The sequence below is a fragment of the Chelonoidis abingdonii genome, chromosome 9 (genome assembly GCF_003597395.2).
Source record: "Chelonoidis abingdonii isolate Lonesome George chromosome 9, CheloAbing_2.0, whole genome shotgun sequence".
In the NCBI taxonomy this organism is placed as follows: Eukaryota; Metazoa; Chordata; order Testudines; family Testudinidae; genus Chelonoidis; species Chelonoidis abingdonii.
The window spans coordinates 64,957,326-65,216,686 of NC_133777.1; the positions used below are offsets into that span (position 1 = coordinate 64,957,326).

At 40.7% G+C, this 259,361-nt stretch overlaps 1 long non-coding RNA gene across 1 annotated transcript; it reads left to right on the forward strand.

Moving 5' to 3' along the window:
* The first annotated feature begins 5,126 nt into the window (after window positions 1-5,126).
* Window positions 5,127-203,772, forward strand: LOC142047273 (uncharacterized). Its single transcript, XR_012656463.1, has 3 exons — window positions 5,127-5,218; window positions 123,298-123,378; window positions 203,745-203,772. It is a non-coding gene; the product is annotated as an uncharacterized LOC142047273 (long non-coding RNA).
* The last annotated feature ends 55,589 nt before the right edge of the window (window positions 203,773-259,361 follow it).

The window sequence follows — 259,361 nt, forward strand, 5'->3', positions numbered from 1 at the left end:
TATCTACATTGTGCAGGGGTAAATGAAAAAATAAGATGAAAGTCAGTAAAAAATCAGGCCTATTGAGCTTACAATTTTCTTTGCAAGGAATTTTTTAAAGCTTTTTACAAACTCAGCTGGGCATCATTTTACAATTTCTTCACATGTTAAAGGTTATCTTTGCAACCATAGGAACTAGTAACTTGATTTGAAAGAAAAAGTGAAATTCTGAAGCATGATTCTGCAATGATGGGTGAATTCTGCAGCAAATTTCAGAACTATAGATTATACTGGTTTCCTGATGAGATGGTGTTCACTCTGAACTGAGACACTTAGGACACAGATTCTGCAAATGGCAATGTCTCAAGCTGAAGTTAAATCACTTCTCCACAGTGGTCTGTGCCCCTCTTGGTTCTTCTGTATTCCTAGAGGTGAAAGTAAGCTGGTACGGGCTGGTACGGAGGACTGGTAAGAAAGGAGACTGCCTGAGGGAGGAAGAAGCCTGCCCCCTGCATAAGAATAGTTTAAACTCAACTGTTCCCTGAGTGGTTCAGCCCCTAGGGGTTAGGAGTGGTTTCTGGCATCTTGTTAATTTCACTAACAGTATCTGGGGGGGAGGGTGTGTTTGAGGATGGCAGGGGCAGTCCTTTTCTGCTCCTGGGATGAGGGGATCTCTTCAATACACAACAAATACAAGCATTTGGCTGCACAGCTTAAATCCAGAGCTAATAAAAGCAGGTGGAAGGGGAAAACTCACTGTCACATTGATTTCTCTTCTCCTCACCAACTCCAGCCAGGCTGCAGAAAAGGCTCTGCATTCTCCCCCCTACACACACACACACACAGCAGGGGTTCTCCTCTAAGCTCTAGCTTGCAGTAGGGAGACTGGCTGAAATGCCGGCTGCTGCTGCCTGCATAAGAACAGTTTAAACTCAGCTGTTCCCTGCACAGTTCAATCCCCAGGGTTAGGAGCCATTTCTGGCATCCTTGTTAATTTCATTCCCAGTTGTTGTAGTGGGGGGGAGGGTGTGTGTGACCATGGCAGGGGCAGTTCTTTTCTGCCCGTGGGATGAGGAGGATCTCCTATATTCAAAAAACACAATCAAAATCAGGAACCATTTCCAAGTTCAAATCTATCCCATTCCCTCCCCAGCAAAGGATCATGGTTGTGATGTCCAAACTGCTTGCAGATCCTCTTTGAAATGTTACTGAACTGCGCAGGGAACAGCTGAGTTTAAACTGTTCTTATGCAGGAGGCAGGCTTCTCCCTCCCTTAGCCAGTCTCCCTGCTGCAAGCTAGAGGGAATCCCCTGCAGCTCCTGAGTGCCAGGGAGAAAGCACAGAGCCTAGTGTCGGCAGCCTGGCTGGAGGAGGAGGGAAGACACGGAGAAAAATGTGACAGTGAGTTTTCACTTTTTCAGGCTTATTCCAATAGTAAAGTTTTATTACGGACAGTTCTGGTAGTAGTAATAGTAGCTTTATTTTCCTCTATCTATGTCATGTAATGGGAGGGATCAATGAAGTACGTAAGAGAGGTGGGTTGCTTGCTATTGGACCATATGGGTAAGAAATGTAAATTACTTTCGCCCCTGCCCAAACCCCAGGGCTCCCAGCCACCTCTGCAGTTGGTAGCTCCAGGGGTGATTTAAAGGGCCGGGCTCTTAGCTTCAGTCGAATCCCCGAGCCCTTTAAATCCTGATTTTAAAAGCCCCGGGATTTAAAGGACCCATCTCTTCATATAGAGGCCATGCCTCTTCTGGTTGAGGCCCCTCCCCCTCCACAGGACTCTGGAGTACTGGTAAGTCCTTTAAGTTACTTTCACCCCTGTGTATTCCACAAAGGAGTTTTGTTTGTTTTTTGTGTTAAATGCAGTCACATCATTCCCTAAATCATGTTTCAGCTTTAGTCTTTATTTTAGTCACATATTCATCAACTGGTTCATACTGCAAGGATAAAACAAATGTCTCATAAATACTATTTTTATGGTGTTACAGTACCTAACAAATCGATCTATAATCCCTGACAAATAGTCATTGTTTTCTTTCTTCTCCCATGTCAAAACCACAAGTACCTGTAACATTGCCAAACCTGATGTGAAAAAAGTCAGTCTCTGCTGCATCAATGGCATTTAGAAAAATGCCAAACTATTGTTTAAGCAGGTGCAATTTTTCTACTAACTTCCTTTGCAAACCCAATACATTTGAAGGAAGTAACTGGTTCACTATTTGTTTGAGACTCTTTAAGATGTGATGTAAAGAGCTGTACATTAGAAGCCATTTGCAGTAAACAACAAATTTTTATTGTTGTGGCCTAGAGGATAGAGCACTGGAGGTGAACTCAGGTTGTATTCCTGGCCCTGCCTGCTCAGTGACTTTAAGCAAGTTACTTACCCTCTCTGTGCTTCAGTTTCTACATCTGTAAAACAGGGATAAATGATACATGCCCTTGTAAATTGCTTTGAGATCTACTGATAAAAAGTGCTATCTAAGAGCTAGACAATATTATAAAATTCAGGAACTATATTACATATTTTAGAGTGCCATCCTCTGGTGCTATCTATATAGATATAAGACACAGAGCACTATCATAACACTAACTCCAGATACAATATAACAACATGATTCTTGTCAGATTGAACCAGCTCAGACTAACGTTGCTTATGCTTCTGGAAAACATTTAGTGTATACTGGACATGCTCAATGGCTTAACACATATCAAAATCATTCTAACATTAGTGTTGTTTCTCCTTGGCAATAACCGCTCCCATCTTTATAATTATAAAAAATAACTGGGCATGTTTAGTTTTGAGAAAAGAAGACTGATGTGGGACCTGATAATGGTCTTCAGATGTTAGGGGCTTTTATAAAGAGAATGGTGATCAATTATTCTCTATGTCCGCTAGAAGTAAGAAAAGAAATAATGGGTTTAACCTGCAGCAAGAGATGTAGGTTAGATATTAGGGAAAATTTTCTAATTATAAAGTAGTTAAGCACTGGAATAGGCTTCCAACAGAGGTCGTAGAATCCCCATCGTTAGAGGTTATTAAGAATAGGCTGGACAAATACCTGTCACATCGTCTAGGCATACTTCATCCTTCCTCAGCACAGGAGGCTGATCTTGATGTCTTCTCAAGGTCCCTACCACCTCTAAATTTCTATTGTACCTATACTTAACATGCATCTGACGAAGTGGGTATTCACCCATGACAGCTCATGCTCCAAAACGTCTGTTAGTCTATAAGGTGCCACAGGATTCTTTGCTGCTCTTACAGATCCAGACTAACACGGCTATCCCTCTGATACTATACTTACAGAAGCATTCTGTAATTTGTTTAAAGAAATTATAAATTATGCTATACCAAATAACTTATCTAGTAATCTACTTCTGCCTCTATTTATTCACAAAAGCAGTTGATCTGAACTCAAATACATACCAAACATATAAATATCTTTCTAAAAAAATTCAGAAACAGAATTAAAACAAAGAAATTAAGACCAGACATTATTTACAAAGCAACTGCAGACACATAATTCTTAATTTTTATAAAAATATAGTTGAGTCCAAGAACAAGCTCACCTTTTTGTTGCTTTAGGCAGTTACCCTCTCTCTGAAATATAACTGAGTTATTTACTGTGTACAACTGCCGCTACAAAACTGGTACTGATGCCAAAAATTCAGAACTCAGCCTATGTTTGTGAACCCACAATGATTTATATACATGAGAAAATACATTTTCAATGTGCAGCCATATGATATTCACCAGTTTGCTCAAACCCTGACCTCTATAGCATGGATAGAAAAGAAAACATCCACACAAACTGGAATAATTTATTTGGCCCAAATCTAGTATTCTTTATTGTTTAGGGTAAATCAAGAGAAGAAATGTGTTTAAATTTAAACAGGAAACAAAGTAAAACAACACATTTTGAAGAGAAAAATTTCTGTTTGATATCTTTCCTCACAGCTAAACCAACTCCATGCTTTATTGATTATTGAAGAGCATTTGTGTGTCAGCTGAGGATGGGGGTGGAGAGCTGGTTCAGTCAGCCAGACTGTTGAATTCCCTGAGATGTAGGCAATGCAGGCAGTCAATGCACCTTCATTATGGATAGTGTCCCCAACCCTCAGAAGAATTTTAAAAAAGCCCAGTGAATTGGACTGCATTACATGGAGGGCAGTAGAGACACAGGGGCCTAAGACAAGGCCAGTGAAAGAAACTGGGGAACTGCAGGGGCAGGCTGGGGGAGAAAAGAAAAGGGCACAGAAAATAAAACTGGAAGGGGAGAGGGATAGAGTAAATGGAGAGGCCAAAACCAAGAAAGGCTGGCAGACAGGAAGGAGAGGTAGAAGGACAAGGAGGAAGAGGATGGGATGAAGGAAGGACAAGCACTGAGAGGTAGAAGAGAAGAGGCCTCTGACATACAGCCTGCCACTGTGGAGCACCATGAAGAGCGAATAGGTTCCAATAGCCCTAAGAGGGGGCTTGTGGAGGCACTACCTGGGAGACTGCAACTGAGATGTAGGGGAGAGGTCTTTGTGTAAGAGGCAAAACACAGGTGTGGGATCTACATGGGTGGAGGAGACATTGGGTGTGAGAAGCTGCAAGACTGGGGTGTCTCTGAGATGGGTGCTGCTTTGGGAACAAGGGAGAGGGTGTAGAAGTGATGCATGGCTGATGGAGATGCGGTGGGGGCGGGGACTGGGCTGTAAGGGGGTCTCCAGGAAATACTGGGATGAGGGGGAGAAGGCTGTACTGAGATACCCAGTGAGGAGGGAGGATGGAAGCAGGCAGAGGCGCTGGGATAGAGGAAGTAAAGGCTCTGAGGTGGGATTGGGTCGGAGGAGGAGGCACAGGCTGGAGGGAGGGGAGGATGTGGTGGCCCTGGGAGAAGGGGACGCTGAGCACTGCGTTGGGGGGAAGAAGGAGGCTCTGGGGTTCACTTTAGGCTGGAGGCTGCGGCCGGAACCCGCGTGAGGTGCTGGGGGTGGGGGACGCTTAGCGGCAGGGAGGTGGCTACGCGACGCGCGTGGGGCGCTGAGGCAATGGCCGCGGAGGGGCGTTAGGCGCGGGGAGTGGCGGGAGGCGGGGGGTGGGCGTGGGGTTTGAAGTGGAGTCACCCGGGACTGGGAGGGAGCTGGAACGGGAGTTTGCCGTGTCGGGAGCTGAGCCTGCACCGCCTGCCTGTCGTCGCTGTCAGAGCCCGGAGCAGGAGCTTTCCTGAGCGAGCCGCAGCCCCAAGTAAGTCTGTTCTCCTCGCTAGCAGACTGCCATGCCGGGGACAGCGCTGCCCGCTCGGCTGCAGCGCTCCCGGGCGCCCTGACCTAGCCGTGGGGAACAGGAGCACTTCCCAGCGCGGGGCTGCAGCTCGCAGCTCAGGCGCGGCGTCCCCTGGGTGGGGGTAAGTGTCGCTCCCACGCGGAGCTGCTGCACCTCGGGATTTGGGGGAGAGGGAAGGAAAGCGAGTGAGTTGGCCCTTGTCTTATTTTTTTCCTCGTATTTTTCAATCTTTATTTCCAAAGAGTAGCTATATATGCAGACTGTCTGGAGGTGAGACACCCACCCACCCACACTCTCTCTCTCTCTCTCCTCCTGGGGTTACATAGGTGCTGGATCATAATGTCAGTGAGTAGAAAGATTTGCTACATTTAAAAAAAGGGGGAGGGGAATCAGTGCGTGCGAAAAGTCCTGTGTGTGAGGGAGAGAAGTGTGTGTGTGTGTGTGTGTGTGTGTGGTTTTTGTTGTGGGAGCAGTCCGGTTTTTTTCTGGGTTTGGTCGGTTTCGTTGCATTTGTCTGGGTGGGTCTCTTTTCTCTTGGCTCATTGTTTTGCAGTGTTATTTCCATCCGTGCCAGTAGCCGAGAGACAGGGACGCTGCTGATGGTCTTTAAGCCTGAGGAGATGTCAGGGTTCTGTACTTTGCTGAGAAGGATTGGTCTAGGGGTAAAACTGACTTCCTCACCACAGTCTCAGGATAGATGAGGGATTATGATAATACTTGTCTCAATAAAGCAGACAGCTACTGGCTTTGAGCGTAAAACTTAGAGCCTGTTCCCACCGTAAAGGAAGCACACGCTTGGAGATGAATGAAAGCCTCTCTGTAAAGCCCAGTGAACGCATTTTAGGGGGAGGCAGTTTAATAATGCATTTTTTAAATTTTAAAATATTGGTATAAGAGTTTCAGTGTATATAGTCTCAGCACAAATATGTACAATACAGTATGTGCTTTTCTTTCTATGCACTGTGTATGTGTTTGCACCTATATACCTTCAATGGTTTTTCTCTTGGTTTAATTCGTTCAGGATGTTTCCACTTTCCAATTATTCTCTCAGCTGGAGTGCTCAGCAGTTTCTACTTGATGGGCTGAGGAATTCTAATTTTTTTAATGATGTTATCCACTTCTCAGATCTTACCGTAGATCATAGACATGCTATTAAAGATTCCTCTCCCCCCTCCACAGTGTCCACATGAACTCCCCCTAACACTAATGCAGGTGCACCCAGAGCAGAATAGATCAATACAGTATTGATGCACATATATCACACACACATGCCTTTCAAATAATGTGTGTAACTGTATACACGCATACAGTTTCCCCTTCCTGTTTATAATTCCATCTCCCGGTCACTTTGTTTACTTCTCCCACAAAGGGTGTTTGATTTTAGCTAAGCAAGATGCTAGTGATTTTTTTAAAAAAAATTCCTTTGATAACAACTGGTACAACTCTTAACACTAAATTGTTCATGTGCATCAAGTGGTACTGGGTGTAAATCCCAATGGACTCTAACATATCTAATGCCCTGAATATATTTTGGTTTGACAGTTCTTGATGGACTTGCTAAGTGCTCCAGTCTGCTGAAGCTTGGTTTCTAGCCCCCAGGAGAAACACGCTAGTTATATGAAAACCTCTAACTCAGAGCTTGATTTCAAAGGGAAAATCCATGGCATAGAACTGGTGTTATGATTATGGAAAGTGATGTGTAATTTATTTGAAGAAATAGGAAATTCAAAGTGACTTACAAAATTAAATAAGTATTTTACCAGCGCTAGATGTCTGTTTTATCTATCATCAATGTAGCCGTTTATTATTTCTCTTCTTAGTAGCAATCTGTTTTAATTTTTCAATTTATTGTCCTTTTCACATTTTTTATTGATTAAATGCTTTTGTTTGCCTGTCATCATAGCTATCTGTCCCTAATTCAACCTTTAACAGTATTTCTAACTACTGTTCAGTTTGTCTCCATCTTTATAAAAAAAAAAAGCATCTATTCTATTGTCCTCTTCATTTTAGAGCACTGACTTTATATTATTGCGCCCAGCATTGATCTTTCTATTGTACATTTGTTGTTCTTTTCAAATGTTAGAATAACATGGACCATTTCAAGCAGATTTTGATTGAGATAAAGTGAAATATAAATTTGGCTACACTTAATGGCCCTTTTAGCTCCTTGCATACTACTTGCATTCTCTGTTCCCCAGACTCCAAATTATAATGCAATGTGAATGGTAAGTCAGTACATCTGTCTTTGTTAATGAATTTATTCATTAATAGTCTTGATCATACTTTTGTCAACAAAACGTGAGTCTAGCAATCAGCAGATTCATGTTTTGCAAAATTCATATTTGATTAAATGCAGCATTAAAATATGTACAACTTGTATGAATGATTTAAAAATCATGTAGAAGTTCAAAAGTAAATAAGAAAAGGTTTAATAGATTGTTGGAGACCCAGGGTTTTCTTTCTTTTGCAAAAGAGGCTTTACCAATGTTTATTGAATTTGCTTGTCTGCATGAAGAAAAGAACTGTTGTTTTGTTATGTAGCAGCTGTAAGAAGATTGACAGCTATAAACTGAAAATCTATGAAGGATCTGTCCATGACAATTTTGAGTTTATTTAGATGGCCTACACGTCTTATCATTTGCAAAATTATATAAACAATGATACATTTGTGGAGAAGATATAATATGTAGATAGTATACTATAAAGATTCTGAAGCTGATTGGGATAATTGGCAGAGCGCGATCTTGTCTGGGATGTGACAATTAATTTAAATCTTATTAAAATATGAATACACAATTTAAAATTAGAATAAATACAAGAAATACTTATTTTAATCATGCTGGCTTAACTGGAAGTATATTAAGTGTAATAGCTATTTATTGAGATAAAGAGAACATCATTGATGTCATGGCATGCTTTGCATGTTTAAACAGAATCTAATGAATTACAAACATTCATTATACTACAAGCAATTGCCGAAACTTCTCAGGACCCCAAAATAGAGAGTTATTTGTATACTGATGCTCACATGTTTTCTGATTTTGGATTCACTGTAAAAACAGAAATAAATAAAAAAGCCATTGTTTTGAAATGAATTCTCTGCTAGCTCTAAATCTTTTGTTGGTCTACTCCTGTCTCATAAATTTATGTTTAAATACCTCTAACGTCTTCAGGTTATAGAATTTTCTGTTGAGAAGTGTGGGAAAGCTGCATGGATGGAGCAGCCTTTATTAAATCTTGTAAGAGTAGAGGACATATAACACACTTGGGAAGGTCAGGTTTTACTAAATGTCTGAGAATAGAATGAAGATTGTTCCTTTTGACCTTTCTAAATTCAAGCTATGTACTAATTTTAAAGGGCATCTTATATAAATATTGGTAATCCACTGCCTAGCTGCACATATCAAGATGCAAAAGAAAGATTAGATCAGTACTTCTTGGACTGTTATACATAAATATTTATTTTACTTTAACAATTCACTTCTACTTAAGCGTGAGTATTATTAAAACAGTTATTGTTATACTGTGATTTTTTTTTTTGTTCTGTATGGGCTTGATTGAAAGCCCACTGTAGTCAATGGAAGCGGGCTATATTTTTAGGTCAAGATTTTTAACAACGACTTGTGATTTGGGGTGCCTCAATCTGTAGACACTATGGGGTCTGAAGAAGAATTGTCTACAAAGCAAGTTAGTGCATAGCAAGGTAGGGTGTGAATCTTCAGCACACTAAGTTGCCAAGCAGTAATTTGCTGTAGAGAAACATCCAGAATATCAGTTATTGATACTTTCTAAAAATCAGGTACCCTTAATAAGTCTCAAGTTTGGCACTCAAAAATAGAGCCTCCTCCTCCCTACCTCCTCCCCCCACCCCCACCCCCGCCAAAGTAACAAGCCACTTTTGAAGATCTTGACCTGCAGAAATTGGAGGAGAGAGTAAGTAGGATAAGAAGAACCTGGTAGAACTGTCCATTATAAGGATTTTTATTTTGATATTGTCAACAGTAAAGATTTTGTAATGTCAGTTCAGATTTTGGCCAGCAACACTATATACCTACTTTTGTGTATATATGTGAGAGACTGCATGATGGTGTTCTGGAGTTACAAGATTTTGGCATCAGTTTATAATGGCCACATTAATCATAAGTAATAAGTCATGTGTGACGTATGCAGGTTATTCTTAACAAGTACCAATAAAAACCTCATGCCAGCCTATCATCCAAAGTATTCTGCATATGCCTTGTATTTTAAAGAAAATCTATTTTCAAAATGTCTTAGACAGATTTACAAAAATGTCTATTTTTCATATCCCCTTTTGTAAAGCTGGACAGACTTCAATGCCACTAGTTCACTGCACAGAAGAGGGAAAAAAGTTATAACTTATACCTATCCTCTGGATGCCTATCCTTCCTGCATGATAAAGGGTAGTAAGGAAGTATGGGGTCCATTTTTGGTGGAGATTGTCAGTGTTTCCCTTCGGGTGGCCTCTTAAGGAGGCAACTCTGAAACATTTGCTTCTCAGCCAACCCTCGATGCTATCGATCTGATTAATTATTGGCCAGTATGACATCTTCTATTGTGGGTTAAGATCATAGAGAAGTTTGTGGTGGCGAGACAACTATTTATGTACTTAGATTCCTCAGACCTCCTTGATGTTTTGGATACAGATCTGGGTATATGGGTAGAAATTGTGCTGGTGGCATTAGTAAATGGTCTGGGGATGAACAAAGACTGATATCTATGCTGATATTGTCAGGTGTATCAGCAACCATTGACATTGATGACCAGAGAGGGTATTGATTTGTTTGCAGACTGTAGTGGGAGTAAATGGAGATGCTCTTGAGTGACTTCATTATTTCTTAAGTGTTCCTCTAAGGTGGGACAATTGCTCTTCCTCCATAGGGTGCTATGGTGTGGAGTTCCACCAGGTTGCATCTTGTTTCCAATCTTGTTCAATCTGTATATGGTGCTGATTGAAGAATTAGCACCACAGTATATAGTTGCTCACTTTCAATATACTGACAACACCTCAACTCAATAGTACTGTCTCACCTGACTGTACCATAACTGTGGAAAGACTGCCCTAGTGTTTGAAAGTGGCTGGATCTTGGATAAGAGTTGGCTGAAGCTCTATCCAGATAAAACTAAAGTGATGTTTCCTTCAGGAAACAGCCAAATGCTGTGATGAAGATGATCTATTGAGTGAGTGCATTGGCCATTTGTTACTCAAGTTTGCAGTCTGTGAGTACCTGCAACCATTTATCTTGGCTGTGGGTCTGACTTCAGTGGTTTATGTGTTTATTATGTTGAGGCTAGATTCTTGCAATGGGGCTACACTTCAGGTTAACTTGGAAACTTGAGTTGATTTGGAATACAGCAGCCCACTTAGTAAATGGTATACTTTAATTAGGGCACAGAACACAAGTATTCCATGATGTGCACTGCCTGCCTGTTGGTTTCTGGGTGGATTTTAAGATGTTGGCTTTAATCTGTGAAGCCCAACTGGCTTGGGGCCTTCCTACGTGAGAGACTGTTGCCATACTTTGTTCAGCAGAGACACATGAGCTGGATTCTTTTTTATCTGACATAGAGGGGATTGGGGATAGAGCTTCCTCCGTGAGGAGCCTTCAGTTGTGGTAGAAGCACTATCTTTGGTCTGAAAAGTCTGGGATTCTTTACTGGGAGACCACTATGCAAGCCCCGTCCTTTCCCCTCATGTCTGAGTAGGGTGAGTTTGATAGTGGAAATTTGGTTATGGGTGGTTGAATTTTAGTGAGGAAAGCCTTACCTTTTGAATTGTCATGGATGGGATTTTGCTGGAGTTTTTGCTGCTGATTTGGCTTTGGTTTATTGTTCAAATAATGTAAACTGCCTTTAGAGAAGCAGAAGGGATGAGAAACTTTTTATTACATTTATAAATAAAAAAAAGAGCTAGGGAGGGAAGAAAGATGTTATAATTTTGAAGTCTGATATCTTGGGAAGTTCTAAGACTTACAAGCTAGTTGCAATCACATTGGAACACTAGGAATCTCCTCTTTCTGATGGTGTAAAGCTCTTGTTTATTACCTTGTGGGGTGGAAAGATACTAGATTTCAAACACAGACAGCTTCCCTTGACAGGAAGAGTGTTATTGCTTTCTCAGTATGTTGTATTCCGTTTAAGTGCCTGGTCAACATAAAGGATAAATGCCTACTAAAGCTATTAACTAGTACAGTTATTCCTTTAGCTCAAGTACCACAGGAGTCTTTCTTCAAGCTGAAGATTCTAAGTTTTATCCATAAAGACAAATTGACACAGAGGTTGGTACCACAAAACTGATGCAACAGTTAATAATCTGCTTCAATCTTATTCCCTCTCCTCTAGTTTATTAATTCTGTCTTTCTCTCAGTCTACTGAGTTTGCATCCCCTTTCACTCAATCAAATGTTCATTGTCATTCCCAGTCTATTATATTCTCAGTTCCCCTTCCTCAATTCATCAAATCAGTTCCAGCCTTACCCAATCTATCAGTTCTCAGACCCATTCCAAATTATCAGTTCTCAGCCTCACCAGCTAAGTCTTTCCCCCAGTGCATCCAATATAATTCTAATACCCTTTCCTTTAATTCAACAGTTCACCTACCTGCTGCCCCCAAGTCCCCTCCTACCTACTGTTCCTTCTCCCTGCTCATTCACTCACTAACCCCAAAGAGTGTTACTGTGAGAAGACTAACATTTTCTTTCCCCAACTTTACAGCATTAAAATTTTTAAATTTAATATTTATATGAAGACAAGGTTTTGCATTTTAAATTCCATGGACCAGTTTGTGACATCTAGTCCTACATGTGGATGGGTCTCTCCAGGGACATATCTCACTTTTCTTATACAGAATATTTGGGAAGGAGTCAGGTGCCCTCTACAGAACTATTCTCACAACCCAACAAACAGTGCTCCAAGGTTTTAGATTCTGCATAGGGGAGAAGGAGGAGATTGGGCCCACCAGCCACACAGGTTATCTGGGAAGTGTAATACAATATCAGGCTTTTAGGCTTGTGAAGTTTACTTACAACCTTTGTTCATGGAGCTTGTTAATTTCTTGAACAGAAATTATGGGCTTTCTCACGGTGACAGCCTTTACTCCTTTGCTAGCAGGTCTTCTGCGGCTAACAATTCTCTCTTGTAGTGATAAATTTTGCAGAAGAAAGTTTCCCTTTTGCAGGGTTTGAGATCCACAGGAGCATAAGGATTTCAGTACAGAATCCTCCTGCTTTCTGATTTTCCTACAGAGAAAGATGTTGAAAACTTACAATCATGGTTGTTAACTACAGTGCTAATTCAGCAGTGCAGATGATGATGTAGTTCCCAATTGCTACCATGCATGCACAAAACCAGTTTTAAAAAAATGCTTATATCTGTTGTTTAGGTGTTCTTTTTTTCCTCTTTGCAAGTAATGAAAGTGCTCAGTACTGGGTCAGAGCTAGCCAACCTGAAAATGTCAGTTTGTAAAGATCAGCCATTTTCAAATTCTGTATGTTTTTTTAAAAAAAATCACTTAACATTTACTTGAAATGGGAAAAGTATACTTTTTTCACCTTTCCATAATTCAAAAACAGGTGAATGGATTTTCTCAAACTTGTCTAAAAAAATAAAAATAATCTCTGGTTGAGGGGAAGTCAAGTATGGAACAAAGCAGAAGATTGATATGGAACATCTCATCTCAATTAGAAATGAGAAAAATCCAAAAATGATAAGCTTTAGCTTCTGGTATTGTAATATATACTACATACAGAAACTATGAAAAGAACATTAAGGTTGTGAAATCAAGAACTCTACAATTAGGAAATGCCGGAATGAAGGTTTCCTGTACAATCTTAATTTAACCTCTTGTGCAAATGCATCACAATGCAGTCTTGTATTACACTATCACATACTATCCCCCCCTCCCCTTATTCGGTGCACAGGATGGATGGTGCTCACTGAATGAATAGCTATTCAGTAGTTTGTTTTATCACCATTGTTCAGTGTGTTGCGACATGCCATGCCTTCCCCTCCCCTTCCCCCCCACCCCCTCCCCCCCCGTTCAAAGCTTCTCTGAAGACAGAATTATTTTCTCATGGCCTTTTCTCTGGTGCTCAACACTATAGTATCTGAGTGCTTCACAAATATTAATTATTTTATTTTCAAATATTTTGAAATGCCTATGACCTGATTTTTAGAGCGCTTAGCATAATATGTTCAAATCAGGGCTCCCATTAACTTCACTTGCAGCTATGATTGCTTAGCAACTCTGGAGATTCTAGGGTCTCAAGTTGGTCACCCCAAAAATAAACATACAGATAGTGACCAATTGTGAAAAATTTGGTTTAAATGTCTTGCCTGGCATCACATAGGAACTCTGTGGCAGTGGAAGGGATAATATCCCATACTTCAGGGCAGCATTCCACTGCTTTGACCAACCTTTCTTTTCCTGCAATCTGTCTTTTTCACTACACACCTTTCAACTGCTGCAACAAATGAAGCACAGATACTATAGACAACAACCTTTTTCATTACACAACTCGGATTCATCCCCAGCTCATTGTCTATCCTTTGCACTGAAACAGGCAAGGATCCTGTTTGGAAAAACAGTATGTGTTCATGTAATTAAAAACTGTATCATAACTCATAATTCCACCTTTTGAATTCTTTTTAGCATTCTTTTAATGTTGATTTTTATGTATAATTTCCTATGGTTTTAGAAAAGCAAAGTGAAAAAAATAGAAATTCCGCCATATGGGTCATCCGCAAGAACCTTTACATCTGATTCATAGACCCCTGCTATTTGTTCCAATGGTATAACCGTTAACAGTAGTAGATTGTTATCTACTATGTGGACCAGCACAAGAGGGGAATGAGACATATGCTTTGTCAGTGGGTTTCACAGATATTTGCTTACAGCAGAGGAATGATCAGACTTGGAAATCTTGGGTTCCATTGGGGGTCTGGAAGGGAATGTTCTATAGTGAGCACAGACCCTTCTGCTCCTGTTTCTACCCACTGATCTCCCTGGTTTCTCATCCCAGTCTTCCTCCCACATCCTGGCAACTAGTCTCAACCTCCCTCCCAAGGCGGCTCCTCCCAGACCCAGTCTCTTTTCCAAAACAATCCCAGTCTTTTTCTATTCCCCACCTCCTCCCCCACTATTTCAAGTTGTCCTCCTTATGACTTTCCCCTCCCTGACCATGCTGACTTTCAGTACCAGTCTCCTCTTCTTCCAACCCCACCTCACAATGCCTTGTCCCAATCTACTCCCTCTGCTGACGCCCCCTTCCAGTTTCAGCTTCTTTCCCCTTTGTATATGAGTCGGGCTGCCTTCTCCTCCATGTTGCCTGGCCCCAGGAGGGGACGCTAAGGATATGTCTACACTGCATTTAGAGATCTACGGCTCACCAGTGCCAGTTGATGCTGGCTCACGGGGCTCAAGATAGGGCACTGTTTAATTGCAGTGTAGACATTCAGGTTTGGGCTGCGACCTTGTCTTTAGGATCCTGTGATGTAGGCGGATCCTAGAGCTTGAGCTACAGCCTGAGCCCAGACATCTACACCAAAATTAAACAGCTCCTTAACCCAATCCCCATGAGTCTGAGTCAACTGGCATGGGCCAACCACGGGTGTCTAATTGCAGTGTAGGCATACCCTAAGAGTACAGAAGAGACAATCTCCTTGTTCTTTGTTCTGGTACCTGGTGGCATAGTGCCTCCAGCAACTGGCAGCAGCAACTGAAAATAAAGTCCTGCTCAGCCACTGCAAGCCTGGGATGGAACATGGTCCATGCAGGCAGAATCTTTGCAGAATGCATCTGCCAAACACTAACAAGTCTCTACTAAGCATGTGCAAATGGAGATTAAAACCTTATAACATAGCCAGACGTGGGAGGTTTTTCACAGGAATTGCAAAAGGCACATCCTCGACACCAGGGCGACACCCTCCCTGTACTAAATTCCAGGGCCATGCTTCTAGCATAGGAGTACTACAGCTTCTCACTGAAACAGTTGTAATAATTTTTAATATAGGTATAAGTGTATTTTTCCCTAATCTTGTTCTCCAAAACATCTAAACTGTTTTAGTTGATAATACCTAGGTACTGTGCTGCAAGTTACTCTGTGCCTTCAGACTCCTGAGCCCATCCGGAGTGTCTTGGAGGTTTGGTGTCATACATTGAAAAGCAATTTTTTGTGTGTGCCATCTATGTGTATATATAGATATAGACAGTATGTGAGAGAGAATATATTAAATAAAATGAGAATACAAGATAGGATGGGTGGCATAAAGATTTCAGCAGCAATCCAACAAGAGTTTGAGTTGACTGCATTACTCACGATTGGGAGATGTATGTATGTTAATAGATAGATATGGGAAGAGAAAGAGATTGGTTTGTATGTAGGTATTCATCTGCTTGAAAGTGAAACAGCATGAGGATAAAATGCAGTTGAATTCTATAAACTGGTATAGTTTGGAAAATAACATTGTTATAGAGTTATAATCAATTTACCACATCTAACTTCACATACATGGTTCATCACTTTTAACAGACATCGAGGAGTTTCTGAAGATTGCAGTTCATTACTAAATTAGGATTTACCTTGCTGGTGTTTAGAATTTAAAAAATTTCTTTCCAATTAGACTCTTTAGTTTTGTATGTGACAGGAGAAAGTACACATTTCATGTTTTTGTCTTGTGCATTAATTTAATGTGCTGCGAGTCTTTTTAACAGATGTGTAATCACTAGGAGATTGCTGAATGTGTTGTCACTGCTTTACAGGCTGGCAGACAGTTCAACTCTCTAAGCCTGTTTTTGTCAAATGATTTTTCTTGATTGTGCATGTGCAAAGCTTCAAAATATCATAATTACCTTTTTTAAAGGAAAAAAAAAGAAAAGAAACTAAAGCTAAAATTCAGCCTCCTATTCTCATTTAATATACAAAGAAAATGGTATGGTTTAAAGGAACTGCAGAAGACAGAGCAAAAATGTTATAACGAGCAATCAAGATTTTGAAAATGCTGAATAGGTGTTGTCACTGAAAAATCGACTGCAATTTAAGACTTTGAATATGTACAAATAAATGTAAGAGAAAACTAACCTTAAACTTTCACACAAACTTACTATCAATTATTGACATAATCTGAATGTTTGATGGACCAGTCTTGGAGGATCTTTGGCAATGGCGTTCCCATTAAAGTCAATGGGCATCCCTCTCCTCATGGAACATGTGCAGGATGAGGCCCACAGTAAGTTTTAGTATTAGAAATAGTTAACTTCATTTCAGCACTGTTTTATTTATCTAAATATTATCCCTAATCTATTCATTTAATCTACCTAAAAGTGTTTTAGTTTTGTATATCAGAGCATTAGCACGTTATAGAGAAGTCGTTAGTTTTCATAAAGTGATGGGGGGGAGCTTTTGATATATTTGTGCCTTCTGAGACACATTTCATTTTACAATATTGTTATCTATGAATTCCTATTGTAATTTAATCCCTCTCCAAAATAGTTGCCAACTCTATTAGTCAGGAATCCATAGAGGGTACAGATGTAAGATCTTGGTAAATAGACAATATTTCATAGAGAATTGTGAAACGCACCTTGCAAGATTCATGGCATGAATTAAGGTGCTAGTTGATTAAATTTTGCAGCTATCTTTTCAAATACCCAAAGAAAGCAAATCCTTGGTAAGATAAATCTAGAGACCTTCTTAAAGAATGATACTGGAGTATTTTAAACTCAACTCATGAGATTCTGAAGTGCCAATACTACTTATAAGTCAAAACTTTTTTTGTAGTATTCAAGACAGTGTGACTATGATGCCAAGGTTGGGGACTTCATGGTTGCCTTTTTGCCAAAAAATGCATGAATGCCTTGCAAAGTAAGTTCTCTAGCACAAGCTGCAAAAGATCTTCAGTCTCTTACCAGGAGGTGTCACTGCCGTTCAATATGAACTATTGAAGTACATCTGTAGGGACAAAATAGATTCAAGGTCTCTTCAGATATGAATGCTCATGTCATCAGATACAGCAATGTGCTTCCAGTGTTTTAGAAAAGGAGTGCCATAATTTCCTCCTCTACCTCTTTTAAACCTTGTGTACCACGTGCCTGCAGAAGGGAGAGTGAGCGACTATGGAATTTTTTCCCCATTTAAACAAAAGTACTTTCTGCTAACCAAGGAAAAAGGCAACATCACTTCACGAAGAAATGTATATTAAGTGCACTTGCTAGACTGACACTTTGTTCCTCAAAAATATACTTAGTGCAGTGATTGTATAGTGCAACTTTCAAGGTAATATGAAGTGTGTGAGAAGATCTTGTAGAGGTAGTATCTTGGTGTATCCTCTCCTTGTTGTTTGTTGGTTTGTTTTTTTTTATATATATACCTGACACTTGTTGTAATCTGATCCATTCTCTTGGCCCTGTTCATTCTTTCAGAATAGTGGCAGACTTTAATACAGGGCTGCTATGAATCCCTGAAGCAATTCCCAAAAGTTATGTTAGGAGTTACTTTATAGGAAAATTATTGTAGACCTTGGGTGAAATCCCCATGTGCAAAGGGAGTGGAGCTAGGGCCAAATTCTGGCACTGATTCATCTTGTTTGTGAGAACTGTTCTGAGAATCTGTTTTACTCTGAGTTTAATGTATATTTCATATAGCCTGCTAATGAGGTGAAGATTTATTAATTATACTGCTCTGTGGAGTTATGTTTATGGCTCTTATTTTTCTATTCTCTGTTTGTGGCACACAATAGTTCAGTCTCCTTTGTAGTTGTAATATTTTAGTGTAATCTGGTTATAGGGCTTGTACAGGGGCAACTGGATGGGATGAAGTGGCCTGTAATGTGCAGGAAGTTAGTCTACATGATCTAGTGGTCACTTCTTTTCCTTAAACTCTCTGTGTGCAAAAAATAATAATCAGCCTGGCTGGGTTCAAGCAGGTGATCTCCAGGTAAAAGGCAAGATTTTTTCCTCTGTCAGTTGAATATATGTGATTATACAAACAATAATTATGGAAATAGTTGAGAGATATTTTAAAGGCTTACTTTCAAGATAACCAGTTTTGGAGTTTTTTAACCTACTTGTTTCATAAAGGGCTGAATCCTCTGGCTGAGTCAGTGCACGGGGCAGACTAAATCGACCAAGTGGACTGCCCCTTGGTTGCCTCCACTTGGCTGCCACGTTTGGAAAAGGAAGAGAGGAAAGTGGCCTATTGTGGGAAAAGCGAAGATGAGCAAGTCTCCCATGCTATCTCCCTAAAGCATCTCAGAGAACTCTAATTTTTAACAAAATACATCTAAGGTTCCCTGGATGAAGATTCTCTCCTCTCCCTGTTGCTGCTCCTCAGGATTTGCTTCTGCCCTGGAGATGCACTAACAATCTGGGAGAAAGGAGCTGCCCAAGATTTCTGGATGACTGGGAGAGGGGGGCTTAATTTTCACAAAATCCTTGTCCAACCACCTCCAAACAGCTCTGTGTCTTGCTGCAGTGGAGGAGGGTTAGCATATATATGTGCCTCTTCTTCACAAAGTCTTATTGTCCTTACAGCTAGTCAAGATAATACAGACACAATGGGAAGTAGGAACTAATTAGCCCTAAACATCTGCGCAACTCAGCTTGACGATTTGGCCCAAAGTAAAGGGAACTACTGGACCCATGGGAGTTGCACCTGTGAATTGCATGACAGATTTCAGCTTGTTTCTTGGAAACAAATTACTTGTATTCAATGGCCATTTGTAGCACTAAATGTATATGTGAAGGGTCTCAATAGATTCCTGGAGCTATCTATAGAATATTTTCATATGTGTTAATCTGCAAACTATTATAAAACTAACAAAGAAAATTGAAAGTTAACATTATGTAATTACTCTAAAGAGTCAAGAGGTTTCAATTAACAATTGTTTTGATGATCAATATTTCATTACACCCTTGAACTAGTCTGCAACGTTTTTGGAAACAATTAGTATTAAGTGTTCATAATGAACTTTCATTAATTAACTGATCAAACTTATTTACTGACTTAATAAAAATTCATGTGACAGGAATTGTCTAGCATATTCAGCAATCATTTTTATTATCATGAGTGTTAAAATACCTTTTTTACAGTCTTCCTTTGATTGTTTGCGAGTACAAATATAAAATAGGGTGATAGATTCAGTCTCTTCAGCAGATATCCTTATTAAAATCATATATATCACTAACCAGGAATTTCTTAAAATTAATTTTTATTTTTTTTTAAACTTAGATCCAGCTTAGAAAATGACATGCATGTCCCCTGATCAGCAAATTCAGGAGCACAAATAGGCACTGCATTAAATAAATTCTTGCTAGAATTAGCCATATTTGTGTGTTGTGGGGGGAACCCTATAAACCAGAGGTGACCAAACTTACTGACCTGCTGAGCCACAAACTACAATCTTCAGAAGTTCAAGAGCTGCGCCTGATGGGGTTTGGGGTTTCAGCCCCACTCCTGCTGAAGCTCTGAAACCCGGCAGGTGTGCCCATTGGGCTGAAGCCCCGAGACCCTCCTCCCTGCTGGGCAGAAGCCCCTACCCCAGTACCCCGCTGCAAAGCAGAGGTACTGAGCTCTTCTCCCAGTCTGGCAGGTGGAGAATGGGGGGTCTGCAAGCCACACTTCAACGTAGAAGAGTCGCATCTGGCTTACAAGCCACAGTTAGGCCACCCCTGCTATAAACTGATCTAAAATCTGCACTCAAGGTGGCTCCACCTATGTGCAGCTAAAATAATTCCTATCTTGCCCATCTCTTTGGTGGAGAAGTTATGTGACTTTGCATTTCATGAATGTTCATTTGTTCTAATTTACGTCCTGACAGTTTGTTTCTACATTATAGCTTTGTTTGTTTAGAAGGACATTTCAAGAACCAGAATTAGAAACAAGTACACTCTATAAAGTAAATTTCAAAGTATGAACCATTAAGGATGTATGACATGGATTGTATAAATCTCCACTATATGCCTGAAGTGCGTATGTTGCAGTGAGGTTATTTATTTTATTGGTATAAACTAATTTGTCTAGTAAAAAGGGTTATAATATCTGCCAGGCTCAGGGGGAAAAAATCAGAATGAGAATGTACATCCAGGGCCAGTATGTTTGCAGACTTCACTATGACTTTGGTTTCAGTGCTTCCTCATGGATTATCCAGACAAGGTGTCACTCAGGAGTATATCACAGAGACAGCCAATATTTAAGAAACACAGAAGAAATGTCCTTGGTTTTTCATCCTGTGCCACAAATACACTGCAAGCAGAATGAACAGGAGAATGATTCCTTTAGACTCATACAGACTGTGGAGGTGAGGGGTCATATCCCCTTGTTACCCCCAGTGGAAGAAAAGCTTCTGCAACCAAGTTACTGTTTACCTGTGTAGGGGGCCTGAACAAACTGTTGATGTTGCAGTGGGTTTAACTGATACTAACATTTGCTCAGTGCACTGTACACTTTGTCAGAGATGGATCTGTTGGAAGTAGAGTGGAGGTGTACATTGGCAAGATGGCATAGGCCAGTGCTTCTCAAAGCCGGTCTGCCGCTTGTTCAGGAAACACCCCTGGTGGTCCGGGCCGGTTTGTTTACCTGCCATGTCCACGGGTTTGGCTGATCGCAGCTCCCACTGGCTGCGGTTTGCCGCTCCAGGCCAATGGGGGCTGCAGGAATGGTGGCCAGCACAGGGTTCCCGCAGCCCCCATTGGCCGCCTTTCCATTGGCTGTCCCAAGCACCTGCTTCTTTCGCTGGTGCCTGGAGCCGTCCCTGCAGGGGCTTTCCCTGAACAAGCGGCAGCCCGACTTTGAGAAGCACTGGTGTAGGCAACGTGAACTGCCACTGCTTCTGTAGTGCCTGTGTTGTAGATAAATGCAGATTTCAGGGCCTGAGTCTCCTCTCCCTTGGACCTGATCTGCACACAGAAGCACTGATTTAATTAAACACATTTTAAAAAAAGTTAAACTGGTGCAAACTCCTGTATGGATTCTCTTATATGGGTTTGAAATGTGTCTTATTGGTTTAGCTTATACCATTAAATTTACTAACAGGATTTTGCACCAGTTTAAACACATCAGTTTAAAAATGCACATCTTAGCCTGGCCTATGCACAGAGTTGTGTGTGTGCTTGTTCATTTTTGTTACAGATGCAAAACCCTGTGTGGTCATATTGGTTTAAACCTAGCTTCTATGGGTTTAGCTTGTACCAGTAAACTTGCAGGTGCAAGCTAAACTGATGTAGCCTCTCTCAACCCAATATAAGGGTGTCCACATGGGTTTCTACCAGTCTAGCTAAATTGGTTTGAACTGATTTTGGTTAAACCAGTGCAGTTTTTGTGTTGAGACAAACTCTTAGTTTATATCGATACCTTTTTATGTATAGGCAAGCCCTTGTATTGGTTTTACATCAGAGTAATTCCATTGACTGCAATGAGATTACTATTGCTTTACAGTGGAAGGACTTTCACATATCCATGCTCTCTCTCAACTTTCATAATCACTCAGTTTACTTCTGCCACCCCCTCAAAAAGCATTTACAATTCCTGAAGGAGAATTATTGCTGCCTTTTCTCCTTTTGTGTACGCAGATTCTTTGCTACTCATCTGCCATCTCAAAGGCTATGCCCTGCACACGCCACAAATTTAGTACTGCTGCTGGAGTTTCTTATTTTCAGTAAGTCATTACTCAAACAATAAAGATACTTAAAAAGGTTTTAACAAATGCTAAATAAGGGTGTTTCAGAAGTAGTAGTTATCCATTGGGTACCAGGATCAGAAAAAAAAAAAAAACTTTGGGCATTTTAATATCATTATGCAGTTTGTGTTTTCTGTAGCCAATGTATATTTAAACAATAAAGCATGACAGGGAGTATATTTCAGAGGCATGAATGTACACCTCAGGCATATTGTGGCTGAAGGGAGAGAGAGTTTAACTACCTGAGTAGTGCAATAATCGTTTTAGAAATGCATTACCTGATATCTTATTGCTATTACTAAATAGTAATTTTTTAAAAAAATCCTAAAAGAGCTATATTCTGGGATTTACTTGGGATTTTGATATGTTTGGTATGAATGGCAGCTCGTGAGAAAAGATACATTTACATGCTGAATTCTAAAGCTATTTGCTTCATTCATATTTTCACTAGCATGCAGTGAGGTAATAGCTAATAGAAGCATCAAACCACAAAATGCATATGCAACCGTAGTCAGTAGTCCCAGTGCATTTTTCATATATACAGCATCCATAAATGACTTCTTCGTTTGCTTAGAGTAAATTATATGTTTGAAGTTGAAAGCCGGCAGAAACCATAATGCGCTACAAGCCCAATTTGTTTTTAGCATGACTAAAAAAAGCTTCACTAACAATGTGCAAAGAATTTTTTTAAATGTACCTGATTTTTTTCAGTATGAAACATCACATCAAACAATACATTAATATGATATTTAGTGAAATTTTTGGGTATACAAGAAGTGCAGAATCAGTCTCATTGCATCAGAAAAAGAAGTAATAAACCATGTTTTATAGGAGAGTGTTTTTAACTAAAAAACCCCCCCAAATGATCTATAATCAGAGGTTTTAACATCTGTTCTTCTCCAATTGTTTTCTTACAGGCTACTGTAAAATGTTACAGAAGAAACCAAAGGCTTATTAAACTTCTAGCAAGAAGGTGGCTTTTTTTCTTTTTTTCTCAGGGAATGCAAAAAGCTGCCTTTAAATAAATGTTAGCAAATTACATTCAAAGGAAAGGTATAATAGCTTATAATTAATGTGTGTCATAAAGGAAACCTGCTTGAGATTATTGAGTCTTCTCAAGTTTCTTTGGATAAAATCTAACTTGCCTCTCAAAAATAGACAAATGGAAAAGAACAGTGAGCATTAGTCATACTGGTTTTTGTGTGAAAGAGAAGTTTGTTTACTTAATATAATGTTTTCGTTGTTCTCTCTTTGGTGACAACCATAGGGGGGACAGAAAACCTTGACAGTGTAGAAGAGTTAAAGACTGTACAAAATTGGTGCTTACTGTATGTAAACAATTCTCAATTACACTTCATGCAAACATACTTTAGCTCTTTAACAAACTAATACAGGAGTAATAGAAGCAAATTAGTGTCTGGTACTGGCGCTGTCGTATGTGTGTGTATATATATGTATAAAAAAAGTAAGTGTGTGTGTGTGTGTGTGTGTGTGTGTGTGTGTGTATATATATATATATATATATATATATATATATATATAAAAAAAAAAAAAAAAAAATCTCACCCTTATGGTGGTATGTGGTCTTCCTCAACCTTGGGTCCCCTACCAGAGGCCTGGGAGTTTGAGGGTTCTGCACAGTATCTTAGCTGTTCCTAGCACTGCACTCTTTTGGACAGAGAGCTCTGATGCTGTTCCTGGGATCTGTTGGAGCCACTCACCCAGCTTAGGAGTCACAGCCCTGAGTGCTCCTACCACCACTGGGACCACTTTGGCCTTCACTTTCCACATCCTCTCTAGTTCCTCTTTCAGACCCTTCTCCTGTACTTTAGTTCCTTCTTCCTGATGTTTGCTGTCACTTGGCACTGCTATATCTATCACCACACTGTCTTCTGGTCCTTGTCTATTACCACGATGTCTGGTTGATTGGCCAGTACCTGCCTGTCCGTCTGGATCTGGATGTAATGTGGAGTTGGTCTATCTCAAGCTGTGACAGCAGCTTCCTCTTTACTATGTTGAAGCGTTGGGTAACTAGCTGGTTTCTCAGTAAGTGTGGATGTAGGTCTTTTGTCTTCCATAGTCCCTCATACGTTTCATATATCCCCTCTCATTAGGTCTACTGTTGTAGTAGCATTCATCAATTCCAGGTTCTCTTGTCTCGTCCATGAATGGTTTGTTCCAGTAGCCCATTTTTTTCGTCAGATTGTCCTAGTTCCTCAACATCTGGCGCGGACCTTGTTAATCTGGGTGACGTCCGAGCCGGCATGACTCTCCTAGTTCGTGTCACTCTCATATTTGAGGTAGGCAGGTGAAGCATTAAGGGGTCTTTTTGCCCAAGGACCCCTACTGGAAAGTTGGGTACCAACCGGGATTTTGAACCCCGGTCTCTCGTATCAAAGGGCGGTCTCCCGTATCAAAGGCCACTTACCACTTAATATATATAAAAAAAATTCCGGGTCTCACCCCTATGGGTGGTATGTGTCTTCCTCAACCTTGGGTCCTCTACCAGAGGCCTGGAGTTTTGAGGGTTCTGCGCAGTATCTTAGCTGTTCCTAGCACTGCACTCTTCTGGACAGAGAGCTCTGATGTTGTTCCTGGGATCTGTTGGAGCCACTCACACCAGCTTAGGAGTCACAGCCCCGAGGGCTCCTACCACCACTGGGGACCACTTTGGCCTTCACTTTCCACATCCTCTCTAGTTCCTCTTTCAGGCCCTGGTACTTCTCCAGCTTCTCATATTCCTTCTTCCTGATGTTGCTGTCACTTGGCACTGCTATATCTATCACCACCGCTGTCTTCTGCTCCTTGTCTATTACCACGATGTCTGGTTGATTGGCCAGTACCTGCCTGTCCGTCTGGATCTGGAAGTCCCACAGAATCTTAGCCCTGCTATTCTCCACAACCTTCTGCGGAATCTCCCATCTGGTCTTGGACCAGGGTCTAGCCCATACGCTGTGCAGATGTTCCTGTACACAATGCCAGCCACTTGGTTGTGCCGTTCAGTGTATGCTGTTCCTGCCTGCATCTTACTTACATCCTGCCACTATGAGTGTTGGACTGTCTCTGAGGCCTCTCTGTCCCCTCTCACCCCTATGGGTGGTGTGTGTCTTCCTCAACCTCGGGTCCTCTACCAGAGGCCTGGGAGTTTGAGGGTTCTGCGCAGTATCTTAGCTGTTCCTAGCACTGCACTCTTCTGGACAGAGAGCTCTGATGTTGTTCTGGGATCTGTTGGAGCCACTCACCCAGCTTAGGAGTCACAGCCCCGAGGCTCCTACCACCACTGGGACCACTTTGGCCTTCACTTTCCACATCCTCTCTAGTTCCTCTTTCAGGCCCTGGTACTTCTCCAGCTTCTCATATTCCTTCTTCCTGATGTTGCTGTCACTTGGCACTGCTATATCTATCACCACCGCTGTCTTCTGCTCCTTGTCTATTACCACGATGTCTGGTTGATTGGCCAGTACCTGCCTGTCCGTCTGGATCTGGAAGTCCCACAGAATCTTAGCCCTGCTATTCTCCACAACCTTCTGCGGAATCTCCCATCTGGTCTTGGGAGGGTCTAGCCCATACGCTGTGCAGATGTTCCTGTACACAATGCCAGCCACTTGGTTGTGCCGTTCAGTGTATGCTGTTCCTGCCTGCATCTTACATCCTGCCACTATGTGTTGGACTGTCTCTGAGGCCTCTCTGCACAGTCTGCACCTTGGGTCCTCTCTAGTGTGGTAGACCCCTGCTTCAATGGATCTGGTGCTCAGTGCCTGTTCCTGTGCTGCTATGATCAGTGCCTCAGTGCTGTCTTTTAGTCCAGCCCTTTCCAGCCACTGGTAGGATTTCCCAATGTCAGCCACCTCAGCTATCTGTCGATGGTACATCCCATGAAGGGTCTTGTCTTGCCATGGCACTTCTTCTGCTTGGTCTTCCTCCCATGTCTGCTGCTGCCTCAGGCATTCTCTCAGCAGCTCATCTTTGGGGGCCATCTTACTGATGTACTCCTGGATGTTCCGGGTTTCATCCAGGACAGTGGCCTTGACGCTCACCAAGCCCCGCCCGCCTTCTTTCCGGCTGGTATACAGTCTCTGGGTGTTGGACTTGGGGTGGAAACCTCCGTGCATTGTGAGGAGCTTCCGGGTTTTCACATCGGCAGCCTCCATGTCCTCCTTTGGCCAGCTCACTATACCGGCAGGGTATCTGATGACCGGCAGGGCGTATCCGTTGATGGCGTGGATCTTGTTCTTCCCACTGAGCTGGCTCTTCAGGACCTGTCTTATCCTTTGGTGATACTTGGATGTTGCTGTCTTCCTTGCTTCCTCATCGTGGTTTCCATGTGACTGTGGGATGCCAAGGTACTTGTAGCTGGTCTGTATGTCTGCTATGTGGCCCGCTGGTAGTTCCACCCCATCAGTCTTGACTACCTTCCCTCTCTTCACTACCATCCGGCCACACTTCTCCAGTCCGAATGACATCCCGATATCCTCACTGTAGATCCGCGTCAGGTGGATTAGCGAGTCGATGTCTCGTTCATTCTTAGCATACAGCTTGATGTCATCCATGTAGAGGAGGTGGCTGATGGTAGTTCCACTCCTGAACCTGTACCCGTATCCAGTCCTTGTGATTATCTGGCTGAGGGGGTTAAGCCTATGCAGAACAGCAGCGGGGACAGTGCATCACCTTGGTATATGCCGCACTTGATGGCACTTGTGCAAGCTGCCTTGAGTTGACTTCTAGTGTTGTCTTCCATAGTCCCATTGAGTTCTTGAGGAAGGTCCTTAGTGTCCTGTTGACTTTGTATAGCGCCAGACATTCACAGATCCACGTGTGCGGCATTGAGTCATAGGCTTTCCTGTAGTCAATCCAGGCTGTGCTCAGATTGGTCTGTCTAGACCTTGAGTCTTGGGCGACTGCTCTATCTATGAGCAACTGGTGTTTTGAGCCTCTGGTGTTGTTCCCAATGCCCTTCTGAGCTGTGCTCATGTACTGGCCCATGTGGTCCTGTAGCTTGGCAGCTATGATGCCTGATAGGACTTTCCATGTTGTGGGGAGGCAGGTTATTGGCCGGTAGTTGGCCGGTTCTGTCCCCTTGCAGGGGTCTTTCATGATCAGCACTGTCCTTCCTTGTGTTAGCCAGTTTGGGTGGGAGCCTGCTGCTAGCAGCTGGTTCATCTGTGCTGCTAGGCGTTCATGCACTGCTGTTAGTTTCTTTAGCCAGTAGGTGTGGATCATGTGGTCCAGGTGCTGTCCAGCTCTTCATGTTCTTGACCCGCTGCTGGATGTCTTCTACTGTGATGGTGACTGGTTTCTGTTCTGGGAGATTGCTGTGCTCTGTTCTCAGGTCCTGCAGCCACTTTGCACTGGTGTTATGAGTCTTCTCTTTCTCCCATATGTTCTTCCAGTACTGTTCAGTTTCTGCTGCTGGTGGCTCTGCTGTTATTGTGTTGTTGCACTGCAGTTGGGAGTACACCTTGGATGGTTCCTTGGAGAACAGGGCATTTACTTTTTTGGCCTCTGCTTCTCTAGTGTATCTCCTTAGCCTGGTAGCCAGTGCTGTGAGCCTTTGTTTAGCAGTCTCTAGGGCTTCAGATGGAGTCAGGCCCTTGTATTTTTTCAGTAGCCGAGTCTTATCCTTAATCTCTACACCCTTCTGTAGTTCCACCAGCTGACTAACTTCTCTCCGAGTCGCCTTGATCTTATCCTCCAACCTCATTTTCCAGGGTGGGTACATACTGTTGTTCTTCTTGATCGTGTAGCCAAGCAGCATCTCCAGGATTACAGAGGCTGTAGCGTATACCAGTTCATTGTTTGAGTTATGGTGGTAGTAGGGATTGTCATGAGGGCTCTATTGGCATCTTCTAACATACTATCTGATGGTACTTCTCCACTGAGCCTTGGTAATCGGTCTCGAGGATTGACTGTAGCTAGTTTTCTCCATGATCTTATGCCTCATATCAGCTGCTGTGCTCTGCAATGGAGGGGGTGGCAGTGAAGTTTCAGCTTCAGGTGTGGGCTGCACATCCACTTGTTCTTCCAAGTCTTCTTGAGTCTGGGATTAGGTCTACTGTTGTAGTAGCATTCCATCAATTCCAGGTTCTCTTGTCTCGTCCATGAATGGTTTGTTCCAGTAGCCCACTTATCGTCAGATTGTCCTGGTTCCTCAACATCTGGCGCGGACCTTGTTAATCCGGGCGACGTCCGAGCCGGCATGACTCGATAGGGCGATATATATATATATATATATAAACTTTTTTATACCTGTATCTGTGATCATACGAATTGCTGTAGATCAGACTAGTATCCAGTCTCTGACTGTGGCCATTACCAGAGGCTTCTGGGTAAGTTTTTCAAGGAAACCCATAGTGGGCAATAATAAAATAACCTGTTCTAAGGGGCAGTTTTATCCTAATCCCCATCACTTAGTGATTAGTTTAGGTCCTGGAACATGAGGGAATACATACCTTCATATATTAAATATATATATATATTTTTTTAAGCCAGATCTGTGTATTTGTAGGTACACTCTTTATTTATTTAAATGTCTAATGCTTTTCTGAATCTGTGATTGTAGGCACCTCGTATTCACACCCTACACACTATTGCTATAATATTTGTACATAATATGCCTTGTGAGTTATTGTATGTAAGCTAATAACATGCTGGTTATTAATATTGCAAAATGTGTGTGTTTTAAACTGTATATGTAAAGTGATGAAATCCCTCTAGACGTTACTAGAACATGTTTGACTAGACAGCCTAGCCTAGGTAAAGGTGATAAATAGGTCTGTCCTAGACTAAAGAATGTGGGTTTACGTATTAGCAGAAAACAAAGCTATCAAGCTAAACCACTAGGGGTGATCCTGCTCCTGAACTTAAGAGACCAAGAACTAACATGGCTCCTGCATCCCAAAGAGATGCAGGAGACTGTGGCCCTAGGAGGCTTTCCTGACTTGTAAGACAAAGACATCCCCTTGGAAATATACAGAACAGAGGGAGAGACCTTATGAGACAAAGATACCAAAGATTTGATCTTTGTGATGGGCCCTGGCCAGGTTGGCCAGTAAAAAACCTGGAAAAGAGACTGTGGATAAAAAAAACTATCTTGGACAAAGACTGTATCTTGCTAGATTAAGTTTTAGACTTTTAGATGCTTTTCAGTTTTATTTGCTTGTAACAATCTCTATTTTTTATCTCTTTCACATGGTATCACTTTATCTATGCTCTCATCAGTAAACTTGTTTTATGTTTCCTATAAACCAATTCAGTGCTGTGTTTGAAGGGAAGGGTGGAAAATGAAATTAATAACGTGTGATGTACTGAATCTTTAAGAGTGCCAAACTTAATTTCTTCTGAGAATGCACAATAGGGTAGGGGCTGTGCGTTGCAGAGAAATATCTAAGAGGCTAGAGTTGAGTGACTGTTACCTGCTAGGTGAGGTTTGGACAGGGAGAGTCTTCAGGAGTTTGCTGGTGAGGAAGACAGATTGATATGATAGAGAATTGACACACAATCCATTTGTCAGCAAAACTTACACTTGCTGAGGCAGAGAGGTAAGTGAGTCACTCACAGCTCCGGATATCTTGGCCTCAGTTATGTCTTGTGATGATACGTTCCACAAGTTAGTTATGTACCATGCAAAAAATGCATTTCCTTATATCTGCGTTAACTTTTTTGCCTTCCAATTTAGTTGAATCTCCCCTTTTTTCTTGTATTATAAATAGGAATACCTGATTTGCCTTCTCTATTCAATTCATTATTCTGTATAATTTTATCGTGTCCCCTCTTATTCAGCTCTCCACCTCCTCATAAATATTCCCAGTCTTTTAAATACTTCTTACAGGCCTCTAGGGAAAGGTGATAAAAGTGATCGGAACTCATTTCTACTTTTTTATCTTGTTGACTTGTGTAATGACGTTATAGTATGTTAAATATTGATTTAATCTCATTCATTTTACATCCTAATATTTTATTTGCTTAAATATTTTTCCCCCTAAACACTGAGCGAAGGCTTTCATTGAGTTGTCCACAATAATACTCAGGGTCTTTTTCCTGTGTGGCTGGAGTTCAGTTAGAACACCGGAAATATGTATTAGTCATCCATGTTATTCCTTCCAGAGAGAATTACCTTGCATTTATCTACTCTTGAAGTATTTATTTTCCATATTATCATGTGCTCTGATTCCATCATATCTTCTAATCTAAGCAGGGCTAGATCAGTATTTGGATAGGAGACCACTGAAGAACATCTAAATGCTGCAAAAGTGGTACAGGTGATTCAAGATATGATTCAGTCTTCACTGTCTCTGTTGAATCAATGCCTTTAAATAAAATTAAGGGACACTGTGCTGCCAAAGGTGCTCTGTTTTGGATATGTAAAAATAAGGTCCTGAACACCTGTAGCCATTAAAGATCTTGTGGCAACCTTAGTAAGTAGGGGGATATTCAGACCAGTGACCTGGCCAAATATTAGTTTAGGTTATCTGCCTACATTTCCCCCTACAGTTTCAATTGGATTCAACATTCTTTATCCTTTTCCCAAACACCTGTATAATGTATGTCTTGCTTCCTTTATGTATTTTGGGCCTTTCATCTCTCTGTGCTGCATAGGCACAGAGGAGTGTATAGTTCTATGTTTGTAAAACATTTCAGGATCTTTGAGGATGAAAGACAGCATATAAATGGAGGAATATTATTATATACTCTGAGACCCGACTAAAGCCAGCAGAAATCTGTGGCTGCAGAAATTCTCTTTCAAAGAGGGTTAAACAATCAAATCAGCTCCATATGAATCCTATAAACTATATATTTTGATAAAAATATTAAATCAGAATGCTTTTTTGTACTCTGTGAAGTCTGAGCAGAATTTAATTACTAAAAATGAGGCTACTATAGCAAACATACGGATGCATATCAAATTCATTCTTCAAATTGAGTGAGGACTATTAAAATGGTTCTACAATTTCAAAATCAGATCTTTCTTTTGGAAAAAAAATCATAAACAGTTGAAATTTATCAAATGTAATTAGCTGTAGCCTGGAGTGTTGATTATTTGCTTTTCTTTGGCCAGCTGTAATTCATTTACTGAACACCTGATGATATTACAGTTGCTTGAAGGAGCTTATGAGGAACTCGCATATTATTAAGCACTTGAGTGCTAAGAGATTTTTGGAGCATTTAAAATAAAGGGAGTGAAAGAGAAAAATAAGTCCCTGGGAATTATGACAAAATTATGGGCACAGGCATCCCACATAATCCATCCTAAAATGCTTCTATATTGTACTTTTTAACTATGGAATGAGTATTTTGGCATTTCTCCTAAAGGCCATTAGTTTGTCTGTAAGAGACAATTCTTCTTATGGCATGATGCTGCCCCTGCTAAAATTAGTTGTAATGTTTTTAATACTACACACACACACACACATTAATTATTGTGTATGTCTATACATATATACATAATTAATCAAGTCTTTCTCATATACACGCATGCATGCATGCATGCATAATTATATATAAAAGAAAAATACAACCTTGGGTAATAATTCTCAATGTACATTCATAGATTCCAAAGCCAGAAGAGACCATTATGATCGTCTAGTCTAACCATCTAAATAACATAGGCTGTAGAGCTTCCCCAAAATAATTCCTGAAGCAGATCTTTTAGAATAATATCTCATCTTGATTTTAAAATTGTCAGTGATGTAGACTCTACCACCACCCTTGGTAAATTGTTCCAGTGGTTAATTACCCTCACTGTTAAACATGTATGACTTATTTCCAGTCTATATCTGTGGGTTTTCTCAAGTGTAGGTCATTGTAAAGTCTAAGCAGAGGATATACAATTGACAGCGGAAAGCATTTGTGTAAATTTGAATTTTTCAAATTTCAGACCTGTCCCCCATGTGGCTAGTTGGGGTTTACTTTATATATGCATCCTAGGGTGACCAGATGAGAGGGAGAAAATATCGGGACACATGGGGGGGGGGCGGGATTAGGGGGGAGGGGAGCAAAAAAGCCAAGTGATCGGTCGGGACGCAGGACAAACACCCGATTTTATCAGGATGCCTGGTCACCCTAATGCATCCTGTATGCATACACGTATATTTGAGGTTGAAGGAACCTGGGCCATTTATTTCACTTTGCTGGAGTTGCACTGGTGTAAATCTATCCCACAGGAAGGCAGTACACAACCAATTTATGTAGTCTTATGGGGCTCATGTGACCGTACTTTGTGGTAACCTGGGATCAAGATTGGTACCATGGATTGTTTAGCAATACACGAGTAATTTTTATATGTGCGAGTCTTTTGAATTGTTGATAAGGTTGTCACACTATTTATTGATTTATAAAAGAGCTAATACGAATTTAGCTCACAAAGTATAATATTAAAATTATAGTCATATACTTTACATGTAATAAATAGGTGCCTTTTAACATTTTGTCCACTGCTGAGACCCAGCGAGCAAAACACAGTTCTAACTTCTCTGTTTAGAGATTGTTTGAAATGAGCTAGCAAGGAAGCACATTTACAGAAGGAAGGAAGGTGAATATAAAGAGGTTACGGTTGCTGTTATAAAGCCAATAATTATTAGTTCAAGGTGTTATATCTCAGCTAGTATATAACGCATTTCATGGCCTACTAGGAAGAAAATTATACAACAAATGCCACCCTGAAAGGAACAATTTGAAATTCTCCTACTTATTGCCTATTTATCTGCAGCCACCTGGAGCGAAGTCTTATATCTCAGAACTCTTCCAGAGAGCAGATAATTTTTGGTCCTCACTCAGCTGGAATAGTATCTTGCTCCACAAGAAATCCTTTTGAAGTCAATGGAGGAAGGTGGTTCTAAAGAGTGTCAAAATCTGTCCTTAGTAAACTAGTCTTATTTAATTCAACCACAAGAAAGAGTCTCTCTCTCTCTCTCTCTCTCTCTCTGTAATCATCTCTTCTTTGTCCCAGAAAAGATCACCTGCATCCAAGGCAACCCTATGAATTCCCAGAAACGATAAACCAAACCCACATCTGGAAACATAGTGCCCCATTGCAAGAATTTGGCCCCTTTTTTACACAAGAAGAAGTGATATATGCTCTCAAGCATACTTTTTGTGAATCTGATTCTTGACCTTTCTTGCTGTGAAAATGAGTAGGGAACAATGTCTAGGCCTTTGATTAACAAAGACGGTTAGTACTTCCTTGGACGAATGAAATCTAATTCTAAAGAAGTCGTCAGGACATATAGTGAGTTTCCTGCAATTCATAATTGTTGCAAAAACAACATACCATAACGTTCAATAACTTAACCAAGAGTGGCTTGTCTGGCATCATAGCAATGCTTCTGACATCATGTAAAATGCTCCATATATTTACCCACATTTGATGAGGTTAACAGATCTGATGTCTGCATTATTTAATACTTTCTATAGCTTTAGATACTCTGAAGGACATAATAAGCACAAGGGGTTGCAAATATTCTTTTGTGCTTTGAAGGATACAAAATTTGCCATCTCTCTCAATATTCTTGAAGCAGTTTTACCTGAAATAATGTGTCATCAGTGACTATACTTACTGCATGTGGCTTGCTGGTAGCCAGTTGCCATACTGAAATGGTGCTTCCAGAACTGGCATCAAAATGAGGCCCAGATTGGAAGAAAAGCTCTATGTAGCTCATAATCTTGTATCTATTACCAGCACAAGTTGGTCCAATAAGAGATATTACCTCACCCACTTCGTCTCATCAAAATGAGGGTGAATTCAACAAACTGAAAAAGCAAAACAAATGAAAAGTGATGTTGGCTTAGAATACTTAGTACTTTGCACGGTCAAGGAACAACAACATCCGTAATAGTCTTTAAAGCAATATTATAGACTTCACTATTTCTTCCTATTTACGGACACTTCACTCACACAGCTAAATGACAGATTTGTAGCTTTGTTTCCCAGCAAATACAACTACAGTGAACTTGCACAATCCATTCAAGGCTACTTTCCAAATTTACTGAAGTTAAGCATTAGTTGTGAAATCCTGGCTGAAGTGAAGTGAATGGCAAAACTCTGACATCAGTGGGGCTGGTATTTCACCCCAGGTCTCTATTGAATCTGAGGTATAGAGTTCAATACTGGCAAGGAAAGAAGCCTGTACCACACAATATCATCCTGAAACTCTGACTGAACATGACCTGGTGGTATTTTGCCATTTCTAAAGATATTTGATATTTTTCATGTTACTACATCTACCGGAAGATGTGGGTTTTTCCCCACACTTCTGTTCACCTTTAGAACTATCGATGGACTGCTGGAACTGTGTAACTTTAATGCTTGTTTATTGAAACCGAAGTCACTAAAAATCTGAGATAAAATACAGCTTACTAATTTACAACACATCCAGTATCTTCAAGATTATTGCTTGTATAGGGCATTGATGGCATATCTTTTACCTTCTTTCATCAAGATGTCGCCAATACTTTTTTTTTTAGTGTCATTTATCTGCATGCTAGCTCCACCCACCCTCAGCTGCATAATTCTAAACCGACTTCTCATAAAGCAGAGTATTGTATTTATAAGACAAAACAAACCAGTTATTATTGTCAAAACATTTATCAACCTTTCACCTATTAGTCAAGTGCAAATTAGCAGAAATGTTTTTACTAGCCACAGCTACTAACGGGAACTATATTGATAATACAAGATAATTTAATAGCACAATTATGTGAACACAACAGCTCTTTCAAACAGCCCATGCTCATGACTTTAACTGAACCATTCTATTAGTTCCTTACACATTTCCACTCTTATTTAAAACATAATCAAAATAATGAAATAATAAGCCTTTATAATAGAGAAGATCCTAAATGTTTGTAACATCGTTGCATTTATATGCTGGTCTATTAAAATTCAAAGCTCCCTTTCTACATGGCATGTTTTTTGTAGCTCAGAAAAAACCTATAATGGGTTACATTTTCCACATGGGACGTTGTGTACAAAGCTCCCATTAGTGATGACGTATGTTGTGTGAATTACTCCATGTGCATCATGCTGAAAATGTGGTTTAACAAATCAGTGTAAGCAATTAAAAATGGAGCAACAGCAAGGCCCAGGCCGCTTCCTTTTTCATGTTCGATGAAGAAAGAAAATGCAGAAAAAGAAAGTTTAGTGCTCTAGTACAGTTTTTCTTCCCTTTTGGTTGGTAAAACTATTTTTGCATGCCTTTAAATGAGCAAATATAACATTTGAGTAACTATAGCAGATATGGACATAGATGCTACTGTGGCATGTTGAGAAATATTTGTTTTTAAACTCCATATAAATAAGTACTGTATTTATCCAGTAGACCAGAAGAGTTCCTAATGATGCACTTTATTTAAAAATACAGGAACTGCCTAAATCCTTGAGGTTAGATTCTCCAAGGGAAAAGGGAATTACAGGGAGCCAGCTGCACTGCTTCCTGATCTTCACTGCCCATCTGCATGAGAGGCATTGTGAAGCTCTGCTCTGCCATTTCCTCTCAGCCCTACCCCACCCCATTACAATGGTGGTTTGGGAAGCATCTGGCACAGAAGGTGACTATGGTATTTCCATTCTCTTTTCAGCAGCTGAGTTCATCTATGCAAATGAAATTCTCCACTGGCCTTCCTCAGCAAGAATATGACCACTCTATGGTGACTGAATGCTCCAAAGCAGCTATATGATACCAAAGAATCCAGTTTTCCATTTTTTTTTCAAAGTCGCCTGTGTGCTCAGTGGACATGAATAAATTTGGGCTAACAGACAAATATGAGGCAAGAAAATGTAGGATGAAGGAAAAGGCCTACGTTGAGAGGAGAAGTGAAGATGGAGAATGTAAGGGAAGAAGGAGGAGGAAAAGAAGTGAAAAGGTTAAGGATGGGAAAGAGAAAGTTGTGGAGTGGGGAAGAATATGAAGATCAGAAAGGAGGAGAGGTAAAGGAAAGACTTTGAAGTGAAACCCATGAAAAAGAGAACAACAAAGAGCAAAAGAGGAAATTGAAGGGGAATGGTTATTTCAATCTCTTGAGTTAATAATTCCTTATTCGTTATTTTTTCCTTGAAAGGTTCTTTTTTTTTTAATCAAGGAAATTAAACGGAAAATGTATCTAAAAGATTTAGCATTGTTAAAGTGGCCAATAAAAATCAGGAAATTCAGAGTTATCACTGACACTGTCATCTTTACATATGCTATTGTTGGTGATTTTTGCATTATTTTCCTTATCGGTATAACCGAGTTTGTGTCTCATATCAAAAATAGGACCTGGTTCCCAAACTGATACAGCAATTACTTCTTTTATCACTCTCTGTGTTAGACTTTGCTTCAGGTACTTTTAAATGAGAATTCCTGAAATCTTGAAATTAAACCACTGGTTTATTAGACATGATATTTCAAATCTCACACCGGGAGCAACTCCTTTTCATATTACATTTATGATAGGCAGTTCCTTGTATGAATAATAGAATGGCCTTGAATGAATTCATAGAGGCTTTTGCCTCGGGGAGGAACACTAGGTTAGGTAGATGACTTCGAGTGTGATCCGTTGTCTGTTGACATTACTTTTAAACTTTTCTTCCACAGTCTGTGGCAATGTGTATTAAATAAATGATAAACACTGATTCTCACAAAGAACTTGCTAACCATTTGAGCCACAAAGAACACTTTCCAAGTTGCTGAGCGGTTAATATCTATGAATTATTTACTTGTTCTGGGTAGTAATTTTTTCCCCTCTTCCCCCCTCCCTATTTTCTCCAATGACTGGTATTCTGTGGAGGAAATAGATAGAATCCAGCATCTTTGTTAACTCAAACACATCAGAAATATTACACTGACTAATTGGTTTGTGTCTAAACCATTCAGCCACTGGCTCAATCCAAGGGTGGGAGAAATTGCCATTTTTAAAAATGACTGCAGTGCTATTCCATGAAGTTCAAACATTGGTAATGGAAAAAGTAAAAATACCAGGACAGGTTGTTTCTTTGATATAAATAATATATTTACTAATTGATCTAACTCCTCGCAGTGACTTGCAAACTACTGTAACATTTTACTGACTGTGCAACTTTGATAAGCCTATCAAGGAATTTATAGGAACAAAAACGCATGCAGCAAATGACCTCTTCCTAAAAAAAATTTCCATCCTCAGCTTATATTTAAGTATAAGTAAATATATTATATCCTTTTATTAAGGATGTGCCTTTTTACAGGTGAAATATTAATTCAGATAATACACCAACAGCAGTGTTGTCAGCATTTTGAGATTGATCCTTTGCTTGTCTCTTGGAGTTTCAAGTTAATCAGAAAGATCATTTGGTGAATATGTTTATTGACCTTTCTATGCCGATGTCAATGGGAATTTTGCACATGTAAGCAGAGCAGAATATCAGCTGAGATCACCCATCTGGATCTAAGAGAACAATTTTAGCTGTAGATTCCTGCTACTGTCTTTGAAATTTTCCATGTTAAATATTTTTCTTTTAATCTTCTGTTTCTAAAGCTGTTGTTTGCTAAATAAAAAGCGAGTACACATTTTGTGTCCCGTGCAATGTAGTTAGCTGTATTTACCGTGAGAGTTAGGTTGACCTATGTCAACAGAAGTCTTCCATTGACCTAACCAAAACATCAGAGAGGTGGATTACCTACATCAGTGGAGAAACTCCTCCTGTCGATTGTAGGAAGCATCTGCACTACACCACTACAGTGGCGCTAGCTGTAGCGCAATGGTGGTAGTAGTTCAGCCACTGTGGTGTAGATGTACCCTGACACACCATCAAAGAGAGGTAGGATAGCATCAAAATGGAAAAGAAAATGAATAGGTGAGGCATTGATTTCCTTAGTAACATTCTTGCAGATCGTAAATAGACTGAAGTGCAAAGTTTAAAGGCCAGGGAACTAACCCAGGACTCTAGAAAAATGCTATGGTAATTAGTTATTTATTTTCTTCTGTGCAGTAATAGAAGCAAATTTCCTAGATATGTAGCTGTGCCAATGCATCTGGGATTGGAAGATTTACACAAATAAAATCAGAGGTTTTGACTTTATAAGATGCATAGATCTGGTCCCAAAAGGACAGGGAAATAGTATAGCAGAATAAATGTTTAGATTATTACAGAAATTTTGGAATGAAAGTGAGTGCTTGTCTTCTACTTGCATTACTTTATATAATGAAATTAACTCCAAAGTATTTGGAGAACTTTAAAATTGCAATTCTATCACTGAATCAATAGAATTTTTAATTGGTTTATTGTGTTTAGTGTTTTGAGAGATGCGAGTAACTGCCAGACCTCTGTTTGTTCATAGAATACATACAGTAGAGAAGCAGTTTTCTGCACAGTGCCCCACTACTGTATGTCAGCAGTGAATAATGTATACTATGGGCAGCAGGTGAACCACAGGCTCGGGGAGGCTAGCTCTGCATCCCCACCCCTTCTGCCTGAGGCCCCACCCCTTCCACACCCCCTACCAGAGCCTAGAGCCCCTTCCCCAAGCTAGCGCTCCCAACCCTCCTGCCTGCCGCCCGCACCCCACCCCCCGAGCCCCAGAGCACCAGGAGGCCTGGAAGCATGGCCCCAACCCCAGAGCACCAGGAGTTCCAGACGCGCGGCCCCATCCCCAGAGCCCTGGGTGACTAGGCAATATACCCAAGTGCTGGGAGGGCAGGCAGCATAGCCCCAGTGTCAGCTGGGGCCATGGCACAGGGGAAGAGCCATCTGCAGAGCGGGAAGCAGGAAGGAGATTTGGGGCCGCACCTGGCTGTTTGGGGAAGCTCAGCCTCACCCAGCCTATGATAACCTGCCACCCATGCCAACTAAGTATAAAGAATTGTTCCCTCCTTACTACCTAAATCAGGGTAGCAGAGATTTTGGGCATTTTTTCCCATATATACTAGTCAGTGTCACTGGTCAGATGCAAGAGATGTTGTAGAAGGTACACAGCCTCTGTACAGGGCTTGTCTACACATTTTTTTTTGTTTTTGTTTTACTGAACCAGTTAACTTGAGGAGGTTAACACATTTGTAAAGACTAGTCTGCCCACTCCCCAAAATTTGTTGTGAACTACAAACATTTGCAATTTACCTTCTGGATCAAACATTTGTAGCCTGGAATTAATGTTTGGGGAGTGTCCACACTAGCCCTTACAAAAGTATTAACAACCTTGAGTTAATTGGCAAACAAACAGCTACAAAATGTAAGGTAGTCAAACCCTTAGGGTACATCTAAAGTGCAATAAAAAATAAACGGCATCAAGTCTCAGAGCCCGGGTCAATTGACTCAGCCTCACAGGCCTTAGACAGCAGGCAGGGCTAAAAATTGGAGTGTAGACATTTAGGCTCAGGCTGGAGACTGGACTCTGAGATACTACCCTTCACAGGGTTTCAGAGCCTAGGCTCCAGCCCCAGCCCAAACATCCACACCTCAATTTTTAGCCTTACAGCCAAAGCTCCATGAGTCTGAGTCAGCTGACCCAGGCCAGCCACAGCCATGCCGTACATATTTATTGCGGTGTAAACATAACCATAGAGACCTTTCTATGTGCTTCCATCTCTGAAAATACAGCAGTTCTTTCTGGCTAGTCAGGAAGTCATCAGCTTCTCCACGTTATACCCAAATTTACCTGTTCTGGTGTTAGCTAAGTTAAGATTCAGTCTGCATCTGTGCCTTTGTCACACAACAGTCAACTCCCCCAATCATCTCAATGGGAACTTAACTTAGAAGACTCTCTTTGGAGAGTAATTTAAATGTTGACAACATTAGCGTTGTTGGGAGCTCTTTAAGAATAGTTTAGTAGATGGCCAAAAAGCCATATTTCCACAATGAAAAAAGAGGACATCTTTTTCAGTGGCCAAGTGAAGGCAACAATTAGAAATAAAATAAATAATGGAAAAGGGGAAATGAATAACAATCTAAATTTAAGTGATGAAAGTATAGAAAATTGATAAGGGAAGCTAAAGACCTCAGTGAAATCTCTGTGGCTGGCAGTGCTAAGAAAGATAAAGAGAATTTTTTAAACTATATTAAGAACAAAAACAATCCTAGAAATATATAAGCCTATTAATAGATGGAAATGGTAAAAATGTTAATACTTATACAGAAAAGGCAAAGTGTTCAATAAATATTTCTGTTCTGTATTTGGAAAGAAGCAAGATGATAAATTCCAGTCACAGGAAGATGGAAAAAGTATTTTTGAGTTATAACTTAACTAAGTCTTAATGAAGGAGGATGTTGAATAACTTATAGGGATAAATATATTTTAGTCAGCAGGACCAGGTAACTTGCACTTGAGTCCTGAAAGACGAAGATGAGGAGATATCTGGCCCATTGATGCTAATTTTTAATAAATCTTGGAATGCCAGGGAAATTCTAATAGATTGGAAGAGTGATACTGATGTGCCAGTGTTCAAAAAGGACAAGCAAGAGATCAATCTGAGGCAAAATAATGAAAAAGCTGATATAGGATTCAGTTAATAAAGAATTCAAGGACTGGAATATAATGAATGCCAATTAATGTAGTTTTATAAAAAAACAAACAGGTCATATCAAACAAATCTGTTTAATTCTTTGGGGTGATTACAGTTTGATAAAGGTAACTGCATAGATGTAATATGCTTAGACTTTTGTAAGGGGTTACTGCACAACAGTCTGATTTTTTTTTTTTAAATACTATATATCAGTAAAGCGCACATTAAATGGATTAAGAACTGGCTAACAGATCTCAAAAATTTGTCATATGAGAGATTTCACTAAAAGGAGGGTTTCTAGTGGGATTCCACAGGACTCAGTACAAGGGCAGATGCTATGTAACATTTTCATCAATGATCTGGAAATATATATAAAATCACTGCTGATAAAATTTGCAGATAACACAAAGACTGGCGGAATGGTAAATAATGAGGGCAAGGTAATCATATAGTGCAATCTGGATCCTTGGTAAGCGGAGTCCATTCAAACAAGATGTGTTTTAATATATAGCAAATGTAAAGTTGTACATCTAGAAAAAAGGAAGGCAGCCTATACCTACTGAATGATGGCAATATCCTGGAAAGTAGTGACTCCGAAAAGGATATAACGGTCATTGTGGACAAGCAACTCAACATGAGCTCCCAGTGCAATGCGGTGGCAACAAGGGCTAATGCACTTCCTGGATGTATAAATGTGAGGACTGAGTAGAACTTAGGAGGAGATTTTACCTCTTTTTGTGGCATTGATGAGACCTGTACTGGAATACCGAACCCAGTTCTGGTGTCCACATTTTAAAAAGTATATTAAAAAATTGGAGAAAATGTGAAAAGAAAGATCTATGGAAATGATTTGCGTGTTGGAGAAAATGAAAAGGCTTAGAGTTTAGTCTGTTTAGTTTATCAAGAACAAGATTGAGAGATAAATTGGTTACACTGTACAAGGGCTGGTCTACACTAAAAAGTTAGGTTAACCCAGCTACATTACTCAAGGGTCTAAAAAATTCATGCCCCTGGGGTACGTATGCCAACCTGATCCCCAGTGTAGACAGTGCTAGGTTGACAAAGAATTCAACCACCTCTCAGGGAGTTAGATTTACTATAGTGGCAGAAGAATCCTAGTGTAGGTGTTATCCTATGTCCCTTCATGAGAAGAAAATACAGGATAGTAAAAGGCTCTTTAATCTAGTAGAGATAGGCATAACAAGAACCAAAGGCTGGGAGCTGAAGCTATACAAATTTAAATTGGGAATAAGGCACACATTTCTAACAATGAGGGTGACTAACAACGGGAAGTTGTGGATTCTCACTCTCTTGATGTCTTAAAGACTGGGTGCCTTTCTGGCTGATGTGTTTTAGCCAGTCATAAGTTACTGGGCTCATTAGAGAAGTAACTGGGTGAAATTTAAAGGCCTGTGATATTCGGGAGGTTGGACTAGATGATATAATGGGCCATTCTGGCCCTAAAATCTAAACTCTATGAAACCAATTTACTTTACAGGTGGAGGCAAAAGGGGTGAGAATAGGGGAGGGAGAAGGAATAAATGAGCCTCTCTTCAAATTTAGCAGGCATGAGAATGAGAAACCCATCAGATTTGCAGAGACCCAGACAAATTATTTAAGTATCTCTAAAAAGAATGTATAGCCTGTTTGGTCTCCTCTTGGCCTTAGTTACTCAAATGATTGAGTAGCAGCATCCCTAGGAGTCAAGAGTTTCCAGAGAACAGACAGGCCTGAGAACGTTCAGCAAGTCATCCCTTGAGAAACATACAAGGCCCAGTCATCATTGAAAATACATATGGAATATGTCAGGTTTCTCTGGGGAATTTTCTGTAGTTAAATGAGGCACTTTTAATTTAAAATGATACTTTTTTGAAAAAAAGAGTAGCACAAAACTTTATAGATACAGTTAATATGGGATGGGCTAAAGAATTTTATCAGTATATTTTTCTTCCTCTCTTTTGTGCCTGAGAGGAACTGGGTCCCTGATCTCTCTCTCAAATCTATCAATTTTTCACTATCCAAGGTACCCCAATAACTTATGGGACTAAGACTCAATTGACGGAGGCTCATTTGCAGTGTACAGCATACTGGCACAAAACTCTGACAGTTCTCTCAGGCTGTGAATGAAGCAGTTGGCCAGCAGAGAGTTCTGTCTCTGTCTCCTTGCCAAATTCCCTTTATCAGTGGACCCTATCCCCCCCACCTAGAAATTACTCCACAGGTAATGGCCTTGATACTCTCCCCTGCTTTACCCCACAAAATGCCTCATGGCTCCTGATCTGCCAATTCCAGGTCACTGGCTGATACTACCATTTCTGCCCCCTAGTATCCTCCTCCACACAGCATCTTCCTCCCTACCACCCTCCAGAAAGACCCATGATCTGATCGCTATGCTCCTCCTTTGTATTTTTTCCTTCATTTTTAAAGGTCTCTCTTTGGTCACCTTGTTTTTCAAAAACAAACTGAAAATTAGGCTGGTTTTAAACTGGATTTGTTTTGGTTTGACCATGTGTGGTCCAAACCCATTCACTGACTCAAGAGAAAAACTAGAGAAAATTAAAATTCACCGCTTTGTAAAGCATTAGATATTGTGCTATTCACTGACCTTATAAAGATGCAGCTAATTTGCATAATAAATTGAATAATATTTATTTGCATGCTGGTTCCACCCACCTCTGTTTCAAATTTCTATGTCTACTATTGCTCAAAAGTGCACATTATAAAGTAGCACAGTAATGTACCTTGTCAGTCACTGTTCATTGCTTTTTGTACTGGAAAAGTCTTCTGTTTGCTAGTTACATTTGGGACCCTATCTTTGCTCTCATTGCAGTTTTGCTTTCTCATTCAGTGGGAGCAGGATTAGGCCTTTTGTGCATAATCATTTTCACAGTGTAATCACTGGTGAGAGGTCGCAATTTAGCATTTGGCTTCCAAGAGTGGGTATGAACTGATGGGAAGATAAAAATGTGTTCCTGTTACTTATCTTTCAAGGACAGAGTCAGTTTGCCCATAAGTGAAGTCTCTCGCTTTTTTTGACCACTACTTTGGAGTTTCAGCCAACTCCCATTAACTCAGTAGAAAGGCTCCCATTGACTTTAATCAGAACTGGCTCAGGAACATATTGAAGAGAGCTTAATTGTTGCTTGGAGCTAAAATGTCATGGTGAGAGATACTTTGTAAATATCACTGATATAAACTCAGTGTAATCAAATCTATTTATTTGTACAGATATAAGAAGGAAGTGCCATTGTCTAAAACACTTTTTTAATCTTTTTCTATTAATTGTTATGCTAAAAGAGGGGGGGCACCTTAAATCTGAAGTGAAACTGTCCCATTGACTAAATACAGGAAGACTCTATTCTAGTCCAGAAATGAGTGATGGATTATTTGCTTGATTTTTAGTTTTTAAATCTGTCATTTCTTTAAAACAACAACAACCCATCCCCTTCAGGTAGTGATGGTGGTGTGTGTGTGTGTGTGTGTTTGTAAATTAGGAGACTGACCAGAACATGGTAACAAAGAGTGCATCTGCAAACATAGATTTTCATTACTTGCATTATAGTTTTTATGTCCAGCTATTTTACTTACATATATATATAAATGTCAAACAATAGCAATGATTTTCAGCCAAATAGAAGAGATTGGTAATCCAAGGGTGTTGCCTACGTGCATTTTGAAGGGACATGGGAATGACATCTGAGATATACTGGGCACTAGCCAATTAACTATTGCAAGTGAGGGATCTGTCTTGCCACTGTACGTGATACTACAGCAGACTTTGGGATCTAGTCCTCCCTTGTTGTGTGTGTAAAATTCCCATTAACATTAATCAGAACTACATGCGCACATCACAAGGTGACTTGATAGCAGCTTTCACCTCTGATAGTCAGAGATAATTTCCAGATCTTGCATGCTTGCTAAAATAAAGGCAGCCAAAAATGTCACTAGAAATAGCTCTTGTTTAAAAGAAAAATAAAAAAAATGTGTATATAGTCTTATGGAATTTGTGATCTGAATTTTTCTGGCTTTTCTATTTGTTTTTCTATTGGAGTAGCCCCCATAACAGACAAGGACCACATAGTGCTAGGTGCTGTACAAACACAGATCAAAAAGATGGTCCTTAGATTGTAAACTTTTTGGGGCAAATACAAAGTAGAAGACAACAGATGTATAGGTGGTGGGTTGTGAGACAGTTTGTTTACATTGACCGTCCACAGACACGGCCGCCTGCAGCTCGCAGTGGCTGGGGTTCACCATTCCCGGCCAATGGGAGCTGCAGGACAGGGACATGCTGGCCATCGCTTCCCGCAGCTCTCATTGGCTGGAAATGGTGAGCCACAGCCACTGGGAGCTGCGGGCGGCCATGTCTGTGGATGGTCAATGTAAACAAACTGTCTCACGACCCGCCAGTAAATTACCCTGACAGGCCACAAGTTGCCCACCACTGCTCTAGAGAGAGTTAAAAATAGTGTCCACGTTACGGGCTTGAGTGACCCACAAGGTGGTGGTACTATCCACAGTGATTGAGAGACTCTAGTCCACAGAGACAGAAGCAGCCGAAGAAGACACTATTACACCGGGAGGAAGGGGTAAAGTAGGGCCCGGTTGCTACCCTCCCTCCCCCAAGCACACAGAACTGTACAGGGTAGACTGCCCTACTCTGGGTCATTAGGACTCAGGAGTTGCCTCTTCTCCCTGCTATGTGGCCTTGGAGGAAAGCTGCAGAGAGGAGTAGCCAAAGACACTAGCCAGTAGGAGCAGAAGCAGCCAGAGGATTGTCCAGGGACCTCTGGACAGTCAGACAATTTTTTAAAGTTTTGACTGGATTTCCTCTGCCCTGTACTGACTGGCTGGTTGCTCCAACCCTCTCCCTCCCTCAACTTCAGTCTCTTAACTTCAGATTCATTCCACACCTATCTCCCTTTCCACTCTTGTATCCTGCCGAATCACCCTTGCTCCCTTCCCTTCCCTTTTTTTCCATTTAGTTTATCTCCCTCCTAACTAACGCCATCACCCTCCAAAAAATTGTGGAACTAATACGATGATTGCCACCATCACGTTGTTTGCTCTACTTGTGTATTCTAGCCCTTCCCCCACCTAGTGTCTCTCTCTAGTCCAGTGGTTCTCAAACTTTTTTACTGGTGACTCCTTTCACATAGCAAGCCTCTGAGTGTGACCCCTCCACTTATAAATTAAAAACACTTTTTTATATATTTAACACCATTATAAATGCTGGAGGCAAAGCAGGGTTTGGGGTGGAGGCTAACAGCTCACGACCCCCCATGTAATAACCTTGTGACCCCTGAGGGGTCCCGACTCCCAGTTTGAGAACCTTGGGTCTAGTCTATTTAAATTGTAATCTCTTCAGGGCAGCGACCATCTATTCTGTGTTTGTACAGTGCATAGTGCAATGAGGACCAATTCTTGGTTGGCCAGTAAACACCAGTGTAATAATTAGACACTTCTATAATAATGGTAACATGATTAAGAATAATAATAATAAAGAAGGGATGGGAGAGGGCTTGTCGAGGGGTAAGTAGAGGTTCTGTTTTGTCTGTGTTGAGCTTAAACTGGTAGCTGGACGTACGCTCTATGCAATGTTGTAACCATGTTGGTCCTAGGGTATTAGAGAGACAAGGTGGATGAGATAATATGTATTATTGGACCAACTTCCGTTGGTGAGAGAGACAAACTTTTGAGCTACACAGTAAGTTTGTCTCTCTCACCAGCAGCAGTTGGTCCAATAAAAGATATTACCTCACACCCTACTCCATCTCTGTCACTTTGTGTCAAAGGCAGGTGAAGATTTTGATTTGGACAGGAGGAGATGGGTCTAGAGTAGAGAAGTAGACCTGTGAGTCATCAGCATAGGAATGATAGGTAAATTTGTGTTTGCAGATGAGATTATCAAGTGACAAGGTATGGAGGGAGAAGAGAACTATGACTATAGAAAGAGCCCTGCAGAACCCCACAGAATGTTGGGGGGAGAATGAGGAGGAGCTTCTGAAAGCCTCTGAGGGTGTGGTTAGAGAGTTAGGAGGAGAGCCGGGAGAGGACAGAGTCCTGGAAGCCATGGGGCAGTAGTTGGTAAGTGAGGTAAATGGTGGAGGGATGATTACATATGAGAGACTAAAGCAAGCTTGTATTGTGAGTGGAAAGCCCAAGAGGCGAATAAGAGATTAATGGTACGACTAAAGGAGGGCATGAGGAAGGTCAAGAGACAGAATGGGGTCACTGGAGCAAGAGGAGGGGTTAGAGGAGAAGAGCAGATGGAAAAAAGTCTGTGTATATAACATGGAGAAGAGGGAGAGAGTTGTAGGAGAGAAAGGAAGGTTATATTTTGCAAATTTTCTCTTTGAAGAAATCATTGAGATCCTGTACACAGAGAGAAGAGGAAGCAAGAAGAGATGAGGGTTTGAGAAAGGAATCAAAGGTAGCAAAAAATTGGTGAGGATTGCAGACATGCTATTCAATTAGAGTGGAAAGTTGCATAGCTTGGAAGATGACAGAACTGAAGGAGGAAAGAACAAATGTGAAGTGGAAGAAGTCAGCCTGGTCCATGGGATTTCCACCAAGGATGCTTCACAGTGCAAGAGCAGGAGTAGATGAAGCAGATGCTGGAAGTGAACCAGGACTGGTTGGCCTTGAAAAGGGACAGAGGGGCAAAAGTATGAATGGTGAAGAAAAGTGAAGCATGGAGAAAATAAATACGTCAGTAGAAGAAAGGGAAAGGAAAGCAGGGAGGAGAGGGTTGAGAGTGGAAGAAAAATCATCAGTGCGGGTAGGCTGGAAGTCACAAAAGAGTTGGGTGAAGGTGAGATGGAGGGAACAGAAAGGTGATCCTGAAAGAAACCAGATGATGATTAAACAAGTGGAACTCCACATCAGAGAAACCAGAGACTACCTACCTAAGGGAAACATTGCACATTACCAGAGAAAATATATAGTTTCTACCAACAGGAGAAAATTTAAGGTGAGATTATTGGAGTCTACTTCTATGATACCAAAAATGTCAATGTAGATTATTGTGGGGGTATATTTTATTTAGTACCTATTGGCTATATACAATTTCTTTTTGGACTGTTTTTATGATTCTTCATGAAACAGACTTATTAAATTTAGTTGGCAGCTGTAAGGCAAGGTAGGAAAAAAAAAGCTGTGCTTGTTTTTCTTAAAGCAGCCTTTGGCAGTTCTCCATCTTTTATTTTAAGCTGATGAGACTCAGAAACAATGATTACATTTACTACCTTTGGAAACTTTTAAACTTCATTTTTAGATACCATTTATTTTAATGAGAAATTTCATGAAGTCTAATTCAATAGAGGTTTAGTGAATAAGTCTGCTTTCATGAAGTATAGTGATAGTGGACAACCAGCCTTCTGCAGATGAACCTGGTAAACTATAATATATAAATATTACACTAAATAAAGATTGGCACATTTTAGTCTATACAGATGGGCCCCCTGTACAAATAATTCAGTGGTGGATGATTCCCTTTATAGGGTGAAAATATCATCAGTGTCTTTTATTGGAAGGGGTTTTTTGAGTCTTGGGTGTCCAATCGAAATATTTTTTTTTTGTTCATTTCAAGTTACTTTTACTTTTGTAGCCTCTGTTTCCTTTACTCAAAGTAGTTAACAAGACCTTAAACCATAGTTTATGCACAAAGAACTTGCAACGATATATTTTTCTTAATAAATTGATTTCCTTTCATTTGTTTCAGAGGTTACTAGCCAAAAGAATGTAACAGATTAACTCACTGAAAAATGTGTTTTCTCCATCTCAGCTGGCGTATTGAGGTGAACTTCTGTATTATATCCATGCAGGGCCGGCTCCAGGCCCCAGCACACCAAGCACGTGCTTGGGGCGGCATGCTGTGGGGGGTGCTCTGCCAGTTGCCGGGAGGGTGGCAGGAGGCTCCAGTGCACCTCCCGCAGGCATGCCTGCTGAGGGTCCACTGGTCCCGCGGCTCCAGTGGAGCATCTGCAGGGAAGCCTGTGGGATGTCCACTGGAGCCGCGGGACCAGCGAGCGGCAGAGCGCCCCCCACGGCGTGCTGCCGTGCTTGGGGCAGCGAAATGGCTAGAGCCGGCCCTGTATCCATCTCTGTAATCATGGTTGATAGTCGCCATCTTGGTGGCAGAGCTAGCCAGAACAAGTGAAGCTACCTCCTTTGCCAGCATATGTGGCACTGCTATCATATGAGTACAGCCAGTCTCCTACACTACCTGTTCAAACCCTTTTCTCTTTTGTCCTTCCTTTGCTGCTTTCCTTTTCTTCTCTTCTGTTTCCTGCAGGGAACTACGATGCAAGCTAACTCTTCTATTCCCTTTCCACTCATCATAAGTCCTTATATTAAGAATTTGTTTGACTGCCTTATAATTTCTCCTTTTACACATTATTGTCCAAGTCTATCCTCTTTGTAGTAGATTAGATAGAGTATCATCTTCATACCAGTGCCAGGCATATGGTTTCTCCTGTAATACGTGGCATTAAGGGAGATGCAATGGAGGGTTATTTTGTTGAACTGTCTAGACAAATAGCATCATTTTAATGAAGAAGATTTGTGTCCATTGTAGCTGACTGTTATAGGAATATCTAGTTTTTACTACTGTAATTAAAGTACACTCCAATGTTCAATAAATTTATACCCTAAAGAATGACAAACCAATGCAATGAACTACCACCCATGTTAAGGATGATGCTCAAATATTGCATAAAGCATACATTGTAAGAAAAAAATCTTCTTCCGTGTGGGCATGGGCCAATATATATTCTGTTATGTCAGTAATGCTAGTAGGCAAAATGGAAAGCTATGAATGCAACATATGTTGTTACCATTGCAGCATTCTTAACAACTGTTTGTCTTAAAATACATACTGTATTAGAGAGATTTGGAGAATTTGAACCAGCAAACGCTTTGGTTTGAGAATCAGTGGTCTCTCATCACGATGAGGGGTTTGCATTCATTTTTCTGTTAATATATAAATCATAATTGACTAAAGTCTCTCTGAATAATATTGAATTTTTTCTTCAGCCTCTGCAATTTAATTGGTGATAAATTGTGACACTTCGGGCAGAATGAATGGAGCAGCAGCTGCCTACTGGAGAGGAGAACTGATGATTTGACACTCAGCAAATATCTTGTGGTCATCATGACTTTTATCTGAAGAATCATCATTTCCTTCAAGGTCTGTTCCATTTGTTTGGCAGGAAGGCCTATTTCCAAGCAGTCTTGAGGCTGAGTTCTTTATTATATTTCTCAATGCTTGAATTTCCCACTCATCAACTGCTTACCTGTCAAAGCAGAGACAACCTGTAATTCTTGATTGGGGGGCACAACTTGAAGGTTTGAGGGGCACATGACTGACCATCGCATTGCCTCTGGTCTCTTTCCCATCCTCCCTGTGCCTCCCATACCGGCTGCAAGCCGACACCATTCCCCTCATAGCTCCTTCCCCACTTACTTCTCTCATCACCTCGCTGATGTGGGCACAGCACGTGCCAGAGCAGACAGCTATTGCTGAGCAGGTAATTATGGCTATGGGCAAGGAAGGGATGGGACTCAACTTAGAGGGCTTTACCATGTCCTCTCTGGTGGAGCTGTGCTACCAGCCCCATCTATCTTCCCTGCTCTGGGCATCTCTTAGTGGGAGCACTAGGTACCCAGGTCCTTTCCCAGGCATGTCCCCCTCAGCATGCTCAGCCCGATTCCCACCCTGGTAGAAATCTGGTGGGGGGGCAAAAATTGCCTCTGTTTTAATGGTAAACTGGGAGTTGAAAAGCAATTCTTTGTTGCCATAAGCTGAATATGTTTGAGTCTCTGAATATGTGCCAGCATCTAGAGAAGATGCTATAAAGTTCCGGCTTATATGCATTTCTTGTAAAATCCATAGCAAGCATTGTTTGCAGTGGCACAACAGTTGATGGAAATTCCAAGCCATTGGAGACTGCACTTCATTTTTCTCCATGGGTGACTCTATATAATTTTATATTTTCCTTCGTACCTATTGTTAAAGGTCTATATATTGACCATAACACTGCTGTATGGTTTATTTTTCTACTTTCAATCTCTCTTTAATAATTCTTTAGTTATTACAATAGGGTTGGGTTTATTCACAGATTTGTTATTCTTACCTTACATAATTATCGGAATTTACTACCTGGTCATGAGAATCTATTCTCCTGCCTTTTTATCATGATAAGGAAAAAACTAACAATATGTTACAACACTGTCAAAATATACTTGTCCCAGGTAAATAGGCAACTGGAATTTTTAGAAGGATGATTGTCTAAATTTAAAAATTAATTAACTTATTATATACTGCTTTTCACCTTAGAAATACTCTGATACCAGGTGCAGACAACTCAGAAATTGGTTGCAGAGGAAATTCTAAAAAGGTTTGACCAGCATAGAGAATTTTGAAATATTGAAGATGTTGTTCTCTCTATATTTTATTTTCATTCTTTACTCCTGGGGAATTCTGTGCCAAAAAAAAAAATTCTGTGCACAATGTTTTTAAATTATGCAACATTTGGCATATGTTAGTTGTCAAAATAACACCATATAATCAAACCAGTTTCAATTATTTTTGGTCATTTATTTCAAAATGCCTGTCAGCAAGTATGCCCTGTAACTCCACTCCCATTCAGCCCCTGCCCTAGTCTATCCTTCCCCACTAACCCTTATGATCCCCTGTCTGCTGCTCCAGCACCCACACTGTCTATCTCCGCATAGCCCCTATCTGCTGACTGGGCCTGACAGGCACTGCAAAGAAGGCAGGCTCTTTCTCTTCCCTAGCTGCCTGGGAGCTGCTGCTGTGTTCTATCATCACAGCATCCTCTGTGGGCAAAAGAGAGAACCGCAGAAGTTATTTTCTGCTGGAAGCTGCTGCTGTTCTTGTACCATAACTCCCTCTGGTGGGCAAAAGTCAGAACTGCAGCAACATTTCAGCAGAAGCTTTTTTCTGCACAAAAATTTTAAAATATGTGTGGCTCTTTCATTATACATGCACACAGTAGTGCAGAATTTTCCCCAGAGTAATTCCTTAGGGCATGCTCCTGCACACACTTATTCCAAGCAATTTTCTTCATTTGAGTAGCCCTACTGAGTTCATGGGAATGATGTTACTCCTGTGCATATGTGTTGGTAGGATCAGGTCCTTAAACATTACAAGAACTTTACAGAAATTATCATGCAGGTATCAGTAGCTCATAGTTCATAAAAATGTTTGTTAATAGAGGACTAAAAGTTATAGATTCATTAAAGCATAACGTGGGGCATGGCCTGACTTAATAGAAAACGTGCTAATTCAATGTCTTTTATTTTTAATAGTTCATCTCTTCCATTTGTGATGGAGTGTCATTCATAGTGAAAACAATGTCAACAGGTAACAATGTGCCCAAAGCTTTGTAAGCTGAATTCTCTCGCTCTTCAAATTTGTCTGTATCATTCCTGTCATAATGGACGTAAGGCCCAAATATACAGGCTGCCCCACTGAATGATGATCTCCAGATCCTGGAGGAAATAATTTTGCAGGTTAACTAACTTAGAACAAAAATTGGGCTTTAGGACAAGATGGAGTGAAAGAACTCTCATACTAACAGTACTGAATCCAGAATAGATACCTTTGGTGATCTATAGATGGGGAAAGAATAGCTGTCACAAAATAGATACAGAAAGAAGGGTGACAAAGTACTAAATTACAGCTGAAATGTTCAGGAATAAAGCCATATCTGTAGTTTATGATGATAACATCTCTATATATGCAGTATTCATACCATATATTATGGATCACCCATTAGAAATGAAAGGGCATATAGAGTGCCCGGCAGAAATCTGTCTAGAAATTCAGGCGGTGTAGAAACTATCTTCTGTAAATTGCCTGTTAGAGAGAAATATTTTCTCAAAGAAGTGAGTTTTTTCTGAACATGGACCTGTTATGCAGGCGAAGAGACAGGAATTAATCCCAATAAAGAACAGTTTCCAAGGATGTGTGCATGCACTCTCGTAGACACAGAGAAACAGACAGATACACAATCCACCTTATTAAAACCAATCAATTTATGGAATGACAGACAACAAATGCCATATTGTGCTAGGACTGTGAACAGGGCTGGCTCCAGAGTTTTTGCTGTCCCAAGAGGGACCCGCTGCCAAATTGCCGCCCCTTCCCCTTGGTTGCCCCCAAGCACCTGGAGCTGGCCCTGACTGTGAACATGCAGAACAATTATTAGACACCATTATTAAAGATGTGAAAAAGAAAATGTAAAAATGCCATTTGACTTTACTAGTATCTCAATCATTTCTGATCCTTACCATTAAAAGAATTAATTGTAAATAGTTAGGTAGCACCATATTAGAAGTGTGAAGGTCTGAAGTTTTGGAAAGCAAGACTGTTAGCTGTGTGACTGAATACATCTTTCTGTTATGTTATAATTAAACAGAGCTATGTTAATGTGGCATTAAAATGCAGTTCTGTTCTGAAAGGTGACTGTGAAAACAACACCTCTTTACTCAGCAGATCTGCTCCCTGCCTATATTCAGAGATACACATGTTCACTTTGGAGGACAGGGAGTCAGTATGATTTTCATTGTTTTCAGGCCATACAGCCCTGGGTGAGAAAACTGGAATAACTTCTGTCTCGTTTAACTGGGTAGCATTTTTTAGTATTACTTTTACAGTCCGTTCTCTTCAACTTATGCCTTCAATGACCGTGAAATCAACAAGTTGGTAGTTGTGTCACTGAGAACAGATTTTGAGGCTGGTGTGTTTGTCCTGGTATAAATGAGGGCAGCTGTAGGTGATGCATGAGCAAGAAAGAACCTAGTTTGACTTTCAGATCCCAGATTTAGTCTGCAGGCCTGGCATTTAGAAAAACATTGTTTCCTTGTAAGCTAATTAGATCTGGACATTTAATAGGGGGGAGAGTAATCATGGAATCACACAAGGCTGTTTTTACAAAGGCATTCTTAAAATAGAACCCACATATTAAAGTTGCATGGTTAAAATTAGTCCAGAAATGCAAAATCTGAGATTCCAACAGGAATAGGTAATACAGTGTACGGCAATGTGGCCAAGTTGGTATTGATGCTGGAACTTGCATCTTGTGACTTTTTGTTGCTTTAAACGTTCAGCCTTATCATTGCATTAACATAGGTTCTCTACGTTTAATCTCCTGTTTGAAAAAGAATAGAAAAAAGACATTTTCTTTGCATAGTACTAACATTTAAATTGTCCCAATATAATGAAAACTATTTGCAAATTTAAATATAGCAGGTGTTAACAAACTCTGACTATACTTTTCCATGGGTCAGAAAGTATTATTGGTTGATATCAAAGGGCATTTCTGGTTAAGAAATAATGGTATTATTTGGTTGTGTATAATTATAAAGTTAACTAATGTGTGTTTTGTATGCTCATCCTCCTACAACATCTCTGGAAACAAATAGTAACAATTTTATTTTTCCCCCTTCTCCAAGGAAGCTATTTATCCAAGGGCCAAACCTACACTCTTTGCTCACCCCAAACTCCCACTCATGTCTGTGAACATTTGGGGTTCATGTAGTATGGGGAGAGTCAGGCTCTGTTTTTTGTAATTCTCAAAACAAAAAGTAGTAGTAATGGCCTTACAATAAATTGTTACAGAAAATGTGGTTGAATGTATAATATATTAGGAATTTTGCTTCAGTTTTTGAATATTTTTATTTAATTGATTAAAGTAATCATACTGACACATTCTTTGACATTGTTGCTGAATTTTGAAAAATATACAGAAGCAGCCCAGATTCTGATCTCACTTACACCACTGTAAATCAAGTATGACTCGTAGACCTGGTGTCAGATCAGAATGGGCCCCCCACTTTTAAAAAGGAGCATTTTCTGGCCAATATTCTAAAAGCAGTGGGGGAGGGGCAGGCGAGGAGGGGTTAGGCAGGCTTGTCAACAATTAAACTTGGGCCTAAGAAAACATTGCCCTTCATACCACAGAGGGACCACTAGTTATATAACCAGCTGGTATTTATGAAAATTCTTATTCACTGAAGCTTGGGTAGATGAAACAGAAAATAGACTGGGAGAAAATATTAATTGAAAAACAATTTATGTGCTCTTACATAGTTTACAGCAATGTAAAAACTACAGAACTGCATGTATTATTTTAATGAGTATGTTCTTTAAAAAAGGCACAATAGATAACTATGACAGCATTTTATCAAAATACAGGACTTGAAACAAGAAATACTCCTGTTTTTCTTTAACAAATGAGTAAATAGTCTAATAAATATCCACACAAATGATCACCAGGTGTAGTTAATAAACATGTTGCAGAACAGTTTCCTTATGACTTTTTTTTTAACACCTGCATTTTTCTTTCCAGTTAACTCAACACAGTAGGGTATAGTAGATTTTAAAAAAAGTGATGCTTGAGCTGAGAGCTAGGAAGGAGCAGGAAAATATTAATAATGCCTAATAACTATATATTTTTGTAGTATGCTTCATAGAAAATCAAATAAATAGTAATATATGATATTATGGAGAGACACTACGCTCTCCATAGTTTAGTTTCTCAACTAGTGAGTAATGTGATTACCCTAAACTCATACTAATTAAGACCTTTATTCTACAACATACTGTACTCCAAAAGTGGCATAGCACGATCACTCTAAAATTGTCTTAATATGTTAGGTCTAGATTGTATTTTGGACTGCATGCCTGTGCAGGGTGTTTAGAAAGGAGGAGTTAGACATCCCTTTCCCCCAGTACTCACATGTGGGTTACTCAGATCTTGGGTCTGATCAGACAGATGTGGGTGAGTGAAGACAAATATAAAAGAGTGAGGAACCCTGCAATGGGGGATTTCCCTGGGGGGCTGTTCCATTCTCTCTACTGCACCTATATGTCACAGGTCAGAATCTGGCTCATGGTGTAATGGGTGCCCAGGGTTGACGATAAGTTTGGGACAGCATCTGACTTATGATCTTTCAGATGGTCATAACTAAAATTTCCATATCTTATTTTTAGGTGCAGACTTAAATTTGAATTTAGTTTTGCCTGGAAACTTGTACTGGCAATAACAATTCACATTCTTACCCTTGTACGAGGGGGCAAAGTGGGTATATCCATGCCAAATTAAGGTGCCCATTCAAAATAACTGTTGCAAACACAGTGGGAATTATTTCAGCAACCATCTTGATTGAGCTATGGATAGTGAAACTAGAGCCAATACCTTGAACCATGAGAGGTGAAACTGTGTGGAAGTGGTCCCTCTGACCCTTAGCTCATGAGCTGAATTTATGCAATTGCCGCAAGGTATCTTTGATTTTTCAGCGTAATTATTTTATTTGCTTCCAGGGCACACATTTCTAAACACAGCTGAATTTAGACAAAATTATTTTTCCTAGCTGTGGAAGCAGAGCTATATTTTAATCTCTAAGAAAGGAAAAGAAATATACTGGTATTGTGGAAACTTAAACGATACTTTTATAAAGCTGACTACCACTAACAGATGAGTATGTGACCTTTTGAAGGCTACATTTACCCAAATTAAAGAGCAAATGGTGCACATCCAGATTTTCATGCAGTGTAATTTTGGATTGCTCTGGGATATTTAACTTTGGCAATAAGACTAAAGTTGATCAGCACATCCAAGAAACAACAGTTCTTTCAGTTTTATCAGCAGGAGTGCTTTGTTGTGGGCAAATAATTAAAAAAAATCTGTGGAGATGGGATTAATTTGGGGAAATGAAACCAGGTAAGGTGATGTCTACTAAATCAAAGAGAGAGAACTATTTCAGTCTTGTAGATAAAGTAATGTTTTTTCCTGTTGAAATACACAAACTAGATATGAATGTATTGCCCTAGGTTTGAAGAACCTGTGTTCTCTAAAAAGATCTATTTTTATATTATGAGCTATTATTTAACATAAGCAATCATGAAAAAATAGAATATGTTAATGCTAGCCATATAACTCTCCATTGTGTGCAGCTGCAATATGTTAATGTTTAGATTTATCAGAGATATTTTCCATTAGCTCGGTATTTAACAAATGATCAGTAATTGTGTATAATAGCCAATCTCCTCCAGTCTTAATGATCATGGATATACATAGTAAGAGATTAACATAAAATTAACACTGATGCAGCTATTTAAGAATCTCAAAAGAGTTTGAGATTCTAAATCAAGTAAGTTCCAACATGTATTGGAGCCTTGTCAAAACCTTCAGGCTGCTTGTGCTCAGACATGTTCCCCATACTGCACATCAATCTTTGTCCCTCCCTTTACCCTTTGTCTACTACTTTGTACTAATATTCTAACTCCACAGAATAATTTATAAAGCTGTAGGGCGCACGTTCCGTGCTGAAATCTCTTGCACCCTCTTTGAGGCTTGTATCCTGAAAGGTGCCGAGTCCTTCCTGAGAAGTGCGGAGCATTTTCTTATCCCATTGACGTTCATAGATAGTGCTTGGTCTTTATTTCTTTTAAAACCTGAGTGTCATAAAAGACACACAAAATTTGCTATTATAACTTCTTAGGCCTTTCACCTTGTAGGTCTGATACTGCTTTACATTAGCTGGTGCTTATTATGTCTGGGTATCTTTCAATTAAAAAATAAATTAAACATTTTGTGACTGGTTCATGATTCTAGTGCTTCACCTCGCCATTCTCTTGTCACAGCAATATGCTAAATCATAACACTATCCTAAAGCCTTCACTCTGGCTTTACTGTGACAATCCATCCAACTCTACTATAGTTCCAACTTTTTTGGGACCCTTAACAGGACTACCCTTGAGCTCAGTAAAGAAAAGGAGGAAATCATCAGCAACCCTGTGAGCAAAGGTATTAGCGAAACAAAACATTACCAAGCTAATGCAAATCCTTCGGATGGTTCTGAATTAATTCTGAATGTTTTCAGAACCAGAGTTTGTGCTTTTATGTTTTCTCTCAACCTGCCCTTCCCCCTGTTTAAGTTGGCTTATCTATCCCTACTGGGTAAAATTTACTGCGATTTGCAAAGCAGCAATTATCCTAATTACACTTCACCATTTAAAGCCATCTTCTGGAAGATGATTTACAAGAATTGCATAAAAGAGATCTATATACAATGACACACTTGCTTGTTTGGCCTGAAGCATTTTGTTTTCCAGCTTAATCGGAATGCTTATGATGAGCGGAGAAGTTCTAATGAGTTTCTGCATGACTCTTGCGCCTGAAGATGTATTCAGAAATGTACTTGGCTATTTTTTTCTCTCTAGTACAGCTGAAGGGGGTCAAACAATCCTTATTACTCTGACATACTATGAGGCATTTGTTATGGTATTCCTGAGATCACAATTGATACCACTGTGTTTGTTCATTTCCAGAAGCTGAGAAAGTTAAAATGGACAAACACTTAACCTAGTCTAAAATATCATCAAGAGGAGCAGACACTCTTTTGCCAATGTGTACCAATGTTTGAATGTTCTTAGAATCATAGACTTTAAGGCCAGAAGGGACCATTATGATCGTCTAGTCCAGTGGTTCTCAAACTTTTGTATTGGTGACCCCTTTCACATAGCAAGCCTCTGAGTGCAATCCCTCTTTTATAAATTAAAAACACTTTTTAATATATTTAACACCATTATAAATGCTGGAGGCAAAGCGGGGTTTAGGTTGGAGGCTGACAGCTCGCAACCCCCCATGTAATAACCTCATGACCCCCTGAGGGGTCACAACCCCCAGTTTGAGAACCCCGGGTCTAGTCTGACCTGCACAACGCAGGCCACAGAATCTCACCCACCCACTCCTGTATCAAACCCCTAACCTATGTCTGAGCTATTGAAGGTGAAGGAATCCATCAGCTATCACATCCAGGAAACTCTGAGCCCTATTATTATTACTAGCACTTGTCCTCCAGTCTATATCTGGGAAGTTTAAGTATCCCTGATCACACAATGCCCATTAGTATTTACTTCATTAAAAATGTTAAAGAGGTCTCTAGCCACAGCCAGATCAGATCCCGGTGATCTATAGCACACCCAAGCACTGTCCCAGGGGAGTCTCTAATAGCTTTCTTCCCCAGGTGATTTTTGCCCAGACAGACTCTGTCTTATCCATTCCATCACTTCTTATTTCTTTACAGGTTTCAGAGTGGTAGTTGTGTTAGTCTGGATCGGCAAAAAGAACGAGGAGTACTTGTGGCACCTTAGAGACTAACATTTATTTGAGTTTTTGAATGTTATAATTCTTGACGTCTGTGCAGTTTCTCGTTGGAGTCTGTTTTTGAAGTTTTTTTGTTGGAGAATTGCAACTTTTAAGTCTGTAATTGAATTATAACATTAAAAAACCCGTCAGAGAACACTTCAACCTCTCTGGTCACTCAATTACAGACCTAAAAGTTGAAATTCTTCAACAAAATAACTTCAGAAACAGACTCCAATGAGAAACTGCAAAACTGGAATTAATTTGCAAACTGGACACCATTAAATTAGGCTTGACTAAAGACTGAGAGTGAATGGGTCATTACACAAGGTAAAAACTCTTTCCCCATGCTAATTTCCCCCCTACTGTTACTCACACCTTCTTATCAACTGTTTGAAAAGGGCCATCCTGATTATCATTACAAAAGTTTTTTTCTCCTGCTGATAATAGCCCACCTTAATTGATTAGTCTCGTTAGAGTTGGTATGACAACACCCATTTTTTCATGTTCTCTGTGTGTATATATCTTCTTACTGTATTTTCCACTGCATGCATCAGATGAAGTGGGTTTTAGCCCACGAAAGCTTATGCCCAAATAAATATGTTAGTCTCTAAGGTGCCACAAGTACTCCTTGTTCTTTTTATTTCTTTACAGTCTACCTCATCATTGAATACAATGCTACTCCACCATTTTGCCTTTATTTCTCAGTACCTGTACTTCCCATAGTAGAATTGGCAAAATTATGGAAATGAAAGTGCTGGAGGTTCCCCCACTCCTTCATAAACACAATAAAATTTTATTTTGCTTATGAAGGGTTGAAATTTGGGGACTAAATAAAAACAGCTGTTCAACTCTGGTGTTGAAGCCACCAATACTGAATTTGGGCCACAGCTGTATCTGTTCATCGGAACAGTTGCTAATGCATGATGGGCAAGATATGGCAGTAATTTGATGTATGCTTCTTTGAAGTTTTGTAGTAATTTATAAGGTCTCAATTTTGCCCTTCGTGAATATTATGGAAAGATGCCTGCTGATGCTTTTGTACATGCATGCTCAGTAAACTGATATTCAAAAATACCACAGTAATGAGAGCCATGAATCAGAGGGCTGAATCAAACCCCAAAAGTCCATATGATTGTGACAATATACCAGAAGATTTAGGTTAGAAACTCATTTTGAAAGACACTAATCATACCTAGACTGGTTTTACTGTGAAATAAACTTGGCTGTGAGTTTCAGCTTCTTTCCTGAAGCAATTTACTACAAAGTTCCCAAGGTGCAGTTGTTACTAATACATTTCTGGAGTACTGCACTTGCTATAGTGAGACACTAAAATAAAAGAGCTAACCTTAAATGATTAATACTGACTCCAGAAATATATCAAATAATTTAACATGAAATTCTCCCTATTGCACCATTTTTGTTTCCTATTTTATTATTATCATAAGCCATTAGTGTATCATGTTAATGTTGTTAGTATATTTGCTGATTGTACAGTATACTTAACACTGTTTATAGAACCATTCAGGAGCTATGCTTTTGAACATTTTAAGGAAGTGCTGCTACAAGAATGATTGTAATGGGGTTCAATATACTTAGGAATGTAGAAACTACTGCAGCTTATATTGGTTAGACCATTATAATAGAAAGCTTTGTAATGAAGGAGAAGAATAATTGAATCATCTACCATAATATTTTCTGCTTTCAAAATGTTCAGGGTATGATGATATGCAATTTAGTTTTACAAAACAGTTGAACACTCTTCTTATTTTAGATGTAACTGGATATACCAAGTTGTTCTGTTAGGCAAAACAGCTTCCTCAAAGGCCTTAATGTATGTTACTGCTAGCACTGGGGAATAACAGAAAATAAAAGAATGGCTGATGTTTTCTTAAAATACAGTTTTCTTTCAAGCACATAATAATCCCAGTTTTCCCTTTTTCCCTTCAATAGTAAAAAGGTATTATTACATCATCACATAGTGCTTATCAGGTTGTAAACATTTCATACTGAGCAGATTTCTGAACAGACATTTAAATAAATGTATGTACTGTATTAGAGTCTAGCTGCTGACATTGATCTATAGGTGAAAGGCTTCATATACACTGAGTCAAATCCAGTTCAGGCTGATAGTGACCTGAAGTTATTGTATAATGGTTCTTCAGTGGCCTACGTGAAATGTAGTTGTAGTCTCACTCCAATTCCTGGTAGGGAGGTGTCCTCATCACCAAAGTTACCATCACAGTTCAGACTACTTGGTGTCTATGATAGCAATTGCTATAGAGACAATAAGGTTTGAGTGGGCCTGCAGAATACGAATGGTCTCTTCAGGTTATGTTTGGGAAACTGTTGCCAGGGCAAAGTATAGACAAATTGTTATTTAGATAAACAGAGGACATCAGTTTCCAGGGCTATTAGTACTATAGCTATCATGAATGCTAAACTGATCCAGAAAAGCTGTATGAAACTGATGGGGTCAATCCTGCAAAGCCTTATTCACAAGTAGTCTCATTGTTCTTACTGTCACTATTTGCTTAAGGACTGTTCATGTAACAGAGTGCAGGATTGGGACTTAAATTATTAATATTCAGTGTTGTTCAAGTCAAAGCTTGCTCTCAGAGACATAACAATCAACTTGTTTTCCAATTTCATGCTCTGTAGTCCAATTTTGATGGTCAGACATAACCTCTGATTAGCAGCTAATGGGAATTATCTGTGCTCAACAAGTCAAACACTTCCCTGTTTTGGAAAAATGGGTGAACAGTGAGGTGATGAATTTTGCAGAGAACTCAGAATTATTTAGTGAAGTCAAAACTAAAGAAGACTGTGGGGAACTTCAGCTAGGTGAATGGACAGCACAATGGCAGATAAAATGCAATTTTGGCTAATGCAAAATAATGCACATTTGAAAGGAATCGTTTAAACCGCACATTACAATCTTCCAAACTATAATGGCCAAGAAAAATGGCCTGGATTTATTTACAGAAAGTTCATTTTAAGCATCTTTACAATGCGCAGTGGTGGTCATAAAAGTTAACCAAATGAGTAAGTATAAAAAACAATTTTAAAAATAGTCTGAAAACGTGCCAGTATTTGAAAAAGTGATAAACTGGATGACCCTGGTAACTATACTCCTTTCAGCTTGACATTGATCCCGGGCAAAATAATGCAATGGCTGATACAGACTTGATTAATCAAGAATTAAAGGAGGCTAATATAATTAATGCCTATTAACATGTGTTATGGAAAATAGGTCCTGTCACAACAATTTGATATTTTTTACTAGATTACAAGTTTGGTTAATGGAGGTAATAATGTTGAGGTAATATACTTCGACTTGGCACCACACAACATTTGATTCAGAAAATAGAACAATACAGAATCAACATGTCTGTCACAGTAAATGGATTAAGAATGGCCCTAAACTCTGCCCCTCAAAGGGACTGAGGTGTCTGAATCTGGTTGGAGGAAGGCATCTTCCTCTACTAAGGATTCACAGCCATGATGTCTCTCCTGGAATTAAGTGCCTAAAATCTTTCTGGTAAAGAACAGAGGAGTGATTGTGGTGGTTTCCTCATTGTAACTTTTAGTCTAGTGGTTAGTGCATTTACCCAAGAACCCGGGTTTCTCCTTCTGTCTGATGTGGAGCAGGGATTTGAACTTTGGGTGTACCTTTCCCAGGAGAGTGCACTCAGAACTTGGCAATGAGGTATTATGATATAGTTTTCTGTCTCTCCTTTTGTTTCTGCTCCACTATGTATCAACAGTAAAATATCGAGTAGGAGTAGAGAGGTTATATTACTTCTGTATTTAGCTATTGGGATATGGTGTCCAGTCCTTGTGTCCTTACATCAAGAAGGATGCTGAAAAAATGGAATGGGTTCAGATGACAGCCATGAGAAAGATTAAAGGATTGGAAAACATGCCTGCTAGTGAAAGACTCAAAAAGATCAATCGTTTAGCTCATCAAAGAGAAGGTAAAGGGGTTACTTAATCGCTGTCTGTAAGTACTGTACCTACATGAGGAACAGATATTTGATAATAGAAGGCTCTTCAGTTTTGCCAACAAAGGTATAACAGGAACCAATGGCTGGAAGTTGAAGCTAGACAAATTCAAACTAAAAATAAGGCACAATTTTTTAACAGTGAGGGTAATTAATCATTGAAATAACTTATCAAGGGTTGTGGTGGAGTCTCCATCACTGGAAATTTGTACATTGAGATTTTTTTTTCTTAAAAGAAGTGCTTTAGTTCAGACAAGTTAAGTTTTTGAACTTAAAGCAAGAATTAATACAGGAGTGTTATAAGGCTTGTGGTATGCTGGAGGTCAAACTAGATCAGGGGTCGGCAACCTTTGGCACGTGGCTCACCAGGGTAAGCACCCTAGTGGGCTGGGCTGGTTTGTTTACCTGCTGCGTCCACAGGTTTGGCCGATCACAGTTCCCACTGGCTGCGGTTTGCTGCTCCAGGCCAATGGGGGCTGCGAGAAGCCATGGCTAGCACATCCCTCAGCCTAAGCTGCTTCCCGCAGCCCCATTGGCCTCGAGCAGTGAACCGCGGCCAGTGGGAGCTGCGATTGGCCGAACCTGCAGACATAGCAGGTAAACAAACCAGCCCGCCAGGGTGCTTATCCTGGTGAGCAGCGTGCCAAAGGTTGCTGACCCCTGGACTAGATGATCGTAATGGTTCCTTCTGGCCTTAAAATCTATTTATTACAATGGTATTATTCAAAATTGATGGTATGCCCTCACTGGAATGCTGTGTTAAGCTCTGATCACCCTTTCTAAAAAAGTATAGCAGAATAACAAGAACTTCTGGGAGGGAGGTTATGGCCACAAGTTGCCATTGTAGCAAAAAACTTAAGAGGATTCAAAAATGGATTAAATATTTCTTTGTAAAATGAAAATGCCCGTGTTTACAATAAACAGGATAAAACATTTTTATACGAAATGTAAACTCTGTAGCTTTAGGGCATAAGCCAACCACTAACTGAAGGTGGTTAGAAAGAAACTTCTGTATAGACCAGTGATTCCATTTTGGGTTTCTCTCTCCTTCTCTGAGATGTCTGGAACTGGCCTCTGACATAAGTAGTGGAACAGAGAGACGATGCGCTGCTCTCAATTGCTGTTTGTAAAACTCTCCTTCTAGTCTATAGGAGACATAAGTGCAATCGTGTTTACTCTGATGAAAAACACATTCTGTTTGGTGCAAATATTAATTATAAGGTCATGCTTTTAGAAACAAAAATTCTGGAAAAAAATAAGTCAACTATAAGCCTGTATTATTCAGTATAGGAATTATCAACACAACCAAAGATACACCTAAGGCAACTCACATTTCCACTGGATTTTAAGCTCTCTTGCAGTGGGGTTTAATGTTTCTGCTGCTGATCATTGTAGAGACGCCGTAGCAAAAAAATAACTTCATTTGCAAATAAAATACTTTCACTGTGAAGCTGAGGGAGCCAGCTAGTCTGGATTTTATGAAGAAGAAAATTCCCCCCCACACAATTGTTCTGAAAAATTCCACAGTAAAACATTCTCCTTGTTCCTGGACTTTGCCGTCCAGTTTTATATATTAAATATTTTTTGAAAAATCAGCAAAATCTCTCAGGAGACAAATGTACACAGTAGAAACCTTGTTTAAACTTCTAACTTTAGAAATATTATTTATCAGCTAGGATGGAGAAAAGGTTTAAAGCTTTGCTGTATTCCCCTTCGTTCCAAACGATCTCCAGTTTTCAGAACAGTCAGTCACACTGAATAAGTTTGGTTAGTGTTTAAAATATATATATTCTCTGGTGATCTGGCTTCTTTGCCTGGCCTGAACAGTAGAAAGGGACTGGAACCTAACTGCAGCTGTGAAGCTGCAAATTCCACTGGCTAAGAGGAACTCTCAGCTGGCACCTATGCCCACCGCTTCCCCATATTCCCCCACCCTGGCATATGAGGCATGTGTAGTGAGAAGAGAGAGGGCATAACTCCTTACTGCCAGTTCACTGCTGACATTGGGTCCCTTATGGGCCATAGCCTGATATCTTATATCAGACTAGCCATGTGGCCAGAGCCTCCTGAGAATCAAACAGCAGCAACTGACTCCCTGACAGACCCCCCCTCCCTCCCGTCCTGCACCTTTTCAATCTTGGTGCAGGAAGAATTCTAATCTGATAGCTGTAACATAGTGGGTTTCCATCTCCTCAGCTAGCTTTTCTTCCCTCTTGAAGACTAGGTAATTTTGTACTTCATCAAGTAGTGGGCAATTGCAGCAGCAAACAGGCTGGTCTGCCAACAGCCATAGGCTGTGGGGACAAGTTAATAAATGTCCATGCCTTCAAGAAGCCAAATTTTAAGCTCTATCATCCCACCTCCATTCTTTCTGAAGTCTCTCCATTTTCATACCTATAGTTTGTCACAGATTTTATCTCATAGAATATCAGGGTTGGAAGGGACCTCAGGAGATCATCTAGTCCAAGCCCCTGCTCAAAGCAGGGCCAATCCCTAGACTGATTTTTGCCCTAGATCCCTAAATGGTCCCCTCAAGGACTGAATCAAAACCGTGGGTTTAGCAGGCCAATGCTTAAACCACTTAGCTATCCCTCCCCCCAAAAAGCCTGGCAACTGGCTATCAGGAGCGGGATCTCTTAGTACTGCATGTTCATAGAAGCACAGTACCTACCTTCTTTAAAACAATCATTTACAGCATTTATATTTATCATAGTCAGAATTAGCACTTCTGGAAGCAATACCTCCTGTCAATCAATTGACAGGAGGTATTGCTTCCAGGAGTGCTGATTAAGCAACATAAGGCACCCACAGCCTATAAGCTCAGCTGAATAAAATTGCAGTGCAAGAATATTTCTTTTAAAAGAACAGGATTTTTATTCTTTAAATGAGGGACAGAAGAGAGGGAGAGAAGGGCACCAAAAGGAATGGAAAAGTTCAAGACACAATGAGATCAAGATAGAAAAGGTGAAGGAGAGTTCCATTTTTTTCTCTCCCTTTTTTTCCTATTCTGGCACTGCCCCTTTGTTTCAGAGGCAGCATCTTCTCCTTTTCCTCATACTGTCTCATTAATTAGTATTGTTGCGTCTTCTTCCACACTAGCGTCACTCCTCAGTCATGTATGTGGTAGCAGAGTTCTGAGACCTTGTAGCTTGACTTCCCAGAGAAATGGAAATCAGTGATGTGGAATCTAGGTATATTCTAAGTGTAACTTGCTTTATTTACACATTACTTCTGGCAGAGAGGGAGTCACAATAATCCCCCATGCACTCCCCTCGTCCAGAAATCTCAGCCCACACACCAATGCCTGGTTCCCAGGAAACTACTTTGTCTCTAGAATTGCCTGAAAAATATCGAGAATAAGGCAGAGAACAGACTGTTATTTGCCTCAGCTTCTCTCAGAGGACCACTGCATAACACAGCTAACAATAACACAGCATTTCTTCGAAGACTAAAAACTTGCTTGTGCTATAAGAGCATTTGTAAGTCTGTGTGTTACAGCACCATGTGGCGACTCTTGCCATAACTGTATTATTTATTTTTATTTCTAGAATGCTCACAAGATGCTTAGTGCTGTGCAAAACACAGACAAAATTATGGACTTTGCTAAGGAAATTGTAATTGAAATCACTCAATATTAGGGTGGAACCGCCACTCCCAATCTACGTAGCTTCACACAGGCAGCTATGTAATTTGTGCATTAATGGCCTGATCCCATGAAGAGCACTCTGCTTTGTGCAAGGTGTTGAGCACCACAAATGTATACCTGACAACTAATCCACATTGTTTAATGTCATCCACAAATTATGCTCCTCATACCCATATTTATAGAAAGCATTTTATCACCCACATTTTGGCTGCAAACCATAGGTGCTCAAAGTGCTGTTCAGTATTAGCACTGGCCTGCAACCAGGAAAGCCCTCAGAGAGGAGAGTAGGACAAGAATTCCCAGTAAGGAAGGGAAGTGGGGCTGTGCAAGCAAAAGAGACAGGGCCTGCACCCTGAGAGGGTGTTGCTGTTGAGCTCCAAGTGTGAATCAGACAAACATACCGGAGTTCTCATCAGGTAAAGACTGGGGGATGCAACAACCAGGAGAGCATTCCTGTTCTCAGCCCCCTATATTCTCAGTATTTATATAGGTTTAGCCCCTTATGAGCCAGACAGTGAGAACTGGTGGGGGCACTTTTTCTGAAATACAGTGTGGTGGGTAGATTAGAGGTGACGTAATCTGGCCCCTAGTTGTCTCTGTGGAATGCGTGGGATATAAAGGACTTGTAGACATCTTTTGCAGTCCACTTCATTTCAAGATATGGGGTACATGGGACTGAGAACTTATGTTTGTCTTTGGGACAGTGTTGAGGTGGAAGGAGGGCTATTGTGCAGAAAAAGAGGGAGATGACCAGGTCTGTCCTGATTGTTTTTGAAGGTCTAGTGAGGACATCCAACACTTCTATTAAATTGAGAGTTCAAAAGCCAAGAGCTTCAGTTCTTTGGAGATTCTAAACTCTGTGGAACTCAAGCCTGAAAGTAAACTGCAGAGCTGCAGCAAAGCTGCATTCCTGTTGAATTTAGAAGATCCTGTCCTGCAGAGTTCAGTAGCTCTACAAGACTGAAGTGGTGAAGCTCCTGTCTAGCAGAGCTTCAGTCAATGTGAACACAAGGGCCATAACGACCACCTTTAGTTGAGTTAATGTGAGTTTGGAAAACCAGAGTTGTATTGTGCTTCAAGATGCAGCATGAGCAAGTGAGGAATGCGTCCTCCCTGAATGAAGGCTGAAAATATCTCATATGGTCTTATTTTCATTTTTATTAAGGTAGCACCATTTCCATTTATATTTGCAATACCAGCAATCTGGACTCAGAGTGGGAAAAAAAGTGTATACCTCCCTCCTCTAACAATTACAAGTGACCCCTTTTTCATAACACTCTGTATTATTACTACAGTATGTTTCCATGGCACAGAGTTTACTTATTCTTGTAAATTTAAAATCTCTCTTCAGATATAGGTCCCTGAATAGTATTTCTGCCTAAAAATATCAGAGATCTTTCTCAGCCTTTGGATAAGAAAGAAGTGATACCAACTTCCTGATTCCTATCCATTAAGGATAATATGTTTCACCCTTACTTTCCAGCCAGGAGCGATCAGGATCAAGCCCCCAAACCAGGCGGTGATATTGAATGGATCAGAGTGAAAAGTCTGAGGCCGTCTCATTCTTTTCCTGCGCCATGTCAGCTAGAGGGGAAACATTAATTTTCATTGTGTACTGCTGCAAATCTGATTAATACTATTCTTAAATGTTCCAGTAAAGCCCTTTGTCTTTCAGGTGTCTCTCATAATCCCATATCACTGATGAGTTTAGACAGTGACAAACAGCAAACTGTATCTGACTGCCATTTTCTCTCTCTCTTTCTCTATCTCCTCCTCCTCCCTTTACCTCATGGATACGCATAATGCAGCAGTCCCTGGTTAAGCATCCTGTATAAATGGTGTTTCCTTTTCAAATAAAAAGAGCTGGTGGTTGGTCAGATATGGTTTATATAGCCCAGCCTATGCGTCTTGGCCACTGATGTTCCAAAACTGGAATCTGTCATATAAGAGCCCTAACCCAAGGCACTGAATTTTGGTGAACATGATCAAGTGGAACGTGGATCTAGGGGTCTGAACTGCCCCCCTCCCCCTGTTGTGGTTTTTTTTTTTTTGCTTTACAAAATGAAAAAACAACCAGTATCATTTTGCAAAACTAAACCTTTATTTCTTCACACAGCCTAAGCTGGGCTATTTGATTTGTCTTCTTCTTCTTCTGTTCTGTCTGCCTACTCATGTTGAATATCTTTAATAAATGTGCCATTTCCTCCAACAAGCATTACTTCTGGGAAAACTAACCTAACACCTGCTTCTCCATCTTTTGTTCCCCGTCCACATACTGTTCCAATATCTTGGTGGTGTCTTTCTGCTTCTCAGTCCGCTCATTAGAGTTTATTTCCCTTATAGCCCCGGTCCTGAAATGTTAGTAATAACCCAGGAGCATTACATGGCCTCCTGTAGTTCCAAGGTTTCTGTGTTGCTGCAGAGTTGACACCTTCTTCCTTCCCTTGTGTAGATTTTCTCTTCCCTATTTTGCCTGCCTTTTGTTCAACCTTTGCAGTTGGCAGTATATGAATGGCAAAGGAGCAGGATCGCATTAAGACATTTCAGTATACAGTTGTTCTTGTATTTTTCTGCTTCCCTACTGGGGAAAAATGCTTGAAAGTGACATGGATTTGTTGCTTTAAGCAGTGTCCCAGGTACCAAGAAAACACTTGTGTAGTCACTGATTAGTTCCTACTAAGGTAATTGAATTTGGATCTGTAGAAAATTTAGAAGGCTTTCAAGAATGGTAGTTGGTATTAAATTACATTGAACATTAGGAATCCAAGCTAGTGCAGCTGTCCATTCTTCATTATGAAAAACTTCCATAAGCAGTACAGCATCTGAGAGGAGCTATTTTGTGAAAAACCATTAGAGGAAACTGATTTTCTAATGCAATTTCCACTAATTTCTTAGCTGCTGGGCAGAAGAATAACTGGAACTAAATTTGTGTACAATCATACTTAGAATCTGAAGTCTGCAGCTACTGCAAGCAAGCAACTTAAGAACATTTATTAAAAAATGCTATTTTGTTTTACGCCCAACAAAATAAATGCTTTGACTTAACAAAGAGAGGGGTTCAGTTCAGATTGTGTGTGAGTGTGAGAGAGATACTGTTTAGTTTGAAACAAAGGATTATTGGCTTGTGAAGGCTCACTGAATTCCTTTAATTATTAAAATGGTTCTTCTGCTGTTCTGTAATATTCCCAGGATCTTTGTATGTACAGGACACGCTGTCTACAGCTTGATTCTTTCCCCCAATCTTTTAGGCTTTCAGCCATAAGGGGGAGGATTAAGTGAATATGCAAAAGTACACAAGAAATAAAGAGATTATGATGATTCCCCTCTTTCTTCACTGTAAAGTGCATGTGTACACATTCTGTCCACCTCTTCAGTTTGTGCTCTACCTTATTCACATGAAGGGAGAGATGAGGACATGGAAAGTATATCAAAAAATGGGCCAAGTCCTTTATTGTATTTCACAGTACAGAGGAGATAAATGTGTCTGACTCATGAAATTTGTCTAGGGAGTTATAGCTACATAGTCCTTCCTCTTTCTGAGCCCAAACCTCCCCTGTGATGTGCATTTGGGGCTCTGAGAGTTTGGGCACGTGACCAACAGTATTAAGGGGCCTCGCAGACAGAGGGGACAAATACCAGTAGGCAAAACATTCTCCTGAGAATACAGCACATTTCCCTGCCTAAGTTAATACTGGTCTTTGCACATAAATTTCCATTATACTTTCTCTCTAATGAACAAGTGTATAGGCAAGACACAAGGGACCAAGAGCAGCCAGGCCACTGAAGCAGCTGTGCTGCCAGAAAAGAGTACGTGTAATTGGCCAAACCGGACAATCTCTACACAAAAGAATAAATGGACACAAATCAGACGTCAAGAATTATAACATTCAAAAACCAGTTCGAGAGCACTTCAACCTCTCTGGTCACTCAATTACAGACCTAAAAGTTGAAATTCTTCAACAAAATAACTTCAGAAACAGCCTCCAATGAGAAACTGCAAAACTGGAATTAATTTGCAAACTGGACACCATTAAATTAGGCTTGACTAAAGACTGGGAGTGGATGGGTCATTACACAAAGTAAAAACTATTTCCCCATGCCAATTTTCCCCCTACTGTTACTCACACCTTCTTGTCAACTGTTTGAAATGGGCCATCCTGATGATCACTACAAAAGTTTTTTTTCTCCTGCTGCTAATAGCCCATCTTAATTGACTACTCTCGTTAGAGTTAGTATGGTAATACCCATTTTTTCATGTTCTCTGTTTATTTATATCTTCTTACTGTATTTTCCACTGTATGCCTCAGATGAAGTGGGTTTTAGCCCACGAAAGCTTATGCCCAAATAAATATGTTAGTCTCTAAGGTGCCACAAGTACTCCTCGTTCTTTTTGCTGATACAGACTAACGCGGCTACCACTCTGAAACCTGTCAGAAAAGAGGAGGGAGCCCAAGGCAGTACACTGAGGGCCAGGTTAAGCTCTGTAGGGCCTACATTGGGATTCATGACAGTAGAAGGTCACATCATGCCTTCTGTGAAGGGCAATATTTTTCTATTAATTTTTCCTCTTCCACACACTTCTTGGGAAGAATGTCATTCACCCTTCCAATATTGCTAAGATAGTGGATTTGAAAGGGAATGTGGGAACTGTCAAGTATAGGTCGAGGAGCATGATCAGCATAGAGAGATGTCACATGCGGCTTTGCAGTATAAAATGGTTCATCACTAGATGTTCAGTGAAGAATCATGCCCACAGATTAAACAAAGCTACCTGATGACAGCATGTTAGAACTTAATTGTCTTGATATTGTCCTGTAGATTAGTATCCTAAGGTAACTTTCCCAAGCATTGCAAAGGACTTAACTATACATACCATTTAAATCAATGGGAGCCACAGAGCTAAAACTCCATGCAATGCTTTGAAAATGTATCTCTTGGGTGTTAATTCCATCATCTAAAATATATAGGATAATGGAAAGTTACTGTATGAATACGTTTAAGTCCCTCTTGGGACTCTGCCAACAGCATAAACTATGAGAGTATATATCAAGTTGTTTATGAACAGAAGCAGAGTCCCAAGAGTGATATACAGCTATAAATTCACTCCAGTCTATGGCTATTTATTGTTGTTTGTAACAAAAGAGAGAGTGAGAGCAAGAGCAGTTTTCACTTATTACCTCCTTGAAGAGTTTTAACTGAGGAGCTTCACCTGAAAATCAGTGCTGATAGATTAGCAGCTTTGACAGAGGAAGGATTCCATTTTCTGTATGTGTTACATGTATGTATCTATTTTTCCGTGAGTTCAGTAAACAAGTGAGCCATATGAATGTGTTTTGTGTGTAATTTTTAAAATAATATGCATTTTATTTACTTACTAGACCTATTATCAGATAAGTTATTCTGGTCCTAAACATTATTGTTTTCATTATATTATATGTGCCTGTGAATATGTACAGATAGATACTGAATATATTCACTGAGTGATAATACACACTTGTGCACACACACATATGTGTGCTAAAGCTCATAACAGTTGCTTGTCAGCTAATATATCTGTTGCTGGTTTGGGTACAGAAAGCTACAATCTGAATGGGAGTGTAGTATGGAACAATATCCTAGAAGTGTTTAGTGGAATAAGCAGTCAGTTGTACAAGACATCTGGTTAATAAAACAAGGAGTCTGAGCAAGGCAAGCTTATAGTGCTTACCGGTATCTTGAGTCTCTTAGAGATACAAATAAAACATTTTATGTGTTGTTTCTGTATTTATTTAGGAAGAGGTTCCTGATCTTTGTTCTCATGATGCAGTGGTTTTGGCTGCTCCCTGAATGAATTTACCACTACATCTTGTATTTTATAATGTCTCGGAGGGTGTTAGCTATCCAAATGTGAGGGTAAATTTTGCTTAAGTTGACATATGTGTCAGAGAACACACTGTGGCTGAGGGCATTATTTTTGGAAGTTAACACATTCCAGGTATTAGTATGTAGGGGTTCCCTCAATACCTTTAACAATAGGAGGGAGAATGCAGTACAAATAAATCTGATCATTACATAAGATTTTTTTTACTTGCTCTTTTTTAGAAGCCATTGTTCACACTTCATTTTTTGTGCTGTTCTACTGTAAACATGTTCACTTAAAGGGAATGCTTGAGTGTGTCTGTGCATGTATGCACTGTGACCTCCCATTTCAGAGAACAAACACAGAATATCACTTGTGGTGACTCTTCCATTTGTTAATGGTTAAGCCCAAAAGTATGTTATTTTAGTGTGATTTATATTTAATATAAGGTTAAAATTCTAGGCTAGATCATGACTTTTATAGCCCAGCATAGGGAGCAGTGTGACAAAGCACTCCTCCAAGGAGAGGAGCACCAGGGTAATCAGCCCTTAGGCAAGCAGAATTTCTCCTTGGACTTCTCCATGTGCATGGGGACAAAGAGGGTAAGTGAGGGGTGCGCAATCTGCTCCAGCCATTTAAGTCCCTTTTGCACATCCCCAGTCTTGGAACCATTGTTTACTGGTCAAAGACTGACATAGGTTAGAACCCAGGTCGTCTGACTCCCCATCCGTTGCTTTATTCGCTAGTCCTTGCTATTTTCAGAGCTGGAGGTGAGGGCAAAAACCCCCTACTTCTCTTCCCCCCTCCACCTCACCTAAGCCAGTCATTCCTGTTCTCTTTCCTTGTCAATCTCCCCACTTTAAAAATCAAAAGTAGGACATAAATGCTGGTATTTTCTTCCTGGTACCTGTACCTCCAGCTTGTTTCGTTTTAAAATTGCCCTTGCTCCAATTCTTGCCTTATTGTGCTCCTCCTCTCTCTACTCTTCTGCTCCCCCCTCCCTTGAACATTTCATTTACAACCTCTTCCTCTTCCCTTTACTTTTTAGCTCACTCTCACTGCCACATGAATTCATGCTCTCATCTCATTTAGTCTCAAATTGTCTCCCCACGCACCCTTTCCCCATGCCCGCCCCCCCTCCTCCGCACGTACAGATAGAAACAATGCTCTGCCACAAACCACGGCCCATTTCTAGGGTGGGAGAGATGTGAAGGAACATGCCCAGGCTAGCTCTGTGGTTGCTTGTACAAACTAACCATGTGGCTGGATTGCCTGAAGTAGCACTGCCTGGAGTCAGAGGAGAGTCCTGGCTGTATGTAGATTTGACAGTGCATGAGGGAGGAGGAATGGCTCAACGTTTCATGTGCGAGGGATGTATAGTTCGTGGGGGTTGGGGTTGCACAGTTGGGGTACATCCACACTGGAATAAAAGACCAGTGTCTAGAAATTGATGTGTATGCATTTGGGCTTGGGCTGGAGCCTGAGCAGTGGGACTGTTCCCCCTTGTGGGGTCCTAGAGCTCAGGCTCCAGCCCAAGCCCAAATGTGCACACAGCTACTTTATAGCCCTGCAAGCCTGAGTTAGACCGGGACCAGCCGCAGGTGTTTAATTGCTGCATAGACTTGAGAGAGCTGGGTGGCAGCTTGCAATGGGCCTGATTGTGGAAGGTCTTTGAGACACACATGCACCCTGTATGCAGTGGTGTTGTCCCAGGATATTGAAGAGACAACATGGGTGAGGTAATATCTTGTATTGGAGTAACTGTTGTTGGTGAGACAGACAAGATTTCGAGCTTATACAGAGCTCTTCTTCAGGTGCACCTTGACAACTTCCTGTCAGTTTCACCAGCTCATCTGCATGGTCTCTCTTAGCTGACCAACCTGCAGGGGGAGGTTTAAGAAACATAACAAAACATTTTTTGGGGGGGAGGCTGTAGTGGAGATACTAAAACAGGTAGATTCCTCGTTACTAGAGACACATAATCACTGAGTTCCTCCCCTGTGTACCGCCTATAAGGGAAGCAAGTCAAAGTTTGACCCTAAATTAAATTTCATGGTCAGATTACATATAATATGTATGATTGTAGCAGAACTTTTATTCCAGAAATGCTAGTGAGTGTTTTCTCTGCAATAGATGCCAGTCTTTATTTATGCTACAACTCCTGTGATCCACCTTAAATATCTGAGTTTTGCGAAGATGGCAGTTGTCTAAACAAGTCAGTATTGTTTGTGTGAAGCTGGAGGATAGGAAGCAGTTGGTAAACACTCCACTTACTCCATTTTAGCTGTAAACTTAGCTTGACTGCCAGTTTTGAAAACTGACTAGAATGGGCTCCATGATGCCAGGTATCCCTGCTGTTTCTTTAAAAAAGTATTGTTCCACTGAAATAAGCACTCAGGCCTAAAATGTAAACTTTTTCAGTACCTTGTGTTTGTTTTGATGGAATTATGCTTTCTTAAAGAGGATTTGGTGATAGTTGCATAGTGGAGTTTTATGTATAGGAAGAAACATTTTTTAAATGAACATTTGTACTGTGTGCATAGCAGTGCTGTTCTTTCTGGTAAGTACAGACATCAACTGTAAAGGGCGTGTTGGGATAACACACTGCAACAAAAAATGACATACAACTGTTTCAAGTCCCTCCAGCCATTAAGATCAAAATTGATAAGGTGACAAATCTGATATTTTCCTTAGTTTAGGTAGACCACAATAGTATTCTGAAAATTCAAAGCACAAGTGATAAAGGAACAGGCATAGGAGTTGGTATGTCAGCTTTGACATGACTAGGCCATCCTACATTTTAACAATCCATTTATTCAAGGATAAAGGGTTGGATAATAGCCACAGGAGCAGCCAGCATAAAAAGCAATAACAAACGGGGGGTTCTATTCAGGATCCCTTACAGTCAATGGGAGACCTTTTATCAAAGGTGAAAGTAAGATTAAACTCTTACTGGTATGGGGGCCTAGCTCCAGGCCCCCAGAAGGGGCAGGGCCTCGGGCGGAAGCAGTGAGGGGGGTCAGCCTCCCCCAGCCAGCCCATCCACGCTGCCTGGCCCCCACTGCCCCTCAGGTTCCGGTGGCTATTTAAAAGGGCCCAGGGCTCCGGCTGCTGCTGCGGTAGCAGTGGCGGTAGCACTGGGACCCCCAGGCCCTTTTAAATTGTCAGCCCCAGGGCAGCAGCAGTGCTTTAATGTCGGCTGCATATGGGCCGGTACCGGCTTCATACCGGTATGCCATACCAGCCTACTTTCAGCCCTGCCTTTTATTGACTTCAGTTGTGTATACATATATATAGATATAGATATATATGCTACTGTGTGTTTACACTGAGTATTTGTATTAAATATCCTTTTAACAATATAAGATTGAGGAAATTAATAATTATCTCTAAGAAAAAAATTTGCATTGATATAGCACCCACTGTACAGTTGTTCTGCTCAAATCTATGTTAGAGTTTTTGGGCTACAAGATGGTTCTAGAGATGCAAGGGTCTCTTTCAATTAACATAAATATGTACCTTAAAATAGCCACTTATTACTTCATGTGCCTTAATTAATAACTTTATTAATAACCTGGAAAAAGGAATAAACAGCATATTAAATCTGCAGGTGGTATAGATTATGAGGAGGTGTGAATATCTGTTAGAGAAATAAAATAAAGGAGATTATGAATGTGGATAGAAAATAACAAGAATTCAGCTTTATAAAATTGCAAGTGAACATATCTTTGGAAACTGTTTGTGTGTATGTAGGTGTCTGTATATTTATTTATTTGATCAAAGTTCAAAAATTGCCCCGTATGCTACCAGACACTGATCTGACTGTGGTGATTACTGCAACCTGTTATATCTAGGTATTAAACTACACGCCCTGAAAAAGCTTTTCAGCCTGCTGTCTGGACTGATACCCCTTTGAAAACAAAGTCCTGTCTAACCTTCAGTGTGATCACTGCTAGCTACCAGGGAGATTCTCTCCCTCTGCGTTTGACCTCCTGTAGCAACTGCATTCCACCTGCACAATGCAGCAGTTGACAAATAATGAGAAACCCAGTGCAGGAGACATAACTTTCATGGAAACCTGGCTGCAAAAAGAGAAGTATCATTGTGGAGCTAACTACTTTCAAAACTCTTTTCTTCAACTTAGTTTTTTCCTCAATAACTTCTTCTCTGTTGTACACACAGCCCACACATGAACATAAACCAGCAAAAAATTAAAAATATTGAAATTATTCAAGCTATTTCTCTAACAGATTAAGAAGAAAGAGAGTACTATTGTTTTCATTTTAAATACTTGAGAGGCATTTAGATTCTCCAGTGACCAAATGTCACAATCTGTATGTGTTCATAGTTATAAGTTCTCTGAAATATTCTTGAGTAAAATAATTGGAAAAATGTATTTTGAACATAATAGTATAGTTTACCTATAGTATTAATGTGGGAAAATACATGTATACAAGAAGGTTAAAGATATAGCTGATCTACTCATAGTGAAATATATATATGGGGTTAAAACTCAGACAGTAAGTTCATTTATTATTTACTAGAAGTTTCTTCGTTTGTTAATTCTAACTGTGAAATTAGGGGCTAGATTCTCATATGATTTACACTGATGTAAATTAGAGGAAAATCTGGCTCTAGGAAGTAGATTACAGTCTAGCTAGAGATCAGTGTAGGGAAAAAGTGGGGGATTATTTTTAACGCCGCATTGTTAGGCCAAGTAAAATATGGGGAAGCAATACAGAAACAGGACAATCAGAGCTTTAAATTGTCTGTTCTCATTTTCTTCTCATTCGGTAAGGACCTGATTCTGCAATTTTTACTCATGATGAGTAGCTCTAATGTGAGTAGACCCCATAAAAATCCATGGTACTCTGTATGAGAAAAGATTGCAGAATTTGTTTTATTGAAACTTACTGTAACAATGACAATTTTGGTTCCTCCTCAGGAGACATGCTGGTTCTCAGCATCTTCTGGAAACGGAAAGTATCTGAGCTCGGCTCCTCTAAGATCTTGCTAACTCTGGGAACTGAGCAAAACAAATAAATTTGATCCTGGGGTAGTTGAATAGACGTCCCAATGAAGCCAAAGCCGTACAACTAATGTGTGACATTGTGAGAGTTCATCTCTAGACTATTGCATTCAGATTTACTACTCTTAATTTAAGCCATTAGCATAGTGAGAAAGGTTAAGCTGACTATTGTGAATAGCAGATCTCAAGAATATGTGCTCCAAAGGGCTGGTTGAAAGTCTACAAAATGTGGATTAAAGGAGCCGATTCATAAAATATTATTTGGTCTGTTTCCATGGAATTCCTAAAGTATTTCTCGCTGATAACTGTTCTTTGTTTACAGTTTCTAAGACAGTTTTCACTGTCTTGGAGTTCTTCCACAACCCCTTTGTGCTCTTACTTTCAAATAAGCCTTTTATAAGGAAAACTTTTTTAGAAAATCTAACAGGAGAGGACTTTAAAATGTTTGCATCTCTCTGCATATATTACATTTTTTCCAACCTTAACAAAAGCTTGTTTGTTTATCATTATTGTTTTTAATTATGTTTTTCCAAACTATGCTGGATATTGCATGATGATCTCTTTTTTTTTCAAAACAGTTTACTGTTGAGTTTTTTAATGAAAGCTTCCAGCAGTGTTTGGTACAGTAACAGTACAGTGATTGGTGTGAAGCAGAAAATGAGATTGTACAGCAGAACTAAAAAGTGGCATCACATTTGCCAATATCCAATCTGGTAGCTCATCGGACTTAGAAAAAGTATAATTCAGCTCCACTACTCATTTCTGTTACTACTTTCAAGGTTTTAGTGTAGTCTGAAACACTTTTCATGCTTCTTTGTTTTGCTTTGAACAAGACAGTGGAATACACCAACAACAAAGCTGATAAAGCCAGAATCTAGTTGGTTGCAAAAACAAAATTAAATGGACTGCAAGTTTTTTGAGAAGTAAAGCTAAACGACATTGTGGAAACTCACTTTGGCAATAGGAGCTTGTCTATTATCTTTTATAAATAACTGAATAAAAAGATTATGATTTGAAAAAATTATGGGTTTTGCCCAGCATTATGTAAATAACATCACTCAGAGCGCTCTGATCTGCACCATATGATTTCATCTTGATTTATACTGATTTTGTTGGATTTAATACAAAGTATTTAATGTACAATTATACTTTTAAATTCTTTTTTAATTTGGTAATTTTCTAGTAAAAAGACACAAACAGGTTTACCCCAAATATGTTGTTTCCTGCTTAAGTATTTATCCATTAAAACTTGACATTATTTGCAGGGGAATCTAGTTGTATGGTTGTCATCATAGATAAAAACAGATAGTAGTTAGAAATGGCTGCTTGCCATTCTGTTTAAAAGAAAAACTTTTGTGGTTTTCAAAAGGGCTTAAAATCCACATTGTGCCTCAGTTGCTGGCAGCATCAGTATAGAAAAGAGAAATGAAGTGGGTTTATTTAACAGTCTAATCTGCCTAAAATGTGTGTGTCTAGTTGTCCATCCACATGGAATAAAAAACGCACAGAGAACAGGTTCTGAATTCATTCTAAATTTATCATCAGAGATTTTGAACATCCCTTAAAACCTATTTAGAAAAGAAATAGGCAGGAAAGCAAAGTTTGAATATCTGATTAAAGATGGCAAAGGTTTAGATTTTCCCATGAAAGGCACCAAAACATTGTCCGACTTGCCAGCCAAGTTTCCACGTTCTCATCTATTCTTCTAAGATGATCATGCATCTAGCATGTTGGAGAGGTGATAATGAGTAAGTTTGTCTATAGGGTAGCAGATAAGAGTATGAAGATTAGCATCTATTTCTAATAGTGTTTATGCAGAACTAAATCTCTAATTGGAATTTCTATCAGTCTTAGATTTGCTGCAACATTTATCCTGTTTTGCTACTCCTAGAGCACAAGGAAAAGCATCGTGTGTGTGTGATGTCTTCATTTTTTTTAATTGTGAGTAATCCCATCAAAACCAGAAATTAACCCTAAAATATATGTAGTGAAAACAAGCCTGGCAAAATCCACATTTATATATTTTAAAAGCATGTAAGCTGTGCCTATCATCTAAGTGTATAGGCATCAAAATGGCAATCTCACTTGCAAATGAAAAAAGAGGTCAGCACTTTGAAAATGTTCTCACCTCTTGAGCCACTTTTTGGGATGTATCAGTGCTTTCAGTGGAACTGGATGAATACTGAAAATATATTGTCATAAATGAGTTTTAATTCATAAATGCCACAGTGGTGCCTTATTGATGTTATAAATTGGGTGCCTCATGCCCCACTAATTATGGCCAGACTACATCTCCTATGAGGCACCATGGGCTCCCCTCTTACAGAGTTTCTGCAGTGAATCAGGGGAGTCCCATGGGCCTGGTGCATCATGGGATATGCAGCCTGACTGGGAAACCCAGTCTATAGAAGAGAATGGTCATGAGGCACTGCAACAACATTTCCAAATTGAAAGTTTTTAGTTCTGGGATGTTGCTTTTTATAGGGAAAAAAATCACAAATATTAAGATGTCCAAATGCCATTATTTATACGCACCCATAATTAATTGCTGATCCAAAAGTGAAAGTGCTGCAGAGATTCCTTTTAAAAATCTATCCCTCATTGGTTACTGCACAAATAGTCCTGAACTTAACAATATCATTGCTATCAGAATAGCTGTGTATCTGAGTGCATTGTTTCTTATTACAGACTAGTGTATGTCGGACCACCAGAGGTAGAAATGTAAATATGAAGGTCATTGAACACCATGACACAAACTTTCAGCTGGCCTCTGCACATACACCTTAAATGCCTTGCCATTATTTGCTAATAGTATATCTATATGCACATATGAAAATATGATTGTCATGGACTTGTATCTGACACATTTAGATATTTTGGAGTACACCAACATCTATTAAAAACGTTAGGCTGAAATCCTGGCCCCAGTGAAGTCGATAAGAGTTTTGTCATTGATTTTAGTTGGGTCAGGATTAGAGCTGGGCAAATAATAGATTTTTCTGGTTTGTTAGCAATTCTGAAAAATTCAAAAAAATTTAGTTTCAGGTCGAATTCATAACAGTCATTGGCCAGGGAAATAGAGTAAGAATAACTCTATAGTCTCATGGTTAGGCCATTCACCTAGAATGGACACCAAATTCACTTTCCTATTTCAATGACTATTTAATTATTTTTTACACAGTGGAACAGCTTCCCCAGAAAAAATTGAGACAGACCCCCACCCGACACACACACACACACACACAATATCCCACAGCCTCGTGATTAGGGCATGTTCCTGGACAGTGGGAGACCCAAATTCAAATCCCTTCTTCACATCAGGCAGAGAAGGTAATTAAACTTGGATTTCCCATAGTGCGGGGCAAAAAAATGCCCAGTTCTAATTAGGATTTCACCCTTAGACTATGTAAACAAGTCAACTCTTACACTTCAATACTATAACAGCTGAAGTTGAGACTTCAGTTTGCCCACTCAACTGGGGTGAGTTTATTTCAACACCGGTAATAGCGAGCCACATTCCCCAACATGTTAGTACGGGGAGAAGTCTAGAAGTTTTGCAGACAAATTAGGATCTCCTAATTGATTAGAAATCCAATTTTTTCTCTCTCTAGAGACTGACAGCTCTATCAACCTGTATTTTCTGAGACATTTTTAATTTGTTTATAAAACATTAGGAGTGCAACCTCGAGTACACTAAATAAAAGATTAATTTAAAAGATTTTTAATGAGAAGTGCCAGCTGTTTGACGTGACATAAGGCAGCAGTTAAAATTTAACCTGCTTAGTAGTATAATCATGCTATATGTTCTTATACAGTTCAAAGTATTTTTAAATTGCTTGCAGCTGTTTTACTTTTCACAGACCGGACAAGATTTATGTTAATATCTGTATAACAGACTATCCTAAGTCTACTTTTATATAGAATTTCCACTGTAATGAATAACAAAGAATACTATAGTGTGTAATTCTTATAGTGTGTTCAGATGAGGACTGCAAACTATTTTACAAACATCACTTAATTACACCACACAACACCAGTGTTGCTCACTCTTGCAATATTTGGTGTTTTTTTGAAAGCCCCAGGTCCTGGAGGCTAGTGATTACATAAGAGCCTCAGCTTTCATTTAAAAATAATAGTAAGATTTTAGTTATTGTGGTTGTGCAGAAATGCTTGAAAACATGGTCAAAGTGTGACCTACAGACTTAGGAACCAGAAGGCAAAAACTCACCAAAACTCAAAATAGGTTATTCTTTTTAGGACAAGCTCATTATTTTTAAGCAAATCTCATGCTATTGGGGGCTTGACTCATGATTTTTGTGTGCTTGGTGTTGGCACTGATGTGGTGATGTGTTTTATCCCCATTTTCCTAGGCAAGTAAATTTTGGTTACAGAAATATTCACTGATTTGCCTTAATTTGCTCAGTGAGTCACTGGGATGGCCAAAACTAGAACTGAGATAATTTCAAAAATGTATTTACATAATGGTAAAAGAGTCATTTCTTTTTTTAAGTAAATAAATAGAGCTTTTCTTTGATTTGTTTAATGTTTATGTGAAAATAAATTCTTTGTGTGGTCCAGACAAGGGAGGACAATACAATTTCTATTATTTTATGGTTGTTTAGTTATTTATATTACAGTAACTCCTAGAGGTCCCAGAGAGATCTGAGCCCCCTATATACAAAAACAGAGCTTGAGACACCCCCAAAAAGTTGACAGTCTGTTTAAGACCAAACACAACAGATGGGTATAACAAATGAAGCGGGGGTGGAAGGGAGGACAGCATAACAATAATACAGATAGTCTATGCAAAAATATGTTTGCATGGACAATTTTTGGGTATAAATATGCTTATTGTTGGGGAGGAAGGTGGGATTATATAAATCACCAGTAGCATAAAGCCCAGGTCTCCCCCTTTTCTGGCCATGGTCAGATGGAAGTGTTCTGTAAGCATTCGGATAGAAGTGAGACATAAAGAGAAATTTGAAGGAACATCTGTGTTGCCAACCCCAGGCATTCAAAAACTATGAAATTTAAAAAATAATGGGGATTTTTTTTTCTTGCTTTCTGGTTTTAAACCTCTAGGATGCACTCAGGCCATGAATTCAAGCTTTTCTCCACAACCATGAGAGCTAGAAACTTACTTACTCTTTTTTTGTTTGTTGTTTGTTTTTGTTTCCTTCCATAAAAATTGAGGTACCCCTGTAATTACATAACTGCATAGGGCTTTCAGAAGATCACCAAACATCATGAGCTTGCTATAAAAATCGTATGAGTTAGCAACACTGAGGAAGATAAAGTAGTAGACACTTATCGGGCAGTCAGGAAGGAGCATTAAGAATGAGGGAGAAAAGTTAATAATAAAGCAAACATCCTTAATGAAAAAGTCTTGGGGAAGAAAGTAAGGTTCACAGATGAGACTAACCCCTGAGTAAATGTAATGTCCAAGACTTGCAATAAAACTATAGCTAAACTGGCATTGCATATTACATAAGACTGGCCATGCTGGGTCAGACCAATGGTCCATCCAGCCCCATACCCTGCTTCTGACAGTGGCCAGTTCCAGATGCTTCAGAGGGAATGAACAGAACACAGTAACTTTGAGTGATCCATCCCACATTGTCCAGTCCCACCTTCTGACAGTCAGAGGTTTAGAGACACACACAGCCTGGGATTGCACCCTTACCATTTTAGCCAATAGTCATATATGTACCTGCCCTCCATGAACTTATCTAAGTCTCTTTTGAAACCAGTTATACGTTTTGTCTTCACAACATCCTCTGACAATGAGTTCCACAGGTTGACTGTGCGTTGTGTGAAGAAGTACTTCCATTCGTTTGTTTTAAACCTGTTGCCTGTCAGTTTCACTGGGTGATCCCCGGTTCTTGTGTTATGTGAAAGGGTAAATAACACTTCTTTATTCACTTTTTCCACACCATTCATGATTTTATAGGCCTTTATCATAGTCCCCCATAGTAATTTCTGTTCTAAAATGAACAGACCTAGTCTTTTTAATCTCTCCTCACATGGAAGCTGTTCTATTTCCCCAATTATTTTTGTTGCCCTTCTCTGCACCTTTTCCAATTCTAATGTTTTTTGAGATGAGGCAATCAGAACTGTATTCAAGGTGTGGGCATACCTGCTGCATAATAATCTATTCTTTTCCTAATGGTTCCTAACATTCTGGTTTTTGCCACTGCACATTTTAGCTTTTTTCAGAGGACTATCCACAATGATTCCAAAGATCTCTATCTTGAGATCAACAGCTAATTCAGACTCCATCATTTTGTATGTGTTGTTGGGAATACGTTTCCCAGTACGTTACTTTGTACTTATCAACATTGAATGTCATCTGCCATTTAGTGTCCAGTCACCCAGTTCTGGGAGATCGCTTTCTAATTCTCCGCAGTCAACTTTGGATTTAACTATCTTGAGTAATTTTGTATCATCTGCAGATTTTGCCACCTATTTTCCCCCTTTTCCAAGTCGTTTATGAATATGTTGAACAGCACTGGTCCCAGTACAGATTCTTGGGGACCCTGCTATTTACCTTTCTCCACGTGAAAATTGACCATTTATTCCTACCTTTTTTTCCTATCTTTTAATCAGTTACTGATCTATGAGAGGATCTTCCCTCTTGTCCAAGGACTGCTTACTTTGCTTAAGAGCCATTGGTGAGGGACCTTATCAAAAGCTTTGTTGATCTACATAGTTTACAGTGTGTCTTTTATCCACTCTTTTAAATCACTGATTTTTGCAGCTAATTCAGCCGTTGAAAATTCAATTTGCCATTCTGCTGGGGTGAGTAATTTTTTTTTATGGGTGAGTAAAATACCATTAGCTTTCATTATCAGTCATGATCATGGTAAGGGTGGGTGAGATTTTATGCTGGGGCTAGTAATGTTTCATGACCCTATTGCATGACTGTGGTGAGTGGAATTTCACATGCACACTAAGAGAGAAATTATCCCTAGGAGGTATAAATAGTTTTACTAAGATTGACTTATCTTGAACATTTTGCCCAACATGTTGGATACAAAAATGGAGCTCAATTCAGTCTCTCTGATTCAAGGAATTTCATATTGCAAACTACCTTCCTAGAGTAGTGGGAGCTGCTGAACCCCTGAAAGCCAGTTTTAAGTTGAATACAGGTCTCCACTGCAGCTCCACAAGTAAAGGCCACCCAGTGATGCGTTGATGAGTCAGGGCATACATTGGCTCTGGCTGGGAAGTGTGAGACCAGTCAGAGGCAGTATTGCATAGCCATGCCCCCCCACCCCCACCCCCACTTCCCTGTGGAGGAAAGATTACAAACAGAAGTTAGTATAACCTAGAGCTGAATCTAGCCTGAATTTCATCGTCTTCAGACATGCATGGACTCTCACCTATTTTTGTGATGCTCAAATATTTTTTTTAACAAATAAGAAGCCACTCTCCACTTGTGTATGAGATCCTTTGTTTCTTTCACACTCTATACCAAAGCAGGAGGAAGATTTTGTTCAAAACCCATGTCTCTTTTTAAGACTTTGAAACCATAGTGCCATATAGCAGCTGTTTAATGTTTAACTGCAATAGTAGTTCAGCCTTGAGGGTACAGCCCTGTGTGGGACTATTTTTTTTAATTGTGCTCCCATCTCATCCTGCAATACCTGCTTCCACATTGTAATTTTTACCACTAAATTAATAAAACAAATTTTGCTTAAACCATGTAAAAAATTTTTAACTCCTGTTATAGTAGACATCAAATCTCATTTTATCCCTCACTTAAATGTAAGTATTAAAACCTTTATTTTAAAAATAAACTTGCTTTGCACTACTGATGTTCTATTTATAACAAACTGGTGAGAGATTTAGTGTTTGCCTGCAAATTACTGCAGTCTGGGGTTTTTTTGCCCACCCAATTCCACTCAACAAAATACATTTTACCCTCTCCTGCTATTATGGTCCTGCAGGATCCCATAATAGCTCTTTTTGAGGGTCTTCCTATTGATTTTCCTCTTGGGAAATTTAACTCTATCGTTCTAAAGTAGATTGTGGCATCAGGAGGTATAATGTGAAGGAGGAACATTTAGGTCATCATAAGTAGCTCTGTGTTCTGACTGGCCTTCTTCTACAAACCTGACCTATTCCTACTTTCCACAAGCTGAAAGAGGCTGTTTCTTGAGTGGGGGATTGGGAATAAAGTGTTCAGTTCACAGTAATATGTGCAGTTATGACACAGTATGTGGTCAAAGGAAAAGTATTTCTTCTCTCGTTTGAGATTCATACTCAGTTGAGTGACTGATCCAATTCACTACTGTATAGTTCTTTATTTTTGTTGTGACTAGTATATAGTGAATTCAACTCCCCAGTCATGTAGAGAATTCACTTATTAATGAATGTACTGCATAAAGGCTTTCATTCTCTGCTGTATGTGAGACCTGAGTTCTATTCCCAGTCCCAGTGCTTTGCTCACTTGGTTGTCAAGGGTTGAGCATGCTTCAGAAAGGAATTTTTTGTCATTCAGAAGTGACCTCTCGTGCTGCTTAGAGCGTGGCATTGATCGGCTCTGAAAGGAGTCCTGTCCAGTCCTCCTTAGTCAGAAGGATGATGGTCACACTGAGGACCTCAATAATACAGAAGTATAAAACAATAGGGAAATACATGTCTCTTCAGTGCTGTGATATAAACATGGAGGATCCACCAAACATAACAAAATGAAGATGTAGTTATATGTACACAATACACTGATAAATAGAATCCTAAGGGTCCTTTTTTTAAAAGTATTCAGCGTTGGCCAACTCTGTTTTCACTTTGTTGACTTCACTGGGATCACATTTGGGCCAGTGCTGAGCACTTCTGAAAAATCTCACCTTAAATGTAATATACTGATACATCAATATGTTTGTTGGAGATTGCTCCAACATTATTTAATTGAAATGTTAAATAGATGTCAGTGTTGTCACCATAAACACAACAGATTGCTGTGATGATAAATTACTGTATTATTGCAGCTTAGCAAGTGAGAAGATCTAATATATAGCAAATCCATGAGCATATTCTGCATATATATGAAAGTGCTGCGATAATATACTGATACTGGGAATTGTCCAAAATAATAAAAAATATTCTGAATTCTTTACTTGGGCAGAATGCCCATTGAAGTCAGCAGCAGCTGTAAGTGCTCAGCACTTTGTAAATCAGGTTACTCTTCTTCTTTAGGTGTATGTAAGTTTAGGTGCCTAATTTTAAAAATATTTGTCTTTTATTTATATCTTTTGATCCATGCCAAGCTTTTAACAGGCTTAATTTGTTTTCTGTACCAATGCACTACAAATCTGTGCTATGTTCTTTTGATTAAAAAAAATAGTTTATTTACATGTGGACGATACTATCAGTTAATTTTTGTTTTAGCAAAAGCATATTTCCTTTCTGCCTTAAACTCTTATCTGTTCTTTCAGTCTGAATATACCTATCATTCAAGATGTCACGGAACAGCCGTTACCTGGGATTTGTGTCCTTTGGACTGTGTAAAAATAGGATTAACAGAACATCTGGTTGCACAGTAGGAATATTTCACTCTAAAGTATAAAAATAAAACCACAAAAGATCAAGAGAAAAAAGCATTGCAGGCAAGAAATTACCCTTTCTTTATGTCCCCATTGTCCATCAAGTACTAGCATCTTAGAGAAAGAAAGCAAGGAGATAATGAAAGAAAAACAGGGAGAGAATTAAAAAGTAGCCTTACCTCATTATCACTTTTGCAGCTTTGATAGCCTTAAGTAGCACTCTCAGTTGCTGCCATTAGGATCTATAGGAAATCAGTGGGAATGCGGCAAATTGTCTGTGGATCTCAGGAACAAGCCCTCAGTTAGCAGCAAGTTTCCAGAAAACGGGCATCCTACACTTCCACTGTGGCAGGTAAAATGAAATGAGAGATTAGGCTGTTCAAAATATGATTGGAAAATAATCCCCAAAAGGTCATATTTCTCTTAAACCATGAACAGCCCCAAATCTTAAATGCTCTGAGTGATGTTTGTTTTTAAGACATAATTTGCAAACTGCAATTTAAGTGCAGAATTCACCTGTTCACATCTTTAGTAAAAAAAATTTTTTACAGGCTTAAATGCTCAAGAGGATCTTTATCAGTTTGTATCTTTCACTTTTCCTTAGGATATCTGAGATACTTATGACCCACTGTATTTTCCCTTACAGTTAGTCAGCTGAAAACTGAACTGGCACTGACCGTCATAAAGGAAGTAAAATAGTAACTAATGTCGTCTACCTAGATATTGATTGCATTGCCAGGGAGCAAAGAATCACATTACATATCATAATCATTTTAAATACTGGAATTAAAGACACTGTAAAAGGGTGAAACACTTTACAAACATTAATTAAGCTTCACAACACCCCTCTAAGTTAGGTAGGTGGTATTATCCCCACTTTAAAAATGAAGAAATTGGGCAAATCATGTAACCTCTCTTGTGCCTCAAAGTCACATAGAAGATGGGTCAGGAATGGCAAATTGTATCTGAAAAAACCACCCTCAAGAGAGACACCTGTGTGATACAGTGGAATGCTACCACGTAACCGAAAATATGTGCAATATATTCAATATGCAATAGAAAGATATTGGGGGTGTGGTATGTGGGAAGAGCCAGAGTAAATGAGATATTGCACTTATGCAAGTAGTATAAAGTCTGACAGTGACATTGCCCTTCATGGTACAAATTTGCAAACAATCATTGGTGCATGTCAGCCATGCAGCCAACCAATGCTGTAGTATCTTGGGAGTAATTTAGGGTCTTTCTGCCCTTTGTGTGCTTGTTTTCAGACATCAGGACTTTGTTGTGATGAAATTCACCATCTTCAGCAGATACAATCAGTGTGTTTTTGTGCTGCATCCACTGTACATTTTGTATATATAAGAAAAAGATATGCCATAATTTAGTAGGACAGCTCATTGAAGCACTTTTCTTGTAGAAATCAGTAATTTCCATGTTAAGATCTACAAAAGATCAGCAGCATGTGTCCCTTTGATCTAATGAGTTTTCTACTGTTCCACAGACAGAGATCATTATTACATCTATTCTAAAACAAATGTCTTGGCTGCAGATCTTATCAATGCTTTTATCCCCATACATTTCTGTCTAATCTTAATAAGTCATATTTTACTTTGAATGGATGGAGATTAGATCACTGGACACACAGGTGATCATCTTCAGTGCTTTCTTTCTTAGTAGCTTCAGAATTTTCAGTTGGAAATGTTTCAGGGCTGTAGACTGAAAGCTGTACCTACTAATCCAGGAGTCTGTCATGCTCCCTGTGTTATTAAATATGCCTGCTACCTTAGGCAAGTAATGGTGCATTTTCCAGTGTTTATGGTGACAACACTGACATCTATTTAACATTTCAATTAAATAATGTTGGAGCAATCTCTGTACAGTCTCTCTCTTTTATGGTTGATGACAAGGCTTGGCTCACAGTCAACAGCTTCCAGTTTAACTTTGACAAGATGAGACCCACTTCTTCTGAGAGCAAGTGTTTCCTGTAGCTTAATGCTCAGTTTTTTTTCCTCACACAGTACGTTCACCATCTGACTAGAACATTGTTTGGGCATAATGGAGCCTAATAGGAATAAAGACATTTTACCAACTTTGCAAATCTTCCTCTGCAGATACGCCCGCTGGTATTTCTCTGCTTCTGGTATTGTTCTGGCAGTGCAAAGTGAATATTAAAGGAAATGTGATCTGTTGGTAGGAGGTCTGCTCATTGTTGTTACTAAAATAAGTTGGATCTTCTATAGAGTTTGATGTAACTTCTTTCAAATTGTTTGACACCTTCACAGTGCATTAAACATTTACTGAGAAAGACAATAATAGTTAATAACAGCTGTAATGTCATCTTAGAAAATAGCCCTGCCATATATTTTCCCTGTTGTTTCACACACTGTACAGGGTTTCACTGGAGGAGCTGAAGCCAAATCTGCTATTGTGGCTTTAAATACTTCAGTTGAAATTGCAAAGGCACAATTCTTTTTTTCTGTACTTAAATATAACAATTATGTTGAAATGAGGTTCATTCTGAACCTTGCTGATCATTATAATAATCATTTACTGTATTTTAGCAGAAACATACCTTTTGGATTTTAAATCTCTGCTAAAGCACATTTTATAAATATCAGGAAAAAGGGAAGTATCATATTTTTAAGATTTATTTTAATTGTAATAAATAATTGCATAATTCCAGTGATTAAATTATGGAAATGTTACATATTCAGGTGTGTGTGCATGTGAAAAACACATATTTTCATACTATAAACACTGAGATATAAAAATACTTCAGTGTGCCTTTCCTTTGTTCCATCTAAATTCAACCCCATTATAATCACGTTGTTCTAACATTATGTTGCTTTTATTATTTATATCACAGAGGTCCCCAGAGGACCTCACTGAGATTCTTGTCCCGTTGTGCTAAGTGCTGTACAAACGCATAGTAAGAAACAGTCTACACGCATAAGAGCTTACAATCTAAATGGACAAGGCAGAGGGTGGGATAAAGTAAGTGTTGTTATTCCCCTTTTTCAGATAAACAACTGAGGTACAAAGATATTAAATTACTTGCCCAAGGTTACACAGGACCACCTGTGCAAAGCTGAGAACTGAACTCTGATCTCCTGAGTAGAGCTGATCAAAACTCAGAACTTCTATTCTGCAGGAAATTCTGACATTTTGTAAAAAAGGGTTTTGTTCTGATTCAGAACAAAACCTAGACATTTTAAAATTTCCCATAGAAAGGAAATTCTGAAAAAAAAATTCATTTTGGAAAAATAAAAACATTTCTGTTTGAATTCTCTGAAACAAAATGGAGCAGCCAGGAATCAAGGGAGCTCCCACCACATAGTGGGGAGCCCACAGGACCTGAGAACCCCAGTTCCACCCTGAGCATCCAGGTCCCAGCTGAATAACAGAAAGGCTGAAACCCTTGGGGTCCCTGACTCTGAGGCAGTCAGCATGATGGGGCTGCCCTGGAGACATGGACCCTGGAGGCCTGGGCTCCCCAGTAAAGCTGCCAAGTGAGGTAGCAGGAAGCCAGACAGGTTTCCTGGCTTGCAGGGGTCCATCAGAACACTGCCTGTGTTTTTGCGGAAGTTCTTTGAAAAAGATACTTTCCGCAAATCATTTTGGTTTTGACTAATCGGTATTTTCTGATGAAAATTGTTTTGTCAGAAAATTCCTAACTAGTTCTATTCCAAGCCTTGGTCCAGTGTCTGAACCACACGACCATTCTACCTCTCGAGTTGAAAAGCTCACAATATTTGGCTTACAATGATGGCATTACAATGAAGGTAGTTTGATCAACCCAAGATAATCTACTGCACACTGTGAGTTTCTTGTTAGCAAAGCTTGTTTAAAATAAGTCCTTCCAAATGGACCAAAGTATGTAAAATTTAACAGCTACCTTCTGGCTTTTTGTTAGTTTCTTACTTCATGTTTATTATTGAAACATTAATAAAATTACAGATTAGTCCTGACAAACTTTAAAAAAATGAGTGAGAAACTGGTACACATACACTATACCCAGACTGAGCCAGGTCCTGGTGCATGTGCACCAGCAGGAACTTTCAACATGGAGTATCATCTCCCTTCTGCAGCCTGTGTAAAGGCCCATTGATGTGGTCCCAGCTTCCATCCACACAGGGCCAGATGTCCTGTGTGAGGAGCAGGCTGCTCCATTCTAATTACTCAGTGGCCCTGTGCATCGGGAGTTCTGGGAAGGATTGTGCCTCCCTCAGTTCCTGTTGAGCTGATTGTTCATTGACATCCCAAAGAGAGAAACATTGCATGTAAAAAATATGTACCATGGATTGCAAGGGAAAATGCTCACACGGCATGTTGACCTATAACATCTTAAAATACCAAAGAGCCATGCCCTCCCACCCTTTATAGCCAATAATCAAAGCTCCCCATAAGCCTTATGTTATACACAACCTAGTAAAGCAAAGCAGTTATTTCATGTTCCTATTAGTAGAAATAGCTCCCAAGATGAAGAGACTATATGAAGCAAGTGATCAGTACTGGCCCTGAAATTACACTGGGCCAGATTCTCTGCTGGGATATATCAGCACGGCTACACTGAAATCCAGTGTTGCTACACCAACTCTTTACAGCAAATGATCTGGCCTATTATTGAAATGAATATTAATTGAGACTGCTCATTGAAATAACCCAGGGACACAGCCAGTGGCCAAATTATGTTAGTGTATGTTCTATTTTTTTCAATTTACATATTAAATACAGCTCATTATCCAAAAAAGAACTGTTTTCTACCTCTTTATAGGAATTATACTAACACGTATATGGTTCGCAATTAATCATAAAGTGGAAGTATAGACTCCTTCATTGGAACCATTTAAATTTATTAATAGCTACCTCACCATTCCTGTTTTTAAAAGTTCATTGAGAGAGGTTTTAGCACCACATCACTACATTATATTATTTTAACTTGTGCTGTGATTTGCAGTTTAGCTGCAAGGAGAACAGGCATATTGATATGGCTGGCCAAAAATCATTTCCATTTCACACAAAAAAAAAATAAGGTTTCAGGATTTGTGTTTGTTTTAAAGTGGAATGAAATGGAAACCTTCTAATTTTTTTTTTTTTTTGGCAACCAAAAAAAAGAAAATTCCTAACTCCCCCAGTGGGTTCAGTGGGCAGGGTACTCATATCGGAGACCCACATACAGGTCCCATTTTCATCAAAACTGATACATGTCCCCAAATGTGTCAGTTTTGACAAATCTGCATTTTCTGACCCAAAAAAATAAAATTTTAACAAATTCCTGAGAAACTCTGCATATTACAGCTGATCTGTAATTTGAGCCTTTTTGCAGTAATTAGGTAGCCCCAACCAAATCTAGGAAAATAGAAACTTTTATTATGTTTCAGAATACTCTTTCAATTTCATGCAATACTTCTTGCTGCAACCCTGTCAACGCCAGCGCTTCTACTGTTCTTAGCACAAATAGAGCTGCAGTAGTGCTAGAGAAATGGTACAAAATGCCCTAGTGCTGACACGATCTGAGTTGACAGGAGAGCTCAGTATGATGGCAATTTATTATAGCCACAAATATATATCATTTTAGACTCTCATTACTCACAATAATATTTAAAAATAATAAAAGTTCTGAGAATATGCATATGCACTGACAGGCCCTAAACTGAAGCTGGACAAAACTAAGTTGAAAACCAAACACTATTTGTAAATAGGCTGTTCAGAGATGAAGTATTGTTTCTGCAATGATGTCAGATCCCTTGGTAATCTCTGTTCATATGAAGCAGTAGGGGATGAATCTGAGTGGAATAACTACAAAGTGTACCAGAGATAAAGAATTGACATGGGCTGAAACAGGTATCCAGTATTGTTTTCCAAAAGTGTAGATAGCATCGCTTCAAAATGAACACAAAAGATAGCTATCTTTATAAAAGATGTGTTTAACACCTGGTCAATTCACTATAGTACTAAGAATTAATGGTAGACAATTAGAAGGATGAATTAAGTCATGGTTGGCTAACTCATGCTCTTTTTGCTGCGGTTTTCTCATTCAGAAATTCATTTTGAATTGACACATTTTTATTTCTGTAGTTCTCATCTGTGGCTCCTTTGTTCATCGCTACCTGTATTTCAATAGCACTAATTCAGTTTGATCCTGAATGTAGTAGGAAGCAAACGGCTGTAATCTCTGTTACAAATTGATTTGTCCTTTTAAAAAAAAAAAAGTCAAACTTGTTTTACAACAGAAATGCTGAAAATAAGAGTTGGCTCCAACACAGGGTCCACCCAGTGGTTATATGAATGTTTATAGTTTGTGCTTAGCTTTCCAGCCAATTCCTAGTGTCTCCTGAAATTACTACTGTAGGAAACAAAAATGTTAATCTGCAAAACCAAACTCTTCATTTGAGTGGTATACAGCTATTATTCTACTTCATTCATAGTTTGCTAAAGGACGATAAACAAATGTGCCTAGACAATGCAGAAATAAGGAACTCATGCTCAAGAATCAAAAGCAAATTCAGCAATGACTCAAATAGTTATTTCAATAACACATTGGAGTTGATTCTCCATTGCCTTGGATCTTGTGTAGTTATTTGCACCAATATAAAGTGGGTGTCAAGTATAACCAAATCATAATGGCAACATTGTACCTATACTTCTCATAAGTGTAAATTATTCCCCAAGGTGCAAGTTGGTAGAGATTCAGCCTCTTTGTGTAAATTGGCTTGAAAATGCAAGTATTAAGGATGTGTCTACACTTGAAATGCTACAGTGGCAGAGTTGTAGCACTTCAATGTAGACTGTACCTAGACTGACAGGAGGAGTTCTCCTGTTGGTATACATAATCCACCTCCCCAAGAGTCAGTAGCTAGGTCAATAGAAGAATTATTCAGTTGACACAGCACTTAGATAATTTTTTCATATCTTAGCTCATAGAGCCAAGAAGTGATCTACACTGGGGGTTAGGTTGATTTAACTATGTCACTTGGAGGAGTGGATTTTTTCACGCCACTGAGCAATGTATCTGGATTGACCTAACTTTTTAATGTAGGCCAGGCCTAAGTAATGTAACTTGCTCTGAATAGGCATGTGAAAAGGATCTGGGGGTTATAGTGGATCACAAATTGAATACAAGTCTGCAATGTGGTACAGTTGTGAAAAAGGTTAATATCATCCTGGAGTATATTAACAGGAGTGTCGTAAGATGCACAAGGTAATTGTCCCACTCTTCTCAGTGCTGATGAGGCATCAGCTGGAGTACTGTGCCTAGCTCTGGGTGCATGCTTCAGAAAAAATGTGGACAAATTGGAAAGAGTCGAGAGTAAAACAACAAAAAATGATAAAAGGTTTAGAAAACATAACCTATGAGGAAAGGTTAAAAAAACTGGGCGTGTTTACTTAAGAGAGAAGAAGACTGAGAGGCAACCTGATAGCCTTTAATAATTTAATTTTAAGGGCTGTTATAGAGAGGACAGTGATCTATTGTTCTCCTTGTCCGGTGAAGGTAGGACAAGAAGTAATGGTCTTTATCTGCAGGAAAGGAGATGTAGGTTCAATATTAGGAAAAACTTCCTAACTATAAGGGTAGTTGAGCTCTGAAATGAGCTTCCAAGGCATGTTGTGAATCCCCATCATTGGAGGTTTTTAAGAACAGGTTGAACAAACGCCAATCAGAGATGGTTTTTGTTTACTTGGTTCTGCCTTAGCACAGGGGGCTGGACTTGACGACCTCTCGAGGTCCCTTCCAGTCCTACAGTTCTATGATTCTATGTGGTGGGGGAGCAAAATGGGTGTGACTTGCACGTGGATTTGGGGTGAACTGCAGAGGAGACCCTGCTATTACTTTGCCTGCTCCACACCCATCTCCCCATCATTGTGTGTTACATTTTCTTGCACACCTACTGAATGCCTAAAGCAAGTTATGCACCCTAATTTGGATGAACTGAGCACAAATTTCAGGAGTGAGCCTGCTGAATTTCCACATTTAAAATAGGGTTCAGGTGTGCCCTATAGGCACTGGTATGTATCAAGATCAGCTTGGTACTACACTTCCCCAGGGAGAGTTTTGGGAGGATTCTATGCTGCATTTCATTGAAGTCAACTTCAGACATGCAGCATATTCCCTGGCACGCCTGTGCAGTTGTGCAGGACTGGAATGGGTGCACAAAGTCATGATGCCACCTGCTCCCTTTTCCAGTTGTGTGGCTTACACCCTAGAAATGGAGCTGGAAAAAACTAGGGAGGGCATAGAAATAATAAACAATCAAGTTTTTTGAAAAGCACTTTTTTCCCCTTTTGAAAATGTTCTGGAATGTTTTTGCTGAAAATTTTTGTTTTCTCCCCCCCCACCCCACACACACATTTGCCAGTGAAAAGGGGCAGGATAGAAAATTACAAATGAAAATTAACAAGAAAAATTAAAAAAATGAATTGTTTTCCAAAATTTTCATTTAGTAAAAAGGCTATTTCACAGTGAGAAACAAAAGTTGCTGGAAAAATGTAGAACAGGAGGGTGTGCAAGGTCTGTGATTGTACCCATCTGCTGTGCAGGGACACACAACAAGGAAAGTCCTTGAGCCTGCTACAACCCTTGAGCAACAAGGTACAGTCTGGGGCCCTTAGTTATTTTAAATGACTGATATCAGTAAACATCTAATGAACATATTGATATGTATGTCTGTTTCAGACCAGAATATATATTCTAATCTTCCACTCACTCAACATTTAGAATTATAAAATCAAACTCTTTAATAACACCGTCGTTAAATAGTGCATAGACAAAGTAGTTTTAAAAACTTTAAAATATAAGTTATAGAGCCTGGGATTGTTCTACAATACTGCTCTACCACTTTTTCTGAATGGGATACTTCATATCCTGACTCATAGTTAAGGCTGCAAGTCTGTCACGGAGGTCATGGAAGTCATGGCTTCCGTGACTTTTCGGAACCTCCATGACTTCTGCAGCCGGCAGGTGCAACTGACCCCAGGGCAGCCTGAGCGGCGGTCCTGGGCCACTCCCACAAGCAGCGGCTGCCTTGGTCCCAGGCTCTTCCCCACTAGCAGCAGCAGCAATGGTCCCAGGATGCTTCCTACCAGCAATGGCTGCTGTGGTCTCAGGCCACCCCCCACAAGCAGCATCGGTGATGGTCCTGGGCCCGTGGGGCTATCCCCTGCCAGCAGCAGCTGTGGCGGTCCTTTGCCATCCCCACCCCAGGTACCGGTGGGTTCCCCAAAGTCCCCACCCCAGTGCCAGCAGGTGCCATGGACCCTTCCCTCCCCCCAGCATCAGCAGGTGCCCCAGAGCCCCACTCCAGAGCAGCAGCTGCACCTCCGTAGGTGCCCAGAACACCAAAGATTTAGTCAGGGGTATATAGTAAAAGTCATGGACAAGTCACAGGGCTGTGAATTTTTATTTATTGCCCATGACCTGTCCATGACTTTAATTAAAAATGCCCATGACTAAATCTTTGCCTTATTCATAGTATGTTCATTAAAATGAAAAACCATCTCTGAAAAAAATTGCATATCACCTGCTGCCATGTGAATTGGATAACTACAGGGAAGTACATGTGTTAAATTACTCTGATAGGAGGAAGAAAAATTAGAAGGTCAATGTTACTTTGTATTTCAGTATTTTAAAATAAATTGTGTTCAGTCTGAAATATAAAGGCAGCATTCAGTATAATATTTTATTACTGACATTTAAAGTTTGAACTCTCACACGGATTGGTTCTAAAATTTAGGGAAATAATAACAATCACTAGGGTGTACTGTTAGAATGTATAAACAGATTAATTTAAAGATTATGTCTTGAGAACATGAAGCATGATTCTGAAAGCTACTTCAGTACTTGAGAAATGGTGGGGGGGCAGGGAGATGTGTGTGTCTATAATATGACATACACACAGACTCAGCCAGATTTTCAAAAGCTGACTCTACAATCTTGTCTGATAAAATGTATTTGTGGATGACAAAGATTCATTGTGGATTGCTTGGTAACCTGGGTCCATTCAAATAAAATGCATTTTAAAAAAACTGAATTCAAAGTTCTGCATCCTGGAATGAGGAATACAGGCCATACCTACTGAATGGGGAATTGTAACCTGCAAACAATGACTCTGAAAAGAATTTAGGCCATGGCTACACTAGCGCTTTACATCGCTGCAACTTTCTCGCTCAGTGGCGTGAAAAAAACACCCCCCTGAGCGCTGCAAGATACAGAGCTGTAAAGCGTCAGTGTAAACAGTGCCACAGCGCTGGAAGCATGGCTCCCAGCGCTGCAAGCTAAACCCCATGAGGATGTGGAGTACATGCGCTGGCGCTGCGACTGCACTCATGCTTCAAAGCGCTGCCGTGGCAGCGCTTTGAAGTTTCGAGTGTAGCCATACCCTCTGGGTCATATGAACAAGCATTCAGTGTGAGCAATTAGTGTGATGCTGTGATAAAAAGGGCTCATGCTGTCCTTGGATATATAAACGGGTGTAGTAAGTAGGAGGACGGCAATGATTTTACCTCTATATACAGCATTGGTGACACTGATACTGGAACATTTGTGTACAGTTCTGGGACCCACATTTTAAAAAAGATATTGAAAAAATTGGAAAGGATGCAGAAAAGAGCCACAAATGTGATTTGAGGACTGGAGGAACTGTCTTACTGTTAGAGATTTTAAAAGTTCAATCTGTTTAGTTCATCAAAAAAAGATTAAGCAGTGATTTGATTAACGTACAAGTACTTTCATGGGGAGAAAATATTGGACGCTAAAGGGCTCTTTAATCTAGTGGAGAAAGACATGACAAGAACCAATGGCTGGAAGCTAAAGCCAGACATACTCAAATTAGAAATTAGATACACATTTTTAATAGTGAGGGTGATTAGCCATTGGAACAAACTGCCAAGAAAGTGATTTTGAATTCGCCATCTCTTGATGTCTTCACGTCATGACTGCATGCCTTTCTGGAAGACAAGCTTTGGTCAAACACAAGTTACTGGGTTCGGTACAAGGGGGCTTGATTAAATGTAACAAACTGTGATATACAAGAGGTCAAAGTAGATAATACAATGGTCCATTTTAACCTTAAACTCTTTTGGGTCTATCTTGCATGGGCATAGAGAGGGTTGTGAGTCTGTAGCACAGAGCCATTGGTATAGCTGCTGAGCTCAATGCTTTGTTATTCACTAATAAGGAAAGGTAACCTGAGGAGAACTGGCTCAGTGAGAACACTATGCCCAGTGTAACCCATGAGGCACTAAGCAGCTGGTTTTATGAGATAATGTTTAATGGAAACCTTTGGAAGTGTTTCTGTCAGTGGCTGGCTGTAGTGAGGCGGCCTGGTTCCCAGGCGTCCCGGAGGACCAAGAGCCCAGCCGGAGACAGGACTGGGCGAAACTACGGAGCTCTGGGCCTGCCCCACAAAGGGTCAAGCACCGACCTGGAAGTACAAAGGCAGGCCCTCCGAGCTCAGTAAGGCCCCAGCCATCAGCCAGACCAGACATCTGCAACCGATCTCCTGCTGGGGAGGCCGCAGAGTGCAGCGGCCGACCCAGCCTCCCCCTCGCTCGCTACCCGGAGGAGGACTGGCCGAGCCTGCCCCGCTCCCGCTACCCGGAGGAGGAGCTGAGCCTGCCCCGCTCCCGCTACCCGGAGGAGGACTGGCCGAGCCTGCCCCGCTCCCGCTACCCGGAGGAGGACTGGCCGAGCCGGACGGGGGCCGTCGACCTGAAGGACTCGCTGAGCCCACCCGTGGACACTTACCCTGAGGAGCCAATGGTGGTTGACCCCTCTGCCGACACCACGACGACTCAGGTACTCGAGGAGGGGGAAAGGGGAAGTAGCCCGGGGGCAGCTGACCCCAGTCTGGCTGCAGCTCTGCCAGAACCGATGTCAGTGTGTTGCGGCCAGGATCCCCACTGACCCAGCAGCAGACTGCCTGCTGTTCTTAGGGCCCCGGGCTGGGACACAGTGGAGTGGGAGGGCCTGTGTCCCCCCCGCCACCCTTCCAGGGTTGACAGACTCCCCATCTCCCTGGCCTGAGGAGGCCTTTAAACCTACATGAACTGCTGCTCAGCCCTGCCTGAGGGCCTGAGTATACCAACTCTGTGTTTGTTGTCCCGCCCTGACCTAGGGCTGGGATCAAGACTATTGCTGCTCAGCCGGCCTGAGGGCCTGAGCCTACTGACGCTGTGTTTGTTGCCTCACCCTGAGCCAGGGCCTGGGCTTTATAGACTTGTAGATTTGAATTGCTGCTCAGCCCTGCCTGAGGGTCCGAGCCCTGTACCTGTGCTTGTTGCCCCGCTCTGAGCCAGGATGGGCTTTGTCGCTTTATAGACTGAACTGCTTGCTGTGTAGTGAGGCGGCCTGGTTCCCAGGCGCCCCGGAGGGTGAAGGGCGACCCCTCGCCCGACAGGGGAACCCTTACACTGTCCCTCATGGCTGCTCAGTCTCCCACCTTCTCAGCATAGCTCTTATGCACGCTTCAGTGAGCTATTGCTTTTACTGAGAGTAGGAGTAACTGAAAATCCTAAAAAACAAAAACCACTGGGAACATCATTTCCACCCACTAGACATTTAAGCAGCTATTCCCTGGCCACAGCCAGTGAGTTGCCACTGCCTCACATCTTGTGCATTCATTTACACATGTGCAAAGCGGGTGTGAAGCGCTACTGTTCTGATTGGGCAGCATTTATACTCATTTTGTATACATGCAAATAATTGCATAATGGGCAAGACAGTGGAGATTTAAGTCCCCTAAGATTCTCAATCCTAATCGCCGTCGTACTTACTTCTCCCCACTATTTTCCAGTGTTCAGCTCACTGCTGGTGGGTGGAGAAATTGGCTCACCCTGCTAAGCACTGTGCACATTTCTCTTGTTTACATGGAAGACTCCAGGTCAGATTGTTGGTGCCACTGTGCTCATGCAAGGCAGCTGAAAAGCCAGCTTAACTGTCCACATCAGTGATGGGCAAACTACGCCCGCGGGCCACATCCAGCCCGTGGGACCGTCCTACCCGGCCCTTGAGTTCCCAGCTGGGGAGACTAGTCCTTGGCCCCTCCCCAGCTGTCCCTTCTCCCCCGCAGCCTCAGCATGATGCAACACCAGTGCTTTGGGTGGTGTGGCTGGCTCTGGCCGGGCCGCACAGCTGCAAGCTCCTGCCACTCCAAGCAGCCTGGTAAGGGGGTTGAGGAGTAGGGGGTGAGGGGTTGCATAAGGGGCAGGGGGTTCTGGGAGGCAGTCAGGGGACAGGGAGCAGGGGTAGGTTGGATGGGGAGCAGGGGTGGTTGGATAGGCATGGGTTTGGGGGGAGGATAGGGGTTCAGGCAGTCGGAGGACAGGGAGTGGGGGGTTTGGATAGGGGATGGTGTCCCAGGGGGCAGTTAGGGGTGGGGGTATGGATAGGGGTCAGGGCGGTCAGGGGACAGGGAGCAGGGGGAGGTTGGATGGGGCTAAGGTATTGGCTGGATGTCAGGGGCAGGCCTGGCTCCACCATTTCTGCCACCCGAACTGCCGAAGCAAAAAAAAAAAAAAATGCCAACCGGACTGTGCCGCCCCAAGAATGGATGGAATGCTGCCTCTTACCATGTGCTGCCCCAGGCACTTGCTTCCTATGCTGGTGCCTGGGGCCGGCCCTGGTCAGGGAATGGGAACGGAGGAGTTGAATAGACATGGAAGTCCCGGGAGGGGGGGCCTGTCTGGGGGCAGGGGTGTGGATAGGGGTCAGGGCAGTCAGGGAACAGGGAGCAGGGGAGGTTGGATAGGAGGTGGGGTCCCAGGCAGCAGTTTTGGGCGCGGGTCCCGGGACAGGATGGTCAGGGGACAAGGAGCAGGGGGGGTTGGATGGGTCAGGGATTTTGAGGGGGGCAGTTAGGGGGCAGGAAGTGGGAGAGGGTGGATAGGGGCCAAGATGTGTGGGGAGGCACAGCCTTACCCGCCATACAGTTTTGCAACCCCGATGTGTCCCTCGGGCCAAAAAGTTTGGCCACCCCTGATCTACATGCACATGCTGTGCTCTAACTTATGCTAAAGGACTGGTTTGATCCCTCTCCCCATCCTGTGCCAAGCACAGCTTGTCCAAACAAGAGGATCTGGCTGTCTCTATGTCCATACAGACACAGTTGGGTTCCAAATAAGCCTGTTTGCTAACTATGTTGTAAATATACAATGCCAAGTTACATATATATGCTGCACCTCTCTTATGTTCTGATGGCCTCTGCAATAGAAGACCGGGAGCCCCACTAAAGTGGGAGACCCCCAGACTATTTAAAGGGCTATTACCCAATTCCTGTACACTAGAAATGGTAATAGCAGAATTTTCTTTGGCAAATGACAACAACAAAAAAAACAACTTCATGGAACCTTACAGCCATGTAGGTATTTGCCCATGAGACCCCAAAGTGGGATGAAGGGGAGGGAACATGTGATATTGAGAATGCTGTGCTCTCTATAGAAACTGATCCTTCTCTATCAGAAAGCACAAGGGTTGTTTTAATAAAGGCCAAGAAATGGGAAATATTTAAAAGACTGGATGGTAGGTAGGATGGATAATAGACAAGCAGAAGTACCAAAAATAATAATACTAAACTCCTATCTTGGGGAGGCAGAAAAGCAACTTATAACATTGAGAGAACAAATAAATGAGCCTAAAATCTTGACTAGTGAAGTTACGTAGGGAGTAATATTTTTTTTTTCAGGAAAAGTAAGAAGTTTTTATGAATCACCCCGAGCTCAATGTTAATCCATTGGGGCACCTGGAGGGTACCAAAAGTTATTAAAATTGAAGATTTTATTGAAAAGATGATGAATTTTTTACCTCCAACAGAATTTCTGCATTTCTTTTACTTTAATGGCATGACTAGTCTGTCCCTACCATCACAATACCCAGCCCAGGAGGGGTCCACTCTGCATGTTAATGTTTTAGTACGGTAATGATCTAGCCTGAGATACCAATTCATATTTAGCATGTACTAATTCTGATTTAATTTACAGCTCAGCTAGACTATAATTATTTTCTGATTATATTTTAGGTGTTTATACTAGAAGGAAAGGTGATTTTTGAAGTTAAGGAGCTGAGAAATCCGTAAGTTTAATAGTCAATGCTTATCTTCAGCAAACTTGCATATGAAGGGCAAGACGAAAGTTTCCACTAATGCAGAATAGCCAATGAGTTTTGCTGAATGTTACTTAGCACAGAATAAGAATAAATCAGCAGTGCATCTACAGCTCAAGATTAGTAAAGGTTAGCAGGTTTTTTTATTACACATTTTATGAGACCTAATTAATGAGTGCACAGAAGACTTTTGCTAATTTACATCAGTGACTGAGAGACCCTTTGCAAATAAGTGAATATTGCAAATTAGCTAGTAAGTAAGCAAACAAAATTAGTAAAAAGTAAGGCTATGCATCACAACATGTATTTGTTCATTAATTTTGACAACAGCTATTTAGGTTTTGATTATCTGTTATAATGTTTCATAATGTACTTGTAAACATGTGGGAAATAATGAAGGCTTAGTAGTGTGGGACCTCACTGTAGTACTCTGCTTTTAAATCTTTGCTGAGAAGCAAGGAAGAGAGATGCCCAGTTTTTCGCATGAGTCAGAAAAATGCAAGTTCCTGCAATTCCACTGTACATGAGGCAATCAAATGAAGCAATCAACTCTGATATTTCTTTTTAAAACATTTTGCCTTGAGAATTGGTCACAATGAGGTATCCTTTGTTTTCCTAGTGGAGTTACAGGGGATGTTATTTATGAATAACTGCTTCATTCAAAGCAGTCCTGGGGTAGATGATTATGACAGGAAAAATGTTCAATTGAAATGTATAATTTGAAGTCATTTCAACTGGGAATACAAGATTTATGTTGTGCCACAGATACACATTCAGGTATCATCCTTGTCATGCCAAATAGAAAGGGGGTCAAACACCTCCACATCTGTACTCCCCTTTCCTCTAGACCCTACAGAGTGGTCTTGCTGGATCCAGGGATCTGTGCAGAGAGGCAGGGGGCAGGTCAGTGCTTATGAGTTTCACGTCATTCCTCACTGTCAGTCCAACAGTCATCAGGATAGACATAAGGTTCAGCCTCAGGATTTAGTATTTTTCTGCAGTCTTCTTTCCGTGTGTGGTGAGGAACCTCTTTGTGGGTATCACAAGGAAGCTACTGACTGGGTAAAACTGCTAGTGCAGCTCCAGAGGAACCAGACTACCAAGGAACAAGGGGCCTGGAGATCCACAGTTAGCATAGTCATGTAGCCATTGTAGAGATTCCTGCTCTCCTGAGGCATCCACTTGGTTCGGGTGCACAGCCTCTTTTATATGAGGACAAACCCCATGGAATGCCCATGAAGGGGCATCAAACAGGGTTGAAAAGAAAGAAAGTCAAGCTGTAGAGCCAGTACGTTCTCTTTTCGGGTTCACTGGGGGTTCTACAACTTCCCATTCATGGAAACGGAGGCTAACACTGTGCCAGAAAGATTAAATTCACGCCAGTGGAGGGCATGAGTGGACCTTAAGGCCTTCTGAGGCCCCTCTGCTTTGAGGTGAGTTCCACACTAAGTGAATAACAGCTTTATAGATAACATCAATCTCCTTGAAACAATCTCTTTACTTTCTGCACAATAGAAAATTACATTTAAACAGTGAAACAAAATAGTTGTTATCTTTGGAATAGAAGCAGCACACTATTGGTATGGCTATTGTATAAATAAGTAGTTAATAGAATTGCCGTATACACAAGATCCAACTTTCTGATGGCTCTATAACATATAATCCCATACTTAATAAATTATTTAAAGAGTATTACAATAACTTTTATAGCTTACAGCCTTGTAATAACTCTCTTGATATAGGAGAGTTAATTAGATAAGCAGATCTTGCTCAATTAGGCCTAACCTTGCAGGGATTGGAGGAGTACCTCTTGTAGAGAGAGATTTGGTTTTTTTAGTTGTTAACAAAAGCTTCTAAAATCTCTGAATTTCTCTATTCTGAGGATAACATTAAAATTGGAACCAAGGACTTTGTGAGTCATGTAAACCTACTGCTTTATTAAGCGCATTAAACAAATGTTTTAGCAAAATTAATTGCAGCGGGTATTAAAATGTTAATAATTTAATTGCTCGAGACCAGTCTGGCAATATGTCAGGTCAACAGAGTGCTGACAATTTATGATACTTGCTATCTTTAGCTTCTAAAACAAGAGGGAGTGAGGGCAAGGGGATGGTGGGGAAATAATAGATACTATTAGAATTTTGTAATAGAAGTAAAAAAAACACTATTGATTTAGTTGTATTTTTGCTGTTTCTGTTCAAGTATTTAAAATGGTTGGAATGAGATTAAATTATTATGTAGTGTCCCAGAAAGGATATTTGTACAATCAGGAAATATTTGAAAAAGGGTCCCAAGAGGACCAGGCACGGATGTCCCAAAATAGCTAGAGCTTCTAGAAGCAGTAATGAGAAAAGATAATGGAAATGTGAGCATTAAGGTCAAAACCTGAAAGAGGTGAAGCCCCTAACACGAGAGTCCATTAAGAAACATTTCCTACATAAATTTTTTCCCTTAAAAAGCTTAACACATATAAAAATGTCTATACAATGTTAAGCAAGTCTCATTTAGTTGTCAAATAATTGGGGACCAGTCCAGAGCCCTGGAGAATCCACAGCACAGAGCCATCAACAGTGTGATAGATTCCTAGGTATTAAGGTCAGACGGGACTTGTTGATCATCTAGGCTGACCTCTTTTATATCACAGGCCATTAAATTTCACCCAGTATTGAGCCCAATAACTTTGTGTTTAATAACTAAAGCATGTCTTCCAGAAAAGCATCCAGTCGTGATTTGAGGACATCAAGAGATGAACAATACACCACTTCCCTTGATAGTTTTGTTAGAATGGTCAGTCACTTACACTGTTACAAGTGTGTGTCTGATTTCTAATTTGAATGTGTCTGGTTTCAGCTTCCAGCCATCAGTTTTGGTTATATCTTCCTCTGTTAAATTAAAAAACCCTTTAGTACCTGGTATTTTCTCCCCATGAAGATACATACACACTGTAATCAAGTCACCTCTCGGTCTTCTTTTTGATAAGCTAAATATTGAGTTCTTTACATTTTTGAGTCTGTCACTGTAAGGCATTTTCTCCAGCTCTTGAATTGTTTTTGTGGTTCTCTTCTGCACTTTGCAGTGTTACTGGTCTGTGAAGGTTTCCTCTACTCATCAGGAGGAAGCACCTCCTCTTTGAGATGGCTGAATTAAGTTTGTGCTTATCAGACTCCTCCCACTCTCTGTCCAGCATTGAGTTGTAGACTGCACCAATGTGATAGCCACATATAGCAACTGGACATAAGGTGATTACCAGGGAAATACTAAATGTGCCCTTAGGCCTTGTCTACGCTACACAATTTTGTCAACAAAAGTCAAGTTTCGTCGACAAAACAGTGGAGGTGTATACACTACAATGCTTCTGCCGACAAAAGTCTCCTGCTTTGCTGACAAAATAAAACCACCTTGATGAGAGGCGTAAAGCTTTTTGCGGCACAGTTATATTGACAAAGTGTCAGGGTAGACCCCACACTTGGTTATGTCACTGTAAATTGCCTCCAAGAGGTGTTCCACAATTTCCATCCTGACTGCTCTGTTCAGCAGTTCAAACTCCACTGTCCTGCAGCAAGGTACACAGGCATCTGCCCCTCACCCTTTAAAGGCATGGGGATTTTTGAAATATCACTTCCTCTTTGCTCGTTGTGGACAGCGCACATCGCATGTTTCCAGCTGAACGTGGCAGCTCCAGGCAGCAAACGCTGAGTTGTTGAATCGCTGGCACTGAGTGGAGAGGAGGCTGTACAGTCCCAGCTCTGTTCCAGCTGTAGGAACTTAGATACCTATGGGCAGATTTCTTGTGGCTTGTTGGATAAGAGCTACACACGGGATGAACAGCAGTGTCATGCAAAGATAAAGAAGCTGAGGCAAGCATACCAAAAGGCAAGGGAGGCAAACTGTCACTCTGGTGCTGTGTCAAAGACCTGCCACTTGTATAAGGAGCAGCTCCTGCCCATGTGCCCTGCTTCTGCCCTTCCACTTGTTCCAGTTTTCCCCTATTTTCTGCCTGAGGAGCATTGAATTTACAGGGGAGACTGTCTCCCTGTTCTCAGTTCCAGTTACATAGCATTCCCAGGCAGATGTGAGAATCACTTTTAGGGAAGATCCCTCTCCATCCCAGGGATGTTAGAATCATAAAATATCAGGGTTGGAAGGGACCTCAGGAGGTCATCTAGTCCAACCCCCTGTTCAAAGCAGGACCAATTCACAACTAAATCATCCCAGTCAGGGCTTTGTCAAGTCTGACCTTAAAAACCTCTAAGGAAGGAGATTCCACCACCTCCCTAGGTAACCCATTCCAGTGCTTCACCACTCTGAGTGAAAAAGTTTTTCTTAATATCCAACCTAAACCTCCCCCACTGCAACTTGAGACCATTACTCCTTGTTCTGTCATCAGGTACCACTGAGAACACGGTGCAGCCAGATTCTTTTGAGAATTTAGCTACCAAACTCTAAGTCTAAGTCTCCACTGAGATGTGTCAACTGAGATTTTTCAGAGGCTTATGACGTGTCCAAATTCGGGTAGATTTTTCACAGGAACAGCAAAAGGCACATCCTTGATACCAGGGCAATATCCACTGCAAACTTAAGACCCTGCTTCAAAGCATGGAGCTGCTAGGCTTCTCAACAAAGTAGCTGTAAGAATGTTTTTTCCCCATCTTAAAAAACAATGGACTTCTCCCTAATTCCATTCTGAGATTAAACTTAACTATTTTAGCTGAAACTTTCCAAAATAGTTCAGCCTTAGGTAGACACCTGGGATTGAAAATGGTTTAATTTTGTGAAAATTATAAGCAACTGAAAACAAGATCTTATAATGGAAAGTGTTTGGCAACTTTAACTATAGACAACATTACCTGCACCATTTATAATACCAATGTAGGTGTATTGATATCTCATCGTGAGAGCCTAATTTTTATAGGAGCTGGTCACCTGCAGCACCCCTTCACTGTAGCTGGAACGGCTGGCATTCATTACTTCTGAAAATCAGACTCCAAGTGAGTAAGGGATTGATCTGGGAAGGTGATGAGCTGTCTCAGCTCCCATTGAGGTGAATGGGAGTTGAAGGCACCAAGCATTTTGAAGAAGTTCTCAGCACCTCACACAATCAGCTCCTTATGTAAATCTTAACTGATCTGTGGATGTTCAAAACTTTTACAAAGCACTCAGATTCACATTGCTCCTTCATTCATTGTTGTTTTATATAATTGAGTAAGGATAGTCTTCAAAAGGAAACAGCTGAAGAAGTCCAACGTTAAATACATAATTAAAATACTGGTAATATATACACTAGGTTGCTCTTTTCCCATTTATCTACTGCTATGGGGGGAGGGATAGCGCAGTGGTTTGAGCATTGGCCTGCTAAACTGAGGGTTGTGAGTTCAATCCTTGAGGAGGCTGCTTAGGGATTTGGGGCAGAAATTAGTACTTGGTCCTGCTAGTGAAGGCAGGAGGCTGGACTTTCAAGGTCCCTTCCAGTCCTAGAAGATAGGTAAATCTCCTATGTAAAAAAAAAATACTTCAAAATTATGGTTGCTTAGTAAAATTATTTTCATTTTTAAATGTTTCTTGCATTCTATGGAAGATAATTTGTTCTTTCTCTGTTTCCTTATTGTATATTTCTGGAATGCTTCAAGACTGATTATAGCATAAAATATATCATTGTTTTTTCAAGCCATAATAGTGATCAGTCAATTCTCGTAGCTGAACAATTATGTTCATAGAACCAGACTGCAATATTTTACCTCCAAATTCATACAGTAATGTCCAGACTCATATATAGTAATTTTCAGAAATCATGCAAATATTTCACCAAGCTTTTAGATAGATGTGTATTTTTCTATCGTCCCACAAATATCATTTGCATTACAAAAAGGACTTTAAATAAGGTATTCAAAAATGAATAAGAGGAAATAAGTCATAATAAGTCATTCCATTAATGTAGTCACCAGTAGGGAATTCCACTAGTCTACTTTCTATTTGCTTGTTTCAAAGAAATATGACACATAATCATATGTTAGTCACATTTAGTGTGCTGTTGATGATAACTGAGTATTGAAGGGAGATTCAGGGAAGGGGATCTCTGGGATCAGATCCCCTATTTATTCGCTATGCCATCATCAAAAAGCCTTCAGGCCTAATTCTCCAGTGCCCTGCACCTTATGTAGGATTTTACATTAAAGAGGGTGTAAATACTACTAAATTAGAATGGTAGCATTGTACACCCACTTTGCATTTCCCTTTACTCTGCTGTAATTGATTACACCAGGTTCAGGGCAGCAGAGAATCAGGCCCTTCATGTCCAGCTGGCACTTCCCATTGGCTGCAACTCCCTCCAGACTTGTGAGCTCCTGAGCTACTCAGAGAGCATCTCTTTAGAAAAATGCAAGGCCTTTCACCCGAGGTACTGAGTGCACTGGCTCCACAGAACTCCCATCGCACTCAGTTCAGAACCCAACCTCCTATCCCCCATTGGCCAGTTTAGCTAAGTGTTTTCTTCAACACTTTTAAAAACTAAATTAATTTTGAAAGCCTTGGAACAGAAGTAATGATTCTGTGTTTTACTTTCCAAATCTCTTTATCATTCCAAAATGGTGTATTCAAATTATGTTTATCTAAAATTCAAGTCCCTGTGAGGTTCAGAGGAATTTGTTACAGGATTCCTGTCAATTTGCCATCTTGTACACAGTCTCTTTCACCTTATAAATATCCTCCCTTTAATCCAAACAATAAGGTATTTTAGCAGCAAAAATAAGTGAAGGCTGGCACTGTTGTTATGAAGGTGTGTTTGTTATAACACCTAACCTGTTTTAGTGAAAATTTCATTTGTCATGGTAGCCAACTTGTATATAATATAAAATTTGTGCAGCTTTTTTGCACCCATTCCCTATCCATTTTTGAACAGGGCTGAAAAAAACTCATGTAGCATTTGCATACTATGACCACTTAATCAGACATTTTAAGTCAGAAGCAATGGAAGTGGTGCATTTCCAATTTGCAGAACACACCTATTGCATTTGCAGCCCTCTGCATACAGCTTCTCAGATGGACTGTAGGGGTGGTGGAAGTGGGGGTATTGGAGTTTTGGAGGTAAACCCATGCATGCTGCCTCCTGCCCGCAGCAATAGCTGGCTTATGGCATTCAGGAGGAAGGGGAAGGAGCGAGAACTTGGCGCGCAGGCTCCCCCTCCCTCCCCTGCCTCCTGAATGCTGCAAACCAGCTGATTGCTGCGGGAGGGTGGAAGGTGGGAGAAGCGAGGACGCAGTGTGTAGAGTAAAGGGGGGAGAGGGGAAGAAGAAGCAGGTTAAGGGTGGGAGCTTGGGGGAAGGGGGGAAGTGGGCGGGCTGAGGGTTGAGCCCCCCCACCCCTGGTGTTTGCAGAGTAGGGGAAGCTGCTGCTGTGCAACCTGCTTCTCCTACCTTACACCACCTTCAGCTTCCTTACCTGCCTCATTGTCTCCGGTGCCAGTGGGCTGTGCCTGTGTGGGGTAAGGCAGGAGCACCTCCCAACTATAGTACTGTACTGTATGGCAAAAACAATTTCTGTGGAACCTAACTGTCACCACACACACACATTTACATTCATTCTTATGGAGAAATTGGATTCACTAAACACTGTTTCACTTAAAGTCACATTGTTCAGGAACATACCTATGACATTAAGTGAGGAGTTACTGTACACTGAAATGACTCAGAGAAGAATTTGGCCCATTATATGTAAAGATTTGTCTACTTTACTTCTAGTACAGAGTTACCATATAATATTCAGCTTCAATTTATATTACAAATAAAACTCACAGGATTTTTAGTAAGAAAACCTTGAAAATGCACAACGTTCAAGTGAGGTGAAAGTTTTTAGTTTCGGCAAAAATTATTAGTTTCAACAGGGTTTTTTTTAAAATCTATGTATTTTCCCTTCTAATTTCTCTTAAGGTTGACCTTGTTCCATACAGTTGCCACTGAACTGTGGTTTCTTTTGATAAGTGGCTAGCTTAAGCAACTGGAGTAATACAAATGAGGTCAAATTTAATAGTGCAAAATGCAACGTCATGCACTTAGGGACTAACAACAAGAATTTTTGGTATTAGCTAGGGATTTATAAGTTGGAAATGACAGAGCGGGAGAGAGACCTAGGAATACTGGTTGATTACAGGATGATTATGAACCACCAGTGTAGAGGGACTTAGTGTGGGGAGAATCCAGGTATGGGTTGAGAGGATTCTGTGTGGGACGATCTGGGTGTGGGGGGCTCAGTGAGGGATCCATGTGGGGGGGGTTGGATGCACAGGGGCTTGTTGGGGGTGGGGGCTCTGGGTGCAATGGTAATGGGACAATGCAGGGAGGGTCCAGGTGAAAGTGGTTGGGGCTCAGTGGGAGGGTCTGAATGTGGGGGGGAATAGAGCTCAGCAGGGTGTTCTGGGTGTGGGAGACTCTGGGGGGGTCCATATGCTGAGGGAATGGGGCTCAGTGGGGTTGGGATCCAGGTGCAGCTGGTTGGGGCTCTTTGGGGGGGGATCTGAGTGTGAGTGGCTTGTTGGGATGGTCCAGGTGCAGAGAGAGTAGAGCTTGTCAGAGGGGGTCTTGGTGTGTGTGTGGGGGAGGCTCAGTGGGAGGGTCTGGGTATGAGGGGATCTGGATACACAGGGGTTGGACAGTTGGGGGAGCAGCTCCCTGTAAAGTGATCCCTCCCACTTCAGCTGAGGAGCGATGGGTGCAGTAAGCATGAGGTGGGGGGTGGGGTTCAGAGCTTCCTACAGCCAAAGGAGAAATCTGGGGGTCTGACCCAGCCCCGGATGCCATGCAGGGAAAGCGGAAGCCCCATCCTCCCCAGCCTAGCCAGGACTAGCAGCTGAGCCTGGCACAGGATAGGACCCACCAGCTTTGTTTTCCCCCCTCCTACCCCCACCCCACAGTGATTTACCTCTCTGCTGGTTGCCCTGGGCACCCAAAACATACTGCTGGGGAGGGTTGCATGACCGCTTTTGTGGTTTCCCTTTGCTTCCCCATCAGAAAGTCGTCTTTTTTTTTTTTTTGGTGGAGAAACAGAAATCTACAGGGGACATAAATTCTGCGCATACCTAGTGGTGCAGAATTCCCCCAGGAGTAACACTTAAACCACTACAGCAGCACAGCTGCAGCACTGCAGCTGCACCACTGTAGCGCCTCAGTTGTAGACACTGTTTATGCTGAAAGGAAGGTTCTCCCATCGTGGAGGTGATCCACCTCCCCAAGAGGCTGTAGCTAGGCCAACAGAAGAATTCTTCCCTCAGTCTAGCACTGTCTATACTGGGAGTTAGATTGGCATAGCTACATCTCTTAGGGGCATGGATTTTTCACACCCCTGAAAGATGTAGCTATGCCCATGTAAGTTTCCAGTGTAGACTAGCCCTAGGATACATGTGTGCACATTGGATATTAAAGGCTTGGAGGGCATCCTCTGTGTGCCTCGGCACTTCCCACATGGGCAGGGGGGATTAACCAAGTCCACAACACTGTCCCTATATGTGTCCCCACCCCAAGACTCCTGCAAAAAGACAGGAGAAAGTTAATACACCCTGTGACTATACTAACTCGTATGGTTCCGTTTGCATAAGGGAGCCCACCTCTCTTTGGAAGGGATTACAGAGAGAGCAGTGTATGGGGGGAGCCTTGACAGGTTTGTGCAGAGCATGGGAGTGAGAGAACTGCCATGACATACACAGAACTGCTCCAGTGGGTATTTCCATGGGAGGTGGTGATCCAAGCTAATCAAATCCCTCCCAAAAGCCTATTTCACCTGAAAAGTACATCTAAAAGTAAATATAACACAATGGTTGTATCTGGGGTTGCCTGTACATTTGTGTCTTTATGTTTGTGTATCTATATAAAATATGTAAAATGTCATTAAACCTTTGTTATTGGGACATGGCCATAGCCATTCCACCACTTGTCTGCTGTCCTCGTCTGTTGTCCTCTTTCCCTTCCTCTCCATCTGTCTGTTACTTTATTTTGTCCTTTTTGGGTGTGAACTTTTGAGGATGGAGACCATGCCTTCTTTAGTGTTCAGAAAGCACCCATCACACTGTGGGCATTACCAAAAACAAATAATGAATGATGAGGATGATGATAATAATCACTAGTACTATGACTGACATGCTAATAAATGTTGAGTCTGTAGATTTTCTGGTTCTCCAAAGACTGTCAGTTATCTTTAATCTTTAAATAAAAGATGTGAATTGAAAAGAACTTTATGACTGAGATTTTCAAAGCTGCAAAAGGGATTTGGATGCCAACTTCCTATTAAAATTAATGGGAGTTGAGCATCCAAATCCCTTTGGTGGCTTGGAAAATCTGAGACACCATTTTCAAGTTTATTTTACTATGGCTCTATTATTCTCACCCTTGGAGCCATTTTACTAGTGTTCCTTGCATCAGAAGACAAGCAGGACTAGGTCTGAACTATTACTTTACTAATAATTACTGTTTGTGTTATCTTCTAAATTATATACACCCCTTCAGTTAATCAGTGTGCAGAGAGATCTCTCTGAAAAACTTGGAATGGTATCAAAGAAATAAACACATTGTGAGTTCAGCCTTTAGCTTTATATGAAAAACATTATATTAAACACAGTAGGTACTCTAGGTCAACTATATTCACTAATCACTACCACAACAAAAGAAATGGACTTTGTTGCATGCTGACTTCAATGAGAATTGTAAATCACGCCATAGACTCTGCTTATTCAGTTCACAGCATGATCACTATTGTTTCACCATTCCTTTGAAATACAGTAGCACTCTCCACTTGGTCCCCATATATGAAAGTCATACTCCAAGTCTAGTTATCTGTTTTAAATGAGCTGACAAATACATTGTGCCCACTGATCCCAAAATAAAACAGATTTCCTAACTTAATGATGTCGATAATTAAGTGTGATATTAAACTATTGAAGAATGGTGGCTACATGCAATTTTTAGCTTGAAGTAAGAAAAAAATCTATACTGTATTTTTTTACTGCTGACTATGACAGATGATTGTGCCTGCTTTGTGAGTTAGTTCTCTATAAGTTAGCAGTGACTATGAAGTCTGTTGTAATGTAACTTTGCAGGTAGAGCTGTGGGCAGGCATCCTGTGCAGAAAGAGTCCCCCGGGGTAGAGATTGAATTACCATGCTAAACAAAATTGCTTGAACAAAAATGTTTACCCAAACATCCATAGAGACAGGCGGAAGTCTTCCAAGTGCATTTTTAAAAGAATATTCTACACTGGAGGAAAGGACTTTTCAACTCCCCTCTGCATATTGCAGTTGAAAAGACTGAATATTTGTGGGGATCTGATGTTACTTTAGAAATTTAATTTTAAAACTTAGAGTTCTATTTTTATTAAGGATGAAGTGATTGAAGTGATACTCTAAACACTTCTGAAAACAATGACGTCTCTCTGCCAAAAGCAAAAGAATATATACATTCTGTATAAAATATCTATAATATTCAGATTATAAAAGATGGATTTGGGGTGTTAATTGACTAGACTGGCACACTACCACACTGGAGCTGGGATCTGGGAACAGGCAGCTTCAGGGGTCTAAGGGCCTAATTCTACTCCTATTAAAGTAAATGTCAAAATTTCCATTCATTTCATTGGTACAGGCTCACGCTCTAGGAAACAAAGATTCCTTCAAGTGTGTTAGCTACCAAGTTCAAAGGTTTATAACTATAAAGCTAAGTTTTATAGTCTTCTAATGCAAGTTTTTGTAGCTCATGACTAGATGAAATTAAGTTTAAATGTTTTGCTTGGTTTTCATATGTTTTCTTCTCTAGTTCTTAACTAGACAGTATTTTGTTAAGTGTTGCTATAATTTGGATATGACTGTCAACATGTGGGTACATTGGCTGACTGGGCAGTGTAAGGGTGTACATCTCTGCTTTGGGGAAGGGAGAGAAAGTGGGTAGAGTTGACTGACTTCAAGGTGTTCAAGTTCATTTAAAGGGATCTCGGAAGGTGCTGATGTTTTTTCCCATATAGATATTGCAGATGATATGAATGGTAAATGCCATTAATTGACTGACAGTTACGGTGTCATTTTAAATAATGGAATTAGGCTAGACCACTGTAAATTGGTAGTGACAAAAACATCTCAATGACAGAGTACAGAAAACATGCCATCAAAGACCATGAGAATGTGTACAGCCACACAATTCCATATGCAAAGATGTACATCCTATATTTGTGACTGAGTACACGAATTATGTGTATGCACTTTTACACACATGCAATTCTGAAAATTTGGTCCTTATTGCTTTTAGGCTGTTTTCTTAAAACAGAGAAAAAGGTTATGATTGTAACTTTGCGCAGACTATGCCTCTGTATATATGTTGGCCCACTTCTTCCAAATGCAGGAACCCTAATTTTGATGAAGACGGACTATTGTGAGTTCCTGTTCACAACAATGTCCCCCTTGATGTCTTCAGGGTATTCTCAGGATTATGAGCAAATGGCCACTAGCATATTAGTTACATTAACTTTCAAGCACTAGTTACAGGCAGAAGAACTCTCCAGTGCAACCCTATTGGGGTAGAGTGCTAGAGATGAAAGCTAAATCAGCTACTTTATATGAGAAAGGATTAATTCCTGAGATGTGGTCATGTTGTGGAATAAATCACTAGATATGGAAGGAACACCTGGAAAAGTTTGGTACCACATAAATAAACTCAGTTTTGCTGCCCATCAGAAATATCCCTGAAATGTGTTTAAAAAAAAAAATCTCTGATACTTGAATTAATCTTGCAAAAGAGACGGGAGACCCATGACATTAATTAAAGACAGGTGTAAAGTACTTCCCTTAGGAAGGAAAAATCAAATGTACAACTACAGAATGGGGACTATCTGGCTAGGTGGTAGTACTGTAGGAAAGAATTGGGGTTTATAGTGGATCACAAATTGAATATGACCCAACAATGTGGTGCAGTTGTGGAAAGGTTCATATCATTCTGGGGTTTATTAACAGAAGTACCATTGTAAGACAGAGAAGGTAATTGTTCCCCTACTTGGCACTGGTGAAACCGTAGCTAAAGTAATATGTTCAGTTCTGGGCATGATACTTTAGGAAAGCTGTGGACAAATTGGAGAGTCCGGAGGACAGCAACAAAAATGATAAAAGGTTTAGAAAACCTGACCTTTGAGGAAAAGCTAAAAAAAAACTGGCATGTTTAATCTAGAGAAATGAAAACTGAGGGGAGACCTGATAAGCAGGACCAGCGCTAGTGTTTTTAGTGCCCTAGGCGCACGGCCATTTCGCCACCCCGCGCGCTGGTCTGCGGAGAGGGTCCGCTGGTCCGCGGCTCCGGTGGAGCTGCCGCAGCCGTGTCTGCGGGAGGTCCACCGGAGCCACGGGAGCAGCGGACCATCCGCAGGAATGCCTGCGGCAGGTCCACTGGAACTGTGAGACCCGGGGACCCTCCGCAGGCACGACTGCGGCAGGTCCACCGGAGCCGCCTGCCGCCACCCCCCCCAAAATGCCGCCCCCCGAAAATCCTGGCACCCTAGGCGATTGCCTTGTTCACCTCAATAGAAGCTCCGGCCCTGCTTCTGACACTGATAGGGCCCTGGACTGGGAAGCAGTGGAGCGAATGGGCCTGTGTCCCCCCTGCCTTGTTTTCCATGTCCAACTGAGGTAAGGACAAGGAAGTAATGGCGCTTAATGTGCAGCAAAGGAGATTTCGGTTAGATATTAGGAAAAGCTTACTAACTTTCAGGGTAGTTTAACTGTGAAATAGGCTTCAAAAGAGGTTGTAGAATCCCCATCACTGAAGGTTTCTAAGAACAGATTGGACAAACACCTGTCAGGGATGGTCTACGTTTATTTGATCCTGTCACAGCGCAAAGGACTGGACTTGATGATCTCTCGAGATCCTGTCCAGCCTTACATTTCTATGATTCTGTGTTCAAATTAAATATTTTTCTTCTCTTTCCCATATTCCCTTGCTCATAGTAAGTAACTGGATATCTAACCCTCATACATACTGTGGGTACACAATGGTACCTCACCTGCAGTTCATGGATTGCCAGCCCAAGAGGTAGAGGATGAAATGATATTGTAATATTTGCCCCCACACACTCCAGTGGCACCGGGCATGAATTGGGTACTAACTGCTTTATGCCTACTGAGAGCTCTTTGGGAATATCTTAGCCCCTTCCTCTCCATGCACTTTAGTTCTGGTCACAGAGAAGAACGTTTATATGGAAAACTGTTGTCTTCAGAAGTGAATTTTTTTTTTAAAATTTGTTTGTATTTTGGCTAATTGCATGTATCGCCTCAGAAATAGGGTGGGACCGCTAATTGCATTGTGTGTTTACAGTAGGCTCAGAATATTGTGTGAGAGATTCTTGCCTGTCTTTCCAGAGTGTGGAAGGTCCTGCCTGTAAAAGTTCCAAACAGAACTTGGTTTAATAAACTTATTTCAAAAAGCAAGCCTCATTTATGGCTCATTCAAAATGCTACCCTCCCAGACCAGGGACAGTTTTAAAACTGAAGGTTTATTAAACTTGATATAAAAAAAAACAAATACAGCTTGTGAAAGCCCCATTGCTGTTCATTCCTCTTAGAACAACACATTTCTACTTCTGCAATCAGAGCTATCCCCTTTGATCCCATAAACAGACCTTCAATCTTTAAAGGAACAGGACACAGGTAAATCTAACCTTGACATTAATTTATAAGTGCTAAAAAAACACGTTCCTTACTAGCCTCTTACCTGTAGCTCTATAACTTTCCCCATCTGGTGTGGCAGAGATGTCTAAAGTAGCATGAGGAGAGAAAGATTGTACACTTAATGTTGGGCCTTTCAGATGGGAAAATAGATGAGTGGCTTTTTAAGGAGGCCCAGATATGTGTGGCCCAGCTCCAGTTGTGACAACTACATCTTTTTTTCCCTAGAAGCTGATAGTCTTAACCACTGAATACCAATTTTGTCCTACGGGGGATTTTCTTCCTTCTTGGGTGGGAGACAAAATAATCTGTGAAATGTTTCCATGGTGGTGGAGGTCTCCTGTATCTGTGCCAAGGCTTAGTGATATGCCAGCTGGCTAATATCTATTACATGCTTTTACTCATTCATTTCTTTAATTGATGTTCATTGAAAGTTTTCACTATCCCATTAGGCTAAGTAGAGATTTACACACCATATTTATTCTTAGTACAGGTTGAGCATATTTTTATATTACTTTGGTTTTTCAATTAACCTCGCTTCTGTGTATTTTATAGCATTATGAGCAATGTTGAACATGATTCATTTTTCCCCACGTAAAACTTCAAAATGTAACATTTCTTTGATGTATGCAAACTTGCAATATTTTGTTATCAGGGTTTTGAAATACTTTCAGTATCAGATTTCCATTATTTGTAGGGAGTTACACAAACAACTTCCTGCAGAGTTTTACATTACTGTTGGTTATGTTAGTAGTGGCCTATGCTGAATTGTATTGCTGCCCTATAGTTAAGTTCGGGTAGCAATGTTGTGATATATTGAGGCCCTTGATATAACTTAGAGTGTATGGATAGATGTAGAATTACCAGATAGCAACTGTGAAAAAATGGGACAGGGGATTAGGGGGTAATAGGCGCCTATATAAGAAAAAGTTCTAAAAAACAGGACTCTCTCTTTAAAAATGGGACATCTGGTCACCCTAGATAGATGCACCTTTTTCGCATATATGTATATACATAAATATTTTGGAAACTTCTATGGTATTTTCAAAGCATTCAATCTAATGAAGGGAAAATGAAACACAAATGCATGAAAGAGAACAAAAATAGTTATAGATCTCACTCCAAATGATCCATTATGTTTTGAACTGCTGCATTTTCATTCCTATTGTGTAGCACAACTGAACTGGGGAATAGTCTACACCAAATTAATGGTTGTATGTGTGAACCAATGGATTAAACTATGATGGTTGACTAGGATAAGATATATTAACATTAAGAATTATTATGAATCTTACCTCTCTTAGCAAAAATTTGGAAAAAGGTACCTTTTCTCATCTATTAGACCATCCACTGCTGTTTCTAATCTGGCTGTGCCACTTCCAGATTTCTGAAAATGCCCTTTAACATGTGACTAATAATATTCTCTCTCTTTTTAAAACCTCATCCATCCTCTTCCTCCTTGCACTTGGTTCTAGAGACCATGACACAAAACTGTCACAGGGTAACTGCCTCTCTAAGGGCAGATGGGTTCAGCCCCATCTGTGACACAATCATCTTGCCACCTCAGATGGAGGAAATAAGCAAAGTGACATGACAGAAAGGTCATGCGTCTAAAATCATCCCACTGGTGAAGATGATTTAAAAAAAAAAAAAGCCTTTGGAGAGATAAAGGGACAGAGAAGAGAGGCCCTATGAAGCAGAGCTGGAACCCTACTAGTAAATCTGGGAAGCCAGCTAGAGCCATTGCATCGCCCTGCGAAAGAGGCCTGTGGAATCCCTTAACCAGGGGGAAGGATTTGGTCTGTGAACAAGTTATTTGGGAGAAGCAAGAGGAAACTGAAGCTGGCTTGCCTGGCTGGCCATGTTGTGCCTTGAAGAGGTGTGCTCTGAGACAGCACCCTGCCGCAACAACTTAACCAGCTAAGGTCAGGTACTTTGCTGTCCTGGATTTGCCTCAATGTATCCAGGTGCTCCTTTTTGTGATTTGGAATGTAAATTCCTCTGCTAATGGATTCTATGCTTGGGCCCCTTTTGCTCTTTTAGTTCCCTTATTCCTCTTAGCCACTTCCTTTCTGAATTCACATTTGGATGTCAGTTGTGGAACGATGATACTTAAATCTCTGTTCCCTTCATAATTTTGGTCTCTTTTTTACTCTCTCTGCTTCTGTGTTATTAATCTCTGGTTCTGCTAAAACTGTGTTAAACTCCATTACTTTCTCATTAATAAGAATAGCTTCAATCAAAACTTCCTTCTCTCCATTTCTCATAATGGTTTACCTTCACCCCTACTTTCAGGAACATGAGTGTTCAAATTCTCCCCAAACTCTCCTTTTATTTCATATCTCCCAGGCCTTTGAGTTTGCCTTCTATCAGCTCCATAACATCATCCACATCAGGTACTAAATCAACCACTCTTCTGTCAAAGCTTTTAGCATTTCTTCCTCTCTCCTCCTCTTGACAAGCGTAGTCTCCTTCTTGTGGTCTCTCTAAGGTCTCCCTGTGTTTATAAATTATCCAGATTATGATGGTTCATCTTATCATCAATCTTTGGAATGGTGTCTTCTCCATTCCATTTTCCAGTAGAGAAAATTTCCCAAACCTTTAAGATCCTTCACTGGCTTGCAAATTCCATTGCATTCTGTGCCCATCTCTACTGAAGCTTTTTTTCCTTGTCACTTGGTCATTGCACCCTTTTTCATGCTTGTCCTACCACATCCACACATGCCGTCTTTGATACATTGTAACCTCCTGTACATACCTTATTGATGCAAAGTTTATGTCTGACTTCAATGTGTTCTATAATACTTTTGCATGAGCAATGTTATACAAAAATTAATAATTGCATTTGAAGTGAAAAGTCTTCTAGGCCTGTTGTACTTGTTCAGTGATAGTATTAAAACACCAACTTTTCTTAATTTCCAGAATCAGCTAGAAAATGTGTTTGGAAGTGTAAGAAACAACAATGAAATTTGGAGTAAAGCAACTGAAAAATAAAATAAATGTAACATAAAAAGTTGATCTGCTCTCCATTACCTGTCTCAAAGATCTATGACCAACAAAGGTACAGCATCTGCACAATGGATCTCCAAGATCTGGGAACTGGGATGACTTTCTCTTTAATGGCTGAAGATGGAACCTTTGGCCACACAGCCCTAAATCAGCCCTCCCAGTTACCAGCTGTGAACATGGTGTAATTTGGGAGATAGGATGTGGCCACTGAGCCAAATATTCCATTCAGGTTAATTAAGGAAGACCCAATATCTGACCCCTCACTCTTAATCATCAACATTCTTGAAAAGTTGGGATCCTCTCTCCTACATCCTGAGTGCTGTGCAGGGATTACTGCAGCCCCACAGCAGAACTGAACAGGTAGAGAATGGGACTAAGATCCACTGAGCACTTTGGGTGGTGTGGGGGAGGGGGCAGTTTGGAGGAAAAGATTGCCTACCTTAACTCCTTGCCCCAACCCTTAGATGACTACACTTTGTTCCCACTTCTCTTGGCACATCAGCCCAATCTGACTATGGATAGGCTGACCTGGCAAGGAGACGTTTTAGCAAGTGATGCTGTGTTTCCTGCCCCTTGCGTCCACCTTGACCACTCTCTGGATTTGGCTGAGAGAGAGAGAGAGAGGTTTCATCTGGCTTGGCTTTTAAGATTTCATGCCGTCTGGCTTTTAAGTACATTGGCTCTTGAGTTCATTTTTATGTATCAAGTCATGCTTTACGTTCTGCAATATACATACCAATCTTCTCTCAGCTCCAATACCAAGTACTTTATTCTAAACTGAAACTTGTACATCTGTTGCCCCTTAAACCAATATAACTCATGTGTTTCTGCAGCAAGCTTCAGCTTCTGTTCAAAACTGTATTAAATGCACTGAAAATCCCTTTGTGCTCCCAAAAGTGCAGTGGATTGCTAACACACCCAGGCCTGCATATCCCTAAATTTAATCATGATCATGGAAAAAGTGGAAGGTTTCAACCCAATGAATCAGTTGTTCATGTACTTCCACCTAGGTATGGCTATGACCACATTTCAAGAAAAAACAACTCATGGGAGCCTCCTAAGATGAGAAGTAAACAGGGTGTTCTCTTCCTACTTGTGATTTTACACACCTTTTAGCCAGCTCAGAGATCTAAATATACAATCCAGCACTGAGAGACATGGTGTGGATTTGTAATATTTGCTAGAGAACTGTAATTCCATGGCTAGATTAAATTAATGAATTCACCTTGTTCTTTTCATCTGTGACCTATATAAAGATATCAAGTATCAGAGGGGTAGCCATGTTAGTCTGGATCTGTAAAAAGCAGCAAAGAGTCCTGCGGTACCCTATAGACTAACAGACGTATTGGAGCATGAGCTTCCATGGGTGAAGCGGGTATTCACCCACGAAAGCTCATGCTCCAATACGTCTGTTAGTCTATAAGGTGCCACAGGACTCTTTGCTGCTTTATATAAAGATTTGTTTTCATTTAGGGTCATACTGTGGTTTGCATTAATATGGGGGGGAGGGGAATGGTATGTACAAGGAGCTTCTGTTCCCTCCTCCCTTAGGCCCCATGCATAAAAGCCATACACAACTGCAGTTCTTGAATTCAAGGAGTGAAGGGACTTCTACCTCAGTGTGGCCCTGGGATGTGCATCACCCCAAAGGGGTGATGAGGGGCTGCAAGATGGTAGGAACATCACCAAATACCTGAACAATTGGCCTGGAACATGGGGGGTGGGGAGGTACGTTGTACCATTGGAAAGGATGGCCAGCACAGCAGATTGCTCAGGGAAGAAATGTTCCTTCCTGATTCACAACTCTTCCCAGTGGTTCTCTGGAGGCAGCACAATTCTGCTGTCCTTAGTCCAGGTCTGTGTGCATGCAGCTTGCACAATTTCATCCTTTATACGTCATCTAAGTAGAATTCAATTCATGTTACTAACAGGAGTTCAAAATGTTCTTTATTTTAGTGAACTCTTTCATAGCACTTTGTGCAAGAGAACATAGCTGGATGGAAATTGCTTCTGTCACTGTGAGAGGAGAATGCAGCATTTATGTGTGCATGTGCGAATGAGTGAGTTGTGGCAGCCTCTTGCCATATCACACTTTTGGTTTGTATACCTAAGATATGCCATGATCTATATAACTGGGTATAAACATAGCTATATAACTATATATAACAGTTTGTGTACTATGAATTTGACACCAAGTATGATTTAACAATCAGTATTTTCAGCTGAAACATATATATATTGAAACCACAACCGCAGCCAAATGTGCGCACAGATGCTGCAAAAACAAAGACCAGTATACAATGTAAGAGATGATTTCCGTTAATAGAATGTGCAGAGATACTGCTCTTTATCTACCTTGGGAAATGTGAGGGCTGAATGAACTCTGCTGGGATCTGAAGCTATGGTTCTATGGTCACTGAGATATTCCAAAACTGATGCTTAAATTACTAAACCATCAATTCCGGCACCCTTTTGATGGAATGCTCTTCCAAAGGTATTAAAAGTCCAGACACCTTTGTCATGTTAAAGTTGATCTATTTTACAAAGAGTTCTCTGAGCATTAGAAGCTGGGAACACTTCAATTGTAATTTTAAAAAAAAATGTGTTAACTATACAGTTAACTATCAGAATAAACCTTTGATCAAATACTATTGTGTGAAAATTTAAAGATTTAAGTGTGTAGATTAATGTGAAGGGCATTGGGAAATTGTTTGGTACATAAGGAATTATCTAATGCATTAATGGTGGGATTTTCAAAAACATTTAAGAGAATTAGACACCCAGTTCTCTTAGGTGCCCTGGAAAATCTCACCCGAAAGGACTTGTTACAAAGTGAAAAATGATAATATTTTCACAGGGAGCCTGAACAATAGAGAGAGAAAGAACTGTGGAGTTCTGCTATACAAGTCTAAAGATCAACTATAGCTCTTTGTAGTTTTTTAATTTCAAATATACTACATATATTTCAGAGACCTTTCCTGATTGCCTATTATTGTATATTGCAACTTGAATTTGGTGCCCACTAGGAAAATTAATAATTATCATGATGTGAGAATAGTCAAGGGTCAGATGATCCAACGGTATCTTTCTTGTCAAGTCCATTTCTTCTTTGCTTTCGATTTAAGTCTAGTTGCATGTTTTCAAGAAATTCAGCATCCTAAACAGAAACTATTTTGAATAATTCAACAAATGAGTTATGTAAAATATATTTTTCAATATATCTTTTTACTAGAGTTTTTAGTTTTCTTTGTGTGTGTGTGTGTGTGTGTGTGTGTGTGTGTGTGTGTGTAGAAACTTAAATAGTATTATTAAAAATGTTCTGCATATGGTAAAAATTACAAGTTTGCTTGCTCCTAAAGTACTTTTGTACAAGTCAGCTCTTAAATGCCATCTCTGAATATTATTTTTCTGATGTCAAGAGAGATAATCCCATATTAGAATTACTAGGAGGCACATTTCCATGAACTTCAAAGCATCTTAGATCTAGAATTAAGAACTGTGTTTGATACTACACTTCATTAATCTTAGATTGGCCACTGGCTTTTTTTTCTTTTCTTTCCTCCCGGCCTTATGCCATTGACCATCTTTCTAATACAGTTTATTAAAACTAACCATGCAGTGCACTATTATTCTTCCTGGTAGGATTGTTTTGTTGCATTCATGAAAGGACAATTTCTCTATAGAAAATGCCCTTTGGAAATCAGTATTCATGTTCACAGTTCCTGAAAAAATCAACAAGTTGGTGTATTGCATTCAGATCTGTCTTAATGATCTTATCATTAAACCTGCAGCAGGCATATATAAACACGCTTTCTGTAGATACTGGGAAAGCATGAGTAAAATAAATCATCTGTCTGATGAATATTTTTCTCTGACTTTTGGCAGGATCACCCACCTGAGCTCATGCCAGCCTGTATGGGAACACTGATGCCAGCAGTTTAAAGATCTTCACATTTGCTCTCAGTGGTAAGATCTAAAGATAAAACAGTAAATAACATTATAATATTACTGTCAGATGTTAAATTGCATTAAAAGCATACTCGTATAAGATTAATATTTCTCTTTGACCATCACAAGGAGATAAGGCAGCTTGTTACTGGATAGGTCAACAGTTGATGGTAAAGTCTGAACAACAGAAGTAATGAGCAGTTTTCATCATAGTAATAATAACTGATAGTTTACAAAGGAAAATTGGAAGTCTTTATTTATGCTCAGGGCAGAATCAGGCCATTTTCATTGTCCACTGTATTAGAGTAGTTGCTCTCAAAAGGCATTGCTATGGAACTGGAATGGTGTGCATTTTGGAGAGCGCATCCATTTTCCACAATCTTGGTGATCATCTGCAATAAAATGACCTCCAACATTTCTCCTCTTGGAGGGGAAACAGCAAACGTGACAAGTCCTACCAATATCTTCCCAGTCTAATGCTGTCATTATAACTATAACCTGACTTTCCAGACACTGAGCCATATTCTCAGTTCTTGTTCCATACCCTCTGTGCTCCTGAGAACTAAAAAGCAGATTTTTTTCTGGCTATATGATGGAAGCCAAGACCTGTTCTGGTGAAGGGAAATTCTGAACTGATAGCAGAGAGAGGTCAGAGCAATTCTGAACTGTCATATTGCCTCTTATAACCATAGCTAGGTCTCATAAATTAGAGCAGCCCCCAAGCTCCCACTCTGACACACACATTCCTTCCACTCCTCAAATACCCTTGGTGCAGGAGTATGTAAGGGATGCCTGGTCTATAGATTATAATATTGGACTTGATGAATTTAGATGGGGATGGAGATGTTTAGTCCCATCATGCTGTCAGTCTGCATTTAACATTTCCATTGACATGAATGGATGTACTATATGTCAAATGATTGCAGAACCAGACCCAATATTTATTGTTGTATGTATTTTTTTCTAAATATGTAGGATAGGTATCTCATTACAATACCAGTTCACAGGTTACCTTACAGTACTCGTGACAAATGCAACAAATATCTGTTACCAGCATGTGTATATACATGGAACAACAGAGAGAAGGTTAGGAGTAGCTATAAAATAAAACTAGTATAGATGCCATAATATTTTAATGAAAATATATATAAAACATGTAGTGCTGTTGTTCTTCCTTTATTAGTTAAATTTTACATCATTCTTAACCTAAATAAGACCAAGAAATAGCAACATTTAGCCTAACACTGAAAATCACTAACAAATTCTTTTAAATGTGTTTGTACTGGGCCTAGTTCTATGAGATGCTGCGCCTCAAACCCTTCAAATGTGCCAGTTTTCCCCTGGCATGCAGTGTGTATTTGCAATGATGCATGGAACTAGGATTAACAACCTTGGTTCCGCTGGTCCTTGTGTTGTTGGGAGCAGAGGGTACAAGATTGTGCTGTGGTGCAAATTTGAGCAGTCTAGATGACCATGCAAGGTCTCAGGGCTCCACAAGGAGGCAAAATTAGTCTTCAGCATGTTTGCTGCTTTACTCTCAAGAGCAGGTGTGAAGAAAGGGGGAGGGGGCTGGGTGGATGGCAAATGGATGCCCATAATCCTTAATATGCAAATAAGATACTTGGCAAAGTGCTTCCAATTTGGCCTGACTCCTGCTACTAGACAGGATTAACTTGGTGGCTGTGTAGTAGCTCTCTCCTTAATGAAGGGAAATAATTGACTTGCTCTCCAGTTTTTACCTGTTGTTGTTTTTATGTGCAGCACATGACAGCTGTGTTGTGCAGGATACAGCCCAATGAAGTCATGCACCTGAATTTGCTCTTCCAACCAATGAAGTCATTTTGCATCAGACTATATACAAAGTTCGCACTAAGGGGGAAACACATCCAAACTTTTCATACTTAACTTTATTGCATATTCCAAGAAATGACAGAATATAGCCCAAATGACTACTACTTTGGATTTTGCACTGTTTTCCAGCATTTCCTTTACACAGTTTCCTGTCATTAATCTTGCAGCTTAATCATGACTACTGATTATTAAGAAGAGGTATCCTACAACAGTCATGTCTGCCACATTCCCATCCATCGCATACAATTTCTATATAATAATGTGAACATGATATCATTTTATATTATGAAGCCTCACTGCAGATGAAATTTCATTATTGTTGAGTGACTTTGTAAAACTGGAACATGTTGAGTGTCCCTAGAGAAAAACAATATCTACATCAGGGCCCAGGCGACCAGAATACTTCTTTATTAGAAATAAAAAGATACAGTTTTAATAGTGCCTTGCCTCATCAAGTAGCCATGAAAAATCTAATTAAGTGCTGAACAGCAAATTGTAAAGACTATTGTGTAGGCAAACATCATGATCCTAGTAACAATTTTAGAAACTTTCCAAACTGTTCTGTATCACTCTTTGATTTCTTGGTGTACTGTAACCTGGGAACCTGCAAGTCAGTGCTGCTGCTGAGAGGTGGAGAACCTGTGAGAACCAAAGGCCAGGTGGTGCTGAACGACAGGACCTTTTACCCATGGAAAAAGAGAGCTCTAATGATTCAGTAAAAGAAAGCAAAGGAGCCTCATTTGTTATTTCTGAATTAAAGCAAATGAAAATCCATCACAGGGCATGTAAGGCCCAGTCTTGTGATAATACTCCCATTGACTGAAATGGAAGTAAGCCAAGTACTACTTAAGGACAAAAAAACAACATTTTAAACACTTCAAGATGTAATTGCTATTAGGTAAAGTTAGAGAATGAGTCTCTGGGCCAAATCTGCCCTCAGATTTCCTTGTGCAACTCCCATTACTAAAACTATGTATAAAAATTCCATGCTTACATTTTCAATATATGTACCATGTATAGCAGGAGCTGTAAGAATAGTGACCTTTAGAACATCTACAGTTACCAATTTAATTCCCTTATTATTACTACTTTTTTAAAAAAATATAAATTTTGTGCTATTAAAGTGGGTCTGTCTGTATGCATGCATGTATGTAAAGGGAGTGAGAGATTTCCTTGTTATTGAATTTCTTTATTTGATCATCCTTTCACACTTCATTTCAGCCTTTATACAGCTTTTGTATTCAAACTTTATTATATTCTTGAGGCAAGAAAGGATTTCAATGAGAATGTGATGAATGTCCGTATTAAATTGGATCCTCTTTTTAATTAAGTTCATCTAAATTTAATTTTGTAATTTTACTTCAGTAAACCCATCTGACTCCAGATGTTTAATGTGCTTTTCCTATTGCTGTTCTCACATAATTGTACCTGTAAAAGATTTATGACTTAGAGAAGCATTACTAAACCCTTTAGAGTGTTTTCAGCATATGCTTCATGGATGGCTAGTAACTTGAGCAATTAGCATCCTAAAATGCTGTTCTGCTTCCAGGATTTCTTTTAATAGGGTAAGTTACTTTTATTAGCTTGAACTTTATACAAATAATAAGTTTAAAAGAAACATTGTTATCAAAGTATCTGAGTTGAAACAGTGAGATTACCCCCTAAAGAAACTTTAACAGTGCAAGTTAACACCTTGGAAACTAAAAAATACTATAACAAAAATATAATAAAAACAGAGGAATAGCTCTTCAATAGAATGAAAAAGAGTCTATGTAATTTACTTTTGATTAGCAACCTTCCTTTCAGTCAAATACTGTGGGATAAAGGCATTTGTTTCTGTGTGCACAGTGATGTTTCTTGTCACTTTGTAACGTGGTAAACACACTTCCATGAATGTCTTGATTTTTATATGTTTCAAAATGTTCTTGCTAACTTTGGTAATAGTTAGCATTGACATTGAGAATTAATTAACATCATTTCCCTTATCCCATTCTGTCATGACTTCTTGACCACAAAAATTGCTGGCAAATTGCCTGTCTTATTACAAGAATTGTTTGAAAAACTATAATTATTCTGGTTCTGCCTCTTTGCTTCTTTAGTCAAAGCATATCTAATGTAATACTCAATATTACATGTGGGATCTGGTATAATGAAGCCTTTGGTCCTCATCAAAGAATCATATACCACAATTAAACCGTTAGACTATTATAAAGAGAAAAAGGCAACTGCAAACCAAAAAGATAACTGAATCTTTTTTCACAAGTGAAAATCAAATTTCTTAAGTTTTTTGTGCTATTATACTTTGTCTTGATGTGTTAGTCTGAAATATTCACCAGTGCAGTAAACAAATCAGTTTATGGATTTTCCCCAGAATTTAAGGTTCTCAATACTAATCACACTCTGGAACAGATTCACCCTGGCATTACTCCAGCTTTATGCTAGTATTTCTCCACTGAAATCAGAACTTACAACAGTGTAAAACTTTAGTAGTGGTAGTGTTTCAGGTGAGAACCAGGTCCTATGTTTTTATTCTTCTAAACCCTCAGTAATAATACTTTGCATTTACTATTTAATTCTGTGAGATAGTCTTATTCTCACAGTGCGCATGCAGGGAAGTAAGGCAGAGAAATTATTAGATCCTCAGCCTCTACTTTGAGTCATCTCAAATTGACTGATATGAATGAAGGCTGCAGGGTAGGGTCTTAAGCAACTTTCTCTAAGCCACAGAAAATCAGTTTCTGAGCCAGTATGAGCTTCTGACCCAGGAATCCTGGCTCATTGTGTTCTGCTCAGACCACTAGGTCACACCTATCTAGTGGCAACTATATGCAATATTAAACAAAACCTCTTTCTCACTATTATTTTTCTTTTTCTTTATTCCAGTTTATTTTTGGCTTCTAACAAGCTTTTTTTAGTATGGCAATAGGGAAAGTGTTGTTCTTTCCCAGACTTCTGAACAATGCTGGATTAAATTAACTGCAATACCTAAGGCAAGCAAGTGTACACTTATAAAAGTTTCAGCAAAGTCACTCAAGTAGCTCATTTAATTTACAACAAAAAAAGAAGAAACATAACAATCATCAGACTGAGGAAATGCTTCTGAGTTTTAAAGACTTGATGTGGGAGTCTGGATGAGACCCAAAGGAGGAAACACTTCAAAATTACAAAATGACAGTTATGTTGTGAAATTGTCAAGATTCATTATTTATTTGTAGAGAAGGTACCCATACAAGGGTTTTTTAAAATATACTAACTAGAGGAGGATATGTTAAACCTCCAAAGCCTTAAGAATGCCTAATGACTGCCTGCCAGTACAGCTGAATCCTGCTGGGTAATGGGGATATGCCTACCATGTAAATATAAAGGGGGTTATTTAGGAGACCCAGTGAGCTGTGAATTATTGCCTAGGTTGTCACAAAAAAAAGGGAAAATGAGTTGTGAAGAGGAAGAAACGTGCACTGGGTTCTGAATAGCTTTCCGAGACTTTTTTGTGATAGATGGGAAAACTTATATATTTTCTTTGCAAAATGAAATATTTGTTTTGTCAGATTGTGAATCTCCCAACCCACCTAGATTGCATTGAAAAACCCATTATGGAAACAAAAGTAGGCTATTTTTATACCTGACATAATGCAGATTCAGAGAAAAATAAATTGGAAGCCCCATTGAATTATCTAACTTTTCAATATTTGCCCAGTAGTTGAAGTTAACAAATATATTGATCCAGCTCCCGCTGAAGTCAATGGAAGCTGGATTGGACTCTTGAAGAGGTAAAGAGTTAATAGCAGGACTGAAAGGGGTGGTTGTAGGCAACAGAAGCTCCTAAAAACCCATTTTTTTATTGTGCATCGTTAGCATGAGCCAGTTGAAATAGAGAATTTTAAAATGATAACTTGGAAACACTTCAGAATGATTTTCTATCATTTGCCATGCCAGAGTTCATAAAGTGAGTCCCAAAAGAATGGAGTGAAAATCTACAGCTTTTATTTCCATAAGAGTATGTCTGCTAATGAAGGTTTTTTTAAGTTTTCATATAAATTACAAAGCTCATTCTTTTCAGCTTGCTTCATAAATGTAATTCCTTTCCAAGTAAAATCTACCAAAGGGAAATTTTTGGATTTCTTGAGTTAGAGCTTCCTCAAAACTGCTTTGTTCTACTACTTCTGATGATCCATGCTCATTCCACACTGTTTCTATCATAATAAATTAATACAATGTACATATTTTCTGCCTTGTGATGCAGTTCTAGAGACTCATCAGTCTAAATTATTCCCATCCTTATCTAAAAATAGCATACTAAGTATTTTTATTTTTAAATGGGAGACATTATTGTGTGTCAGTTTAAAAAATATGATATTAACAACCATAGGAAATGGAAGTTTCTTATGTCACTTACCTATAAATTGTTAATTTTGGAAGGGCCAGCATGGTCAATTCCAACAAGAGCTAGTTGGAAATTTTTCCACTTTTTTAATGGAAAAGATTTTCAAGTGATAAGATTTTTTTTGTTTTGTTTCAAAACATGAGTAAGATTTCTCTAGCAATCAACTTACATAAACACAATGAGAAGCTTTGCTCAGCCTTCATGTAAATCTAAGATGAAAAACAAATACTCTGAAGTCCATCCTACTACGTCAAAAGTTTACAGTCTGTACAGTAACTGGCCATATAGTAATGGTGGTGGACCTGTTAGGTCATTACAGAACTGTGGGATGAGATATGGGAGACCTTAAGTGAGTGCTTGGAGAATATAAGTGTACTCAGCCATATTTTCCAGAATATATATATATTATTAATCTTGTAGTGCAATAATTTCTTTCTTTCGTTCTTTTTTTGTTCTTTCTAACTGAAATGCCAAAAAAATATGTTAAGAACCTCAATAAACTAGTGAAGAAACAATCTGTCTTAAAGAGCATAGAAACTAAATTTAATATGACAAAACTGGTTAGGATCCTAATGGACAAGTCAGGGGAAAGGAGAAAAGGACAAGAATGACAATAATAAGATGCCATTATTACTCAGTAAGACACATACTTATAAATGTGGTTTAGTTCTTGTTATTTATCATTTTTGTTGGTTATTTATTCTGCCTCTCTACTTGGCTTTTCAGCAGGAGGAGGAGTCAAATATGACCCCATGATTATGGGATCTGGTCTCAGGAAGGAGGAGGATGTTGTCAGCTCTGATGGAGAGCAGAGGTGGGAGAGCGAGTGTTCTTATAGAATTTGGGATGACAGTGAGATGACAGTGAGAAATCTGAGACTGGAACACAAGAGATTGCTCTTGGTGGCTTTTACACATTCCAGTTGGGTTTGAACTGTAAATTAATTTTCGTAGTGAAAGGATATGTTGTATAAAATATCAAAAATCCTATCTGGGAGAAAATGAAATGTATGATTTAGCATTAAGAAATCTCAAGGTGTGTCTCAGTGTTTCATTAATATACAAATGGTGTAGAAGACACTCTGTCTGTGGCTTTATGGCTCACCAAGGCATACCTTAATGGATCACTGGAACACTCACAATTGAATTCTCTAATAAAAATAGGATACTTCTGAGTCTTGAAAAATACCTGCAAATTCACTAGTACTAGTGATGTATACTGCAGTACAGTAGTTAAGACTTATTATTATATTACTATTTTTTATTCTTCACTGGGGGTTTTTTCCTAGTAAATGTTCATAGCCAGTCGAAATATAAATATCAAATAGTTAAAAAGAAGAGTAATGGCCCTTCAAGTGTATCTGTTATGTTGTTGCAGAGAATTCCTAATGAGAACATATTTGTGTATAAATAAATCTTTTATCCCCTTCATAACTCCTCTGTGTTCGTACAATGAAGTCATCCACCCGAACCTCCTTGTAATGAGTTGAAAGCCTCAATAGGCCCTTTTATTTATAATAAATATTGCATGCTAATGTTACCAACGTAATTGTATGATGTCTCAATAGAGGATTATGACTTCATGTAATAAGTTATCTTCTGATAGTAGAGTCTATTTTTTTTCTTATGAAGAAGAAACCCATTTATTCCCACATCTTCTTTTAATGAATATTCTGTGCAAAAACTATGTTAATTCAATATTAAGACTGCACAGTTAAGCACAAGTCAAAAAATATAGAGTTAAAGTCATGTTAGCGTTAGCGTTTTTATGTGTGTATGCACTAAAGCAGTGGTTCCCAAACTTTTTCAGCCCACGACCCCCTTTGGGCTCACCAAGGTTAACACGTCCCCCAATTCAGGTATTTCTTGTGACAGCAAATGTTTCAGCCTTGCTCTCATCACCCCCCTCCCTCCCAGGAGGGAGTTGCCATTGCAGCTCAGAGCGGGCAGAAGGGCATGGACTGGGCACCCCTGCCCCAGCAACGGCAGCTAGCTGCATGCATCTCTACTCGCCACCCTGGGATGGGACCATGAGCAGCCTTCCTGACTCCTCCTGCCCTATCTAGATGGTGCCCTTACCCTCTGCTTTCCCCAGCTCTACCCCTCCACCACCAACTCCTTACTGCTGTCTTGAGGCTTCCGGCAGCACCAAAGGTTCCAGCAGGAGGACCAGGAAAGCAGAACGGGACCTGGGTGCTGACCATGTTCCCTCCAGAACCCTTGCCTCCCCTATCCTGCTCCTTACCCCTCCTTACTGCTGGCTCAATGTTTCACAACTCCAGTAGTACTCTTTCATGACCACCCTTGGGGATTGTGACTCATGGTTTGGGAAATGCAGCACTAAAGTATGTGTTATAATTACACAACCACAATATTTCTCAAATAACATGATCGGAGTTATGATTAATTCATTTTCATGTACAGTGTTAGATATGCTATATGACATGTTACTAAAATGTGTATGGATGCAAGAGTAATACAATGTCTTATCACATAAGTAGTGTAAGCAGAAGATACACCGTGTTTATATTAATAAGTAGACAGGAAAACAGACTATCATCATGTGCTAGAGAAGAAGTATATGAAATAGGGCCTCAAATCCGAAAAGCTCTTAAAGCACATGCTTAATGTTGAGCATTGACTTCAGTGGGACTTGAGATCAAGCTTAAATGTAAACACTAGAAGAAGACTAACAGGTTATACAAATATGAATCCTTATGCTAACAACGCAAAATATTAAGAAAACTATAGTGTAGTTTTGTGATCTGTTAATGTAAATATCTGGTAGTACAACTAGATACTTAGCTCTTCGATATATAAAAAAGAATGTCTCTAAAAGCTTATGAGAAAAATTCAATTTCAGATGAAAAGCAAAATTACATTTCATTTTAATAGTGTGTAACAAGTACTTCATATAACATAGTTATCTAAAGACAAGTGTAAAATACAAGGTTTAAACATAATTCAAGAGTCAAATATCCCATCCTGTGTGAAAGTAATACTTAAAGTTTTTATTAATACAATTTGCAACCTACATGAAAAAAAGAAATTAAATAGCTATGTAAGAGAGGAGTTTTGGTAAAAACAAAACAGACATGGAAAATATAAACTGTTAATAAAACAGCATAAAAGGACTCCTGTAAGAAGCAGTTTCAAAATTAATACCATAAGCCTATCCTAGTCCTATCCTATTCTAGATGGGGAGGGGAAAGAGAGTATAGCAGTGTATATGTGCAAGACCAAGAGAGATTCTTAAATATACAAAGTGACCTTTTATGGGGAAGAGAACATATAATATCTGAAAAAGAATCTTCTATCACTTACGAGTGTAACTAGCACCCTGGTGGCCAAGATGGAGTTTACTCAGCCGGAACACCAGCCAAGAAAAGGCATGGGCAGAAACTCAGCTGGAAAACTCCTTTCCACCTCAGGGGCACCTCTTCCAAACCCCCCAGAGTAAACACACCAGAATAGTACAATTAATATAGGAAAGGGAAATACTTATTTACAGAGGAATGAATGGAGAAAAACAACAAGGGGGAAGACAGGAGAAATGGTAAAACAGGGTTACATTCACAGGTCCAGTGGTACCACAATAAGAAAGAACAGATGCCAAGCAGTATATTTACATTCAGGGTTCAAGAGTCCTGGGCAGAATTCCAGTCCAGCAGTGAGTCTTGGGTGCTCCAGGTCATCTTCAGTGCCAGTAAATTTCCCCCAACAAACCCCTCCAGTGCCCTCTTCTGCCACTTTCTGCAAACCCATACAGAGCAACAACCTTCCCACTTAACTAGCTACAGCCTCTCTCCTTATTCCCAATGCAAGGTCACAAGCCCCAATATACATGGTCCCATACAGCTCTGGGCAGCCACGATACTGGGTCCAACTCCGGTTTGTCCTTCCCGGGTGATTTGTCCCTCGCTCCTGTCCTGGGCATCTCTGTTTGGTTCTGCCATGCTTCAGACTCATTCTCAGCAGCTTCACTACATGAGGGCCTGCTCGCTATAGCCCTCTTGTCTGGAGCTACAGACATTCCCACCCTGTTGCTGTCCCTCTCTCCACTCCCCTTGAACAACTAACGCTTCCTCTTCCTGGTACCATCTGTACTTCCTCTGGCTCAGGACAAGGTTTTAAAGGAGCCATGCTCTCTAAACGCCAAGTGGGTTACACAAGTATAACCAAAAGTATATCCTATCAGTATGAAAATAGCGTAACTATTACACGTTTGAATATAGGGACTAAATAACAACAGTAGAAATTCCATGTCTAGAGTGACTGAAGGATGTATGTATCTCATGCAGAAAATATGTATTATTCAAGAAGCGTTATGTAATCCAGTAATTAAAGACCCTGAGCCAGATTCTGCTCTCAAATGTGAATCCAAAGAAATGCCATTGATGTCTATAGAGTTATTCCAGTTTTACACCAACATAAATGTATGGCACTGACTTGTAATACATACAGCCAATAGTTAAGGTTGAACATTTGCCTTTAATTGCACTTCCTGACTCTTCTATTTCTTAATTTAACTGTACAACGCTAACAGTACAACACTAACACTTCACTAGTATCTTTTTTGCATAGAATTTCCTTTATTTAAAAAATAGGAACAATTTCAAAAAGGGGTGGCTGTATGTTGGAATGGACAAATCTGTGTGTTCTTTTTACATGATGTCCACTGACTGAAAAAGCATATGAATCGATTAATCTTTGTGCAGTTATAATTGAGCAGGATTGGTCACCCAGGTGGCATAGCTGCATAGGATGCGATTGGATATGAAATCTGTGGGCTCTATGCTGTCCTCAGCGATGCTTGTGCAATGACCATTGACTGTGTTGTGAACTGCATTAGTAGTATATCTGAGGGAAGAATTGTGCCCCGTGTGTTTGCAGCATGTGGATGAATCTGCAGAATTGTGTTTTACTAGGTGACTGGGGGCATAGAGGGTAGATATACTTTAGCATGGAGAGAAGAGTGCATATAAAACATGCCAAATTCTGCTTAGCTTAAACACTTTGTGACCTCCATGTGCAATATTGTGCTCTTGCTTACTCCAGTGTAAATCCAGAATAATTCTGTTTAACTCAATGTCACAGCAAAATTCAGAACCAAAGGTTTAGTCGGATCTCATGGAGGTGTAGATTTGAATAGAAATTAGTATAGTAACTTCTATGTGCCCTATGGGTATTTTTCCAACTCTGCTCACATATCTACACCAGCGACACCATCACAGGACCTAACCAGATCAGCCACACCATCACCGGTTCATTCACCTGCACATCCACCAATGTAATATACGCCATCATATGCCAGCAATGCCCCTCTGCTATGTACATCGGCCAAACTGGACAGTCTCTACGGAAAAGGATAAATGGACACAAATCAGATATCAGGAATGGCAATATACAAAAACCTGTAGGAGAGCACTTCAACCTCCCTGGCCACACTATAGCAGACCTTAAGGTGGCCATCCTGCAGCAAAAAAACTTCAGGACCAGACTTCAAAGAGAAACTGCTGAGCTTCAGTTCATCTGCAAATTTGACACCATCAGCTCAGGGTTGAACAAAGACTGTGAATGGCTTGCCAACTACAGAACCAGTTTCTCCTCTCTTGGTTTTCACACCTCAACTGCTAGAACAGGGCCTCATCCTCCCTGATTGAGCTGACCTCATTATTTCTAGCTTGCTTGCTAGCATATATATACACCTGCCCCTGGAAATTTCCACTACATGCATCTGATGAAGTGGGTATTCACCCACGAAAGCTCGTGCTCCAAAACATCTGTTAGTCTATAAGGTGCCACAGGATTCTCTGCTCCTATGGGTATGTGTAGCAGGGTGGTTACCCCGCTCCTGCCCTAAAGGGCTTAAAACAGCTCAGGAAAGGGCTATGGCTGGGGCAAGGAGCCTGGGCTGATTGGGGCATGGCCACAGCTGAGCAACTTTCCCCAAACAGGCCCAGCTGGCCTCTATAAGAGGCTGTGAGCCAGAAGTCCAGGCAGTCTCTCTCTAGCTGTAAAGGGAGAGGGACCTGGCTGCAGGGACCTAACCACGTATCTGGAGTGGAGCAGGGCTGGGGAAAGGCCAAGAGAGCAAGGGAGCTCCAGCTAGGAAATCCTCAGGCTGCAGGCCTGGTAAGGCCTATTAGATACTGGGTTGCAGGGGCAGCCCACAGGTAGCCAGAGGCAGCAGGTCCAAACCCCTTTGCCTGTGATGAGCAGGGCTGCCCAGAGGATTCAGGGGGCCTGGGGCAAAGCAATTTGGGGGGCCCCTTCCATAAAAAAAAGTTGCAATACTATAGTATCATGTATTTGAAAATGTAAAAAATAACCACTGAAATACATTGAAAAATTAAATTTTTAATCATTTGAAAATACACCTCTACCTCAATATAACACTGTCCTCGGGAGCCAAAAAGCCTTACTGCATTATAGGTGAAACTGCATTATATTGAACTTGTTTTGATCCACTGGAGTGCACAGCCCCACCCCCACCCCCGCCCGGAGCACTGCATTACCGCATTATATTCAAATTCGTGTTATATTGGGTTACATTATATCAGGGTAGAGGTGTCCACGAAATACATGGTTTAAAAACATTAAATGCTTTAATGATATGTATACCTTTGCAATTACATAATGGGCTGTCACTGGGTGATGGTGATGGTTGGTGCCAATAGGCTGTCGCTGCCTGGGGGTGGCACTGCTGTTGTCCAGGGCTGGGTGGGGAGCTGGGCTCTGGGTCGGGGAGTGCTTGGTTCACAGGGGCTGGACTCAGAGCTGTGGGGGAAAGGGTCAGGGGGTGCCCGGCTCAGAGGGGCTGTGCTCAGAGCTGGGGGTCAGGGCTGTGGGGAGATGGGATCAGGGGGTGCCTGGCTCAGAGGGGTCTGTGCTCAGAGCTGGAGGTCAGAGCTGCAGGGAGATGGGGTCAGGGGGTGCCCAGCTCAGAGGGGCTGGGCTCAGAGCTGGGGGGGATAGGATCGAGGGGTGCCCGGCTCAGAGTTGAGAGTCAGGGCTGTGGGGGAGGACAGAAGGGTGCCCAGCTCAGAGGGGCTGGGCTCGGAGCTAGGGGTCAAGGCTGGGGGGGATGGGATCAGGGGGTGCCTGGCTCAGAGGGGCTGTGCTCATAGCTAGAGGTCAGAGCTGCAGGGAGATGGGGTTGGGGGGTGTCTGGTTCAGAGGGGCTGTGCTCAGAGCTGGGGGTCGGGGCTGCAGGGAGGTGGAGTGAGGGGGTGCCAAGCTGGGGGTCAGGGCTGCGGGAGGGACCTGGGGGGTGTCCGGCTCAGAGAGGCTGGGCTCACAGCTGGGGGTCAGGGGTTGCCCAGCTCAGAGGGGCTTACCATGCTGCTTACTCGCACCTCCCCCCTCTCCTGGAGCCTCAGCGTGCCACGTCCGGGAGCTGCTCTGGCCCCTGGACAGCACTGCAGCAGCCTGGCTCCATCGGTTCCTGAGCTTGCAGCCCCGCCCCCTTACCATGAGGCTCTGAGCAGGAGCCACTCAGGCCCCTCCCCGGTACCATGCAGCTCTGAGCGGGAGGCGCTCAGGCCCCGGCCCCTTACCATGCGGCTCTGAGCTGGAAGCACTCAGGCCCCTCTCCCGTACCAAGCAGCTCTGAGTGGGAGGCGCTTAGGCCCCGGCCCCTTACCATGTGGCTCTGAGCAGGAGGCATTCAGGCCCCACCTGAGCCATGCTGCTTTAGCTCTGTCCAGGGCCGCTCCTGGATGTGGCGCGCTGAGGCACCAGGGGATGGGGGAAGGCGGAGGCGAGGGAGAGCTCCGACATTCTCGTTGGAGCCCCTGCAGTGCCCGGGGCCTGGGGAAAATTGCCCTACTTGCCCCCCCTCTGCATGGCCCTGGTGATGAGTGGTTTATACTGCAGTCTGCCCCAGTGAACATGAGCTAGATGGAGACAGGGCAGTAGCCAAGACTGAGGTGAAGTGGGGATAGTGGGAGGGGTTCCCCTGGGAGGGGGAGACGCAGAACTGTAGGGGTACTGCCAGGGGGCAGCACCCAGTTAAAGGGGCACCGGGGGCCTGGGAGGGACACAGGGGCCAAGCTGTCGCAGATCACTGGCCTGCAGAGGGTGCACTGGGCAGGACATAGAGCTAATTCCCTGAGAGACCAGCAGGAGGCGCCACAAGGCTGAGTCCGCCCCCTGACAGTGTGCAAGGATCTGATGTGTGTGTGAATGTAAACTGGTGAGGGGAGACTGTGTGTACATGGGATTCAGCTTACAGTTGTCAAGGTAAGTGTGTATGCAAATATCAGCATCAATATTAGATATTGGATGCCTGGGGGCACTCAATGTACACATACTTACATATGGACTTTGTGTGTTTGTGGTAACCATATGACTAAAAACTAAGCCTTCCATCCTCCAAACATCCTCATGTGAGCAGGGTACCTGAGCTTGTGCAAAGCTCACTGCAAGATTCAGGGGGTCTTAGAAATTTTGTAATGATAAATGGAAGCAAATTTTCCATTATTGTTAACTTAGTTAATTTTACTTTGCTTGACTTCTGTGGCATATGCTCACAGTTCAGCCCATTATAAGTGTTGGCAGGATCAGTGTATAAAATTGTAGCTGTTTGGGGTACAGTAGGCCACAATAGTAGGCTGGAGCCTTTAGGTGCTGTTGCAATATACTGTAAGTATTAGTAATGTGAAGTTGTAAAGTTCAGCCATTTTTCATTATTCATGCCCAACAACAGAAACGTATTTTTAAAGCAGAAAAAGGAGGATTATTTTGATCCCATTTTGATAAAGCAAAAATGTCTAAAGGGATTTTTCTTCAAACTTAAAAAAAATCAGCCAATATCATGAAATAGTTCAGTTGAATTTTGTGGCCATTGTAAATGAATTAATATAGGAATGTCAAATGGAACATGAGTTTCCACTTTACGGGCTGTTTTGTCTAATCAGATCTGGCTTGTCTGCACGACTCAATGAAAAAAAGGGCTGGAAACTGGGCAAAAGCTGTCAACCAAAAATTCCCCTAACACCGTGGAACACATTGCTGGTAAAAGTATGCCACTACCCTTCCCAAACCTGCCATCCCCAACATCTCAGCAGAGGGGGCATGTGAAGTTGTGCAAATGGCTGGAAAGCAGACATGCTATGACTATCCTCTGTTGGCATATGGTCCACTAAGGATCCTAAATCAGTGAGAGAATTTACAGATCTCTGGTAGCATCTTTAACTAGCATTCATGCTAGGGATGTGCCCAAGAAACAAGGAATAGGCCCTGTTAGCATTTGCTGCTGTGAAAGTTCAATAATTAAAAAGACCTAAATGATATAGTAAAAAAAAATAGACTGAACTCAATTTTCATTAAAAAAAATTAAAGAGTTCAAAATTTCTTAGGTTTTGCCATCATATGAATTAGTAAGATGCTCCAAGAAATTATTATTTGAATAAACAAGCCTCCATGGAGATGAATGAAAAAGGGAGCGATACTTGGACTCTGATTATGTTCTGGAGAAAATTAGGTTTCATCTAATTTTTCTGATTGATTTGTACTATTAATATACATTAATATGTACTATTAGAATAAGGTCATTGAAAAAGTTAAAGTACTTTGATTTTTGTATAACCAAAAAAAAAGCTGGAATAGACCGAAAAGATTGTAAAATATCTTCCATGGCTAGACCTGTGATAAGGGGAAAAGCTACCAAATTAATATGAGATGTGAAGAAATAATCTTTTGTTTTTAACCCTGAATGAAAAGGTGCGTTCAGAAGATCAGTTTTAGGATTTGTGAAATATTATATCAATATATTTTATAGGTTTAGCAATGTAACAAAGAATCTTATCATAAATTTTTTTACTGCAAACAATGAATGATATCTCAGCATGCAGAACAAATTACAGGGATCTAAACTGCTTTCACCTTGACAAAAAACCCAGAACACTTCTGTAGCTAACAGTAAGTTTTGATTTTGCCAAAATAAAGGAACATTAGAGTTTGGACTTTGATAAAACAGGTCTGAGGGCTGGGAAGTGTGTCTTTCAACTCCGTTTCATATGCCCTTCAGTTCATGTTGCCAAAAAAATTTATGCCAAGTATTGCTATTAAATCTTTTTATGTTTCTGAGATTTTTGTCAACGCACACAGGGATTGGGTTTTAAGTGGAGTTAATAATTGAACTTGGAAAAGACAAACACTGTGGATGTACTTGACTTAAACAAACAAACCACCACACAAGCTTCAGCCATTTCTATAATTATTACCCTGTTTCCAAGGTATGGCAGGTTAAGCATAAAATCTGTCTTACCATACCATATTTATTCATTTTTAAGTCTTGTAGAACAGATTACAAGGAGAAGATATTTACGATGGTTAGAGCTATATATTTGCCAGCAGCCACCTTGTATCTTATTGAAACGGAATCTTTTGAAGTCAGCTTTAAGCAATTATATCTGAGTGCTCATTTTGGAAGCCTTAAGAAATAATACAGAACTTTCTAAAGTATCATTGTTTTCCAAAACTTTTTATCCACTAAGTATTATTTATCACATTAATGATAGATTAAAAATTAATTCATTCTGTCAGTAAAAACAGACCTTGAAATAAAATAGTATCCATAAAAACTATCCATGGAAGAAAGTAGTGTCTTTGGTTTATTCCCCAGGCTCAAGCAAAAAGTGTTCATAAAAAAAATCCTTTTTTTTTTTTATAGCGTATTTTGTGAAAATGCACTTAGTAGCTAAAAATGTACAGTATATCAAATGGCACACTTAATGGTAAAGCATCTTTTCTACACTGAAGGGTAAACATATATTTAGAAGGTGTGGTTAAATGATCTTACTATTACTGTGTGCCACATGTATGCAATCAATAAATATAGGTTAGCTCTGCAATGGGAGTTGCTAATAATTTTAGTAATTTAGAATGTGACCATCTCAGGATCAGAGAATATTGCCAAGAGCATGCTCAATTTAAGAGGATACAGAATAAACTTTGGCAAAACTAAGCTGCATTTTTATTAAGAACAAAATAATTTCTGAGGAAAAACCCACTCTTCTGCACGGGGCACCCATCCTGAATAGCCAGTAAGACGAATGGGCAGCAGTCCACAAGTGTGAGATGAAATCTTCCCCACAGGTTATAAACTGGCAATTGGGCTGCTATTACTTTCTGTTGCTGCAGTGGCCTCTACCATTCCTGCACTCCCACTGTGTAAGAGTCAATGGCTTGTGGTTCTGTATGACCCTGGCCTGCTTTCTCCCATACTGAGCCCAGATCCTACAGTAAGGGAGGGGCACTCACATAATTATGGGAAGGTGGGGGGATGACAGCCATAAAGTTAGCCCCTCACTCTTTCCCACTCCAGATTCTTCAGCAAAACACCATAATCTCCCCCTACGTTTCTTATTATCTATAATAATCACCACCCCATGTACATGTGTCCTGCAGCACCTGATAGTGAAAGTGACACCCTCTGTAATGAACATGTTTGGAGTGGCAGCAGATTAGATGGCAACCATGGCAGAGTATCATTCCTGATCAATTTGCAGCACTCAGTCCCAGATGGGGACTAAAAGTGGCGGCACAGAACAGAAGGTCAACACACTCAAAGATAGCACATCAGAATGTTCACCAGCAGGCTGGCTGCTCTCTGTATTTTGTATCAAACAGAGGTCAACATGAGTGCCCTTTGTTAACGTCTCTATCAGTGCAGAAGCAATAACGATGTTAGGAGAAACATGTTGTAATCCAGGGATATTGTTTGGGAGGCAATGGCTGCAAACAACAAAAGGTACGATATCACTTGTGGTATGCCGCATCAAAACGGTCATTCCTATTAATATTTGGGTAATGAAGTGGTTGATATGGATGGCAGATGTTAAGATAGATGGCTCACCAGTAACATGCAGAAAATCGGTGTGGTTCCAAACTCAATCTAGGCTGGCTGGTTCTGTTCTGTTACAGAAGCAGATCAGTCAATCCAGGCAGCAGTATTATTATTCATTATTCTTATTACTTATTTTCTATTACACCCACTGTGTGCCAGGTGCTTTCCAAGGAGAACGAACCCTGCTCCAAAGACCTCACTAGCACAGACAAGTAAACAGAGGTCAGAGGAAGGGGAAACACAATAGGCAATTTATATAGAAATCCCTCGTGTCACTCTGGTAATGCCCAATAGATCCTAAAAGGAGCCGGGCTGACCCTTTCTGGTGAAGCAGCATCCATTACTCCTTATTCAGAGAAAAAGTGCTGTACCATAAGATTTTTAAAGGAGGGGAATTTAAAGGATGTTATGTCTTTATCGGTTGAGCCGGTTAAAAAAAACTTCCAACAAAAAATTGTGTTCAGAAGATGTGATTTTATCAAAATCAATCTTGCTTGCAGGAAAATGCCCACTTCAGCAAAATACATGTTTTCTAAAAGTGACATTTCAAGATGGAGCAAAACATTTTGTTTCAACATAAGAAAAATTCAGCTATTTTTATTCCATGAAAATTTTGCCTAATTTGTCTTTTTGCCCAGATTTGGGATGAAAACAAATGTCGACATACTGAAATTTCTTGCAAAATGGAAATTCGATTTTCTGACCAGCTTTATTTGTGTGTAAATAGTTAATAGAATATGTGACAGTTGATGATGGTCAAGAATATGCAGCAGTAAAATGTGTTCTTGTATACTGCAAATGGCTTCCTTTGTGCAGCTCTTTACCTGACCTCTTAACAGGGGAAAGTTAGAAGCAGGAATAATTCGTTTAACTCTGAAAGGCTCTTGGAGGGAGACCTCTGGAGAAAAAAATGATATTTATCATGCAGAATAAGGCTAGAATAAGCCTTTAGGCTCAGCCCCTGTGTGCAGAATGATGTGTATCTTCTCCATCCCAGCAGCAACTCCAGCAAAGAATTGTCACTCAGAATTTCCCTTGCTTCCCCTCTTGCTCCAAGGGAAGTAAATTACTGTAGATCCAGGAAGAATGCTGGATATATATATTCTTCCCCATATATATAGTCAGCTACTCTGGCTAGCAAGTGAGGGATTGGAGCCAAAGCTCTGCCTCTTCACCACCCTCTCTGACTTCACTTGCTCACACAGAGAGCAGGAGCAATTCTGTGCACCAGACCATGATTCAAGGTCAGGGGGGAACAAGGACAGGGGAGGAGCGTGCCTTCTTCTTGATTACACCTTTGTTAAACAAGGGCACAATGTAGCCCCAAGACAGGCTACATTTCAAACTGGCAGTGTTCCATTATTTGCATTTTTGTTCTTTTTTTTAAAAAAAAAAACCTCTTTTTTCCAGTCTAGTTCTCTAGCGGGTACAGCAGAAGCTGCTCTGGCAGGTATTTTTTAGTAAGGAATATTATTCTAGAAGGAGGGGAAGCAAATGGATAGTAATAGCTCTGTGTTGCTTTGATCAAGACCCAGAGAAATTGCACTATGTACACTGCTTCTAAATCTCAGAGCTTCCCTCCTTTATCTCTTATGCACATCATAAGGCATTGCCCTCCAAAAACGTCAGTGAAAAGGAGAAAAGATGCTCTTTGCTATATTTGCTTGGAGCCTAATATTTTTCTACACTGAGTAGCAGCTGTGGCAATGCCCTGCTTAATGCAGGGAACATCTGGGCTGCATGCAGTGACAGCAAGAGAAGTGGCAGAAGTGTCATAGACATCCTTGAGCAAGGAGGGATCTTTACTTTTATAACACAGAAGTGTCAAAAACAGTATTACTGAACATCAGTTTCCAATTTGGCATGAAACATACAACTCTGAATAGATGTGACAGTTAAATTCCCTCTTAGGATTCTGCCACCTAACATTATTTTTGCATAGTTTCAAGTTAACTTAGGGAAAAGGAAGGACCAAAACAGGGGTAGCTAGATAGCTCAGTTGATGAAAGGCATGATCTCTCATCTTGTGGTACTTACTTCCCAACCTCACTGACTGTCCACTAAGTGAAATGAGATTGATTAATTCATAGTCATCCTCAGTGGAGCACATTGCATTGATCCAGCCAGAATCACAAAACCAGCACATGTGATTCAACCAACTTGACATAATTGAAAGTTCTGACCCTGGAAGGTCACCGAAATGAGCTCTCAGGGAGACCAGATATCCTTTTCTCCTCCAAAAAGGGTCATCCCATCAGATCAAATATGATGGCTTTTGCTTTCACATTGTTAATTGCCCTTTCTGTGCTTAGTCTGAGGACAAATAGATCTTTTTATATTTTGGGGGGGAGGGGGTTACTTTAGCCACTTTTTTATTCTTTTGCAAGCAGTGTTGTAGACCCTAAAATATTACCCTGAACCTTTAGTACTAAATCAAGCAAAATTCCAAGGGAAGTCAATGGGTATGTTCCCATATAGGGACCAGAGGACTGCACGTGTATGTATGTTTTTAATTATTATAAAAAAAATATTAAATGGTCCCAGTTAAAAATTCATATCTGTAGGAATGATAACATCAGAGAAAGCAGTCCCTTCCCCTTCTCTCTCTCTTTCTTTTCATCACTTCTTCCTCTCCTATCTTTTTTCCCTCTCCTCTTTTCTATCTTGCCTATCTTCCATTCACCTGCTGCTGTTTTCCCATGAATACCTCATTCTGTGCATCCAAAGAAGTGAGCTGTAGCCCACAAAAGCTTATGCTGAAATAAATTTGTTAGTCTCTAAGGTGCCACAAGTACTCCTGTTCTTTTTGCAGATACAGACTAACATAGCTGCTACTCTGAAACCTGTCATTTTTGAGTGGTGAGACAGTGACATCAGAGAAGAGTCAACCTTAAAGGGCAGGCTGTTTAGTGTTAACTTTGTGACATCAAAAGTAAGTGGCTGATGTAACCAGGGAGCATAAGCGTCACAGGCAGACATACAGGCACACAGCTAAAATTGTGACCAAGATTTTTAAAGTGAGTAGTGATTTGGGGTGTTTTCAGTTAAGGCCAACCTTAAAGAAGTCACTTTTGAAAATCTTGGTCTATAGAAATAAGTGTATAATTTGCAGTGTATAATTTGTAATGTCAAGTTTGCAGTGATGTGTTTATATTGGTACTAGAAACTAATCACAAATTTTGTCTGAATCTATACAGTGCAATATGGAGCAAGCCAATGTCTTAAGAGGTGTATAGGCTTTGTGCTAGACCACTACATGGGGTAAATTTCAACTGTATTTTTATTTCCCTGTCCGTGATTGCCATTAAAAAGTCAACAATTACCAGCAGTTACCCCACAGAGACATTTCCATTCTGTCCCATTCTAAGTCGAGGGCAGTAAAGATATTGCAAAATGTTGACTTCTTAACAGTGATCCCTGTGTATAATTTATCCCATAAAGAGCAGATTACAATATCTCTGCAATACTTTTTTTGTCCAGCTTTGTTATTTAATTAAGTTGTTTTTCTAGGAAGTGTTCCCTCTATCAGCTACACAGATAAAACCTGCAAAAAGAAAAAAGCTAAAATGTTATGTTCTTGTAACTAAGATAAAGGACATCTGTTGAACTCTTATGGGACACTAACTTGACATCTCTTTTTAAAAATAAATTAACATACCCTCATGTTTGAATCAATCAAAAAGTAATTTGTGGTGAAGGATTTTCAGAAAGTTAGCCGTATGCAACCATCAATTTAACCATACAACAAAGCTTCCTGATAATAAAAAATACCACTGAGTTAAATCTGTTGGCTTATTAGAAGAGTGCATGTTGTATACAGAAAGCAAATAACTCATTTAGAGTGTTTGATACGAGTATCATGTTATGCATATTCAAATATATAGGTCTTTTTCTAAAATAAGCCTTCAGTTCCGAGCAGAAGGGAAATGGAAAGACACAAAGCAATAGTTTTATTGTATATTTTGTAACTCTTCTGAAAGCCAAATCCTGAATGTTTTTAACATTAAAATGAAACTTGCAATTGATAATTTCGCTGGATTCTTATCTATAGTATCATCATTTTAAAAGGAGGCAAATCAGACACCAGTATTTAGCATGAATAATATTGCTCCCAGCACTCTCCCTGCAGCCCACATATTGTGTTTTTTGGCATTGATCATGGCAATTTTTAAAAAATAAACATTTCATCTTAATTTTTTTCTCCACGAGCTATTGCAATCGACATTGACACAGCTGGCAAAGACGCTCAGTGAAAGGTAAACATGGTTCTTAAAATGTAATATAACATATTGCTGTGTGTGTTTGTAGAAATGTAATCCTCCACAAAGAATATTTTAAAACTGTTTATTTTGTTTACTTCTTTATGGAATATCAAACATAGTGATACTTGATCATAAAGCTAGCCTTTTTAAACCAATGGCTTTTGCAAAATTGTATATCCTAGCAGACAATTTATTTTTTTAATTTCTTTTTATTCTTACAAAAAAAACCAGGAAAGTAAATGAGATACAATGTTATATTGTTCAGCAAAGTGCAATAGACAGAGTTACTAAAATCAATTTCTCTTAATAAAATCATGTGAAAAGAGAGAGTTTCAATAACAAATAAGTTGGTCCATTTTTCAAGGCAGAAACTTCTAAAGGGATTAGGATCAATTTATGAGACTTGATTCAGCAACAAAAATTGTCTCATTCCATGACAGAATGCTATGATGGCATGTAGGTGGGGCTGTGGTAAAATAGTCCATACATAGGAAAAACAAATTACAGTTGTAGAAGCAGTTAGATGGCAACTCGTGGGTAAGACCGGGCTGTTGTCATGTGTGTTCTGGATTCCATGAGCTGCATATCAGTCTGTTTTTTTAAATCCATGAATTTACATGATTGCTTATGATGGAGGTGAGTGTGATGGTATCATGGTGACATTTTTTTCCTCCAGGGTGCCAAATCCTAGTCTCTGACTCTTAGACAGCACAGAGTCAGCCACAGCTTCATGACCCAGTAGGGCTCATGGGTAGCTGTGTGGTGCTTATATGGACACCAAATCCTGACCCCTCCTTAAGGGTTCATCTGCAGTTAGTTTTCTGGCACAAGGGAAATGGATTTAAAGTAACAGACATGAAATACTTGGGCTCAAGGGCACCCATGACAAGTGTGGCAGAAGTCCAGGCCATATATATAGCTATATTCACACTTTATCACATGACACCCAAATGGCTATTGAAAATCCTGATTGATGTTTGCCAGTCTACATACTAGAACACTGGATGTGTTGTTTTGCACTAACTGGGCAATGCACTAGCTTTCTGACCCTGGCCACCTCAGTGATCCCTACAAACCGTGTCCCTGTCAACTTGCCTGTCATGCTTTCATTACATTTAAAATGAGTTCTTGAAAAGATCCGACTGTTCCTTTTGCTGATTAGAGTATTTTCCAGGCATTTGAGTTTCCAGTTCCCACTTATCTCTTCTTTAAGGCTTAATTATAAAAAGAATAAATGTGCTGCAAAATGGATGTCTGCCCTTTTATTATCTAGGAAGTAGATCTCTAAGTACAGTTCATGAGTTTTAAAAAAAGTGGAGATTCATTTTTAATTAATAATTTAATGTCATATGATAATACCAGATTAAAAGAAATGTTTGATATTTAAAATTTAGCCCAGCATTTAGTAGTGAAGTAAGATGATTATCTTATAGACTCTAATACAAGTTTTCAAAAGCAATTTAGATGTTTGATGGAGGCTCTAATGATCTCATAGTTAAGGATATCCTGCGTAAATCAGGAGTAACTCCACTGAGGTCAGGGTAGTTATATCAGTATAAAACCAACATAAAGGGTGTGGGGGGGAGGGAATTACCTCCATTCTGGTGACTAGGGAGTCACATAGGGTGAGTTTAGTGCAAGGTCTCAGGCCATCCTGGGCCTAGCTAGTTATCTGAGGGAAAGCTAAAAGGCCTTGCAAATTCTCTGGTGGTCAGAGGTAGTACAGTCTGTAGAACCCAGCCAGCTGCAGGAAACACAGACTGGAACTTCCCAAGACACAGTTCCCATTGGATCATTTGACTTTGAGAACATGGTCCATGTCTCACAAAATCCAAGCAGAACAGCATAATGAACAGGCTGGAGGGTGAAGGTTTCATGCTGTAGGCAGGGTCCTGTACTTGTAGCTGAGTTCAGAAAGCAAGCTCTTCACCAAATGGCAGGACCCAGATGAGGTGATGAGGAGAGTAGACAAGGTCCATTATACCATATGTATCAATTATATCATAGGACTAGAAGGGAGCAGTGAGAACATTACTTTCTCCCTCCCCCATCCTTGCAGGTGAGTGGGGACTGAGCAGGTATGACAGGGGAGCATGTACTTGGCAGATCTGAACTAGCACAGAGGAGAGGTAATCTGTGGCTATTATAACCAATTACTCTGCAGTATAGACTGTCTCAGTTGGAACATGAGGGAACCAGAGAGTAATTATAACTCTTGGAGTCCCAGTCCATTCTTTGTTGTGCTCAGTGGATGGCACAGCTGCAGGCTGCCCCTTACTTGGGACAGACTGTAAACTTTCAATGTAGCTCAAAGGTAGGATGGAAAAGACTATATAATGAAAATGTTCAAGACTTCTACAATCTTCTTCAACAATAAGGGTTATTATTAGAGAACCTGCAGTAGTTCTGTTTAAAAGGAAGTTGTTGATGTTAAATACAAAATATACAAGAGAATTTTATTTCTATTCAGAACACAGGAAAAAATAATCGATGTTTGCTTAATAGAAAAAAGCAGAATCAGTGGGGAGAAAAATATATTTCCAAGCTTCTAAGCCAGTATTACAAGGGATTTAGAGTAAAAAAAAATAGTAGTAGTAAAGAAATAAGTAAATAAAAACTATAAAAAATTAATTCACAGTGTGCTTTTTTTTAAAATCTATTACACTTCAGCAAACACTCTAATAGAATTTTAAATGCAAGTGAAAATGGGGAAGGCCTTTTTCCATTTCAGGGCTCTGTATTTTCATCTATAGATTTAAGCAAAAATGTTAATAGAGAAAAAGATATTTTTTTTCCTTTGTGCGCGGGTTCAGGAATTTTTCAGTCCAAATCAATAATTAAAATGTGTATTAGTTATTCTAGGGAACAAATATACTGCATGAATAAAAATCTCTATATATTGAGCATAAGTGAAATATTTATGTCTAGAATTTGTTTTGGGTCATAAGCAGAACTTCTTTGAAAAGACAGTATCATATTTGGTGGATACCATGTTCACTTACTGACAATTTGGCACATTTTCAGTCTGTTAGAAGACAGAAAGTAAAAGTCTGTATCTTCAAGAAGAAGCAGAATCAAACAGGATTTATTTTAAAAGAGATATTAAAGCAAGCATAGGTTTTGATGTAAAAAATTCTAAAAGATCACAGAAGAAATGTATCAAGTGATTATAGAAACTAAAACTCCTGGTGTATCCCAAATTTCAAACACTGAATGAATTAAAAATGTTGGTTTAATCAAAATACACTTACCACTAACTAACCACTCCTTGTGGTTATATAAGACCACATAGACATATATATACATATATAGACAAATAATATAGATATCTAGGGAAAACAGTGTTGATCATGTGGAGGACTTAATGTTAGAAAAGCATTTTTTTGTGAATGATGCCTTTATTTTTTGCTATCACTTGGCGGGACCTTCAGAATATCGCAAACTGTCCCAAATAAGGGCTAGTCTTGGTCACTGCTACTTATCATTGTTAAAGCAGCAAAGAGTCCTGTGGCATCTTATAGACTAACAGACGTATTGGAGCATGAGCTTTCGTGGGTGAATACTCACTTAGTCGGATGCACGAAAGCTCATGCTCCAATACGTCTGTTAGTTTATAAGGTGCCACAGGACTTTTTGCTGCTTTTACAGATCCAGACTTACATGGCTACCCCTTTGATGCTATCATTGTTAAGTTGTGTTTTGGAAGACTCATGTGTAAGTGGGTAGGATGTAAATGTATGTGCCAATACCTAATGCATCTTGTGCCATAGGTGCGGACATTTGACACAGCAGCACTTCTACAATACGTTGGCACTGTTCTGGTTAGAATGCTTTCCTTGCTAAGAGATAAAGATATATTTCTTGCTTCTTAGGCACCTGGAACTGTAGTGCTGAAGATAATTAAGAGGGGGCAGAGGATTATTGTGTTAAAAATCCTCTTAACGATTCCAAAATGTCCATTACTCTTCTTAGATTAACTAAATTCAATTTCCTCATGCTCCTCTCCAGCGCCAAAGTGGAAGGAGAGATCAAACCTGCCCATCTAGCTGGCAAGGTGCTAATAGGGAGTGCCACTTCACCCCTCAAAATTAAACCCAGGTGGCAAACCAGTTCAAAGTATTGTTTCCCCCTTGTCCCACTCATTACAACAATGATTCCAGCCTGGAAAGCCCTACTGCCACAAACGTGCATGTTTTCCCCTCCCCATACCTACAAATGGCCCTTATGTATGGACTGCTTTCCTTTAATGAGTCTGTAAAAGCCACCACACTCCTCTTCCAAATCTCTCTACAAAGCCAGCTTCTCCTGCAACACTTATAAGAAATTATCTATGATGGCTAAGTTGTATGTCAGCTAGAATAAACCAAGCTAATTTCATCTTGTTTAAACCTGGTTCAGGTGCTTTGGATCCACCAAGTTGTAAAATAGCTACATACGTAACCAATTTGATCTTATACCCATAACACTTGTTCCCCTTTCCTCCCGTCACAGCTATTTGTTGCATCTTGTTTCAAATAAAATTGTAAGCTCTGGGGCAGGGATCATGTCTACTTGTGTACAGCACCTAGGACCACCACCACCAGCATACTAAATACTACCAACCCCATCAGAAAAAAAACTAGGTAAGCAGATGTGTTTTCAGTATGCTCTCAACACATTCTATCTATAGATATTGCGCATGTTGTAATGCAGTATATTTCTTAGCAGTGATACTCTCTGGGCTGTAGGATAGTAGGTTTTATTCTAAAGCAGGCCACATCATCCTGTGGGACAAATTAGTACAACTGAGTTTTAAATGGAAACTGTCTTTTTTTGTGAGAGAAGAGAAAATTGAGTCTAACAGCAAACTCATGACTACAAAATAAATGTAATAAACAGTAACTAGCATATTTTGAAAAGGATGTCCATAATATGCAATAATCTGTGCCATATTCTGCTCTTGCACCAGAGATGATCCATTAAAGTTACATTGGATTAACACCAGTGTAACTGAGAGCAGGATCTGGCCTTTTGACACACCAACTAACTCTCTCTACATTCATTGATTAATGAGAATATCCTTCCTCCTGGCTTCATGAAAGGTTTGAAGATTGAAAGTCTGCTGTACTTGAAAGTAAAAGAAACAAGCATGGTGAAGGAAATGCTCTTTTTCTGTAGGAAAGGAGCTATTAGCTCGAAGTGTAGCATCCCTAATTGGCTTCTAGTTAGATCTTTGGAAGCCTCTGGAAGAACAGTGTTCTGGGGTTCCATGCATCTCTGTGGTATTTGAGAGCATCTTTGAAAAATTTGTCAATGATTATATTTCATTTCTCTTCACTTCCATTTCCTGAAAATGTAAAGCACTTTGAGATCCTTGGATAAAAAGCACTTGAAACAAGCTAGTTTATTGTTGTTTTCTGGTGACTGTAAATAATTGTTTAAAAAAACCCTCCCAAACCAAAAATCCAGGATCTATCAAAAGGCCAATCCCAGACAGTAGAGGTATCAGCAGTGCTTAATTTGTGCCAGGGCTTGCCAAGTTCATAGCTCAGACACCTCTGGACTTGCCGCGTCAGTTATAAAAGTAAAAAAATTGCTTGAGGTCTGGCACCTCCTTTCTTACAAGTTAAACACTGGGCATCAGTCAGGTGTGGAAGTCAACCACCCGATGGACACCATTTTAAACAATTTTGTGCTTTTCTTTAGCAGAACCTTCCATTGCTCAGTACTGAGATGGATTTAGACAGTACGGTGAGGTGAAACCTACCCAAATTATACTGTACCAAGAGTCACAAATGCAATGTAGCTGGAAATACAAAGACTCAAATACCACCAAAACCTTTGTAAAAATAAGTAACGAACAATTTTAACACTGTTGAGAGAGTGGGGGATGAAACAATGATGTAGAAAGATTTTGACCTCCCTCCTCAGCTCAACTGGAGAGAGCTGATCAGTTTTGGAGTTGCAGCTGCTTATATCACCTTGCTTGGAACATTCAGTGTTGTGAGGAAGCATGCCCCTCCAACCGTCAGAACTTTCTGGAGGATTCCAGCTCCAGGGTCTATACCGACAGTACTTGAAGGGGAAAGGTAAGCTTTAAAAAATCAGGCTAATGAGAGAGGCCTGGCTTAGAGAATGCGGTCACAGGCAGTGATGAGCTCCCAAAATCCTAGTAACCGGTTCCCTACTGGGTCCTCGGCGGCATTTCAGTGGCGTGGCAGGGTCTTCACTTGCTCTGGGTTTTCTGTGGCATTTCGGTGGCGGGTCCTTCACCCGGAGCAAGTAAAGACACTCCGCCCCTGCCCCACTGCCGAAGACCTGGTAAGGAACCTCGTGTTGAGTACAAACCCCACATGCCTGTCTTGCCCTCCTTCCGACCCCAACCTAACCCATGTCCTGCCTCAGAACCCACAACCAATCAACCTCCCCCACTCCTTGTCCCCTGACCACCCCCTCCCAAGGCCAAGGGTGAATGTAAGTCCAGCCCTTTAAATTGCCCCCGGGGAAGCTGGGCTGCCCCGGTACAGCAAACCGGCTCTTCACCCTAACTGCCCCCCCGGACCTCACCCCCTACCCAACTCGCCCCACTCCCTGTCCCCTGACTGCCCCAACCCCATCCACCACCACCTCGAAAGACCCCCATAACTCCCACGCCTCCCCGTCCCCTGACCGCCCATCCAGAACCTCCTCCCCCTTCAACCACTCCCTGCCCCTTATCCAACTCCTCTTCCCAGCCCCGGCCCAGCAGGAGCTGCAGAGCTGGCCAGAGCACTGTTGCCGGCAGCACGGCCCGCTGGGGCTCTGTGAGGGGGAGGGGCAGCGGGGCTAGGGGGAGCCTCCCCAGCTGGGAGCTCAGGGGCCGGACAGGACGGTTCCACAGGTTGGATGTGGCCTGCGGACCGGAGTTTGCCCACCCGCTGGCCCCTTTAATAACCAGTTCTACACCAGCTTCTAAATTTAACCACCGGTTCTTGCGAACCGGCTCAAGCTCATCACTGGTCACAGGCTTGTGTCAAATCCCATTATATTGTAATATAGTTCTATAGTATAGGTAAGTATACAGAAATGTAAGCTCTTTGGAGCAGGGACTGTCTTTTTGTTCTGTGTTGTACAGCACCTAGCGCAATGAGATCCAGGCCCAAGACTGGGAGTACTACTGCAATGCACCATAATAAATAAAGGGAAGTCTTTGATTGCACTGACCAAGGGATCATATTGATAAGCTGTTTGATGTACCTCCAAAGTAACAGTGAGAGGGAGAGTAACTGGGCTGAAATGACAGGAACTGACTGCACTAGAGCACTAGTGCAAAACTCAACAGTTTCATTTTGGAGCAGGTTCGCTTCTTGTAAATAGTTCCTTTGCTTTCAGTTTCATGGGCTCAGACTCACAGATTTTGCTTTGATATTTGAATGAACAAAGTGTCCAAGTGAAACTCAGTCAAAACTAGAGCTGGGTGAATACCACAGGGGGTGGGGTCGACATCTTTGAGTATTTGTGTTAATAAAACTAGTGAATGTGATCCACGTGGCCCTCGTCTATTTGCTGTTGTGAATATTCAGATAGACTCATTTTATTCATAGGAATGTTCGGGCAATTGATGTCATACAGATAGACTTGTTCGCATGAGATTCTGCATGTTCACCAATACGTACACACGTGAGCAGCAGCAATGTAAAACTATGATAATTATGGTCATCCAAGGAAGAACCGGAAACAGTCTCATCTGCCTTTGCTATTCAAACTGCAATTGTGCCAACAGTGACTGAATAGTCACAACAAGCAGTTTGTGAGCAATCCATAGGCTGAACTGGTTACATGAAGTGTTTAACAAGCAATTGAAAATAATGACTAAATCAAGTGGGGGGAATTAGTGGGGGAAAAGTTGGTTTTGGATAATTTGCAACAGACAGAAAAATGGCTTTAGGCACAGCCCTGAGTAAGGTAGTGCCTACCTATGTCACTCTAGGAGATACTAAAGAGGCACAATTCTTTCCTCCCTGCTTGCTCTTGAGGTAGAAGTAAACTTCTTTTGGCCTTTACCAGTAGCAGATTATTACACCCTACACTGAACGGAAGGAGGATCTTGAAGGATGAAGCTGAGACTCTATTTCCTACCTTTCCCTGGCCTAGTCCACTTGCAGAAGGGTGGGGAGCCATGGCCCCATATGACTTGCTTCCCTACACTATGCCTTGTTCTAAAGTCTAGGAAGGCCACACAGCACTGTATGTGTGTGGGGAGGAGGCCATGAGGTGGTTTTACTCTGTCTTGTGCCTCTGCACAGCCTTATAGGGCCAGGCTATAACTGCCCCTCACTTCGTCTAACAAAGTTGTGAACTATAAATGGATTGACCAGCTGGTCTGGGAACCATGTACCTTGGGGAACCTTTCTAGAAATCTGGTTTGAGTTTCAAGTTGCAGTGAAATATGAAAGTAGCTGGGTTTTATTGGTTGTAAGGTTTTGTTGAAAACCTTTCACACAGCTCTAGTCAGTTACTGTTGCTTTTTGCATTTCTCTGTAAAAATGGTTAGAAAAAATGGGAATTCAGAAAGGGAGGGGCACCCATTTTTTCTTGTTTTCTTCCTGTTTTTAGTTCCCCTCCTAGTGGAGCTTCCCTGAATATTTTCCTATGGAGATGACTGAGCCATTTAACTAACTTTGACAATAGAATTATAGCCCCATTCTTCACTGGCTTAGGCAAATGGAAAAAAGAACAGGAGTATTAGTGGCACAAGTACTCCTGTTCTTTTTGCAGATATAGACTAACACAGCTGCTACTCTGAAACCTGTCATTATGCAGATGTAAAAGAAGTTCTGCAGACTCTGGCAAGTAGACAAGAAACCTGGAAAGGTGGTCCAATTCCCAACTGGCCTGTGGTGTTAGAAGTCTGGAAAGGCAGGCTACCCAGTGACTGGCACATGAGACGGGAGGGCCCAGGAGGTGGTTAAGTTCCCAGCTGGCAAGAGGAATGGGAGGCCTGGAGAAGTGGGCTGCTTTCCGTTTGGCTTCATAGGTTGAACAAGAGGCCAAGAAATGAGGTTCAGTTCCCATTAGCCTGTCTGGGTCTTGATTTGCTTCCTTAGTTAAGAGAGGCAGAGAATACTGATGTTGTTCTGCCAGGGACAGGATGGAAATTGAGCAGCATGGAAGAATACAGACTTAAATAAGCACAGCTCACTGTCTCCACTTGCTTTTGTCAGTTGTTCAACAACTCTGCTGCCAGCAACCTTACTTACTAAAAGGCAGAGAGGGGAAGGGAAACAAGGGTCATGGGGAGGTTTTGTGTGCAGTTCTGTGTTTGGTTTTTAGCTTTTTTGTTTGTTTATTACAGAACAGTTTATGACACAACAAACCACTTGTTAGAGCTTCCAGTGTCCTGATGATCTGAATATTTAGAATCAAATTAGTATTTACTGAGAGCTTTTCAGGTGTTTTATATACTGTACTTTATGGTCTAATTATTAAATTTGTCAAAGGTATTTTACACACTAGACAACAGTGGCTTTATCAGCTGTATGAGGTTTATGTGTTTTTTTAAAAGGTGTATTATTTACCTGCAAAACTAAATGGCTCCTTTTTAAAAACTAGATTTTTGGATTTTTGCTTCTATTGACTATAATTGTTCTCTTGGAACTCGTTGGGCTATTGTTTAAATCATTCTCAAATTCTATACCAGCCTTGCTGGTTTTGTGATAGTATATTGTAGTTCAGTGAATAGGACACCTGTGTCCTACCTACCCCTTATAACTTTCACACAGAAAATTCCTTTTGGACTTAAATTCTCATCATCGAAGGCTTTAGTCTGAAGATTATATTTTAACGCATATACAGAGTTTCGATAAAGTCTTCAAAGGCACCTAAGTCCAAATTTCAAACTTGACTTAGACACTTAAGAAACTGAGGGTATGTCTACACTAACTGCCGGATCAGGAGGCAGCGATCGATCCAGCGGGGGTCGATTTATTGCATCTAGTCTAGATGCACAGGTGGAGTCGACGGGAGTGGCAACAGTCAATTTATGGTAAGTTGGTAAGTCAATCTAAGTACATCGACTTCAGCTACGTCATCCCCTCCTCTTCCCTCCCAGTGTAGACCAAGTTTCAGTGAAAGTCAATGGAATTTAGGTTTCTAATTTCTTTTGAAAACTTTGACCTCTATCATAAACTTTTTAGCAGATAGCTCTGAAATGGTTTGGTTACTGCATCACTTTTGTTATTTACGTTTGGGCACACCCAGTCCCCTCCTCATGGCTGCAGAAGGCCCCTTGACAGTGAAACCAATCATCCAGCCATACCACCCCAGGGCCAGGCTCAGATCCAGTGACTGTGGATGAATCTGTGAGTGCACTGCTTTATGAAGGTGCTTCTTGGTGCATCTACTCATCTCAGTACCTCAGAAAGGTGCACTGAAGCTTGACACAGTGAGGGGTTTCTAAGGGCACTGAGTGTGCTGGGGTACATGTAGAGGATGAGTCAATGGGTTGAGGCAATCAACTTATCCACCAATCCCAAGAACTCAAAGAAGTACATCGACCAATGCAGCCCTACTATAGAAGAAGGTTCTGAGGCACATTAGTGCTCAGGGAATCTTCAGCTACATAGCTCACCCTATGTGGCCTAGCAGAAACAAAGGGAAGGTAATGTGCTCAGAGCTAAGTTACACACAAAGAGCTCAACTGTGATTTTTTTTAAACCACAGTTGAAAGTAGGTGTCACTGATCCTTAGCAGGTGTTAGGAACATAGGACTGGAAGGACTTCCTCAGTCATCAGGTCCAATCCCCTATTGTTGTAGACAATCCCATAATAAAATCCCACTCATGAACTTATCAAGCTCCATTTTAAAAGTAGTTACGTTGTTTGCCCCCACTGCTCCTACTGGGTGGCTGTTCCAGAACCTCATTCCTCTGATGGTTAGAAACCTTCTTCTAATTTCTAGCATACATTTATTCATGATCGGTTTTTACTCATCTGTGCTTGTACCAACATTGTCTTAAATAGCTCTTCACCCTCCCAAATGTTTACACTCCCCACCAAAATCTTTGTAGAGCATAATTATATCTCCTCTCAACCTTCATTTTGCTAGGCTAAACAAACCAAGCTCTTTTAGTCTCCTCTCATAAGATAGGCCTCCATTCCCCTGATGATTCTAGCAGCCTTTCTCTGCATTTGTTCCATTCTGAATTAATCTTTCTTGAAATAGGGGTGTTCACAGTATTCCAAATGAGGTCTTACCAGTGCCTTGTACAATGGCATTAATACTTCCCTATCTCTACTGGAAATACCTCATTTGATACCATAAGATCCTAAGATGTGTGTCTACACTGCAATGTAAGCCCAGGGTCAGTAGAACTCGAGTTAGCAGACCCTGAGTTTGTTTACTTTAGGCTTGAGACTCTGCATTCATTTGCTGCTTCACAACTTCAGGAGTAGGATCCCTTTTCCTGGAACTCAGCGCATGCTCAGAGGACAGCACAGCTACTCAGGCTGTGGAAGAACATGGGTTTGGTTCTGCACTTGCCTGCTACAGAATCCTACAGAGATTTTTGTTGAAGTTTCTGAGCATCTTCCATAATCACACTTTAAATCTAAATATACCTGTAATTCCACCCCTTTTTACTTTCTTGTTTAAATACAAGCTGATTACTACGTTGTTATTGCTGAGTTACTCAAGCAGCAATGCGTTAAACCAGCAAATTGGGGATTTTATACTCCTAAAAGCTTAAAATAGAAAACAAATTTCCTTTTTTGTTAAATGGTTAAAAAAAACTCTGTCTGAGACTTTGTATGCCACCTTTCATCCTGGAGCATTTTTTTCAGTTGAGTTCTAAACCCCTCATAAATGGGTTTTAAAGGAGATATGCTGACACAGCCTTAACTATGGAATCTTGAATGGCAAACTGCAATAAAAGATCAGGCTTGCAATGCTGGAATAGGGAGAAAGAAATACAGTATGCAAAAAAGGAAAATGTTCACAGAAGTACTGGACCTAAATCCATTTAACCAAGGCCCTATATTTTCTTTTGCTGAATAAAGTTTTTTTTTTAATGTCAACAGTATTTTAGCTTTTTCCTATTGATCACTAAGATAAATCAGGCTGGAAAAGAGTAACATTGCTGGAAACAGAAATTGCTTCCAGGCAAATTCTTAAACCAATTCTTCAAACACTAGACATTCAGATTTCAAATCAAAAGAGGCTGCTGCCCAAAAGGAACTGAGTTGTTGGTATAAGAATTGAACACCAGGTCCACTAAACTTTCACTGAAGTAGCAGGTTACTGTCAGTCACACTTGGTATGGTGCAAAGGAGAAGGCCTAGCTGACAGAGTTGGTGAACAGTAGCCCATTTGCAGAGCACTATGCAAGTAAAAATAAAATATGTTCCTGACATGAATGTGCTTCTGTACGGACCTGTTAGCCAGACAAATCCATTGCGAGACATTTCAGCAGTGGTGTAAGGTAGCCACTGTCAGTGCAGCTTTTTGACAGTGGTAAAAGCATCCTCTGGGTCCAGGGTAGGTGCTTTGTGTTAAAGCTGAAATATCATGCAAGAAAGGTTCATAAGAGTCCTTATGGGATTCTGCTTTCCCAATAATTATGTTTACTGCTTACACTCTTCATGTTAAAGGATGGTTTGTATTAGCAGAGATCATGAGGAAAATCACCAGTCCAGCAGAAGAAAGAGATGATGGCTATTGTGCTTTTATAACTAAAAAGGCTGGGAAGCCTCTTGTGGAAGCAATCTGAACATGTCACTCCCTTTGTTATTGCTGAGCTTGGATGTACCTGTAATGTAGTGTACCTCGTGCAACTGAAAATCAGTTTTTCTTCCATTCAAAACCAGTTCTCAAATTAAGCTTTCTAAAACATTTCCAATAGAACAAAGAAAGCTGGCTGAGATCATATTTCATCTTCTGAAATAAGAATTCTTCAAAGCCAGTCACATTACACTGGGCAGAGGAGGACACCGCTCATTTGAGAGTCTATTGAGAATCTATGAGTGCTCATAAGTTCAAGACCATCTACTGCAGACTTCATGCACTACTAGCTATTACACTAGCTTGACAGTAATCTTGGCATCATCCCTTTTATTCCAGTCACAAATGGCTGTCAAAAAGCAAATAGCAAAAATTACTATAAACAGCAATGATTCAGTTTCGATGTCTATGGCTTTCGATAGTCTAGCAATGTAATCTTGTACTCTACCCTTAAATTGGATATACCATATGAAGTCCATCAGCCATGCAGAAAAGGAAAACGTATATTGTTGAGGCCTTTGCTGTCTGGAAAACAGCTGATGAAGAGTCACAAAAGGAGTTTTAAATGCACTAAAAGAAATTCAAGTAGCATTAAAGTCACAAATAGCAAATTTAATAACTCCCGCTGGACTAACAGACCTCTTTCAAAAGTTTTTTTTATTAGCTTCATGCATCATTGTTATAATTTATTAATATACAAGCTGAGGTTTTTTCACTCTTTATGACTGGGGAAGAGTTACTGTAACTTCTTTTTCATGATAAACAGCTGTTGAAAAATTTGCCAGTATTCTCTCCTCTTATAATTCAAAAATACCTGCAGTGCTATTCATATTTCTACTGTCTCCAAAAGCATAAGATACTATATTTATGATTGAATCAATGACACTTATCCTCTATAGATATTATTACATTGTTTAGATTGCTAATATATATATTTTCACCTAATCTCTTAAAAAAAAAATAGATCTCAGAATTGTAATGTTGTATCCACTGGTTGAAAGTTAGCTTCAGCGCTTTGCCTTTTTCAGTGTTCAGTAATTCTCTGACCATTCCAAATCTTCTTAGATTACAGTCTCAGGAACTAAAAAGAAAGAGACAAAACTTAGATAGTAAAAGTACAGGCTTTTGAAGAGGTCATCTACTGCAGGGATTAAAAGTTTGATTCCATTCTGCTCATTATAAAGAATGTACCAAACAGGAAATGGCTTAATTTTAATCTGTTTTTCCAACAATGATTGTTATGGGGATAGGAAATGCTGTACATAATTCTTACTGCAGTCCTGACACAGTAAACCTATAGCCCTTCTTGCGTGCTGTAAAGTGTATCAACCTTGGATACCTGTGCTTCTGTTAAAGAGGAAATTTCAGACTTTCCCAACTCCTGGAGCTGCTGTAATTTACAATGCAAGTCTATTCTCTATACAGCATCAAAACAAAACAAAAAACCCAGTGCTGTGAGAATTGTGCATTGTGATTTGTTTGAATTATGAACTCCAGAACTAATTTTAATCATAAGCTTGCATAATAAATCCTTATAAACATGAACCATTTACAGGTGTCCTTCGTTAAGTATTAAAACATCATTCAATTTGATATAGGTTAAAGACCCAACTAATGTGCTTTAAAAGGTTAATCAAGTTTAATGAGCTTGTTAAAGTAATCAATATTTGTTTTATAGACACATTTTTCATTTGGTCCCAAACATGCCAAGTCTCAAAGGAGGCCAAAACAAGGCTCAAGTGAGATGGGAGGGAAATGAATCACTAGGGAATAAACTGCAGTTTTCCATTAATACCACTGTTGGCTTTCCAACTACACGACTACCTCAATATAATGCCACTCGATATAACACAAATTTGGATATAATGCAGTAAAGCAGTGCTCCGGGGGTGGGCGGGGCTGCGCACTCCTGTGGATCAAAGCAAGTTCAATATAACACGGTTTCACCTATAACGCGGTAAGATTTTTTGGCTCCCAAGCACAGCGTTATATTGAGGTAGAGATGTAGTATACTCCTATTTCTTGCTGCAAAACCTGGGTAACATAAGTCTCACAACTACTCCCATTGAAGTCAATGGCAAAATTCTTATTATTATTATAGCTTCTGTGCCTCATAATTAGTATTAAGTACAATATATTTGTTCTGGAAATGGTATGCTAAATCTGACAACAAAAGATCCATGGTATAGTATTATTCAGATACTTACATAAAAATATAACAATATTCTGATTCTCTGCATCACCATACATACTTCCCACATTCTGTGCTACCTCCCTATGGGGATGGATTCCAATGGCCTCTTTGCCCTCTCCCATACAGGACAGTAGTTGTATATAAACTCTGTTGCCACCTTAAGTAAGGAGCAAATAAAGCTAGATGGAGGAGGTGTTGAAGGAGGTGGTTCCAGAAGATGAACGCAGGACAAAGTCAGAGAGTAGAAGGAATGGGAATGTGGAATATGTGGAGGATGATTAATATTTTCACCAGCTATGTGCATATACTTAAATAACCACTACAGAATTTTTAAAAGGGGGGGAGAAAAAAGTAATACAATCTCCACTCCATTGGTTTGATACTAACTTATTGTCTATCACAGCAGTTATTTTAACATTCTATTCCTCAGGCTATTCCAGCACACATCACTGCAATGATACTAAGGCACAAAGAGAAAAAGTCATTTTGGCTTCTGCTCCATTACAAATGAAACAAACCAAAATGTTTCACAAATAGTTGCACTGTACTTTAGGTCAACATCGTAACAGCAACTATTTTAATCATTACCCAGGGATTGATAAAGTAATGGTACTAGCAAATGTTTGCTGTGCGTGCATTTAGCAGTGGATCTAATAATATACAATATGATAAAGCAATATTATATTCCGCATGTCTGGCACCAGAATGGCCAGAGTAATCTTTGCACCCTCTCCTCCTCCCCTCTTTAGCTGCACCAAAAACTCTTCAGCAGTCCAGGATCTAGCCCTTCATGTGTTAATTCTACCCATTTTACACAGAAAGCCAGAATGGTCCTGGTTACACTAGTTAATCACTTAGACCTAGGGCTAAATTTTGTTCTCCTTTACTCCACTGCAAATCCAAAATAACTGCATCGATTTCACCGGAACTGCTCTGCATTTATATCAGTGTAACAGGCAGCATTTAGTCCCTGAAATTTAACATTAGATCATGGATTATGCCACTGCTGAAAAAGGCCCGTAGATTTACATGGGTATTGAATCCACTTAAACTACATCTGAATTTGGCCCTGCATATTTTGATTTTATTAAAGAAATTAAAATGTCTTAAACTGAATGTGTGGGTGGAGGGAGGAGGGCGTCCTTTCAATTTCAGCCAACTTCTTAGTGGAAGGTACTTCCAAATCTCAACAGATTTGTGTCAGACTAGAGGTCAGAAAAGGTTTTAATTCCATCTTTAACAAACATCTCACCCAAAAATGCAATACCTTGAAAAGATTTAAATGATATTTAAACTTTTAACAATATTTAAAACAAATATTTTCATTTTCCTGAGGATAGAGTTAAACCATAGGGAAGAGAATGTAGACAATACAAATTAATTTGGACGGGTTTGCATTTTGTTTTCCATATGTGCTGGCTGTTTATTGACTTGCACTTCATCACCTTTCTAGCACATGTTATAACTTCAGCTTGAGAGGCAGGAAGTGCACAGTTTGCTTTGATATGAGCATATTCTGTCTTTATTTTCCCACTCGTAAATTGCTATATCATTACTTGATAAATAAATGAGGACCATACTCTGCTGTCAGTGACCCTTATGAAGAATGTACAATGTTCAAGGGAGGAAGTTCTTGCTAGCCCCTCCTGGAAGGATGTATCACATTTTGGCCTGGTATATTACCCTTGTAGTGCAATAGCAAATAGGATAATTAATGTAAGCATTTTTATAACACTTCCTATTTAAACATTTGAAAATAAGTCTAACAACACAGGTAAAAAGCATCATCTTCCAGTTATAGCCTCCCAGTTCACCTCCCATTGCCAATGTGTTTCTGTTCCCCTTGCTGTTCCTCTTTGCCTCCTCCTCAGCATCGCTTTTTTCAACCCCTCTGCAATTTTCTCTCACTCATCCCCACCTCTCCCACTTCACTTCCATTTTCCTTCTTCTAAGTCTGCATGGAAACAGGACCCCTGCAGCCCCACTGGTGACTGATGTTCCCATTGCCAGCCTCCATTCTGTCTGTGTAACATCTCAAGTAGCAGGGCATACCAGGGCATTGGCAGCTGTATCTTCTTCAGCCTCCCATGGAGGGCTTTGACTATCAGTGCACAGAGCTTGAACTGGAGTCTGCATTCAGTGAGGGCTCAGGGCTGTGAGCAAGGCACTGGAGTGATGATTCCACATGTGTTGCTAAGCAGATAGGCTGTTTCCTTTTGTACTAGTGAGTTACAACAGTCAAGCATGATGCTCATGAAGACCTGGGTCACTGGCCACGGCTGTCTGATAGGTTGGAGCACAGTCTTCTGGTCAGTCACAAATGGAACTGGGTGCCGTTTGCCCCTATGTTTATATGAGAGTCTACTAGCATGGAGTCTAAAGGACTCCAAGGCAGAGGAGGGATGTGACAGTCTATGAACAGGGTGACTTAGGGGAGGGGAGTTCTCTCAAGCACTTCCCTCTGCCTACCAGCATCTCCTCATTCTTACCTGGGCTGAAGTCTAGCAAACCATCTGCTGTGAAGGAGACACTGATTTGGGAGCAGACTGCACACAGCTGGCAGTTCAGCCCCAGTGCATAAAGTGCACCTGGGGCAAGGGGTCGCTGACCTAGCAAATAAAATGTCTACCTCTCCAGCCAGGTGACTGAGGGTCACACATTACAGTGTGTCTGCCTGGCTGCCTTTAGATTGGCTGCCCACCCTACTTCCCCACCCCCTGGGATGTAAGCAGCCAATCAGAGATGCTGCAGGATACAGTCATAGCTCTCTGCCTTCCCTCAGGAGCCGATGCCGCTCACACAGCCAAGGGAGGGAGCCCACACACTCTTGTTCAGATCACTTTAAGAACTGTTTAACTCATGTTGTTTTACTAGTTCTCCCAACAGGTTTTTAATATTTATGTTGACTAATATGGTGGGAGAGGCTTGAATCTTATAGGGCTCTGCTCAGGTACAGGCTCAACAGGTGCAGAAACAGATGCCCATAGCAACTCTCTGGATTTAGCCAAAGAGTTAAGATCAATCTGGTGCAGAGGGGAGCAAAACCATTGGATGGGTGGAAGTAACCCATACTCGGGAATGACAGCAACATGAGATGTCACTTATACATCCTCTACTCTTCCTTTCATAACATAAGTGTGCAGCTAATTGGCTGCTTGGAAAAAGAGCAGAAGTGGTGAGGTTGGAAAGAAGCTGAAGAAGAGTCAATCTGTTTAATGTGTCCTGTTGCTTACATGAACTAAAGCCTACACAAATGGTGAGGATTAATTAATGCTGCTTGAAACATCAGTCACTATTCCTTTGCACTTGTGACACAGAGTACAGTGCCCGCAGCCAATAGCACCAGGGACTTCCCATGAATCCAGCCAGGATTCAGCAAGAAACCAGCCAGGATTCAGTAAGAAACCTTAAGCCCAGTTCATTCCTGCCTAGCCTCACAGATCTTAACAGAGCATTTCTCCCTCTCTTCCAGCATGGCTGAGGAGTCAGCAACCTCCTCAACACCATCCTCTTTTACTAGCTCCAGTATCTCTGGTAGGGACGGGGCAAAGATTGCCCATGCCAGGAGCAGGGCTACATAGGACCCACATCATTCCATGTCTAATCTGGGACCATATTTTTCTTTACTGAGTTCTCTTCTCCCCACCCATACCAGTCCCTACGTGTCACCATGTCCAGAGATGTCTCCAGTAGAGCAGCTTCAGGGCAGGCTGGTCCATTGAGGGGGGCCAAAGCCAGTGTAGAGATATATGAGCTCCATACCAACACCTGGGAATCCACCAAGTTTAAGGGTGGCCCCACATAAGAGCAATCTCTCTCTCTCTCTTTCTCATACACATACGCACACATACACACACACACATACAGAGGAATGATAGTGTCAGATGAGGAGATCATCACTGGGATTTCCTTCCCAAGAGCCATCCCTGTGGAAGGAAATGATCACATTCTTATTCTTAACTATGTGGTCTCCATGGTCACATCTCTCAGTAGCTCTACATTTCTGATGGTTCTTCACAGAATGTGTGTTTGGGGAGGAGAGGGGGGAACAGCATGATCCCTGAGGCACACTTAAAAAGTTGGAGTGTTTTGTTCCTCTCCCTACATTTTTATTCCAGGAGGACACATGTGGGCAATTATGATTAGTGGGATGATGCTCCCATAGATAACTGGTATCAATAGTATTTTTAGTTGCCTCAGTGCAATAGCTTTATGACTGCTGTTAGTGTGACTATAGGTATAAGAGATACAAAAATCATCTAATTCAAATAAAAGCAGTCCTTTCAAGTTAGGCTTTAGGCATTTCTGCAGCTGTATATCATTCTCCAGTGCTCTAGTGTTTAAAAGAAGAGGGAGTATCTTGGTTGTTTGAAGGACCTTGTGCTGTGGCTTGCAGTTGGGAGGGCGTGAGCTTCAAAGGAAGGTTTGAAAGCTCAAAGCCTCTGGTAATTGGCTGAGCCTTAATCAGTGGGCAGGGCATTAACTCAGGCCAGGGCTTTATAAAGCCATGCACAAGCAACCAGGAGCTTGCGAACAGGGGCTGCTAACAGGGAGTTTTGCAAGGGCAGTGGGAAGGGGGGGCGTCCCTTGTCGGTCCTACCTGTTCCCCAGTAGTCCCCTTAAAACCTATAATCCAAGTCATATTCCAAAACCCCTTTCTTTAAACCACCCTCTCATTAACTAGGAGACAATGCAGGCAGAAGCCCAGCAGCACAGTGGGGGCTATCCAGTTTATTGCACTGAATGTAGCATGTATGATTACCTGCCTTGTGGGCGGGTGGCATATGTGTGCAATTGGTGCAAGGAGCTCCTGGCCCTCAAAGACCATGTACGGACTTTGGAGGCCAGCGTGGCTTAACTGGAGGAGCTAAGAGAGGCCAAGAGGTATGTTGATGAGGCTTTTCAGGACACTGTAGAATTGTCCCACTTCTGCTCAGACAGCCTCTGTGCTGTTGAGGAGGAAGAAAGGCCCAGGGAAGCAGAGCAGTCTATGGGAGCAGAGGGAGATCTTCCCATAGTTGGGACCCTCCTTCCAGATGGTGCTGGGGTTGCCTCTCGCACTGAGGTTACCTCTCCGGGGGAGGGAACTCCAGTTGCTAGGAAAAGGCAGGTGTTAGTAATGGGAGATTCGATCATTAGAAATAGATAGCTGGGTTGGGTTTGTGATGACCGGGAGAACCGTATGGTGACTTGCCTGCCTGGTGCGAAGGTTGCGGATCTCTCGAGGCATCTAGACAGACTTATGTGTAGTGCTGGGGAGGAGCCGGTGGTCGTGGTACATGTAGGTACCAATGACATAGGGAAGGGTAGGAGAGATGTCCTGGAAGCCAAATTTAGGCTGCTAGGGAAGAGACTGAAATCCAGGACCTCTATGGTGGCATTCTCAGAAATGCTCCCAGTTCACGCGCAGGGCCAGGTAGGCAGGCAGAGCTTCAGAGTCTCAATGTGGATGAGACGATGGTGTAGAGAGGAGGGGTTTACGTTCATTAGGAACTGGGGAAACTTTTGGGATGGGGGAGCCTATACAGGAGAGATGGGCTCCACCTAAACCAAAGTGGAACCAGACTGCTGGCACTAAACATTAAAAAGGTTGTAGAGCAGTTTTTAAACTAGGAGATGGGGGAAAGCCGACTGCTGCAGAGGAGCATGTGGATCGGACACAGACTTCTCTTAGGGGAGAGTCTGATGATAGAGAATCTCCAGGTTTATAGTCAGGAGCAGAGGACGGAAGAGGATAATGTAAGGGCCAGATCAGATGATAAACAGTCACATAAAAAAGAATCTGGCACATCAGAAAAGGGCAGACAAATAAACAGGGACAAGTTTTTAAAGTGCTTGTACACAAATGCTAGAAGTCTAAATAATAAGATGGGTGAACTAGAGTGCCTTGTGATAAAGGAGGATATTGATATAATAGGCATCACAGAAACCTGGTGGACTGAGAGCAATCAATGGGGACACAATCATTCCGGGGTACAAAATATATCGGAAGGACAGAACAGGTCGTGCAGGGGAGGAGTGGCACTATATGTGAAAGAAAATGTAGATTTCAAATGAAGTAAAATCTTAAGCGAATCCACATGTTCCATAGAATCTCTATGGATAGAAATTTCATGCTCTAATAAAAATATATAACATTAGGGATCTATTATCGACCACCTGACCAGGACAGTAATAGTGATGATGAAATGCTAAGGGAAATTAGAGAGGCTATCAAAATTAAGAACCCAATAATAGTGGGGGATTTCAATTATCCCCATATTGACTGGGAACATTTCACTTCAGGATGAAATGCAGAGATAAAATTTCTCGATACTTTAAATGACTGCTTCATGGAGCAGCTGGTACGGGAACCCACAAGGGGAGAGGCAACTCTAGATTTAATCCTGAGTGGAGAGCGCAGGAGCTGGTCCAAGAGGTAACTATAGCAGGACCGCTTGGAAATAGTGACCATAATACAATAGCATTCAACATCCCTGTGGGGGGAAGAACATCTCAACAGCCCAACACTGTGGCATTTAATTTCAAAAGGGGAACTATACAAAAATGAGGGGGTTAGTTAAACAAAAGTTAAAAGGTACAGTGACTAAAGTGAAATCCCTGCAAGTTGCATGGGCCCTTTTTAAAGACACCATAATAGAGGCCCAACTTCAATGTATACCCCAAATTAAGAAACACAGTAAAAGAACTAAAAAAGAGCCACCGTGGCTTAACAACCATGTAAAAGAAGCAGTGAGAGATAAAAAGACTTCCTTTAAAAAGTGGAAGTCAAATCCTAGTGAGGCAAATAGAAAGGAGCACAAACACTGCCAGCTTAAGTGCAAGAGTGTAATAAGAAAAGCCAAAGAGGAGTTTGAAGAACGGCTAGCCAAAAACTCCAAAGGTAATAACAAAATGTTTTTTAAGTACATCAGAAGCAGGAAGCCTGCTAAACAACCAGTGGGGCCCCTTGACGATCGAAATACAAAAGGAGCGCTTAAAGACGATAAAGTCATTGCGGAGAAACTAAATGGATTCTTTGCTTCAGTCTTCACGGCTGAGGATGTTAGGGAGATTCCCAAACCTGAGCTGGCTTTTGTAGGTGACAAATCTGAGGAACTGTCACAGATTGAAGTGTCACTAGAGGAGGTTTTGGAATTAATTGATAAACTCAACATTAACAAGTCACCGGGACCAGATGGCATTCACCCAAGAGTTCTGAAAGAACTCAAATGTGAAGTTGCGGAACTATTAACTAAGGTTTGTAACCTGTCCTTTAAATGGCTTTCGGTACCCAATGACTGGAAGTTAGCTAATGTAACGCCAATATTTAAAAAGGGCTCTAGAGGTGATCCCGGCAATTACAGACCGGTAAGTCTAACGTCGGTACCGGGCAAATTAGTCGAAACAATAGTTAAGAATAAAATTGTCAGACACATAGAAAAACATAAACTGTTGAGCAATAGTCAACATGGTTTCTGTAAAGGGAAAATGTGTCTTACTAATCTATTAGAGTTCTTTGAAGGGGTCAACAAACATGTGGACAAGGGGGATCCAGTGGACATAGTGTACTTAGATTTCCAGAAAGCCTTTGACAGGTCCCTCTCACCAAAGGCTCTTACGTAAATTAAGCTGTCATGGGATAAAAGGGAAGGTCCTTTCATGGACTGAGAACTGGTAAAAAAGACAGGGAACAAAGGGTAGGAATTAATGGTAAATTCTCAGAATGGAGAGGGGTAACTAGTGGTGTTCCCAAGGGTCAGTCCTAGGACCAATCCTATTCAATTTATTCATAAATGATCTGGAGAAAGGGGTAAACAGTGAGGTGGCAAAGTTTGCAGATGATACTAAACTACTCAAGATAGTTAAGACCAAAGCAGATTGTGAAGAACTTCAAAAAGATCTCACAAAACTAAGTGATTGGGCAACAAAAATGGCAAATGAAATTTAATGTGGATAAATGTAAAGTAATGCACATTGGAAAAAATAACCCCAACTATACATACAATATGATGGGGGCTAATTTAGCTACAACGAGTCAGGAAAAAGATCTTGGAGTCATCGTGGATAGTTCTCTGAAGATGTCACGCAGTGTGTGCAGAGGCGGTCAAAAAAGCAAACAGGATGTTAGGAATCATTAAAAAGGGGATAGAGAATAAGACTGAGAATATATTATTGCCCTTATATAAATCCATGGTACGCCCACATCTCGAATACTGTGTACAGATGTGGTCTCCTCACCTCAAAAAAGATATTCTAGCACTAGAAAAGGTTCAGAAAAGGGCAACTAAAATGATTAGGGGTTTGGAGAGGGTCCCATATGAGGAAAGATTAAAGAGGCTAGGCCTCTTCAGCTTGGAAAAGAGGAGACTAAGGGGGGGATATGATAGAGGTATATAAAATCATGAGTGATGTGGAGAAAGTGGATAAGGAAAAGTTATTTACTTATTCCCATAATACAAGAACTAGGGGTCACCAAATGAAATTAATAGGGCAGCAGGTTTAAAACAAATAAAAGGAAGTTCTTCTTCACAGCGCACAGTCAACTTGTGGAACTCCTTACCTGAGAAGGTTGTGAAGGCTGGGACTATAACAATGTTTAAAAGAGAACTGGATAAATTCGTGGTGGCTAAGTCCATAAATGGCTGTTAGCCAGGAAGGGTAAAGAATGGTGTCCCTAGCCTCTGTTCATCAGAGGATGGAGATGGATGGCAGGAGAGAGATCACTTGATTATTGCCTGCTAGCTTCACTCCCTCTGGGGCACCTGGCATTAGCCACTGTTGGTAGACAGATACTGGGCTAGATGGACCTTTGGTCTGACCCGGTACGGCCGTTCTTATGACTGAAATGTCAGCATTAGTCATTTACAGACTAAACTATATTTATTTGTTCAGTTTGCAATTTGGTCTCAATCTGTATTATTTTCTAAGGTGTCTGCTGTATACAACTGAAATGTTGTTTTCTGTGGGTCGGAGTCACAGACAGGACTAGCAACTTGTAGAATTGGGCCTGTAAGCAATGCCATCATCTCAGCCATGCCTAGGGAGGAATATTTATCACAGGCAACACAACAGCTAAAACCTTTTATTATCTTTTCTCGACTCACTGTGAATAATGCCCAGATTTATATCACTTATTATTATTATTTCCAGTTGTTTTACACAAGGCTGTTGTATGTAAGGCCCAAATATGTGTAGCATATGTTTGGCTATTTATAGCTTTACAATTACCTCAACAGCCAGAGTAAGACAGATGGTAAACATTACTACTAAGCATAAGTACATTTAGAATTAGACATTTAAATAAATTCAGGTCTGTCTCAAGCTTATTTAAGGGATTTTATCTCTTAAGCCATTTTAGGTGTCTGGTTCTGCTGAATGCCTGTATTGCATGCAGACATGGTCTATATGGCCTTTACTCTATAGATAGTTGTAGAAGGCCGATGACATTAGTACCTGTACTTTGAACCTGGTTCATGCAATTAAGCTAATAAGACTAATTAATTTGAAAATAAAGAGAGAATAAAACTTTTAGATTGTAAATGACAATGGCTAACTTCTTTCATGCTGCTGAAAGAATGTACATGCTTCAGGGAACATCACTTGGTCTCTCTTAAAAGCCAGAGGACTTCATACAGAGATTAGAAAACTGACAAAAGTACATGCCAGAGGGCCAAAGCATAATCTCCCAACTTCCAAACCTCAGGCTATGGTGGCTTTTCACATGAATATCACAGAGCAGCAAAAATAAAGGTTAGAACTACAGCTGAGAATTGGGTGAGCTATTTAGCTGAAATATGTTTAAAGATTCTTAGGACTGCTTAAAAAATCTTTGGACTCTTCAGAGTTATTACTAGACAATTTCAAAATAAAAATAGAGTCAAATTGTGTTGCAGAGTGAAACTAAACAAGGTTATAAAACAGATTTTGAAATTGGAATTGTTAACTTGATCATTTTTTAATACTGTTAGGATGTATTTACTGTATATCTTTGGACTTCTTTATCCAATACACATAAAAACCTCTAAATCTGTTTTTTCTATAGATAACAGAGAAAGGATGCTCTGATTCAAATTCTGCTCTGTTACAATGGTGTAAATCTTAAGTAAATCCACTGAAGTTGATTATGTACCATGTAGCTGAGAACAGAATTTGGCAGTATGTTTCTTCCAGACACAGGAGGCCAAATGGTCTCATGAAGCACAAAAGAGAGCAGAAAATGAAAATATGCATACAAACACACTAGCTTAGAGAAGTACAGTATTTACTCTATCATGCTCCATACAGTCAATATCCTGGCCCTTGCATAGAGCCTGCAGGGGATGTATTCACATTCTCTATGTCTGAGATGCTGTGAAATCCTCATCTGTACAGCAGGTCTTACGACAACAGAGTGTGGCTTTCAGACCTGTCTCTATACTGTCAGTATTTGGAACCTGGAACCTGTTGTGCATCATCTCCAATTACTTGGCACGTTCATGAAACAGCATCTAATACATCCCTGTTTCCTGTGTATGTTGTCCTATTCCTTTTGCCTTGAATGGCCTGTTTCCCTGCTTGGAGATGGGGATGTGTGAGTTTGCCCATAGCTAGAGGCAAACTTCAAACACATGTTCAAATCTCTCAGCCAAATGAGGCACGTACCAAGATGGATATACTTCACTGCTATCCTTGAGTGTTGAGTAGAGTTGTGGGGAGTTATTAAGCAACTAATATTTTCTATTCCTGAGATCACTGTATTTCAGTGGCAATTCCAATAAATGCCTTACCTCCCTCCAAGAGGTTTGTGAGGCTTCATTAGTTACTGTTTGAAAGGCACTACACAGCTATACTCAAAATTATGATGTATTTCCCTAGAAGAAAAAAAATATTTGTTTCTGATTTAAATTGTCTATGTTCAAGCCTCTGTATATAATGTGATTATGCAGGCATGTGAATTGCCACATAATCACCATTCTTTTTCAGTTTTCCATGTAATTGTGTTCCAGAATCAAAGTTTTCATTTAAAAAATCAAGTCCCGAGCCGTTACGATTAAGAAGAAAGCTTTAAAATTATTGAAAACCTACTAGAATTGTAGTAGAATTGTAGAAAACCTACTGACAGTATTTGGTCCTGCAATGAGGGCAGGGGACTGGACTTGATGACCTCTCGAGGTCCCTTCCAGTCCTAGAGTCTGTGAATCTATGAATCTAGAATCTGCAGAAAATAACAACTCTGAGAAAAGTGTGAATTGTCCTTATTACTCTCAACAGACTATTAGCACTGAACTCTAATGATTTTTAAACAGCAGCATTGTCAACTAGTTCACTTCTGATCCATTCCAGGAGAAACATCAATCTCCCATAGTTGTCTGTCCTTGTTGTATGAGGTGGCAAACAGTGAAAGAGCATGTAGTGAAGGAGCTAGTTGTTAGTTAGCTTTGTTGGAGTGGGGAATGACAAAATCTGCCCTTACTTAATTTCTGTTCCTGTCACAGCAGAGACAAAAAGAAATAAAATTAAATATCAAATAACAAGAGAAACTGTACTGATTGCACTGGGATTGGTTGGGGAAGGACACTGAGAAAGAGAGGACATGGGGGCAATACTGCATAGTTCCAAGGTTTCTGCCACGTGATCAAGTTGTATATGCTGCCTAGCACACAGAGTCTTTGCTGTAACCCCTGTTAACTTTATATATATGTGAAATAGCAGTGGCTATACATCTATGTCTGCAAATTATGAAATGGCAAACAAAACATCTTTATTTGCTCCATGTGCAGGGCCAGCTCCAGCACAGGAAGCAGGTGCTTGGGGCGGCCAATGGAAAGGGTGGCAAGTCCGGGTCTTTGGCAGCAATTCGGTGGCGGGTCGCTCAGTCCCTCTCCAGGGGAGGACCGGCCGCCGAATTGACGCTGAAGAATGGAGCAACGCAGTAGAGATGCCGCCAAAGTGCCGCCGATCGCGGCTTTATTTATTTATTTATTTTCCTTTGCCACTTGGGGCAGCCAAAAAGCTGGAGCCAGCCCTGTCCCTGTGTATGTTAAACCCTAGACTTATTGAGGGAGAAGGAATAAATAAAATCCACTGCTAAAAATACAAACTGGAGTTGGTGTGTAATTCACTAATGTATCTGTACATTGCATTTTGCAATTAACAAGGACTCTGTACAGAGCTTGCAGCACTTTCTGTGTATATGGCATTATGTGAAGGCTTTAAACCATTTTATGCCATACTGAATTAACATGCTAAACCTAAATCCCTGCTATCCTTGGAGACAAAGAATGAACATAACTCTCTTATTGCAGGAGGCTCAATCCACATTTCTAGTTGCCTACATTCACTCCACTCTTGTATAGCTGCATATCGAAATTTCTTCTTCTCCTTGCTTTGCCTTTGTAATAACTGAAGCCAGATCGGGGGAGGGGTGGAATTAACGAGCCTTCTACAGATTAAAAAAATATATAATAATAGGCTTACCTTCAAAATGCTGCCTCACACCAAGGATAAATCATGGACAAACAGAAAACCATTTGTAGTTTGACTAATAAATGGCTTAATATAGCATATAGTCATCCCCTAAATATTTAGTGTTGTGATCATTGTGAAATGTAATTACTTCTACGGTAGTTTAGTATTACAGAATCAATATGATCACTATTCTAATGTACTGCGGGTTTGTAGGGTTGCAGTTTATGCAGCCACGGCTAGTGATGTCTAAATTACAATACTTCATATAAAAATGTTTCTTATTCTTTGTGATTGGTAAGTAAGACTCAGCTAAATAAATATGCCATCAGTTCATTCCATGTAAAATCTAATAAGCTTTAATTCTGAAAGATCCAGTTGACTATGTACACTGTCACTTCAAGAAGATATTAATGTAATTAGTATGTGTAGGCCGGTCATTTAGGTCCCTGATATTGTGTGCCTGGCCTGTTTTCGTAAAGGTTTCCATATTTTACCTTTATGAAATTAAGAGCAAATTGTTTTGATCTGTGTTCTGTTCAGCATCTCTAGATTCTAATGAGTGAAACTTTATTGATACAATACTTTGCTTCTGTATAATTTTTATCTGAGTTTTTATAAGTCAATGAGGGAACAGAGGAAGTAAACTATGTCTGTTGAGAACTATTTTTTGTTTTCCTACTACTTTTCTGGAGGAGAAAAAAGTTGGGGGTCAAGGGGAAGCTCTGTCAATGAACCAGCAGTGAGTGTCTTGATTTTAGCCCTCTTTAAGTACGAACCCTGAAGAGTGCAGATGGGAAACTGTCTATTTATAGGTTTACAAGTTCTTATCTGAGAAATGTAGAAAAATACAAAATGATGAATTTTAAGAGTGCACCAAACGGCTATTGGAAGCATTAGAAATATTGTGATATCTGGCCTATTTTCTGTACATTATGGTCAGAATTTTCAGAAGGGCTCAGCACCTACAACTATTTTCAGAACAGTTCATCTCCCATGTAGGCCCCTAAATGAGTGGATCTTCTGAAAATCTAGTCAACAGTGCCACTATGAGAGTTTCAATGTGCCAAACTTTTGAAACTCTGCCCCTAATTTAGGTGCCAAATGAGAACTGACCTCCTGAGAAAACTTGGCCACAATTTATATGAGTACTAAATATTTGAAAATCTGGGCCCCAAACACTTTTGAAAATTTGACCTTGTAACAATTTGTGTAAGTTTGTTGCATATCCAGTTGCGGTGGTGGGGTGGGAAATCTCTCCCAAGTTTCCAGTTAAAAACTAGTGGTTGAGGGGGGAAGGTGCATTTCTCCTCTATTCCTCCAGTGGGAATTGGACTGTTGGACTGGGTGCAGTATTAAAATTCTGGGGAATCATTTTAAATCACTGTAACTGGTGTCTGAGCTTCATCATAACCTCCTTTTTTCACCATTCCTCTGGGTCCCTGCAGGCCATAAAAATAATTCAGAAAAGATTTTTCACATTTCACTTGTCAGCCATAGACATGTGCAAGATCAATTTACAGAAATTCTGGAATGTGAAGTCTGCAAAGATACCGCTTCCCTCCAGCAAAAGTGTTTGATATTTTATTAAAATTGGTGCAAAGTGATAAAGAGACAAAAGAGCTGCTAGCTGTTTGTTCACATTGTATCAACCACAGTAGATAGAAACATTCCCCATAGATTTCAAAAGATATTGCATGCCTGTGCACTAATGTACGGTTTTTTTTGTTGCTGTTGAAAGCCCTGGCTCTCTGTAATATTTAACCCAAAGAAAAGTTGTTATACAGTCCAAATGAATAACTGCTCTTCTGATCACCCAAGGTAATATTACTTTACATTGGCGGTAGGAAGCAGATGCTTTGCCATACGGGTGCTTCACAATATTATTATTATTATTATTGTGCATTGTATGGATGTGATGCACTGAGATGACATAACATAAGCGCTCTGTTCAAAAGCCTAACATGGTATATACATTAGTTTTCCACAAAGAAAGCCTGATATCATTTCTTTCTCAGCTGCAATAACTCATTGTGCAGGTGCAAACTAAATGTTCTCACTGATAAGCAAACTAACTCCTAGTTTTCAATGTTGAATGATAATTGGAACAGAAGCTTATCTCCAAAATATATTTATATTTATCTTGATGTTTAGTCCATGATATCAAAGCCATCGAAATAGGAAAATAGTCACTCTGCTGTAAGGAAAAATATGTAACAGGAATAAGTCTGAGAACTGTGAGAGAGAGATTTTGTAGTTGAAAAAAGTTCAGCACAGCTCCAAATGGCATGACTACCTTTGAACTACCTATGGACTCCAAGGATACTACTTTGTGTCTCAGCAGGTTGCACACACAGCAACAAACCCAGCCACAGGATGTGTGACTGTATTAAGTGGAACTAGTGGGCACATCAGGGCTATCATTACAATCACATTAAAATGATGCATACTGACATGACTGAGAATTATTTTAAAAAAAACAATCCCCTAGTGACACCCTCATTTTTAAGGATGTTCAAGGGGACAGAGGCAAATGTACTCACATTTCCCTCACAAATACTAAATAAGCTAATTAGCTATATCAAAAATAGACTCTCTTATAATTAGTTAACAGTCCCCCAAAATAATTACTTTAATATAAGCTGTTATAATGTAAAATATATCCAGTTAACAGATATTTCACAAAAACCTTAACTACAGTATAATATAATTAAATTTGATATAGATATAGCTGATTAGTTGATATAATTAAAATTGACATCAAGAAAGATAATGTACTGTGCTGGAATGGATTTTGGATGTACATTATGGAATGGAGAAGAATGCTACTTTTCCTAAGTTCAGCATAAAAGCAAAATAGAAATCCAGGCTTTATACTAATATATCATGGTAGGAAAAGTATGTCTGGCAGACCTAAGAACACTTAAAAGAAACAATAAATTATCTGAAATGTGATGTAAAAATAGAATTTTTTGCAATGTCCCTCAGTATCCATGGAAATATTATTCCAGTGATCACACTGAAGTTATATACAATAAAACTATACTAAAGGGTTTGGGATTTTTTAGAAAAAGGTAATTTTATCTTTAAATTAATGTGAAAAAAGTAACATAAATGAAGATTATGATTTGATGCATGCAAGAAATCTGGAAATTCAGTTAAGGTTCTCAGAGCAATACTAAATTTTGCCTCCTTGTGAATATGTATTACAATAGGCTTTTTAATTCATGACCATACAGCAGTGGGCAATATGCCATATTAAGCAAACTATACATGTTATTTAATGGAAGGGAGCTAACCTTTCTATAATAATCACAAACATCTTATATGACTACTTATGCAGAATTGTAATATTACTCCTGCAGTAAGACTGTGTAAGTAAGTTGGCTGTTATACTATTGATTTTTTTGTTGAAACAGCACTTTTTCCTACAACCTTATTAGATGTGCGTCTGTTTCATTTTATATTTCTGCGTTTGTGCTGTGATCCTATAATGAAAGATCTGCACATGTATAAGAAGCAGAATCAAGGCTGTTATGAGAACCTTGAAGTAGAATTACTTAATGTTGTTCAGTCTAAATCTCAAACTTTGTTACATTCATGAACTTTTTACATATTCTTTTACCTTATTTTATTATTATTATTTTGTTTTTATAGAATTCCAATTCTTTGGAAAGATAAACACATGGTCCCAATGTCAGAGTGCTTACAAACAAAAACAAAGATAATGCATAGGATGACATTCACACTGGGAGGTAAGGGGACCGTCTAGAGCTGGTAAGAGATGTTTTGATAGAACCGCATTCTGTTGGAATATGCAGTTCCATTGAAATGGACCAACAAAATCGTGTTGATCTTGTCAGAATTCTGTTTAGGAAGAAAACTGGAGAAAGAGATTTCCAGCAATGTCACATGACTGTGGTACTCTATTGAGACCAGGGAACTCAGCGCATAGGGAAGAATGAGGACATGAGGCACCTGAACTACAACTCCCATGAGGCAACATGGCATCTTAGGCAGATTCAGTTTGATGACAAATTGATTCAAAACCAAATATTTCATCATTTCTGAATCTAAAATTTCTCTAACTTTTCATTCCACAAAAATGTCAATATTTCAGCATTTCATCCACATTTGTGATGAAAACAAGTGCAAAGTGTTGGAATTTCTTACAGGACAGAAATTCCAGTTTTCACTCAGATCTAATTTTCAAGCATATTCATCTGCTGTTTCTTAAGTTTGCAATTTACTATGGCTCCATCAAGCAACGATCTGTGCATAGGTAGGCCCCTGTGTTCTCACAGAGCCCCACTGGACAGAACAGGGCTCTGTGAGGGCTCTGGGGTTCTGCAATTTTCAAAGAGCTCTCAGCAGGCCCTAATAGGGACAAAAATTTTAAAGGTATTTAGGGGTCTAATTCCCATTAATAGCGATGGGAGTTAGGCACACCTAAATGCCAACATAAATTTCATACCAGGATGGACTTAGACTTCTATAACATAATATGAATGTGCTAAAGTTAGTTTTAAATTTGTGTTTGAGCCACGACATACATAACAAGTTGAGAAGTTTGGTCTCAATCCAGCAAGGTACTTAAGCACATGCCTAACTTTAAGTACACGAGTAGTACCACTAAGGCTTAAGTGCCTTGGTGAATCAGGGCCTTAAAGAGGTTTGTTTTGCAGAGAATGGATGTTTTAGTTTTGTCAAATTATAAACTGTCTCCTCATCCTCATTTCTACTGTAAAGTCAACTAGGTTCACTAATGGCCAAGAGAATATAGCACTTTCTTTGGCTTATTTCAATTAGGGAAAGCAGTGTAATATCCACACTCATAACATGATCTTTAGGTAGCCAAATGATTATTTCAATGGCTGAAAAACATCATCTCTCCAGATCTCCCCCACCCACCAAAGATAGCTCAAAAATGGCTGAAAGGTTTTCTTCCACTTTCCAAAACAATTCACTCTGAGGCTAAGGGCAAGCATGAGAAGCTGTAGCACTGAAGATTTTTTGGAGGTTTTTTAGAACATTAAAAGTGATGAAAATAAGATAGAAGAATGGAAACATTGTATCAGCCTTAACTCTAGAGCCGCTAACTGTATAAATCTTGGATTATGTTTTAATTTCTGTTAACTTTAAATTGTCAATTTTGGAGTTTGACTATAAATAAAATGTTAGGTTGAACATATCTAATAAGAGCTTGTATCAAAGCCTGTCTGAGCTGATAATAGTTACCATAGCAACTTCACAATTTTGCTCTCTATCATTATTCGCTACCTTTGGTCACATTGTTTTAAAGCTTTGGTTGCTGGAATAGCACAGTGCACATGTAAATGCATTCTCATCATTCTGTTTTTAAAGGGCATTCACTACTTATTTCTGTCCCTTTGCAGAAGCTCTTAGTAGCAACATTATCAGTAACCAAAAATACAATTGATGTTTACTCTGCCAGTCTGAGAGCATCATGGAAGGATGATCTTGTGATTAAGATATTGGACTAAGAAGACCTGGATGTAGTTTCTGGCTCTGCTGTGGACTGCTGTGTGACCTATAGAAGTCTCCCATTGACTTCAGTTGACTTTGGATTAGGTCTTTAATCACTCTCTTCCTCAGTTGCCCATCTATAAAAATGTGGATTACGGTATTTTCTTTCTCCCACTGTCATGGGATGTACAGAGCCCATGCTCTCCCAGCTACTAAAGACTAGCTGCCTTCTCAGCTGTGTCTGATTGGTGGCCCTGCAGCAACTGTGGAGATAAAAAGGCTGCAGGTCTGAAGGGAGAAGTAGTTGTCAGGGAAGCTGAAGAATCACTGAGAAAAGGGACTTTCAGCAAGAGCTTGGTGAGAAGCTGTCCTGGTAGCTGGACCTCCTGAGGAAGAGGATCACAGAAAGAGAACCAGGGAAACAGCCTACAAGAGAGGCATGGTAGAAAACAGTAAGGAATAGCGAGAAATTGATTCCAGCTGTTTCATGCAGAGTCACTAGACTGGAAACCAGAGGAGTGGGCAGGCCTGGATATGCCTACCAACCCCAGCAGAAGGGGTTGTTTTTTTTTTTGGTTGGTTGGTTTTTTTGTTGTGTTTAGTGTTTACTCCAGTCTAGTTTTAAAGCCTCGAGCAATGGGGCTACCACCACTTCTCTAGACAGGCTATTCTACATCTCTCAATAATCTGAATCCTGGCTGTATATGACACTGTTGTTCTCTTTGTGTGATATCTTGACAATTGAGATCAGCTGTGACACTCAATAATAATCCCCAGAGCAAAGTGAGGGAAATTATTTTTAAGTATTGTAACTGAGCAGCTTGTCTCTTCTTCATCTGACAGATCCCCAGTCTGTTGACCCTCATGATGTGTAGAAAGGCTTATCAGTTCTCCCATGCTTTTTAAGAAAGGAGTGGAATAAGAGGGTAGATGTGAGTTTTGTGGGGATTAAAGCTAATGGAAAATTTTCCAAAATGCTGATTATCAAACCCAAATTTTCTCATCAAAACAAGTTGGATTCAAACAAACTTTCACTGAAAAGAACCCAGGAACCCAAAGCTTCTGGGGTCTGTGGCTCCAACATGTGGAATGCCCACATGACTCGTAGGGTCCACAGCTTTAGGGTAGCTCCACCATGCAATCTGTCCCAAGGCCAGGAGTCTGCAGCTTACAAGCTGAGTCTCACAGGGTTTTCAGGGTCCCTGCAGTAGGCCTAGAGCCCTGTAAACCCCAGCTCACGCCATGGCTGCCAGTATCTAGACTCTCAGCTCTTCAGCAGAGCATCTGGAAACCCTGGGAGCTGGGGTTCTCAGGATTTCCAGGCTTCCTGCTGCTTTGAAATCTCTGGGAGATTTGGCTCAAATTGTGGTTCTCAGGGTCTAGGTTCCTGATACTTCAGCAGGGAGCCTGAGAGCACCAGCTAGATCTGGACAAACCTGAAAGCCCTTAGAACCATGGCTTCACTTGGGGCTTTCAGGCTCCCAGCCACAGAATCAAACTATCTGGCCAGCTGGCTCCCTGGGCGGCCCAACTCTCAGGGCAGCTAGATCAGAGTTAGCTGTAGCTGGGCAGCCCAGTAGGGCAGCTGCCCCAGGTTCTCTGACAGCTGCCAGGGATCTGGGAAGCACATTTTTGTTTCAGATACACTGTGGTTTGGTTTTTCTGAAATTAAAATTCCAGTTTGCAGGAATTCCCCTTTTTGGACAGTTCTAGTGGAGAAGTTATTGACAGTCTTGATGCATTGATTGGGTGAGGAGGAGTTTATAATTTCTTGTTAATTTGTGATACTGTAGGTGTAATTTCATTGGACACGTACCTCAAGTGACTAGGTGGATACATCTGAAGCATCTGAATATATGAACTAAAATAGGCATTCTGGCCTGGCAGCTTTTATTGGTATTACACCTAAAATGACCCTTTCTTAGTTACACTCCTACTAAATAATTACTCTCTCTCCTTGGTCTTTGCATCCTTCAAATACTCGTACAGTTATTGTTGCCCTTAAGTCTTTACATAGCAAAGTTCTATATGTTTAGCGCTTTCAGTATTTCCTCACAAATCTGTCCCAATGTATTTGCTCTTACTGTGTGGACTTTCCCCTATATCCTGAATTCCTTCAGTGACTATGACCTCAACCTCCCATTTATCCAACTTCTTTCATAAATATCTTTGTGCTTCCTTGGTGCTCCTTACACACTGAATGACCTTTCTGAACTGATTCATAGGGCCTCAAAACCCAGCTCTTCCATAATGCTTACAAGAAATTGGCCAACTAACAGTGAATAGGTAATGGGGCAGTGAGGTATAGCTGATGAGTATTTATCAGAAAAAAAACTATTATAGGCAGTGCAAGAAGCAGTGCTTATTGATCAGGTTGCCCAACTCTTTCCATTCTAGGATCCTGTTTTCAGTTGCTTATAACTTTGCTCAATTTAAACTTTTGTTCAATGCCAAGTGTCTAGCTAAGGCTGAATAAGGCAGAGGGCTGCAGGAATAGAAAGGGCAGTCTCCCAGTTAAGTCAGCTGCACTGGAGTCTATCCCTGTTTCTTCCACAGAATTCCTCTATGACCTTGGGCAAGTCATGTAAACCAAAAAGTTCATAGGTGGCCACTGTGTGGTCCTCATTTTCTGGGTTCCCAACTTGAGAACCTAGAGTCTGATTTGCAGAAGTGCTGAGCACTCATAGCTGAAGCTAAGATCAATGGCAGCTGTGCTTTGAACATGTAAAGTACTATGCAATATTAAGTTTTCTGAAAAATCATGTCCTAGGCATCTCAGATTGGATACCCAAAATTAGTGAATACTTTTGACCTTAATCTTTTGTGCCTCAGTTCCACATCCAGAAAATGGGGAAAATAATATCACCTCATCTCACAGGAGAGTTGTGAAAATAAATTCATTAATATTTATAAAGCACTCAGATACTAGGGTGAAAGGCACCATAGAAAAGCCTATGAGGAAATTAATAATTCTCTCTTCAGAGTGGGGTTTGGATAACATGCAGGATAGAAGGCCTGGGGCCCTCCATGCACTGAATGATGATCAAAAGGAGTATTGAATAGCTGCACTTTCAGTGCATAGCACCTATCCTGTGCACTGAATGAGGGAGGGATTCCATGGTAAAAATGGCATGTGATCATATAATTAAAGACTGCATCATAATGCATACACAGAAGGGGGCTGAATTAAGGTTGCACAGGTGGCCTGAATTCTGGCATTTCCTAATTTTGGAGAGCTTGATTTTGCAACCTTAATGTTTTTAACATGTTTTACATAATGATGTATAAAATCTATAAATATATCTACATCTATATATAAATATCATGCATATTTTGACTATATCCCTCTCCCTGTCTGTTTGTATGGAGCTTGTCTTATACTGGGAGCTCTTCAGGGTAGGGACTGTGGCTTCTTGGTATGTGAATAGTGCCTTGCCCCTGGAGTCACAAATAACTAAATAGTTTTAAATGAGCCAGTAGTAAGGCATTCCAAAGACATATTCAGACCAATATCATGTTTAATATTTTTACAGCTTTTACAATAGCAATAAAACCCAAGTAAAATGTCTGAACAACACTTAAGAACATCTGAAAGCAACACAAATGTCCTGTATTAAATACATTACCTGCAGCTATAGGGTATAGTTAACCCACATTGCTTAGCTCTCTTTTATTGGTCTCCCACTGATGTGTTAGAAAAAACAGAATTAATCCATGCATTATCAGGATTACCAGAACTTGAGAGAGCACAGAGAGATATGTTGAAGGGGAAAAAAGTAGAATGACCTTGAACTCTGTTCCCCATACATCACTGATTCTATTACCTCCACTGGCACAATTCCATTGCAGCAACATTGCAGTCTACCATAGGGATGCTGCTATGGACACCAGTAGGAAAGAGCTAAATGTGAGGTAGAGAAAAGACAAGGAAAACAAAAAGAGGAAAACACTCAACTAAAAAAAAAATGCTATGGGTACTAATGGAGCAACGCTGCAATTCCAGCTTAGGGCCTGGCACAAACAAGATTATTCAGCTGTTCCAAGAGTGGTGACAAAAAAAATCTGTCTTTAAATAGCTAAATTGTACATCTGCAGCTCATCTGTGGTAATAAACCAACTGTATTTTAAAGAGAACCTGTGTTATTCTGATATATTTCGAGTGCTGGATTTTTAAAACTGTTTAATGCTACAGCTGTATACTGTTAATCCTCCAAGAGAGCTGCCAAGAGTAAAATGAGAAGATTTAATTTATGGTTGGTTTTCACATGTACTGTACAGTGCTATTCTGACTAGGGACACCGTAGTGTCTGAATATTTTAACAGATCTGAACTCTTTCCTGAATATCTTCACTTATGCAGCTGCTTTCCCTTTAAAACTCCATATAGGAAATACTTTTCATATCCCTTGAAATTTACATCTCTCTCTACACACAGATATACATATGTGGGGGGGTGTGCATGCAAACACACTCTTTAAGTTATTTACTTATTAGAAGACTAAGGAATATTTACCTGTGATGCTAAAATACAGTGATAGATGCGTGAAGATGTCTCCCACAAGTATTCACCACAGAACAGCACCATTCATATTTGAAGACATTTTTGAAAACTGTTTTCAAAGAAAATCCCACAGAGATCATATTTCAGAGCCTGTAATTACATGTCTTAAAACAACTTTGACAAAAATATTTGACTTAGATCAGGTAGCCAACACTGATGATGGCATCAGCAGGTTCTACTCTATCCTATTCCTACATAATAATACACTGAAGAGGAGACCTTAGCAGGAAACATCTAAGGCTTTGAGGTTGCTACTATTGTATAACCTTGGACCTTATGACCAGTGGAAGTATGGAATGAGCAGGGGCAACAGACATATAAACCTCCCTATGCTAGAGATCCATGGGAACACATTACATACTCCGTGCAAATGTCGCTTGGCTCATATGGAACCATTGTGTATCCATACTGCTGCTTCCAGCCCTCATAGTGATAGAACTGGAAGGCAAATATACCTAGCTTTGGATAAAATATCAGCTCAGACAGTAGACATCTGATCTCAGTTTAAGGCAGATGGTTAAGATTCTGTTATCTGCTAAAAGTGAGTAATTTTGTTCAGCCTTGAACCATACACAGAAACCAGAACATCTGTTCTATATTTCTCTAGTAGGCATGCTGTAGATATGGCCAAATTTTTATTATTTTTTCTGAAAAAAAGATAAAGGAAAAGGTAGTTACTGTGTAACAAATAATTCAAACTCCTGACCTCAACCTCAGAAAAGGGGTGAGTATGTAGACAACACTACTCTGGGAATGTAAATGACAATCTGGTCCTTTGTGTTAACAACAGGGCAAGAAGTTGGCCACAGTAGTTATAAATATACCTCGACCCCGATATAACGCTGTCCTCAAGAGCCAGAAAATCTTACCACGTTATAGGTGAAACTGCATTATATTGAACTTGCTTTGATCCTCCGGAGCGCGCAGCCCTGCCCCCCTGGAGCGCTGCTTTACCGTGTTATATCTGAATTTGTGTTATATCAGGTTGCATTATATTGGGGTAGAGGTGTATATGCTGAAGATAGAAAATATAGTTTGCAATGATATTTAAATCATTAGGCCTTATTCAGGAGTAATCTACAAAAGTTTAAATAGTTTTAGAAGATTGCTAAATTTATGTTTGTGCCTTACATGCATGTTAACGAGAACTCCTAATGTGTCCCCGTCTCCCAATCCCTGAGTTTGCTATAGCTAGAATTTGAAATAATTCTAGCACGCCTGATAAGTAGATGGTCATTGCCATACCTTTCCCCTAAAAATAAACACCGAGTACTTCTTTATTTCTTGAAGGACTTTCCACATGGAGTGGGTGAACTCCAAAAAATGTTTGGTTCCAGAAAACTTTTAGAAGTTTTTGAGAAGTTCTAAAAGCTTCAAAGAACAGTTTTTCATCCTTTTAGGGGGAAAACAGCATGTTTACATGCTCTCTCTCTCTTTGCACGTTTAAACATATTGATTTTTTTTCTAAGAGTATGAAAAACTGTTGTGTATGCATGTGCCTCCTTGATTCTATACTGAACAAACCCCCATAAGAAGAACAAGTTGAGGGTGGAAGGAACATATGATCATCTCTGTTGTTAATGACACTTAAAACCCAGCTCTCCCCTTTGGCATCCTACTGCTCTGATAGGGTAATGCACAGGAGTCTGGCGAGATAGAAATGTACAGGAGTTTGGGGAGAAAGAGAAATGATGATGAAAGGATGCTGAAATCTAGCAAGAATACTCCTATTCCCTCCTCCTCATTCTGAAACTGCTGTACACAGTACTTAATAGGAACAACATGGACGGGGAACATTGTTGTTAGATAGGCTTGATGGTCACCTATGTTCTCTCCATCCTTCCTTGATATCTGACTTTTTTTCCCCCTTCGAACTGAAAATAAACCTTGAAGGCCAGTTTTGTGGATGAATATTAGCCCGCTGTCCAGAAAAAAATCTTAAGATGCACTCCTGTATAAATGGAGATTAATTTGTAAAAGGGAAATGTGAACAGAAAGAAGACTGCTTTCAGAGGCATTCTGACATTAGAAATATCCCTCAGAAAATGCTCTCCAAAGATCCAAAAAGGAACAAAGACAAGTACAGCAAATATCCTCTGGTAAATCAAAAATAAATAAACAAACAAAGACTGTAGAAGAAAACTTCCCAAAGGCACTTAAACAAAATCACTTCCAACGTGCAAAAAAGATAGGAGGGTCAACAGTCAACAACAAAATGACATTTCAGCTTTAAAGAGCCTTAATCATACCTTGATCCAGTATCATATGAGGGATAAGTGCCCATTTCAGACAAAATGTTGTTTCTTTTCTTTTCTTTTCTTTTTGTTTTTTGTTAACTTGTTTAAGGGCCTTTTAGTAGTGACTCTTCTGTAATATTTTTTAAGTTATCGGTAGAAGTTTCCCTGACTTGACTTTGTCTTTTTTGCTGAATTGTGATCCTACAATGTCCCAATAGGTTTGAATTGTAATGAAAAGAATCCTCCCATCGCTGTTCCGCTTTTGCATTAATCTATATTATTTCATAGTACCTTATTGTGAAGCTACAGCAGCAGATCAAATATGGAAATATATACAATCCTTACATACAATAATAATAAAACCGATAACGAGGAAAGAAGAAATGTTACATATGTGCTTAAAATAACACATACTGGACATCTTGATTTTACTGGCAACATCAACAGTAGATAAACACTTTTTTCTAAGGAAATAAAATGTAAATATAGATTAACACATGACAGTTGAGACTTTACACGTACATTTTTCAAAGTTGTGATTCCAACAGCAACTGTAATTTGACCTTCTGTGCTGTTTCAGAAAGGCATTAGAATTAACACCAGGCTGTGTACAGTAGAACTATGAAGTACTGTAGCAGGGCATATTATAGCTGATGTAACAGGACTTTAGATCCTCACTCAGTAAAGCACTTCAGCCAGTGCCTAACTGTAAGCATTAATAATACTGAAGTCAGTGGATTTAAGCTTGTACTTAAGATCCTATCAAAGCACTTGCATATGTGTGTAACTTTAGGCATGAGTGGTCTCTTGACTTCAGTGGGACTACTCTGCTTAAAATTATGTGCATGCCTAAATACCTTGCCAGAAGCAAGGTCATAGTGAAGACTGCCTACTCTTCTCCATTCAAAGAGTCTTTGGTCAGTTGCTCCTATCTTTTTGAACCCTTCGCTTTTTAGGTTAAAATTTTCCATGCTTGGTCTCTGCCTGCAGGTGACTTTGTTTTTAATAAAACTTCAGCAAAAATGGTTCATCATTTTTAAGAATAAGAAGAGTGCACATTTCTCACTATGCAAATTGCATGTGACTATTATTGAACAATTCTAAACCCACAGTGAATGAGGACAGGAAACTGAATTTTGGAAGGAAGGCAGGTATTTGGGGGAAGAGATGCGCCTTTTAATGTTCCAGTGAAGATTGATTTTGATTTGCTGAGTGACAACTTGAAAACCATCAGTCATTCCCATCTGGTAGTCTTTTCACAATAGCACTTTTTTATCCACCAACATTCTAAAGGAAAACTAGTCCCAATGTAAATGTTCACTTAGTTGATTAACTGCTTAGCCTTAGGGGAAAATGTGATGAACTTGTGCACTGAAAGAAGCAGGGGTCACATTGTTAAACTCACTTGTTATTCCTTTAACTCTCTCTCAGACTCTTAATTTACTATTGCATTAAACAAGGTGCTGATGCTGAATTTATACAATGTTTACATACCTAATATTTCATTCTTGCTTCCAAAAGTTTTTTAAAATACATACACCGAATACATCATGAGATTTAAGCCACCACTGCTCTACCAGCCTGAGATTAAAAGGTTGGTGCTTATCAGATAAAGACACTGACTTAAGGTCAGAGACTTATTGTCCAATTTAAATAAAATAGATGATAACTCAGAACTGCAGATATCATTCTAAGCAGTTTGTGGATCAAATGGTTAGCAATTCTGCAGTTGATTCAGATGATCATGGAAGCTGGGAGGTTTTCAGAGCAGAGTTTATTACTGCAGAGCTAGTTGGGGCTCAGAGGAGGGGGCCGCTGTCTTCTGCAACATTTTTTATCATAAACTACTCACTAGAAATAAATAGCTCTCTTTGGAATAGCTTATTCACTTTTTGGCCTCTGCATCCAGGAACTGCATGCATACAACAGGGAACGTGCACATGGCAGTGGAGAAAGGCTCTACATGTGAAGAACACTAAGCTATTCGTCACATTGTTTCAGGTGTTACTGCTATTGAGTGACTCACATAAAGTCAGTATAAAAGATTCATACAGTCATTAAATACTGTAAATCTTTTTCCATTTAGGATTAGCCTGCCCCTTTAGGCACAGCCTAACAGAAGGTGATAGTGCATGGAACATAGATCCCAGGGTCATAGCGTCCAAGGCAGGCTCCATGGTTCTGGATCAGTACAGCTTCTGCTGCAGCCTTTATAAGGAGACAGTATGCAATTCTAATCCCACATGGGGCCCGTTCTGCTGGCTGGGAATTGGGAGTGACATAGCTCCAGCCCTAAGTCCCGGGGGAGATTCTTGCCTCCATAGACTCCAGCCTCCAATGATCCTTTGAACTCTGAGTGCAAGAACTGGGATGGTTTGGTCCCCATAGAGAGGCACAAAGCAGAGAAGACTCCTTGCACCCTCCCTGAACCTCATACTTGCACATGGCCAGACACAAGCTGTCTCTTAATGATCAACAGGAAACAAATGATTGAACTCTTCTTAATGTGATGTTTGGGAAAGTAGACAGAACATTTAATATTAAAATAGCAAAGTAAAGCATGCGAAGTGTTTCCGCATCAGTTTTCCATTAGATTTCTGTGCAAAGATAAGGAGGGATAAATAAATGGTTACCGCAATATTGTTATTTCCCTGGTGAAACTGGAGTTGTTGGGTTTTTGGAATAGATGAATAAATAGGGAATTTCCAGAGAGTATTTTACAATTCTTGAAATTTACAAGAAAATGTTAATTCATTTTCAGTCAAAAATGTGCCAGTACTCTACTGGATGGGTATAATAAATCCACAAGAGGAGAAGATGCAGTTGTTGAGGAAAGGCTGAAGGATCATTTTTTAAGGGGAACTGGTTTGCTCAGAAGATTGGTAGTTTGCCTGTAGAGACTTTTGTGTCCAGGTTCTCAGAGACCATATTGACAACCATAGTCATGAACATTATATGGTGGAATGGATGCAAGTTTGAATCCAACCAAGGTTGGTAAGGAACTAAAGTCATTTTCATCGAGTGGCCATTCAGTGAAATGAGTTGATTTTAGTCATATCGCTAGTCAGCAGGTATCAGGATTACTCAAAGATTTGTTAGGCTAAGTATTCAAGGGATATGGAGATTCCCATCCCTAGACTTGTTCCTTCCAGGGCAGGTGAAGCATAAGGGTGGATGGGCCAGTGTTCAGGAGCTTCTGTAGATCAGATGTCACACAGATAGAATCAGTGACAAAACAGCAGACTTCAGAATCCACTCACCTTCCAGAAAGACAAAAACCAAAGGGAAAATTATAGTGGAGCAGTCGTATTACTGTACTTAAGACTGTGACTAGATTACTCTTTAATAATCAATTTTTCTAACTGCTCTAAAATTCATTTGCATACTTGGACTGTCTGTGCCTCTGTGACGAACTGGGACTGTTCTTAATGTTTGCTCTGAACACTGTGTTGGTGCCTCAGTGTCCCCTAGGCAGTTCTTAAGTATCTCGGTGGTGGGATAAGGGTGTGTGATTGCTACAGAGGAAGGGACCAGTGCACCTAAATGCCGGGCACTCTGTCTCCTAGCAACTGATGGCCTGGGCCCCTCCATGCAAAAGTGCAGCGGAAAGTGTTGGAGACAAAGGGAGCTCAGTGACCTCCTGGCCGGGAAAGGAGATGAGCAGAGAGGAGGGCTGGAGAGGAGTTAGTCTGGAGCTGCCTGGGACAAGGAGTGAAGTGCAGACCTAGGGGTCAGGCTCACTGCCCCCAGAATGGACCCGGCTGAGGGGTCGGTTCGCTGTATCTACAAGCTCTGTTTTAGACCCTGTTCCGTTCATCGAATGAAAACCTCTGTTTTGCTGGCTGAGTCACGTCTGACCGAAAGTGGGGGTGCAGAACCTGGGCTTCCCCCAGGGACCCGCCTGGTGGGCGCGCTTGTGGGAAGACAACGGAGGCCTGAGACTGAATGCCTCCAAGGAGAGACCCCAGGGGTGAAAGACTACTGTGAGCTTCTGCCCGAACAAGTCGGCTCCAAGGAGAGGAGGCCCCCAAATCCTGACTGGCTTTGTGCGAGCAGTTTCCAGACCATTGCCCGGGATCCGTGACAGCCTCAATGGGGGGTTCCAAGCAGGTTATCATGATTCCTGATTTGAGGAGTGGTTTGAACCAGTACTTAGATACACACCACTTATAAAAAGCCAATAATATCAACGTTATAGTGTGTAATGTGATTTTTAGCACACAGCTGGGGTACCAGTCTGTGGTGCTGATCCTATGCCAATGATATGCTGGGTCAGGCATGCTCAATAACTAGAACCAGCACTGCCCTTATAAACAAGTACTTTAAAGTTATTGTAAGGTTGGATTTGCAGTGTGTCACAAGCCAGGGAGTACAAAAAGAACAGGAATACTTGTGGCACCTTAGAGACTTACAAATTTATTTGAGCATAAGCTTTCGTGGGCTGCAGCCCACTTCATCAGATGCATAGAATGGAACATATAGTAAGAAGATATATATACATACAGAGAACATGAAAACATAGAAGTAGCTGTACCAACTGTAAAAGGCTAATTAATTAAGATGAGCTATTATCAGAAGGAGAAAAAAACTTTTGTAGTGATAATCAAGATGGCCCATTTTAGACACTTGACAAGGAGGTGTGAGAATACTTAACATGGGCAAATAGATTCAATATGTGTAATGACACAGCCAATCCCAGTCTCTATTCAAACCCAAGTTAATGATATCTAGTTTGCATATTAATTCAAGCTCAACAGTTTCTTGTTGGAGTCTGTTTTTGAAGCTTTTCTGTTGCAAAATTGCCACTTTTAAGTCTCTTACTGAGTGACCAGAGAGACTGAAGTGTTGTCCTACTGGTTTTTGAATGTTATGATTCCTGATGTCAGATTTCTGTCCATTTATTCTTTTGCATAGAGACTATCCGGTTTGGCCAATGTACATGGCAGAGTGGCATTGCTGAAGCCAGAGAATGTTCTTTGCAGATGTGCAGCAGGACAAGGGCTCTGTTGCAAGCCAGGGTTTGCAGGCAGGCTGATGTTAGAGTGGCTTGTGGTAGTGTGCGGTGGCCGTTGAATCTAATCTATACCTATGGCTGTGAGTTTGAGTCCTCCCTTTGGCAGTTATGTGAGAATGTGTGGTGCACATTCGCTGTTTTCTTTTTGCATTCTGCAGGGACAACTTTTTCCCAGAGAGCAAAGTTTCTAGTTTGAATCAATATTTATTTCAAATTGATCTAAAATCCATATGCATGCGTAGAGGGTTTTGAAAATTGCTATTCCTCATCAGTGACAGAGGTAGAGTTAGGAGAGCAAGTAGGGGGTCACTTGGTCCAAGAGTTTCTCAGGCACAGACCCCCAAATAAGGAGCTTAACTCTTCAGTGCATCTACATTGTTTTATGGCACATCTGTCCCCAAAGACCTCTTCAAAACCCCTATTTGTGTTTAAACTATTTGTGTAATGCACAACGTGTGTAATGCAGTCCACTCTGCTTCTCATCAGTTAGTCTTAGCTGAATTTGTAAAGAATTGCCCACTAACAGCCCTCACAAGCTGATACACTAATCAGAATTTACAGGGACAAGGAGATGATAAGAGAGGAATGGAGGGAACATACAAGTAGGAAAATATGTGATCACAGAACACTCTTGGTTGCTAAATATTTTAAAAAATGACACTGTCAGTGTTAACTGCCTAAGAACTTTGTTAATGCTGAGTTCAGGTTATGCAGTGGTGCCTCACAGAAACCCTTAAACCTCAGAAAATCTGGAACCACCCAGGAACATACTGTGCCCACAACAGAACCTTAGATCCTCCCCCCTCCCTCCCCAAGCTGGTAGTGGCCACTGGGAATGGTTCAATAAGGGTAGTGCCATAATGACTAGACACGACAAAATAAATGAGTGTTCCATTGTTTGTGTTGACACAGATCTGAATTCCAGTGTTAATCCACATGCACTGCTGCATTCACGGTGTTAGGTGCAGCAGTACTAAGGGATGGAGAGATTAGTTGGAGCAGATGGAAGAGCTGTGATTGTGATACGCAGAAAGATGCAAGTATATCTTAAAGGATCAAGTGTGCCTCATTTCAGTACTAAATTCTGTAGAAATGCACCAGGGTATCTTCTTGCCATGAAGATTGTCAGCAGTCTGGTGGCATACATGGCACTGGTCTCTAGGGCTTCGTGAGGGATAGGTGCAAGCATTGTCTCTGAAGGAATCGTCAGGGTAAGGGCGGTGTGTGTGGAAGAGCTTTCAGGATTGAGTGTTGGCGGCTCCTGTTTGCTACACCTCACCTTAGCAAATGGAAGGTGTGAGACTTTGTTTTACAGTGCTCATGTGCTCTGTTCCCCAAATGTTCAGTAGTACCTGTAAGGTTAGAGTTCTAATATGTGTGTTAGCATGTTGGTGCGTTGCTCAAAGAAGACAGAATTAAGGCCATGACTATACTTACTGCGGATCGATGCTACTGTGATAGATGCAGCGGGGGTCAAGTTAGCAGGTCTAAGACCCGCTAAATTGGGGGGGGGGGACTTTTTGGCTTGAAGGCCACATCAGGGTTCCGAAACTGTATGGAAGGCCCGGTAGGGAAGGCTGTGCCTCCTCAAACAACCTGACCCCCACCCCCTCCTACTTCCTGCCCCCTGACTGCCCCCCTCAGAACCTCCAACCCATCCAATCCCCCCATTCCTTGTCCCCTGACCACCCCCTCCTGGGACCCACCCCCACCCCTAACTGCCTTCCCGGGACCCTACCTCCTCTCCAACCCACCATGCTCCCTGTTTCCTGATTGCCCCGACCCCTATCCACACCTCTGCCCCCTGATAGGCCCCCTGGGACTCCCATGCCTATCCAACCACCCCCTGCTCCCTGTCCCCTTACTGCCCCCCGGGACCCTGTGCTCCATATCAACCCCCCCGCTCCCTGCCCCCTTACCATGCTGCTCAGAGCACCAGGACTGGCAGCCATGCCACCGTGCAGTCTAGAGCACTGGGGCAGGCCGGCGGCTCTCACAGCCGCACTACCTGGCAGGAGCTTGCAGCCCCATGGCCCAGAGCATTGGCAGCTCAGTGAGCTGAGACTACAGGGGTGCGGGGACAGCAGGGGAGGGGCCAGGGAGCAGGGGGTGGTTGATATGGAGCACAGAGTCCCGGGGGGCAGTCAGGGGACAGGGAGCAGGGGGTGGGCTCCTGGCTTGGGAGCTCAAGGCCAGGCAGGACAGTCCCGTGGGCCACATTCAGCCCACGGGCCTTAGTTTGCCCACCTCTGCTCTAAATCGACAACAGAGCACTGTTTGGTCAACTCTGATACCCCATCATAACGAGAAGAGTAAGGTAAGTCAACAGAAGTGCGTGTCCCATTGCCGCAGCATGACATAGACACTGCAGTAAGTTGACCTAAGCTATGTCAACTCCAGCTATGTTATTCATGTAACTGGAGTAGCATAACTTAGGTTGATTTACCACAGTGGTGTAGACAAGGCCTAAGGTTGCATTGTAGGGATGTTAACTTAAACCTCTGGAAACTAGGCAATACATAGTCAAGTCTATGTTACCTTAAATCTCCATTTCTTGGTTTTCAGGGGTTTAAGTATTGAACCATTCGACATTCTAGAAGGGCACAAGCCACTATGGGCCAATCTTACATCTGTGTGAATGGAGTTTTGAGGCAGTGAATATAAGAGAAAGATGGAATTTTTATTTCAAACATGTAAATCATGCATAATTTTAATCATAAACCTAATACTTCAGAAGTTGTAAGTGAAACTATTTATAAATATATAATGCTTCAGATGATACTTGTGGAGCTTTCATTTATGATTTTAAGAATGCAAATTTTTTTTTACTGTAGCATTTCTCTGCTGAAAACTACCAATTTATTTGTTTGAATCTCTGCTTGTAAAAATATATTCTAAAGCAATAATAGCTCAATGGGACAATATGAACTATCAATGAACAATCAAGCTCACATCTAGTTACCTTTCATTATTATTTTGTATATAATGACCCTGTTCATGATATATTTATAGATATGATTGTTTTATAAAGAAATTCTCAGTTTGTCAGTATGATTTAGAACTTAAACCTGGGTCTCTTACATCCCAGGTAAATGCTCTAACCACTGGACTGTTGGCTGTGTACTAGCTCTCTGTGGATTTTCACTAAAAAATGTCAGGTCTTGGTATTGTCCCGTTACAGAATGGGAAAGTTTTTTTGAAATCTCAGAAAGTTTTCATGGGACAGAAAAAATGTTTCCCACTTAGCTGTAGATACATATATTAACTGAAAGGAAGGAGAGAGATATTGACTGATTGATTATTGAACTACTGGAGCACTAAAATGGTGATATCACTTGAAAATCAGTATTAAAGAATGTGGGCAGTACATACAGCTTTTCTATAAATCAATTTTAAGTTTCAATGGGGAAAGGTCTTGCTTCAGTCAACACATTAAAAATATTTAAAAATGGATACACATTAATTGTTGAAAGTGTCATCATTGGATTAAGATGCTAATTTTTCCCAGTGGGCGCTATTACCACCAATGATATCATTAAAGTACCATACTAAAAACCAGATGACCTATTAAGTTCTGTCATGAAAAATAAATGTAAATATATTGTCATATGGCAGCCCCTCACCAGTATTCTTGTTCAGCAGAAGAGAATAAATAACTGTGTTTAAATATGTTTGTATGCAAATAAGTAAATTAAAAAAAATTAAAATACCATTTGGGAAGTCTTTTGGATAAAAGAGAGAATGCAGTTTGGATTGGATACTGACCTTGATAAGCGTATCCATCTTCCATCAAAGCCCCAGCTCATCTTTGCTCTGACCTTCTATTCTTAGTAACATGAGTGCAAATCACTACTATTCTGATCAGGTAGCCTTTTACACTGCCTTTGCACTGCTGTAAAAAACTGCACACTACGTGGATGGGAGCAGGATAAGACCATTATTATTAATTAGCTCCAAAGACTACTATATATTTTACCAGAATTTTTTTTTGTACTTTAAAGTGTTTCTAGACAAAATCTATTGTTTAATGGGTTAATTAGCATTAGTTTCCTCCACTTTAGCTGGTGAAACCCTGTGTGTTTAATGGGGAAAAAAGCCACTACATAACATGTATGCAAAACATCTGAAGCACAGCATCATTCCATTTATTGGAGATTGCAATATTTTAAGACATTAGAATGAAAGCAAACAGTCTGAGGAGCTGCCATCTAGCTTACAAAATCAGGTATAGATATTCAGATAAGCTTTTGCTTAAAAATGAATGCGTGCATGCTGCCTTCATTAAGTACAGCTAGCATAAGCACAGCATTAACTAACTAATGCACAACAGAATGCCAAATACAGTCCAATCATAGAGATTCCAATGTACAGAATAGATGAACCAGTGACTTGATGTCATCCTCAAACTGTGCTGATATTGTTATTAAAATTTATTTATTCCTCATTCCCTATATTACAGTCTGTGTTGGGTCACTTTCCTTTGGGTTTGTGAAGGGATCATATATGGTTCAAATTTACGTTCCAGTTTTAAATCTGCTTCCTTGTTCAGGACTGTGTATACTGACATATCATGATAAAGGAAAGAGCAGAACTAGCTAGCATATCTTTTTTAACTGCACAACTAATGCATGATGTGGCGATTAACACAAGGCCGTATCTACATTTTTAAGAGTATGAATGAAAAGGAAATGAATATATCGGGAACACTAGATAAGACAAAAAATGTTGACACCCTTCTGAGACTTTCTTTTTGCTATGGTGTAACATTACTGCGCAGCCAAATCTGTCATCTTAAAGTCTTGTTTAATCTCTCTTTTTTTTCATTGCACATTGTTTGCATTAGCTTGAGCAGCTGTTTTTATTGCCCTCTTGAGCTATTACTCAACAATATATTTAATGAGTTCTTTATGCAAATTAATATAAGTTCAGCTTTACCTTTCATTGAAGAGGTCAGAAGTTCATTTACCAGTGAGAATGACTTTCCAACCCACTTATTTGAAATTACTGTTTCCATTTTTAGCTTTACTGCTATGTTCATTCCACTGGACAGAAAATCATCTTGGAAAAGCACTTAAAAAATAAAACAAACAGCTGATCTTATCATATTCTCCTGGGTAAGTGCTCACCTGGAATCTGTGAAAATGGTCCCTGCAGCCATAGATACTGAGAGCACCAAATACCTTCTAATAGATCACAACAGGCTGTGAGTTTTCCAGTAGGATACTAATTCATTATTCAATTTTCAGGCTCAGATATTTTCATCTAAACCCTAGTGTTCTGCCCTTTACAACAAGAAATTTGTCAGGCATACAGTATTATTTGTTTCAGTTTTAGTCATAAAATGCCATAAGTGACAGGGGAGAGGAGATTTTTTAAATGTACCATTGAGCCTAAGGGCTTGTCTACCCTGCCACGTTGTCAACAAAACTTATGTCTTTCACGGGTACTTAAAAAAGCCCCCCTATAAAAGACAAAAGTTTTGCCGACGCAAGTGGCAGTTTAAACGCAGCTTTGTTGGCAAGAGCACTCTCCTGCCAACAAAGCTAATGCCGCTAGTGGGCTGGAAGTATTTTGTTGGCAAAAGTGCCAACAAAATACCAACAGAGAGCGTTCATGCACACTGACTTTTAGCGACAAGGCTGTGTTGACACAGCCTTGTCACTAAAAGCTGCATAGTGTAGACAAGCCCTAAGATATTCCATTTTTATAACCTGATGCTGTGGAATTAGTTATAGGGATGTGGGTTCCATTCCTTTCCTCTACACATTCAACTACCTCATTGATGACATCATGGTCTAGGGAATAGGGTACATGACAGGAAGGAGTTGTGCCATTGACTTCAGTAAGGATAGTATTGGGCCCTGAGTATTCTGTCACTGATGGGAGCAGTATAAGGCTGTTGTATTAATTACATTTCTACTTCTACTACTGCCACACTGGTTAAACTTAAGCAGTCACTTCACTTCCGGGCTTCCATTTTCCCAATTGTACAATGGGCATAATGATACATACCCACAATTGTACATGGTGTTGAGGTTGATGGATTAATGTTTGAAAATACCAACTTGTCATTACTCATGTGAGCAAGATGATCAGGATTTGATGCATTACCTGGAATAAAGTTTCAGAGGATACTGTATTAACTGAATAGTTGTTTCTTCGTGGCTATGAAGTGTATGCAATCCCTAGCCATGATATAATGAGCAGAAGCTACACATTAAGTACACACAAGCAGCATCATTCAGAGTCACAATTATCCAAATCAAATGTCCCTATTTCTTTCAGAATTTCGTTTGGGGGATTTTTATTTTCTCCAAAAAACCAAGTTCATCTTTAATGCCATGGAAACAGGCACAAACATGGCAAAGGCCTGAAAAGCCAGAGTCTGCAGGCTTCCGTAGGGTGTAAGATGAGCATATTATTCGTTAAGTTGGGCCCTGAAAATGAGACAACTTTCATTAAAAAATCTTATGAAATTTGTTATTATTTCAGCATGATGCTAGAGTTTGGAATCAATCAATGGTGTTTTCTTTTAAAAAGGAGTCCAGTTATACTGTAAAAGATTTGCTTTCAAACAATTCTGCATAAAACTCAGAGGGAGAGACAATGTTTTGGGTATATAATTTTGAGTATAACTGAGTGCAAATAGAAAGGGCCAGGTTCTCTGGACAAATTCTGCTTCCTCCACACTGCTCCTGTGGTGCAAAAGGAACAGAAAATCCCTGTGTCTCCCCAACTTAAGGGAATCATCAGTGGTTGTAGAGACAGCCCTCCTTAGCCCCTAGTAAAGGGAGCCTGTCAGAAGGGGTAGCCATAGCACACCACACTCCAACAATCCCCAGTTGACACATGGTTTGTTGGTGACTGGAACCAGTTGGCACATCTTAAAGCAACCACTTAACTGCTCTAACCTACTCTATGGCCAGGGCTGGAGCTGGTTGACCCAGAGAATTAAGGAGCTGTAACTAGCTCTCAGATGACCATCCCACCTCCAGATTTTGGACCAGAAGCTTTCCATGGCTAATATGTTATATAAGTATAATGAGATTCCTGTAAAATCAAACACTAGATTGGTTAACTGAGTATATCTTCCATGCACCAGTCTAAAATATATACAGAAATGCAGTGCAGTACCTCATGATGAATACACAATAGAGAACTATAATAAAACCTGAACAACAAGCCACATGGTAACTCTCGGAATCCACGTTACTAAATGTTTTGCATCAGTTTGTCAGACCTGATCCTTTGCCAATGCTCAGATGAAATCTAATCTGACCTGGCACAATGCCATGCTCAAGTCATCTTCCAACATACTGTACTTTGAAAGGGGCTCTGATTTTTTTAATGTGCTATAGTGGGAGATTATTAATTACAGTGCTTAGCTGTTGTGTTATTTTGCTGCTGTTCACAGCTATAAGAGAAGCATCTCACTGTTGGCACATCTCATGCTTAAATATATAGTTTCTATTAATAGTACCACACTGTTATTTTAATCCATAAATCAGATTTAGCAGGGCCAATTCAATATAAAAGGGCTCCTGTGCCCAATATAATTCCTGGCAGCCCCAGTTTTGGTGGATAAGTGTTGATTTTCAAAGGACTGTTATACCCTGAGCACATCATACTCCTGCTTGCCTCAGACCAGCCATCCTATGAAAGATCAAGGGGGGAAAGCGTGTCTGTTAGTAAAATGGTTAGTCTCCTCAGGCACTGAAACACAGATGGATTTTCAATCCAGCCATCCCCCAGAACACAGACTGTTTTTCAACAGACAACTGTTGAAACAGGGATGAGTGGTGTGAGTAGAAAGGTAAATCTCTGCTGTCCTGGGAGACATCAAACTTCCAAAAGCAACGATGACCATCAGAATGCCTCTGCCATGACTTCCTTTTCTTTTGTATGAAAGCTCAAATTCTGGTGCACGACTGAGATGTGTGTGCAGAGCAGTAAGGTGTTAATGAACAACAAACTGTGTACTTTATGTGACACATATAAAAATAAAATGTGTAACAAATAGCTGGTGAGCACTAGCTGAGAGAGGTATAGCAAATAGGATGTTGTTTTTGACTCATTCTAGATTGTGCGATACAACCTATACAATAATACATGCAGCACACTCATGCTAAAAAGGCAGTGCCGGTGCAAGAAAAAATACATGAGCATTTGAAGTGAGCTTGGAGGAAAAGGAATCATACCTATGGCCACATTTGGTAAGTAACTTCCTCCAGCAGGTCTCTTGAGGATCCCAAACTGGGGTTGGAAATCTGTCTTCCAGAAGGAAGTGTGATTACAGTATTGCTGCTTGCTTTCCTATAATATGCATTCCCACATCTATCCAAAAGCTTCCACTGGTGAAACAGCACTAGTGGTGCATTACATGCCTAGTGAAGACAAGGTTCAAGTCCTAAGGAATCTAAAATTGGTGCAACAGTCACTGAGTGGCTGAAAGAGAGAAGTGTAGAAAGAAAAGCAATTAACAGGAGGGTGAAGAATGTATAGGTGATAGTAGGTCACTTATACATTGACTTATACTTTCTATTGGCTTTGCAGTGGGCATATTGTGTCCACTTACACTCCCATACACTCTTCTGACTCCCTTACCAATGTATAACCAATACCACCTTACACATCACCTTTGTTTGATTTGGGTACACACCTGTCTGAAGGCTAACATGCCTGATTTGCATTTACATGAAGGCTTTGCACTGTACTTTGGCAATATAAAAGGGCCTCCCCACAAGTGAGAATCAGACGCCAGTATGGAAGGGAACTATGAGATGTATTTGGACTGCTGAGAATCAGGCAGCTTTACTGGGGCTCATTCAGCAGCAATTTCACTGACCTCTGCTGCCAGAGCCCAGAGCAGAGCTACTGGCAAACCATCCAATTTGGAGTTCCTCTGTTGCACAAGAGTTAGAATTCTTTAAGAACCCTCATTTCCTTGCATTGCCCATGTGATTATTGTAAGAAGCAAGTGAAGTGTTTCTGCATTTTACATGTTTATATACAAAAAAGGTTAGAAATGAAAAGTAAAACAGGTGGATGCCCCATGTACTAAGGGGAATTGGGATAAGAACTCTTGCTTCCACAGATCTGAGCTGATCTTTTCCTTCTAGAGCACCAAAGAGTCAGTGACTCTATGGCACCTTCTAGTCTCACTTCCTCTGCCCTGATACCCAGGCCTTGCTTTCTGTCTTGTCACTGAACGGATGCATTTGGAGCAACAGTTTTGCAATTCTGGCTTTGTATGTTGTTTTTTAAACTTCTCTGGCGCCTTCTGTCTGAGGAGCTCAAAGCACTTTACAGATATTAGACTTAAGCCTCACGGCACCTCTTAAGATGGATACATTTTGCAAAGGGAGAAACTGAGACCCAGATATTAATGTGATTGGACAATAGTTACCCCATTTCAGAGCTGAGGGGTAGGTGGCCAGCTTTAGTGGTCAGAGCTGAAGTTAGAGTCAAAGAGTTGAGTCAAGGGTCAGAGCCAGGTTCAGAGACCAGGGCACAAGGTTCAGGAACAGGTGAGGAAAGCATGGTTCAATGCAGCAGCCACGTAGAGTTCAGCTGTGCAGACAGCTTCCTGTGCCTCTCTTTGGATTTAAATAGGAAGACCTGACCTATCAGAGTTCATGGTGTTCCTCCAGTTAGGCCCAGAGAAGACCTCCCTTATGTAACTTCGTGTTTCATGGTCTTTCCTGCTCAGCTGGTTAGTAGCAAGCTGCCAGGTGGAAGGAGGGTAACCAGTAAACTGGAAGGTCATGACATGCAGTCAGTCTGTTTCTTTAACTAGCAGGCCAACCTTTCAATATGAAGACTTTCCTTTCCTTTTTAAAAAGAAAGATGCTTTGTAACCACTGATTATTGTTGTGTCTGTCTCTGCTCAATATATCAGGACACCAGGTGTTTGGGGGTTGAAGCCAGGATTAAGCACTGTTCAAGATGAAGGCCCTTTCTTCAACTGACTTGAAGCAAGAATCAGCAGGCCTTGATTCTGATCTCAGTTACACAATCATAAGTCAGGAGTAACTCCAATGAAGTGAACTAATGCTAGTATAGCAGCTCAAACGAGATCAGAATCTGGCCTTCACACTTCCTACAGTAATAGTTTAGAACTGGTAGGCATGGAAAGCTTTTCCTCTCTGCCATCTTCATTGGCTATGCTCCAACTAGGCACAAGTTAAATTTCCTAAACCAGACAGAGATTTATTCTTAGTACCCACTTTTGGTAACATTTCAGCAGCATCCTGAGACAGACAAAGGCTCAGTTCAGCACAGATCCTGCAACTTAGGATGTCCTCTACCTTAGGCTATGTTTACACTAGAGACCTTGCAGTGGCACAGCTGCACCAATGCAGCTGCGCAGCTGTACGATTTCTTGTGTAGCCACTGCATGCTGACAGGAGAGAGCTCTCCCATCGATATCATTACCTTCTCCAATAAGTGGTGGTAGGTATGTCAGTGGAAGAGGTTCACTACCACTTATGCTAGTGAAACCTATGTCGCTCAGGGGGCTGTTTTTTCACACCCTCAGCAACAGAACTTTTGCTGTCATAAGTGATAGTGTGGACATGGCCTAAGAAGTAAATGAAACATTTGCCAGCAGGAGAAAAGTTATATGTCTTAAAGTAGAAGACAGCCTCTGGTATCTCTTTAAACTTATGGCAAACAATGGAAATCTAAAAAGTTACAGTAGCCTGCATATTAAAAAGGTTCCAATAGTAACATGCAAAGATAATAAAATCAGATTGTCCTCTGTACGCGCCCAGCTCTTGAATTGCCGTATGATTTCATGCTCTCTTCTGATGCCAAAATTTCTCTACCTAAATATCTTCCTGCTCTGTACAGAGTACATAGAAGGCTCCAAGAAATGTGGAACTCACCTGGGTAGATCTACCAGCAGCTCTGTTTGAACAGAGATCCCACCTAGATCCTCATTGTCTGAGTCACAAATCTGAGTCACAAATCAAAGTCTGTTATGTGGCTCAGACTGTGAATAACTTTGCATGGTCACAAGATATTTGCCCAGAGAAGTTAACATGAAAGTGCATAAGTGCCAGAAATCAGGCATGTATATTGGTCATGCTGGCTGTCAGTTTGAGGAGAATGCACATAATAACATAATTTTGCTCCCCTTATTCACATTAATAGCCCCCATTTACTTAAATATGACTCAGGGGAATAGGATTTGGCCTATGAGTTTTATAAACCCATGTTTCCAGCTCTTTTTAAAAACCCTCTCATCTCTGCATTTGTAAATATTTTCCACTGTCAATTTTAAAACCGTAGATTTCTCTCTCTGTGTTAGTGGAGGATATATCTGACAGCCCTTTAATTATACAGTATTTTTTATACTAATTACAGCATAGGACTCACTGTAAATCAACCAGTTAGAATAGTAATTCTTAATTTAAGCAGATCTTTTTATACAAATCATGAGTATAAATTCAGTAAAAGGAGGGATAATTCTATGAAAACATACATAGATTTTTGTCTGTCAGGTTTTACATTTTGCGTATACCTATAGATGTGGGATACTGGATGTTTTACATTTTGTGTATACCTATAGATGCGGGATACTGCCTTCTATGCTGGCTATAAGGGGTCTGATTCTCCTCTCATTTGCACCAGTTTTACACTGGTGCAATGCCATTGGCTTTAGTGATGTTATTCCTGGTGTAAGTGAGAGGGAAATCAGATGGACATTATGTAAAAATCTTACATTCCATTATTATTGAGTGTAACCATATGGCATGTCATAATTTTTTGTGTGTGCTTTAAGAGAATAGCATTAGCTGTGGCAATAAATTTTGTTTAGACAATTTTGTGACAAGTTACGGTGATGAGTAGTAATCTCCCAAGATATATCCATGTAATGAATAATTGAAACTTGGACTCTTCATCGTACAGCTCATGGAAAGGTTGGTGTGTCCTTCTGATTACACTACACTAAGCTCTTGGGTAGGTAACCTGATAGATGGACTGGTTCTTTGTATAGTCTGGATTCAAAGTACATCAAATTATCTGTGTTCCAGGACTATGCAGGCAAAAATTAATCTATAAGCAAAGAATTTTACTTGTGCCTTTCAGTTTTGATTTTTAAAAAGGGAGACTTTTCAAATGTTCAGACTAAAAGTATCAAAGGTATTGGGGGTCAGGACGTTTTATCATACGTACATAAAAGTTAAACTATAAAGGTGATTCAGCCTCAGTGCAGATAATGCCAAAGGGAATTGTCCTCATTGAATACAAGGTTAATTCTAAAAGCTATCACCTGAAAATTGAGAGAAGATTACTTTAAAGTTCAAACTGCAAAAAGAAACATTTTTTTCCTGTTTCTGGTACATGTTGCTGTTTTATTAAGAGACAACTGTATTTCATTAGCATTCATGGAAACTCTCCTAATTTGCACAAAGGATTTGATCTATATGTACATGATGATAAAAAATTTGGTCACTTTAATGCTCTGATTATATTTAATGTATTTTATTGAAAGTTTTGTGTTTTCAGTAGCAGAACATGAAATACAAAGCACAGAACTAACAAAAACAGGGTAATTCTGAGTAACTTAAAACTCATTCTTTATTTTTAAGTAAAAGGATTTTAACACACTTCCATGCTTTTCAGTTTTTGAGGTAAATTATCTTGTGAGTGCTAATACATATTGAATTTGAAATAGTAATATCTGCAGAGGCATCACTGTTGCCTCGTAGGAGAAGATATTCTAAATAAAATGTATCAACTTTATGACTTTAAAAGACTCCAAATTATTTTAATACTTTCTGGTATATCCAATGTTAAAATAGTTTTGACTGCAACACTTTTTTTAAGTCACATTGTGTTGTTTTCTATAAAGGAATATCTTTTTTTAATTGTGCAAAATCATTTCTTCTTTGGATAAAGAAAGAAGGACAGAAAGTCTTCAAGCCAAAAACAGGATCTCAGGAAAATGTGTACACATTTTGACAGTAACATAGGCTCCTGCAACACTGATCATCTCAGTGTTATTTCTAAACTAAATGTTTCTATAACAATTCCAAAAGTTTAGTAAGAATGTCTATATATACATTTAATAGCATCAAAATAGCCAATCCATCCGTGTGCTTTGTTCTAAGCTTGCTGAGTGAGTTGAAAATAAGGAATGTGCTCTGCAAACTCAGCAAGTTACTAACAGCAAGCTTTTTTGAGTGTTTTTGAACAAATACTTTAAAAAGTAGCTGAGGAAAACTACCCACTGAATTAGTTGGAAAAATTTAACGGATTAATTCAATTGTAACTAAGCTAAAAGTTTCATGGCAAAGTTAACACAAATGCATTTTCACAACAAATATACTTACGTGAACTGACTTGTTTCCCTCTTTTGTTTTTCCCCACTAGTTTTATTACTGAAGAGACAGCCCCCTGAAAGGTAAGCATTGCTTTAATATTCATTACCTTGGATCAGTGTGGTCTAGACACTTGTATCAGCTGTGTATGTATTTCTGCTGTGACAAACAAGGTCTCTTCTCAGTGCATTAGTGTGAGCGTTCTCGAGTCCCAAAAGTTACTTTTTTCTGTTTGTGTTTGTTAACTGGGAAGACCCTACATAAAATGAAACGTAGTGGCTGAATACTCAGATCTTTAACAAGAGAGAGACAGTTTTTGTCTTTGGTTTTCCAGTCTGATTAATCCTTTAATAAAACTGAGACTTGCTAATCTGGGTAGCTAGATCACATGACAATGGTTGGGGTTTTTTATGTCTCTGCAGTACAGCATTGCACCTTCAAGAAAGTCTATTCTTGAGACTTAAAAAAAAAAAAAAAAAAAAGTAGGTTGCCTCCACATACCACTCTATTGTCATATTTTAATTATGGTTTGCAATGCATTTCAGACACTGCTCCAGTAGAATTGCCCAGTTAACAAGGTTGTTCAGCCTCAGCATTTGAGATCAAGACATTTTCAGCAACTATTTGATTGTCACTATGTGAAAGCTGAAGTATGAACAAAGAATACTTTACTCAGTTGTTATTAAATAAAAGGTTGTCCAAAATGGGCAGCATCTGGTGTGCAAATATAATATTAAAATCTCTGGAAATGTCTGAGGCTTCAGACTAGCAAGGCAGTCAGCACATGCTTAACTTTAAACATGGAGTTCTATTGACCTCAAAGGCAATCCTCACATGAGTAAAATTAAGCATGTGCTTAAGTAATTTCCTTGATCAGGGCCTGATAGGCCTCATTTTCAAATGCAAAACTAATTTTTTCTAAAAAGAGTAATAATAATAATCATTTCATTTTAACCTGACGAGAAGAACTACATATTGTAGCAATTAGTACTTCCACTACAGTTTTAATATCTTATTGGATATTGAAAATCAAGGCATGCATTTCATATAAAATTCAGTAACAATATCATAGAAAATAAAATCATTTGGAGCCTTGAAATTAGATAGACCGCCAAAATCTTTGAGATTATATTGAGACTGTTGGAAGGAAAAGGTGAGATATGTACTGTGTGGGAGAAGGAAAGAGAGAAAGAAAACTAGTATAATTAAGAAAAATTCTAGAATTTAACAAAACAAACATTTCAGTTTTAATGTCAATTTAAAACTTAAAAAAAAGACAAATTATGGTGAGAATTGTTGTCATAAATCTTGATAGTATTGTAAATGTATTCGGGTGTAAATTAAGGTTCCAGTGAGGTACAGTTATCTTCACTCCCTAATTTGCTATTTTCTGTAGAAATCAATTGACTAGAAAAATTCATCAAAATGAAAAAAAATGTATTTCTTCCCCATCTTAAGGGTAAGTTGTGGATTTACCACTAGCCTCAAAGAAGGGGCACTGCATAGTTGCAGTGCCCCAGCAGCAGACCAGGGGCCAAAAGCTTATATAAGGAGCAAAATTCAGTCCCTGAGTCCCTCCTCCCTCCAGCTAGGAAGCAATGTGCACCAGCCCATTATGTGGCACAAATTACTTTTCTCTCCACTCAGGACACACACAAGATGGAATCAAGAGTCTTTCTACTCCTGTCCCCTTCCCACTACTCCCCATCTCTGTGCAGGGAGAGAGGTGGCAGTCCTGCAAAGTTTGCTCCTTCTCCCCACATTATAACCCAGGATGTAGATAGCCCACTCAGTGAAAAAAGGAGATGCCTTACACCTCCATACTTCCTTGTGCAGATTTATAGGGCAAGATCTGTCTTGCACTTACTGTGGTGAACGTGATCTCTGTATGGAAACAAAACTCAAGGTTTAAAAACTAAAGACAAGAACTTTCCTCATAAGGGACAAATTCACCTGGTGTAGCGGTCTATGCACCCCTTAAATCCTGTTTTGTATTCCATTGCATTCATGCAATTTAAAGGGTGCACAGGGGTATATTTCATTGAGGCTTTTTAGTCTTTGGTATATCAGAAAATAGATTAACATTTTAGGTCCAAAAAAGATATTCCACCTCTCTCTCTCTCTTTTTTTTTTCTTTTTCTCCAGATAAGATTAATTAATTTTTCTCAAAAACAAGCAATAATTGTGCATGTGCCAGGCCTTGCAGAAAGACCACATACAATTCCCTTATTGGGAACTGAAATACATTGAGATATATGTAGGGGTAGGTTGAAGACAGCAATAGAACTCTAAAAAATGAATCATAGAAATATATAATTCCTCCCCCTCAGAAAACCCAGAAATACTTGTAACTGATTGTAGTGTGTTTCAATTTTCCTGTGAAATAGCAGTGTATGTTGTCTTTAGTAGTTGCAGTAGTTTTGATGATAAATATTTAAACCATCCAGTTGCAGGAAAGCATACGTCACTTCAAGCTTTTGAAATGCACTCTTTATACTTTAAATTATATTAATGGTTAATGTCTTGCAAACCTAGAGCAAATGCCAAACCCTAATGCTTTTCATATTTCATTGCTTGTTTTTTGAGCAGGTTTCACACAGTAGCATAAGCTTTAATATGATGGATCTAAAAAAATTAAAGTCAATCAAATTAGTCCTATATTTAATGTGTGTTTTAAAAGAAGATGTTCTTTATTCTATAAACACTGATATGTCATAATGCTATATCCAAGAATATCAGTGCAAACACCTGTGAGTTGCAATGTGCTGAATAGCTAGCAACTATTTAGGTGAAAAACTTCAGTTCCTCTGTACTGTATCTTCAGAAACCATGTAGCAGTAAAGCTTTGTGGATTAATGCCTTTGAATCAGCAAAACTGCTTCAGATTAACAATTCTTTTAGCTGCTGCCATATATTTTTATTCTATACAATAACAAACATGATTATCACAGAAATATCATGCTCTCCTTAACTTGTTTCTAATTGGGAGAATCTATAGTATGTATTCTACAGTCCAGCTGACACTGAAGATTGAAGTGTAATTACAGTACAGGCAATCTCATCTCTGGTAATTACAGCTGTCACCATCGATCCAATTAACCAGGATAACTAACTTTGCTGAGCCAGAGTCCACAAAGCTTTCTTCCTAAATCCAGATTGTTTTATAAGGGGTTTTGTTGGGTTTTTGAGACTTTTCAATTGCCAAAATACTGTTGCTTAAAGAAACAGATAAATGTGGATTTCAGATTAGGGGCTAGAAAAGGATATCTCATTTCATTACATTTTAATAAGTGAAACTTTTAAATGTGCTTGCAAACCAAGTTTTCAAAATGAGAAATAGGCTTTTGGGAAAATAAAATGGGTGGGAGAGAGAGAGACCTAAAGGGCTCCAATTAGGGCAGAATTTGGCCTAATGCTTCTAGTAAATGGTCAACACAGCACATAACAGCCAGCTTGCTTCTGTCTCTTTCTGTCCTGGTTCTGCACCCTTTAATGGAGTTCCTCAAGATTTACACTGGTGTAACAGAAAGCAGATTCTACCCCAATTGATTGACGTATCCTCCCTCTCCCTTACCTGCCTCCCCACCCCCAGTAACTGGAATTGGTTTTAGATATACCTATTTGAAATATACTGTCTGTAATGACATCTAGAGGTGAAGGTCTGATTCATTGTGTACATAATACTTGAGCCCAGATTTGAAATACAAGCAGGAAGAAACCCTGATTCCAACAAGAAAAGGGAATTAGGTGCACCTCAACACACAATGAATATTTTACACAAGATTCAGCACAAAGACACACTTCTGTCAGACATACTGCACTGGAACTGGAAATGGAACAAGGGCAGGAGAACCTCCTTACCCACAACTTGCCCATGCTACAGCTGCAACTTCTGATGCATTAGAAACTGTTGCCTTTCCATCCTCTTGATTGCTGACACTGTCTGCATTTAGGACCAGACTGTGATACCTTATTCTCATTAAGTAGTCCCAATGACATCACTGGAACTATTCAAGGGGTAAAGTACTATTCTGTGTAGATAAGAGTGTCACAATCTGGCTTGTAGGGCATAGAGAGGGCTCTCAATTTCTTCATGTCAGTCATATTTCACAATGCAATCTGCAATTGTTCTAGAGCATTTGAGTCTTGAAGACATCAGTGGGACGATAAGATCCTTTTGGAAGACTTCAAAGTGTTTATAGGTACAAGCTGGGTTAGTTGTGTCACTGGTGTAATATTGTGCTGTTGACTTCACTGGACTTGACTCTGGTCCACTATATCAAGTACTACATTAAAGCTAGTCAGAAAATGTTGAAATTTAGTTGAAGAATGGAAAGAATTTGTGATTTACCCTCTGTTCCTAGTTTTCTGTTCAACACTGTATTGTCTAGATTTTATCTGACCTCATCAAAACTACAAAAAATGAAATATGCCTGTTGTGACAACATTAGTGAGGCTGCAATGAGTGGAATGAGCATAAACACATGAAATTGCGAAGTCCAAGCTGGTCCACATGCATGCCCAAAAGACACCATTTGTTTTAACATACCATGAGCTTTGATGGGAGTATGCAGAGAGGAAGTCAGAGGTAAGTTGCCACTGCCATTACAATTCCTCCTAATTGCAACTCAGACTGTAGCATAGTGGAAAAGTCTATAGATCCCCCTCCATAACGAGATAGTTCACAAAACTACCATATGGGAAATTCTCCCATGAAAGAATTGCCCTATCTGAAGAAAGAAAAACACAATGGACTATTTCAAAATATAACCTCCCTTTGTTCAACATGCTATAAAAAAGAATGAATCGAGACAACTAAAATCTGTGGCATTATTCACTCCTTTCTAAAATTACATAGTTACTTTATGTGCAGTACTTTGCTTGTAGCTGTATTTATGGTACTGCTGAAGGGAAAAGAATACTAGATGTACTCCCTGTGGGACCATAAGCACAGCTGCATCTGACTAGTGTATAAAAATCAACTTGAGAATACAGTGAATGACTGTGCACTGGACATTGCTCTCACTATAATGTCATATATTGTATAGTCAAAATATACAATAAAAATTGTGAATCTATGTCCCATCAATAGAAGAGATATGTTATAGGGACATAAATGGAAAAATAAGATTTTTTTTTGCATTAGGTATGTGAATGGGTATGTCCAAGAAAAATATTAATGTAACAACATAAAAATTCATGTTTGATGTTATGGCCGAATCAATATTTGGGGGGGGGTTAGAGAAATATCCCAACCTTACCCTGAGCAGCAGAATTGTCAACTAAACTTAATCAACTAGAATTTCATCACCTTTTAAAACTATTACTTTTGTGAGTAACAGTATTTTTAATAAAGGAGTAATTGTAGAGGAGCGCACCATACTGACTCACTGTCTCAACAGTGAGAGTAATTAATCACTGGAATAATTTACCAAGGGTGTTAGTGGATTCTCCATCACTGACCATTTTTAAATGAAGATTGAATGGTTTTTTCCTAAAAGGTCTGCTCTATGAATTATTTGTGGAAAGTTCTATGGCCTGAGCTGTACAGGAGATCAAACCAGATGTTTACAATGGTCCCTTCCAGCCTTGGAATCTTTGAATCTATGACTAAGAACTGATGCATCTTTTACCTATTGCCAAACCCTTTGCTGCATCGATCAGTGGTGTTACTGAAATCTCTAGCCTAGTGCATCCTGGGAAATCTTAATAGATCAAGAAGATGGCAATTGTTGAGGTCTAGGAGCTATGTCACTAGGAGCCATTAAAGAAAATGAGGAAAAGGGAATACAGTACAATATTTTGTGTGTTCAGCCTGCTAAGCATGTATATTTGAAAATTTTCATTCTCTCTCCAAGCAGCCTGCTGTATACTGTTTACTCAGGCAAAACTTCTGTTAACTGGACTAGGACTTCTGCCTGTGAAAGGAGTGCAGAGAGAAGATTTTTTTTTTACTTTAAAATATTATTCAGTTAGTACATTAGTTATGTAGCAATTAAGTCCTGTTAAGATCAGTGAATCCTGGCATTTTCTGCCCTATACATTTGACTAATTTGCAGCATGTGCAGGTATCTCCTTAGAAATATTGTAGATGTCTTCTGTTTATGAACTTGTGTTAATTGTTCAGGACCAGTTCTCTGCCCTTCTCTGTTAATCTCTCTCTGCTTTGGCCTTGTGCATTCTTACAATGTCTGCCAAAAGGCTGTCCCATTGCATAACGAATATCGTTGCTCACACATATCGGTGTCATCCAAGCTAGATGGGAGATTTGCCTGTGTAAGTAACCCCTCTAACTTGTAGATTTAGGGCAGGTTCTCTTCGCGTTAGCAATCTGCTTGGTTCTACCTGTTTCTGAAGGCCAATACTGGCCCCAACATGACTCAGAGCTGCTGCTAGGCAGCTGTAAGTAAACCTCTACTACAGGATCCTTAATAATAAAGAGGCAAACATAAATCCCCTACAAAGCATACACACGTTATTGATTCATTATAATCCAGCAGGTATGCAGCCTACTGTGACAGAAGACATGGTCCTATATAGCCTCCCCATATAGTATTACTTAGTGTTTGTATTACAACAGTGCCTAGAGACCCCATTTGAGATCTGGTCCCCATTGTGCTAGGTGCTGTATATTCACCTAGTAAAGACAGCCCCTACTCCAAAGAGCTTACTGTATACGGATGGAATTTTCAAAAGTGATCAGCACTCTAACTCTGCTCCCATTGAAGTTAATGGTAAAACTCTACTGACTTCAATAGAAGCAGAAGTAAAGAAATGTAGCGTGCTTTTGAAAACCCAACTCCAAATAGACAACACACACACACACACACACACACACACACACACACACACACATGCTTTTTACTAATGGGGGTCTGAGGCACAAAGAAATGATGACTTGGCTACAGTCAGAATGTGGTAGAACAGGGAATTGAACCATGCTTTCCTGAGTGCCAGACTAGTGCCTTAACCAGGGGCAGGCAAACTTTTTGGCCTGAGGGCCGCATCGGGTTTCAGAAATTGTATGGAGGGCCAGTTAGGGGAGGGGGTCGTGGCCGAGCTACCACCTCTTATCCGCCCCCCCGGGACTCCTGTCCCATCCAACCCCTCCTGTTCCTTGATGCCCCGCCCACTCCCTGTCCCCTTACCCCTGGAACCCCCACTCCTGACTGCCCCTCGCCACCTCCTCCAACCCCTCCTCTCTTTCCTGATGCCCCCCCCAGCACCCTTGTCCCATCCAACCACCCCTTCTCCCTGTCCCCTGACTGTCTCCAGAATCCCTTCCCCTGACTGCCCCCCGCGAGCCCATCCACCCCCCGCTCCTTCCTGACTGCCCCCCAGGAATCCCCGCCCCATCGAACCACCCCTTCTCCCTGTCCCCTGACTGCCTCCAGAGCCACTTCCCCTGCCTACTCCCCACTGCCCCATCCAACCCCTCTTCTCATACCTGATGGGCCCCCAGGACCCCTGCCCCCATTCCACTCTCCTGTTCCCCACTGTCTGACTGCCCCAACCCCTATCCACATCCCAGCCCCCTGACCATCACCCCGAACTCCCCTGCCCTTTATCCAACCCCCCCTGCTCCCTGCCCCCTTACCATGTTGCCTGGAGCACCAGTGGCTGGCAGCACTACAGCTGCGTCACCCGGCTGGAGCCAGGCCACGCTGCTGCCACTGCCATCGCCACCACACAGCACAGGGCACTGGGTCAGGCCAGGCTCTGCAGCTGTGCTGCCCCAGGAGCTTGCAGCCCCACCTCCCAGAGCATTATACTGGCGGCAGAGTGAGCTGAGGCTGCGCTGCGGGGCAAGGGGAACTGCAGGGGAGGGGCCAGGCTAGCCTCCCCGGCCGGGAGTTCAGGGGCTGGGCAGGAGGGTCCTGTGGGCCGTAGTTTGGCCACCTCTGGCCTTAACCATCATCTCCATCATTAATTTCAACAGCAGTTCTATATGTGTTGGCATTATAGGAGCTGGCTCAGGATTTCTTCCTTTTTGTGTAACCTTTAAGCCACTTCTGTTCAATGCTTTGTCGTTGTCATATGTGTTTTCACAAGTAGGTGGGTGTGCTCTGTATTTTATTGTCTAACATTGTCCATTATTGGGTGCAATGATTCATATAACAGTGTAAACAGAACACAAACAATCTATGAATTGTTTGCACAATTCCATGTGCTGCCATGGCTCCGGGTGACATCTTTTCTGATTGAACAGAATAGTATACATGTTTTATTAATGTAAGTGATCAGACCTTTATATATCTTAACAAACACTGAAACGAATCATGATTCAATATTTCTTTGTTCATATTTTCTCTAGAGAACAATTCTAATTCTAATCTGATTTTTTTCCTTCCAAAATGTAGATCCACAATTTCTCTGAAATAGTACAGTCTTTCTCACTTCTACACAGCCTTTGCACTTGTCCCCATATGTTTAGTGCTTGTGCGATTTGTTTCTTCTGATATCATATTATGCAAATATAATGCACAGCCTCTCAGTATAAATAAGGAGCCTTTCTCAACATTAATTTCTTTTTTTTTTCAAGCTCTGCAAAGCACATTTCACAAACATAGTTGTTTAAAAACAATTGGTTGAATTGGACAATGAATGAAAAAAGATTCAGTAGAGGAAATTCCCCAAAGTGCTAATCTTAAAGGTCACAGACTAAAGTAGTTTAACTTCATAAAATGGGACCCTGTGTCCTGTAGGCTGGCTAGGAGAACCTCTGAACATCGTGATCTAAAGAGAGGTGAAAATCTTTGAATGTCTAATGCCCGATTTATGGCTCTGAGGAGATCTGTGGTTGTTTTTGTAATCCCAAACACAGCTGTTTGGTTAATTGGAAAGACCTTTAAATGAAGCTGAATGGTGGATACTTTCCAAGTAATGCAATTCAACAACTGAAGCCTTACCTCAGAGCTGACACAATGACACTGCTTTGCCCTAACAGCATTGTTCATTTTAGAAACAAATGTTCTTTGAGTGCTTGCTCATGTCCATTCCAATAGGTGTGCGTGCGCGCCATGTGCACGATCTTCGGAAGGTTTCACCCTAACCGGGTACCCATTGGGTCGGCTCTGGAGCCCCCTGGACTGCTACCTTCAAGGCAGTGTATATAGTCCCTTGCCGACCCGCCATCTGCTCAGTTCCTTCTTGCCACCAGTAACAGTCATTAGAGCAACTTGCCTCTTGCTTTAGCAAGTGCTTTCCTAGTGGTTTTTTTCCTGCACATAATTGTTAATTGTTATCATAGTAGTTGGTAAGTTTCTTAATTAGTTAGTCAGTAAGTTTAAGCTTTTCCCTGTCTAGGGCATGCCGGGACTTGGCCCCAGGGATTCAAGCCGTATGATAGATGCAGTAAGCCTATGCCCAGAAGGGATCTGCCCGCTGCTTGTCTGAAGTGCCTGGTAAGGAACATTTGCAGGACAAGTGTATTATTTGTAGACACTTCAAGCCCAGAACCAAAAGAAAGAGAGACTATCGGCCGAAGCTCCTTTTAATGGAGTCTGCTCTCCAGCCTCAACTGGCACACAAGGCAGCACTGGCAGCCTCAATGCAGAGCGCACCAGCCTTGGTGCATGACACCTTGGCAATGAGGAAGGACTTGCATAAGGAGCATGGGCACCGCTCCCCGGCGTGGGAGACCGGCTCATTGAAGCGACACTGATCACAATCCCTGGTGCTACGTAAGAAGAAAAAGGCAGAGGGGGGCTGTTCCTCTATTAAGAAGAGCACGTAGGACACCAGTGTGGTGTGTCCCACGCCAGGACACCAGAAGGCTGGTCCATCGGTCCCAACACGGTTGACTCTGGCCTTGAAGGGAGGTCCGTTGAGTCTGGTGTCGATGGACTCCTCGGTCCAGGAGGTGTTGGAGGAGGACCTGGACCTTCCCTCCACACCAGATACTTTCAAGGCCATGTGGGACTTGATTGAAATGATGGCACAGTCCCCCGCCTCGCATTCCCAGGCAGCGGTTCAGGTGCAGACACCACTTCAAGCATGAATGATGGCACCGATGGCAATACCATCTATCTGGCACCAGGGCAAGCCCACCATGATTTGAGGCCTTTCCTCATGGCCTTGGTACCACTCCCTGGCACCCTAAGGGTCTGCCTCTCCCTGACCAGGCTCGAGGACCCTGGTGGTGGATGCAGCAAACCACAGGGAGTGGCAGGGGAACTGGGGCCTGCCCCACAAAACAAGGACACCAAGAAGTTAGACCTCTTCAGTCAAAAGGTATACTTGACCAGGGACTCCAGCTTTGAATTTCCAACCAGCAGATGGTACTTAGCCGCTACGCATACAATTCTTGGAACACCCTCTCCAAGTTTCAGGAACTGCTCCCTTTGGAGTCACAACAGGTATTTGCTGCAGTCCTAAAGGAGGACAGAGTGATGGCTAGAACCTCCCTCCAAGCTGCTTTAGACTCCGCCGAGTCAGTGAAGCGGACTATGGCTATGGCCATTACAGTGAGGTGTAGCTCATAGCTATAAGTCTGGGGACTCCCAGCAGAGGTCCAGAATACAATATAGGACCTTCCATTTGCTGCAGGACTGTTCACTGACAAGATGGACTGAAGACTGCACAGTCTCAAGATCTCACGAGCAACCCTCAAATCTCTGGGAATTCACATGCCAGCACCTCAGAGAAAGCCCTTCAAACACCAGTCCCCCTTACACTTCTATCCAGGACCCCTTAGGCAGGACTATAGTAGACGGAGGGACAGAAACTACAGGAGGCGACCTCCACAGTTCTTCTCTGGCCATGGCCAGGGCACCTCCAAGCAGCCCTCTTGGCTCGAAAGCAAACTTTTGAACATGCACCCGAGGACGGAGCACCAGCCCAAGTCTCAGATCCTTTCCCTCCCATTCTGAATTGTCTGTCCAACTTCTTCCATGCCTGGGCCCAAATTACTTCAGATCACTGGATCCTGAGCACAGTGGGGATGAGATATTCTATCCAATTCTGTGCCTTCCCACCCACCTTCCCCGTCCCTCTTCAGGGACCCTTCTCATGAGCAACTCCTTCTACAGGAGGTGCAATCACTCCTCACTCTAGGGGTGATAGAGGAGGTTCCTCAGGATTTCAGGGGTAAGGGATTCTACTTCCAATATTTCTTCATCCCCAAGGCCAAAGGGGGACTCAGGTCTAGCCTGGATCTGTGAAGTCTCAACACATTTATAAGAAAACTCAAGTTTTGTATGGTCTCTCTGCCCACCATCATTCCTTCCCTGGATCCAGGGGACCGGTACGCTGCCCTGGAACTGAAGGACGTGTACTTCCATATATTGATTATTCCGGCATGCAGATGATTCTTGAGATTCGTGGTCAGCAGCCAAGACTATCAGTTCACTGTACTCCCGTTTTGGGCTTTCAGTGGCCCCTCGCGTGGTCACAAAGTGCATGGCAGTTGTGGCAGCCTTCCTTTGCAAATGCAGGGTACAGGTTTTCCCATACCTGGATGACTGGTTCATCAAGGGTGATTTTTGAGTACAAATGCAAGAGCATGTGGCACTGGCACATGCCACTTTCAGCAGACTGGGGCTCATTCTGAATGGGCCCAAGTCTACCCTAGCCCCAACCCAGAAAATAGAATGTATTGGGGCTCTCCTGGACTCTACTCAAGCCAGAGATTCCCTGCCCGAGCTCCGGTTCCAAAGCATAAGGGGCATCACCGAGAGACTCTGCCGGTTTCCTACAACTATGGCCAGAAACTGCATGAAACTTCTGGGGCATATGGCACCCTGCACTTACGTAGACAACACGCCATATTGTGCCTTCACCCCCTCCAGGCTTGGTTGGTGAAGGTATACAGACCCAGCTGGGACTCTCTGGACAGACTTGTTACCCTCCCACCCCCAATTCTCAAGTCCCTCAGCTGGTAGCTACAACCTCAGGTGGTCTGTGTGGGAGTGCCCTTTGCCAAGCCTCAACCCTCACTATTGCTGGTCACAAATACATTGGAGATGGACTGGGGAGCGTACCTGGGCAGTATCAGAACTTAAGGCAGTGGTCACGACTAGAACTATTGCTGCATATCAAAGTCAGAGAGCTGAGAGCCATTCGCCTGGCTTCCCAGACGTTCAAGACCCATCTTCAGGGCAAAGTGTGTCTCAGTGATGATGGACAACACCACAGTGATGTTCTATATAAACAAATGGTGGTGCTTGCTCCTCTCCCCTGGGCCAGGAAGCTCTCTGACTCTGGGACTTCTGCATCACACACTCCATCCAGCTACAGGCCTCATATCTGCCAGGAGCACAGAACGAACCAATGGACCATCTCAGCCACTCATTTAACACTCACGTGTGGTCACTCAGAGAAGACATTACCCTTTCCGTCTTCCAGAGGATCTGTTTGCGATGCAAAGCAACAGAAAGAGCTAGCTGTTCTGCTTCTTTCAGAACCACAGCCAAGTCTCCATAGTGGACACCTTTCACCTACCATGGACGACTCACCTGATATATGCATTCCCACCCTTCTCTCTCATACACAAGGTCCTCCTCAAGGTCCTGCAGGACAGAGCTTCAGTGATCCTCATAGCACCAGTGTGTCTCCACCAGCACTAGTTCACCATGTTGCTGAACCTATCAGTGGACAGGCCAGCAGCCATTCCTATGCTCTCATCACGCAGGACCACGGTCAACTATAGCATTCCAACCTGGAGTCCCTCCATCTCATGGCATGGAAACTCCATGGTTGAACCTGCTTCAACTACAGTGTTTGGGACCTGTTAGGGAAGACCTCTTGGGGAGCAGGAAACCCTCTACTCACACAACGTACCTGGTGAAGTGGAGGCGTTTCTCCATTTGGTCCATACAGAAAGGTACCTCCTTGCAGCAAGCCCCTATTCCCCTTGTCCTAGACTACCTTCTGTACCTGAAACAACAGGGGTTGGCAATATCATCTATTAAGGTGCACCTGGCTGCCATCTTGTCATTCCACTCAGCCGTGGTGAGTAGGTCGGTCCTTGGACATCCCATGATTGTTCGGTTTCTCAAGGGTTTGGACAGGCTTTTCCCCCAGGTGTGGCAGCCTGTTTCCCAGTGGGATCTCAACCTGGTTCTCTCCAGACTTATGGGGCCCCCCTTAGAGCCCATGGCAACCTGCCCTCTATCCTACCTGTCCTGGAAGCTGGTTTTTCTGGTGGCCATAACCTCAGCCAGAAGGGTCTCTGAACTCAGAATGCTGACTCTGAGGGCCCCCTACACAGTTTTTTATAAAGACAAGGTGCAGCTACACCCACGCCTAGTGTTCCCACCCAAGGTAATCTCACACTTTCATGGAAACCAGGAAATAGTTCTACCAGTATTCTTTCCTAAACCTCATGCCAGCAACAGACAGTGAGTACTCCATTCTCTGGACATCAGGCGTGCCCTAGCCTTCTACATTAAGCACACAAAGTCATTTCGTAAGTCACCACAGCTCTTTACTGCAGTCGTTGAAATGATGAAAGGGCTTCCCATCTCATTTCAGCGCATTTCGTCATGGATCACGTCCTGCATCAGAACATGCTATGACCTGGCTAAGATTCCAGCCCAAGCATTAGCAGCACACTCCACAAGAGCACAGGCTTCTTCCACTGCATTCCTCACTCAAGTCCCTATTCAGGACATATGCAAGGCAGCAACATGGTCTTCCACCCACAGCTTCACATCGCACTATGCCATGCCTCAGCTGGTGAGAGACGATGCGGCCTTCGGCAGAGCAGTATTTCAGTCTGCAGCTCAGAGAACTCTGACCCCTCCTCCATGGAAACTGCTTGGGAGTCACCTATTGGAATGGACACGAGCAAGCATTCGAAGAAGAAAAAATGGTTACTTACTTTCTTATAACTGTTATTCTTTGAGATGTGTTGCTCGTGTCCGTTCCAAATCCTGCCCGCCTCCCCTCTGTCGGAGTATTGTGGCAAGAAGGAACTGAGCAGGCAGCGGGTCAACAGGGGACAATATACACCACCATGAAGGTGCCACTCCAGGGGGTTCCACAGCTGAACTGACAGGTACCACTAGGGTAAAACCTTCAAACAATTGTACACGTGGTGCATGCACCCACCTGTTGGAATGGACATGAGCAACACATCTCGAAGAACAACAATTACAAGATGGTTTCAGAGTAGCCATTTTTTTTCAGCCTTATACTTTTTCCTAGGGATGTCAAGATGCAGGTACTGGTAAAAATTACATTCATTTTAATATCATTGAGATCACTGTCAACATACTTAGTTTTAAATGATGTGTCAAGCAGTGTGTGCTAAAGTGGAGCCTAGCAGCATCTCCCACTAGGCCCACCCAGGTGAGGATTGCTGAGGCAGTACAAAAGTGCAGGGTTAACCCTAGGTCAGAATAGCTTTCTTTCATAATGCATGTGCCAGCTCGCTCTATGACTATAATCCTGTTATCTCCAGCCAAAGATTTGTTTTCACTCATATCCACACATATCTAAATTCCAACCCTGCAAATACTTGCTCACACAAGTAACTTTTATTGATGTGAGAAGTCCATTTCAAAGCAGTGGGACTACTTTCACTACACCCAGCAGTGTGTGATCTGTTCTGCATTCTGTAAACAAACGCTCATACATTCAGTCACTTTATTTGTATATGTTAATCCTTTCCAATATTAAGAATGATCTGGTAGAAAAGTTTTTCCGCTCCAAAGATTGTCAGCCTTAATACCTAAGAAGCAAGAACAAAGTCAACATGAAGGCTAATGTATTCGAACACATGGCCCTAGGACCTGTTATTACTATATCAATCAGATAAAGAAGTATGAAGGAAGCACTACAACACAGAAAAAGCAATATTAACCCAGCAAAAGGACCCTTTTTTATTTTAAAGAAATACACTGTACATGTATTGAGTTTTCCAAAGTATTTCAGGTAGTTTTTTGAGAAAGTGTTAAGGATAATTTTAAACTAAAATAATATTATTATTTAAACTGTATTTTAATGTCATTGAAAGCTTTTTCTATAATAAATCTAACTTTAGAGGAAAGAATCTGTTTTTACAGGAATACTCTGTAGTATACAGGTTGAATGAGATAACAGTAAGTAGAGATGTGTTATTCAGGGCAGTTTCAATTTACAAAGAGTTGGTGTACGTTTTTTAAAAAGTGGTTCAGCATATGTAGGCTACCATCTCCCACATTTTGTTGTGAATCTTGCACATACCCAAAAACTCAAAGCAAAAGTTAGTTGATGCCATCAAGCTTCTGCCTGGTGACAAAACTATGTGAAAGAAGTCAGTTGCCTGTAGTTCCACCAGGGAATCATAAATTAATACAGGTATATAGGCAGAGAAGACCATTCTGCATTCTAGACCATCTTAGTCCAATTGATGTGGCATCTGTTACTGATAGATTTTAGAACCTATACTAGCCATACAAATTTTGGAAACAAGGACACAAGGCTTTGTAAACTCATACATGATTTGATACCAATAGTGCAGTATGTGGTCAGCCTAGGTGCCATTTGAATGGGAGTTACCCAGGCTAGTGAGGGTTTCATTTATATAGATGGTTTGTGAAGAGTGGTTAGTGGTGTCTTGCGGTGCCCTGCTATTTACATGCGCCAAAGCATACTGAAGCATCTAGATTGTGATCATTTAAAGATTCTGCTTAAATCCTAGTAGAACATTTCCAGAATTTTACATTAAATCTTTATTAATCTTTCTGTTAGTTTTACAGCTGGGCATATACTGAAAAATGCAGAGAAAAATTTTAAATGATTAAATTGACTTCAGTCAGCTTTTAAAACTGAATTTGCTTTGACTGTATCCAAGCCTCTTTTGTGTTAATTTTCCACAGACATACAAGCAAATGGGAATACTTGAGGTGGGTGAGGTGAGCCCTGGGTGAAATTCACACCCGTACAGAGGATCCTCAACAGGTCTATGCACCACTTACATCCCAAGTGCACCCTCAAAATACACCTAAATAGTGTTTAAATGGGATGGGAGTTGTGCACAGGCTTTGAGCTGGCACTTTGCATGTGGAAATTTCACCCAGGCTGAGGTATGGGGACCAGCTTGGTAATCTTTATTTGCTTAGAAACAGTAAGGATGAGATTCTCATCCCCTTTCTGTCACTTTTATACAATGTGAAAGGGCTAGAGCAGCATAATCAAGTTCTAAAAGCCCCAGATTCAGCTGGAGGAGAATTCACCTGGCGCAGGAGCTGAGGTAGACCGATGCAGGCTGTCTTCCAAGGACCCTTTTGCAAGCCCTGGTGCTGGGGGGCTCCAGAGTGGGACGGGGGTGTCATGGACAAAAGCCGGAACTAGGCAGCAGTACATAGTGGTTCAGATTGTGGACAGCACTTTTGCTGTAAGTTAAGCAGGTCCATAGTGTTGTCTGTGTTACTTCAGCCCCAGGAGCAGCCCACAATCAGTAGGGTGCAGAGATTATTTAACCTTAGTCTCTCTTCACCCAGGGCTGTGAGTTCTGAGCTGTTCCTGAGCTGTGCCTCTTAAAGGATTTCACCCTGAGTGGCCAATGACTACCTGGATAGTGTAGTAGAGATACATGGGACAGGAAATACAAGTCACTATATGTATGTGGGAGGGGGAGGGGGAGAGGCCTGAAACAAGCACTCTGGCCCTTAAAGAGAGAGCATAACGGAGCAAGAGGATATTTAAAAGGCCTGTACCTCCAAGGGAAATTTTGAATATACATATTAATAATTTCTCAGGGAAAGTAAATGCATAAGAGGCAAATTGTTATATTGTGCAAACCAGAGATGAGCAGCAAACTATAAGAACATAAGAGCTGCCATACTGGATCAGACTATGGTCATTCTTGCCCAATAGCCTGTCTCCAACTTTGGCCCATACCAGAGCTAGTACAGAAAAGGGCAATTATGGAGATCCACCCCTGTCTTCCACTCCTGGCCTCTGGTAGTCAGAGGTCTAGGGTCACCCTGAGCATGCAGATGTATCTCTGACCATCTTGTCTAATAGCTGAAGTCTATCCTCTATGCATTTATCTAGTCCTTTTTTTAACTTTTGGAAATCACAACATACCATGGCAATGAGTTCCACAATGAGTTGTGTGAAAAAGTATTTCCTCTGGTGTGTGTTAAACCCGTTGTCTGCTAATTTCATCTGGTGACCCTGGTTTTTGTATTGTGGAAAAGGGTAAATAACACTTCTCTATTCACTTTTTCCACACCATTCATGATTTTATAGACTTCCGTTATATCCCCCCTTAGTTGTCTTTCTTCTAAGCTGAACGGCCCTAATCTTTTTAGCCTCTCCTCGTATGAAAGCTGTTCGATATTTTTGATCATCTTTGTTGCCCTTCTCTGAACATTTTCCAGATCCACTAAATCCTTTTTGAGATGGAGACAACCAGAACTGCACACAGTATTCAAGGTGTAAGCACAACCATGGATTTATATAGCGACATTATGATATTCTCGGTCTCGTTTTTTATCCCTTTCCTAATTGTTCCTAACATATTGTTAAGTCTTTTTGACCGCTGCTACACATTGAGCTTAAGTTTTTAGAGAACTATTCATGGTGACTCCAAGATCTCTTTCTTGTGTAATAATAGCTAATTTAGAATCCATTCTTTCACATGTATAGTTGGTATTGTTTTTTCCAGTGTGTATTAATTTGCACTTATCAGCATTGAATTTCATCTGTCCTTTTGTTGCCCAATCACCCAGCTTTATAAGATCATAGAATCTTAGAATATCAGCGTTGGAAGGGACCTCAGGAGCTCATCTCCTACTCAAAGCAGGACCAGTCCCCAGTGAAATAATCTGCAGTGCCTCTCAGTTTGCTTTGGACTTAACTATCTGGAATAATTTTGTATTGTCGGCAAACTTTGCCACTTCCTAATCACCCCCTTTGCCATATCATGAATGAATATGTTGAATGCCACAGTTCTTGCCACAGATCTTTTGAGGTTCCCACTGTTCACCTCTCTTCACTGTGAAAATCGACCATTTTATTCCTATCCTTTATTTCCTATCTTTCAACCAGTTACTGATCAATGAGACAACATTCCCTCTTAGCCCATGGCTACTGAGTTTCCTTAAGAAACTTTAGGTGAGGGACCTTGGCAAAGGCTTTCTACAAATCCATGTGTTCTGTGTTGAGTTTATTATATCATTTGTGGAACATTGATGTTTTAGCTTATGCACACAGAGTGGTGAGTAAAAGCTGGAGAACTCTTCCAATATTATGGGCTATTTCCTTCTATAGGAAGAACCTCTCTATTCCAGCACACTCTGGTCTGGCAACATCCGTGGTCTGGCATGATTTTAGTTAACCGGATGTCCGTTTATCACGGGTGGAGCCAAGTTTCCTGCGGTCTGTCAAAGTTTGTTTACAGCCACCAGTCCTGGCTTTCAGTGTTCTGTGCTGTTAGTTAGCTCTAATTTACCCCTAAATATGTCTTCTAAGAGACCAGCAAGCAGTGGAAGTGTTGGTAATGCTGCTAAGCGTAAGCATGTATCAATATCGATACAGCAAAAGGTGGAATTGTTGCAGAAATTGGAAAAGGGTACATTGGTACGTTGTTCTGTTTATTCGCCTTGGCGAAATAAAAATAAAAAGAGACCCACTCGCTACAATACTATATTGACCTCCCATGGTTCGGCAAATTCTCTGGTTCGGCGCCAGTCAGGTCCCGAGGGTGCTGGGCTAGAGAGGTTCAACCTGTATAAAGAGGATTGAGCTGAACAGCCAAGAGGCCCTTCTCTCCTTAGGGTTTAGGCACTGGGGAAGATAGCCAGTGCTTAATTTGTGCCAGGGCTTGCCAGGGTGGAGCCCTGGCACTTCTAGTCTTGACAGTTCATAGCCCTGGCAGCTCTGTATCAGTGATGAATGTAAAAAAATGCTTGAGTCCTGGCACCTAATTGCTTGAGCTCCGGCACCTCTTTCTTTACTAATTAAGCCCTAGAGGTAGTATCACAGCAGACAGAAGACTGGCTCCAGGAATGAGCTTTAGGCTACAAGCTTACCTGCTTGTTTGTGATGCAGTTTAGCAGATAACTCTTTGTATAATAGTTATTTTTGGTTGTTTTTGGAGGTTTTTATTGTTTTATACTTTTCTATTTCTCTCTCCTTACTTTTTTAGGGGAAGTTTTTCTTCCTTTATAAGACATCAGGCAGAAATGTTCATGGAAACAGTAAATGTTAAGAATATTATGGAGTGTATGTGCAAAAGGCGAATTTTAAACACGTACAAAACATGTGTCTGCATCAGAAATCTGATTAGTGATACTCACCCAATCATGAAAGTGAAATGAAGCCATGTGACCTACATGTTACTCGGAGCCCACCAACACATTTTGAATATCACAAAGAACTGCTCACAGTCTACCTAACTAAAATTATTTGCTGGAATTATTTGGCAAATAACTTGGAATAATGATTGAAGCAAAACAAACTGTAAACTGCTCATAGGCAGATTATGAACAGAACAAGAGGCTACATTTGTGCACTACATTATTCACTGTAAATGATTTACTCAGTTCCAGCTAGTTTATAGGCTGTGTTTGAATTACACCAGATCCTGCGGGGGCTGAGTCTAAGTAATCCAACAAGAAGAAACCTTGTTACCTCTCATGATAGGATGTTCTCAGTAATCCTCATGATGGAAAGTCAAATGAAATGAAAATAGTTCTCACTGTATCTGATATGGAATTCCAATACTGCTTGTAGGCATGAATCAAGTCACTTGAATACTTCTGCCAGCGCTGCCTGAAAATAAGGCTGAAGATTAAATGGCAGGATTACATCTCAAACATTAAAGTCCCTGAAAGGACCGATATTGCTGAAAATGAAGCTATGGAAGTCAGTTCAGATGATAGGTCATGTCATGAGATGTCCAAGATTACTATTTGGTCAAATGACTGAAGAAAATTGCAGGTATGGAATGCTTTAAAGAGTCTCTTAATACCCTTAAAGCATGCCCCATTTCTACATACACTGCAGAGCAGATTATAGATAACAGGATAGAGGGCAGCAATGGAAAACAGCAGTGTGAGTCTCGACAATCAATGTACTTTTCATACCAATGATAAACTTGCATGGGGAAAACAAATCCTAACAAGATCTGTAATAACAAAATATGCAAGTGGTGGAGAAACTCAGGAAATGTCAGTGGAGATTCCACTGTTTCTTCGGCCTTGTCTACTCTGGCAAGTTTCTGCATAGTAAAGGAGCTTTCTGCGATGTAACTCCCAAGGTTTACACACTGCCAAGCCACTTAGTTCACAGAAATTGTGCAGATACAGCACTGTAAAAAAAAAAAAAAACCCTGAAAAGAGGCATACAGCTTTCTGCACCGAGGCTACAGCACTACAGTGTCAGTGTAGACACTGTGGTCAATTACAGAGCTGCGATTGGCCTCCGGGAGGTGTGCCACAATGCCTGTTCTCGCCTCTCTGGTTATCAGTTTGAATTGTACTGCCCTACCCTCAGGTGACCAACCTTGAGCCCCACCCCTTAAATTCCTTGGGAATTTTGGAGGTCCCCTTCCTGTTTGCTCAATGACGCATGCAGTGGTCTCAGTGCATCTTTCCAGGTGACCATGCCTGCTCCATGACCAGGCAGTCCCACCTTGGAGCAATGCCAAGCTGCTGCACCTCATCAGCATTTGGGAGAGGGGGCTGTCCAGTCCCAGCTGCGCTCCACCAGTAGGAATTATGATACCTATGGACAGATTTCATGATGCATGACAGAAAGGGGCCATGACTGGGACACACTGCAGTGCAGGGTCAAAGTGAAGGAGCTGCGAAATGCCTACCACAAGGTGTGGGAGGCAAACCACTGCTCTGGTGCTGCACCCACAAGCTGCCAGTTCTACAAAAATGCAATACTCGGTGGTGACTCCACCTCCACTGCAAAGCCCACTGTGGATACTTCAGTGATTCACATGCCAGTTGAGAGTGGACTGAGCCAGGAGGAGGACATCTTGGAGGAGGATGCAGACGGGGAGAGGGACCCAGAGGCAGAGGATGACTCTGAGGTCAGAGATGCATGCAGCCAGAAGACTTTCTCTACCCTGGAGGAGGCTAGCCAGTCACAGCTTGGGGAAGCGCAAACAGGAGAGGAAGCCCCTTTGATTTTGGGAATCACTGAGGTGAGTTGTTGGGGGAAAGAAGGTTGCAGAAAGCAGGCTTGTGTCTGTATGATGCGTGTACCACCACATGCCTAGTCTGAGTGACGGAACAGGGTGTTGATTGACTCCCTCACTTCACGGGAATCTGCCTCAGAGATCTCCGTGAAACTCTCATGGAGATACTGGGCAATCTGCTGCTGCAAGTGCTTTGGCAGAGCCGCTTTGCTTCCTGCCCCATGAAGGGTAACTTTCCCATGCCACTCTGCCATCACTGGGGGTGGGGGGGCATTGCTGCACATAGGCGAGCTGCATAAGGGCCAGGGAGGAAGCCACAGTCTTGGAGAAGACCCTGCCTTGGTTCCCTGCTCACCGTCAGCAGTGAGATATCTTCCATGATGAAAACAGCCTGTGGGAAATGTGGGGAGAGGAACGATAAGGCCCTCCTACAGTGCTGGCTCTCCTCAAGAGGGATGCGCCCAGTGTACAGTATGATCCGGAACACTGATTTCCCCTGCCCCTAAAGTTACTCGCCATTTTGGGGGTCTTGTGGCTCATATGTGCTTGCCTGAGGTTAGCCAGTTAGTGACGGGTGGCTGACTTTTAAATCCCTGAATCAGTGGTCTGTGCATTGCAAACAGTACTGCTTCTGTAAAATGTTGTGTTTTGGTTTCTCAGATATGACTTTGGGAGCCCAGCCTCCCTGTCTGTTATCGACAGCTGAATGGCTGGGCAGAATTAGAAAGCGGCCACAAAGAGCTAAAGAGAACTTTCTGTAGACATCATGATGCACTCCACAGCCGAAAAACAAGAATTGAAGGAGTGGTGGGACAGCAAGAAAAGAGACTGAAAGGAGAACGCAGCATGCCATAATGAAGCCACAGAGCAACTTTTAAAGGTTATGGAGGACACACTCCAGGCACTACTAGCACTGCAAACCGAACAGCTCCGCAGCCGCCCTTCCCTGCAGCCGCTGTTGCAAAACTCTTTCTCATGCACCCCCTAGACACTGCCAACACACTCTTAGGCCAGGTCTACACTGCGACTTTAAATCAGTTTAATGGCCGATATACCGATTTAACGCTGTACCCGTTCACACGACGTTGTCATTAATATCGAGTTAAACGGCTCCTTAAATCGATTTCGGAACTCCTCCCAGACGAGAGGAGTAGCGCTAATTCGAAAGTATTAACTCGGTATTAGGGTTCGTGGTGGACGGAAATCGACGATTCTTGGCCTCCTAGAGGTATCCCACAGCACAGCTGACCGCTCTGGTCCGCAATCCGAACTCGGATGTGGAGTGCTGGTAAACAGGAAGCCCCGGACCTTAGAATGACATTTCTTGTCACGTGTCCAGCTCTGATCAGCGGGTGGCGATGGCAGTTCAATGCAAAGTCGTCTCATTGACCTTACGGATGATACTAGATTCTGATCCTGTATGCGGGAGACAATCTGTATTATCAGAGCTCGTATAAATGACGGAAATGGCCAAAGTCGTTGTTGAAAATAAAACTCCAGGATACACAGCGGTGCGTGACAACCGTAACGGGAAGCCCAGAGAACTCAAAACACTCATGGAGGAGAGGAGAGGGGGTTAATAGAGGACTACAGCTACCCCAGTCTCACAGCATGTCTCTGAAAACTGATTTGCATTCTTGGCTGTCAAAGCGCCAATGCTCCTGTAGCTTAAATACACGGTGTATTGCGTGCGTTAGAACACGGTTCGTCAGTCTTTCCCCCCCCAGCACGTTGAAAGAGACAGTAAAATTAATAAATTCCTTGAGACTGTAAATGTCACCTCTGTGTACTGAAATGCTGTGCAGAGAGTTTTAGCGAAGTGTTGACACGGTCAGCGATACCGTTTTGATGTTTTCAGGGGTACCATGATTGCTGTCTGCTTATAGGCGTTTTGCTCATGCACTCCGGGAAAAAGGCGCCAGAAGTTGTTGCTGCCTTCACAAAGGGAGGGTGAGGCTGTACCCAGCCACCCGGGGCAAGTTTCTCCCCATCAGGCACTGTGCTTCTCAACCCGGGAGTGGGAACTATGGGTTGCTGACGACAAACTACCACAGTTGCACCACTTCCTTGACAATCGCTTTGTAGCTTTGGACCATGGACACAAACAATCGATTTCGTGATCCCACTGTGGACGCGCTAAACCGATTTTATTAGATCTGTTTTGTAATATCGGTTTAAGCTAATTCGAAATAATCTTGCAGTGTAGATGTACCCTTAGCAACATCCTGGCTTCAGTCTCTACTCACTGTACTTCACTCCTGCCCTGTTACAGTCCAGCCCTATGGACTCCCAGTATCCAGTGCACTCAACAACACCCGTCCCTCCGCAGTTTAGCCCTGCTGAAGTACAGTACCAGCTGCACTGTACTCCAAAAGACAAAGTTGGATATGATACCTGGGCATACATAGATCTTTAACCATCCTGGGACCTCACTTCTTCCTTGGATCCTACCTTCCCCACAGTGCTGATGTGTTATTTTGTTTGTCTCTCTCCTCCGGTTGTTGTTTTTTTAATAAAAGAATTGTTTTGGTTTGAAAGCAATCTTTATTCCATTAACTGAAAGCCAACAAAGCCCTGCAAAGCAACAGGCAACTTTCTTAAACCTAATAGTGCATCATCTGCACTAATCACAATCACCTCCTAGCATTACAAGCACTGCACTTCCGAGCTTAGCAACAAATATTAATGGATTTCAGCTTCAAATTTCTGCCTCAAGGCATCCCTGATCCTTACGTGCCCCTCTAATAGCCCTAGTCTCTGGCTGTTCAAATTCAGCCTCCAGGCACTGAGCCTCAGTGGTCCAGCCCTGGGTGAAGTTTTTACCCTTCCCTTCACAAATATTATGGAGCATACAGCACATGGCTATAAGCAGAGGCATATTGTCATTGGCCAAGTCCAGCCTCCCATATAGGCAGCACCCAGCAGGCCTTTAAACAGCCAAAAGCACACTCAACAATCATTCTGCACTTGCTCAGCCTGTTGTTGAATCGCTCCTTGCTGCTGTCAAGGTAACCCATGTATGGCTTCATAAGCTGTGTCATTAAGGCAACTCTCTTTCTTGTGTCATTGCACCCCAGGGCTGGGGTGAGCTCATCACACAGTCCCATGAATGTGGCTTTCCTCATCCAAAAGTTCTGCAGACATTGTTCATTATCCCAGACGTGCATGATGATGTGATCCCACTACTCAGTGCTTATTACCTGAGCCCAAAAGTGGCATTCCACTGTGGTCAGCACCTCTGTGAATGCCACAAGCAATCTCGTGTCATAGCTACTACACGTGGTGAGATCAATGTCAAACTCCTCTTGCCTTTGTAGTTTAAGGAATAACTCCACTGCCACTCATGACATGTTAGTGAGAGCAAGCAGCATATTGGTCAACAGTGCAGGATCCATTCCTACAGACCGAAGGAGCAGAATGGGCAGTACACAAACTATTGGAAGATGGCACCAAATGCAGACGGAAGCTTTTAAACAGCCAAAAGCACACTCAGTCATTCTGCACTTGCTTAGCCTGTTGTTGAACCGCTCCTTCCTATAAGCCAATAAACGTTTGGGCCAGACTCTCCACTGGTGTCCATTGCCTTAGCTTCGTTGATTTCAGTGGCGCTGTGCTGAGGAGCTGCCCATTTATTACTGTTGTCTTTAAACGCCATTATTTTTAATCCAAGAGTGTCTCTGTAACTAATTAAAATAAATTAGGTTAATTCTTAAAACATAATCTAATGTCCTTTACTGTTATGAAAATGGCCCTTTGTCTAAAAATCTGCTTCATTTTTAGAGTTAGACAATTTACTACTGCTAGAATCAGAGCTCTTGGTAATGGATATTTTCCAAATGTAGAATGTATGCACTTTAAATATATGAGCGTTAGAAAATTAAGTTGAAATAAGTGACTTGTGAACTATGGCCAAAACAGAAGAATACTAGCTGGTGCAAACTATGAAACTTGAGTGAGAGAGAGACTCATTGGAAAGGTTTAATTCTGAAATGGTACGTGTGCAGAGACACGTGAACACAGAATTATTACCATGTCCAAGCTTTTCATGCCCAATAGAAGCAAAGAAGGTAATTTGTATCCATTTTCATTTACCAGTCGTGCACTCTGAAGTGATGGAGTTTGGCAAGAATATGAATTAACAATTATTAAATGAGCCTCACTGTAAAAAAATAAAATAAAACCCATGTTGAAATAAACTCACTTATCTTTCTGATTATATGGGACTAAAGGATGCTTTGAGACCAATGCAGAACTGTCATTTACAATATTAACATTTATTGAATGAACAAGATTATGCTGACCTGAAAAACAATACGCAAAAAAACCTAGGTGATTATACAGATAAATGTTCTGGTCTTTGATTTGGAGAGCTGTGATCTGACATGTTGTGGCAATTTTCTATTGCCTCACAAGTGTTCTTTTGGAGATATTTACTGGACCTCCAACTGTAATTGCTGAAACTGAAATTTTAAGGCTTCATGTAATGTGATTTGAAATGGATATGATAACCCCAGTACTTCTCTTCATAGATGAAACTTTACAAATTTTAAAGAGAAATTCACTCACTCTGCAGATTTTGCACAAGTAATATGTTCTCAGTTTTTATTTTCATTGGATGGCAACATGTTAGCATCAGTATTTGCCTACCCATATGTTCCATAACCCTATGAATGATAAAGGAAAATGATGTTTGTTAACTATATGTATTGATATTTTACCTTCTGCTGCTAATTAAGGCAATCTTAATTTAAAAAACACCTTAGCTTTCAAATGTGGCAGCTATTTTTTATTTTTATTTTTTTAAAAAGCTTTCCTCCATATATTTAGATTTCTGTACAGTGTTACATGTGGACAACTGTATTCAGTATTTAAGGCTGCTAAAATAAAATGTATATTGAGTTAGCATACTGAAGTCAGTACATTAAAAAATCATCTTTACAATATAAAAGATGTGTGAATCATTCATATAGTTTTTGGTGTCAAATTATGTTTGATAATAATCATATGATAATGAAATGTATAATTAATAATAAAAATGACAACATCTGTTAGCCTGTTAATACAGGCTGATTTTGAGTGTAGTGTTTGGAATGTGTTGTTGGTAACCTAATTTTTATTAAAATCCCTCAAATACAATCTGCTTTCATTAGTTGCTAATTTAGGCTGGCACATGGCATACAGAAGAGGTTCTATTTTTTTTTCTTTGTCTATAACCAAATTTCACAAATGTTTTCAAACCTGCTAAAATAACCCCAATGTCCTATCAGCAGATGGGTCAGATTTGCCGGCTGGGTTGATCTCAGCTGTGATTGATTGGCCATCTAAGCCTGAGTTCGTATCACTCATTCATTGGAGCAGTGCCTTTCTCCATGGACACTGTCTGTGTCCTGATGCCCGTCCATGCACTAACCTGTTTGTTTGCTCTATCTGTGTCCTCGTTGCCAAAGTACAACGCATTCAGAGGCCAGTGCAGTTCACAGCTGCACCACAAATTTCCTTGAATGTACAAGGCTAATTTACACAGTCATACAATGGTTGCTCATAAACCTGAGGCATAGTTCTACTCCTCAGTAAGGGGAAATGCACAGTCCTGGTCTTAAAAGTCAGATTTCCATAAAGGCTTGACCAGTAACCAGATGTCTTCACTAAATGAAAAACTTTTTTTAAAACATTTAACAAGAGAAATATTGGACAACAGGGATAGTTTGTTGTGTGGCAAACAAATAGAGGCTGTGGCAGAGGAGAAATTCCCATGCACACACTATCATACCATCTGCAGAGAAAATCCTACATATGGGGCTAACTATGAGGAATTGCAGAAAAGAAACCTATAAAGCAAGTCTGCCTGTCTTTTAACATGCAAATTAAAGGCATTCTGTAGTAGTCTGAAAACTCTCTGGGGAGTTGCAGTGGCCATCTGAAAGCTGCTAAGCTTCACAATAATGTGACCGCGTGAAAACATCTGGTTCTGGATGAAGATCTCACAGAAATATCCCATTCGCTCAGCCTGAGCTGAATTGGGAAGCATTTTGTCACTTTTGTGTTTGGAGTCTGTTGGTGGCATGTGTACCTATAGTCCTTCACTGAAAAGCCATTCAGTTCTGCTGAAAACAGCAGGCTTGGCAACTCAGCACAGAGCTTCACCCCATTAAGCTTTCAGAAATCCAATATTTAAACATTTAGTATAAATGCTAATTGGTCATTTTTAAATAATCCATAAATTGTGGATCTTGACTGTTTCATAACAATGTATATAACAGAGCGTTTTTCTTCTTTGCCATACATTAAAGCTGTCCATAAAAAGGGCCCAATCCTCTCCTGATTCTATTGTTGGAGCTTGAGCTGTAGTAAAAGCTGTAGGATGAGACCTGACAATCTTCTACCTCTTTTTTGTTTTCTTTAAATTTTATTTAAGTACATGAATATGCACTCTGCCAAGCAAACCCAAGCAGCTCTGTTTCAGTGAACGCAGTGGGGAACAGCTTTTGGTGTATTTTTGTTGGTTTATATATAATTCACAAGTCACAACTAACAGGTCATAAAAATGTGCTAATTACTTGAAGAAATAAAGGGAATCCAAGATTAATGCCAACCACAGCACTAAGCCATCTTTCTTCAGCTTACAATGACATTGTTATATAAATGAAAAAAATCCACCAATCTTTGTAGTTAATTAAAAGCAAACGGCAATGCCATTTTAAAACATGATGATATATAATCATTTATATCATGTGGGCTTAGCATTTACAATGGTTCCTTTTTTGTATTGACTTCCTCATACTGTACCATTGGCTAAAAGAGAATAACATCTATTGACCTCAGGAATTATATGCACCAAGCCAAGAGAAGACTGTGACCCAAATAAGATTCTAAAGGCTTTTGTAAACCTAAAAACCCAGAAAGTGATGCAATAAAGAAAGCCCTTCAAAGGCTTTGTTTTTACATGAACTGCTTCTTTGTTTCATAATTTGTTTGTGGTAATAGCTTGGGATAACTTTTTCAGGCAGGCTATATTATATTATTAGGAGGTAGAGTAGAGCTTCAGAGGTGGGTGCAATTCCAATTTTAAAATGGTCTAAATTTGCGATTGTTTTGTTTTATTTTTTAAAACCAGTGATTCAGTTCTGTTTACAAATACCTAAAGGCCTGATCCAATGGCCTCTGAAGTCACTGGAAAAACTGCAATTGACTTTGGTGAGCTTTAGAGCAGGCCCTATATCAAGCAAACATAGTGCAAAAAACTAATTTTTCACTCTCTAAACTTAGCGGATAGACAATGGGCATGATGCTGGGGGACTATACCATGCTTACTCTATGAAACATGATGTTATTTTGTGTTACCTCACTCTCCATTTGTTAGATTGTGAGCTCCCTGGGCCACAGACTGTCTATTTTTTTATCATAAGTGCATACAATGTCTAGCACACTAGGACCCTGATCCCTGGTTGGGGTCTGTTAGTGCTATCTCAATACAAATAATTAATGAATTAATAAGTGTGAGGGGTCCTAGCAGGCCTTGTAAGCATGTGACACTCAACCCCCTAAAAATATAAGCTCCTGAAATGATTGCTTAGCCTAGAGACTTCACAGTCATAGTGTGAACAAACCAGTGGATTTTCTGCTCTCAAAGCAGAGGCCCCTATCCCAATCTCCCTTAGCACCTGTAGGTCAGCCTCCAGAGGGCGGTGGAGATGCAAATGCTTTAGCAGATCTCACACTGTATGCTGTAGAAAGCGGTAGTGCACATCCACACAAAGAATTACCAAACATGTATGCACTAGCATATAGGCAGAGCATGGCCAATATTTTATCTGGGCCATATCTTGAACCCATTGAAATTGGTGGCAAAACACCTGTTAGCTTTAATAGCAGTAGGAATTGGCCCTTTGAAAGCAGAAATAAGGACAAAGTAAAATTCTTCAGAGACAACGAATAATATTATATAATACACATATGTAATATTCCTACCAGGACTGTATCAAATTCTAAGATGAATGGAATAGGGCAGCACAAATACAACATTCCCATTGGTTCCTGTGTGTGCATTAGCTCACACAGGTAAGAACTGCTCATATTTAAAAATATATTGTTTTCCCCATAGCACAGGGAAGCTGCGGATGGCCCAAGATCTGGCTTACTTCTTTCAGCTGGTGGAAAGTCCAGCCATTATATTTCTGATATCAAGTTACATCAGCTGTGCACTGGGTCCCAAGAGTTAAAGAAAACACAGACCAAAGTGTCTGTCCTGAATTTTATTTTTCATTTGATAGCTATACTGCAAGCCCTCCTCTGCCATCTCCCATTGTCAGTCCTATGAAGAATGATACAGTGGATAATATTCTGTAATCAGTGATTGAAATGTGCATGTAGCACATTAGCACATTTTTCTCTGTGCTGTTAATGTTTATAATAATGTAGCTTTGAGGGATGTAATTGCACCTTTGTTGAGGTGAGAGTTTTAGCACTTTGAATCCCTATGAATAGTGTCCATGAAGAAGACGAAGCATATCCTTTTGAGGCCATATCTTAAAACATCCAGGGACTTTTGAACACAATGGAATCTATTTTGCTAAAGCTATTTTTTCCATCAGCTGAACGCCCATCATCTGTGAGGGTGTAATGAATATGTCATACACCAAGTCAAACTTTAGATTTCAACGTCCTGGCTGTTACAATGTTCATGTGATTACCTTGTTGCATCTTTCTACCTCCTCTCTGCTGATTTAAGATTTGTTATTCTCAGCTCACATCTGTTTCTGACAAAAGAAAAAAAAAAGATAAGTGTTTTAAGGGAATCAACTGAAAACTTACATTCACTAAATACGGCTTCCGTCACCTAAGGTTTTGCTAAGGAAATTGGTGCTCAGGTGAGCTGTGCAAAGTAAAGTGCCCTCCAGGTAAGAAATTTGGGTGACCTATTAGACATCACAACTGATTGCTATGTAACTGATTTAAACGTGCAAAGACACTCTGAACTGTATAGTTCTTGATTTGCATATGGCAATTCCAGACCAGTTCAATGGGATAAAAGGTTATCAATGGACAACCTGACAAATAAGAATTTAATTATAAGGATGGCTTTGCCCTCAGAACCTTCATGAGGTTTTTCAAACCCAGGTGATCCTGTTTCTCCTATTAAAAACTGCACAACATTAAACCCAGTGCTTCCCACTCCTCTAGCATAACACAGAACATCATGCCACATTATCCCCTCTTCTCTCCATTCATCCTGAAAGAGAGTGTGGTTCAAATGCTGAATGTATTCAACTGACTAAGCTCCAAGAGTACATTGTTGCCATCATCTCTGGAACCAGAGCACAGGCTTATGTGCCAAGGGTTCAACTCTCTTGAGAAATGGCACAAAGTCCTACAGACATGAATGCAAGCAGGGCAAAGAGCAGGTATGTCAATGAAGTAGTCTTGCCCTAGGTATAATCCCCATGTAGGAACTATGTCTGCTCCTCCTGCTATAGAGGACTTAATACAACTCTCAGATAAATTCGCTTTTAATTTTAAAAGTCTCCTATGGTCACATTTTGGAACCCACAATAAAATGGAAGACCATTATCTTTGTGTGAAGGGGAGAGGCTGGAGAGACATTAAAATAATGTTTTAGTTTTTTTTTAATTATTTCATAATAGGCAAAAAATGGAAAGAACCATATCAAACTTGTATAACTGCACACATTTAAAACATCAGAAGAAAAGATCTAGGCATAAAAAGGCCATAAAGGCTAGTAAGATGAAATGCCAATGGGCTTATTTCATTCTGGATTTCAAGGGCTGTCATGAGTTGCAGGAAGCTGGTCAATCTTCATAAGCAGGCACATAATAAGAATATTTTGTGCATGTATGAATTACAGTTCAGCTGGGAGCTGAAAGTTGAGGCAGGCACTAATAGCAAAGATTGCCTGCATTCATCATTGTGGATTTACTTAAACGTATTACAAATGAAACAGGCACCCTTCAAATAAATACGGCATTATCTGGAGTAAGTATTCATCATTTACTTTGTTTGACATAAGATATGGATATAGCAAAAAGACTGCTTAAAGACAATTATTTTTGCAGACAAAAACATTTTGATTTAGTTTTTATCAGGGCTGCAGTTATGGCCACAAATAGCTAAGCAGAATACCATTTAATTGGGGAGCAACTGATACCATAGTATGTTTTCCTAAACTCTGAGGCACTACTTGTCTAGTCACTGCTGATTCAGTCACAAGCATATATCTAGATTTTCTTTGGCTATCAAAAAAACAGATAAAGTGATTTGCTTTACTATATTTTTATTAGTCTACACTTTGAAATTACAATTTTCCTAAGAGAGTAATATTTTGTATATAAAGCGTACTTTACAATGTATTGCATTTTAACTACAAAGATATACACCTTCATAAGTAGAGGCTATTAAAACAATTTAATAGTGTGTCAACATGCACCGATATGTACATAAAAACAGAATCATTGGGTTTGTTTTAATGCACTGAACCAATTCAGCTCTGCACCGTCAAGTGCTATTGAGAATCACTTTGCACTAACAGGATTACATGACTGGAATTGTTTTCAGTTTAAGTCTTAATTCTCTTGAATGACACATAGAGTTTAACTGAATGACTGACATTTTGTGAATACATGAACCAAGGAACTGGGTCACAAATACTGCACTGAAGGTTGAAAATTTACTTTCATTATATATTGTATACAGAGTGACTATATAAGGTTCATTAAAATAGGTGGAGGAGTGGAGCTGAGTAAATAATTCACAATGAATCATTTATCAGACAAATTTAGCCTGTTTTTCTGCTTGTAGAAAACCGGTGAGCAGATCACAACTTTCTCAAATTTAATTGCTATTCAGAGCTATCTGGGGATTGTTTTTTCAATTTCCAGAACCATGGGTTGATTGCAGATAGTTTCCAAAAGAGTAAGCTGTTTGTTACTCATGCTGTGCTAGTTAGTTGTGATTGGACAGGTAAGTCAGGTGGTATTGTTTCTGTCTCCTGGTTGGGTGAGTTTGCAAGCACTTCCTACACAAATAGAAGTAGTGCATGTGCAAATATAAAATGCGCTTTCCATCAATATCTCCACATATGACATTGTGAAATTCATTTTCCATGTATGTTGGTGCCACTAAACCTAGACTGCATGAATATCTGTGAAAATTAAACATAAAAGGTGTGTCTGAAACAATCAATTTGAAATATAAATGAATATTTGTAAAACATTTTTCAGTATTTGTTTCTTTAGTAGGTGGGCTAGCTGAATATGTAGGTTCAATAGAAGGTAGGTAGTCAACAGCAACTATCTGTATACTGCTGCAAGATGTGCAGCAAATATCCAACATGTGCATTACACTACCTAATGCATTGCTGCAGAAAGGACACTTCAGATACAGCTGCACTGAGGATATCTTTAATCGTATCACTCCTAGGGATAAGAGGTGAAATCCTGATCCCACTGAAATTAGTGGGAGTGTTGCCATTGACTTCAATGGAGCCAGGATTTCACCCAGCCATGGCTGTCCTCTGTGAAGCTGGTGGCACAATGTACGGATTTCTGCTGCTTTTTTCCTTTAAGAGTTACGATCCTTTATATCACAGATTTTGTATTTCCACCCCTACTCCCCCCCCAGTAGTCAGTGCCACTATCTGCTTTGAGATCTGTGGATTAAAAGCTTTATATAAGTTCTAAGAATTATCATTATTACCATTTTCAGAAGTATTTTCAGGAGAGCAGAAATTCTAGGAATCAAGATCATAGGGTCAGACAGTGTTGAGTGGCTGACAATATAATAGCAAAAGAACTATTTCAGATGGAAAGGTGGCTGTTCCCCTTTTCGTTCTGATAACTCATGAGTGAGGAGGATATTTGGAGGATGCCTGTGGGTACAGCTCCATCTCTAATCAGAAGGGAACAGTCATAGAGTCAATAAAATCAAATTCCCATTGAGAGCTGTTAGAAGAAAAGATGCACTTACAGTAATATTCAGACACTGAATCCCATTAGCAAAACCAACGAGCACTTGATACTTAAAGACAGATAAAAGATTTCTTTGGATGCCTTTTTAGAACTCTCATGTGTTGCCAAAGGTTATGCCCTACCTCTTTTTCTTTTTCTTTGACAAACATGTCTGTACACCTGGAAAGCAGCAAGCTGTGTTCTTATGCACAGAGTGTGGATTAGGTTACAGGAGGAGGGGATGATGATGGGAAATCCTCATGAGGCATGTCTGAATTATTTTGAAGAAGAAAAGCTTCAAATGGCACTGTAACTTGATGCTTTTTAAATGTGTAAGCATGTTTAAACAGCAACACTATTTGCTTTCTCTCTACTTAAGAGAAATTTAAAGCCTCAGTAAATAACTCCTCTTCAAGTGCCATACAAACTAAAACGGCATGATCAAAATGCAGACAAGCTCCTACTCTTGGTGCACCTTCCAGATCATTCAAGGAGGGGAGGGATGGGGAATTATTCTTATTTCCTAAGACAGAGCAGGTTCAGCCTCTCTCAACAGAAATTACAAAGAACTAAATTCTGCCTTTGGGTTACATGCACAACCATCCTACAGTCAACAGGATTGCATGGGTGTAATGTGAGGGTAGGTTCGGAAGTCTATGGAAGAGGATGGCATGCTGAGTGCACCTCTTTCTTATTAGTCACTTTGCTGGCATTAGTTTCAGAATAAGAGTCCGCCTCACCTTGAAACAAACACAGAGGCACACCCACAGACTGGGCAATAATAGACAAGAGAAAGAAGGCAACTGGGAAAATAAAGAGCCAGTGAAGATTTTGAAAGGTACCTAACAAATTAGGAAATTCCTCTCACTTTCTTCTAAGGGTCTTTAGTCACAGGTGCTAATGTGAATACACTCCCTCAAAACTAAGGCTGCAGGAACAGGGGAGAAAGTAAAAACAAACTATCAAAATGATGACACACCTTTCCATAAGGTCACTGCTGCCTGGGCAATGTGGTTATACTAGTTTGAGAGTATAATCAGTGGTCAGCATGGGAGTGAAGTGAGGCATGAGTGCCAATGTACTTTAACACAGAGATCAGTGTGCAGGGAGGGAGGGAGGGTGTACAAATCAAATTCAGGGGCCTCAGTTTCTCCTATTGAATTTGTTCCATTGCAGATAATGAAAGTCATTGGGCCAGAGAAAGCATGAGAATGACTCTGTAGCCTGATGGTTAGAGCACTCGGGTGGTAAGTGACCCAGCTTCCCTGCTCCAATGACTTTTTAAATTGGTTATCCACAGTGAACAGCTTCAGCAGAGACTAAGGGAGCCTTGCATCAGAATAGCCAATATCCTAGTGATTAGGGCACTCACCTGAGAGGTGGCAAATCCTTGTTCAAATCTCTTCTCCCCCTTGGGTGTAAGAAGGACTTGAACCAAGGGTCTGCTGCATCTGACTACCTAGTCCCTTACCGCTGGGTTAAAAGTTCAGAGGGAGGTTGTCCTTCTCCCTGGCCTCTTACAAAATGGCACTTAATGACAAGAGAGGGTTTGCAGCTGAGAATCCTAAGCAGAGATCGGTGCCTCCCTGTAGCTGGATTTAGGCACCTATCTCTCTGAGACAGATGGGGCTGAGGACGTACCCCTTGTATTGACATCTCCTATTGGATAGCTTAGATGAGGAGCTACCCAGCTGGTTGGCTTTTGTGAATCCCATTGCAAGGCACCTCTCCCACTTCTGGTACAGGGAGTCCAGGTGCCTTACCCAGGCTTTATGAATCCCAATGGTTTTCTAGGTTGCCAAACATTAGGCATGGTGATGCTCAGTGTTGCCATATCTAAGTTCATTTGTGAATCTAGCCCTCAGTACTCTGCAAATAATTGCCTGCTGCTCCAAGAGCAACTCAGGGGAAAGTTGAGGAGGTATTCCCAGAGCAAGTGGGTGTTGGCATATTCCTTGCAGTTCTCTCAGCGATCATTCAGAAGGAATAAAGAGTGACAAAGGGCATGCAGAACCCTGCTTGTATGTGCCCTAAGGTAAAATAATAACCAGCTGATGGAAATGCCTCAGCAGCAATGAGTGTCAAATCAGAAAAGTAGAGTTTGTTGCCCGATAATATAGATGATTTATAATGAATCTAAACAATTGTACTGCTGACCAAACTGCAGATACATACAGTTCTTGGCACTGCTCTTCTAAATATTTGCTGTGCACTAAGAACATTCACAGAATAAGATTCAATCCAGCAAGCTGTGATAATGGAACATTTTGGCTGAGATTTAAAGCTACAAAGCTCAGAAATTCAGAGGGAAGGCTAGCTTACTCTTTGTTCCCATCCCCCCTATTTGATGACTAAAGTTGAGAGTGTTTTAAACCTTCATTGTAGGAAGCAGAATGTCCAAACACCCATATTTTCAAGAAGAACCTTGCCATGTACACCTGAATTGTTAAGATACCATTCTGGGAAACGTATTACAATGTTAACACAAACAATCTGAAAGAAAAGACCCATAAATCATTTTTTTCAGTTGGTCATGAACTTAAAACTGTGCATTCATCTCAGCAGTTTCGTTAAGCAGAATAACCTTATTTTCTTACTTCAAGATGTACTAGAGTTTTCTCTGTAACAAATCATTCTTTTGTTTCAATGCTAGTTTGCAATATCACTGACATTGCTGAAAAAAGCCATACTTGTGAAATGTTGCCTAGAAGTGGGTAAATTGAGGAATGATGGAGATGTTGCCACACTTATTGAGACATTCCAGTTGGCATCAAAGGAATGTGGTATGCAGGTTGAAGATGAGTTATGCCAATGACTAATGGACTCAAAAACAAACTATATGCATATCAGTCTGGAGCTCAACTTCTAACAGCTACTTACAGATTTCATTACTATAGTTGTCTTGTCACACTGGGGTGCTGACTGGTAGGTGTGTTACAGATGTGTTGATTGCGTTGCTTTGATAGTGTGAGGTTACTGATTCAATGTAAATTTACTTAAATAGTATTCCTTGTATAAGGTCATTCTAACCCCTTTGAGCTCATCTGCCTATGACCACATTAGTTTTACATACAATGCAAAATCTAATGTTTCCCAATTGCAATAACTACAATACAGTCTAGTTAGGTATATTCCATTGAGGGCTTATAGTGAGCCCACATGTAAGATCACAGTTTGTGATTGATCTAGTAACATACCTTATCTTCCTGGATTTTACTGGATTCTAAGTCTTGTTCTAAATATTTAGCAAAATTAGTGTGTCACCTTAAGGCCCAATTCTTCCCTCAGATATGCATGCACATCTCCCATTGACGTCAATGTCAAATAAATGGAGGTATCGGTAGGAATGATTGTGAAATAAGGCTATATCTACACTAGCATCTTTCTAAAAGCTTCTTCTGATGCAGTACTCCGCCCTCCACAGCAGAAATTGAGGAAGTGTTAGTACAGACATGACACTAATATTTTAACTGCCGTATAATCTAACCTTGTTTATAACATTCTCCCATTTTAAAAAGCTCAAGATTTCCTGGTTTTCCGTTTTGCAGACCTTGAGTCCAATTATGCACTTATCAAAGTTGATGGAAAAACTCCCATTGACTCCAACTGGAACAGGATTGGGTCTTTTGCTATGATTAAAGTTTAAAGCGAGGTCATAAACTGTGTAAATAACAATGAACTGTCATACAATATTAAGTGCTAGCAAATCAGTCAAGTCATTTTCTTAGGCTTACTATAAAAAGTGATAAGGCCTTGGGTGTAGCAAACATTAAAAGTAATGATAAAGGATGATACATTCTGGCCTGGCCTTGAAAGTTTGGAGCTACTGCAGCTGCTGGTGCTTTATAACACTGCACATCCTGTTTATAAACAGCTGGCAGAAATATGTAATTTTCTCTGATTATTAGCTGTTTGCTCTGGGTAAATATGTATGACAGTTCATTGAATTATCTCAGCCAATCAGAATACATTTTTTCTTCAGCTATACAATTCTCAGATCACTAATTGATTGTGGTCATCTGCTGTGTACAAACACTATGCAGTTATTTCTCAATAATCATGCTAGAAATATGCAAATATCTCTTTTCTAATTGGTTCCCATTCTAAGACTTTTCGGGCTATTTGTGTGACAAGCTTGCAGCTTATAACTCTTTGCAAGCAGGCAGATAACTCAAAAGTGTACACAAAAAGAAAAAATAGCACGCCAAAAATCAAAGAAAGTTGGGCTGTCAAGCTGCTGGAAGAGAAAAGCTATCAAGAAAAAGAGTTTAAAAAAGAAATTTTAACTTACCCGGTAGTTACTTTCTTCCAAGGGGCTACACCCATTGGTGAATATTATGCCCAGCAATAAGTACTGCTCATGGCAATAAACCAGGCAGTGAGTGTTCGCAGGCTTAGGTCCATGGATGAGCCACATTCCCAGAAGTCTTAAAGTTTATGCAGTGTAGACACTCAGCACCACTTTCCAGTTCAATATTCGGTATTCATCTATACTGACTGTACCAAGTGAAAGTGTTTAGGAAGGGCTTTTTAAAGGGTGGTGCTGTCAAATAGTTTTCAGCCTAAAATATAGATTTTGTCTTTAAAGGGAGTGTTACCGCATCTTTGTGTGAGTTTGTGCATGTATGGATAAATGTGTGTCCAAGCTTCTGCATGTTTTCCATCTCTAAGTACTGATCCTGCAAAGGCCTATGCACTTGTATAACTGTATACATTGTTAGTAGTCACACAGAGGTCAGTGGGCCTTGGGTCCTGATCCTGCAATGAGATGAGTATCAGCAGAGCCTTATGCCTATATGTAGCTCCCTTCAAGTGAGTGGGGCTCTGTGCTGGCACACAAGTGTCTCCACATCTCCACATCTCATTACAGAATGGGAGCCACAGGCCCCAGTTAAGCACATAAGCATATGATTAAGCCAAAACTACTAAATGGGACTTAAACACATGCTGCACATTAATCATATGCCTAAGCACTATGTTGAACAAGGTCCTCAAAGGGCAAGTTTGATCTGAGCAAGGACTTCAGAATTGGTCCCAGTGTGAATGGGCAGAAATGTGCACATGATTTCTTTAAAAATTCAGTTAAAGTAATATAAAAATATATGTAAATATTTCCCCTGCAATGTTGGAAACAAATATAATTGCACTGTGCTAGGGTGGGAACCAGAAAAAAAAGGTGAAACTGACTAATCTAATCTAACTTCTCAAGCTCAAACTAGATTGGACAAAGTAAACAAACAATAAAAATGGAGAAAAGTTAGACATTTAAATGTCTTTCCCTTTTACTAATCTAAGGTACTGTGGGTCACATAAATAAAGAGGCTTTTAAATATAACTTTAGAACTGGATGAATCATAAAAACAATCAAAATATTTTTAAAACTTTGCAAAACGTCTCTAATTATATGGCAACTGTGTTCAGATTTGCAAGTTACATGAGTTTTGAAAAATAATTGCCTCATCATTGCCTCAAAAATATCATGAAGTTCATGGAACAAGTTCTGTGGGGCTTTACTGAACCTTTAGGCTCAGCCTCACGGGAGATGTCTGACTATACCAACCCAAGGGTGACAGTTCCTCCTCTGCTCTTTTGCGCCTGTGAGAAATAAGTTCTAACACCCCTGCAGAATGGCTTGGCTAATTTTCCCCCTTGCATTGGCACAATTCTGCTTGTAGGCTCTTAGAGGAGTGGGGAGGGAGAAAGTAACATGACTGTGCAGAGAAATGTGGAGGAGGTAGTTTTACTCTCTCCCTGACCCCTGACTCCTATATGGTCACATTAGGGCCAGTCATGATCTAGCGCTTGACAAAGATTGTTTGACTAGCTCTAGTCCTATTAATGTTTTAAATGATAAGAGCACAGTGATATTTGCATATGCAACCCTAGGTTGTGTCTACACTAAATCTGACTGGGAAGTCTACCATTGGTGCCACCACACTGGTGGGAGAATGGTGGAAGCCCTAGTGTAGGCAGCGTAGAGGCAATTTTACCCTCGTGTAATATAGACCAGGCTTCTCCAAGCTGTGGGTTCAGGAATGCTGCTTTTGCATTGGATTTGTATAGAAAATACAAATGGCTATGTAGAGTGTTTTGTAAGATTCTCCAAATGCCTGTGCCAGCTACAGTATAACTGAAGTCTCTCTGCAGTGACTCCTTGGAACTAGGGGCTGCTGGTGGGGCTCCTTCACCAAGGGCAGGTTAACTATCTCCTCCTCTCTCAATGCTCCCCCTGCTGCTGCTCAGACAGCTGGGAATTGCTGGGTAGGAAGCAGTAAAGTGGCTACTAGCACAGTCTCCTTAGACACCCAGTGTGAAAGAGAGAGAGATCAGGAGAGGTCAAACTACCTTGCATTCATACAGACAGCAGCTTCAGGCTCAGGTCCTCAGGCACCCCTACAGCCTCTTCACTCAAAAAACCTACCATCTACCCCCAGTCAAACCCAAGAGCACCCAGTTCAAAGCAGAACAAAAGCCCTCCCTCCTATCCAGTTCCACAACCTCTGCCGTCATCCCATTCTGCAGATTCTCTTTTGCTAATGGCTCCGGATTGTCACAAATAAACAGGGCAGTTAAACTCCTCAAAGGTTAGAAGAACTTTTTTAAAATGTTCACTTTGTGTAATTATTTTCCTGCATAATAGCACTAATATGTAGCTACGAGTAGTATCCTCACAGTTAATGGCTTTCAGGTCTGGTAGACACTTCATCTGGCAACCATTAGACTAGTCACGACCGCACATTATCACTTAATTATGCTGAAATGATATAGGCTTATCCAGTCAGAGTGCAGAGATGCTACAGAATTAGTGAATCACAACTGTATAACAGATTTCAGTAACCACTCAGCATGCATTGCCCTGCACAACGATTGGATACAAACTGCATGCTTGTTTTAGTAACCATACAGCGTGTGTAACCCTGAACTCCGACTGCTTACTCTACAAGCCTATATCGATCATGGTCACTTCCAACTTCTCAGTATGCCCAGCTGGAAGGCGAGTTAAATCTTCAAATACAGTCACTTATTGGGATTTCCAGGCAACATTTAGTTGATGGTGCTTCCTGTTTATAACAATACTTATCTCTCATATAGTACATCCTCCATAGATCTTAAAGCGCTTTACAAAATAGGGTAAGTATCATTACCTGTATTTCACAGATGGAGAAAGTGAGGTCAGAGCAGGGAACATAATCCAAGTGTTCTGACTGAAGCCAGTGCCCTCTCTACTGAACTCTATTGCTTTCCTTCTTTGTGAATATATCAAAAATTACATGATGTACCCATAAACACCTTGGCCTCAGAGTTTATTTAGCTCAGGATTCAGTTATTGCGTCATAAACAAGAAACACCCTCCAGCAGAGCCGGCTCCAGGCACCAGCGAAGGAAGCAGGTGCCTGGGGCGATTTGTTATTGGGGGCGGCACATCCAGGTCTGCGGCAGCAATTCGGCGACGGATTCTTCAATCTCTCTCTTCCTTTTCGGCATCACTTCAGCAGCAGCTCAATTATTTGGGTTTTTGTTTGTTTTTTTTTTGCTTGGGGCAGCAAAAAAGCTGGAACCGGCTTTGCCTACCAGTTATCATCTGTCATTTACGTCATCATAAAAATGATTGAAGCAACATTTAAAATATTTCACCATTACTGGGCCAAATTCTGCTCCAAGTAACACCATACATTAAAGATCTCATGGCAATTTTCTTAAGAAGAAGGATTTTTTTTCTGGTGTCCTTGGCTAAAATGTTCTGCTCTCCATGCTGTTATGTAATGCACTAGCCAAACAGTGGCTGTCCTGCACTCCACAGGTGACAGTGTTTCAGTGGTGCTGTCAGAATTTAGTTTTTAAAGTGCTTGGGATTTTCTAGATGAAAGTGGCTGTCTTCACGTAAAAGGATATTATTACATGGGCAGGGCATTTGTCTGTAAGTAATATGTTAGGAAATGCTGAACCAATTTAAATAGCAGTGAAGTTTTTATTGTTTGAGCTTTAGAAAGGGAGCAGGCTAGATTCTGGGCTGACCTGCATCCTGTGTAAACTCACTCTTTACGAGCATAGCTTGAGGTATAAATCAATGCAGAATTAGCCCAGTATCTTTTCCATGTTATGACTCAATAACTGAGTTTTTACATTAGTTCGATTACAATTTCATTGCATGGAGGACTTTCCTGCATCTATTTCACAGATATCAACCTTTTAAATTTTATTTAATTTGTATTGATTTTTGCTGCACTTTATAAGCAGACATCACACATCTGAGCACACACAAAAATGATTACTTAAGTGATAATTTAAAAATAATGGATGTACATTAGCACATGAATGATTAATTCCTTTGTGAGTACAAGCATCCAGGCTATGGCTGAGTAAAATATTGATGGTACAGAGGAAATGAGCTGTTTCTTAATTTAGTTTTGTTCTGGTAATGTGTAACTAATGTTGTTTCCTTCTAGCAATATGCATTTAGTGACCCTTTTAAATTTTAATACCTAGCGATAGCTAAACTAATAGCTGCATAAGGATATACTGGGTGAATTTTTAAGAAGTATGGATATGTTTTACACACATTAATTTGGGGCCCCTCTCTAGCAGATAGAATACATGAAAGCTGTAGAAAGACCCAGATAAAGCCTCAACACTTGAGCTGGGTTTTCAGTAGGACGCCAAGACTAACCTGTAGGCATTTTGCCAAGATATATAGCTATAGGAGAACTGCTGAATGGTGGAGACTTCATGATATCACTCCCTTGCCTTCATGGCACACAAATCTTAGCTCACCAAGGCCAAAACAGTTACCTTAAACATCTGTGAAAGTAGCTTTCTTTATACCATCAGTAGAAATAGCAGAGCTTTGTACTCTAAACCACAAGCATGGATGTACTTCATCACCTGACATTTTGACATTCTTGGATGGGAATCCAGCTCCTTTTACACAAAGCTAATACACAGACTGGTTCTCTGGCAGGCCTACCCTCTTGTTCATCTGTTAGAGTGTAATTTGCCCACTGATGTGGTGATATGCTAGTTTTCATCTGGAGTATGGGCCTTCTAATAATGGGTTTAGAAAAGCAGCCTCTTCAAGGCAGCAACTGACACTTCTTCCTTCGATAGGCTATTTTTGGAATGGGAACACTGGTAGCAAGCAACACAAAAGACCCAACCCTGCTTCTATTGAATCAATAGCAAAAATCCCATTGACTACAATAAGGGCAAGTTTGGCCCAAAATTAGAGCCATTAAGAAGATCGCTTCCTTTTGCACTTGTTAGAGTCTTCAGGTTAGCTATGAGGAACAGCTTTCTAGCCAGACAGTTAAGTACTGGAACAAGTTACCAGTTGTTCCAAGGTGTGGAATCCCCATCACTGGAGGTTTTAAGATCAGATTAGTGAAACACCTGTCAGGGATGGTCAAGGTCAGGGGTTGGCAACCAGCGGCACATCCCTCAGCCCACGCCACTTCCCACCACCCCCATTGGCCTGGGACCGCAAACCACGGCCAGTGGGAGCCGCAACCGGCCGAACCTGCGGATGCAGCAGGTAAACAAACCATCCCAGCCCGCCAGGGTGCTTATCCTGGTGAGCCACCTGCCGAAGGTTGCTGACCCCTGCTCTAGGTATACTTGACCCTGCCTCAGCACAGGGGGATGGACTAGATGGCCTCTCAGGATCTCTTTCAGCTCTACATTTCTATGCCATTGAGTGATGACAGGAGAGAAGGAGCTGCTCAAGATGACGCGAACTTTTGCAATTAAAGAAGCAGGAGTCTGACAGTGCCAAAAAGCAAGGTTGCCCTTGTGTTTGCCTCCTAGATGATACACTGGCAGTATAATACTGATGCCAAGGCTTAAGTGTGTGGTTTATATTGTGTGTATTAATTCACCTTCTGTAAGTGGAAATTTTTATCCTGGACTCATAGTAACTTGAAGAGCACAGAATAGAGAAAATTAAATCTTTCATGGATAGTTCCACTGTGGCTATTCAATGGAAAGATTTTTGCAGCCGAATATTGAAATACACCAAAGAGAACACTGATGTTCACTCAGAATCAGAAATATTTTTTCAAGCAAAGTGGCATGTCAGATAAGACCAGCAGTGTTGAAAAATAATTAAGGGGATCCACCTATATCCCCAAAATAAAATGCTATAGGCTAATATTGACATGTTAAGGAGCATAATACTAAATGTGAACCCAAGTGAATATTGCCAAAGGCAAAATCTCATGTCATTACTGAGTACATGTGTGTTATGAACGTTATGTGTTGCAGACATAAGAATAAATATCATCTTGATCATCTATGTCCAAAGCTACACCTAAACAGATAGGTTTAGCTAAGTGTCTAAACTCAGTTGGTCAGGAATACCTGTGAGGAACATGGAAAAGCCTATTCTTAGAGTTTAAACAGATATAAACTAACACACAGTTTATTCTTCTGTCTTTAGTCAGCAATTTTCTAGGTATACTACATACATCAAATGTTATCAGATTTGTGGTATTTACTGCCTTTGATGCATAGAGAGTTATATAAGGTTCACACACACATAAAAAACTCGACTCTTTAATGTAATGCTAAAAAAAAACTTCCAAATGCTATGCAATACCATCAGCTGTTGTCAGTGGATTCACCTTTGTATGGGATTTGAAAATTGTTATATGAAGCCAAATTGATTTATGTTGGATTTTGAGGACTCTGGCATGAGTAAAATGTTACTATTCCACAGATACACTGAGCAACCAGTGAGCAGTTGCCTCATCCATTAGCTACAGGTGTCAATATGTAGTAGTTACATATAAAGTAGTTTTACTACAACATTGTTGAGTTGTTTCGTGCTATCTATGAAACTTGTGTTACTGCTAAAGTTCTAAGAGAATATTTGATCTACCTTAAAGAAAAATCAACACTGTAAATATCTCACCTTTGAACATTTTTACTGATAGGTAGCAATGTATCTTTTGAGACAATATATAAAGCATTGAAGTGTGTGTTAGTATATAGATATTCAAGCCTGTCTGGCCTGTGTATTCTTATCACTTAGCTAGTTATAGAGGTGTAAAAGAAAATCAGAATCATTGTCTATCTGTATAAGGGCCTTCTCTCACTGTGACAGTCTGAGGCCCTGTTTAGTCATATTGAAATAAAGTAATATGGGGCTGTTAGGAAGGTGATCCGATCTATCACCGCCAGAGAAAGGAAAGAGCCTAAAACATGTAAAAGGAAACTTAGTTTGATAGTTTTCTGTCTGGTAAGAACTCACTTATCAATAGACACAACTGGAGAACCCTTATGGCTGTATAGATGTAGTTGTGAAATCCTCACTTCTGTACTGTTTTGTGTGTTTATTTGCATGGTCTCTGTCTGGTTCTGTAATTGTTTCTGTCTGCTGTATAATTAATTTTGCTGGGTGTAAACTAATTAAGGTGGTCAAATATAATTGGTTAGCTAATCATGTTACAATATGTTAGGATTGGTTAGGTAAATTTTAGTAGAATGATTGGTTAAGGTATAGCTAAAAATATTACTATATAAATTAGGGGCAAACAGGAAGTAAGTTGGGATGCGAAAATAAGGAAAAAGGAACTTGGATTTAAGCTTGTTCACCCCAATAAACATCGAATTGTTTGCACCTTTGGACTTTGGGTATTGTTCCTCTCTCATCATGCAAGAAGGACCAGGGAAGTGAGAGGATGAAGAAATAAGCTTTCTTAACAGTGTGATGCTGATGAAGTCAAAAATGATAAAATTTAGCCCCATGTTTTATTTTCTTTTTCATTTAACCATAAACAAAAAGGAATAATGAAATGTTTTCAGCACCAATCCAGCCATTGTATTTGCAGGCCTCCATGCAATGGCAGGAGGCCAGCCACACACAATCAATTGCAGGATCAGGGCTTTTGGGGAGAAAAGTCATTTTGTGCAATGCAGATGTTGCTACATGTAATTAAATGTATCCTGTTATACTCCTTGTAATTTTGTTTGCAGATACACACAACAAATATAAATCTAGTACAAAGATTTCTTTTCATCCAACTATGTCCGATTTTACTACCAATGTGGGAAACTGTAGGCGAATGTTGGTGACTTCAAGTGTGTACTTTATATCTGTATGACAAAAATGAAAATCAGAAAATTAAAATTGCAGATGTTGCTGAAGACTTTCCATTAGTCTTGGAAACATGCCATTAAATTTAAGTAATGTATTCCACCGTTTTTGCCCTAAATGTTTGAAACATACTCTCTCTGTCAAATGATAGGCAATGTTATGTACCAAACTAAGAAGCTAATAACTATAAAATTAAAGAGATTTTCTACTTTATTTTCATGTTTCTTGTAGACATAGCATTATAGTGAGCCTTGTGAAGTCTGCCACTAACAGCGCAGCTAAAACATTCAGAAACTCCTATCAGTCTGAGTGCATGAGATTTAATCATTCTCTTAGTTATTTCCATTTATTTTATTTTTTAAAAAAGATGAATTGGACACTAATACCCTCTGAGACAGGCCATGTGAGCTACAGTCAGGGGTTAACTCAGGTCTTACAAAGACCTGTCAAAAGACGCAAACAATAAAGACTTCCCCTACCCATGTACTTAGACTGAGAGTTCAAAAAAGGCTTTTAGTGGCCCAGATCTCTTTAAAAATTAATAAATGATTGCTCTGTTGCAGCCAAAGTTCAGGATCTTAACAGAGTGGATTTTTTCCCACCTCGTCTGTCCATACCATATTCTGTTCTGTTTAGGTTCTCTTACTACATCTATCTCCATTGTTGCTGAGCCTGACCCGCAAGGGTGTGGCTACTTCAAAGCCCTTGGAGCTGCTTCTTACAGGGCCTGATTCTGCTCATTCAAATAAATGGGAGCTTCAACGTTGACTTCAAGGGCTGTTCTTGGAGCATGAAGAGAATGATATAATTCACCACAGTTGGAGCTGGCCTCACTTCATTCTGCTGGGTCCTTGACAGTGCCTGCACTGAGAGCATGCAGCTGGACTTCTTTCCTCGTGGAGAGAATAAACCCTCTCTCTGCCAGCCACTGGATGGGGCCTATACAGCCTGTCACACTTGGTTTATTTACAGGGTGGTTCTTTTTAAATGATTAGAAAGTATGTAGTTTTTACCACTGCAGCTTTCTTTGCAAGGGAACGCCAAGGCAGAAAATTTCTTGAAAGAATGTTTGCTTTGAACCTCATTTAAAATCAAAAAGTTCAAGGGGAAAAGGTGTTTTAAAAGCTATTTTGCCAGCTTCTATAGTCTTTTTTAAAAAGGCTCAATGTTGTGACTAGTGCTGGGGTATGCTAGGGCCTTGCTATGTTCACTCTTTGAATTGATTTTATTCTCTTTGACTTCTAAGCACCCAGATTTCACTTTAGGCGCTTGGCAATAATTAAAATATACAATACAAAGAATTTACAAACAACAGACCAGTGCCTTACTCCATCTTTACTGAGGCAATCTTCACTCTGCAGCCAGCTATGAGGATCCTGGACATTCCTTGCCCTGCATCACCTGGCAAGTAGCAGAATCCTTCTTGTTAGTCACTAGCTGAGCAGGGGAGTAGGACAGAAAATAGGCCAGGTGCAACACCAAATATTTGTGGTTCTCTTTTATTATATTAATTGTTACTACCACTTTGCATCTGACTCCATTGAGTGGATTGGGGGTATACAGACAGATGCAAGGCTGAGCAATTGAATACCCAACAGAGGAGCCCAGAGATAGCAAGCTTGTCATCCTGCCCCAGGACATCCTGGCCGTGGAGGGCTCTGCGTCCTGCCGCATCTCCCCCAGTGGCAGCATCGGCTTCAGTCTGGACGTGACACTTACTGCTACATTGCATCTGCCTGCATCAAATGGATTGGGGATGTAGAGACAGATTGGAGGCTGAGAGTGAATTTCAAGCTTATCACTTTAAAATCCCAATATATGGCTCTCCTGCCTGTAGCACACACCCCAAGCTTTCAGTGGCTGTTTTGGGTGTATAAGGAATGCGTGATTGGACCCCCTGTTCATATTTTAAATTAAGTGTAAAGCAAACAGTCTTTCAAGAAATTTTCTGCTTTGGCGTTCCCTTGCAAAGAAAGCTGCAGTAGTAAAAACTACATAATTCCCAATTATTTAAAAAGAAAGAAACGTAAATAAACCAAGTGTGACAGGCTGTATAGGCCCCATCCAGTGGCTGGCAGAGAGAGGGTTTTGTCATTTATATTTCTAGATAGTGTAAGTGTATTCAGACATTGATGCAATACAGTTGCCAAGCTGGGGTGATGGTAGACATCCCATCCATGTTAACAGAAAATTATCCCCATGTCTCTGAGATGACAGGTATGTCACCTAAGACTGCCACACACCTGGAGACACAAGGCAGGCTAGAAAAATAGAAATCAGGAGAACAATGATTTTAAAGTGAAAGTTTGACAGTCAGAAGCATTTTAAGAAAAACTTTCAACACAACCATCATGAAGGTGCTAAAAATGTTAAATGTCTATTAGGCATATTTTAGAAAACTATAATTGCTTAAAAATCTCTCCCATAATTTTTCTTGAGCAGCAGTACACTGGGAGTTATTACAGAAAAGTGAGGAAATACCATTTTTAATGTTGTGAAGAACGTTGGTAATGTACAATGTGGACTGGATACTATTTAGAGATAAAACTGTGATCTTTACCTTTATGCTTGCCGTCTGTCGGTGCTGTAATTGTTATAAATACTTGTTTCCCAGCATCTATATAACCCAGAAGTCTTATAATAGCAATTTGTGTGTCTAGTTTATTGCTGTAAATCATAGGCGGAAGTAGTCCTCTTATGACTTACATTATTGGAAATCCGGGACTCAAGGAACAAAAGTGGCTGGCCAATTTGTAATGCTCTGCCTGTCAAGCAGAGGAATTTGAATCCATATTCCCCAATCCAGCAGGAGCTGGGAGCATTGAATAGGCAGCACACTCAAGTCTGAGCATAGAGCAGCTCCACTCTGGCAGATTAAAGCCTAGTGTTAAAGTGTTCCAAAGGGAGGTCTGAACAGTCAGCCACTAACAGGATTTGGTGGCTGTGATGTGGATTCACAGGGGCAGAAGGCTAAAGCAAGGGAACCAAAAGGTTCCTCAGGTATCCATCAGGCATATTAAACCCCTTTAAAGTTTGTATAAGGAAATGGTAGCACTTGAACACCTGGTAATTATCAGCTACAGGCTGTAGGCCCTTACTCCTGTACCAATGATGAGAGAAGAAATATTACTTTTAGGCTTCCTATTTTCAGCATGTAGGCTTTTAAAAATCCAGAAAAAGGCATCAAGAAGAGGGTTCTTTAATAATCAGTGCAGATGAAAAGCCCATTTTTCCTTGAAGAGCTCTGCATGTATTCATGTGGTGCTCAATACACGTCTGTGGGTATGTCTACACTATGGGATTATTCCGATTTTACATAAACCGGTTTTGTAAAACAGATTGTATAAAGTCGAGTGCATGCGGCCACACTAAGCAACATTAATTCTGTGGGTGTGTCCTGTACCGAGGCTAGCGTCGATTTCCAGAGCATGCACTGTGGTAGCTATCCCGTAGTTCCCGCAGTCTCCCCCGCCCTTGGAATTCTGTGTTGAGATCCCGGTGCCTGATGGGCAAAAAACATTGTCGCGGGTGGTTCTGGTACAGCCTCATCCCTCCCTCCGTGAAGACAGACAACCGTTTTCGCACCTATTTTTCCTGGGTGAACTGTGCAAACGCATAGAACAGCAGCATGGACCCTGCTCAGATCAAGACCGCAAATCGGGGACATTGTAAACACCTCACGCATTTCGTGCAGTTCTATGCTGAACCAGGACCTGCAAGCCAGATGAGGAGAAGGTGGCTACGGCAAAGCGGCAACGAGAGTGATGAGGACATGGACACAGAATCTCTCAAACCGCGGGCCCCTGAGCTTTGGAGATCCTGCTGGTAATGGGGCAGGTCTAAGCCATTGAACGCCGATTTTGGGCCCGGGAAACAAGCATAGACTGGTGGGACCGCATGTTTTGCAGGCTGGGACGATTCGCAGTGGCTGCGAAACTTCGCATGCATAAGGGCACTTTCATGGAACTTTGTGACTTGCTTCCCCTGCCCTGAAACGCCATAATACCAAGATGAGACAGCACCTCACAGTGAGAAGTGAGTGGCAATAGCCCTCTGAAAGCTTGCAATGCCAGACAGCTACCGGTCAGTCGGAATCAATTTTGGAGTGGGCTCCTCACGTGGGGCTGCTGTGATGCAAGTAGCCAAGCAATCATTAAGCTGCTGCTACGAAAGGTTGTGACTCTGGGAACCGTGCAGGTCACAGTGGATGGCTTTGCTGCAATGGGATTCCCTAACTGGGGGTGGGGGGCGCAATAGATGGAACCCATATCCCTACTGGAGCACCAGGGCACCAGTACGTAAACCGCAAGGGGTACTTTTCAATGGCGCTGCAAGCACTGGTCACAGGGACGTTTCACCACCATCCACGTGGGATGGCCAGGAAGGGTTCATGACCCTCGCATCTTCAGGAACACTACTCTGTTTAAACAGCTGCAGCAGGGGAATACTTCCCAGACCAGAAAATAACAGTTTGGGGATGTTGAAATGCCTGTAGTTATCCTGGGGGACCCAGCCTACCCCTTGATGCCATGGTTCATGAAGCCATACAACAGGCAGCCTGGACAGTAGTCAGAGCTGTTCACTACACGCTGAGCAAGTGGCAGAAGGTGGTAGAATGTGCATTAGCCCGTTAAAGCGCGCTGGCCTTAGACTCACGCCTCAGCCAAACCATGTCCTCTTTAGTATTGCGGCTTGCTGTGTCTCCACAACTCTGTGAGAGTAAGGGAGAGACTTTTATGGGCGGGAGTGGGAGGCTAGGCCAAAATCACCTGGCCATGATTACCGCAGCCAGAAACAGCCAGGGCAATTGAAAGGCCACCACGAGCAGTGCACATCAGAGAAGCTTTGAAAAACGAGTTTCATCATAGGCCAGGGGTAATGGTGCCAACTGTTGTTTGTCTTTCCCTTGAGAACACCCCCCCATTCCCTTGCATGACATTCCCCTGTAAGCAACCCACCCCTTCCATATAACAGCTGCTTAAGGTAAAGTCTATCATTTAAATCATGTAATATCTTTATTAAAAGTCATTATAAAAAGGGGGGACTAAAGGTTTATCCCGGTGTGGTTTGGAGAAGGATAGGAGGGAAGAAAGCCAACTAAAAAGTTTTCAGAGTCAATAGCTTTTGGTTGGGCTCCATGGGAGTGGGTGGGCGGGTACCGACGAAGCCTTCCACCGCATTCTTACATTCTGGGTGAGGAAGTGGAACAAGGTGATGGTGAGGGTAGTTACACAGGGCTGCAGCAACACTTTGGGTGACTGCTGCTCTGAGCTCCCAAAGATGTCAGAGGAATTGCATTTGGTCACACAGCAGCCCAGCGTTGCAATCCGCCCAACCGCATATCCCTACACCCTGATCTCCTGGTGCATCTCTCCTCGAGCTCTCCTCCGTGTCTCAAGTCACTGGCCTCTTCCCCTGTAATTATAAATACGCTCTTGAACACTCCATTCACTTTGATGAGCTCTTTCATTGGCGGGGTTACTTCCATGAATTTCCGAGAACATGTTCGTCTCATTCTTTTTTTTTTTTCCTCTGCCTTATCTGAGATTAGCCTTTGGGAATGGATTAGGGAGGCTGAAAAATTTGCAAGCTGCATGAGGGAGGTAAAAAGGGAGAAGAAGTATTTAAAAAGATACATTTACAAGAAACAATGGTTATACTCCTTTTCACAGTGATACACACTATTCACCATTAACATAGCAACATGGATTTCACTACAAGGTCCAACATTTTGCATCTTTAATATTGAGTGCCCGCGGCTCCTGGTGTTGAGATCTCACAGACGCAGGTCCGGCCAGCCAGAATTCAACTTGCATGCGGCATGGTAAGCCATTTTCCCCTTTCGGCTTCTGCAGCCTTCATATACACAGTCCTCCTTCCCAATACCAAGCAAAGCCCCGTTCAGTGCTGGCTTCTTTCCTTTACATGCAGCAGCAGAAACCACCCACCACCATCCAATTCTCTGGGATGATCGCTTTAAACTAACCCCCCACTACTTGGCTGTATCATGAGAAGATCAATGCGTATCAACCCCTTTCCCCTCCCCCCGACCGCATGGCTTTTGGGCAGGGAAGATCCGGCAGCCACAACGTGAAAAAAGCTCAGTGCCATTAACCGCCCCTGCCCTTGTTTGACTACCATGAAGGAGTTTCTTTTAAGGCAACAGCAAACCAGACCCAGAGGGAATGGCCATCTCTGTCCTTTAAATGAAATTCCTGAATTTCAAACAGGTTACCCATGAAAACCGATATCGACTCTCCCTGAGGATAACACAGCGAGATAAGAATGATGTTGCCTTGAATGCCAAGCAATCACCGGACCAATACGCAGCTAGCTTGTCATGCAATGATACCAGAATTACTAGCTACATGCATGGCGGGTCCAAGTATCCACCTAGCTGGACGGAATAGGCGCCTTGCCAAACCTTCTGCAAAGGCTATTGGCGACCTCCGGAAAGCTTCAATGAGAGTCCTGGAGCATTTCCGCTCCAATCCCCAGACATCGTTAACAAAACTTTCCAATAACTGTACTGGCCGTGAAATGATCAATCCTCAGGCAAATCAATCATTAAAATGCTTGCTTTTAACGCGTTTTATATTACAAAGGTACACCTCACCAAGAGGTGGCGTTCATTGTCTGGGCACTGCCCTTGGAGGCTGGGAGGGGTAATTCCGTCTGGTGTGAGGAAAAGCTCTGGCTGTATGGGGAGAAATGGAGTGGCCTGTGTGCTCTTCTGCAAGCTCGTCCTCCTCTTTCTCCTCTCATGCATTCCCCGTAACAGAATCCTCAAGCGCATGGTTGAGAATTACCACCTCCCCCGGACTCCACGGCAGGGATGGGGTATGGTGGCGGACTCCCCGTAGAATTGCATGCGCTCAGGTAGAAGCAGCGCAATGTTTTGGCCCTGCCCTGGACCTTCCGTTTGCTTCTTTTAGGTTTTCTGGTAGGCTTGTTCCTGAGCTCCTTAATTTTCACTCTGCTACTGCACTGAGTCCCTGGTGTGGCCTTTCTCCACATGGCCTTGGAAATTTTTTCAAATGTTTTTTCATTTCGTCTTTTGGAACGGAGTTCTGTTAGCACAGAATCCTCTCCTCATATAGCGATCAGATCCAGTACCTCCCGTGCGGTCCATGCTGGAGCTCTTTTTCGATTTTCAGGAGGCTGCATTGTTACCTGTGCTGATGAGCTCTCCACGCTGGCCAAACAGGAAATGAAATTAAAAAGTTTGCAGGGCTTTTCCTGTCTACCTGGCCAATGCATCCAAGTTCAGATTGCTGTCCAGAGCGGTCACAGTGGTGCTCTGTGGGATACCACCCGGAGGCCAATACCGTCGATTTGCGGCCACACTAAATCTAATCCGATATGGTAATACCAATTCAGCACTACTCCTCTCATCGGGGAGGAGTACAGAAACAGGTTTAAAGAGCCCTTTATATCGATATAAAGAGCCTCGTTGCGTGGATGGGTGCAGCATTAAATTGGTTTAACGCTGCTAAAATCGGTATAAACGCGCAGTGTAGACCAGGCCTGGGACTATCAGCCCTGCCCCCTAGTACCACTACTCAGTGTGATATTGACTGGGGCTAATGCTGCATGAAACCAAAAGCTGCATGAAAATAATGTTTTGTGCATATCAGTATAAACTAATATCAGTACAAATTATTATTTACCTCTGCTTTGGGGGGTTGGGCATTAGCCACTAAATATCACCGTAAATCTAAAATTGTCAGCCCTAATTACAACAGTCATAATAACTACAATCTAGTTCATTTTTTTAATCTTTGTTTATTACAGTAGTGTAAGTCATAATGTATCTGTTCATTTTGCAAGGCTGAGTCAAAGGCAGTTAATACAATAAGAACTGTGCACATCTTCACAGTAATTAATTACATATCTGATAGGTCTGTACAGTAGGGAGATGCCTTTTAACTCCATTGAAATGCATTGGATTAGGAGTGTTTATTGAAGGAAAATAATAGGAAAAAATGGTAAATATTTTTGTTAAAACATAGTGACTGTGATGATTTAACCATTATCAAATCCTAACATTATTGTGATGTGACCATGGTACCATAAGTGACACCCCTATTCTTACAGAAACGTAATTGGTCCTTAAATGAGAGCACAAGACATCAAACACCAGTTTTACGACTTATCCAAAGGACATCATCTTGGTCATGTGTTAAACTGAAACCTCTTTTAAAATTATATGAACATTCTCTGATTGGTCTCCCGTTCTGATATCTGGAATGTTAAGGGCCAGATTGTGAATCGGGAAACAGATCACAGGGAGTCTTCCTCTTCCTTTGCTCACCTGAGCTGGGGAGCATGCAGACAGCACAAGGCGAGTGCTGGTGGGTGTGCTAGACTTCCCACAGAACCTACTGGTGTGCTAATCCTAAATTTCAGTGCTAGGTAAAATTTTAAGGAACAATTACAAAACCCTTGAAGAATGAGGTTCAGTATGAAAATACTGGTATGCCCTCATGGACTGCAGTTTTATTAGTAAGAACTGCTGTAAGACATGCAGAGAACAGAGAGACTTATCCCATGCCCAGTTTTAATTTTTTTGGCATGGGCAGCCTGCATACATGAGTATGAAAGTTCTGTAAAATGAGAGAAGAGAGGCTCTGTGCAGCGTATATGCTTCTGAGTATAGAGATATTTAGTGAACTGAATCCTTCTCCGAGATGCAGTCACAGTGCACACTATAAGCTTTCTCTGCCCTCAGGTTTGCAACTTGATTCCTAATCAAGCCAACATTCACCATTTCAGCACCTTTAGTCAGTGTGAAAATTTTAATGCCTGCAGCATAAAGTTGTTCCCTCAAAGCAGAAAATAAAGAATGTCTTTACAGCTCTAAACAGGCAAAAGCTTCTGGGTCACAAAATAGCTATGCTGAATGTCTGCTGTAGAGAAGCTTGCAATGATGTAGCTTTCAGCCTGTCGCCACCAGAGAACATCAGAGTGAAACAGACAAAGGATTGATTTGCCAGAAATGTCGTATTCCCATGAATGAGAGTTTTTTGGAGGTCACTAAACAGAATTGACTGTGGGCCAAATCCTGCAGTCTTTACTTAATTTACTTGGTTCTCAACATGCAAAACTTCCACTGTGAAGGCAATGTGAGTTTTGGCTGAGTACAGACTTGCAGGATCAGCCTAGCATATTTCTTCAGTGTAAGTAGCACCTACTCACAAGTTTTGTGAGGGAAAAAAAATTAGGGGCAGGGCAGTTCAGCACCAACCCCCCAGAGTATTTACTGTTGTTCAGTTTCACAAGTTTAGATGAAACAGTTGGGGTATGGATTTCAGAGGAGTAGTCGTGTTAGCCTGTATCAGCAAAAACAATGGCATAAGCTTTTGAGGGCTAGAACCCACTTCATCAGAGGCATGAAGTGAAAAATACAGGAGACGGTCCTAAAGCTTGAGTAACTCCAAGCCTTTCGCAGTGACAAGCTGTGAATTAGTTTAAAGATGAAATTCTGTTTTCCCACCATAAAAGAGAGCACAGATGATAAAGTTTGGTGAGCAATCATTTTTTTCTTTTCCTTCTTTTTTTCCCAAGGAGCTTCCAAAGTCTTTCATGACATTTTGGGCTTTAAGTGATTCATAGTCCATCTGACAATTAATAAATAATAGCTGAGTCCTGGAATTAATTTCTAAGATTAAAACCTTTGTTTCTGAATATATGACTTCTTTCTGCTGATGATGGGCTACTTAAAATGATGTCACTTCAAGGACATCTCTTTTCCCCCCTTCCTCCTCCTCTCTCACTGTAAAACTGACTTTCATTAGTGTGCAAAATGATACTGGACTGAACGGCTGGCCTGAAAAGGAGACATAAGCGTGCCTGTGTGTGCTCCACACCAACAGCAAATGCTGTTTGACTGCCGCTTCCCAGCTGTTTCCGAGGTGCTAAAGTGGTGGTGTGATCGGGAGGCAAGAAATTGCCTGACCAATAGGGCTTGGCTACATTGGCACTTTACAGCGCTGCAACTTTCGTGCTCAGGGGTGTGAAAAAACACCCCCCTGAGCGCTGCAAGATGCAGCGCTGTAAAGTGTCAGTGTAATCAGGGCAGCAGCGCTGGGAGCGTGGCTCCCAGCGCTGCACTCTACACCAGTAAGGGATGTGGTTTACAAGCAGCGCTGGGAGAGCTCTCTCAAAAATGCGGCTTCTGACTACACTCACACCTTCAAAGCGCTGCTGCGGCAGCCTCCCTGGCGCTGCCGGGCAGCGCTTTGAAAATTTCTAATGTAGCCTTACCCATAAGGATGGCTACACTTGCAAGTTGCAGCGCTGGTGAGGGGTTACAGCGCTGCAATTTAGCAGGTATCTACACTTAAAAGCTCAGCCAGCGCTGCAACTCCTGTTTGCAGCGCTGGCTGTACACCTGGGTCCGCTTCCGGTGTAGCAAGTCCAGCGCTGCTGTTGCAGCGCTGGTCATCAGGTGTGGACACTCACCAGCGTTTTTATTGGCCTCCAGGGGTATTAGGACTTATCCCAGCATTCCTTTTCAGCCTCTCTGGTCAC